Source organism: Electrophorus electricus, chromosome 4, assembly GCF_041902795.1.
Source record: "Electrophorus electricus isolate QZ-2024a chromosome 4, ASM4190279v1, whole genome shotgun sequence".
Classification (NCBI taxonomy): Eukaryota; Metazoa; Chordata; class Actinopteri; order Gymnotiformes; family Gymnotidae; genus Electrophorus; species Electrophorus electricus.
This window is the reverse complement of record NC_137500.1, coordinates 15,094,106-15,347,500: the sequence shown is the minus strand read 5'-3', so window position 1 is coordinate 15,347,500 and position 253,395 is coordinate 15,094,106. Positions and strand designations below refer to the sequence as shown.

General features: G+C 38.6%; 7 protein-coding genes, 2 long non-coding RNA genes and 2 pseudogenes across 14 annotated transcripts in view; 4 read left to right on the top strand and 7 right to left on the bottom strand.

Annotated features, from left to right (window-relative positions):
- Window positions 1–432, top strand: part of rerg (RAS-like, estrogen-regulated, growth inhibitor) — a 26,341-nt gene extending 25,909 nt beyond the window's left edge. Inside the window, exon 5 of the mRNA XM_027026093.3 lies at window positions 1–432. This exon is cut by the window's left edge and continues 1,258 nt beyond it. The gene's annotated coding sequence lies outside the window, so the exon portion shown is untranslated.
- Window positions 433–11,770: 11,338 nt separating this feature from the next.
- On the bottom strand, window positions 11,771–102,194 carry syn3 (synapsin III). The gene is made up of 14 exons (XM_035535878.2): window positions 102,080–102,194; window positions 91,021–91,462; window positions 86,392–86,449; window positions 78,973–79,064; window positions 61,694–61,850; window positions 60,990–61,079; window positions 29,800–29,862; window positions 25,569–25,711; window positions 23,971–24,045; window positions 23,658–23,760; window positions 15,469–15,600; window positions 15,244–15,286; window positions 14,598–14,757; window positions 11,771–14,293 (listed from the first exon to the last, which is right to left on the bottom strand). Exons 2-14 carry the CDS (start codon window positions 91,422–91,424, stop codon window positions 14,170–14,172), a joined length of 1,644 nt encoding a protein of 547 aa, XP_035391771.1. The 5' UTR covers window positions 91,425–91,462; window positions 102,080–102,194; the 3' UTR covers window positions 11,771–14,169.
- On the top strand, window positions 46,703–60,749 carry LOC113587426 (metalloproteinase inhibitor 3). The gene is made up of 5 exons (XM_027026086.3): window positions 46,703–47,087; window positions 52,476–52,558; window positions 53,433–53,544; window positions 55,789–55,910; window positions 58,059–60,749. Exons 1-5 carry the CDS (start codon window positions 46,718–46,720, stop codon window positions 58,254–58,256), a joined length of 885 nt encoding a protein of 294 aa, XP_026881887.2. The 5' UTR covers window positions 46,703–46,717; the 3' UTR covers window positions 58,257–60,749.
- Window positions 102,195–108,093: 5,899 nt separating the features above from the next.
- LOC145643311 (protein mono-ADP-ribosyltransferase PARP12-like) lies at window positions 108,094–111,102 on the bottom strand (annotated as a pseudogene). The gene is made up of 3 exons (XR_014123515.1): window positions 110,981–111,102; window positions 109,638–109,783; window positions 108,094–108,791 (listed from the first exon to the last, which is right to left on the bottom strand). The product of XR_014123515.1 is annotated as a protein mono-ADP-ribosyltransferase PARP12-like (transcript).
- A 48-nt stretch (window positions 111,103–111,150) lies between these two features.
- Window positions 111,151–116,026, bottom strand: LOC113587431 (uncharacterized). The gene is made up of 5 exons (XR_014123513.1): window positions 115,894–116,026; window positions 112,983–113,111; window positions 112,339–112,459; window positions 111,763–111,859; window positions 111,151–111,520 (listed from the first exon to the last, which is right to left on the bottom strand). It is a non-coding gene; the product is annotated as an uncharacterized LOC113587431 (long non-coding RNA).
- A 3,656-nt stretch (window positions 116,027–119,682) lies between these two features.
- On the bottom strand, window positions 119,683–126,299 carry LOC113587430 (protein mono-ADP-ribosyltransferase PARP12-like). The gene is made up of 13 exons (XM_035523788.1): window positions 126,022–126,299; window positions 125,621–125,756; window positions 124,316–124,598; window positions 124,153–124,203; window positions 123,922–124,048; window positions 122,861–123,026; window positions 122,625–122,745; window positions 122,433–122,529; window positions 122,073–122,157; window positions 121,451–121,581; window positions 120,963–121,111; window positions 119,942–120,414; window positions 119,683–119,832 (listed from the first exon to the last, which is right to left on the bottom strand). Exons 1-13 carry the CDS (start codon window positions 126,297–126,299, stop codon window positions 119,683–119,685), a joined length of 2,247 nt encoding a protein of 748 aa, XP_035379681.1.
- A 2,143-nt stretch (window positions 126,300–128,442) lies between these two features.
- LOC113587428 (protein mono-ADP-ribosyltransferase PARP12-like) lies at window positions 128,443–135,506 on the bottom strand (annotated as a pseudogene). Its single transcript, XR_014123514.1, has 6 exons — window positions 135,240–135,506; window positions 134,658–134,689; window positions 130,731–131,121; window positions 130,446–130,519; window positions 130,216–130,343; window positions 128,443–130,028 (listed from the first exon to the last, which is right to left on the bottom strand). The product of XR_014123514.1 is annotated as a protein mono-ADP-ribosyltransferase PARP12-like (transcript).
- Window positions 135,507–154,984: 19,478 nt separating this feature from the next.
- Window positions 154,985–165,679, bottom strand: LOC113585500 (protein mono-ADP-ribosyltransferase PARP12-like). The gene is made up of 12 exons (XM_027023016.3): window positions 165,310–165,679; window positions 164,220–164,355; window positions 161,921–162,257; window positions 160,429–160,479; window positions 160,180–160,306; window positions 159,395–159,560; window positions 159,122–159,242; window positions 158,349–158,445; window positions 158,133–158,217; window positions 156,432–156,562; window positions 156,095–156,246; window positions 154,985–155,856 (listed from the first exon to the last, which is right to left on the bottom strand). The coding sequence occupies exons 1-12, from the start codon at window positions 165,588–165,590 to the stop codon at window positions 155,312–155,314; spliced, it is 2,229 nt and encodes a 742-aa protein (XP_026878817.2). The 5' UTR covers window positions 165,591–165,679; the 3' UTR covers window positions 154,985–155,311.
- A 3,173-nt stretch (window positions 165,680–168,852) lies between these two features.
- Window positions 168,853–190,862, top strand: etv6 (ETS variant transcription factor 6). Of its 4 annotated transcripts, none has more exons than XM_027023010.3 (8): window positions 168,853–169,211; window positions 172,109–172,235; window positions 183,441–183,605; window positions 184,569–184,703; window positions 185,660–186,274; window positions 189,257–189,399; window positions 189,953–190,053; window positions 190,324–190,862. In XM_027023010.3, the coding sequence occupies exons 1-8, from the start codon at window positions 169,179–169,181 to the stop codon at window positions 190,424–190,426; spliced, it is 1,422 nt and encodes a 473-aa protein (XP_026878811.2). In that variant the 5' UTR covers window positions 168,853–169,178; the 3' UTR covers window positions 190,427–190,862. The 4 variants fall into 4 exon arrangements, with proteins under 4 accessions (XP_026878811.2, XP_026878810.2, XP_081568724.1 ...); XM_027023009.3 differs by having other exon boundaries at window positions 172,106–172,235; XM_081712598.1 differs by having other exon boundaries at window positions 172,067–172,235; window positions 185,894–186,274.
- A 5,796-nt stretch (window positions 190,863–196,658) lies between these two features.
- LOC113585502 (uncharacterized) lies at window positions 196,659–201,937 on the bottom strand. Its single transcript, XR_014123223.1, has 3 exons — window positions 201,630–201,937; window positions 201,201–201,251; window positions 196,659–197,163 (listed from the first exon to the last, which is right to left on the bottom strand). It is a non-coding gene; the product is annotated as an uncharacterized LOC113585502 (long non-coding RNA).
- Window positions 201,938–210,303: 8,366 nt separating this feature from the next.
- Window positions 210,304–240,827, top strand: LOC113585496 (chemokine-like protein TAFA-2). Its single transcript, XM_027023012.3, has 6 exons — window positions 210,304–210,768; window positions 224,225–224,325; window positions 232,351–232,506; window positions 234,622–234,746; window positions 235,796–235,845; window positions 239,474–240,827. The coding sequence occupies exons 2-5, from the start codon at window positions 224,226–224,228 to the stop codon at window positions 235,823–235,825; spliced, it is 411 nt and encodes a 136-aa protein (XP_026878813.1). The 5' UTR covers window positions 210,304–210,768; window position 224,225; the 3' UTR covers window positions 235,826–235,845; window positions 239,474–240,827.
- Window positions 240,828–253,395: the final 12,568 nt, after the last annotated feature.

The following is a 253,395-nucleotide window of genomic DNA, read 5'->3' as shown; positions in this document are numbered from 1 at the left end:
CCATATTTTCTGTTCTTATCAGTACCATGTTGCTACCCACATGAGTGTATATATCAGCAGCTCTTTTCCTGTGTCTGTTCTTGGTCATTTTTGATCCAGATCAAAACACCTTTAATAATAAATATTATATATTACTGCCTTAATATCGGAAATGAAAGAAGATTATTCATCTAATGACATGACATATCAAAGCAATTAAGGCTGAATTAGGCATGGTAACAGGTGACAGGTGTATTGCAGGTAAATGCCAATTGGTTTTTGTTTGTTTGTTTGTTTGTTTGTTTGTTTGTTTGCATTATAAGATATGATCAGACTGAGATGACAGACCACACTGTCCCTCTTCCTGAGCACTTGTAATAAGGATGATGAATAGAAAAATATATATAAATATAAACAAGTGTTGTAAAAAGAAAATAAACAACTTTTCTCCCTGTCTCCTCCTCATATTGATACCATTCACCCTGGGTGTTATTGCCAACACAAAACAAAACAGCTTTGGCAGTGCTGCTTCAAAAGCACAATCAAAGACAGCTGGCCCGCTACCTGGTCATATCACCATCCATTATTCTGTAGGAGATCTGAGGAGATAGACATTGATTGGACAGAGATCTAGATGGAGCAATACCTCTGAGCTCAGAGAGCCAGTCAATAATAGAGCCCGTTAATGAAAGGAGCTTTTAACTCTGCGATCTCAGAGGAGGACCAGACTACGCCATTTACACTGTCATCTCAGCCTCGTTCCTTTGCTGGATCAGGATTTCCAGTGCTGGGTTTCATTTGTGTTGTAATTTCTTAAGGACAAAACAAACTCATGCCAGCTTGCTGGTTGTGAAAATGTCACATCATCTAAATCATAAAAATGGGGTTATAACATGACATAAACTGACACGACAGGCAATGGAAATGTATTACAGCTTTCCCAACACTGTTATGTTACTCTTCATACTGTTAGTACAATATAGTCTATGACATCGCCTAATATTCATAAAATGGCTGTGTTACCAGTATGATTTTTTTTAAACCTTTTTGGGATCTAGCTCCTTTTCCAAGCCCGTAGAACAGCGCTGGACACTGTAACCCCTGCCACACCATTAAAGAACATCAAAGAACATGTATACCTTGTATACAGCAGTGCAGGATTGGAATAGAGCCCAGACAAAGGATCAGGAGCACTGCTGCGATGACTCTATGGTGACACTGGTATTGACAGGGTTCAGCCCACGCTGCTTTTAGCTTCTGCTGGGTTCGGGTGGGGACTGGGCGTGCCCAGAGGCCCTGGGTGGATAATTACTAGTGCATCGCTGAGAATAGCAGCTATGGGAGACCACAGCTCCCCTCCGGACTTCCTTCTTCCTTTCACACTAGCAGGGCGTTGTCATAGGTTATATGTATACTTCAGTTAATTTCCTGTACAGTTAGGGTACAGTGTCACTGCTAGACAAGATATGAGTATTTAAAGGTTTACATGACTAGATAGCACATAAATGTAACGGATGAATCGTCTGAGATAGCAGAGCCAGTTTCTACACTTTTCCCACTTGTGCTTATATAGCAAAAGGTCAAACGGGGACCCCCTCCATAATGTCTGTCCAATGACAATTACATTCATGGCCTTGGGTGGACAGAGGGCACAGACTCTCCCTGGGTAGTGCCTTACCTCTCCACCTCTCTGTCCAGGGCTAGCAGACCTCGAGGCATCTCACCCTCCAAGTTCTTGAACAAAGCAGGCAGGAAGCCCTGCTGCCTTGACGTGGCTTGCATCCCACGGGGCAGCACAAATGCCAAAGCTCCTGAGTTTAACCCTTCCAGACCGGTGACAGAGAGCAGCTGCAGAGAGCCTCAGTGCTGCCAAGTACAGAGGGGTCATGCAACTCTCCCAACATCTATTTGCTCCCTGTCCTGGAACTATGACACTGCTTATTTGTGGTGCTTGGTTACAAGTCAGTTTTTAACTTGTTGGCCATAGTTGTTATTCTCCAAAATCTTTTGGCATCCTGATTGTGCATTTGCTGCCATAAAGTGCAGCACAATTTTTATTGTGGAATTGGAAATAATACACACTTGTCGTTCATTGTGATTTTTTTTTTTTTTCATTTATAACCTGCATCTCAGAAGTGTGAAGAACTGACAGAAACAACACTGTTGGTACAAAATAAATAAATAAATAAACAAAAGAACACTATAAAAAAATATAAAAGAACAATATATAAATGTCAACAGTTCCAAGTCGCAGCAGGGAGCACTCTGTAGCACTGAGATGCCTTCTAAATTTAATAGGCAGTAGTAAGCAAGAGCTACATTAGACATGTAAGTGTCTGGATGTTTGTTGTGGGTTTTGACATCTTGCCTGTTTCAGTACAGAACAGCATGGACACATATGGGACATGACATGATAGGGCAGCACATTTTTCTGTCATGTCACAACACAGAAGAACAAATGTTGCATATTAGGAGGATTTATACATTTATATGTTGTTTATGCATTTTTGCAAAGGTTTATATACATCAACACATGATTCAGTCTTACTGAAGAACTATGTGCATCTTTTTAAAATTCAGTTCACTTCATTCAGTTTTATTTTAAAAGAGATCAAAGAGCAGCTTTGCAGACATCCAAGCCTGGAAAACAGTGAGCAATCAGAAGGTCAGGTGCAAGAATGGTGAGGACCTATTCGCCAGAAAATGGGCTATTCAGGTAAGTCCTCACACATCCGGTTTAGTAGTCAGTTCAGTCTCTGAATATAAAACAACACTTTCACACTACATTTCCAGTGAAGGACAGAAAGAGAAGCTCCTTATTTATGATCAAAAAATTGCAAAAAGGATCTCTTTCTTGAGAAAATTTACCATACTTCTCACCAAGGGCTTAAGTTTATAATTCAGAGAAAACTGAGAGAAGTGTATACTTTATGAATGAGTCTGCAGACAGCTACAAATACACAATGGTTTTTTATATATGAATTCATATATATACACAGACAGGTCTATGACACTGTAAATTTCCATATTAAAATGAGAGGAATCAAATGCCAAATCACATGAACAATGCCTGTGACATAACGCAGAGGAAATGGCTCAACAGCAAGAGACAGGCCTGTTCAGACAAATTGACAAATATGCATTGACAAATATGCATTTCAATGAATCTGTGTAGCAAACTGTCATGGTCTGCATTCCCAGATGTGGAAGCAAACAGAATGGCATGTGATTAAAGGAATATTTTGGCTGACAACTTTAGTTATGTTGTGTATGTTCTCTAATGTTTTTTTGCATAAGTTAGAGGTGTTTTTGACATGATTGCTCATGTCAACTCTGTAAGGGGGGAGGGGGCGGATGATGTTCTGAGAAGCCTTAAAGTTGTGACGTTGCTTTGAAACACGGCCAGTTTAGAATCTTCTAAAGTGAAGCCTGGTATGTTGCATTTTGCTTTTGTATTTTATTGGTAGATCTGGTACCAGATATAAAAAGATAAGCAAAATAACATCTTTAAAAAGTAAGTAGGAAACAAACAAACATACAAACAAGAAAACAAAGTTACCGCAGTTGGATATGTAGTGAACTCGTGTGTAATTGTTTTTTCTTTACACATTCTGTGCTTCCACAACCCATCCTGATATAACTATAACCCAAGCTCCATCAATCTTACAGCAGTGACTCTTCACACACTCTCACAGGATGTATTTCTAGTGCTGATGAGGATATACAGTAAAAAAGGATTTGCTGTTTAACTAAAGTTATTCTGGGCAGTGGTTCAGGTACTTGCCTTGTAATCAGAAGGTTGCCAGTTCAAACCCCACTGCTGCCAAGTTACTACTGTTGGGCACCTGAGCAAGAGCCTTAACCCTCAATTGCTGAAATTGTAATCAGTCTTAATTGTAAGTTGCTTTGGATAAAAGTGTCAGCTGAATGTGTTATTGGTTCACTGAACATCTAATAGTATGTTAGCAGAATAAAGCTAAAACGTTTGCATAGATTACTCTAGCTAATGAATTGTTCTATCTCTCCAGTCCTGTGATGTGTTTTGAAAATAGCTATTTTTATTATGAATGCTGTTTTATTCTATTAATTTTCTTCACTTGAAAACAATGGCATTAAGGTAATTAAAAACAACCATAATTGAAAAAGCCACACAGGATGTCAGTATCAGGAAAGTGCTTCCATACTGTCATTCTTTGATATTTGAAGTTTTAGGATGATAAAGGACATCTCAGCAAAGCGGCAGCTCCTAAAGGAGAAGTTCTAATACGTTTTCTATAGCTTCTTAGCACTGAAATAGATATTTACTAAAACAGTGCAAACAAACTGTCCCCTCAGAATAAAAGTTACAGAATGTGATTGTTACCCAGTCTATTAATTACAACATGAAACAATGTTCCAGACAGATGATACGCTATGCGTAGATACATTTTTATAGCCATTTGAATTATACAGCCCTAAAACTAAATCTGGAAATGTGGTTTTGCATTGAATAGAAATATCTGTGGCATTGTGTGATGATGACTGGGTTGGGTCACTGCATTATGCAGGCCTAAATCAACATGAGCGTGAATAAGTATTTGCATCTACAGTCCACTGCAGATAGGAACTGGTGGAACTTCCAGTAGCCTTGATGTCCTTTATTGTTCACCCTACACTCTTTCTGTCCTCTTCTCTTTCCATTCTGTCTATCTCATCAATTGCTTTGAGTTCACTGAGGCATTGCAGTTGCTATGGCAACTAAGGCCTTTCGTTGTTTTCAACTTAAGGAGGCACTGAGGTTTTTTCCTTCTTTCTTTCTCTATGGTGATACAGGGTAAAAAAAAACAACAACAAAAAACCTGGTTTGTAGATAACACAGAATGTGGAAATGAGGGAACACACCAAACCAGTCAACACACTCACAAAAACACACACACAAACTCAAACATATAAACCAATACAAATTGAATAAAAGGGCCTTCAAGTGTAATAAGGCTGCAAATTATGTGTATAGTACACAGACCATGAGGAGAGTGAAAGCAAAGGGAAGACAAAATGATCTAAGAACGTATTAGACAATTTCAGTGTAGGAAGGGGTCAACCAGGGTCAACCATGTACTATGGTTAATGCTGAGCTACATTCAGCTGTTAGCATCCTTTAAAGTGTGTTTTGCAGTCTGCAGTTTCATATTAAACCTTGCTTCTCTAAGGAAGAAAGAACCTTTCCTACATCATCACAAGGTCTTTCATTCAGATTCATCAGCCTCCTTTTCATTTAGGTCCACAAGCCTGAGGCTAGTTCCGTTAGCTCCCCATAGCATATTATTAGCATAATACAATAGATCAGAGTTGTTTCTTTCTGGACAGAATGTTGAAAATGAATGAGCAGAGGACTTGAAGTTCTTTGATGGGGCAGAGTGACATGCTGGTGATCAAACATAAAACTTCTTGTGTTTCCATTAACGGGCTATAGAGAGTCATCTTGCCTGATAATGTTTATGACTTTGGAGTTTTGCAATTCATGAATAAGATGAATTCATGACCAAAATTAAAGTTGATGTTGAAAGATGGCCTATTAGCTACTTATCCCAGTCCAATCTGATACAATGTTTATACCATTGAATCAAAGCTAGTACTACAAAATAATTTTTCTTCTCCTATGTGCTACATATAGCCTTAATGGGCAGCAGTAGATAATGAACTAAGCCAAGTTAATGTAAAGAGAGTAAACAGGAGCCTAAATGAATATCTTTTACAAATTTATTGTATTTATGAACATTTGAGCTCTTTGTATAATGATTCATTTGAACTCTTAAAGAATTGGCACTAAATGAATGAATGAATGTTAAGGCATCTAACATCTGAAAATGTGTGCTATGGGAATGCTGCATGGTGTAGCCAGGATACAGAGTCTGTGTCCCAAAAGCTATGTCACAGGGGAGCTATGTGAGCCAAATGCAGTCGCCGTGATGGCTGAAGGTCCCGAAATCCCACACTTCCTGGCGTGTGTGCTTGGTTAAAGGGTTCTAGCATTCACAGACATCGAGGTGTGCGTGACACACGAAAAAACGTACCAAGCAGTGAGGTGAAGCAAAAGTTACTTGGCACAGGGAGTGAGCAGAGCCTTACTCTGCCTCATTCTGTCTCACTCTGTCTCACTCTGCCTCATTCTGTCTCACTCTCCCACACTCTCCCTCATTCTGCCCCACTCCCACATTCTGCCTGATGACATAACTGATTGTCGATGTTCTCAGTATGCTCAAGCACACACAATGCCAGCATAAGGGCTGAGCAATGCCTCGACCCTGTAAAGCTCTGTGCATTCAGAGCTTGGCCTTGGCTGTTGCCCACACACCGTAGACAGCGTGCATTCTGAAATGCTATACCCATTGTGTGCAATGGTCTGTCTGTGGTGACCCATTTGCAACTGTAAACCCTCCCTATGGGACTGCTGTGATCTCTGTACATGCCCACAACTGTGACAGGCCTGTCTGGAACACTACCTGTCTTCAAAGTGATATTTTTTGCATACTCAGTGTGTGTGTGTGTGTGTGTGTGTGTGTGTGTGTGTGTGTGTGTGTGTATGTGGATGTGTTTGTGTGTGTGCATGCATTTGCCCACGCAGAGGTTGTCTTATGTTTCTTTTCCCTTTAGTCTGGCCATTATTTGAAGCAGGGCAGTCATGACATGAATCATAGCCCATGAGTTTTCTTCCCATATCTGGAGTATTTTCCATTCACTAATGCTGCCAGTGAGCTTCAAAACACACTATGTATGATAAAATTACTCAGTCAATGCAGTCATCAAGACCACAACTGGTATGGTAATTGTGCAACTGTCTAAGTTGCATAGATCAGGGTCTCCTAGCTCTTATGCCACATGAAAGAAAGGGCATAATCACAACTTGCATGTTGTTTATGCAAAGTGAACTAGTAGAATGCTTAAATGTGTAAAATGAAACAATCTTGGATGAAACTCGGGATAAATTGGAGAAGTCATCATCTGTTCAGGGAATACTGATCAGAACTATGCAACTAAGCTATCTATTGTTCCTATTTAACAAATGAATGAGGTAATGAATAAATGAAAGACCTGTTCTTGAAACTCAGCAGCTGATAAGAATGCCTATAAACCAGTACACATTTGATATTTTCATAGTTATACATTCATATTGGATGTATTTTAAATCTGCCTTATCTACATGAAACACATGCATTCTGAGTTATGTAAAGATGAGTTGACTTTTAATTTGAAATTAAAATTATCTGTTTTAAATTTAAAGTAGTAAATAGTAAAAGGATAAATTACTACATCATATCCTTAATTTTAGTCACAAAACTATTAGATGAAAGGGTTATGGATGAGTTTTTGTTGATTGATGTATATTACTTAATGTTTCCCTCACTTTTCACAAGAACGGTTTGACACAAAAAGACACAAATACAAAAAGTGTGATTGGCTCACCAAACGTCATTCCTTCATTAATATAGTTTCTGTAAAAGTACCAGCTCTTGGCTGTCTATCAGTTTATGTGTTAGAATGTACAGCAGAACATCTTTGAATTTGAACAGTGCTCACTGTAAAAGTGAAAAATTACTACTTATCTGACAGTTCTGCCAGAGAAAAAAAAATGTTTTAAATATTAAAAGCATTGACACTATACAGAGCTCCTTCACTTCAAGAATTTTCATAGGAATAATATATCACAATTTACAGGAAGTGAAAGAAACTGTACATTTCTAGAATGCAAATCACCAATCCTATTAGCATTATTTTCCCACTAAAAGCACCTAAATTCTTCACTAGTACTTTATGTGTCAAGGGTTCACAGCAATGACAATGAAACAAATGTCAATGACTTGTCACTGTTGATAGTTATTTACTCTGATTTGTGGTAAATTGTTTTGTCAGGCAAGTGCTGCCCTCTAGAGTACAAAACATTTTTCAGTTTTTTTGTAGGTCTATTTAACACAGTTCAACACCCCAATTATTCTGCTCTTTTTTATCTTAACTATTATCATATGCACAAATGTAAAAAATAGCAAAGGTTAAGCTTTCACTTCACATTTAGTTCTAATATTAGTAGGGGAAGGAACTTAAAGGGAGAGGTTGCATGTGTTATCCTAAAAGTTCTATGTTGGTTCTCACTTTTTTTGGTAAATGACCAAATGAAAGGGCAAAGGCTACTATAGACACAAAAACCTTTTAGAAATGAATATACAGGTGTGTACTGAACGTTCTAGGGCTGCAGTCTGAAGGGAGAAATTTCAACCATAATGACCTTGAAGCCGATTCACCTTTCAAAGGTCTCTCTCAAACCCTGAAAAAGCAAAAAGTCTTAGATGTTATGTTTCTGTCTAGTCTTTCAATGTTTATGTATGTTTATGTTTATGTTTAAATAAATGTTTAAGTCATCAGATTCATCAGATTCTTCTAGATTACAAAGTTTCCACAAATGAAATGTATTGCACTAAGAATGATAGTTAGCTCCTACATGTGAATCAGTAAAAGACATCCTTAATTCAAATACAATTCATACTGTGAATGTGAAGGACAAAATGTGAAAAAATAAAGACCAAACAGCACTCAGGAAATTATAGCTAAAGATGTAGGAATGCATACTTTAGGAAAAAGCTACAATTTAATATCTAAATGTTTGGGTATCCCAGTAAGAACTGATATCCCAGTGAGCACTGTTGGATCGACTGAAAATGTACCATGCCACTCAGGCTCTGCATTGACAAATTCGTCCCTCAAAACTCAGCATCAGATCAAGAAGAGGAATTGTAATGGAAGCCACAGAGAGGCCAACATTAACTCTGAAGAAACTACAGAGGTCAGTAGCTGAGACTGGAGTGAAGATGCACCAGTCATCTATATTAAACAAGCTCTACATATAACTGGCCTGTATGGAAGAAGCCAGTTCTGCAGAAAAAAACCACATCAAAACCCACTGGAGCGTGCCCGTTTGCATCAGAATCACTCAGATTTTAGATGAGACAAACTTTGAAGTTTTTGGACAAAATTCAAAAGGTTATGTAACGCTAACTCAGTATCAATATCTTGTTATGGGGGTGCTTTCCACAGCAAGGGCTAGGCATCTGTTTGGTTCTACCAAGTACTAGTCTAGAAGGGCTGAATACTTATGCAAGTTACTTTTTCTCCACTTTGATTTTTTGCTGAGAAATAATGTAGTTTAAGACAACATAAATTCAAGGTTGAATACTTGAGTTGAATACTTGTGCCAGACACTATACATATAAACATGTAGTAAGATTTCAGTATAGTATACCGGATTTTCAAATAAACAGCACATCAGACAGAGGTGTTTTATGTGTGTGTATTTGTGTGTATGGAAAGAATATGGGAAGTTGGAAAAATACCAGTAAGAAAGGAGAAATAGAGAGTGTCATGTATGCTTCTCCTATCTTGCCTACCACCCTGTCAGTAGACTTGGCCGCGTTATGGAGTCGGCAGGTTCGGGCTCCTTACCTGATGTGCTAGCTGCTACTTGGGCAGCATCAGCAGCACCTGACATGCTTGGGGAATTCCTCAGGGAACTCTCTAAGCAGACCCAGCAGCTTGTCACATTAGTTCCATCCGTCACAAAATTGACTCGCCATCTCTCATTACTCATGCCAGGTGAGGAACAAAACCCCACTTGGCTGATTCCATCCCCTCAATCTGCTTAGCCCTGCCTGATAAATACGATGGGAATCCCTGTTGTGGGTTTCCTCTCCAGCGCTCATTACATTTTGCCCACCAGCCTATCCTCCTTGCTCATATGCTTCTCATATAGTGTTGGTGATCTTGCTTAACAGGAGGTCACAGAAATAGGATGCTGGATCAAGGTGGTGATGTAAACAGGAGACTATGAGATTCGCTGCTTATTTTAAGTCTGTTTTTGACCGCCTGCATGAGAGTAGAACTAGCAGCAACTTGATAATGTCCCTGAGGCATGGTTCTCGCTCAGTGTCCAAATACACCCTTGCATTCTGGACTCTTGTTGCCAGCAGTGGATGGAATGAAGCTGCTTTGCTTGTGGCTTATTGCAAGGGGTTAAATGCAGAACAGGTCATGGGACAGGCACACCATGACGACTCCACGACTCTAGAGGAGTTTATCAACCTGTCCATCTGCCTAGACAATCTCATTCTGGGGAGAAGCCCAGATCTCTGTTCTGATCTTTTCCCCTGTTCTTTCCTTTGTCTGATTGAATCAAATGAGATGCAGCTTGGTAGTGTAGGACTCTCCAAAGAAGAGAGAAAGACAAGGATGTTGCTTCATCTTTGCCTTTACTGCGGTGAAGTGCGTTATCTGCTCCATGGGCCAAAGAGCTAGGAACAGCAAAAGGCACGCTGAGGACCCCTTACACATCACTTCAATGAATAGCCCCTCTTCCCAGCATGTTACACATCTTTTTGTGCTGGAAGTGGTACTCTACTACAAATCCTGCTGTGCTTCAAGACTCAGGAGCTGCTGGCAACTTCATCACTGCAGGCTTCACTGATTGCCTGGGGGTCCTACATGTCCAGCTTGTTCTCAAGGTCTGGTCCCCGGACGACAAACTTCTAGGCTCAGTCTGCACCCAAAGAATTGAGCCAGTCACCTGTCAGTGCAGCACCATGTCATTCCTTTTGGTCAGTTCTTCAGAGCACCCATTATTAGGGAGCTCCTGGTTGCACATACATAACTCCTTCATTTCCTGGGAGTCCCACGATATCATGTTTAGACTACTGTCTAGACAGCTCTGCTAGCAAGCACCTTATTTCTGTTGCTACCCCCTCTAGTGAGCCCAGATTCCCAGGTAGCAGCTACCATTCCAGAATACTACTCAGAATTGATGGAGGTGTTTAGCAAACAGCGAGCTGTTGAATTGCCTCCCCATTGCCTTTCTGACAAATGGCCTGGTAGACATGTTCCACCAAGGTCCTATCTCTCACAGAGAGCCAGGACATGGAGGAGTACATCTCTAAAGTTACATTAGACCATTCAGGTCCCCCACAGCTTCTGGCTTCTTCACTGAAAATGACGGTGGTTTCTGTATCTGTACTGATTACAGGGGGTTGAATAAGAAAATGGATACTCTCAGCTGTTAGTGCCCTGGGTATTACCTGGATCTAGCCTGCTATTGCTTACTCTCTTTTGCTTTCCTGTTGCCAACCATTGCCTGTTTAAACTGTTTGCCTTTTGAGGACTGGTTGTAATTGCCCATGTTTATATTATAGTGTTTGTCCTAGGAACAGCAAAAATTCTATGCCCAAACCTTAGCCTCTCAGACCTCTGGGAGAAGATCTCAGTCTGAGAAAAAATGAACAACCACTGGAAGGGGGTGACAGGAATTTTTAAAGATAAGTTGATGTCATGCTGTAGCACTTCGGTTGGTCAGCTGATGAAGGACCTCTGCCCAAAAAACGTGATGTATGTTGGCTGGCATCACTGGAGATATTAACACAAAGACATTATCTAGGGATGAAAACCACATAGACTGCTATGTGAGCTAAATCAGGTGTATAATTTGCAGAAAGTCCAGCAGATTCAGAACTTTTACAACATCTCTGTGAGGAATTTGAACAGCTTTCTTTGGGGAGGACTTATACAGTGCCAATAGCTACAGAAAACACTTTTAAGCATGCAATCACTACTCAATTCATAAATTCAACTTATAACTTTTGGGTAATAAAAAATTAGCCATTTATTTAATGTATAGTTATTGTATTGTATAAAGATTGAAGATTTTTCTGTTCTGTAAGCGAACTTGCTACATTATAAATATTTGCTACTTCTTAAGAAAGCAAAATAAAGACCCATGTATATTAAACACTGTCCATTTTAATAGCATTTCCATTACTCAAAAGAGGGAACAAAAACCATAACCAAATGGTATGTGTTACATTAAAGCACATGTAGTGACACATACAATCCATAAAGCATTCAGACATAAACTGATCTACAGGACTAAACTACACTACAGAGAAGCAGATAGAAATTCTAACCATGCCACAGATACATCTAATAAAACCACTACACTGCATACACTCATTGTAGTATGACAAAACATATAAATGTGTTCTAATGTGTATTCTTATAATGCCTTTGAGTATATTTGTATATTTTTGTAATGTCTTCATTTGCAGGTTTGTGTGTGAGTTCTGTGTGTCTTTTTTTCCTGTGGATGTGTGCGTACATTTGAGGCATACTGGATGAAATTATTCTGAATTCAGCACAAGGTTGGAGAAACTGATTTATGATCAGCACTAGCTGGTTCTGCTCAATGTCTGTAAAATTACATGCAGTGCGAATCATGTTCCAACTTAAATTAATAGGGCTGATAGAAAAAATAATTTTAAAAAGACAAGAAAAAAACTGTTTACTACATAATGTGTCAAATAATCTATTTGCATGTACTGAGATGGGAGCCATAAGGCACCCTTGTGACTGCAAGCCAAGTGATAACCAACAGCTGTCTTAGTTTAAGGCTAATCTTCCCATCAATGATTATACTCAGAATTGTCAAATATTAGGGGGAAATATCAGAAATCCAGAAATACATACTAATAACATATTTTTCACTATTACTAAAACAGGATAAAACAAAAAAAAAGATATTTAAATAAAGGAAAAATAAATAAATATAAAATACACAAGACCACAGCAAATTTGTAGTTTGTTGTAAACACAATTATCCAACTGCTTTGACAGTTCATTGCATTTATTACTTTGTCAGCTGACTAAGAAACTGGCACATACTAATCAAAATTCTACGTATTATGTACATATTTCAACTTAATTATATCACAATTACCATAGCATATTTATATCAAATATTTAACAAATGAAACTTAGCAACAAATGTAGTAGCTTAATACTTACAAACATGTAAGTAGAAGAGAAAGTGAACATATTGAAACAGATGAGAAAGTCAGAGCTCCTCAGAAGAATTCCTCATGACTACTTTATGGCTCTTTATCGCACTTAATTACGTGCATGTAAATAGAGGAAACTGACAAAGCACAAAGAGATTGGGCATTCTCTCTCTCTCTCATACACACACAGAAAAAAAGAAAAATCAGTAGCATCACCTTTTTTTAAACAAATAGAATTTGGTCCATTTGATCGTCAAAAGTATGAAATACACTCAGCTACTCATTCTCACAGTGAAAGTGACAATTCATGACCAAAAACACGTCCTTATATTGTACTATGCAAAAATTAAACAAAACAATTAGAGACAGGCAAATATGACATCGTGAATATTGAGCAATCTCAAAATGTGGCAAAAGGTTAATATGTCAGTGAACTGATGGCTTTCAGGTGTGACCCCTTAGGTCATCGTTATACTTTCCTCCTTTCATCATTGCTTATTTATGTAGTTTTTTATGTTCCCTTCCTCAATTATCACTGTCAAAGATTCTCAGCATGGAGATAAGTCATGTACAATGCCCAGAAGAGAGTGTAATAATATTTTCAGTGCATACACTGTCAAGTAATATCTTCATTTATAAAGGGAAGATTTGTTAGTAATGGAAGACTGAGCCACATACAAATAAAAAGTATACTGATATTCCCACTGTGGAAATATTGCCATGTGACATAAATACTGTATCAGCCAAACTGCATGAGTCTGAGGGACTATATTATAATTAATATCTATATCTATTACAACTAAAATGAGAAGAGAGAGAAACAATGCTACGGCCATTCTGGTTTCACTGGAAATGAGTCAAACCTTCTTTAGTTACACATGAGGATTTACATTTAACATACTGTGTACACTACCATTACTAGGTATACTAGAATAATAAAAAACTCTGAAAAATAAAAGACCTGGAAAATAAACACGAGCCCTTGTCTCGCGGATCCTTTCCATAATTATGCTGTGGTTAAACAAGGAAGTTAAACCTTGTTGAAAGGATGAGAGCACATCTACTGAGAGACCCCCATGTTGTAGAGTCTGTAGATGCTTATACTTCAAAGCGGTGGATGAAATGTTTGCAATGGTTATTGGTCTTTTAAGGGGGTAACAGTGGCTTTTAAAGGCAGGTTTCACAAACACCCACACCCAGAATTGGTACAGTGACATAAACCCTAGCCTACAGCACCTCATCCTCCACTCATATGCTCAGGCTGTTTCCACTTCCTTAAGCTTTGCCCAGGACCTGCTGGCCTTCGGGACATCCCAAAGGAGCTGGCGATGGTGAATGGCGGACACTAGTCGGAGAACAGGCTGGCGAAGGACTGGCGCAGGCTGCGGATGGTCTCGGCCTTGGCCTCGTCGTCCGTTGGGTTGCCCCTCAGCGTCTCTGTGAAGGTGTTCGTCAGTGACTGGGATTTGCTAAATCCATAAACAGCACAAAAACAGGGCACACAGAGAACAGGTTACAGTATGTGAAGCACATGAGGAAAATGCAGTGAGTGTTAGTATAGAAAACAGAATGAAACCTCCTCTCAAGGGTAATGGAATGTCAGAAATAGAATCTTCTTACCATCCACATCTTGATAAATTTACTAGATAAATACTTAATTTTTCCAAACATTCAAAATGAACATAAATTCAATATGCAATAGTAACATTTTTAACAGCAAACTTTATAAGCTTACAGTTGTCAATTATAAAAGTAATGGCGGGGGGACCTCACTTAAGCAGTGGGGCTTGTTTCTGAGCAGCTCCACCTGAGCCTGAGGCTGGTATGGGGCCCGGCTGGAAGGCCTGACTGGGAGAGGTGGTAGCGGAGCGGGTGCGCTGGGGAGAGCCCTGTCCAGACTGGGATGGGGACCCAGAGGCAGAGCGAGGACCTCCTATAGGTCACACACACATACACACACACATGCATACGCACACGCGCACACACACACACACACACACACACACACACACACACACACACACACACACACACACACACACACACACACACACACACACACAATGTGCGCATGTGTGCATGCAATCATAAAATGTTGCTCAGTCACTTCATAACGTATTGTTAACTAGCAAATTGGCACAAGTTCTACAATAACACCTGTACTAGCTAAAAACTGAAGTTTAAATCTGGTCTTAAGTATAACATCATGGTGTTGTGTCTGACCGTGTGACCAGTCAAGAGAAATGCATAACTCATAGCCTGATCATGTGTCTCTTTATTTGAGTCCCTAGAAGAAATCAAATATTTTCATTTCATTCCTTAGAATAGCAGCAGGTGGTGATGCTTCATGACTTCCAGAGATTACTGGTACGTAGACTGAAGATTGCCTCACATCAACTTAGGACAGGTTCTGACCCACCTTGAGATCGTCTGGGCTGGGTTGTCTGTGGACTGGCCTGTGTCTGTCCCAGATAAAAAAAAAAAAACGTTGTCAGATTAAATATGTATGTGTTATTTCTATGTCAGGATCCAGGGCATCATGCAGCAACCCCTGTCCTGTATAAGGTTACACGATATATACAGAGCAGTTTATATTCCTTTCTAAAGTAAAGCTGTGAGGTGGAGGTAGATCTTGCTGGAGCACCTTGGCAGAGGATGGCTGGGGTGAGGTGATGCCCAGCAGGGTGAAGGTCATCCTGCTGAGGACCAGATCAGCAATGAGCTGCTTGTCCTCCTCTATGTGTTCACCAATCAGTGGCATGGAGCTGTCCATCACCTGCACATGAGCCATTTCAGTGTTAGACTACGTTGGCTTTAGAGAGACTACAGGCTGCATTACACTGCTGTGGCCACTTGGTGGCATGTTATACATGTTATCCCTTCTTCTCACTGCGTTTCATCTGCACTTGCAGTAAAAAAAACCCCACAAAAAAACAACAGTGTCCTTTCAGAACTGAGCTGGCTATTCAATGCCACACAGGTTCCAAAACATAACATTAGCATCATAAAAAACTTGAGAAACTCTTGGTGACAAATATGTTAGGGCGTGCAGAGACTTCAATGACTTTAGGTATAGCATAAAGGTAGCCTGTCCTCTGAATTTCATTGCCTAATATAAAAACAAAACATGGAAGATGACCTTGTTTGGGTGTTTTGAAGGAGGAGCATGGATGCACTAAATGGAACGTTGGAACATCTTAAATCAGTTTGGCTCATCAACAAGAGGTAAAGTCTGTGCCACAACTCTGACTCATCCACGTGCCTTTGGCCCTTTGGTGTCACATTGCACGCCAGGGACGTGTCCGAACTGGGAAAGAGCTGTGGCACTTGGGATGGGTACCAACACAAATGGGGAGAGGGGGGAGGCACAGGGAAGTGGAAGAGACAGGGGTGGAAAGAATGAGAGAGAGAGAGATGAAGAGAGGGGGAGAGGTACAGAGAGGGGGAATGAGAGAAAGGGAAATAAAGTGAGAGAAAGGAAAAAGCAGGAAAGGGAGAGAGAGAGAGAGAGAGGAAGAGAAGAGTGCATAAACACAGCTCAAAGGGAGCAAGATGGAGGGGATGGGAGAGTTGCTGGAGAAAGGAGGCGTGGCAGCAGCAGCAGCGAAGCAGGAGCGGCGAGGCCGTCCACGTGCAACAGGGTGCTGGGGCACCTTCAGGGAGGAAGGGGTGTGGCCTCTTACTCAGAATGACAGCCATGGCGCAGCCCTCGGGCCCGGAGGCCTGGCCTTCTAATGGCAGCGGTTTCTAACAGCAGCCACCATGGCTGATGAGGCATGCCCACACCCTCTCAATTTCCAGGCTCAGAGTGATTCAGCAGATGACATGGTTAGATCATGACAGCAGATACAAGAGGCAAAGCAGTCAGGGATGCTGTCACTAGCCGCAGAGCTCAACGTTCCCTCGGATGTCTAGCTGATATTTACACGTAGACGGACACAACATGGCTATATCCGCATGACATGCCCGGACAACTTTGTCAAAAAGGCCGTTAAAAGGTAGCAAAGTGTAGAACAAGGCAACCAAATGACTTCTTGTTAATATCATGATTAAATGGAGTGTATCACGGTGCTGCCAGCTCCCCTCTCAAATGTGTCTGTGTGTGTGTGTCCGTATTGCCACGCCCTCTTGTATTGTACACCTGATCCTTGTTGTGTGTAATTGTCATGAGTGTATATCAGTCTCATGTCGTATCGTCAAACTTGTCGGTGTTTGACCCATGTAGTGTGTTTGTGTGTTGAATCGTGCTTGTTATTAAAACGTATGTTCTGTTTAACGTGCCTTGTTCCCGCATCCTCCTTAACCTGTTAAACGTTACAGAAACACCGACCGACCGAGGATGCCTGGGAAAGGCAAGAAGAAGAAGGGGAGGAAAGGAAGTCAACGCCCTCCCACAGCACGTGCAGCGAAGCCTCCCGTGTTCTTGGGCACCCTCCTGACTCCAGGTGTGGAAGCAGGGGAGTCATACGGAACCCCAGTCCTCGGAGTCGGACTCTGTGGACCCCTACGTTCCAGCGGTAAGACCTTCCCTCCTTCTGGCCTTGCTTCATGGAGCTACCGGGAGGGAGGAACCCGCTGATCGATTTTGGGGGGACCCTGTGTATGGTCCGGGATCGGACGGTGCAGAGAACAGACGGACCAAGAGGACCGGTGCTTGGAGATGGACCCTGCTGGGTCCTACGACCCCTACCTGGATGATCATAGGGGAGACAGAGATTACAGAGAGACAGAGGAGTCCAGCGACATTGGTCTGCGGTCAGATAGGGGTTCCGAGTGTGAGGAGGAAGCTCCAATGGAGGTAGAAGAGTACCCTCATAGGGATCTTCCCTCCCACGGTGACGCCAAAAGCTCAAAGAGCAAGGAGCCTCCAGCACCCAAGGCACCGCCCAGGGCATGCCACCCAGGTGCGAGTAGGCTAACCTGGGTGGCTAGCAGGGAGGCACCGTTGTCGGATAAGGACACTCCCCCGCCTGAGGCGAAGAGCTCCAGAGCGTATGCACCTACGATGAAGCCTCGTGCAGGCAAAAAGGCAGCGGCACCAGAACCAGGACAGTCGCTGCTACCTAAGCTGGAGAGGGACATTTCCCGCCAGGCTGGTCAGTCTTCGACCCAGCCGACAACTGGGGGACTGGTTGGCGCCCCTTCCCCCTTCCCCGGACTATTGAATGTGTGCGGTGTTATTCATGTGCCTGTCCCTGTCACCGTGTCTGTCCCCATTACACTAAATGTACCGGTCACTTTGTTCCCCTTTGTGTCTGTGCCTGTCCCCGTTAGTGTGTGTGTCCCTGTGTCTGTCATCGTCTTGGTCCCTGTCCTTCCCCCAGCTAACCTGCTCGCGCTGGCCCGTGGCGGGTTGTCTGGTCCTCCGATGTCGCTTTTTGGCGTTGGTCTCGGGGTCGTAGCCCGGTAGGCTCCCTTGAGGGGGGGCTCTATCACGGTACGGCCCCTCCCCCTTGAAATGTGTCTGTGTGTGTCTGTCTGTCTGTCTGTGTGTGTGTGTGTGTGTGTCTGTATTGTCATGCCCTCTTGTGTTGTGCACCTGATCCTTGTTGTGTGTAATTGTCATGAGTGTACATAAGTCTCCTCTCGTATCGTCAAAGTTGTTGGTGTTTGACCCACATAGTGTGTTTGTGTGTGTGTTGAATCGTGCTTGTTATTAAAACATATGTTCTGTTTAACATGCCTCGTCCCCGCATCCTTCTTAACCCGTTAAACGTCACAAGTTGATTAGGAGAGAGGCCATTTCAACTTTAAAAACCATCCAGAAGTATCAAAGGCACTTTTATTGGCCTTTATGCCTGATTGGATCATTCATTCTCTTAGTAGGTCTGTCCTGAGTGAAGTCATTTTAAATGAAGATGACATTGTTCAAACACACAACAGAACAAACACAAAAAGATCTCAAAATGCAAATAATTATTAAATATCATAATTTTACACCCCAGATTTCAAAGTCAAAGTCAGAACTGAAGTGTATAACAGTGAAGATTAACAGAAAGATAAGCATTAATGGAGATATGCATCAGAATGACAGCTTCCCTCCACTCAGAAGCTATATCTGATGATGGTACATATCTGTTTGCTCGCACGCACACATGCGTGGGGCGTGCAGAGCGTGTGAGGTGTGCGGGGCATGCAAAACGAGAAATCCATGCTCACCACAGCAGTACATTACTACGCCATGGACTCCCTTCACTAACAGTACCCTGCTGGAGAAACAGGAAAGGAATGTGCTGTGTCACAGGCCACAAGGCCTCTTGCCACAGCTAGGGTTCAGAGGAAGAGCATGTCTCCCAGGGAAACGGGTGGGGGCGAGGAAATTCCAGGTTAACCGGCTGCTACTGGCCATCAGAAGACATGACGTATAAACCAGGACATTTCTGGGCATTGTTCTCGGTGATGTTCAGACATTAATGTCATTTCATGCTGCCCCAGCTGTGATAACTAGGGAAGGAGTGTCTTCAAAATTAAAATATCCACAGGAAGCTGAAGAGACACTGTATTAGACAGCTTAGTGGATGCCATGTGTTCTAATACTGTATTAGAATTCATGTACTGAATTATTATTAAAATTGTAGCCCATACTCTGTACACGGATAACTGTTAACTGCAGATAATTGTCTTAAATTGTCATCCTGATGGTGTTAAAAGCTAAAATTCAGAAATTCAAAAATGAAATGTAAGAGATTCATATGATTGTGTAATGAATTTTTTTGGTTGTTCCTCAAAAATATAACTGCAACACTGGGTACGGAATGATAGGGCAGGATGCAATTGCAGGAGGGTTTAATGAAAACACGATGAAACTAAAACAAAAGAAAAAACAGGACTACATGAAACATAAAACAGGCAATCAAAACAACATATACACAAGCGAGCACTGGACTTAACTTGGAGGCAAAACAAAGCCAAATAACCAACATGGAACTCAGGAAAACACTTGGCTTAAATATACAAACCAATAAGGAAATAATGAGAGACAGGTGGAACAAGGCAGGGAACGAAATAAGGTGGCGGAACAGAATGAAACAAATACAAAGAAGCACATGAACAGGACCAGGAAGAAAACAGAAACAAAAAACACATGGAAAGGTGGCACCGTGGGAACCACAGTGCCAGGGAGGGTGCAATCATGACAATAATCTCCCAGGGTACTTTTGATTTCACTATTATGAAATTTGCAGCAGAATATTTTATGAGCAAGGAATAAACAGAAAAGGAAAACAAACGCATCAGAAAATCTCAAGAATGAAACTATTTGGTCTAAATGTGTTAAATGTAAAAACAAAAACATATGATGCACAACTAATAGAATCTGATTCTGGTGAATACTGGAGAGGTCAGCAGGCATGTGCAATTTCTCCAGCAGGTGAATGCCTAAGGAATGTTCCTCCTCACAAGTTCACGCAACTACATCCATCAGTAGAGCTTCTCACACAGCCTGATGTGACTGCATTTATTCAGGCCTGGGTGTAGATAAGCCAGAGTGGTCTGCAGAAAGCATGACTTGACTGATGGAGAGAGAGAGAGAAAGAAAGAGAGATGACCAGAACTGCTCACCGAGATGTTTTCAGCTATGATGTCATCTCCCAGGGAAGGCAGACTAATGTCGTTATCTCTGCTATACTGTCCTCAATCTTAATGTCTGTATATGTGTGTGAGTGTGTGTGTGGTAGGTGCATCTGTGTTAGAAGGAGAGTTCCAAGCCCTGAACTGGTCCTTATGAGATCACTACAATAACAGAAAATTGGATAGTGATTGCCTCGTTTAAACAGATACGTCCCACAATGAGACCATCGTTAGCTCTTCAACTATAAATAACCTTGACGAGAGGCTTCAGGTGCCAGTACAAGATGCACTCTCAGAAGAGTGCACTCTCAGAACTATAAGCAGAATGTTCTTCTTCCACACAGGGCCCAATCGAGTTCAGTTCTCTGCCATTCAGGTTATCAGTGCACCAGATATGAGTTTATAGCTTATATTCTGTCTGTTTTCCTTCTGCAGACCTTGTCATTGAATTGAACAAACAATTGCCCAGTGGTGAGGACATATTGGAGGTGAGGCAAGATTTTAAGAGCGGCAAAACTAAATCATTTAGGGCAAGTACCTATCCTAAAATACTCACAATGAACCTTTAAACATGACACATTCATCAAGTATGATTCCTAGTCTAAATGCTTACCAATAACCTAACTATCAGTTTACAACATAGTATAGACATAAAGTAAGACTAATGAGTTACAACAATTTAGCTCCAAAAGCATCTGAGACCCAGACGGACCCAGAGGAGAACGTGAGTCACCTTACTGCACTTACCGTGCATGGCTCTCTTCCATACAATACCAGCAAGGCTTAGAAAACATGCTATCGTTAATGTGACAGTATCACACTTCACCTCAGAACACCCTGCCTCTCAGCAGGTTGTTTCAAAATGTTTGGAGAAGGATTAAGCCAAGAGTGAAAAGGCTCCACTGAACTCAACAGGGACTCCTGTTAAAGTTCGCCAGCACATTCACTGAGATCCTTCCCTAAAAACTATGTTTTCCAGATTACACATTACATTACATTACCACAAAAGTGCACACATTTAAAGAAAGCAAAGGTAAAGGTTATGATGGGGGTATAATGGCATTCAGAGTGCTTTAGCAGTAGTAATTTAGTAACCTAAATTTCAGGCTGGATCTCCCATGGCCCTTGTTAGAATGGCTTTGAAAGAGAGGTTGGGGGTGGGGTTGACTTAAATTACATTTAAAGAGAACATGTCAATGTACCATTGCATTTTCCTGTACTACAAGCAAACTCCACGGCCAATAATAACTGCTAATAGTTACGAGGGAATTTATTATTAGCTAATAGTTTATAGTGATCTCAGATCTTTGAGCTATGTTTTACAGAAGCTGAACTCCTGTTTACTCACAAACAAAACATCTGAAGAATTTTTCAGCTGGACGTAGCTGGAAGAGCACTGGTCATAATCACTGCTTGGCCATGTAAAGAATTGTGTCAAACATTTATAAATAGACCAAACAGAATTATCCCATTGATTCTTATTGTATGGATTCATGACAGCATGTCATCACAGATTCCATGCATGTTTCAGGAGTGTGTCACTAACAGAAATCACTAAGCAATGGTGTTGAACATTAGATAGAACTAAACAGGCTCTCTCCTAATGTCCAAATGACAATTTCACGCCACTCTTTGAAAAAATATTACTGAACAGCTGGTGACTAGATTTACACTTTGCAGTTTATTAGGGCCACCTACTCTAGAGCTGTGTGTGTTTTTCACACACAACTGTGTGTTCATTAATTACATCATTTCATTTCATTGCTTTTAAGAAAGGTTCAAGGACAAAATATGTATGACTGTTAAACTACTGAAAAAAAAACCCATTTACATATATTTATATTGCCATGAAAAAGTACAAAGGTTTGTTATTCTTTACAACCCTTGTTATTTAATTATTAATCTTCTGGCACATTATGCAATAACTACCCTGAATTATTCAGTAACTTCAGAGAAACAAATATTAAAGGTATGTAGCTATAATAGTGTGGAATGAGGCTCTGGACTCACTGGTGAGTTCTGGGAATTTAATCGTTTAAACAAAAAACATTTCTTGATATTATAGCCCTTTCAAGATGGACTAAGTGTTTTGTCTGCCCCCTCTCCTTCATCTGAAAGGGCACCTTTCCAGGTCAGACCTAAGAAATGTTCCAGAGTGTTCCCCTAAAGACCTCCCATTCCTGGGCACCAGCTGGGTCTCTCCCTTCTTTCATCTAGTTTGAGAGCGGTTGGTATACACGATCGGTTAGCTTAGTCACAAAACATTTAGGAATTTCATTATAGATATTGTGGTATTAATATCTCTTATAGTCTGAAGCCTCATAAGCTCCCCCCCCCCCCCCCCACCAACCCACAAGAAACAACCAAACAAAACCCAAAACCTTGTGTACACCTGGTATCTTTACTAGTATCTATCAGCTCTTGGGACTCCAGCACCACTCCAGACTGAATAGCTAATCTGAATATGCATTTAGTCTACCTTTACAGTTTATTTTAAATGCTGGCTCAGAGCTGTGATGAAAAGCCTCACCTTCTTACATCTTTCCAGACTAATGGTCTCTTTCTCTGGTCTGTCAGTGTACCTCCTTTCACACCCACTCCAAAGAAAATTGCCAAATTACTATATGATCAGATGCTTATTATCACCGATTGCATGAAAACATGAAGAACTACATGTCTGGAGCTTCTTTGCTGACATCTTCAAAACACTCCATAACTCAAGCCATTAGTATCATTCTCTTATACACCCGAGCACCTCTCCTAGTGCACGCTGTTGCATCACCACATCAAAGAAGTCACGACCCGTTTGCCTGTGAACCCATCAACTCGTACTCAGACATTTGAAAAGTTCTGTACCTCAAGATGCGAGCAGAATTTCACTTTATTCCTTTTGTTAACTGAACCCCTTTGAACTCTAATTCTTTGTTTGAGACGGACATGATCCACCCACCTAATCGTACACCAGGGAGTCTGGTTGCAGTCACAGCTACCACAGTCGTCTTACTCAAGAGTCTTTAAACTCACAGCATGACTGTTGCTTTGCCAGTTTGTTTTGGCTTAACTGAGAGGGTGAATATCAATCTGCTTATGCACAGTCAAAATAATTCTAAAGCTTTAAAGAGAAACAGTGCTGGACCTGACCCTTGAACACACCTCTGGGTGTCTGGCAACCTTGAATCGTCCCTAGCAGTGTTTTGGCAGACTTATGGCTTTATCTGAGGAGCTTTTTTTTATGTCAAAATATGCAATGGATTGCACACATACCTCTATAATATAATCCTTGCCATCTTTTCCATGGACGGCCTTCACAGCACAAATATCCAGGCCTCCAAACATCTCAGCACATGAGTCAACCCACAGACGATACCTAAAGAACAGAGATCTTTACAAACATCGCTGCCGCAGCAGGTGGGTGACAAAAACTAAACCGGCTGACACTGTTCAATCAATCAACCAATCATGTTTTCATCTATTTATTTACTAACCTTAATATAGTTATTGTTATTTATGTATTTGTGTAATATTATGCAACTATATTTTCTGCTTCATGATGAGATGAACATTCCCTCAGACCCACCTATCTGTCATAGCGATTTGCTCCAGCATGGCAGAGCCTGTGTTGGCCTTCCAGTTTCCTGAAATGGACGTCCTCCTGTACAGAGAAAGGGGGATAGAGAGAGAGAGCGAGAAAGAGAGAGAGTATAAATGAAAAACAAAGAGACAATCAAATGTGTGACTGAAAGGGTGAGAATAATAGGAAGAAGTGAATCAACCACCAACTTCACAGATAGAATCAGCTAATAGTTTAATTCTTAGTCATCCAATCATTGTTTGACAAACTCTGGAGATTCAAAAACCTCTATCAGAAAGGCCAGGGATCACAATACTATACTCCTGTCAAGCGCACAGCCACTGTGATTGTGGAACATGCCAGGCACTAAAGGAAACTGGTGTGGAAGCGTGTTTGAGATAAGTGTGTGATCACAGGGCTCTGTGGTGGGCCTGCTCTGAGACTCAGTTTGGAAAGCTTCAAAGTGTGGTAGGCGTCACCACTGTGGCGCTCCCACTGTCTTTTAGATGACACTGCCGTGTGGGCTGGACACTGTTTATTTGTGCAGATTAGTGCCGATGATTCATCCATCAGCTATTCCTCTCCACTCTCTGCCCCACTCGTGGACAACCACATCGTCCGAGTGAATCAATAAAGAAATCACCTGTTACACAGGGAGAATGTTGCACACAAAGCAAGTTCAGCATGCAGATATGGTGCCGCGGTGACAGTGTCCCATCAGGGACAGCATCTTGGATGCTAAGTACGGTTGAAATGGGTGTCAGGCATCATATCTGCATTCCAACAAACAACCCTTGCCAGCGCAACTTGTAGTTAAATCGTGAAGTGCGTGAAGGAGCCACTGTTTCACGGGACCAGGAGGGAAGGAGACAGAGCACTCCTGGGAGTGGTGGGAAGCGCTCGTCTGGGAAACACGCCGCGAAGCGACTCTGGTTGTTGAGGCCCACCACTCTATGGTTAGAAGGGGCGTTCCCGCAGAGCCAAGCAGCAGGGCGCCGAACAGGGGAGGGAGAGGAGAGGGCCCTGCATTTCAGAGGCGGGAGCACTCACACAGTGGATGAGAAGGCCAGAGCCTGCTGTTTCCCATAGTCACGCACAGGCAGCAAGCACTTCGCTGGCTGGATGTGTGTTTGTCTGTCTCTATAAAGCATGTGGTTTCATACCTCTTGCCTTGTACCCGCAGTTACAGGCTAAGATGCATTTTCACTTTTTTCCACTGCTGAGCACAGTTGTTGACTAGGGTTAACTCTCTGCAATGTTTTCTTAAATTAACTTTAAAAGTTCTTACTTATAATGTTTCATATTAAAATGTTAAGAACACTCTCAGCTTTCTTCTTAATGAGGTACCATTTGACCTAAAGCACTACATAAAGAAATGTATTTTTGTGAAATATCTATTTGAAATTTCAGGGATCTTTCTGGTTTACTGTGAACATGATATTTAGCTGGGGTGCTTGAACTGTGAATAAACAGCGGCAGTTTAATACCACTGCATGTGAAAGAAATTAATACTGTTCTATAATAGTTTAGTAATAGTGGAACACCAACACTGTACACACACACAAACACACACACAAAGAGAAGGTTGGTAAACCTATCCTTACATGTATGCTTTGTAGTTGTTGCCAATTTTTTGGATGCGGATGTCGTACTTGGAGTCTACAAAGGGCTCTGCTGTGGCGTAAGTTTTGGCTAGTGCCACCACGCTGGTGATGTCCTGGAAGTCGTTAGAAGTCTCCACTTTAATCTGCCATGCAGAGGAAGTACAAGCAAAGGACTATTAGAAATGGAAATGCACTGGGACACCACAGAGTGACCTTCAGACAGATCTAATGTTTGCATGAAGCTACAATGCAAGGAAACATAAAAGTTTTGCAAATTGCGCCATTAAGCTATGTAAAGCCATAACCAAAAAATTAAGTACATCAAACTGTAACTGCTAAGCAAAGCATGTATATAAGGGGAAAATTCATTGCTTTAATGACAGTTTATGGTATTAAACGCTGAGAAACAAAAACTGCAGACTTTAAAAAAAGATTGAAAAAAAACCCAAACCCAAACAAAATCCACTGATTGGATATTTGTAGACAGAGTAACTACAGTCGTGGCCAAAAGTTTTGAGACTGACAAATTTTGGTTTTCACAAAGTTCACTGCCTCAGTTTTTGAAGATCCATTTGTCAGCTGTTTATATGGTATAGTGAAGTACAATTATAAGTATTTCATAAGTTTTTAAAAAACGTTTTAGTAACAAATACATCCAGTTTAAGCAAAGACTTATTTACAGTGTTGATCCTTCTATTTTAAGACTTCTGCAATTCACCTTGGCATACTGGATATCAGCTTCTAGGTAAAATCTTGACTGATGGCAACCCATTCTTGCCTAATCAGTGATTGGAGTTAATCACAGTTTCTGTTTTTGTTTGTCCACCCTCTTTTTGATGATTGACCACAGGTTCTCAATTTTGGCCATGGACCCAAAATGTCCATGTTTTGTTCACTGAGCCACTTGGTTATCGCTTTGCCTTGTGACATGGTGCTCCGTCATGCTGGAAAAAGCATTGTTCATCATAAAATTGCTCCTGGATCATTGAAAGAAGTTGTTCTTGGAGGATGTTTTGATACGAATCCTCACTGTGTGTGCAGATGTACTCACACCTGCCTTCTGCCATTCCTGAGGAAGTTCTGCATTGGTGGTGACCGAATTCCTATAGGTGCATCCTCTTTAGGAGATGGTCCTGGTGCTTGCTTGCATTTCTTGAGTACCCTGAAGCCTTCTTCACTGCAATTGAGCCTCGCTCCTTGGAAGTTCTTGATGGTTGATTTAAGTGCTGTCTTACAAACAGCAATGGCCTTGCCATGAAACCCTTTTGATACAATGCAATGATGACTGCAAATGTTTCCTTGGAGGTTACCATGTTTAACAGAAGAAAACTTCAAGCACCACCACTCTTTTAAAGCAACAAGTCTGCTCTTCTAATCAGTATGACAAAGTGATATCAGCTGCCTTGTCCTTGTTAACACTTTCTCCTGAGCTATCGAGATCACTGAAATGATGTTAGCAGGATATTTTTGGCACGGCTGAAATGTAGTGGCTGGAATGCAGTAAAATTTGTGATTAAGTTAATTTTCATGGCAAGGAATGATTTTGCAATTAATTGCAATTCATCTGATCACTCTTCACAAGCTAGAGTTGATACAAATTGCCAACATTAAGAATTAAAGCAGCAAACTTTGTGAAAACCAAAATTTGTGCTAGTCTCAAAACATTTGGCCACGACTGTAAACTCTGGTCCACTGACAAGTGTCTTATGGGAGGCCATATGAATGTAAGAGGTCTCACATAGCCACATTGAGCTACTAGACTGCAAGTTAAGGAAACCAGAGCCTTAGAATGGATGACTGCACACGTCTGTAAATGAGAAAGACCAGAAATGCTCTTGACACCTTTGTTTGAGACTGCTTCTCTTAGGTGAAGGTCATTTGCAGTTCTTTATTGGTAGCCATTTAATTTTAAAACATTCACTTTATTACTACTGTAACCAAGGCGATGGCAAGGTCATCGAGACTGCTGGGCCTGAAAACCTTCCTCTGTAAATGGATTCCTGGATTTCCTGACTGGGAGACCTCAGTCATTCCAGATCAGGATCACCACCTTTATTACCAACAAACTGAACACCGGGGCCTCCCAAAGCTGTGTACTCAGTCCTCAGTCTAACTGTTGCTCACTCTGACACACAACCACATCATCAGCTCAAACAGCATCATCAAGTTCACTGATAACACAACTATGGTGGATCTCATCAGCAGGGATGACGAGTCAGCGTACAGACAGATGTAATGGCTAACAATGCAGAGTCCACAACCTGTCTATGAATATGGACAAAACGAAAGAGATGGTTGTTGACTTCAGGAAGTTGTGGGTTGATCACTCTCCGCTCAACATTGACTCATCTGTGGAAATCTTCCCAAGCAGCATGTTCCCTGGTGTTAAACTAGTGCAAAACTTCACTTGGACCCTCAACTCCAGCTCCATAGCCAAGAAAACCCAGCAGCAACTCTATATCCTGAGGAGGTTGAGGAAAGCTCATCCCTCTACCACCATCCTCACCATGATCTACAAAGGGACAGTAGAGAGCATCTTGAGCAGCTGCATCACTGCCTGATTTGGGAATTGCTCCATTTCTTGCCTGCAAGACTGCACAGAATAGTGCAGAAAATCATCGGGCTCTCACTTCCTTCCATCATGGAAGGAAGTGAATAAATATTTATATGTCATAGTAGGATACATCTTTCGTACATGCACCCCCCCACTCCCACATTCCCACTGATCACCCCACACCCCCCACCCCACCTACAACTGATCAAACCCCCCACACCCCCACTGCTTCTCATGATTGTGGGGGTCAGGCACGGTCATGAGCAGCACAAAGCACAGAAGGAAAGTCTCAAGGCGATGGAGGCGTTGTATAGTCTAACAGATTCCTGTTTGTTCAAGGAAACAGGGCCGTGGAAACAGAGATGGAAAGGGATAAGAGTTCAGTCAGTGATCCGTCAGCTTCAGGGACACCCCTGGCTGGGACTTGTCCTGCTGTGCAACCCTTGAGGATCAGCACTTCCTTACCCGCCATGGGAAACATGTTCACATGTCCTTTTGCTGTTTGTTCACATCCCCTTTCATACTGGCACAGACCTTCATAATCACTATTACCATCTGGAGTGAGGACATCAAAATATCGCACTAAAGGACACTAACCTGATGTTAAAATCTGTTATGCCAACATTTCATTGCACACATATAATTTCTTTAATTGATGAATTATGTAAAAAGAAGGTGATTCATTAAGTACTTAATTAACCTTATGGACAAATAACCATTTGTGTTTGCAAATTTTCTCCAGTAGGAAGCCAGCAGTTGATCAACAGAATTACATAACGTCATATGCCTCTATTAAAGAGTTCTGAGGTGGAAATCCCCTGAACACTCCCTCTTGCTCCTTTCAGGGACATGTGAACTGAGATCATAAAACTTAGCACACCACACCCTCTAGCCCTGTTTAATAAACACACACACAGAGACATAAACAGATATCAATACACGCAAATACACAAATACCCGCATACAAGCACCCATGCATGCATGTTTACACACTTGCACATGCTATGCTCACACACATGCACACACAAACACGAAGCTGCTGCAATCATGTATGAAGGACTGAAAGTTTGAGTTACAGCTATTCTATGTGTACTTCTACCATAAGTTACACTAGGTTTTCACCATTAACCTATTTGGACAAACACAGGGTGATGAGAACTTCAGCTGGCCCTTGAGCTGTACAAATATCATTATTCTAGCATATTTATCATCCTGCAGGTTATTATCCCTTTCTTATGACAAGCCATCTGGCCCCTCAAAGCACAACCTGCAGGCAAGTTATACTGGGAAGTGAATTCGGGACATTGCCTCAAAGATTTTATACCTCTACGTTATCGGATTTATAAAGTCCGTAAAATACCCGTTTAACTTCTTTTGTTCGTTTTTTTTTTTTTTTTTAATGATTTACGTATAATAGACACATCAAGATACTGTAATTACAGTGTGTAATTATTACATGAAGAACAGCTTCCATCAAACCCTTAATTTAGAAATTTAGCACAACTCAGAGATGATATACTGTATGTACTGCTTAACTTCTTGCAGGCAGAAGAAAAAAAACAAACAAACCTGAGCTGAGTTCTCCTACTCTAGAACCTCGAAACAGAAGCCATAAATGTGTTTAGCTCATGTGAAATGTGACATGATGACATCAAAATTAAGCGTCATGGTCCTTACCTTTCCCATGCCTGCATGGGCGTGACCCATCTTCACCACAACCGGGAATGTCGAAGCATGCAGCTGGGGAAAGAGAAAACATCTCAGAGAGGAGTGGTAACCACAGTTAGGAAATTGCTGAAGTGCGGTTCTATTCATTCAAGTGCTGTAGAGAGGCTGTGTGGCTGAGGCCTGTCGCTGTCCTCTGTGCCCATGGTGATGAGGAGCATGGCGACGCCCCCAGTGCTGATGTACTCTTGGGCTCCAGAACAGTGAGTGGCAGAATATTTGGTGGCTTGTTATATACTGCTGCATCTCCACTGCACACCAGCCTGAACCCCCCCAAAAAACTTTAAGAACCTATGGACACAATTGATGTATGAGTTCCCTGAGGGCTCTTTGGAGAGTGCTGGTGTTTAGGCAGTGAGGTGTTCCAGGAAGAATGTCGGTTTTGGTATGACACAAAAGGAAAGTTCCAGAAAGAGCGATGGGAGGATGGCGGAGTTTTCAGTGGGTTTGGGCAGAAGGAGCAGGAATGCAGACATCTAATATGATGAAAATAAAAGGATGGCTCCAGATGTTCCTAAAAGCAGAGCAGCTCAGACAATCAGTTTTGAGATTTTATTACTTTATTACAAAGATCTGTTCATCCCTGGTGGTCAGATAAGTCAACAGACATGTAAAAGACCAATGACCATGAATGTTCAGTGAAAAATGCCTAACCACGATGTCGATGTCCTATGATCAAACCACAGATTAAGTTTCAATAATTCTGAAGTCTCTTCTCTAATATGTGAATATAGAGCATAATCGCATAGATGCACCCATTATATCATAAGAATTTGATTTTAGCGCTTACACTTAGCGAAAGTACAAGTATGACAGAAAGTTCAAGTATGGCAACTTTTTTTTGCAAGGTCCTTGAACTGTAACTACAGCCTTGATCTATTCCAGTAATTTCAGTACTAATGCATGGAATGGAGCCTCACCTTGACTTGCACTACTGTAAACTTTGCAACTGTAATGATGTTATACAAAAGGATCTTAGGACACATTAGTGACTTTGTCAGGCTGGCAGTCTGCCAGGGCTCAGGTGAAACATGTATGGGAAGAAGTAAGCGCTCTCCTGCCACTCATATCGACATAGAGCGTGATGGTAACGTTTTGGCTCAGGCACAAAATCCAGACACAACCAAACTCATCTCAGTCAGGCAGCTAAGACATCAGGTAGAGGCTGAATTGCAGGATTTCAGTCCTTTCTGAACAGATCTTCAAAAAATATATAAAAGGCACTCACCACTCACCAATACATATTTTTGTGTTTGAATCTGCCATGTCTTTTATTGTCATGATTAGTCCCTCCCAGCTTCCGTGGTTTCCCTGTCTTGTGTGTTTTGGTTCCATGCCTTAGTTTCGTTTTCTCCTCCCCTCGTTTGATTGCTTGCACCTGTCCCTCGTTTATACCTTTGGTTCTTGTATTTAAACTCTGTCTTGCTCCCTGTGTTTTTGCTGTTCATTGTTAGGCTTCATTGCGTTTGTGTTTGGTTGTTTTGATGTTTTTGCAAAGCCCGTAAGTTTGTACGCCATGCCTCTGTGCCATCTTAGCCTCCGTGTTCCCTAGTCCTTGTTATAGCCTGCTTCCCATTTGCCTTCGTGTACTTTTGCTTTGTGCTTCCTAGCTTTCATGTATCCTAGCCCTTGTCTTGTTGTTCATGGATCCCCGTGCTCTCAGTGTTGGCTCTATGACCCTGGACTGCTTTAACGACTCTGATTCTGGATTTGCTCCTATTAAATCTCGCTCTTCTCCGCACGTGTCCGCCTCCTTACCGCTCAACGTTACATTTATCTTAATCAGGATTTAATAAACTGGTATAAACTGTCGGAACATGCAGATAGGCAAATCAGTTCTTCAACAAAGGAACTAACAACATAATGAATGTAGAGTACTGGCTGACAGTTTCAGTTACACATAAAGCTAAATAAATAAATACACAAATGTATTTATTTACACATTGTAATGAAATTACCATTAGTGAGGAGTAATTACCAGTAGTTCTTAACTGAAAAAGGTGCTCTATAAGCACTTATATACACACTGTAAGGTTCTGTAGCCTCTTGCTCAGCCCCAATGGATCCATGATGTTAGATTAGAGGGGGCCCCTGTTTAGGATGTTTCTCTTTGTAGAAAGAATGGACTGGACTGAGAGCGGTGACTGTTGCACTGGGGGCTGAGTAAGAGCCTGTGTGACTAATGAAAACTGAAGATGCACTGGTCACTACAAGGCGACCAATCGCGGAAGTCTTGGCAGCATATGACAAACATGGACAATCAGCCAGTAATCTGAAGTTGAATGCACATTTTACACCAACAGGTGCACCTGCTGCAGATACACATTCATGTCTCACATGGGTTGCATATTCCAACATGACAATGTCCCCATTATATAGTGGGTAAAAGGTTAGGTTCAAAATGCTCAAAAAGTTCAAAATGTAAAAACTCTGGTTTTCTGCATCTGAACTGCACATCTCACAGCACAGTCAGGAGGGGTTTCAGGAACACCTGTTCACACAGTTCAGGCAGTGTGTAATTATGTACCTGGCGCTAACATATTGTTAGGTGTTTCCCTTGTTATTTCCAGCCCATGTGTCTTCTAATAAGCAATGATTTTTTAAATGCTTGTAGAAATTTCATAGTGTGTCCAGTTAAATCACTAACAAAATCAGAGGTAGTGTGGTTTTCTAATTGTTTTCAATGGTTGTTCCTATTCTTAGGTCCTTGATGGAAATATATATTCAGGTGCTTCATTCTATTATGACCCTATATACATCAGGGATTGAAAAGATGTGAAAATAAGAGTGTAATACAGACCGAAGTAAGAGAAATTAAGTGGTGAGAAAACTGTAGAAGACATTTCCTGCTAGAAGCTTGGCATGTCTTGAAATGCACACAAATGCTTTTTTCAGACAAGCACACAAACAAACACACACACACCCATAAACATGAGTACACAAACCCATGCATACAAACATAGACTTCAGTGTAACATGAACCAGCTGATCTCAAGGGACAGTGCCACAATGTGCTGTTGAAAAGAGGGGAGGATAAGTGAGAAGTGAGAGAGTGATAGAGCAAGACATTGAAAGAGATTGAGAGAGAGAAAGAGAGAGGTGTTCCTGCCCACAACAGGGATTTCCCCTTCCATATGTGTGACGCACTGCACCCCCAGCAATAATGCCTGTTCTGCTGCTCCCATCTCTAGCCGCCAGCATTCCTCACTGCTTTCCTGTCCCCATGACGACAGAGGTAGGGTGAACACCACATCCCTGCCTTCACATGGCAGAATGTTCCGGAACAAACAGTGTGGTGGAAAAGTCTGGAATGTCTCACACCAAACTTAGAATGATGTCTGAGGTAGCAGAGACGCATTTGTGTGTAATTCATAAAATCACAAACAGCAGCCAGCAGAGAGTAAAAGAACAGTAAAATGGTGATTATCTTCACCATTTTACTGTTCTTTTACTCTCTGCTGGCTACTGTTTGTGATGGTGAAGATAAGCAAAAAAGCAAACATATCTAGTTATATGGAAACTAACATTAATTGCTGATTTAGCGACTAGTGATTTATCCACTACTAAATACGGTAAACTATGCACCTATTAAATGGTTCATTTGTTACATGGTACATGTTCATATGGTAAAAGGTACATTCACTTTAAGAATACAATATAAAAAAAACCTGGAACATTCAAACGCTTCATTACAAACAAACAAACAAACAAAAAAAAAAAATTCAAATATGTTCAACAAACCATTAAATAATTACTCCATGTAGCTAGTGTTTCCATTGTTCCCTGTTTGGAACTCATTTCCAATCTGAATGTCCTTTAGAAAATTCCCTTTTGCTTTTACTATGAAGGCAAACAGTGGGTTTTCATTACGTTTTTATAAATTATTTTTTGTCATTGACAGTTAAATGAGTATACATGGTACACTGTGAATGTATTTGAGGGGTGTCCTGGCACAGTCCAGCAACCTGCTCCTACCAACCAGGCACAGGGCGGGTGGAGGGGTAGACAAGGAAAGACAGATGGTCCTTTAAGTTTCTGGCACTACTGACTCACTTCCCTTACTCTGAAACACCTCAGTGTGACATTCTGAATGCCTGGGTAAAGTGTCCCACTGACTGCAGCAAGGAGGTGAATGGTTAAACACATTCAGACACACATGGCTTTTCATGTGCAGACTACAGCAGTGACAGACGTAAGACATGTGCGGCACATTATAGGGGGATCATGGTTAAAATGGACAGTGGAACTCATCTGGACAGAGACTTGTACTACGCCTGGGATTATGTCAATAGTAAACACACTGACATGCAGAATTTCCTCATGAATGCAAAAAAATAACTTAGCTTATCATTGTGCCTTTTAGAATATGAATTTGCAACTTCGTAATCATGAGTGTGGGACCATTATGTAATAAAACTAATATTAGATGGCATACTAATGATAGTAATATCAGTAATCAGTAACTATAGGGCCAAACCTACGAAATCCTGAGGCCTGGACAGAACATCTGGGAGATCAGGCCTGGCCTAAGAATGGTGCTGGTAATGCAACAATGATCCACAGCTGTGGGCTGTCAATCCTGAACCACAAGAACATGACTTGCCAGATGGCTACATTTTTGCACCCAGGAGTTATAAAGCCCTCTGGGAAAAAAAGAGTGCACAGGGTATAAATCTCTGTTTCAACACTTCATTTCGCTAAAAGAGAAGAAAATCAGCATTTCAGTTAACATTAATTGAGCCCTTGCTATGAAAAACCATCAGCCATTTCCCCTTTTTGTGCAATCAATTATTTTAGTTTTTGATTTTGTAGAACCTTTGCAGTAAAATTACAATAAAAAGTGAAATATGCTTTATTTAGACTTACCTTGCAATAAAACTTGTAATTATTAAATATTATTTTTTTTTATTTTATAGAATGCGGAAGAACAGTATATGGGCTATGTACGGTTTTACATTGCAAAGGCTCAATTATTAATAGACTTTATTAATAGGCTTTACTTAACTCCCAGAGATCATGTTAAAGCTTAATTGAGTTTACATCTGAGCATAAAATGCTGCCTTGCCTTTCAGTAAACAAATATTTTGCAGATTAAAACACAACTTATACAACTTATAACTAACATTACATAGTAATTACAGTTTGCTTTGTTTTTGCCATTATTTTCATGGATGCCTATCATGTCTCTTTGCCTACAGAGATTCTATACAGATAGTCAGCCACAGTTGACATGACTTACAAATGTGAACAGAAGCTGAAATTGCCCTGTTGTTGAAATTCTGTTTCAAACCTGCAAACCTCCTGAGTCATCAGAAGATGTTGAAGATTGCACCCAGATGAACTATTTGCAAACTGTTGCACAACTCCTTCATTGCAACATAATTCTATTGCTTGCACTAGTGAAACGTATTCTGTATCATCCATCATCCAAAATAGAACTACTTCCATGCACAAATGGATTTCACTCTGTAATAAACTGCAATGCTGTATATAACACAGGATCATGTTTCTTGAGATGTTGCTGAAATGTACATATTCAAAATTATTTTCCTTTAAATTTTTAATCCTTTTAATCCAAATAATTTTTTGAATAGCTCTTTGATATTATTAATTCTAGTTTAATTCCTAGCCTGGGTACTTTCTGTATAACTGTAGGTAGTTCAGTGTGGCAGTCTGTTTGGTATGCTACATGTGCTCCCTCCAATATAAATTCCTCGGATGTGTAAAATACATGGCAAAGAAAACAGATTCTGGTAGCTTTGTACGTGAAATATGTTAGCTTAGAGCCCTTGAACCTCCTTGCCTTATGTAGCCATAACATTATACAAGTATGCTGGGCTAGAACATTTACAATGTTTTTCCTTAATTTTAACACTTTTTTGAGTACATGAGTTTATTGCATATAATGTATTAAAACACACTGTAATAGACCAAACAGACCTAATCATAGAAATGGCTTAATGTCCTTTGATTTGAAAGAGACTTGAAAATACAGTCGCAGTTCATACTGTGAGACAGCTATGCCTCAACAATGACATATTTCAGCAGTATTTTAGTATAAGCTAACAGCTGCATAGTAGGAGCAATTTACGACCATGCTCGATGTGCATGCTCCAACATATGACACACACAGTACAACAAATCCACTAGACAAACAGGGTGGGAGCAGTCTTCTTTCCACATGCTCTATCCAGCTACTCGTTATGAACTGTTTATTTTTAAGCAATGTTTCTCTGAGCCACCACCAACCACCCAATAGCCCAACGATTTCGACAGACCTGACGGATCAAATGGGCTGGGATACACTAGGATTTGGAATAGCGTCTCCTGGCAGTCCAATCAAAGGAAACTGTCCAGTCCAATCAAAGGAAACTGGGCTCCCTTAGGATGACGAAAGAAAGGAACCATTCCCAAGAGACCACTCAGGACGCACGGCATACAAATGCCTAAGTGTTTGCCACTGTCGTAGTAGGAAACCATATTAAATTTCATACAGTGTCACAGCAGGAAGAGCTGAATGTTTTGACCATAGAGTCCACTTAGTGTGGATTCAAGTCAGTCTGCATGAAGCGCACTCCATGGGCAGGAGCAGGAGATGAGAAAATATGATGATCTGAATGTAAAACAATGTCGACCCAAAATCATTCAGTAATCTCAGACTCAGTAACAAATTACAGCACTTCCAGTCCTACTCAGAGCCCATCTTTATTTATTAAAGAATTAAGAATAAAAAGGTTATGCTAATAGAAATAAGATTATGAAAAGAATACATTTTTCAATTTCCTGCCTTGTACCCATCAGGAAGTGATTTTAAAATAATTATTATATTATAAAAGATTTCATATTGCATATTGGTGAAGAACAATATATTCTAATATATTTTGCTGAATTACACTGTCAGAAGGAACAAGTGTTGACTATAAAAATCATCTAACCAACTGCGTTAAAAGACATATCTGCTGTTTTGAAAGGTGCCTTTGCTTTTATTTCCCATAAACGGTGAACATTAGCATCTGCATGTAGCCTTTGTAGTCTGCACCTTCTGGGCAGGTTTACAGTCATTCCGTTCAAACGCATTAAAGGGAGGAAATAATAAAAGGCTGCTATAAAATGACGGCAGCATGACACACTCTCCACAGACTGGAATTGTTTTGACTGCTTTTTATGTGGCAGTGAGTGCTACTGGCTACCTGGAGCCCTTTACAGGCCTTCATACAGGCCGAGCTGTGTCGGTTACACCACAGGACTATAGTCTCGCCTGACATCCATTAGGATGGTATCAGGAAGAGACAACTTCTAGTTTCAGGCCTGGAAAATTACAAGGTGGAATATTCTTTCTTTTTTTGTGTGTGTGTGTGTGTGTGTGTGTGTGTGTGTGTGTGTGTGTGTGTGTGTGTGTGTGTGTGTGTGTGTGTGTGTGTGTGTGTGTGACGGAGAAGCTCCCTGCCAGGACACCTGTAGCTGTTTCCTGCACTCATCAAACATCTGAATCAAGAGCATGTGGAAGTTTCAGTTAGCAGTACAAAAGCCCCTCACAGCACTGAAACTAAACACAGTACACAGCTATCCCTCAGCGCTAAAATTTTTCAGCATTAGCTAACAGCTGCGCTGCTGTGGCAGTTTATGGCCAGTCTAAAGCCCACTTAATGTGCATGCTCATACAGTTGACTCTGTAGTACAGATCTATTAGGCAAATTGTCAAAAGACCTCCAGCCAAACAGTCTTCTCCCAACATGCCCTATCCATATACTCTTCATTTTTATGTGATTAACCACTATTAACCACCACTAACCCACTCAAGAGCCCAATGTCTTGGACTTTTATTGCATGAATTAATTATATTCCACAAAATTATGTGTGGAGCATATTTGAGTGCAAATTATGCATGGGGCACTTTGCTTGATTCCTTTGGAAGCAGCATGGCATATTCTGGAGTAAACTTTGCTGTGGTCTGTGTGCGTTGGGCCAAGGAGCGGATACTGGCCTTACTGTGGCTAAACTATATTTTGCCTGGATACTAAACCCATGTGAGATGATGCTCTCCAACACTATGGCATCAGGTCCAATGGGTTGTTATTTGTTGGCACACATCATGTTTTGTGTCTTGGAAGGGGGGCTAGATTGCCCAAGCAGTGCTACATTATTGGTTATGTTCAAGCAGGGTTGTTAGTAAGTGCCAAGGACACCAAAATTCTTGCTGAAAAGGCAAATAAACATTGGTAGGATATGGCCTACAATCTTGTGCAAAAAGCTTATGATATGTGCCTGTCTATATTTTTTTAAATGATCACCCAATGAAGTAATTGACAAGGTGGATGGAGGGCGTCTACTGTCTAGTAAGAGCTAATTTAATTGATTATATCTCTTGCAGTTTATATAATTATGCAATGCAATTACAAATTCTGAAAACACATTTCCAAAATTACATAGAAAAAAGGTTAGCAAAGAAACAAAATCTGTTTGAAGTTTGCTATGATGATATTCACTCTCCATTCTTGTTCATTATGTTCAGGCAGGTATTATAGGCTTACAACATATTGGTATTATTTGAGGTCTTGCAAACCTTTTGCTGGAATTTATGCTGGAAAACAGAAGCAAAACCATTATATCAATAGAGTTTGACAAATGTAGCATTTCACTAATAGTACTCTGCAATATGTTTATGTCAGAATGCATAAATGTAGCTAGATGTAATACAGAAATGAGCTGGAGACTCATTCTGAATTTGTCTTTCTGAATACAGACATTTATTTAAGAATACAAAAACCCTGGAATGAAGTATGACTGCTAAAGTTGTGGCCCATATTTGGACAATCTAGAAGTTATAATCTAAACTGTACATGAAGGATGAGACACTTTACCAGCTATGTCATTGACCTATAACATAGTCACAAAGTGAAACAGGTGGTCAGATACAGTAACATACAACAAATAACTCTTGACCATATGAAATGTGCTTTGCTTTATAAATAGCAAGCTGATTTAAAAAAAAGGATTAAGTAATAAAACATTTCTGGTGCCTACAAATCATGTTTATTACAAACAGTCATTGCAAACTTTGATGAAGCACACAGTATGGGAAAAAGGAAACCAAATGTGTTTAGCACTGTTAATACGATGGTTGGATACCATAGTATTCCATACTAGTGCACTGTTCACTGTTGATGCAATTATGCAATGTTCAAGAATTGCAGGGACCGTGTTGATAACGATGTGTTCTAGTTATCTCTGCGATGTATAGGTTTGGACACAAAGCTCTTCTATGATGTTGTGATTAGGAACAGGCCCTGTTCCATGGGATGAGTGAGTGAGAAAGAGAGCAGAATAGCGAAGGCAGAGGTGCTGGCTCGTGATCTGCACCAGCGGAGGCATTGGCTTTCTAAACGCATCACACGAGTGTTTCCAATTAACTAGCGTCTATTCAAGGACTTCTGTTCTCAAACACAGTGAGACATTTTGGTTGTGGATTCCATGCTTGGAAGACTACACTTTTGTTTCCATTATTCACACATCTGGGTGTACTGAATATTGGATATATGCTTTCATATCTGCTGAATATTGGAATATGTGCTTTCATATCTGTTGCAGTAAAGTGTAACAGCGAATATGGCAGATCAGGATGGTTCTGGAGGTGCACCTAAGCATGCTGGCTAATCGCATGCTCTGTCAGAGGCAGCCCGTGTGAGGCTACACCTGGTCCTGGGAAGCACCATGCACTACACATTTGATATCTGCATATCTGCTAGTGCACATTTGTTAGTGCTATTTCCTCTGCCATAATCCACACGTCCCAGCTCGGGAGGGCTTGATGATTACATGACAAGTGAAACTGGGCGTGCTGGAACAGGGGAAACATATAAAGTGCAGAGTATGGGGTCATCAGCCATAGAACTGACAACCATGCACTTCAAAAGGCAGAAACAGGAGGTTTCCAGTTAGTTATTTTCAATTAGGGGCCTGGTGAGGACCAGTGAGGACTGGTTTGGGAGCATTGCACTATTTTTGCTAGCATATGGGAATGCTTTGCTACAGCTGGCCCTGTGTTTGATGTCAGCCTCAGAGCCTTGGGTACATTGAACTCAGTGACTTCTCCTTTTCCTCATAATCCTATGGCTGATAAAGATATCTACAGCCATGGATGCTTTTGATCTGTTACAGGCATCATTCCTTATAGTGGTCATCTCTGATATAGGTGACTGGTGAAATATCACTCCTTCAGCCTTACTTTATAATCTGAACACACATGTTTACGTTCTACACTAAGATGTCTCCATTCCTGAAAGCCAAGAATTAAAAGTGTAGCTAAGTACTGTTAGCATCAATGTTCATTAGGCACTGTGTGCATCAATGGTCGATAGGGGGTTGATTTGGATATCAGGAAACAATGGCAAATTTTGTGGTATTATATGGAACACATTAATTTGCATTACTTATTATCATGTTCTTTTTGTACTTTTATCAGTGTCTAAGCAGATGCCCCAGTGGGTCATCACAGCAGTGGTTAATTTTCCAGGTCCATTTTTGTATGCTGAGCCAAGAGCATTAAGCTCTTGAGTCATGCGGTGTAATGCCCTACCTAGTTCAGGCATTGCTGCTCTCAAAAAACAACACATCGTTCAAAAACCTTTAGATTCACCAGTTACCAGTTAGAGATTTGCTACATGTTATGTATATACATGATGACATAGTTACAAATAACATGATTTGTGTCAATATGGCCCACCAAAGCCACTTCCCATAACATACAACACGCTATAAACAACAGGGCCATTAAGAGTACTTTAACAATAACCATGTCCCATTCTATCTGCACACCCCTTACATTTACCCCAATTCCCTCAGAGGCAGGGTGATTCTGTTTAAACTACAGCTTGACGAGACATAACAGTTTAAAAAACATCCCAATAAAGGCTCAATAAACAGATGAGCAAAATCCAGTTAAACTTTAACAGCCCATTGACTGCAAGGGAATGAACAGCTTAACAGTCCTGAAATAGCATCAAACTTTCACATCGATGTTAGTGACCAAACGCTGAAGAGGAACAGGGTCTTGGCTTTCCCACGCTACAAGTGAATGCAATTGAGAGAAGAAAGAGAGGGGGGGATTCCTGTAAAAAATTAATGTTAGGACGATTAGTTCCTATGACAGTCAAACATACCCAGTGGACATCAATGTGGTTCTTTGAGTGAACACTGACCACTCTCCAGCCAGATGGTCCAAAGATGACAGAGGAGCTGACCAAAAGAAGTTCTTACTTTGTGCTCTGTATAATTTTAGCAGGTTGTGGAAAAGAAAATCTTGCAAAAAAAATATGGCACCCTGACACATGGCCTAGGTGTGTTCAATTAAGAGAATTCCTATTGCCTGTGATGTTGTTTTAAACATCATTTTGAGCTGCTTTATTGTGATTTGTTTTAATTCCAGCAGTGGGGTTCTGAGGACAAAGAAAATGTTTATTATATAAATATTACTTCTGCGCTTGCTTGGACTCAAAAGTGTTCTGGTAGGTTTTCTGTAAGGTTTTCTGATGCTGATGTTTTCAGAATCAGAAAACATCCTTTAATGGAGATTTAGAAAACTTTTAGACTTATTATTTGTGGTACAGCATTATAACACTGTGAACAACCTAAAATTAGCAATAAAAAGACAATGGGGATTCCAGCCATATGGCTATATTTAGACAGTTTAAGCTCTCTGATGAGGTCCATGTCCAGGCCGCTTGAGGCTTATGTACGTATCCCACTAACCCCTGACCTGAACCATCCCCACCACAATGAGTCAGCAGCGCCCACTCTTCCTTCTTAAGGCCTCTTTTAACCTTTATGTGCTATTCATCCACCCACATGCTTTTCTACTCCTATACATGGTTCTTTGGAAATAGACACATTGCAGCATCGCAAAACAAGAAGATAGCAAATACAGAGGAAACATCTGCTAAGGTATGTAAGGTCACTCCAGCCGGATGTGTGTCTATCTGGACTGGACTAAGAGAAAAAACTGATAGCATTTGTTTGAAAGTGCCCGGTAACACATATATAATTCCCTTATAAAATCCTACATAAACAATCACAGACATAACACAGCCTGTGGTTGTCTACACTGCCTGTGGTTGTCTGTACATGTGTTCAGAAATGTCCGCATATGACATATAGGCAAGTTGTGTTTGTGTCAGTTTTATGAGGCCCATAGGTAATAGTATTCTGCCTGGAGATTTCTGCACTGTCATGACTCAGGATCGCCATGGAGACCCCGACTCCACAGTGACTTACCTCATAAAGTTATACAACAGACTGGGGAACATTCTAACCACAAACTCCAAAACAGAGAGGCAGGAGACAGGAGCAGGGAATCTATCTTTGGACAGAGTTCCTAGCATGATCTGACATCCCTATTGACTCTTACTATATAATATATAGAGTTCCCATCTGAGGTAAGCTGTTGAATATCCTTTTCAGGAAAAGGCCTTGGTATCCCGGAACAGCCGTAAACCTGAACATAATCTGACAGGAGCGACCTTGATACAGCTTGGTTGACGCTCGCGAGGGAAGAGAGCGGACGTTGGTGGATAATAACAATAAATTGCCCCATGAAAGCCTTCATCCAAATTCCAAATTAGAATAGGTTGGAGGGAAGTACAGAAGGCTCGGATGGACCATTTCCATGGCAATGAGTCACCATCACCCAAAATCCCCATCTCCATCAACATGGATAGAGTTATCAGTGCATACAATTTATCCCTTTCTGCATTCTTCTGCTTTCCAGTGAGGTCATGGTCATGTACCCTGTCAGTGTGACACAGTGGAAAACACCATTCCTGTTTATAGGACCCACTGATGAAATTAGCATCTGTTGGTTACTGCCACCCATTTATCACACTTTGTAGTCTAGCATGAGAAGCTAAGAAGTTTAATGACTGAAACAACTAATCGGGCCTGTAGTCATATAAACGTCTTTGAAAAGGGTGAAGAATGGTTATTTGTAAATGAGCAATGCAGATATTCTCACAGTATTACTGCGATATACTAAAACGAATAATTAGGCAGTTAATATGTCAATGTGAAGAATGTCCCAATTACTTATGCCCCTAGGAATCTTTTAAACATTAACTGTTACATTCAAAAAACATTAAAAAAAAGCCCTGAAGACCCATGACCCATGGCTCAGGAATCTGAAAGGTATAGGTAAATAGAAGTGAATGAAGTTTGACAAACATTAAGGAAATTAAGGATTTTATATTCTCTTATTTAATGCATGCAACCCGTTTCTCAACACACATGCACTATAGCTACATTTTTGAATCTCAGTCAATTTCCCTGCACCTCTTTCCAAAGTCTATTTTAGCCACTGGATGAAAGGAATTTCCTCTGAGTCACTCATTTATTCCATTTTTGTCATTATAGAGCTATGCCGGCTCCACGCACCTCCACCAAACAATACAATACAGTAGGTCTTTACGGTCCCTCTGGAGCCTGCCAGTGCGGTGGCAACATAATAAGAGCCGCTGCTTTCTTTTCTATACTTAGGTGGCTAGAGTGAACTGAACGTCCGCGCCAACTCCCTTTCTTCTGGAGTCCTTGCACTAGCCTACAACAGTTTGACAGCATCATCCTGATTCTGCCACCCAAAGATGGCATATCATTTGTGAAGGCAAAGCATTTCTGTTACGCAAGAGTCCTAATGACAAGTTTCCTGTTTTTTTTATTATGACATTACTTGTTGTGTTGTTACTTAAGCATAGGCAATAGCAAGCAATGGTGTACTGATGGAGAAATATGGGGGAACAACTCAATTTAAATTTCAAGTCAAATAGTGCCACAGCCCTTGAATACTCAAACAGTGTCAGCTCTCAGTCATTCTTTTTTTTTTTTTTTTTTTTTTTGCTCTTTTGGCTTGGGCATTAAATAAGGTTTAACTATTGCAGTCCCTACTCTTTCCATTTGACAGAGCTACAGAAAGCTGACAGATGTTTGAGTGATTATTAATTATTAATAATAGGGAGTTCAAAAGATTTAATCATTCATGTATTTTTTACTGCTAGTGTTGCTTGATGCGAGATGATGCTTGATATAAAAAAACACTCATGGAAATAATAATACACTGGAAGTGAATGGAAATGAATGTCTGTTTAAAATGTTTGATTTGCACAGATCCTTGTAGGGTCTGTGCCGGCTGTCAATCACCATGGTACTAAAGCAAATTCCTGGCATTCTTGTTACATGTTGCAGGAATGTGCTTCTGATTCTGATTGTTTATGTGCTTCGGTTTAATTGTATGGTAGCCTAGAGAGTCAAACCACAACAGCATTTACAAAGGAAAAAAAAAGTTTAGAACACAATTAAATTAAAGCCAATAAACCTAAAGCATTTAATAAATGCTGTATTAGTAGAAATAAAATCAAAAGCTTTTACACATTAATGTGGAAAATATTACCCCACTGTTGTCAGGAACATTTCTGTTGTAAATGATGATAAATGAGGTATTTTTGAAAATGTTTTCATTTTGGTTAATACTGTTGTGTTCTGGCCTAATGCTAATGTGATGTCACAGTATTATGATGATTGTTTCCACAAAATGCAGTATTTATTTTAAGAAATGCTTGATTTTTCGCTAAAGTATTTATGGTATGTTTCAATGAATTTGTGGTCTCATTTCATTTGGAAATGTTCTCGACTGTTGTTTGCTTAGTAAATGCTTAGTAAATGCTATTACATCAAATATCTCTTCCTGACTCTTCTCCACTCCCCATTACTATACTAGACAGGCATTTTGCAAAAACAAATTTATGACAATAACTCACTGCCTTGACACTTGAACACACACTTGACCTCAACTGGCTATGACTTCAGATCATCAATAGCCCGTGTCACAGTATGACAGGGGTTACTGTGTCCACGCATTAATCTGAACTCTGACATGCCGGATGTGGGCAAAGTGCTGAGTTTCAATGGCCTATCACTTATGAAATTGCTGCATGATTCTGAGATCTTGCACATTAACTGACGCATCTTTTTTTTATCACTTTTTTTAGAGAGTTCACCTCTAATGCGATGACATGTGAATGATGCAAAGAGAATTTCGAGGGAAAAAGGTTGTGTAAAATAGTAGTGTACCTTAGTAGTGTACTACTTAGTAGTGTACCTGGTAATCCATGCATCTTAATTTGCATGTACATTTCCCAACAAGAGTGCTGTAAGCACAGAAAGGGTCATGAATGTACGATGACTGTATAGTGAAGCCAGTGCGAATGTATGATGATTGTATAGTGCAAGTCATTGGTGACTGAGACTAGCACTCACCCCCATACTTATTTCAAAACTAATACCCAGTAAAAATCTCCTGTCTTCTTCCCACTTGTAGGCAAAGCTTTTCCTGAGAAATGCTACAAGGCCATAGGGATAATTCTGTCATTCCTCTAGGTCATAAGATAATGCACGCTTTTTGCAAACTTCCAAAGAGTCCGCTTCTGATGCAAACTTCAGCAGACTTTCCTTGTGGAAATACACAAATATGGATGTGACTACATAAACAAAATAGGAGTGATTTTGAGCACAGATTTTAATTAACATATGTTATGTATGGTGTTTTGAATTGCAATTTTATAAACCTATATTATAATTTATGATCTTCTTTAACAGTTAGCCGACTGTCTAAGACACTGTAACTTATTATAATACATATTTTATTATAATCTGTATTAAAATAAACTGCATAACTCTAACTGGTCCTGGAGGGCAAGAGCCTGCACAATGGGGTCAGGTAATAAATCCCTCCACCTCCGAGTATGACCAAGTTATCAAATGCACAATAACACAAATAATAGCCACTGTTAGGTGTCTTCATCCTGTTTCTGGTGTCATATATTAGCATTAATGTTAAACTTATAAACAGAGCAAGCTGAAGTCCCCTTGCACTTTTGCAGTTCTGCAACCTCCCAGATGTGATGCACTGGCATTGGTTACATCAGCACATGTCACAAAACACAAGTCAAAGGCCATGAAGCTGGAGTCTAAGGGTCCACTGTCCAATTTGGCATACATCTAAGCTTTAAAGTGATTTCAAGTGATGGCTAAGTAGTCAGAGGGCGAGTTCCCTTCCTTGCTAAGGCAGATATTACATAACCAAACACCTTAAACACAACTCCTCAAAGCTCAAAAGATCAAGCTTTCTGAACTAGTTCTCCACTCTACTCTTTGGACATGCTTACAAAAAATCAAAAACAAAAATAAAAATTAGAGGAGGGGGGAAGGGAAGTATTAAGAGTTATTTTGGGTCCACTGTGAAGGATTACGAGTTTTGGTTTGCTGGTTTACCTTATCAAAAGACTGCTCTCGTCCTGTGTTTTAGAACTTTAGTTGCTATGGCAAGAGAGGGGAAACTGGATTTATGTAACAGTCATGTGTCTGATTATGAAGATTATTAAGTCTATTTGCTTTGCTTTACTCTTTTTACAGTCACAAAGGTGGTATCTGCAGCACCAAGATCTAAAACATTAATGATTAGGGGATTGGATATGACACAATGATTTAATAAAAAGAGTATTCACATTAACACTTTAATGTTTTGGTGGTACAGTGGTGCATTAATATTTAACAATATTTTTTAAAATGTTACTTTATTTTGGCTCTCAGTTTGACTGTCATATACAAATGCTACATACAGTCTTAGAGAACACATGTTGAAAGGAAATTCTTCATACAACATACCCTCACGTTTTATTCCATGAAGCATGCATTTTCCACCCATGCTGGCTCATAATGATAACCTTTAGTTGCCCAGACAACTAGAAGCATCAAAAGAGAGCGGATTAGTAAAGACCCTCCTCCCTTTTAATAACAAAAAAGGCAATTGTGAAGTCAATTCCAATATGTCATGCCTCTGTTATTTTTAAATGGCATCATCGACATTGTGATTGGCCGTGAACTGCAGAGCTTGTGGGTGGCGTTTTCATCTCACGAACTATATGTAAGTGACACGAGAGCACAGCGCACTGACAGCCTGAGTGGGGACTTCAGCAGTGGACCTACACATCGGTGTTGCGGAGAACTTCCGATAAGCCAGAGACTTCGCCTCGCGCAACGAAGGAAGTTTGACGCTTTCAGAATAAACTTCAAAATGAAATCTTGCCTCACATTGCTAAGCCTGCTGTTCATCTTTGGCAGCCAGCACGTCGACAAGCTTACAGAAGCTTGCTCGTGCGCACTGTCTCACCCGCAGGACGCATACTGCAATTCGGATATCGGTAAGAAAGGTTTTATTTATAGCCTGATCGCTCGCTTGTAATGTGTTTGATAATTTCACATGGCAACGATAGCTCCTTCCTTACTAGCTTCGTCATCTGTATACGCATTGCGTGGTTAGCTACATTCAAGTATTTTAACAGTTTGTTTTCAACCAGCGTTCCTTTCAGACATATCAGATTCGATTTTTGAAATTATGTACTGAGAACTAAATATTTACATGCATATTTTGGGTTATGTGGCGTAGTGGTAGAGACACGCTTCGGTTTGCTATGGGATCACAATGATTATTTGAGTAACTGGAGAGAACAGGCGAATGTAACGTAGATCACATTAAACACTAGCACGCCATGCACAGTAAACAGTATTCAATGCAAAGAGCACTTAGTGTATCGGGAATGCGCGTTCTTTACGCTCTCGTGCCACAAAAAAGTTTCAGACTGCAGCTGGAGGGAGGGAAGAGTTAACAGTAGCCATGGCAACAAGTCCCAGTAGGCATGTTTTTTTCCCCTCCTGAACAAACGACCACTTGCTGAGTAATATACCAGAATGCACTAGAAGCTAGACGCTTACACCAAAGTGTGAAGTAAACTACAAGACTTACAGAGCCCAGCCTTCGTTTAAATTCGAATAGGGCTTTATAACATCTTTCGGATGCGGTATAGCCTTAAAATAATAAAGCCTTATTTAGAAGTTGTCTTAGGAGGGTATCCGGACCGCCATTTACTGGTGCTGTGACTTGGTGGCTTTGTTGTGTAATGAATTTAGTAAGTGCTGCTTACAGAAGGGTTAAATGACAGTATGTGCCTGAAGTGAGTTCACCCAGAGGGAATGGCAGAGTTAGAGAATGGAGGTGAGCAAACATTTAAGAGAATCAGAGAGTGGGTGGCTAAAGAGGTGCTATTGTGAGCTGAGGTTGGGACTGCTGGTGGGGCCACATGTGATTTTACCCATCCAGCTGGTGTACACACAGTACTGGTCCACAAATAGCACTCTCAAAAAGAGACAGAGACTGAGATGGTCACATTGGTGAAGTAGGTCTATAGTAAACTACAATTGTAAGAGGGTTGGGAAGCCTATTTAACCCTTTAGGGACCAGGTGTGAACATCACAAGGGGGCCTGAAGTTCTGGCCGACAAGTGATTCTTGGCCTAGCAGTAAGCAGTGCATAAAACGTAAAGGTTGTGGCACAGAAACAGTGTGTGTTTCGTTTCTTATACATATGGCAAAGTTTCCATAGTACCCCTTGTGGGTATTTGTTGATCCTATGGCTCTCAGTTATATCCAGCAATACCCAGTTTCACTGGGCTCCTTTTCCTTGGCTGTGCTTTTAGGGGAGATGGATCGATCTTCATCTACTTTAATCTGCCTTGCACATGACCAAGGCCTGAGCCCTTGAGAAACTGGGGCTCTCCAGAACTTGCAGGTGCTGGGGAGCCCCACAAAATCCCCTTTACTCCAGGCCCTCTCTCATTCTGAATGGCTGTCCAGAGGGCTTTTGAGCACCGCTAATGCCTTGCTCTCCTCCTACAGAAACACAGTATGCTTGCTCCTTCTTCCAGTGCATGGGATGACTTGAAATTAAATGTCCAGGAGATGCTGTCTTGTTGATGTACAAAGATGAGTGGATACATGTTCAGTGTGTAAGCCACCAACAAGCTAAAACTCTAAATACACTGTAGAGATGTCCTGTAAATTACGGTGTTGGTGTGTGGGGTTGCAGTTTGGAATCTGATCTGGTCTAAGAATATGCATCCGATGAGGAATCCTAAACAAGTACTGTCAGTTTATCCCCACTGTCATGAAACCTCTATGTTTGATACCTAGTCTCTCTATCCAAATGTGTGGCATGAAGTCATGTGGTGTAGGTTAGTACTTAGCACATTGGTTGGCTATCTCTATCTGGATTTGTTCGCTTAAATCATTAGGAGGTGTTTTTTGTAACATTTTGGCAAGAGCTAATAAGAAGATTGGCAGATATGCAATCTATGCATTCCTTACGCATGTGCAAACATATTGCTGAAACGTAGTCCAAACATCTTGACTCAGACATCTGCTGGATAAATGAAATCCTTCTTGACTTTTGATAATGCATCTCCATTGCTGAGAGAAACCATTAAATGTCACTTTTAAATAGTCTCATAGTTGAGCCAAATGTTGAAAAATTTCTGTGGTTCACATTACTTAACATCCTTTACTAATACAGTAAAACTTTTTTTTTAACAAGCCAAAGAGCTATAAAGTTCTGCAGTTTTATTTTCTGTTAAATCCTAATTGATATTATACATGGCCTGTCCTTGTAGAACAACAGAATATGATTTGCAGTATACAGCCGCCTGTTTCCCTCTGGGTGTTTATAAAACGGCTTGTCTTTTAACTTCAAAGGCGACATGGAGGAAGATGACTCAGTCACATTTAGGCAGCCAATAGTCTGTAATCAGCAGCATGAAGATGAATCATAAATGTCATCCTCAGCGCTCCCCGCCTATCGAGGAATGCTGGAGCACAAATCCAGAGCAGATGATACCAAAAAGCTTAAGAACTGGTTACAGGTCTTGGTGTTCACACTAACAGTTCTGCTTTCAGTAGACTGCATGGTTCTGCACCCTTAACTACAGCCAAACATTCCAGTGTTGAGACCTAATGTACGTTTCTTCAGTCAAACACCATTTCTAGACACCGACCCATTTCCTGCCCATATGACTGTGCGGTATACCTCCAGGTAATAGAGCTGATTTCATGCACAGGGCCAGTTGGCTAAGTTTCGGAGGGGACTGAAATAGCTTATTCAGTAAGGCCTGGACTGAAGGGCTTTCATGCACCAGATTTGTGCTTTGCCCTACACTTTGGCCTCTAGATTCCACCAAAGCAGCCTAGGCAGTGTGGATAGGCCAGGGGCTTTGGGTACTGGGCAACGTGGCCTGGGCTGGATTGCACCATGCTGGAGCAGCTCCTGTGAGGGCATTTCTACAGGTACATGTCTAAGTCAGAAGTTGACTTGAGAGAACCAGAATGTGTCAGTAAACCTCTAGCCTATTTTTAGGCAACCTGTACAAATTCTCGTATTGTTTTCCAATTCAACTATATCATTTACAAGGCATTTCTTGTTCCTGGCCATGTTGAAGATGTGCAGCCTTCCAGTTTGGCTCAAGTGCAGTCTGGAAAAAAACTTAGGTGATTGGTCCTTTAAAGCTCATTAAGATTGCAAGTTTTCCTGCTCCCCAGTTCAACAATGTGAAAACTGAACTGCCTAATCATGCCTGTAATTTTCATCTTCAAAGAAATTAGTAATTTGCAATTTGTACATAAGCATCAGTGTAAAGTGAATGAGGCAACAGTCTTTGTCGAGCACAAACATGATGCATACAAGCTATATGAGTGCAATGACATTCAAATACATTGAAAACAAGCTTCCAGCAGTGGTTTCTGCACCAGTAAGCATGTCTTTAGGAATTACTGGCACACCAGAACATGGACTTATTTCTGTAATTTTCCCCCACATTTGTCTCACTCAGACCTAAAGAAATGACAACAGACACCAAGATAAAGATGTTCATTGAAACAGTTGACTGAACGTGTCGGCTGTGTGTGAACGACTGGTAGCAGAGGGTCAATGCAGGAGTCCAAAAATGGTTGAAGGGTTGCAGAAGGGGCACATATTATTCTTCAGCATGCTTTTGAGGTCTTATAGTGCCACCAGCCACTAAAGGTAGCAATCCTAACCTGGAGACTCTTCTACATTAGGGTTCAAGTTTAATGGTTTGACCACTGACCCCACAGTGTTTGATGACTGGGTTCAAGGTAGAAGCTGTAAACTAACCCTGGTAATACCATAAGAGGCAAAAATGTTCTTTACTGCTAGTGTTACCAGTACAAATACCAAGAAACCTCAATACATGTTTTAAGTATTAAAGCAGCAGAATTAGCCATACTGTAGATAATTAATTTAGTGGGTATCTTGACTCAATGCACTTAAATATCTGGGAGCAAGTCAAAGTCAGCAATTTTTAAGTTATTCATTTTATATGTTAGTTACTATTATGTAGGAATGTACTTAGAATTTTCTTGGTTAAAAAGCCATACTTAATTAGTACTGACTACTCTGATAAGCATGAGACTAAAAGCCAGCATAAACTGTAACTAATATCATGCTACTTTTAGCACATTGGTGATTTGACTTTGAGTTGCTTTGGACCTTAATTTCCCTGCTCTTCCCTAGCCCATAAGTGTGAGCTCAGGGACAGAGAGGAAGCGGTCTGATGCTGGAGAAGGTGCTAGAACCTTCTGTCCCCACTGGGCCAGAGGAATGAGCTGCTTTTCTTCTTTTTTTTTAGCCCAAGGAATGCGAGTCTTAAGGAAATGTGGGAAGGAAATTCCTGTGGGGAAAGATAACAAACATCCCCGTCGCTGTGAGATTCTGCTGTCACCTCTCCTCCCTTTTCTCTTGACTCTGCTCTCTTTGTCTTTTTTCTCTCTATTGAGACGAGCAGGTGAAATTCACACCCTGCCTGATATTCCCCAAGAGGGGTGGGGGTTGTTTGGGGGGCAGGGGTGGCAGAATCAGACACTACAAGAAAAGCCTATTCATTGTCACAAATGAACCTTCACATGTTCACTGCTTCCTTTGCAATGGGCCCCAGTCCTTCCAGCCAGCCTGCAAGGTCACATAAACCAAACCACAGACATTTTGACTATTTGGCCATATCTTGCTGCTGTTTATGTGAATCCAGTTGGATAAGATTGATGTATCAGATAGCTATGCAGTCTTCTGGCTGGCTGATGTGTCTATGCTGGCTCATATAGGTTTGTTTAACACTCTCGCGAAAGGCAAGATTAGAATGTGAGCTGATGTAATACTGACATGCCCTCATTCTTTGCTCTCCAAGGAGACTGTTCAGTTTCTCACCGAAAGACAGGCAGAAAAAATGATTGAGAGATGAGTATTCACATTGAGAATCACATGCATATATATATTTTCTATGCATGTAAGCAAGTCTCCAGTTATAAGTGAGATACCAGTGTGGTCAGCTACAGATGACTTCCTGTTTCTGAATAAGCTTTGTTTTATGAAGCTTTGCTTTATGCTCAAAGAAGACCGATAGACTACCGAGAATGCAAACCACTGACCCAGAACCCCTCCCGCCAATATGATAGCTTTCATTATGTTCTGAAGCGCAAACGCTAATCCATTTTCAGCCATACTATAATTCCAACTATCCCACTGTCTTAACTGGCAGAGAGAAACAGGTCCTGGAGTCGGTTTACTGCTGCTGATCTAACTTTGTTAAATTTAATAAAACCTCCTTGGGTTTCTTCTCAGCTCACAGAGCATGTGACTTGAGCTGTCTGGGTGAAATTAACCAGGATGCGCTCGTGTGCTTTGTTTGCAGTGATCCGAGCCAAAGTGGTGGGGAAGAAGCCCCTGAAGGATGGGCCCTTTGGCACCATGCGCTACACAGTCAAGCAGATGAAGGCAAGTCAGACAGCCATTGGGTCCGCTCACTCCAGCGTTGTAGTCCACCACTCTTATGCAGCTGCACTGCTATAACACTGTGTCCTGGACTCAAAATAGGCAAAGTCCAGGACACAACCCCAGCACTGTGTTCCACTCAGCCATCAAAGTATCCGAGCTGGATTTTGTAATGTACATTCCAAGTGCATGACTAATGCCAAGAGGACAAAGTCACCTGATCAAGACAGGTGCAAACTGTGGTACAGGCATGCAGGCATGACGCGGTGCACATCTACAGATGTCGAAAAGTTGAACCTTGCCCTTGAAAATGCTCCCTACATTGAGGGCAAAGTCTATTGTAGTTTAAACTGATCCTTATGAAAGACTTTGCAAAACTCTAGGCTTCTGTTTTGCCATGATCTGTTTCAGAGCCACGGAGCTGTAAATCGTGCACTTTCTGTCCATTTGTCTTATTTAAACTATGCTATGATAAATGGTTAACATTACTAAAAATAAAATCCCCTGGAAATGCACTAAACAAATGTTTTGTATTTAGAGCTCATGGTTTTCCCATAATCCTTGAGGGAGGGTTCATTTATTGTGGCTGGTCCTCACAGAATATTCACATTTTTCTAAGAATTTCCTGTTAGTTCCTTGACAAATAAATTGCACTTGTCAAAACAACATTTCTCAGAACAAGAATTTTGTTTGTCTGGAGGTATCTGATTAACTCAGTAAAGAGGGCAAAATAATTAACCTGAATTAAAACTAAAAACTGACTGCTCATTACTACCAATGTAAATAGAGTTGTGTCCTATATCTTGGAGTTTTGGTCAGTTACGTAGCTTTTCACACTGCTAAAACCTTTGCCTATGGTGTATTTCCACTCCTACAGATGTACAAAGGATTCAACAAAATACAGCATGTCCAGCACATCTACACAGATGCCTCAGAGAGTTTGTGTGGAGTCAAGTTTGACATTAACAAATACCAGTACTTGATCACAGGTAAGTTCCAGCCATGTCATTATTAAGCCACTAGTTAAACAACTGTGAGCCTCATGCAACCTTTGTGTGAACAAATCCTCTTCACTTGCTACCATCAATCATTTTTAATATTTATAATTTTCTTAGGCACAACCGAAGTTTAAGCATGATTCAGAGTTGTACAAATCATTTAAAGCCGTTCCCCAAAGCAAAAATAAAAAAACTACTGACTAATGGATTGTACCTACAGCTTCCTGTTTACTTTGTTTGAAGCAGGCTATTTGAGCTTGAATATAAAACATTTTGAAACTTGTATGTATAATCATGTTTGAAACTAGTTACATTTTTTACTCCGCTATTATCCAATGTATTTTCTCAATATAACTTGTGACAATAGCTATTTGTCTTGTTGGCTAAGGCCTGATGCAAAACGTTGTTTTCCACTGACTTCATATATAGCAGCAAAGTACCCGTTAATTAAAATACATTTATGCTATTTAGCAGTTTGTGATTCTGAACAGTCAATGCCTAGTTGGAATATCTGATTACACATGTCATCTCTGTTCCTCTTAAATTCCTCCCATTTTAGTCATGTGCCTTCTTGTATTTTACATCTGATTTCATGTCAAACCATATATTATTAATGTCTGTGATGGTACAGAATTTAAGTGACAGCTATTCCTCTATAAATGTTGATTTAGTGCTTTAGTTTTTGTTTACTGATGTCTAAAACAGTCAATTTTGACAAATAGGCTAATTAATGTCATTTTATTTATATATATATATATATATATATATATATATATATATATGTAAAACACACACATAATAAAATGTCAGTATTTATGGCAAATTGGTGAATTTAGTATAGTAGCATTTGTTGAATCTGAGTTAGTATAGTTATAACTGAAATGACAAACATTCAAAAATGGTCTTGTGTAAGGGCCATTATCTTGGCAAAAGCAGCAAAAAACTGAACAGTTGTGTAAGGTTTTTATAAAACAATTCATAACACCCTCCAAGGTTTGTTCAACATGACACAACTGTAGTAGTATTTTTAGGTATTATTAAAAGCACCGCCTATATTTGAGCTATAGAAATGAAGGTATTGAAGTGCATAAGGGCTGTTTGAGTGCCAGTCAGAAGCAAAAGTGACTACCATTTGTGGGTGCATGTACTCCTGCCCGTCTACTGCATACCGCACACTACAAAAGCAAGGTTGCTGGCGGCCAAAGTTTCTTGGCTTAAATACAGTACAGATTGTCACAAGGCAGGGGCAAAGTTATGTCCTTTGCAAGCAGCAACTCTCCTGCACAACCTGCTGCAGGGACTCCACTGCAATTCGTAGTAAAGGGTTTGACAGCTCTAGAAACTAGATACCGATATATCTTTGGCTGAGAGCCACAAGATTAAAGCTGTTTGACTTCGCCATGTGAAATACTTGCATAATGGGATGCCAAAGAGTACAAGACCTTGATTGTTGCAGACTGGTTGGATAGACACACACACACCCCAGCCCCCTACTCCCCTACCCTTTGTCTCTCCCACAAATGCACATCAATACAGCCTTCTCGGGTGTGTTGAATTTTAGCCCGTAATTGGGTATCACTCCTATGTCAGCCATGTCAACCTTCTGCTAGCTCTCCTGACTTGCACATGCACCCTGTGCGATGGCCTCCCGTGGACTTGCATGCACCGACCAAGAGGGCCCCGATAAGATCTGCTTTCACCAGCGACTAAAATAATTGGGCTGTAAGCACAAGCCACCATGAGGGACAGGGCACACGGGCTGTAGCTTCAGTCTGCCGCCATGCCAGCCCCGAGCTCGGCCATAACACCTGTCACTCCGGTCGGGATCCTGTCATAGGCTCTAAGCTGCAAACAGCCAAAAGCTAAATATATCCGTTAAAGGACCTTTAGAGAATCAAGATGTGGAGGGAGGTCATTTAATCTTAACGGCACAGGGCAAGATTATCTTACCGTAGTTAAAAGGCCTTTAGCCCTTCTGACCTAAATATGGTGTATTTATGTAACATACTGATTATAAAATGCATAAACATATGCTGCATATGCTACTCTCTTTGAGAGTTACCATGGCTACTTGATATAGAAGGATGCAAGTTGCATTATAGAGCCTTTCATGGTACACTACATATTCACCATTCGTTACATAAAACAGAAATGTCATTACAGGCGTATCTGTGATTGTCTCAATAAAATACAAATATCCAGCACCAATTATATCTCCCTCCCTTTTTTCCACAGGGCGTGTGTATGATGGCAAGGTCTACACGGGGCTGTGTAACTTTAACGAGAGGTGGGAACGCCTGTCCCTGGCTCAGAAGAAAGGGATCAACCACCGCTACCAGCTGGGCTGCAACTGCAGGGTGAGTGGCAGCGGCTGCCCAGCACGGGAACTGCAGCAGTCAGGGAACTCCAAGCAGGGGAGAGGCTACCCACACAGCACCGGCTCCAGGGACGGGCTCAGGGCCAGGAGCAGGAACCGCGTTTGGTTCCAACACAGTACACTACTCTGATGTGCCAGCGGTTTCTAGCCCACATATTCACTTACACAATAGTTTTGCATGGCTATACTCAGTGAACCAATTTCTCTATAGAAAAAAAGTCAACATTAGTTTATTCTATTCTAGAGGGCAAAACTTAATTTTGTGTTCCCCCGAAACAGTGGTAAAGGGCTTGCGAAATCCAAATGTTGAGCTTTCTGATGAAAATGATGGTTTTATGCCAGCAGTTTGCATAACCTGTTAACCTGCAATGCAGGAGAATATGCAGAGGAATGGATCCCTTTATCTTATCTGGGACCCTTACCTTTCTTGCATTATAACATCTGGATTTGACTACACAGATACAGTGTAGACTGGATTGTAGTAAATGTAGGGATGATATAGGGGAGAGGTGAGGGAGAAATATGCAGTGCCTTTTTTGCCTGTAAGTTTAACTGAGGATTAGAAAACAATATACTTTATGCATGACCTGCTCTCATGTGTTATGTAGCCAAGAAACAAAAAAAAAGTTAGTAAAATAGACATATATAGACAAAAACATAGTTTAGTTTTTTTTTTGGGGGGGGGGGGGGTTGTTTTGACCTTCTAAAGGTAGACTGAACAAAAATCATCTTTGTGTTGAAGTAATCTCTTTGTACATCCAGTGCTCCCCTTAAATGTCCCTGAGCAAATCAGCTATGAGAGTGCATGTGTGAGAAGGTGGCGACTGTGCACTCACACACTGGCTCATGCACTTTCTTCTCAGCTCAGTACTGGCGTCACACCTCACTAGTGCACATACTGACTAATTACACTTGGTTTTCTCTTTCCAACTGCTTGTTTAACAAATTATTATTCAGAGCTGGTGCATGCCAGTGCAAAGCATTTGTCTTAGTGTTGCATAGAGCTCAATGCATTGAGCTTTGGATTGTTTAAAGAAAATCTACAAATCCAGCATGCATATTGACCTTGCAGCTTCAAGACACTAAACGTAACATTAACCTTCTGGCAAAACTACTGCCTGTCTTAACATGAACCTTCCAACTCAGGCAATTCCTTTCAAGAGTGAGGCACAGGTGTGCATCAAGGAGCATGTCCTTATAAGGCATTTCAGAAATATTCTAGAAGAAAGGGTTTGTAAGATACATTTATGTAACTGATACACATTAAGTCCTGTATTCATTAGCCACCTGGGAAGTAATTTAAATCGCCTCCATTTTCTTCAAATATGAATGTGCATATTGCATTTGCATTGGTTAAGTTGAGAGAGGCATATAGCTGTCAATAAGCTCTTTTGCATACATAGTAACTGATTATAAAGTGAAGATAAGTGCAACTATTTAGCTTACAACAAAAATGAGCTTAGATGCTAATTGAGACTTAGGGAAGTAACAAATTCAATGTGCAAAGCTTACAGAAATAAATATAGTTCCATATAAATAACCTGCCACAATAATATGTCTTTCACTAAGTGAATCAATTGCTTGATAAGGCTTGAGCTTTATGAAGATGCTAAATCCAAACTATTCTTTGTTCCTATGCCCTACAATGCAGGTTCACTGTAATTACTTTTTAATAATTTAAAAGGGATAAAAGAGTATCACAAACATAATTAAGCACACACATTTACACTTTTTGGTTGCTTTTGCTGCACATGCCAAGCAAATAAACATCTGGGGCCTCATGTATAAAATTATGTGGGAAAGTCGTCTGAATTGGTGTGTTCTTCGGCAGAAGTGTTAAATTCTCATATATAATTGTATCAGCATCTACAGTTTTGAATGAAAATTTGACATTTTACAAGTTTTACCTGTAAAAAAACACTAAATAAATTGTATTTTTTTCTGTAAGTGATCACAAACTAACATTTAACATGAAATTATTTCATAAATGAGCACCCCTAGCGAGATTGTGTAAAACACAGTGAAAAAATAACCACAATAATTCAAAGCAGTTAGTCTACATCCTCCTTTACAATTTGAGTGTCTGCTTTTAAGATACATCTTTAGTCTTGCTCTTCTTTCTCTGTAGATTAAGCCTTGTCACTACCTGCCCTGCTTTGTGACCTCAAAGAACGAGTGCCTGTGGACGGACATGCTTTCGCACTTTGGTTACCCTGGTTACCAGTCCCGGCACTATGCCTGCATCCAACAGAAAGAGGGCTACTGTAGTTGGTACCGGGGGATGACCTCTCGCGACAAAACCACCATCAACACCACTGACCCCTGAACGCTCCACACATCATTCATACTTTTTTAAAAAAAAGTTTCTTTCTACTTCCACTTCTTTCTACTACTACTCAGACCTGTTTCTTTAAAAATGACCCTTAAGTCTACCTTGTTCCCACAGTTATCCATAAAGAGAAAGAGGTCATGCTAACTCCAATCCTGCCGATTATGCCCGCTTTTTTCAGTGCCCGTGGTAGCACTATTGATGTAAACAACCGTGTCCTAATGTGTATGGCTCTGCTGTGGCCCACACCAGCTGCATGCTGCTGTCCACGGAGACACATACTGAGCAGTTACTGCCTTCAGAAAGACACATCAAAGAGAGAAACAAGTTTCTTCAGGTTAAATAATGGGTTTCGGTTACTGCTGAAACTTGTGATTAAATTAATATTTTACATAGTCAGAGGTATGACATACTGGGGTTAGATTTGGAGATCTTTTTACCTTGTATCCTTGTAAGGTGAATCTCATAGTTACATTACCCAAACATGAAAAATTCAGACTGAACAAAGTTCATGACACTTTCGATACATTTAAGTTAAAAGAAGCTATTAAACTAAAAAACTAGAAAATGATTCTTACCTGGAAAATTCTTGTGTATTCCTTTAGGTCTTTTGAGAATACACTAACCAAGCTTTCTAAAATGCTGGCACTTTATTGACATAGCATTTGAATATAGAGTGCTTGTAGTACTCTAATATAAAGCAATAAGTGTTACATGCCATGAAAACTTTTTTTAAAGATTGGATGCCAACAATGCAGCATCATTGCAGCATCAGAATCTGTAGTGATTATCAAGATCCTCATGTTTCAGTTAGAGGGCAATATTTAGATGATGAGGTAATAATTTATGAAAGCAATATTTTCTGGCCCTCACAGATATAGTATTGTTTTTATGATGATTAAGAACTATATGAGTAATTGTATATGTGTGCAGGTATACATATAGTCCACCATGTATACTGTAAAATATCTATTTATAAATTATCTTTGCTTGCCTCCTGCTTTGTGCTCTAGAGTTCAGTCACAATATAGTATCATACATTCATAAAATATTTGTTTTAACAATCACAAATAAATATGATGTATATTTTTTACAAACACAGCAAAAATGAACCTTATAGCACAAAATTTGGGGAACATTTATTTTCTTGAGGGGGCAATACCTGAAATTTGTAGTTTTGTTTTTTATTTTGTTTCTCTTGCTGTTTATGATATAAGCTAAGAAACAATTATCTGACTGAAACCTCTGTTGTATGCTATAAATATTAATGTTTTCCAGATTAATTTTATTTACACAGAATTATACATTAGCTCTCTGCTTTCACTGCTCTTTATTTATGACTGTTCTTAATCTTGAATGAAAATCTGCCCCATAGTATTTAAGAAAGGGGAAATATCCTGTGCAAATGTATCAAAAACCAGGAACTAGAAATCATATAAATGCTAACAGTTCCTTGTTCCAAGGACAGTATTTCACCTTAAAGCATGCTTGTACAATGATGATGTTAAAAATGTTTAATTTAATGGTACTTCACTCCCTAAAAGTTAGCTGGCTGGTACTAATGAAATTTTTAAATGTCATTACATAAACAGAGGTTTTAGCTATGGAAAAATATTTCTATAAATGTAAAAGTATTAAACAATTTCAAATGAACTGGTGCAAATAATGTTGAATATTGTCACTAAACCTATTTTCTTTTACATTTGGGGAGTATTCACAGTATCTTCAGTCCATTCCTCTGTATGGGACTAGGGTGCCTGGAGATGATGAGGACATGGCCAGTGAATTCTGACAAGTGTTTGGCAATTGGCATTTCAATGAATGTTTAGGAACACAAAATTTGAAAGCATGTTTTTAATAGTTTCTGTGCACTGGTAGTGGTTGGGGTGGGGATTGAGCCTTCCTTTAGAAAAATGTGGGATATTAGTGCAGTTCATTGTAGAGCACTTGGTGAAGGTAAAACAATACCTTACTTGTTATTAAACAGTATTTGAAAATTACTTACTATAACAATGCCATTCCTCAAATCCCAAGCCACTTTAGTCCCCAGCATTTTAATATGGGTTATCTAGTGTCTGCTTAACACAACCTGCAGTCAGTTTTGTCATGGACGTGTTTAAAAAAAGTATGATCAGGAAAGTTTATGTACTCTCTCTGTGTGTGAGTGTGTCTCTGTGTGTGCGTGTCTCTCTCTGTGTGTGTGTGTGTGTGTGTGTGTGTGTGTGTGTGTGTGTGTATACACCGATTCCTAAGTAAGGGGTGAACATTTTTCTCATAGGGGCTTACAGAAATGTTTTGATTTTTAATTTCTGTTTTATATTTTTATAATAAAGATTTAATGAAAATCGCATTTGTGAACATGTCATATTTAACAAAATGTATGTTTATACTTTAAATATAAAATCCATTTTGATTACAAGTCTTAAAAATGGGCAGTGTATGTATATACATTATATCATAGTCCAAGTCTAAATAAACAAATCAAGTTTGTTCTTGTATGTTCGTACTTTTATAGTAATCAACACATGGTCACCAACAGGAAGCAGCTCCAATATATATAAAGTGAAAATAGAAAACATATACTGTATGTGCATTATTAGAGATTTAAATACACAGCTACATGTGAGAGTCTTGCTGGGCTAGGGCCTTACATAAATCTTAACTGCATTATGATTTGGAGCATTTTGTTTGTAACTCAGAGTTAATAAAATGGTAGATTCAGACACTCACCATCTGGGTGTGGTTGGGGAAGAAAGTCTGTTCGTTCAGTGGAAATTTCTCTGGACCCAAGGCATGATATAGGTTGATCATATGTGAAAACTGAACACAAAAACATTCAAGCAAAAACACTCAATGACCACATAACCATTGAATTCTTGAGTCATTAAAGGAAACATCATAAGAAAAAACTATGATGGGTCTGGCTGAGAAGTTCTGAGTTTAGGAGGAAGGACATGTTTTGTAATAAAGGCCTCATATACCCTCAGATGGGCCCAACCCCTCCCGCACTCCCTTAGAGTGTCTAGCATGTTTTGGCTCAATCAGAGGTCTGTTTTGTCTGGTGCTTATGCTGCACCAAAACAAAGAAAGATATGGTGGTGTAGCCACTATAATATCAGCTTTTTGTAAGTTGTATTTTCTGAACAGGTGCCCTTGCCCCTTAGAGATTTATCTTTGCTTACTGCTATACTTTCAGATATCATTCTTCTTGGTCTCATGTATATTGGGTATGGCTGGGTAATTTTTCTCTTAATCACAGTGTGTTGGGCTGGCTACTCTCGTTTATCCCATCTTACTAATTTATTGATAGTTTCCTAAATATATTCCTGAATTATAGAACTGGTATTGATAGGAGTGTAGCACCAACTTTTTTGATTAGTTCAATAAGCAAGAAACTTATTTAGCAAAAGCTCTAGCATTAAAGAGTCACTCACAATCCAGGGTTTGCTACAGAAATTGTAGATGGAGTGAAGGGAGTTGATGCTTGCCACACCCCCATATTGTAGACCAATCACAAGGCTTCTGAAGTCCTCCCCTGGGGTCATGCTATAGGCATGCTGGCGAATCAGAACAAAATCAGGTTTGAAGGACCTGCATAGAAAAACAACAATACAATATTAGGATTTGGGCCTAAATTTTTATAAACATCCTCAACATGGTGACCATTGATAGGTGAAACTGATGGTGTGTATGTATGTGTGTATGTGTTTTTACACTGGCGCCCTTATATATGATGTGGACATGTGAGGAGGAGAACAACTTCTGTCATTATCTGAGAGATAATATTTAGAATATAGAGCAGTGCTGAAGATGTAACAAGGACCATAGCTGCTGCAGCAGAACATCTACAGTACCCAGTACACATTTAAATTTTTTGAACACCTCAGTCCATACACACAACCTCCCTGCTTGGGCAACAGGCATTTTGAGCATATTCAGAGAGATTGCAGTGAATGCAGCAGAGCAGCTGCAGTGTTTCAAACTGACCCGTGTAGATTGTATCTGCCACAGCACTAACACATTCCATTTTGTCAGGCTGTTTACATAAAATGACTCCATTATTCAAGAGGCAGTGAGAAAGAGGAGAGGGAGGGCACAAGGGGGCCGATGTGTATTTCAGAAAGCTAATCTTTCCACCTGATCTATCTAATTAACACAGACTAATCCTTCGCATTACAAACTGTTCTGGGATTGAGGCCAGTCAATCTCAATGGGATTTGGGAGTGTTGTATTACATCTGGTTTTGATTTAGATAAACTTCCACTAGAAAAGCAGACCCTCATTGCAGGAAAGTTTGCGAAGGGCAAACCACAATTGATCATTGTTTCTTGTATTTACAATGGAGTCCATTCTGCCTGACTGCATTAAATTGTTGTTGAGACGTTTAGCAATAGCAGTGGTGGTGTTTTTATCAATATGAATCAATCAGAATTAGGTTTTTGTCACTTTCACACACATCCACACAGTTATTTGCTCTTGAATTCCAAGCCTTGCGCACTACCTCACCGCATTGAGAATCCTTATATATCTGTAAGGAAGATAAGGGTGCCTGAGTTCCACACAAAGATCGTGATTTGGGTAAGAAAGGGCGAGGACAGGAGCATCAGCCACAGCACTGGCACAGTGAAGAGGGCATCCTCTTGATTGGTTCACTGGCTCCAGACATAAGAATGTTTTAGGCTCAGAGCCATTAAAGCTACAGTATCAGTTTATGGTTCAGCAAGAAATACCCCTATTTGTAATTCAAACAGCAGAGTTAAACTTAATGGGGAACATTTTCACTTTATTTTACCATCCAACTTACATGATTCAAGTACAGTAATGCTATAAACTTTGAAAACATTCACAATATGAATTTCCAATACTTTCTTCTACTGAAAATACACCAAAACACACTGGCAATGTCACCTTTCTTGGTTGTCAAGTTTTCTCAACAGGAAGCCCTTACATATATTATTTCCCTTATTTTCAATTTACTTGAAGTAAAACGTTCCCAGATCATTTAAACTAAAGAAATATAATCTGAGGTTGATAGATCCTACCAATGTGTTTTTTGCTTGTTCTAAAAGGTTTTCCATTTGCAATGGCATCTTTCTGATCTCTTTTTGACCTCTAGTTAGTTTCTAGTTAGTCAGCTTTACAGACAGCTTGGTAAATAGAAAGGTAGAGACATGGGGGGGTGGGGGGTTGGGGGGGTATAGGAAATGGTCAGTACATAATGCCAAATAGGAGACCGAGTGCATCTCAGTGGGCCACTGATATAGTTACACTTCTTTGCTATTTTGCTTATAAACCTTATCAATTTTCTCCATCTTTAACCTTTTCCTTGTCCCTGAGAGAGCACTGGTTAACAATAAGGCTTTGTTTCATAAATATCCTTCACAATCAAATAACATTCAAATGCCACTATTTAGGTTATCCATGTTTTTTGTTTGCCGACAAGGGATCCCAGAGGGTTCCCTTGTGCAAAAAGTGTTCTAGGACACGATGTGACAGAATGACCATGAGGGAGAGCACCGTGACTGCTCCACTGTCAATCAATAGCCATTCATGCTCTTTATGCACAAGCAGATAAGAAGATAAGAAGTGAATATCACTCTAAATCAGGCCATGCTCAGGAATAGAAAACTATACACTTGAGTAAAAATAAAGTTAAAAGGATTTGGAAAAATGACATTAGAAACATTGGGTGTGGAGGTCCTTTGGTAAACACAGTGGTTATTTGGGTAATATTTGCCAATTTCCAACATGAATGGACAGAAATAATATGACTCTTCTTTTCAAGTGCAGAATTCTTCACATTTTTAGGCTGAGGTAAAAAACAACAAAAAAACATTTTACTGTATTTTTACACTCATTGTAGACAATAAAACTGCAGGTGAAAGGAAGAAATCAAATGTATAAAACATGGGTTACTTTGGGAGTTGGGAAGTTGGGGTGTATATGGGATCATGAAGCATCTATTTGTATATACCATGGTTTACATTTACTGGTATTTGAATAGGAATAATCAGTGAAAGGAAATTAGATGAAAATCTCAGAGGCGGGGGGTATCCTCCTCTGGTCGACAACGGACACATATGCCTAACTTTTACATTTTATTTTATGCTTCATTTACCATGTACTACTCCATTAAGCACCAACATCCCCACTATATACAATTTTCTGGTTGCAAATAAAATTAAATCTCTTCTGTAGGACGTCTCTTTTGTAATGCCTTTTGGACTCCACTTGCCAAATGTCCCTTTAGGATGTAACTGTCTTTTTGACACTTTGTCAAATGTAGAATACCTTGTCTTGATTTCTAGATGACTATACCCTGGAACAGAGCATAAATTAACTTTCTGTTAGTATTAAAGCTGAATACTGCAGAGTTTAAAGGAGTCAGGCAGGTCTTAATTGGACATACTTTGGGTGAACATCTATATCTCTGTTTCTCTCTCTCTCTCTCTCTCTCTCTCTCTCTCTCTCTCTCTCTCTCTCTCTCTCTCTCTCTCTCTCTCTCTTCTCTTTCTCTGAGTGAGAAACCACCACCCCAAAACTATCCAACCCACTTGGACTTCTCCCAGACCTCCAGATGCCTGTCAGCCCCTGGCATCGTCTATCCTGAGAAATGTTTTCATTACCTAGACCTAGTGGAGAAAGCTTAAAATTTCTTAACACAACAACTCAAATATCTCAATCTAGCAGTACATTGTCTGTTACTTACTGATGTGTGCAAACACAGAAGGTATTTGAGGCATGGTTTGAAGAGGTAGTGACATCAGAGAACCACAAAAAATCATGAGTCTATTTGCGATACATGTGAGTGGTTCTGGAACCAGCTCTGTCTGGCTGAGGCAGAGTAACCTACAAAACAGCGATGTCAAGAGCCTGGAAAAATAAGGGAGTCTTGTGGTGAAATCTGCTTTCCTCATCTACAGCATGAGGGAAGAATGTGGCGGGAAACGGGCAGCTGCCATGCATGACGGACTCCGACTCTTGATTCCACTGTGTGCAGAGATTGACATCAACTCACAATGACAGGTCCAGCAGCACATGGGGTAGCCTAGCTGTCATTCAAAATATGCTCAGAAATTCAGATCAAAACTGTGCTCATAATGTATGTACATGGTCTTACAAAGATAGCTGCAATTAATAATAGGGCAAAACTTTAGTAATCGGTGAGTGGAAGTGAACAAATAATATGGAAACTGCTCGATATCAGGTGATACTTTGTGTTTCTCATTAAGGTGATCAGCACCATGATTTACTGCCTTTAAATAGTCACAAGGCGTGATTGGACAGTAGTTGCACTCAACTGACTTCCCTTTCACTGTGGCTAATTTAGCCTCAATGCTCTAATAGGAAAAACAGTGCCATGGGCTGTGATTTGGTTTAGCTGGCTCACTGGGATGGGGGGGGGGGGGGGGTTGATGGGGGTACAGAAATAGAAATGGCATCAAAATGGGGTTACTTCTGCGGTTTAGATGAGGCATTCACTGTACTGGCACATGATCACGAAATCAGAGCTCTATTCTGGTGGCCTGGTGGGGACAAAACAGTCAGAGTTGAAGGCTTGGCAAATGCACAAGGATGGTGGTTTAATGTGCCATGACCCCATTGAGGCATAATTCTCCCACAAAGACAAAATTACCATTCTGCTTTTCCATATCAGCCCTCGATAAATTGGGATAAATCTGGATAAAAGCTATATCAAGATCCTGAAACAGCATGCGACAGCCTAATACCAGACTGCAGTCCCCATAATCACTAACATATGTGGAAATTTGTGGAAGGATCAGCCATCATAAATTTACACTAAACAGTAGAGGCAGGAAAAATGAATACCTACAGACTCATAAGTTCCAACACAACTAGGAAGGCTGTCTTGCGTCACTGACAACAAGTGTAAAAACAAGTAGCAAAATGAGGAGCACATCTGCTAGCAGTTGGTAGGAAAGGACGACAAGGCAGGGCAGCTCTTTCACTCACTATAGATTCTCAGTAACAAGGTGCTTGGCAGATGTGGTAGCTCTACCTATTCCTTGACAAAGAATTTAAAATTACAAACAAAGTGAGCTTTATTACACTTGATAGTGAGTCAAGTGTTGGGTCATTCTCTCAACCCAAACACTGGGTTATTTCAACTAGAAGCTGGGTCAAAAATGACTCAAGATATTTGAGTACCTTTAAATGCTAAGTTATTTAGTAATAACTTAAGAAATATGATTGTCATATTAAATAATGCGTGTTCTATGATATAACAATACATTTAAAATACAATAATTAATAATAAAAGAAACATAAAGTAAATACACGAACAAACATGAACAAAAATGCCTACATACACCCCCACACAAACAAACACAATATAGCCTTTGCACAAATAAACATATAGGCCTACACATAGACATATAGACCTACATAAACATAGAGGTTTTTGTACATATTGTAGAAATTCCTAACTATTCAATATCGAGATAAACGACCCATTCTCAATCCCATATGTTGACGTTTGAGCAGAAACTTTGGCGTACGTTATTAAGTTATTATTACATGGTGAAAGTGCTCTTTTGTGTCAGAGTCTGATGCACATGGCAGTTCCATTGAGTTCAAGTTATAGTCTACTGCATCCAAATCTGCCAAACCAAACCTGATCCATTTGTAATGTTTAAAGTATTTTTTTCTTACTAAAGATTTTTATATAATATTTATTGTGATGGCCCCAGTGCTGCAGGGCAAGGAGCAGGATGCACAGACCTCTCTTGACGGAGACAGACATTTATAACGATAAACAAAATGGCACTCACACGCAACAGGCAGTGTCAATACGTGAACATCTAACACCAACATGACTATAAATGCAGTTAATGAACGACAAAGTGCTACACACATACAGGGGTTTAAATACACACACAAATGATAATGAACCAGGTGCAGGTGTGTGCTAACAATACATATTTACATTTAGCTGATGCCGATGTGATTTACAATTCTGACTGAACACAGCTTGATCTCCAGGACAGCAAACCCCAGGACGCCATGTACATATATCACACAAACATACAAATCAACATAGCGAAGCCTGGTGCCCACCCAACACAAGGCATGCTAGGAGCCACCTACAAGGGAAGTCCGTGCCTCTCCCAGGGCAGTACGGTGATGCTCCATGGTGGCTCCAACCGGTCCGAAGGTGCAGCAACGATCCACAGCAGCCTCGATGGAGTTGAAAGCACCACGGCTACCAATGACAGACGCGGCCTCATCCGTACAGGAAGCACAGCGTAGACCAGTGGCGGCAGCAGCCTCAACACAACCGGAAGCTCTGCGATTGTGGATGACAACAGCCTTGGTGGCACCCAGCCAAGACATACAACATACCGCACTCACATGCACAGTAGGTGCATACAGCACCAAAGAGGTGCGCCTGTAGACAAAACAAAAATCGCACTGACACAACGGCCATTGGAAAGGCAGGCACAGGAGGCGTGTCCTTGGCCCTGCAGGACACGCAGCGGTGCATGTCTGCCCTGAGTCCGGACGTGCTCTAACGGACTACGGCCCATATGTCGCCAGCCGCCCAGAGAGAGCCCATCACGGAGGTAAAGCCCTTGAGGCAGTCCTCATCCTGGGCTTTAGGTGGACCCTCCCAGTACTCCTTGCTTGCACCTGAAAGAAAGAGAATAGACTACAGAAGCACTATCTAAAGACCTAGCTGGCCCAACTTGACCACCCACATAGTGGTCCCAGAGGAGCCAATCAGCTCCCCGTGGGCCCAGCTTGGTCGCACTCAAGCCCGCCAAGAAATTCTATAGGGGTTCCCCTCCTTGGCTGGAGCAGGCTGTGTCTTCCTCCTCCTCCTCCTCCTCCTCCAGTGTGGCCGCGAGCTCCGGTCGCGGTCCTCTCTCTAACATCCAGGGATCCAGGCAGCAGCTTGGGATGTTGGCAATAGGGAGCTCTCGGGAATAGCCGTGGCTAGCGGAATATCTCCTAGCATTGGAGCAGCACGCTTCATCGCAAGGCACGCCTGCTCTGTGCCATCCGTTAGCTTAGCCTTGAGCGAATCCTTGTAGGAAGTCCGTTCATCAGCAGTCGGTCATTCCTGTGGTAGTTGGTAATTCTGTGAGGCCCAGGTGCTGCAGAGCAAGGAGCAGGATGCAGAGATCTCTCTCGACGGAGACAGACATTTATCACACAAACGATAAACACAATGGCACTCACAAACAACAGCAAGTGTGAAAATGTGAACATCTAACACCAAGACAACTAATGACTATAACTACAATTAATGACCAACAAAGTGCTACACATATAGGGGGGTTTAAATATACACACATACATGACAATGAACCCGGTTGCAGGTGTGTGCTAAGAATAGAGGCGTGGTTACAAACAAGACAGTCAACAATGAATTCCGACTGCACACAGCTGACCATACCACGTGATCAGTGGGAAGGGGAGCCTTCCTTGACATTTATTTTGTAGCATAGAACTACATAGGCTTTTAGGTCGCATTATATTTTTAGTTCGGTTCCCTTGGTCTGGACCAAAGCAGAAAGATTATACATTATTGCATTTACACTTGGATTGTTTAGCATTCACACTGGCATATTTATAATCGAAAAGTAAAAACATAAATAAAAGGCATATGGATACAGACACATCCTGACTGAACAGCTTTTATTACGTATATTTTGCAACAATAACTACGATAATGCCAATCGAACTAGAACTGAGGCACTTGTGGGGTTTGTGTATGTTTCTACCAGCTGAAAATACAGTGGCTGAGAATTCTGTACTGACAGGAAGTGGTGAAGCATTGCTATGCCAGCATGCATAATTGCAAGCTGTGACTTTTTTTTTCTTTTTTTTGACACGGGTATTAAACCCAAAATTGTAATGCATGATATTCTACCTCATATACAAACATGGGTAAGTTAGCTAAATTTAGCTGCTGTCAGCTTGCTAACTGGCTTGCTTACAAAGGCCAATCTACTGTGGCTTCCTAAATTAACATGCATTTCAAAACGCTTTCTTACTAAAATAATAACCATTTATTATATTGATTATTTTACTTTTATAAAAAAATTAATACTTTTGTACAAATAAGTCTACAAATAAAGTGGACACATTTAAATGCTAGTTCTCCTATCACTGTTGCCACTAAACTTATGGTATTGTCCAGCATTATTTCATCATTTTGAGGATGTGTATAGCTCCTCCATTTCCATTTTGCTTTGCATGAATGGACAACAGTGTCCATCCAAACCAAAAAATGACCAGTTCTAAGTATGCATTGTGGATTTTTGAGTATACACAACTTTGATGCTTTAAATTATTCTACATTTTGAAAAACTAGTTAGTATTAGTAATTAGTATGCAATTGAGGTACACCTAAAGTATAATCCTCAAAATGACAAGACATACACTACAATTAACAAATGTGATGCAAATACATGAAGACTATACAAATTCATAAAACACTTTACTCAAAAGCGTGCTACATTTTGGAAACAGCTCAACTTCAGAAAACACATGCAAATTCAGAAATGCAAATTGAGCAACAACACAATAGAAGTGTTGTTTTGGGGGGCACGGAGATGTGATGGACTCCTATGAGACAGCAGCAACCAAGCAGCTAGTGAAAAGTAATTTAGCTGTATCTGCGATCATTGGTATGTTGTGCCGAATAAACAACTTACATGCTTCTCAATTGTGTGTATTTATCTACTGCTAAGTTGTAAAGAATGTAGATTTTAAAAATCCAATTTAATATATAATCATATATATCAAATATTTACCCTGCCAGTAAATAACTAGCTAGCTACAGTGTTACTGTTTTACAATCCCATTCAACCTAATGAGATACAGTATAATACAACTCAGTTTCAGTCTTACTACAATTAGAGTGTGCTATTCATTTCAAGTCATGTTTTGTATATATGTTAAAACATCACATTTCAGGTAAGACCGTAAAAATAAGACGGTTAACCAACATGACCAAGTTGATCAAACCAGTCATTCTAGACCAGCTAAACAATCAAACTTGGGATGTAGACTATGCTGTAATTTAGTAACACAATCTGAATTTAGACAAAAAATGAGGGAACCTGATGGGACTTGGGTCAATCAACAGATTGTATGTCTAAATCAACATTCCTCACATGGATTAATCCACTTCCTTCTTTCAATATTGTTGATATTTGGTTAAGGATTAGAGAGTGGAGGAAGTAGTGGTGGTCGCTGAAGAGAAGACAGAGCTTGTGTCAAAGAATGACCGAAAAATAGACAGTCAGTCATAGTCCTCTGTACTGGAGACAGCCACCTCGCACCTACACTTCCTGACAATTTTAGGTGCACCTTTTTAGAATTGTCTTTTATAATGTTTATAGTTACAGACCGTAGTATGTCTCTGTAATGTACGCAACCATGGCTCTGGTTACGCAAGCAACCATGGTGCTGTGAGAGAGAAAGTCTGCTCGGAGTTGTCTGCTTGCAAATGCAGGCAGGTCAAGGTTTTATTCCAACAAAGTCATAAACATTTAACGCATAACCTCAACATATCGTAGAACCTGAATTTTCATGGATTCCAAGTGACAAGCAACCCTGGGGGTCTTTCACAGTCATAGTCCCATAGATTCTTATGTCACTAGCTAAGCCCTAGCAAGACTGAGCTTCTGTACATTCCAGGAACTTTCAGGCCTAATCATGACATCAATGTTTCCTATGATAACACCCAGTTCTCACTGAAGTTGCACATACCCTTTGCATAACTTTGTATGACCAGTTGTTAATCTCAAATCAAACCTGACCCAGTCATGCAGATTTCTCCTTCGCAACTTGTGAAGGATTCGACTCTTCCTCTCATGGAAGCTACCCAAGTGCTTTTTCAGTATTGAATAATTGAACCCTTGTAGTGCTAATTGTTTGGTATTTTATTCATTTTGTAATTCCTTCTAGGTGTCAGCATTAACTTATGTTAACCTGTTTTAATGGCTAAGACACATTATACGTAGATGACAAAGCACTTTCGTAAATCGCTCTGGATAAGAGCATTTGCTAAATGGCATAAGTGTAAATGTAACTAGCATTCTGTTTCCCTGTTTGAGACCACCAGGGGCAGTGCAAACAACAATGTCACAAGGAATGTGTACTCAAGGGGACTGGAGGGGTCTTGCAGAGGATGGTGTCACTCATAGAATGGGAACAGTCCATATTCACCTGGTAGTATCTAATAAACATGTATAAGAGGAGCATATCTCAGAGTTGGGCCCATAATGTTGTAATGCTCCTAGTGGAATGACAAGTTAGTGCATCTGGAGGAGACTGGCCTTCAGGCAAGTAAGCATGTCTGATGACTTCCACAAGCCAGTGTACCGGCTTGTGCTTTGACAGAGGGGTGCCTCTGATTCTGTTGCCAAAGCAGACCAATCAGACTGGTGAAAGGCTGCAGTAGCAGGCAGGTAGAGTTGTAGTGCCTACACTGGACACAGTAATTAATGGTTGGCATCAGGTACATCAGAGAAGGTAGACAATGTGAGTGACTGATTGACAAATGCATGGGGGCATTGATGCAAAGCACATCTCACCGACCCTTTTAACAGTTGTAATTGCCAGGAGTAAGACAACCACTTTACATTTGTGCTACTGGCTGGTTCAAAAGGTCTACTACATAGAGAACTTAACATCAGGGGAAATTCCCATAGTGGGCTCTGGGACTGTTTTGCAGGGAACATCTGACTGATACCAGGAAGGATGTAATAAGAAGGATGTGAATCCTAGGTATGACCAACCACCTGGATGTGATGTGCAGATATAGCCCTGGTCCAGCAAGCTCTGTAAATATTCCAAAACTGAGAGCAACAGGCACCTAACAGGCTCTGTAGCCTGGTTAGAACACCATTGCAAATAGTTTCCAAGGATACCACTACAGCTGTAAGTCCACCTGATAAGCATCCTATTTTTGTGCTTTTTGTGGGTCCAACAGCACATGGACAACCTGAGATGATTTGACTGGGGATGTAGCAGTTTGCTGTCTGTGATAGAATGTCTGCTCTGTTTGGGGGGGGGGGGGGTGCTCCCAGGTTTTTAGAGCAGGGACACTAGCAACTGTGGCTTTGTTGTTAAACTTGATGCTGTGGTAGAGTTGCCCAGAGGAGTGTGAGCAGATGCAAGGCATATAAGTTGAGGCAGTTGTGAGTAAGTCTCTTGGCCCAGTGGACCCCTGCAGTCTGTCTGGGCGAACCATAGTGGGCAATGATCTGAGCATCTGTGAACAGGTCCATCTCAGCTCGTTTCCCTTATCATCTGCAGTCATTCTGGGTTTAGTCTCCAAGGTTAGCAAGGCTAACCTAGGATATGCCTGAGTTAGCAGTAGGTGGACTAGTTGAAGGGATGCTAACTACATTGTACCTGCCAAGTGGATGATGTGTAACACCACAGACATGTGATCTGACTGAATAAGAACATATTTGATCTGTATGGATGTCGCAAAGCAATTCAAAGTTTGAATAAATGCTTTCAATTCGAGCTTGTTTATGTGCTCCTTCTTATGCCATTTTTTTTTGATACCGCCCAAATGGTTCAGGAAGCATGTGTGGTAATATGCTCTCTGCCTGTTGGAATTGTTCCCAGACAAAAACCAATGGTTAGAAAATCCACACCTGTCCATTGTTTCAGAGCTTGTACACACTGACTGATTATGCTCACCCAAATATGTTGTCAAGCTGGATACCAAAACCGCAGTCAGAATGCTGAGTAGGCACATCAGAGTGACATACAGTCTTTATAATTGTCCTTTTATAATCTGTGCCAGATTGAACAAGATTGCTTTTATCATGGAGGGAATTAGAGAAGCCATCAGTGTGAGTCCAGAACCACCCCAATAGACTTCTTGTCTATTGTCTCTGCAAGAACAAGCTTGATTTTCTCACAATAAACACCCAGCCCCAGCCCCCAAATGTGGCAGAGAAGTGTTTGTGTGTCTGATGCTGCTTTGTCATAGGATGGAATGCACAGAGGCCACTCTTCTAGTTATGACAAAACATGTTAATCCGATGGTTATGGAGGGATAGTAGCATCTATGCAGTAGTAGCTCATATGGCTATGAAGAGTTAGCTGTGCCTATGCTATAGCAGTTTTCCTGTAACAAACACAAGTGGACAAATGAATGCAGAAGCAGATGGCTAACAGAAAACTAAAGGAAGAAAGACAAAATATACAGTACTCACAGTCTCTCATCAACCCATGGAGTACAGCTGTGCTGAAGCGCCAATCAAAGCGCCAATCAAAGTCTTCTTAGTGACCAGAATGCACAATAATCTACAGTAGACCTGCTCTCATAGAGTGAGAATTCAAAAGATAATGTGACACAGGCCACGACTACATCAATCAGACATCACATGTCACATGTCCTTGACTTTGTTGGTATAAAATTTTGACCTGCCTGTGTTCATGAGACAATTATGCCTTGGTGATCTGAAGCAATGAAAGAAAAGTCCAGGTTTTGATCCAATGTAAACAGCCATGTCAGTAAATATTCCATCATATCCTGTTGAAGAAGAAGTTTTCACAATTTATCTGAAGCATAGATGTGCTCAAGGAAGCATTTATTGGCAGTATATGTGGCATTAACTTGCCAAAGACCTCCTCAGTGTTATTCGACAAAGGCAAGACAGAGGTAGATTGCAGACACGAGCCGTGAGTTTATTGACATTAAATAAAAGCGAAGCTACAAAGACAAAACAGAGTACAATGGTGACAATCTCAAGAACATATGAACAATAACCTAAGAGGTAAAAGTACAAGTGGGAATTAGGGTGAAACAAGGCACAGCTGACACATGTGAGTGAACATGATTGGATGAGGAACACCTGAATGGGGGTGTGGCAACACATGGGAGGCAATGAAGGAAAAACACACAGCGCATGGAAAGGATAGAACAAAAACAAAGAACCATATGACGGACAGCTCCACATGGAGAGCGACACAGACAAGGGGGGCACCGTTACACTCGACACTTCTGGTAGCTTCAAGTAAATTTACGGAGCCTGCCAATGTTCAAACCCAAGTTATTGTTACTATAAACAGTTTTATTAGAGGTGAGTGAGGAATTTAAACCTAATCCAAGTCTCATGTTCATAACAGCCCTAGATGCATGTTTACTATTTTGCAATGCATCCATGCATGCAGCAATAATATTTTGTAGTTGTGGCCAGTGAAAACTACATATTATTTTTGAAATGTTTGTGGGATGGCAATACCTATTTCGAATACATTTCCCTCCTCTCACAATCCTCTGGGTAACTGCAAGGTTTAGCAACAATACTATATTCTGTTGGTTACACCCCACTGGCCAATGAGGTCTTGCTTTCCCTTGTTAGTGTAGCAGCCCCCTGATCAAAGCAGACCTTCTATCACAGACAGACAGCAAACTGTAACATCCCTGACTAGATCATCTCAGGTTGTGGCTATGGTTGTTGGGCTATGGTTATAAGATGCATCCATTGGACTCCCTATTCCAGGTACTCATTTATACTATTTACTCATTTATACTATGTGAATCGGTTATAAGGTAACATTTCTTTCTAGACATATGTTTGGAAATAGTACTGTAGCATCAGTGCAGTAGAAGAACCAAAATGGAAAGGAAATTGCTTTATCACAAAGAGGAAGCCTTTAATGAGGCTCACACACAGCAAAAGAAGCAGAACAAGAACTGAATTAAAACAAGGAAAACTGAGGGAGGATAACAAAAAGACACACACATCATGATGATGGCAGGACAATTCTAAAACACTAATTGACCTAACAAAAGACACAACATAACTAGCACAAGTAAGTAGACACAAATCAACTATTATATTAAACTAAATAGTCTGCATTCTGGGAGTCCTCATGTAGTTCCTCTATACTCTGCTGACTTGCCTGCTCCCAAATGTAATAGCCAATGCCATAAAACAATTGCATCTTCCTGCTTGACACATGTCTACTTCTCAAAAATATCCAAATAACAGACACTGTGGTCAGAATCTGACGATTGATTAATAGTTGGAAAATGACTGATACAGGTTAAACCATTGTTAAGCCACTAAAATGTTAAAAATAAAATGTTCACTGAACAATCCAACCCTGATAATTGTCATGATCTCATATAATCCCACAAATGATTTTGTTTTATAATGTAAAGGCTGTGTATTTACCTGTGTGTATACGTTTAAAGGAATATTCCAACAATTTTATATCTACTTTATCTATGGGGTATGGTCAGTTACCAGAAACAATCATTTTTATGCATATCCTTATGCTTAGAAAAGAAATGAAAAACCCATTGACTGGAAACACTTACTATGGAAGTTTGCAACAATTGCCTTTAGGCTTCCATTATGACTGTACTTTGAGTCATTATATTTTTAAGATAGGTGTGGTATTCAGTAATAAACACATGCCTTACATGCTTTTTGGTTATATTGAGCCACTAGCTGAATTCTGTGAAAGAAAATAAACATCAATAGTAGGTGCGATGCCATTATAGTTTAGCCTGCTAAGTGTAACAGCCAAAATGCTTTCCAATTTGGTTATTTTAATTTAAGCAGTGTAGCCTTTCTTGTTGCCACAGCTACTCTGAATCCTTGACACCTCAAAATATCAGCAAGCTTTACGTAAACTGTGTAGGACAAATATGGGTGATTAAAGTGGGTCTATGTCTCTCTATGTTGCAAATAACTGATTATAAATATGGTTCTGTTAATTACCAGTTAAAAGCAACAAATAGTTCTAAGCATACCTAGGGTACTTAAAGAAAAACATGCTGTGGTCTTTATTCCAGTTTAGCAGTAAACTCCATAGTGTGAATGCTCTGATTAATGCTGTCTGCACTCTGTGTTGTGTCCTCTGTTAATGTCCTATTCTGTAAATTTGTAAATATGTGTAGTTGAAGGAGTACAGTGTCTATTTTTTGTCTATATATAATGCCACTTCTGCCTGCTACTGTAACATCACAATTTCCCCCATGGGAAAAAGGGGGGAGGCAGTAAAGCCCATCCATCCATCCATCTATCCACCCATCCATCCATCCATCCGTCCATCCATCCATCCATCCATCCATCCATCCATCCATCCATCGTGCAGGTGAATGTCTGAATTATTTGCCTCAGGATATTTGCCTCAGTGATCATCACATGCTATGTAAATTATGTTTATAAACTATTCTGTGAATAAAGGAAATGAAAAAAACTTTAAATGTATGTACAGTGACTTTATAAAATAAAACAACTGTTATATTAAACCATTGTTCACAAAGGAGATGGGGCAGTTAAGAAAGATCAAAGAGCAGGCTTACATAGGAGGGGACAGAGATGAGTTCTAGGCTGCCAAACAAATCTCAACAAGCCAATCAGGACAGCAAAATCCAAGTATAGGGACAAAAGGCACACACATCCTCGCAACTCAAGGTCGGCCACCCCTCCTCCCCATTTATGAGAAGAAGTACATTTACAGGTTTTTCAAATACCACAAAGGCAGGGGAATTGTACCAAGCACACTGAAATATTATGTAAGCCAACTAGCCTTTGTTTTCACCAAAATTTAAAAAATGCTGCATTGATCTATGTAAAATACCCACATGCTTCGAGACCTCCAAAGAAGAACAATATAACAAGGTAAAATTACTACATTGCAGTAGCTTTGACATTAGTAGTCATGAAATGCTTTGAATGTCTCTTTCTATCCTCTCATATCTACCACCGTCCTTCTCCTTTAATCACTACATATTGCCTAGAGAGCAAAATCCCCTCAACAGATAATACAGTTAACTTGAGTGCACACTATGTTTTTAATCATCTGGAAATTCCATGCCCATATGCCTGGAATGTACATTCGTGCCAGAACGGCTCCGTGACAAACTGCTACAAATGAGGGTGAATCCCACCATCTGCTAGTTGATTGTCAACTTCCTCAGATAGGAAGCAGCTTGTGCATCTGGAACTGTACCTGTCAGGACCCCTATGTATCAGTGCTGGGGCTCCTCAAATTGTGTATTCTCACCCCTTTTCTACCTCTGCAAATGCATCTGCTTCTGCATTGATCCTACAATCAAGGTGATTAAATTGTCTGATTATACAACTCTGGTTGTGTAAGAATCATGAGTGCTTACAGGTGTGAAGTGGCCCGTCTGGGTATGCGGCATGCAAAAAACAACTTAGAGCTTGCTACATACAACAGCAGAGATGGTGATAGATTTCCATCACCTCTAGAGATCCTATCCTTCCATTTCCCCCTATAAACCAACAACAGTGCAGGGAGTAAGTTGGATTTCTTTCCATTCCTAGGCATCACCATTCCCACCAATCTCAAATGGGACTATTATAAAAATAGCTCAACATATAAAGTTTTTCTGAGGAACTTAAAGAAACTTCAAACTCCCTCAACCAGTCCTCACTCAGTTCGACAGATACAGTACCAAACTCATTTTATCCTCATAAAGTGATTCAGATTTTGAAAATAAATAAACAAATAAAAATAAAATGGTTTCTTTGAGTGCTTTATATAACTAGCATGGAATTTTTTATGAAGCCCACATAATCCGTGTAAGACTGATTCAGAATCAGAGCTGTAAGTGGACAAAGTGCCTACCCAGATTCTGCATCAAATAATCCACATAAAATGTTATGTTGCAGTTGTTGGGCTACAAATTTGATCCAGCTTTTTAGAGTGCTGAGATGGAAATTAATATTACTGACTTATTACTTAATGCAGCTTGCCTCTGCTTCATCATCTTGTATGCAAGGATCCATTCACATATGCTACATATCAGAAGGCCTAAATGCATTGCTATGTGCATTGTGCTAATATGTTAACATTATAAAGCCAATATAAAGTTATACTGTAAGTGAAATGACCATTACAATACCATAATAACAAGTCCAGACTGACTGCCCTATTACTTCATATAAACTGAGTGATCACTTCCAATCATTTCTCCACCTGGCCTCTGTGTAATACAGTTTTGACAATAATTTAAAAATCTGTTCACATTATCCCTATTCTATTAGCATTGAGTTGGCTGCCAGTTAAATTATAAATACAGTTATTAACATATAAATTTAGACATGGTCTTACACCACAGTACCTTAGCAACCTTAATTCCAACCATGATCAGCTACAACTACTATGATCACAAGGTGCAGATCTTTAGTAATACCTAGAATTATAACACTACAGCAAGGAGAGTCTTTTCTTACAAAACCTACCAAGTTGAGAAGAAATATTTCAGTAATTGTGCAAGAGTCAGATGAGTGTGCAGTCATGCGTTCTTACTCATGTGATCACTCAAGTTTGTTGGTGGTGGTTTGCTCTGCTGATATCTTAGCGTACCTTAATAGCTGTGCTACCTTCATATTCTTACTTTTAGCTAAGCTGTCATTGCTAGACCTGAAGGTGCCCCTGCTTGCACCATTATATCTATATATAATGCAGAATCTGCCCACTATTCTGTGCACATTTAACAATCTGTTATGCCTGTAAGCAGAGCTTTACATTTACACTCAGCAAAGAATTATCTTAAGTTTATTCAACTCTAAAATATAGCATACAACTTCATCCATAGTTTTCCAATGTATGTTGTATTTTCTTTTCTTCTGTGCACTGTTTGTATGACTTCATGAGATGGGAGCTGATGATGAAAGCATCGTGAAGAAGTGGGGAATCTCTTGACAAGAACAACTGTTCTTACCTGACAACTTTGGTGCCACCTCGTGGGACCTGCATATTGACCATGCAGCCAGTGGTGACGTTAGATGCCAGATTGATCTCTGAAAACTCAGCCTGGAAAAAAAAAATGCAGAAAAAGGCGTATTAATTATTTGATTGGATACTCAGGAACACAGAGTAGAAGTTTGCTTTATGTCACCATACTATGGTGAATAATAACTGGTCACCTGAGGGTACAAATAATTCAAATAATCTATCACAGACAATCTCTGAAATGAATGGGACACCTGTTTTTGTTTTTTAAGTGAAATTATAAGGCACAAATTTTCAAATATGTTCTCATACATGTGACAGGATGCAGTGGTGTGTAAACCCCCAAACATCACTTTTCCAAGACATCCATTCCTGAGCTTTTAATGTGAGGGAGAAGGCCAAATTGAGTTAGCTCTGTCTGCCTGGCTAAGGCCTTGTGACAAGCTGTAGCCAGGCAACCTTAATGGCTTAATCAAGCTCAGAGAATTATACCCAGTGGGAGGAAGGAGACTGTTTTCCTGGGAAAGACAGTTGAAATGAACAAAGACTACAGGAACGGGAATTAGAGGATTTTAAATGCAAGATGGAAGAAATGAAATTATATTACTGTATCTTGAGGAATACAAATTGAGATCATATCGATCTATGTCAGCCATTCAAGACTGCTCAGTTCTTTTAATTCCTTGAATATATCACAAAACTGAATATGTTGATCATGTTGCTGAAGACTCTGGGATGCATTGGGGCTCTGAACCAGTCACTTTTTACTTACACTGCCCCAAAGAGGGAAAAATTCACACAGACTGCTCTCTGCAAAATGTAGTGTACTGAAGTGCACTAGATGGTGTGTTTCTTTGTAGGCAGAAGTATTACTCTGCACAGTGTCTGAAACATATGTAAATCTAAATGAATCAAACCACTTGTTTAGTTTTTTAAATACAAAACATTATGAATATATGAACATACATATATATATATATATATATATATATATATATATATATATATATATATATATATATATATATATATATATATATATATATATTTATTTATTTTTTTCCCACATGCATTTCTTGCACTGATCAATGTGTGGAGTGCCTCAAGAACATGTATTTGGCCCTGTGCTGTTTCGACTCCTCTCCATTGAAACAGCACTGAAAGCAACATCTGTGCACTCCTCTTCATTCATTTTGCCAAGAGAATATCTTAAAGATGCACACAACCCACTCATACACACACACACACACACACACACACACACACACACACACACATGCATACTGAGCTCACAGGCACACCAGCACACATGCGCAATCCCTTGGTGAGAGCCTACGCAGACATTGTCTGCGACCAGATAAAACCAGAGAGTGGGCAATTGTTGGGCGAGAAACTGTAGCGTCTCAAATCCAGCAGCAATTGGCTGGCGTGCTAAGAAAGGGAACCATCAGTCAACCCTGTTGGCTGACTAGCACAGAACAAGTCACATCAGTCAACCCTATTGGTCGAGGGATGAGCTGTGCATCAGCATGGTGCAACAGAGTAGGACCAGATTCAGGCTGCCATAGTTACAGTCAGGGTAACACATTCAGTCAGCTTTTGGACCAGTTCCTGCACTGGGAAAGAAAAACAGGAAGGGGTCCATGGGACAAATGCTGTTTTCCCTACATTTTAACCAGCACTGCTGTCTGTATTGATGTCTTAGTATTGGTAGACCTCTGAGCTGGCAAGACTAATATTGGTAAACCTCTGAGCTGGCAAGACCAATATGAATCTAGCCAATAAGAGGGAGAGGATATCATATTATAGGAGTATCAACACCGTTTTTGCAATTTTTCCATTTTTTGTGATTATCAAAAACCACTTTTTAGATAACATGTAACACATTTTGTTTGTCTGAAACCTGGTGGTATTTGTTTTCCTGTTTTCATTCAGATTTGGTTCTGCACTTATTCATTATCATCATCTTTGAGATAATCATCTATGTTCTTGAATGTTAGTCAACATGATTTTATCATATTAAAAAATGAAAATTTGTAAGCAAGCAAAAAAACATAACAAAACAAAACAACAACAACAACAAAAAAACCCTCTCAAGCAAAACTATTCCTATTAATTAATATTGTTAGATGGGCTGAAGCATGAGACTGGAAATTGAAAGAGGATGTAGATAGAAAACTACAGGCCACAGCACATTGCATTAACTACACTGAGGTGCTAGAGTTTGTTTTACAGAGTTAACATTTAATTTGATGAATTTCAGTTGATGATGCAGTTGCTTTCAACAGGAAGAAGCTGAAATGTGCAGAATTGGTGACTGAGATTATTATTTATTATTATTGGTTACATTTATATAGCGCCTTTCTTGAACTTTACAGACATATATCAGAGATGAAAGAATATGAGAAGCAGGCGTATATTAAGTCAGTAGTGATAGGTGCCAGAGGATTTGTAGCTAAGTCTGCTGAATCTTTGCTTGTTGAATTTGGTTTAGAGGCCATGTGTTAATTGAAGCTGTGAAGGAATTATCTGTAGTAGCTGAAAAGGTTTGCCAGGGGCTGTAAATGAGGAGAGCACAGGCCGGAGTGTGTGTAAAGATGGAGTGGCTGAGGTTTTTGGTGTCTCAGGGACATAGAGGACTGGGCTGGTTAGTAGTTTTTCAGGTCTAGAATTGTAACTCCATATGGAAAAGTATACATGTTCACATTATGTTAAAGTATGTTTGCCGATACTTATGTGAATGTCTGCGTATGACGCCTGCACGTTTGCATATATTCAGATGTACATCTTTGCAGAAGGATACTTACACTTAGAGAGTGCTTGGTGGAGTAGAATGTAAAATCTATATGGAACAAACAGCACTGAATAAGCATTAACAGAGCCAGTGGGGCTAAGTTGCCTTAGTCGCCGGGGAGACCAGTATGGACTTTGGGGCAACACAGTGGGTAAGTATAGGGAGTTTAATTCAATGTGTGCTGCTTGTATAGTGCATAAAGTCCATATGGAACTGGTGGCACTGAGCACACATTAATGGTGTCAGTGGGGCTGGATATGACCTTAAGTCAACAGGGAAGCCAATGTGAGTTTACGTTTAAAGAAGTTTGTTAAGTGACAGGTCTTTGGTTTAAAAATGTGCTCAGAGTGGGGCTGTGGGCACCAGACGTCACTGTTGAGCCTTCCAGAGGTGTCATGGGATTAATTCAGCAAAACACTAATGAAGGGAGGTGCCTGCCTGACGACCCCTATGAAGGTTCTGTGAGGTAGCAGGTTCTTAGACGTGTTAGGTTATTATGAGTGATGTGAGAGGGCTGGGCCCTATGTGAAGCCCTAATGGTTTGGCTCAGGATGTTTGAAATATTATCCTGTGTACAATTACATTTATTGTTGACAGTTGTGGGCAGGGCTCAGGTATGGAAATTGTAATCTGAGATAGGATTGGTTAGTATTGTTTTCAGGAAATCAGTTGTGATTATCAGTCCCATGGAGTGTCAGATTTGGACTGGATGACTCAACTCCAGAGGCAAGGCCAGGTCTCAGGCAGAGAAACACTGAGAACAAGAGTAATGGTGCACAAACATTTATTTTTGGCTGCTTTCTACTAGAACCACAAAAAGTAATTCATTCTCCTCTAAAACCCATTCATGTGCCTCATACATGGCAACAGATTTGTTGTTCAACACCCCACGCCCAGAAATACAGATACTCACACACACACACACACACACACACACACACACACACACACACACACACACACACACACACACACACACACACACACACACAAGCTCCCTGCTTCCCTCCAAGTCTATGATTATAATGTCCATCTGGAATCCTGAAAGGTATTTTTGGAGCTGAAGTTAATGGGTATCATTAGGTTGAAGTAGACAAGGTGCCTTTCATGGTCATGTGATCAGAGATTGACAAACAACACTGATAGCTCTCTGAGGCTAATCTGTGGTTATAGCCAAACTCTAACAGCACACCTCATCATATATTATGCTCTACATCTGAATATAAACACACCAAAATATCCTATGCCGTAATGTTTTGTGGGTAAATAAAAAGAAATGAACTCATAACTCATAGCTGGCACATTAAGTCACAGTGAGCTGTTTTTCACTCTGACCCAATCACAGTGAGCACTCTGTCCTTGTCCCTCTCTCAAAAGTGCTTTTTCTTAATGTTCTATTATGGCTCTTATAAAATAAACACTTTTGTCCATAAATGTTTGCACAAATTTTGTAAATATTGGTTTTCCTTACAAATGTATGATTGCTGAACAGAAGAAGTGATAATTAAGACAGAATTTCCATCTTTCAGTCAGATTTGCACCAGATTTTTAGAATTATTTTTAATATATACTTGAATATCACAACCCATTTGAAACCCAGCATCAATAGCAATCATTGTATAAATTCCAGCTACAGTGGGATCGTGCCCTCTTAACCTGAGAGGTTCACATTCCTGTGACCAAGGTAAAGCACTAACTTCAACTTACAAAATCCATTTTACACATTTACTCCAGTTATGCTTTTATATGCATGGCACACAGAATGAGGTGCAGTTAGGCCCTAGGAAGGACATGATGAGGCCCAGACCTGCGTCGGCCCCAGGTTTTTGCCAACACTCTGAAATCATGCAGAGTTGTGACCCAGATGGCTGACACTATGAGCACAGGGCTGAAGGGGATAGATAACCCAAACGCAGCTAGGTCCAGTTTGCTCTGCTTACTGAGAGAAGAACTAGGCTTCAGTGAGGTCAAAGGCCTGTCTAACAGATGTGTCCCCTGTCAACATGCCCAGTCAATGAACAAAAATGTGGGCTGAGCCTCCTGAACAACCATGGGCAATTTGCACAATTCTCATTATTTCTGTGGCCCTTCATTCTTCTGCTCCACACCAGGTTAACAACTACATTCATTCATTCAGCCAAAGCTGCTGTGATCTGTTATGTTGCTCTTTTACCCACAATATGAAATTTTAATTTTTTCCCCACACACCTAGGTTTTAATATTTTAACACAACCACTCTGCACTAGTATGGGCAAGACTGCTGAACTCATATGAATCCAAAGAAGGCCATGCTAAGCCATCCAAGGGATGGAAGGGTATTTGTTGTCAGTAGAAATAACTCTAGAGTCTCTGGCCTGAGAGAGCACTGAGAGCTCTGGTCTGAGAGTGGGAGGGCAAAGATTATGCACAAGCTTTGACAAAGAACAGTATCTCAGCCAATTATCAGCAGATAAAAAATTCAGAGTACCAGTAAAGTGCAGGAGACCCTTGCAGCAGCATGTCAAGTCAGGTCAGAGAATGTTGGTGAAATCTGGCAGTATGGTGAGCCAGACAGGCCCAGTCAGGCAGACAGCACAATGCCACCTACACACCCGACTGGCCTCCAACTTTGTGCTTGGATGCAACTAGGACACGGCATTTTCCAAAAAGGCCACAGCACAGCAATTTTCAACGTCCTCGAAATTAGAAAGGTTGCGTGGTCTGACAGCATCTACGTAAAAAGCCGTTTCCTGCAGTTTCCCTGACCACTGAGCCAAATCGTGCAGTGAGCCAAATCGTGCATTATTCAAATGCCTAAAAGGATTGCAAGTATAAATATCTGTGGGTCATATAAATATATAGTTTCTATCAGGATGCATTCAGTCATGATAGAAGAAAGACAAATTTAGAGTAGTCAAAGTACACCAACATTCAAGATTCAGGTGATGTAATGTGATTATGATTTAGTGTATACATAAATAATACAATACAAGCCCTATAGGTATGGGAAATTTGAACACAAATTTAGCCCAAAAGAGTACCCAACAGAATCAATAGTGCTGCTGGACCAGATTTAGAAAAAAAAACACTCAGGCCCATACAAAAAATTCTCATCCACCCAAAGATGAACAAACTCTTTTTGACTTCTCAGTGTAATTAATAATCATCTCCTGGGTTTTTATGCCTTTCCACTAAAGAATGTCAATCGTCTTTGACGCATTCATGTCCAGTAAATGATAAGAGTAAAACCAGCTGTATGTCCAATCAAGCAGCATCGATATCCCGCTATTTCACTTGCCCCAGCTCTCCTCAGGCCCTGCAGAAAGGCCTCTTGGTATACTGGGTGGTCTCAAGCTGGAATTGCCCTCCAAGGGGCCAGATTCCACCTTATATGGCAGCAAGGCTTAGGGGCAGTGTAATGCACCAACACAGGTCCAGGAGAGGAAAGAAGAGGAAAAAGAGTTAGGTTGAGGTGTTATTTTGTTTGCATAAGATTGGGGTGTTTTGTCCTCAAGCTCAGCCTTCCTTTTGCTTAGTGTTTGTTGGAGAGCTTGCAAAATGGGCAACATGCAAGTAATCAGTAACCTTGACAACAAGAAAAGTGATCTCTAGACAACAAAGAAGACAGACATCTGGGTAGAGCTGGGTGTTGCCATAGGGGATTGGAACAAATTAAAAGTGTGGTGTTTGAAAAGAGACTTACAGTATGTGTGAAACTCAGACTACAGACTTTCACTAAAGATTTGAAGCCTCTAATTAACCACATTACTACTGTGCCTGAATGCGATGCCACAGCTTGCAAACAACATTTGTTCACTCCCCACACAACTGAATACTACCCCCCAACCCCCCTTGGCAGATACACGAGACCATAACAATGGGGGCAAAGCAAACATGTAGCTTTTAAACTTTCCCTTCTGGCTGCCCACGCCAATCTTCCTCACCCATAAAAAATCCCAGCAGCTCTTTTCAAACACAAGCCGGGTCTGCTCAATGGCTTGCAGATGTACAGAAAATGTGGCTAGATGTTATCGGTCCGGTAAAATAGTCAGTGTCTAGACTCTGGATAATGCTACATGCTGTGGGCATTGGCCCGGTTGTGGTAGGGTTGTAAACATGAGATAACGTAATGGTGTGGTTACATACAGGTTGCTGTGGAAAGCTGCTTGGGGTTACTGTTTAGCATGATGATGTTAGACTGTTTAACTTTGAAATCTAATAATAATCCCCGTTAATCGGCACCCTATACCTGATCAGACTAATGTGAAAAGGCATGATGTTACTTAAAAGGAAACTTTAAGGGACATTTTTCTATACCTGTGTCTAGCAGGTCACATCTGTGGAAGTTTATAAGTTCTGTTGTTTACATGGCCCTTTGTTTACAAGGTCTGTTGTTTACAAGATGCATGAATTTCAGTTCACACAAAGGCAAAGGTAAAATGTAAAAGCAGCCCACGTCCAGGACATCAAAAAAGCTATCCACAATGAAGCTCATAGTAAGCTCAAAGAGTTGGCTACGAAACATTCTACTGGCTTCAGATCAGTAGAAACAGAGAAATCCTGGTGCTGGATCAGCTTTTTGAATAGGATTGCAGATGGGTAAAATATTCCTATGGATAATCATGTTGAACCCACCTGTTCCACATGGATCTCATACTCGCCATTCAGCTTCCTCCCTCGGAAATATTTTGCCCTGGCGAATAAAAAGAGGAATAAATCTTTAGGAAAGAAAGTACATTAAGTTAATTTTTACTTTAGCTGTTTATCATATTTTTCAAATGCATTTGTTTATTTGTGTGTATGTACATAAAGACAAAACATTATGTGTATGTGCATAAAGACAAAACATGAGCTCATTCACTCTGAGTTAATTAACAGTTAATTTTAGCATTAACTGTTGCAACATTTTTCCAAATGATTCTCTAAAAATGCACCTTGGTTTAGTGGAATGCCTGAGGTTGGACAATGCCACACATTCTGTTCTAGAGTTACCCTCTTTTACCTCAAAACACAGGGCTTGCTCCATTTAAGGATATCTCTCTGGATATGAGACCAACAGTTGTGCTTGTGCACTCCAGTGGGATTCAAGCAGCATCTTGACCGTAACATCTGCCAACTGCTGACCCAGGGCAGTCCCAGATAAACCAACTGCTCTGGCATTTAGAGATATGTTTGAGTTAGTGAATACCAGCGACCTGGCTCCACCTATGAAATCCCAGGCCAGCTTGTCATGCTCCCCTATGCTGCTGAAACTGAAAAAGTCATCTGAATACTTAGTCTAGGCCATGACTAGTGACACACTTCTAGTCAAGTAATGCATCATTATAGAATTACATACTACACACTTGGAGTATGACCTTTTCAAGTAAAATATTAAGACATCTACGGAGAGAAAGACATTTTCAAAGATCTCAATAAGAAATTTACCAGGAATGAGTGAAAAAGAAAGGAAGAAAGTGAGAAATGGAGACAGAACTATAGATAGAAATAAATAGAATGAGAGACAGACAGGAAAGTTGGGAAAGAGAGTGCAAGAGAGAAACTAAAGTATAGTGAGACTGCATGAAAAAGAGAAAATGGGGAAAGTGACAGGCTGAGGGGAGGAATGAGAGGGAGATGGAGATGGTCTGGTGAAAGCTGATGTGTGTGGCATCATTGTGGCCCACAAAGAGAGGGCGAGCTGAGAACCGGGTCGAGTCTGTCAGGGGCTGCTGGGTCTCCAAGCTACATGATGCCTCTGTTCTGGAATGCCCACAGAGGAAGCAAGAGGGAGACAGAGAGGGAAGACAGACAAGGAAGACAGACAGGGAAGACAGGGAGGGAAGACAGGAAGGGAGACAAGCCCAGGCAGGCCCACCCCCTCTCAGCTCTACAGGCAGACACAGAAAACTAATTCTTCACTTGATGACTGCAGAAGGCAAAGTTTACAAAGTAGTGGCTTAATATGGGCTTTATGTAATACAATCAGGGAATGGAAGATCACTGTCACTGTATGATGGTACTGGCCTGGAGTGAAGATGCCATTTCAACTCTACCTGAAGCACTTTGTAAATGCACAGCTGAAGGCTATTAGCTCCAGTTTACAGGTGTTTTCACTTGCAAACGATTTTAACATCTGGTTGTTTCAAGACATTCCTTGTTTCACAAAACAAAAATATGAGAACTGAGAACTAGCTAGCTATTTTCAGTATTTGGGACCTAACAGTAGAAGAGGGAAGTTGATAAAGCCTTATTGTTATGGAAATGTCAAATTGGTCTCTGTGGCTAAATCTCTCAGAGCTGAGCTCAGAGTTTTGCTGATTCCTTACTTTGTGTCTGTGTGTACAGACACAAATGTAAAGAAGTCTCTATTGTCCAACCGAAGTAATTTGAGGGGCGTTTGTGTGTTTTTTGGGGTTTTTTTTTTTTGTGTATGCACAGAAAAGCTGCTCTGTACCAACTGAACACACAAAAAAAATATGAAAGAATCATGTGAGGCTACTGATGAGGCTACAAGACCAGTAGCAAAGAGGACAACAGATCCATATTTCCATTCACTAATATAATAGAATGCTCCATTTATAACCCGCATGTTCTAGTTCTAACATCAGTAGACCTTTACCCTCCAGTTTGGGGAAAGGGAAAAAGGAAAGTAAATGGTAACGATAGTTTCCCCTGCAGTTGCTTTAACTATTCACTGTTCAAACCAGTTTTTCTGTCACAGAATGTTCATTTTATTTTAACAGTATGGACCACAATATTGAGAACAGTATGAATCACAATAGACGGGGTTCACTGTTATGTTATGTTCATTATGTTATGTTATGCACCATAAACTTGAATTCAGGTAGTCAATGTATCAGCCCCACCTTGGTGTAATATTACTTTCCCCCATGTAATATTAACTGACCTATATGTTTGGAGAGAATTAGTGTGATCTATGATTAGTAAAAGACATCTAAAAGAAATAAGAAGAGTAAAATGGTAAAAGAAAGTACATTTCCTTAAATGTTTTTGGCTACCTCTGGATACATTTACTTTTACTGCATTTAGCAGACATTCTTATCCAGAGTGACTTACAAAAGTGCCTAGTTGTCTACTCAGGAAAGTATCCTTAACAATCCTTAGAAAAGTATACAAGAATACCATTCAACCAATATACTGCCAGAAACATGAGTCAGTGCTGATACCTAGATTGATATACAATATAATTCAATGCTATAAAATAAAAGACTATACAAATGCAATTGCTAGACATTTAGTGTTAGACAAGAGAGTTCAAATCTAAATCTAAAATCTTCCTGAACAGATACTGAATGGATACTCAGTGTTGTCAATATTGTTTATAACCTAATCACAGAAACCCTGGACATACACAATTATTTATTAATTAAAAATAAACAAACAAACAAACAAACAAACAAACAGCACAAATGTAATGCCCTGGGGGGAATTACTACACCCCTAACTTTAACATCGTCACACAAACAGATTGTTCAAGGGTAGCATACGTTTCACATGAAAATGAGAAACTTGGCCTACTCTTAACCTGAATGCCAAACACCAGCAGTCTCTTGATGCCAACGTGTCTGAAAGAAACTGCAAAGAGATGAACCTGTCTCATCAAATACATCAACATACACCATACTCTACAAACAATGTGACTGTGTGAGTCAAATGTTAGTAAGTCATTGTCAGTCTTACTCCACGTGGGAGGCCAGGAATAAATGCTGGCCTCCCATGTTTGATGCTGGAGTGATTTTACCTAGAAATTCACATCCATTGAATAAGACTACTTTTCCTGTGCATTCTTTTGAAAAGAAGAACTTCATATCAAAGCATGCAAAGTTGGCAGTGGGGGATGGGGGTCAGGGTGCAGCACTACAGTTTGGGAATGCTAACAGTGACTCAGACTTAAACACCTGAACAAAAGACAATAGCATCAACAGAAAATCCGAAGTCAAAACAAGCAGACTTTCATTTTGTGGTGCATTTTGACTCCTTGTACTGCAGAGTGTTAGTTTTGAGGTAATGCAGCATGTCTTTCATTCGTCAAGTTAGACTATTACTCCACCTTGTGGTCAAAGTGAATTACTACACCTCCATAACATTTATAACAACCACACATGCATCTAATATAGTCCTAAATATGAATCGGAGTATAAAACCTATAGAAGCACACAAATCATAAAGATACACATTATGTATTATGAAAATTGAACAAAACATGGTGTTTATTGAGACTAACATATTTTCTGCTTAATGGTGGTCTATAGCAGTGTCTCTCAGAAAGCTCTTTCTAAGACTACAGACAGCCAAAGGGCACCATTTTCCTCACTTGGCAGGACTTGAAGTCCAGACAGTAGAATTTCATCTTATTTTGAAAGGCACCATAAGGTAAATATTTGATGAAAATGTTTATCTGATTGTTTCAGAATGAGAGCGCTGATAAATGACCAGGGGAACAACCTGGACCATTGATGAACCATTCCTGAACAATTCTTGGACCATTCTTTGACCATTGCACCTGTCCCAGACCATTCTTTGACCTGTCCCAGACCATTACAACAATGGTCAGAAGAAATGAAGGTAGGAAAAACTGCAGCCCTCTGCTAAAGAGTAAGGCACCAGAGGTGGAATAAAAAAGCAGCAAGCCATGCAGCTTTCCCCAAGCAAGACGCAATCTTATAAAACCTTTAATCAGTCAGTTACAATACAGCCACGCTCATATAAATTCAGGCACATTAAGATCATAACCAAGTGTATAAATGAACACAGACCAAAGAATAATGCCAGCATTTGGACCTTACAGAGCACAGAGTCGTAGACTTGTGTTCCAGTGGTATATTCACCAGAGGTTTTACTCCTTATGTGGTGATTTAAAGTGACTTTCTCCTAAATAAATCCCAACTTTAAACAATGTCTTGGAAACTTGCTATAACAGCCAAGTAGCATGGTACATTAGCCCATCTAGCTAATAACATTATCACTAGATTGTAAATCTCTTCTAAAATTAATGGACTGTTTGTAGCCTAGTACAAAACGTTTTTTTCTGTGCCAAGATTCATTTGTGAGTAGAGCCAAAATTCACTCACTGCCTTTTGTTCTCATGTGGTCATGTGGGCTTTTATTTATGTTATATTATGTTATATTTAACTGCTTAACATTTTGCACAACTTAGTGAAATAAGCATTAAAGAAAATATTTTTAATGGGGTTTTCAGAGCAAAAGCATGTGTCAAATCAAACCATATACGTATAAAGAAAATAAATGAGAGAGTCTTACCATTCTGTGTGGGCATCATCGATGACCAGCAGCACTTTGGGCTTGCGGACAGCCGGCTTGGACGAAGAGGCAGAGGCGTCCCCGTGGGCTGCCACTTTGGCCTGCACAGCGCTGGCTATCTGAGCTGTCTTTACCACACTGGAAAAGGAGCTAAGGAAGCTGCCGGAAGCGGTAGGTGGAGCCTGAGCCTGAGCCTGGGCTTGGGGCTGGGGCTGGGACTGGGACTGGGACTGGGACTGGGGTTGGGCAGGCCCAATAGGCCGCTGCCGCCTCTCCGTGGCGGGGGAGGCCGGGGAGCTGGTGGAGCTTGGTGGAGGAGAGGGCCTCTGCAGGTCCATCATGTAGCCGTTGGGTAGGTTGGCCACGAAGCTGCTGTCCGACAAGCGCCTGCGTAGGTAGTTCATGGTGGCGTGGTGGTGCTGGTAATGGGTAGGAGAGATGCCTTGCCAAGGAGAGGGGGAAAAAGGAGAAGATGAAGAAAAGATTACCCCTAGCAACTGTCAGTAACTCAACAGGTATTAGTGCTATTAGGCTTGATCTACATGAAACGAGAAAATATTTAATTCTGGAAACGTGAGTGGTATTTCTGATAACAATCCTCATATTAGTATGAGGCTTGTACAATAATAAAGCTATTCTGAGGTCTTTTTTTTTTTTTTTACAGATTACATGAAAAACCCATTGAATGTGGATGATGGATCTGTCCCAAGATGTCGTTGATGGTCTAAAATCAATGCAAGTTATATACCCGCTAAATACAACCCAAGGCCATAAATAAACCAGTAACATACTGAAGTCTCTTACTTTTAAAAGTGTTGTTTTCTGGCTTAGGTCTCAATAATATTTTTAACATCGTGGAAATTAAGCTCTGATATATGACGATAATAAACGTTTTCCCAGAGTACCACAGTGGGAATACCATTCTTGGGAAATACCATCCTGAGCCTTACTAACTTTGTCTTGTTCTGTTGGGTAACAAGCATGCCCAGTATTACTGTGGCTTGATCTAAAATTATGTCCTTTACTTCAAACCTGTCCAGTCTAGAGGCAAAAAACAATTCAATATACAGGACCATAAGTTTATATATATATATATATATATATAATTTTCTCATACTTGAAAATGTTTTTATATAGACTAGAATATAGTTTATATAGTTTTTATATAGACTAGAATAGATACAGATCATACTATATATGTATTAATGTATATGTATATCTGATGGTACAGTAGTTTTATTTTTAAATGTATCTGCTAATTATATACTATGCATTTATTTAATAAGTAATAAACACTAAGTTGTTTATAACCTAGGGCATATGTGATTCTTTTAACATACTTATAGGTGTGATACAGTTCCAAGACTGGTTTAATTAATCTGTTTTTTAAAAAAAACAAAAAACACAAGCAAACAAACAAAAAAAAACGTTTATGTAACATTTAATTAACCAGGAAAATCTTTAGACTTAGCTTTCAAGACAGATCTGTCTAGACATAAAAATCTCTATGCCAGTCTTGTTAGAATTCAGTAAGTGACAGGAATGACATCAGTTCATTATAATTACAAACAAAATATTTTATATCATGGAGAAACACGTAACCTTCTGTTTTACTGTAAATTTTGTACTGCTCCAACACAAAACACAAAGAAGTAGTTTTTATCTTTATTTTTCTATTTACTTAAGCCCCTTGGAAGTTACACTGCACTAAAATACAGCACTGCACTGAAATACAAAGACACTGCAGCGTTCAGATATACTGTCTGAAAGGGTCTTATCACACTTAGCAAATGGAGGAAAGCAATTCATGGCAAACAGGAAGCAGGAACAGAAACATGAAATGAATTAGAATGCTCTTAAGTAAAGAAATATCTAAAAGAAAGGGGTTAGCGACAGCCACCCAAAACAGAGAAAAGGGATTGGTTAATGGAAATCTCTGTAGTCAAATACAACTAAGTACATTCATCTGACTACATCTACGTACATCTCAACGTACTTACTTATAACTTATAATAGTAACATACTTACGAAAATTATATTACCCAAATAATAACGAAAATTATATTACCCAAAATATTGTAATCAAACTTGCATAGATGGAGAAACAGGTAGTGAGTGAAGTTAAATGTGTTGCCACAGGGGTTAACATATGTGGGCATTCAAATCAATTACTTCCTAATTACCTAAACTGCTGAAGTGTAGATACAGCACTGAGGTTTAATAGCTTTCAAAGAACCAAAGATCCTCACTGAAAGACACATTAGTGTGATACTTTTCTATTTTTAAGCTCATATAACATTGGGTGCCTTTGCCCCCTTAAAATGCACCACCAAGCAGAGTGAGTATCAGCTAAAGAGCTTAGCTGGATATCTTTAAGTTCTAGCTATATACTTCAAATGGAGTGAACTTCAATTTCTGTGAAGAAAGTGAATGACTACACCAACACACTAAAAGTGTAACAACTTATTAAAATGGTTGAAACGGAAAATTTGAAGGCAACATTTGTTTTAAGCATTGTAATAAACTAAATGCTGGTCAGTGGGATAGGGAAAAAATGATACTCACAAATCTCAAAAACTGCAGAGAGAACACTTATTGTATATCTAAACTATGCTATTTATAAAACGTAGTTTTGTATTGAATTGTAGAGACTGGAGAAAAGGTACTCTATTGGCTGTCAAAGAGAGATGAAGTAACATTTTGAGCACTGCGTCCATACTATCCATACAATACATACTATATATATATATATATATATATATATATATATATATATATATATATATATATATATATATATATATATTGCATTTGCCTGTCTGTTGAAAAGACATAGTTGCCCACATGTCTTAAAATATACAGCCACTCCATGCCTGACCTACTAGTGTACAAAGGAAGGAATATTTCCAGCACACAGATTACAGAGAGCTTTCTCCTTACTCTTTGCCACTGATGCTGAAAGGCCATCCATGTAGGAGCAAAAAAATATTTGTTGCTTGCTTGCATAGTGTCCCTTTTTGCAGGCAATCTTTTAAACTGTTTTTTTTTCATGTGAAAAAAGCAAAGGTTGTCTTTATCTCACACTGTCTGTTCCAAAATGTTCATCGTGGCAGCATACGGAAAGTGCCTGTTCCAAGAAGGGTTGAAGCTTTTCTGAAGACAAAAGAAAAGCCTCCTCATCACTAGTATGTCTGTATATATACTGTTATTTCTATATTTTGTCTACTACTTGAAGCAGGTAGTCTGTCATTAGCCAGAGATGGGTAGAGAAGCCAAAAATTATGTTCAACCTCAAGTACTGTTAAGTTAAAATAATGACTCAAAGAAAAGTAAAAGAGGTCATCTAAATAATGACTTGGAAAAAGAATAAGAAAGTCTTCTGATGAAAAAACAACTTAAGCAGTGAGTTACTTGACAGGATGTGATTTAATTTTCCAAATAATAATGGATATGTCTACTCAACTGTAGAATCACAGCCTGATATGGGCTATACACAAGTCACACTATTCTGTGGTGCAAACAATCACAAAGCAAGTTCACTATCTATTACCTATGTTAGTACCATTATCTGTTCACAGTATGTTATGTTTCTGGGTTTGATTAGTTAAATGGAGGCATGTAAAATGTGATCTTACTATAAATCCACCCTGACTCTCAAATACGAAAAATAGAGCATTGTATTTGGAAGGAGTAGAGAGTTCTACTTCCCAAATGATTAACAAATGGGTCAGTGTTCAGTTTTGATTAGTTAAAATGAAAACAAGAAACTTTCTTTATCATCTGCTATGACGTGTAGTCTATTAGTCATGGTGGAAATAGTGAAAGCAGTGGAGCCCAGGTGCCTCTGTCAACCCCTTCCTCCAACTCTCCCTGGAGCATGCCCAGGCAATGCCAGGCCAGCCGGGTCCTGGGTCTACCCTGAGGCCTCCTCCCAGCTGGCCAGGTGTAGTGTACCTCCAGCAGGAGGCGGCCAGGGGCATCCTCATCAGATGCCCAAAGCATCTTAACTGGCTCTTCTAAAGGTGGAAGAGCAACAGCTCTATTCATATATATATACACACACACACACACACACACACACACACACACACACACACACACACACACATTACATATACATATACATATTATGTCAGGCCATATATATATTAGGTTAGGCTTGAGGCCACAACAAGCAATTCTAACAAATAAGTTAGAATTGTAGGCTATTGGAAGAGTTCATTGTAAGAGTTAATTATAAGAGCTTATCTAAACTGTTCATCTAAACAGTTATTAAAACGCAAACAACAAACCTAAAGTTTGAACTATCATAGGCTATTAAACATCCATTCAAACACTGCATTAAGTATTTTTCTGCATTATCTAAAACATCTAAAAGTGCTCTGAATTTATGAATGGTCCAGTGTGTACCAGGATGTGTACCAATATCAATGAATGAGGTGGAAATTACGGGAGGATGAGGGGGTCCTATTGTCACATTCGCCCTCCCTGGAGTCGTGATTCCCACAGTGATGCCATCTGCTTTGTTTACTTCCTGGTTTTGTTTCCTCATGCTTCCTTCTTTTGGTTTCTTTTGCTTTCACCCCTTGTTAGTCTCTCCACCTGTTATTGTAATTACCTGTCTCGTGTTAGTCCTCATTTTCTCTTGTATATATGCCCTGTGTTTTCTATCAATATTTGCAAAGTTTCGTCAACCACTTAGCCGTTGTTTATCATAATATATGTCCTCCTTGTGAATCAGATGTGTTTTGGATTTGTTTGCTCGATTTTCAAGCAGTTTGGATTGTTAGAAATGCCAGACATATTTACAATACAGGATACTAGCTTATCAAAACAGACATCTTATAGTTCCTGATAACTATTATTATTATTATTATTATTATAGAATTAATATATCTCTTACAAGTAATACAGTAGACAAATCCCACAGCGATGCATGAGGAATGAGTGATGAGAATTGATCCTTTTGTGCCAGTTATTTTGTTTCTCTGGAAACTCTGTGTACATTACTATATTTTTGAATCTCTCTCTTTCGCTCTCTCTCTATGTGTGTGTATGTGTATGTATATATATATATATATATATATATATATATATATATATATATATATAGAGAGAGAGAGAGAGAGAGAGAGAGAGACAGAGAGAGAGAGAGAGAGAGAGAGATATTCAAAATTGTACACAGTTTCCATATATATATATAATTTTTTTTTTCTAATCTTTGCTTCTGTAAACACAAAAAGAAAAGAAGGAATATGTATCACACCAGAGAATTATCGAACACATGGAAGCCTGGGAAGCTATTTGGTACAACCTCTTATAGCATTATAGCTGCAATAAATTAATTTGTACTTTAAGGGGAAGGAAGATGGATAAGGTCTGAAAGAGAGACTGAACAAATACCAAAACAAGACATAAATGGTGGTTACATAATTAGTCATTTCGGCAGAAGCGAGGCATGGCGCGTAAGATTTGTAGCTTTCATCCACATCTCAGAATAAGCAGCAACAGGGAAGGGATGGAGGCTCTGCAGCACACTGTGCTAATGAGCATTACACTATCACCATTCCACCGAGGCTTTGCACAAAGGGTAGGGAGAAAGGAAGAGAGGCAAAAAAGAGAAGCCCAGTATGCCTAGGGCAGGAGGATGGTTATGGCACTTTGAAACAGGCTAGAAGTAGAAAGGACTAGCTAGCTGTGGGGAGCTGAAAAAGGAAGATAAAGGCATTTAAGATATGGAGCTAATTGTTGCGGTGCTGCCCTGTGTGGCAGGTGATGAAAGTGAATGATGTTGTGTGATCTAAGTGATGGAGCAGTCGCGTAAGCAGGGGGATTGGGGGAGATGTAAACTGGAGCGCTGGCACTACAGTGCACATTCAGAGGAAGAAACCCTTGTTGGGGATTAAAAAACTGCACCATAAACACAGGACCGATGGGACTTCGCTGACTCATGGAGGCTGGCATGTCTTGCCAGCATCACTCACCTTCAGCTTTTCTTTTACAATAGTGTGACAGAGCATTGGAGCGCCAATGGTCCATAACAAACAGTTGCACTAATGTTTGTATACGTGTTGCTAACTGATTAATTCCCAGCAGCACAGGAACCACACACATAACGATAAGCATTTTTTGGGGGGTGGTGCGCCATTGCTTGGGGTAGCATCAGACACCAGAGTGCTACTGACAATTAAGAAGGAGAAAGTAGAAGCAGGATGTGTCATTTGTGTAAGGGGTTATTAAATTAACCATCATGTCGTACTGGGTCCCTGGGTGAGGGCTGTGGGTCTTCATGTGGCCTTACTTGCCAGCTTCCATTCTCTCATTTACTGACAGCAAAGAGATGGCTTAGCGACGCTAAGCTGTGGAAACACCAACAAACACAGCAGTGGTGTTAAGGGGAGGAGAGGCACCACTGGACAGAGGAGGGGAAGAAGCAGAGCTGATGTGAACGTGGTAATAGGCGCCAAGGTAGGCGCCAAGGTTGACTTATTTGTCATGAAAATAAGCCAAACGCTACAAACAAATGTTAGCAGTTGGTCTTCAAAACACTGTGGATCGACTATACTGTATTTAGTCTATTTACTGTATTTATGGGTCATCAAGGATCACACCCATCTTCCTCACCTGGAGGTTGTGCTTCACATAATGCAACCACGTCCAGCCTCAAACCCTACCATGCGGTAAACTTGTGCTTTAAACACCAGACCAAAGACTCAGCTTACTGGCATGTCTGCCAGAACACACACCTTCTGAGTGGTGAGCTCTGTCACACTATCCTCTCCTTCAGGGATGACAGTCTCATTCACAAAGACATACCACAATGTGTTGTGTAATTGCTAATAATGCATGACTCTATAGAAAATCTGAAATGAAATAATTACCCAATGCCTTTTGACTCATTTCAAGTTTTCATCTAAACTCTGAAAATAAAATCATAATTTTGTTTTTTCCTCCAGAGAGAAAAATGCTTTAGACATGGGCTCCTTAGATGGTCAAGTACCCAGTTTTGACAATGTGTTTATTTCTTGTGACCAGTTAAAAATGGGCAATGATTTGGAGTAACTTCAGTACGTGTCTTATTATACCATAGATCTGATGTTTGTTTTTCCAGGATTCAGTTTGTGAACACGACACCTGGCTTCTTTAACATGAGAAGGCCAAAGCCATCACACTGATATTGGATGAAAAGTCATGTTTGAGCCCATGAGGATCTAAAGGAGAGTATCTGTAAAAGAGGTCAGCAGCCACTTTACTTTCAATGACCACACAGCAATACAAAGGTCTAATTTGTTTTCAAATTAGACTTAAGTTTCACTGCAAATGAATTTGACCTTGTTCCACTGCAGCAGACATTTTACGAAATCACATCTTATTATGAAATTAATATTGGTCTTATGCTATAGGCACTATTGTGAAATTAGCCATGATTCTGTGACCCTTTTGACAAAAATGACTTCTGCTGTGAGCGATGTGCTTTTGGCAGCTCCTCCTCACTTTCTGAGGCAATCTCACTCAACACTGCTCTGAATGTTAGCTGGTGAATCAATCAAAACTCATTCAATAGAAATCAATTAAATCGAGCTGTGGACATCACGCACTACCAACTGAATAATGCAGAGCACTTTAAAAGAGGCACTGTTCAGTGGGAGATATACAACAGGCAAAGGCAAGTAATATCAACATGCATTCTGTGCCTGCATTCACATAAGGTAGCATAGCTGCCCCTGCTAGCTGAGAACCTGCTCACATCAGTCCTGCAGCTGACAACTGCATAGATTAAGCATAGACATTGCTGTACTGACAACTTCTCTTCAAACATACTTAATGTACTGAGGTTTATTGCTCCTCTACTAGTTCATTAAATAGCAGTTTATGTATAAATGGAATTGCTTTGACAAATAATGTCTTTTGAGGCAAAAGTTTAATGATTTCACGATGCTGTCTGCATGACGCTAATTGGTGGGTAGCTTTCCTTCCTTGTTAGCTACACTGAGTCCAGAAGCAAAAGAAAAATATAGACAAAAAACATGTCTTGGATGATGGACTATGCTTAATGTAAACGGAACATTTTTTTTTTCTTTCAAACTAGTCCTTTAAGCTGCTCCAGCTTGATTGCAGCATGTACCCCGGAACCTCACAGTCTGAAGTGGCATTGTCACACGCCTAAGAATCACACAGTGCCAGTGAGATTTCTCACAAATGCTTCTGCAATGCAACCAACATTAAGCTGTTCCCAATTGTAAACTCACAGGCTCTCAACTGATGTCGGCGACATCACATTCAGTGTGATTATAGTGCATGATGCATTCATAATTGTTTTTACATGAACAATGTCATCAAATAGGGGCTATGTTCTGAGAACACAATCAAGGAACCCAAAGAACAAAGCAGTTAGTCAGTGGGGTGCTAAAGCATTATCACATGCAGAAAGAAGGTTAGAAACCTACAGGCTAAGCATTTGCATTTTCATATTCCTATTACAAAACACTTGGACAACACAAACATCCAACATCCAGCTTGAAATAATTTTTTAACACCACCCTAAAGTAATCACATCAGATAAAACATATCAGAATATGACTTATGCCATCAACACCATCCGTTATCAGCGATTATTGTCACTATCGGCAATTATTTTTAACAGCCTTGCGTGTTCGTGCATGCACTGGAAGTTTTTATCCTTTCATACACTTTCACGCTTAGGAGTGCACTTTGAGCATCTAACAATCATTGCAATTAGATTTCACAGAGATGAAAAACTAGCTTGTGTGTTCAGCCACCAGATGGATGCAACTTTCAGTGCTTATATGACCTCAAGAATGAATGAATGAATTGTTCTGATTTTTCTCCTTACTCCAAAGTGCCATCTACATTTCATTAGAGGGATAGAGGTATTTGTGCACTATCATTTTACTTAAACACATCAAGGGTTTTGAAGGGCTTAAAATAGCACTGATTAATAACAGAATGCAGAGTTAACACCAGATAGCTCCTGTAGCTTACCTGGTAAAGCAGGAAGCACAAGGTCATGTGTTTGAACTCACACTGGCAAACTGATAAACATGTAAAGTCATGGGTTTGACCCCCAGGGAGCACTCATACTGATAAACATGTAAGTTGCTATGGATAAGAGCACCTGCCAAGTGGTAAAAATGCAAGTAATGTGGATCTATCCTACTGAGCTATCTGGATATATCATACTGATCTTTAAACTGAATCTGTGGAAGCTTCCCATACATTTGGGGGCAGCGAAGTGTTTTGGGACACTTAGTAGTCTTTTTTAAACCTGCACATTCTGTGCTGTAAGGCCACTGTAACCTTAACAGTAGAGACAATATGACAAAAAGAAAACATCATCATCCTTTTGGACACATTCATGATGCATGCTATGCATCACAATGTTTAGACGTTTGCCAATAAATTAGACACAAGGCACCAGCCAAACAGCAGTGTAGAAGTGCAGCATAGAAAAAGGCTTTTAGGATAATGAAGTTAACTGAAGTTGAACAAAATAATATGTGAAACGGAGGGTACCGCATATGTGTAGAATAGTGGAATTAAGTCTTTCCTATTATTACACATGCGGCTTTGCAGTGTGTCAGAACATCATGAGCTAAAAATAGAGAAGCTCTGGAAATGTGAAAATGTCTCAAGGATCAAATGACTCCAAGTTTAAAGCATTTTACTGCTACCATTGTAGAAGCAGGATGAGAAAGGTGTAAAGGAACTGATGAAGCCATTCATCTGGACACAGACAGACAAAAAGCCATGTTGGCTTTGCAATTTACAACTAATACAGAGATGCTGGAACTGTAGAGAGCAGTGCACAGCACACACCTTTCTTCCTGGCCTTTAGGAAACATATTTTTTGCATATGGCAGGTGTTCTTCTCCATATATTTATGTATACTTATGAATATATATATATATATATATATATATATATATATATATATATATATATATATATATATTATAACAAACAAACTCCAGGAGCACAAAACAAGTGTATGTTTAGAATTAAAACAAAAGTTAAGACTTTTAATGTTTAGCATTAAAACAAAGTGAAGCCTAACTTAAATACAAATGACTTCAATGATACCTACCTTTTTAGGTAAACTATGTCAATACAGAGTGCCATAATTTTGACTAACCTAAAGAAAGCTGTTTGCAGATGCCAGGCAGTTGCCACGTGTAGGAATTGAAGACTATCATATCACTCCTTCCTCTCAAATAATATTATTAATTTCAAGATGTTGTTAACCTAAATCACGTATGATGTCTGCACTGGGAGCAAGCTACCAATAGCCCTGACCCCAGTCTTCTTAGTGCCTTTCATTTGGCTATGGCCCTTATTGGCAATCCTTACCTACAGGGAAAAAGCAAGCTAATCCTATTTATTAAAAGGGCAGCGGTGGTGCCACCCGAGACCACGATCTGTACCGGGTCCTATACGGCGGTGCATTGACACACTCAGGTGAAAGCTGCACCAGGCAAAATCATTTTCAACAAGTGTACTGAAAGACATTCCATATCAGTATTGAGAACAATCAAACAGTGCTTCACTATGCGTGCTCCAGCGATATTATAGATATTTGAAATTATGAATATTAAGACGCTGCATTTATTACACGCGAATATGATGCGTACCGTCGGGGAAAACCGGTAAGGAGGGTAAGGAATTCCCCCCACCGACTTTCCTCAGTACTATCCTATTTGCGACACCCTGAATTGATGCAGCACAACGGCGTTTTTACAGTGCATACAAAAAGAACAGAATACCATAATGTCTGCGACAAAATAGATAAACTTACAGAATATATATATCTTAAGAAAATTACATTTCTTTCCTTTCAACAAATAGCCATTTATTCTAACTAGGAGCGGTTGGGATGACAGCCACATCCTCTGGGCTTGCAATTAAATGCTCCATTATTTAGAAAAGCAATACGACACTACAGAAAAAATACCGGGGACCAATTCTTCCTATGAATACTCTGGTAACTGCATTGCGGTAAATACAAAATCATTATTCAGCATCTGTACGTTTTTTCTTTTACCTCAGGGTGCGTTTATCCGGTCTGTTTTCTGTGTTCGTGGGGGGATGCCCTGCGCTCGTCTCACAACACTTGGATGATTCGTGCTACAGCTTTCGCCAAGCTAACTCCCTGTTTCACAATGCATGCCGGGAACGTGAACGTCTCATTGCATTCGTTCTGCTATCACTCTCGGGTCTTATTGGTCGAGTCGGTGGTGAAATTTAAAAAGCATCTCATACCATTTCCTTATAAGGCTGAAAATTAATATTTTATGAGTGTAGCTTTTATAGCTGTAGCAGCAGTGGGTAAACTAGCAGATGCGCATCGCAGAAGGAAGGGTATTGTTATTAGCCTGCTGATCAAAGGTTTATTTGAAGAATCTAAATCTAAATAGAAACTTATTGTTAACAGCATGCCAATTATTTAAACTATATAACAACCATCCATTACGGGAAAAAAGAATCTTTAATTAAGAGTGTTGGACGGAATTGCCAGCGACTGATTTCTTAAAGATTTCGTGAAGAAAGGCTGGTTATTTGGTTATTCTTATCACACCACTGGTCAAAAAATGATGGAAAAGAATCCTTGTTACTAGGTATTTAAAACAAAATGCACAAGAAAAACATTTCTCATTACACAGCGATACAATGTATAACTAATAAAGCTATCCCTTAAATAAATACTCAAAATATTATGCTATTAAATATGCAAAGAGAAGACTGAATGTGTTAATTCTCTCAGCATATAGTGCTAATGTAGAGCACTGTATTCTTAAACATTCATAATTCCCAAAAGGTGTTGGCACCTTAATCTGTGAAGATAATCTATATTATTCCTGGTCTAATAGGACAAGTTTCAGGTCATGGATTTGCATCACAAAACACAAAAAGTGGTCAGCACACATGTGGTCTGTTATACACACCTGACTGTTACACACACCTGACAGTTCCAGGCCTTATTTACAAGTTTAACAGAGCCAGATGTCAGCCATTGAGATCTAATCAGCTGGGAGGAGGTGGAGCATTTGCAAAGCACAACGAGAATATGTGGTTACTATATAGTTGAACACATTCATCTCCCAAAGCCATGCAGAACAGTATAATCTGTCATAGATAACTTAGACATAATCATTACGATTATCATATGTCTTATTATTAAATATGGTATTACCATAGCACTGTAATTATAGCACCTAGTTTTCAAAGCAGTCTGGAATCCACTCTGAGTGATGCACTGAAAATGTAATGGGACTGGATAACACATTATTGAACTCGTGCAAAACTGAATGGAATTTCATAAGAGCTGCATTGATTTTATTTATAACTTTTTGAATAGACACCCCCCGCCCACACACACACACACACAGACAGACAGACAGACAGACAGACAGACTTTTTATGTGCTTATAGTGCTCAAAAGAAATTAATTTCAGATAGTTAATTCACATAAAAAATAGCCCGCCCAAAAATAAATCTAATGGTCACTTCCATACAGCCAGATTAAATCTATACTAAAATCTACAGAAAAAGAAAGTTCAAATGCTCATTCATCATTTGCACTACACTTTAGTCCAAGCCTAGGCCTAATTCCTATCTATGAAAGTGGTTCTTTATGCTCCAGGGAGTTTGTTTTTTACCACTGTCACCTTGGCTTGCTCAATAGGGGATGCGGATTCTCTGTATATGTGATTTCTGTAAAGCTGCTTTGTGTCAATGTGTTGTAAAAAGTACTATACAAATACATTTGAATTGATGTGAATTAATAACTGAAAAATGAAAGTGCCTTTTTAAAGCAAATGTTGTTCTGAAGTCTATTTTATCTTATTTCTATTTTGAGCATGATCTTGAATAAAACTAGCATTATCTCTCTGCAGTAATTTCACAAACATGGGAGTGGGAATATATTTGATTTTGATCACATTATCTCAGACACAGTCATGGCTGCATGGTACCACTTAGTGAAAGAGGAGCGAGAAGATCAATTCTTGGCTTCCAGTGGGATCACAACTTACAACATTAACAACAGTGAAACAGTGCACAGATTAAACTGAAAATAAATTATATTAGGCCAATTTCCTGTAGATCCATTAAATCTAGTCTTGGGAAGCTGAAACCACGGATAGTGGAGCAGAGACAATGGAACCTGAGCTGGAGCTCCCTTCAGACAAAATGGCAAAATTTGAGAAAGTTTGGAACTGAGCTAACAAAACTGGCTACAAAACTGAAATAAAAGAAATAAAAAAAAATAATTAAAGTGCAAAAATAATGGTGCCCTCCCCTGTGCCGTAGTGATCACCACGTGGTCCCATGTTTAGATTTTCTTTCCATCCTACCCTCGTGTCATCCATGTGCCTAGTATTTATGTAAGATTTTTATAATAAAATATTCCTCTTATCCAGTTGTTAACTAGCCCTAGACAATGGAAGGTGTTAATAGAACTGTAGGCATTTGGGGAAAATGAATTTTTACATCATCCAGAGAGCCTTACAAAATTTGCCCATCTGTCCAAGAGAATATTATCATTGACAGTGTCAAATGCAGCACTAAGATCAAGAAGCACCAGTACAGATATGTTACTGCATCCATATTTATACAAAAAAGCATAATCCACGAAACAGGCAGGGTCAAAAACAGTGCAAACACACCAGAGAATCCACTTAGCATACTTACAGGTCAAAGGCAATACCGCACAATAAAGGGAACTGAACAAACATTTATATCTGGAACATGCAGACTGAGTTCTTGGATTTGTGGTCCAAATTAGTTTTATAGATTGGTCCAAATTAGGCTTTTTAGCAGAGCAGATAACAGTGTGTTTGAAACAAGATTGTCACTAAATAAACTAAACAGTTAACATTACAATGTTAAATAAATAGTTAACATTATGATGTTAAAGGTAAGGACATCCCATAGTTCTTTAAGAACATGTGAAGGAACAATGTCTACAGGAGAGTAGGTAGGTTTCATATATCTAACAGTGTCAGTTAGACAGGAGAGAGAAACAGAATTGGGACAAAAAAAACAGCATTTGAGATAATTTCTGATATATCAAAGGCCAGAAGTGAAATAGTAACTCTAATACTCGTAGGTCTTCTGCTCCACCTCCAACCTCCCATCTGTGCTCCAGGTCACTGGTCTTCCCAGCTTCCCAGCCTCATCCTTCTCCCAAGCCAGTGCATCTGGCCACCCCACTTGACTCCCTAAGAGAGGCATGCAAACCCAGAATTTGTGCCTATATGGCAGTAAGTGGGCCATACCAGTTATTCTCCATCACTTTTGTTTACACAGCTCACCTTCAGAGCAACATACCATGAGCAATTGTTCCTTTATCTCACTCAAACTGTAATATATTGAATCATATTAGGTTTGCCCTGGTTGCATAAACATGACTCCATCACTCCCTGCTCCAAAAATGACAAAACCTCCTGGTTCTCCAGGTGTCTTAGCTACCCCTGTTTCTCTACCTCAGTAGAAAGCCGTTCTGTACCTGATCTGTCCTCAGACCCCTCAGTTTATCATGATTATCGTGTTGTTTTTAGTATGATAAAGGTCTCCCAACTCCCTCCGCACTGACCTGATGTCTGTGTGTTTGATCTCAGAACAGGAGTCCTTCCACCACAGGCACAAGTATAGTCCCTCTCAGAGGCTGAGACCTGTACTATAGAGGTGTACTTTGATAGAGGTGCTAGAGGAGGGCTTTATTTGTCTTTGGGCAGCATGGTGGTTTGGTGGTTAGCATGTTTCCCACTCAGTGCCAGGGTCTTGGGTTTGTGTTCCTAACTGGGTGGAATTTTTATGTTCTCTCTCTCTGTGAAGGTTTTCTCCATGGTCTCTGTCTTCCTTCCACAGTCCAAACAAGGCAGGTAGATAAAAATGGGCTACCCTTTTTCCTGGTGTGAGTGCAAGAATGACTGTATGCCTGCATGCCTTGTGATGGATGGTGTATTGTCTTGGATGCACTGTTCTCTTTCCCCTTCCTGTGCCTGATGCAGTCCCTCAATGGGGTTGTGGTTTAAGGTTGAGAATACGCTGTGCACAGTTGGCTGCTGCTGCTCCACACTGGTGTGGTGACTGAATGTAAAAGCTGTAAAGTCTTTGGGTTCTGAGAAAGGTGGTTCATTCATTCACTCTACCCCCTGGCCTCATATAGAGGTCTTTTGCCTTGTATAGATTATAGGAAGATTAAAAAGCTTCTGGTATCATTATCCTCTACCTATGGTCCCAGGCTCATTAGAACAATTAAGGCTACAATATTCACCAAACTCAACCTCCACAGTACAGTCTGATTCAGAATACAGCCAAAGCTTTTTTTTTGTGTGTGAAAAAGTGTTCAACACCACCTGAGGACACTTCGAGTATGTGTTGCTGAATGGGTGCTCAGTCTCACCATCCGCATTCCAGTCATTTATAACTGATGTATTAAGAGACATGATCAACCATTATGTTCTAGTTTACATCAATGATAATTTGATTTACTCCAGCAGATTGAATGAACACATAATCTAAATGCATTGTCATGAAAACACTGCTTTGGAACAAATTGTATGCTAAAGCTGAGAAGTGTCTCTTCCACCACGTTCAAGTTTCATTGCTTGGGGTACAATATCACATCAGAGGGCATAGACATGGACACATATAAGGTGCAGGCCATTATAGACTGGCCCAAACCGAAATTGGGTTGTGTGCTCAGCCCTCTCCTGTACTTCCTGACTGCACAGTGAAGCACAGCTCCAATATCATCAATAAATTCACAGATGACACTACGATAATGGGCCTAATCTATTACAATGATGAGGCAGCCTGCAAAGAAGAAGTCCTGACACACTGGTGCCAGGAAAACAACCTTTCTTTAAATGCCAACAAGCCCAAGGGGCTAATAGTTGACTTCAGGAAGCAAAAGACCCTTATCACACCCTTATCACAATGAATGGGGCCACTGCAAAGAGGGACAATAGCTTCATGTTCCTTTGTGTTCACATGACAATGGAACATACATGGATGGAACACACCATATGTGTACTGAAGAAGGCACAACAGCACCTCCTCTACCTCAGATGGCTCGGGAGGTTCAGACTGAATCCCCACATCTCGGGACATTTTACATCTGTACTGTGGAGAGTATTTTCACTGGTTGCTTTATCATCTGTTACAGCAATTGCACTGGTCTTGAATGGAAAGCCCTGCAGAAGGTGAAGCAGACAGCCCTGGACATCACTGGGGTTCAGCTCACAAATCTCCTGGAATTATACACCATCCTGCTGCCTGAGGAAGACCAGGAGGACTAACAAGAACTTCACTCAATCAAGCCACTGCAACTACCAAACAGCAAGAGATACAGAGGCATAAACTCCAGAACCAGCCAAACAGTTTCTTCCCCCATGCCATCAGTCTGCTGAACAGCAAGTAGCAGTCCAGCAATTTTCTATCAACAATCCACACACACACACACACACACACACACACACACACACACACACACACACACACACACACACACACACACACACACACACACTGCACTTTATTTATTAGAATTGTAACTACATAGCTCACTGCACTGTATACCAGCAGATTCACCTGCATACTCACTTGTGTATGATACAATAAATCCTGGACATTTTATAATCTTGAATTGAACATGCCTTGCCACTGATACATCTAAACCTGCACATATACAACTATATCTTATACAACTCCATCTTGAATACAAAAATCATATACAAATATTCTATACCCTGTATATCCTAAAATGCATATACATGCCTATAGTAATGGTAATGTGCAAATCTTGTGACGTTTTTTGTTTGCACTTTTTCCTTTGTTGTGTTTGGAGGTAATCCAGGGTAGACATTTTATTCTCTGTTGGAATTACACATTTCAGATGCTTGGCCTAAGTGTTATGAAGTTTAAAGTCACCTGGTAAACCTCTGAAGACTAGTGAGAGGACTTTGTGAGTGTTACGATTCCAGTAGGAATGGGGCAAGAGGTAGAACGCAAACACAGGAGGCGGTTTATTAAATGAGGGAAATACAAACACAAAGGGCAAAACAAACAGAGGGGTAACACTGAGGGTAAAATAATATATGACCGGAGTAAACAGAAAACAGTCAGTGGACTAGTAAGTTTTTCATGGGACTTTTTCTGGTTTTGTGGCTTTGCTATCTTGCTGTTTGTAGTTTTTCTGACTGAGGCAGACTTGGAGTAATGAGAGAGTGGTGTTTAGTGGGCTCTGCTGGAGGATTTTTTCTTTACATGTGTAAAGAAATGTGGAGAGACCACATATTGAGGAACAATTTGGACAAATGGAGGAGAAGTGAAAGTAATCAGAGTTGGACCCTTTGCTTTTACATTCTCTCCACTAATGTTGTCTAGGGATGATGAGTTGGTAGAGAGTTGGTTGGATAAAGTCAGATCAGCTGAACTAACAAGACTCATTGATGCGAACTCATTGGGGAGGACCTGTTCAATGCTCCCCGTTCCGTCTTCATACTGAATTAAGTACTCTGGATACACCTGATGCTTCTCAAAAACAACATATATGGAGGGGTTGTTAATGTCATTTACACAGCTGTCATAGAAGATGCTGTCTTCTCCATCTTTCAGGGGAGGGTGGAGGAAGCTGGAATGTCCAGTAGTGTACTCTCCTACCAGTACCCGGCAAAGAAACATACACCGCGTCCCAGGCTTGTTAGTGTAGCTGTGGGAGTACTTGGCATCCCTGGCAAAATAACTTCCTGTAACAATATACATATTTATATGTATGTATGTGTTGTTAGGGTTGTCCCCATCACAATGATCATGTGGTATGGCCTGCCATGTGCAATGGGAGTTTATTCTTGACTGTGTACAGTATGACTACCTCCTTTCTTGTCACCACAACCCCCTTATTATCTCACACCTGAACCTTATCGTTCACATCATGCTTGTAGGTATATAAACATGTGGATGTGTCATGCTCTCATACTGGAGCAGTCCCCATTTCCCTGGCTACCTGAAGCACCTCCTCATTTTCCTGCTATCATCTGTTTCCATGGTTCCCTGTCTCCTGCCCTTTAGCTCCAGCTGTTCCTTGTTTGTCCTTCGTTAGTGTTTCTATTTAAACCTTGTTCCCCCCCATCTCGTGTGCCGGTCATTCTTGCCTGTGTTGTCTGTTCGCTCTTCTAATTCCTGTACACAAATATTGTCTGGTTTTCCCCCCATCTTTCTTAAGTCTGATAAGATCTAAAACAGCAGTATCCGCTGACACAGTTTTGGTTAACACTGTCTGTAGCATTCATCTCCATTATATAGTACACTATTGTGAGAGTTCAACACAATTGTTAACAAAAAAACTAAATAATTACACTGTTGATTAATCACTCATTGCTATCTTATTAAATATTTTATGTTTTCTTAAAACATATTAAAACATTATAAAGTAGGCTTCTCCAACTCTAGTCTTGTTTGAGCAGAAAATATCAGAAAAAAATTGAATCAGATGTGGGAAAACAAGGGAAACAATAAACAGTGTGGTCCTGTCCTAAAGCATCTGTTTTATAGGTTGAATAAAGTATTCTTTTAGACTAGAATTTTGAGCCCACCTTTCCCATAAGTTGTACCATGAACTCCACAGATCCTCCAGTCAAAGTTCTGCTAGCAGATGGCATCAGTGTGTTTGGACTCAGAGCCATGAAACAAAAGTATCTCATTTTCCTTCCCTGTTCTCTTTCATATCACATCACCTTGCCTGTAAGAATGAGAAATCCTTAATTTCATAAATTTAACATAGGCCCATTGAGATTATACTGTATTGTTGGAAATGTGGAGAATAAGTAACGCAGCAAAACAACCTGGAGCATGGTACCAGTGACTTTGACAAGGGCAGGTGCTGAGGTGTTTCAGCAGGGCACTTTGTGTGGACACTTCTAAAGGCATCAAAATACCATCAAACCATGCATAAATGCTAGATGACTGCAATTTGCCAAGATAACTATATAAGAAATCTTTGGATAAATTTGGACACGTCACTAACTTAAAATTCCACCAAGTATCATCAATTTTTGTTAAACCTACACTGTTAAATCATCTGAGTTTAGCTGTCAGACTGTGTTGCTCTTGTGTGCAGTGAAGCTGAATGGATCACCTGAGAGCATCACGTAAGCACAAAATGTAGTAGCGGCACGGTGAAATGAGTGGTATTTTTAAAACTTGTAAATTTACAGATACACAACCAAACTGTACCTTTCCTGTTGAGTCATTTTAAGCTTTACTGTGCTGCAGCATATCACATTTATTAGAGCCAGTTTAAAGGCACTATTAATTCTGACATCAAAAGGACAGGGGCTTTCGTGTCACAGTAAGGCCTCTCCCCCCAAACGTCTACCCTTGTGTGTGTGTGTGTGTGTGTGTGTGTGTGTGTGTGTCAGTGTGGCCACGCCCCCATGTGTTTCACACCTGCTCCTCGTTGTGTTGTTAATGTGAACGTATATAAGTCCTTTGTGTAAACGTTAGTATTGTCAGTGTTTGATTCCCCGATGGCCTTAGAACTACGTTGTCTTCTGTGTCTATCACGGCTCCTCTTCGCATCCTGCTAAGCCTCCCCACGTCACATTGGGTATAGGCCGAAATGCATTGCGCAGTAGTATCATCCTGGCTGTAACTATCATAACCCTGTTTGGTTCTGCTTCATGTTTTTCTTTATTTCTTTGTTGTATGGGGTAGAATTAAGAAGTTACCTGACTGCTGGGAATAAAAATGCTCTTGTCCCTGTTTTGATACATACTCCTTTGGAGTCTATTTTCATTTTGTTTTGCCATTGGTTTAATATGTCTTATTTATTAGCAGTTCTGACTTTATCCATATGTGGCCTCATGCTACTTGCCTTGAGCCAGGCAATTGTGACATTAATACATCCGACTCTCTCAAGAACAAACATGAAACATACCACTGATAAACTTCCCATAAATCCCAGTTTTGCACCCTCTCAAAGCTCTTCAGATTAAATCCTACCATTGTTTGATGGAAGAGCTCAACAATCTTCTTATACTCATCAGTATACTCATCGGGGGGGGGGGGGGGGGGGGAAAGAGAAGAGAAAGAAAAAAGAAATGAAGAGACATTTCCTTTGAGAGACACCTGATATTTCTGATGGCAGTAAATATCTCACTTAGAACACCTAGAAAGACAATTGATTAAATTTTATTTATTGTATTCTACACTCCTATTCTGTAATGTGTATCTTTATGTTGAAGATCACTAGCTAATGCCAATGTCTTTTTCGGAAGCTATGAAGTGGGGTGCTTAAAACAAAAAAAATGAACTTGATTTCTGTGATATTTGGTAAGACATGCAAACTTCAGTTTTGGCTTGTTCCTAATAGCCACGTGATAATGTTACCTTGAAACCCATTTCAGGCATACTGGTCTTATCCCAGTGAGAAGGCAAAGCCTTAATATTTTGTAAGTGACCTCTGGATTCCTTTTGGCTAAAGAAATAAAATGAAAAATGTAGTCTAAGACGAGAGATATTGTGTGCATAAAGAATTAAATCAATAATATTGCTTTAACTTTTGATTTAATTTCTGTTCAATGAAACTGGATTTTTTTCTAAACCATGTTTAGAACTAAGATGAAAGTTACAATTTACAGTTTTGCAAAGATGAGACTTGCAGTATCTAAATTTGATAAGTGTCTTATTGTATTTTACAAAGAAGGCCTCAGAAACTACCTTGCTTTGATTTTTTGTATATCCGCTGCTGAGAGAAACACAGGTCTCCTTCTAACTGGCCTCTTGGTATAAGTCTGTCTGTTGTACTGCATTAAGTCTGGGCAGTGGAGGAAAGCTGAGCTTAATATAACAGCATGTAAAAAGATGTTCAATTTGTTCAATTTGTTTATGGAATCTTTGGTAGTACATCTTTTATTTCTTTTTTCACCAGAATATCTTCATTACAAAATTGTCAACCTGTTCATTTTTTAGGTCCTTTATATTTGTAAATCAGCGGGATATTTTTGAAGTAGAAAGTGGAAAATCTCTTGCTAATGTACACTAGTCTCTTGTCTTATTAACAGGCAATACATAAAAATACATATTTTTGTGGGAGCATAGTGGTTACAGTGGTAGCCTAGTGTTTAAGGTGTTAATTAGACGGTTGCCTGTTCAAGCCCCACCACCAAGTTGCCACTGTTGGGCCCTTAAGCAAGGCCCTTAACCTTCAAGGTGTATTCAGTCATAATTGTAAGTTGCTTTGAATAAAAGTGTCAACTCATGTTCTTTCAAACATAGTAGTTAACATTGTCCAACCTGTCATGTTGAGCTCATAAGATTGTTGGCCTGCTGTGAACTCAGTTGTAGCACTACGGTCTTCTTGGTATCTCCTCTCCAGGTCCTCACTGGTGATTGAAGACATGTGGTGTGTTCCCTGCTATTAGTAAAAGATAAACAATATCCTTGCATAAACTGATTAATGACACACGGTACTCTGATAGAGTAGTTCTGAAGGACCACATACTTGTGATCCATACTGGATCCAATTCCCATTTCCACCCTCCCAGTACCAGAGCCACATAGTAGCAAAGATGAAAGTGGGATTCAGGACAGAGGAAACAGTGGAGAGATGGCGGACTTCTCCTGAACTGTTAGTCATTGTATCAAAGTTTACAGGTACACTACCATCACTGGAGATTTTACAGGCAACAGGAGGAAAAAGAAATTGTAACATTGTTATGGTATTTCTTCATGTTAGGTATGTTCTCTGTAATAAAAGTTTCACCCAACATGTGATGATGATGGCTTTCATATGCCTTTTTTCAGGCAGATGATACCTTATGCATTATGAATAGGTAGCCAATGTTTGTGTAAAACCACAAGGATTATTTGAGAGCATACATAAGTATCATCATAATTATTTGATTATTTGAGAGCATCATAAGTATGTAAGCACATACAGCTGTATGTCTTAGTGGGATCACAGAATGCTCTTTCTATTTCTTCATTATCTGGTAGAACCTTCCAATTGTTTCCCTGTCTCCTCTCCCACTTATAGGGAAAATGGAAATGGACTTTTTGACATCTATCTGTGTAAAAAACACAATCAACAATGAAATTAGAAGTGATCTATCATACATTGAATATCATATACTAAACATACTGTTTCAGGCATTGAAATGAAAGTTGATATTACTTCCTTGTTTGCAGTAATTCTTGATGTAGAACAGACATATCTCACATTTCTCTGCAGAATAAGAAAAAATGTAATAGTGACAGTGCAGCAATATTTATATATTCTTTTTTTATTGCAAAATCTAGTACCTCTTGAGTACTGTATGCTAACCATTCACATTACCTCTGATAAACAAAAATGTTTCTTAGGACTTTGGTGGACAGAGACTAGCCATAACAAAGTTACCAAAGGTAACAATGCCAAATCACCATGGCACCATATGACAACGTATTTAGTCAAAGACTATGCTCGATCTTTATCTGCAAAACCTATATTTTGATTTATTATTATATTTATTTATTATGGATCCAGGTGTGAAGTTCTTGATGTATGTTTGTATATATTAACACCATAAAGTAAAAAACAATATTTATGAAGTGACTGTTATTTATTATACATCTCTACTTACACCTGGGTGCAAATAGCATGCTTCCTTTTTTTATCTCTGTCTAAACATTCCAATTATATTTTGCAGTCCTTATATTTACACTGTTCAATGTTTTATGGGAGGAAAGGCTTTAATCAGACAAGTATTGCAACTGTTTGTTGTTTTTTTTTAACCGTTTGTTATGGAAATTGAGTTTTAAGAATGTGGTGACATCAAAATCAACAAAATAGCTCTACAGCTCTTATTATAGTACACTGCAGTTTCTCACCTGGAATATATGCAAATATACATATCACCTGGAATATATGCAAATATATTAAGCAAATGTGCAAATAATACCTGGTACATTTGTGGGAGTGGTACTATTGTTAATTCTGCAACTATTAGCATCCTGGATTCTAAGCATATTCTTCTAAGATGGCAGCATGGACCCCATCAGCTGACTGGTCACTCCCTTCGCCTGGAGGGTTTTCATTGGATGAGGCTCGTAGAAGTCATGGGATTGACATTTAAAGCCAGTAAAAGTGCTCTTTCAACTTTCAAGCCTTCAGTATGTTGAACTTGTCAGGAAAGCAAAAAAGAGCAAAACTGTTTTCAGATGAACTTTGTTAGAGTGTATATTGGTGAAAAATGATGATGTTGATGTAACTAAATGCCGTAAATGTAAACATAAATGTAAATGTAGATATCAGCAGTAGTGTCTATAGTGCCTCTCAACTGCTAAAAAAAACCCAAAATAAAATACAGCAGTGCTGTTAAAATGGCAGAAACACTGATTCTGGTCACTATCTCACTCAGGCTAACAAAAATAAATGGAGATTTATGCTATGTATACATTTATTTAGCTACACCTCTCTATTCAATTAACACTCATTCATCAGTAAACTGCAACATGCTTGCTGGCTTGTCTAAGTTGCCCAACATCTATGTCATCAACATAACAGATATAATGTCTGTATGTTTTATGTTAACTTCACTATTAACTGCTGCCAACTCATTAGTTCATCCTAGTTCAGAAGCCTAAAACCAGTCCTTGGCATTATTTACAGACTGTGGGGTAGAAATACATTTCTAATCAGCACATGGACAGTTATTCATCACAAGTTATTCATTAACCATTATCTTGTTTGACTAACACTGACATAACTCAGTCAATAAAGGAAACAGAGCTTACAGTCTTTCTGGTTACAAGGAAACTAATAACCTTGATTAATATTTTCACAGCAGAGAGTGTACAAAACCATACTGGTTCAAATGATCAGTAAATGAATGTAATGTGCAAACTGTATGAGGAGATTTAATGCAATACTGCATTGTAACAGACTGAAGGATCATGCAAATGCATCACAGTAAAGTATTCATTCTTCAACATGCAACTGACTGCCACACATGCCATATAATTAACATTAAAATTTAGTTTTGTCTTATTTTGCTTTCCTGACAAATATAATGTCTATCTCCTAAGTCATCACATGTTCAGACTGAGCATCAAAGAAAATCTCAATGAAATGCAGCTTTCCCATAAAGAAGCAGTATGCTATAATAATGTCTTACTGGTGGCAGTAGAGCAGGGTCATTTTGTAGAAGTATAACACAGAGCTCACTGCAGTCCAGATCCAAAAGGTTGTGTTGGTATAGCGCAGTGATTTTGTGTTCCGAATGGAGGTCATGACTAAAATGGCACCTTCTGTGATTTGGAAAATATTGATTTGATACATAACTACTGAGTATAGTTCCTGAATTCTACTATTTTATTAGAGCATTGAATAACTTGAAATATTTGCTTTTGAAAGCATTTTGGTGTATTCAGAAACACTGGAAGCAAATTTGACTACACGTTTACATTGTAATACTCTTATCCAGACTGACTTACATATTTATCGCCGGGAGAGTGCATGTGTGCCCTTGGCCATTACAACTGTGACACTGGTGCTACCAGAACCCTGTTCTACCTGCTTTGCCAGGTGAGCTACAGAAGAATGGGATGTATGTGGTTTTTCTTGAAGAAAAACATCTATTTTACAACTATTGTTTCCAGTTGTGTTCTTAGATGCAGCTGTTGAGATGACATATAGTGGCCATTAAGTATGCCAAATTAGCAGATGAGAGAATACAATTCCAAAGAGAAAATAAATAATAATTTGTACAACACAACAAAATCACAAAATGTAAACCTGAGACATCTGTAAATATATGGGGATATAGGTACCCCATGTCTAAGACTTTCATGAAAAATACATAATCTTACCTTTCTTTAACGTATGGGCATTCTCCAAAGAGGTAAAGTTTGCAAAGGTGATGGCTGCTGCAGCCTTCACAGTCCTTATTCCCTACACAGTCTCAGCCTGGTCTTGGCAACCACCACTTTATTTTCATCACCAGTGGTCACAAACATACCCGTGTCCTTAAGCATGACTGCTGTTCTGTCACTGTGCAGTGTTGGTTTCTCAAAGGGGGTGGGGTGGGGGGGCCTAAGGGCTGCATCCAATTTCAGTTGAGTGTACTGGGTGAAGCTTCACATTTTCCAATATTGTTCATGTCCAGTCTAATTTATGGAAGAGTATACTTCATAGCAAAAGAAAAAAAAAAATCTTTAAAAAAGTTTGCTTTTTCCCCCCTCTAGCTTTTGCTAGAGTGAAAAGCTCCCTAAAAGAGAGTAAGGTAAGGATATGTTGCGGTCTGAATGAGTGAGCCCCCCTCTGTCCAGTCCGTTCTCTCTGCGAGCATTGAGAGCGACCCCAAAATCAAGACACCAGAGTCAGTTGTAGTCAGAAAAGCTCTAGTGAATTTAGTTGCAAAGGGAAGGTATTTGTAGAGTTCGAGGAGGATGAGTGCGAGAGAAGTGGAACAGGGAGGGGAAGCAGGGTGTATGTTAGTGTGTAATAAAAGGTTAAAGGAGTGATAAGAGTTGGTTGGGAGCAGCTGGAGATTAGCCAATTGCTACAGGTGATCAGAGGTTCTTGGACAATCACTTTATGAAAATAAGGAGTGCTGCTCAAGGACAGAAGAGGAGTAAAGAGTCCAAAATCATCAGATTAGCAGCAACATGGACAGTCCATATCTAATATGATCTTCTTCCTCGACTAACATGGCGATTTTTTACTAAAACAAGAATTTGATTCTTACACATTTCTGTTGTTTGCCTTATTGCCTAGCCCTAGTCTGTCTTTGCCTGGTTTATGCCCTCCTGTAGGGCTACACCAATAGACTATTTTAGTAATCAAGTATTCTAGAAATACTTTTTCTTTATTCAAGTTCAACAGTAAATATTCAAAAGAGAATATAAGACAGGTCTCTTAAAATGAACAACTAATCAACATTTTTATTATTTAGATTGCATACAGCATCTGTCAACACTAAACCTAATTTAGATTACTTAAGTCTAAATATTTTAAAAGGTATCCACTTTTTTATTCCTTGAAAAAAGAGCAATGTTTCATTATACTGATATACTGTGTATTTCACAACATGTGTATGGAATGGGCTGCCCACAAGCATTGGTATCCTAATTTTTACAATGAAAGAAATAAGGATAAGAAGGCTGGTTTCAAAGGAAATGCTGATTTAAAATACTGACATCACATTAATTTAGGATGATGTAGCAAAAATATTCACATCTAAAATATGCATAGGCGTATTCTTTTAAATAATTCACATTTGTGTTAACATTCCTAAACATAGTATGAGTATGGAGGGCAATATATTGTAAATCATTTTTATGTAGTTATTCCTTACAACAGATCTTAAATATATACCCTTGATTTTCAGAACATGCAGAAAGCCAAGGATGATGGCTGTCCAGCTGCCCAGTGGGTCTGGTTCCTCCCAAACCTTCATCCTGGTTTTGCAGTTTACAGGGAGTTTGTCATTCTTATATTGTATTATTAAAATAATAACAAATATGATGCTGATGATGATTATTAATTTTATTTATTATTATTACTACTAGTAGTAAGAGGAGTAGTGTTAGTAGAAGTAGTACTCTACTACTACTACTAGTACTAATACAGTTCCATTTGCGACACCAAATTGCATCAATCATTTGAGACAAGCAAAGACAGAAGCAGGATATTTGTAAAGTAGTTTGCTGCTGAACTGTTTCCCAGCCACATTAGTTTGACTGCAGGCTATACACCCAAAATGACAGAAATTCTATGACAAGACAGAAATCACCTAGTACAAGATGTGTTACCAGTTGTCCATAGAGCTATATGTAACTTCAAAGTATGGATATTTATTAAAAGACCAATATATAGTGTATGATGTATACACTGGTATATCCAGTATGTAATTTCCAAACATCAGAAATCACACTTTTTCACTTATTGAAATCTGTTGGATATGATGGCATCTCAGTGTCTTAGCTTGTTTAAAACAAATCAACATTTAAACCATTTTCAAAATGTTCTTGTTTTTGATTATGTAGAAAATAAAAGTCCACTGCAAAACCAGCAACACTAGCTTGAATAAAGACTATAGTTATAAATCTTACTTTTTATTTATTGACTTATTTAAGATTTAGGATCAAATCATCCAAAGTCTTACTTTTCATCAAAATTTAATTATAGTTTTACTTTTTACATTTACATTTACATTTACATTTACGGCATTTAGCAGACGCTTTTATCCATTTACGGGATTTAGCAGACGCTCTTATCCAGAGCGACTTACTATGATATTACATTTTACAAATGTAATATCATAGTCAACTCATAAATGTCCCCTATTTGACATCAGATTGACTAATATGTTCTATAAATTTGTGTTTATTATTAATTAGCTAGCTAATCAGTAGCACTAAAAGAGTCAATTAGCATACTTTGCCTTGCATTAAATTCACAGCATCATTTAATTCATTTTTTCTTTCTCACTTTTTGTACAGCCATTTACTGGTTTCCTGTGTTGGCTTTTATTTTCATGGAAAAGCCACATGACTTTCCAGTAACTATTGCTCATTTCACAGAGCTTCTCATTTATCTATGATCATGTGACAGTTGTGTACACAAGTGCTCAGTTTCAGTTGGTTCCTCTTCCTTTTTTTCACCTACTTCTTCCTTGGTAGAGAGAGTAGAGCTCTCCATCATCACTGACCCTTCTCCTCTCCCTGTGGTGTAAACCCTCCACCAAACCTTGGGCAGATCAGTGTTCAATTCTTACACTGGGCGATTTGAGGGGCCTGAACCTTTCCCTTTCTTTTGGGGAAAATGTTGTGTGCCTATAAACCTGTTCTGTCTGGTTGGATGCGGACCGCTCTCCTTCTCACTCTTTGTCTTTCTGTTTAATTTGAGTTGCTATGTGTCTAAGCACTTTACCTTTCCACTTTAATTTATCGAATCTACAATCACTTCTTATTGCATTTAGTGTAGGAGAGTTTTGTCTTCTGATTTCTCAATCAGGTTAATATCTCTTTTTTTGGTTCCCTCTCCTTCCCCTGTATATATCTGCAACTGAGCCTGTCTTGATGGGTTTCCACTTTTACCTCACAAATGTGGTAAAAAAAAAAACAATCTATGGGCAGCGCTCACGCTGGTCTTCCTGGGGTTGTTACCCCATTGCAGCATAACTCTCTCAGTGTGTTAAAACACTAGTATTAATGTTATCACTGCAGAAATGCAGCAATGAAAATGATGAGATCAATACAAATATGAAACAAAACCACTCCTGTCATTTCATCATCTGGCAAGGTGAAATCAAATTTGAATCAAATTTGAATCAAATTTGCTTAAGACTGGAGCATTTATACAAATTCTAAAACAAACCTCATATTTAATAAACGCAAACAAAGAAGCAAACAACCCACAGACAAAGTCAGCATTCGATAGATGGTGCGGCTATTGTGACATTTCCTTGTAAAGTTCATGAGACATATTACTATAAATTTTTGAAACTGTCTAAGCTTGTTTTTAAAGTTTGAGGAGATAATTTACAGAATGTTAAGAGTGCAGATTCAAGCATAAGCTCAGGTCTTTTCTAGATCACCCCTTCTTTACTAACAATTCTGTATACAAGTTGATATTTTACATGATCTATCAAAGTTTTAGGTAAGGCTTCTTTCAGTCAAAATGTTACTACACCAACCAAATCTGATGAACCCCTGTAGAGCTTTTGGGAGTTTGATTTGCTGCTTCATGCTTGGCCCTTTGTCGAGGAACACTAGTCTGAGGTCTGGCAGGAAGGGCAAGGGTGCCTGAAACATGAGCATGTGTCGACAAATTTTATAATGAAGTTAACGAACCAAACTGCCTAGGCAAACGGGTCAGATTTGATCTTGAATTCTGATGTTTAAATGAGTCTACAGTATTGTTATGAGTGGAGAGGTTTGCTAAAGACGTCATTGAGCCAAATCCTTTAGATGATCTCTTCAAAACTGGCCTTTCAGTCTTTGAGCTGTTGGCAAATTTTCTGCATGGGAAGGGCACGGACAGCTGCTTGAAACCCGACATGTGGGGTGAGTGTCGGGAAACAAGAAGTGGGGCCAGTTGTTTTGGGGCAGCTGGCACGGTAGTGACATGCACATCGTTATAATGAATTAAGTACTCTGGGTAGACTTGATGCTTCTCAAATATGACAAATATGGAGGGGTTGTTAATGTCATCTACACAGCTGTCATAGAAGATGCTGTCTTCTCCATCTTTCAGGGGAGGGCGGAGGTAGCTGGAATGTCCAGTAGTGTACTCTCCTACCAGTACCCGGCAAACAAACATACACCGCATCCCAGACTTGTCAGTGTAGCTGTGGGAGTACTTGGCATCCCTGGCAAAATAACTTCCTGTAACAAAAAATGTAGGTGAGATGTTCCTTTCAGTTTTCTTTATATTTCACAAAAGGTAATATAATTATATATGTATATAATACAAAAGGTATTAATAGGGAGTCGCAAAAGACAAATGAGGCAAATCTGCTGAATTATATCTGAGCTGATTATTTCACCATAAACAGTACCAACTTTATATAAACAATAACTGTTTTCTAAAAATAGTTGATCTAAGAACAAAATGTCTCTTTGACCGATCTTAACTAAACATTTCAAAATAAATGCTAAAATTGCATGTCTTTGGAGAGAGGGCATGGGATTGAAGGGAGGCAGTGGACTTCTGTGTCTAAGTCTGGGAGAATATAGCAAGAACTATACCACTGAAAACTTAAACACTAAAAGGCCACGGAACTGCAGTTTTGTCCCTATGAGATTCAAATTAATAATCAAATGAGAAACAACAATTTTATAGCTATTACAATATAAAATCAGTTAAATATTTTTTTGTGCAATTGTGGGTATATTACATCTTTCAAACAAATGTTGTCAGATTTTGAGCCCACCTTTCCCATAAGCTGTACCATGAACTCCACAGATCCTCCAGTCAAAGTTCTGCCGGCAAATGGCATCAGTGTGTTTGGACTCGGTGCCATGGAACAGAAGTCTCTGGTTTTCTTGGCCTGCAGTTCTCTTTCGCATCACACCACCTTGCCTGTAAGAGCCACATAAAAGACCCTTAATATCATGAATCAAAGAAATGAGACTATATTCTACATTTTGTTGTTGCAGACATGTGATGATGAAACACAAGCAATCAATCAGTCTGATTGAGTAAAACATCCTGTCCCAATCCTGTACTGCACAGTTTAATGTTTCTTCTGCTGTTCTATGCCTGATATATCTTAGAAATAGCACACTGATATCTGAATGATCAATTATAGGTCTAATCAGAAAACACTAAACTGTGGATGGCAGGGAGCAGTAAACGTTATGATACAGAAATGAAAAGTGGGAAAAAAGAGATCTGTGTTTTGTGGACCATGTAACATACCATTGGAAAACGTCCCATAAACCCCGGTTCTGTACCCTCTCGATGCTCTTCACATTAAAAGCAGACATTGTCTGCTTAAAAAGATTGTGAATTTTCTTATACTCATCAGAAATGCTGTGTAAGGGAACTCTCTGGAAAGAAAACATTACAGTTGATACACAATTGGTATTTTTTATAGGATAATTTTTGGACATAAACATACTGTAATATTAAAGTTTACATCAACTGTTGTTTATTTCATTTTCTTAATAAAATACCTAACATAAGATGGTTGCACAGAGTTGACTTATTATACTTGTCTATATACTGTATATTATACTATATCTAGAATTAAAGGTACTAAACTAAGCAAGAACTATGTCAGAATTTATGTTGAACGCAGGCTTTAATTAATAGTCACATACTCAACTAGTGTTTTGTAGTATTGAATAATAAATTGAGTCTGTAATAAAACAATTTAATTAACTGTATTCATTTTTTTTGCATGTATATTTGTGTTTTTAACTGCTCATTTTCAAGTTTTGGTTTCTACCATTCAGTCCCATGATTAAAATTAAAATATATATAAACTAAAAATATATTATCAAGGCATTTAGAATTTCTGGTTTATTAAATGAGTTACCTTGAAACCAGATTCAGGTATACTGGTTTTATCCCAATAATGAGGCAAACATTTGTGATTTTGTGGCCCCCAGACATCCTTTTGGCTAAGAAAAGAAAAATTATATCATTTTTACAAGGCCGCATTCTATAATCTTTTGACAGTGGTAGTGAACACAAAAATCAGTGCATTAAGCATAACCTTTTATGCCTTATTTTTACTTATTACTCAATCTGGATCTCACCTTCAGATACTGTTTAAGAATAAAAATATTAACACAATATTAACACAATATTAATACAATAATAATTAACGTTAATTGATATTTGCTGTATTTTGTAAGCTTCTTCTTGATGGATTTTGTGGTGTAACAGAAATTACCTTGTTTTGACTTTGTGTACCTCCTCTGCTGAGAGAAAGAATGGTCTCCTCCTAACCAACCTTTTCGTGCCGATCTGTTTGTTAGACTGCATCATGTCTGCAGAAAGAAAGAATAAAAAAGTCAAATGTAAAATGTAAAATGTTTTTTAAACATGGCAGATAAAATGAAAAGCAAATGAATACCACCACAACCTTGTATGTTGATCTCATAAGAGTGTTGGTCTGTTGTGAATTCAGCTGTAGTACTACTGCATTCTTGGTATTTCCTCTCTAAGTCCTCACTGGTGATGGAAGATACATGGTGTGCCCCTCGCTGCTAGTTATGTTCAAAAATACATATTTTACACATTTTCTATTTACAGGAATTATAACTGAGAGTCATAAGAGTTATATAATATTACGTTAGGATGGTGTGAATAACTACTCACGGATGATCCATACTGGATCCAATTCCCATTTTCATCCTCCCAGTACCAGATCCAGGAGGTGGTAAGGATAAAAGCTGGAAACAGTACTGATGAAGGAGTGGCGAGACGGCGGACTTTTACAGAACCCTGAGTCATGGTATCGAAGTGAACAGGTATATGACCATCACTAGAAAATATAGGAAAAAAAAGACAAAAGTAAGGAATTAATGCATTATGTCCAGCACAAGCATTTAGAGACCAGCATTCACAGCTTTGTTTTCTAAAACAGAAGTACCCAACATCACCCCTGTAGTTGATCTTCTGTTCTTGAATATTTAATACTATTAGATATGTGTAACTTTCATGTAATTTGGGAAAAACATGAATGCTAATATGAATGTCTATAATAGACACAATGCATTTATATATTATTTCTTCTATGTCATGTGTATGGTTCTAGTTGTTATGTATAGACTTATTGCCTATATTTTTCCTTTCTCCCTATTTCTATGTGCCCTCTCCAGGTGTGTTGGCTTAGCCTTCCCAATGAGATAAGAGCCACTTGCCATTTAGGTCCCTGCTGATGTAATAATGGGTGGAGTCTTAAAAACTAATTTTACTTCTTGGACTGCCACTGATGTTAGTTTTTGGGCTATATTTGTATCAGCTGCCAGTCGAATTACTGAAAATGACTGAGCTTTGTGTCACCTGCGTGTGTCAAACTCCATGTAAATGTTTTGGGTTTTTTGTACTAGGGAAGAGCTGGGACTTCTTTGTTTTCTTTTTTTTCTATTTAGTATTAGAGATAATGTGCTTTTATTTTGCATGGTTTGTTTTCTTGTGCTGTCCATAGTTTGTCTTTCCCAGAGTGGTCTTGGTTTAACATAACACAGTGCTTAAATCAAAACTGATTAAATAGAAGAAATAGAAGTGTAACATAGTGATGATGTTAATAAAACAGACCAAAGGTTCATCCTTGTATGTTCCATTACCTGCCCATCCCCCTGGTCCTCAAAAAATGTCATTATTGATCGCACATCTGCCTAGAAAAAAGTGGGGTCATATTATATTACCATATTCACCTGTATGTCTTAGTGGGATCACAGAATGCTCTTTCAACTTGTTCATTATCTGGCAGAAGTTTCCAGTTGTTTCCATCTCTCACCTCCCACTTAAAGGGCAAATGGAAATGGACTTTCTGGCATCTATCTGTAAAAACCACAGTGACTTTTATGCCTTTAAACTACCATATATAATGTGTATTGCACACAGTATGTTATTCATGGACCATTCTAGGCTTTTTGTGACATTACTTCCTTGCTTGCAGAAACCTTTGATGTAGTACAGGCATATCTCACATTTCTCTGTGGGATGTAAAAACCAAAGAGTCAATCAGCACCTGCCTCTTGATTTGTGAACTTTAGTATGTTCTATAAATAAACCAATTGTTCATAATATGACATCACATTGTAATACCTGGCGAAGTGGCTGGAGTGTTGCTGTAGCTAATTCGATTAGCATCCCTGATTGTAAGCATATTCTTGTAAGCTGGCAGCAAGGACCCCATCAGCTGACTGGGCACTCCCTTGGCCTGGAGGGTTTTCATTGGGTGAGGCTCGTAGAAGTCATGGGATCGACTGCACTTAGTGCCCTCGCAGATCCCTCTGATGTAGTTTTCACAGACATGGAGTCTGTTGCAGGCCTCTTTATCAGGACAGTTTCCATACTCACCACTGCCTCTGTTATATGTGAAGCACACCTGGGAGTACATATGATCAGTTCTTTCTAACGTCATGTTCAACCGATTTACAATTAGGTGGTTTTTACTCTCAAGCATTCTGTACTCCAGTGAGGGCAGTAGGAAGAGTAACGAATGCAGTTTGGAATGATAAAGAAAAAGACATTTAGCAGAGAGCAGAAATATTTAAGCAAAGCAGGCAATATTTAAAAATTAAAAATGGGATAAGACATACACCTTCATAGAGAGGAATCCTTTATTTCCTTCCTTTCTGTTTCATGGTGTCATTTTCTGTTTGGGTTCGCTTATTCTTGTTATTTATCTAAGGGTTACACCTATTTATTTGAAGTGCATTTTGAAGTATGGTTCAGTGCATAGCACACTTCTTAGGTCTTTCTCAAGCCAGTACTCTATTTACAAGTGAAAAAAAAGGGCTGTACATTGTTATACTGTAGTTAACAGTATGGTTGGTGCTATCTTGTTCTCTATTGCATTTCTTTTTCTATGTGTCACTAATCCCTGCTACAGGCCTAGAGGGTGATAAAATATGGGATGAAAGAAATTCAGGTGTGGCTGATTAGGGGCGAACACCTTTCCTATGTTCCAACACTGGTTATATGTTCACCCAGTGGTTTTCTTTTTAATGTTTATTTGCTTTGGCATAACACTGGATTTGTTTCTCTTTGAAATAAATCAGCCCATCAAGTATAATTTCACTTTCTTCACTAACCAAACAGAATTGTAGGACACCTTTTAGTCAGTAAACAAAATGAACTCAGGAAATCTGCTGCAACATTCAATACACCATCTCTTTCACATATTTAATATTTACTTGAACACTGTGATACTATTCTAAAACATTCCTGAGGTCTATCTCTTGATATGCAGTGTGTCCAGGCCCAACATTTTAACTAGATTTAACCAAACAGCAAATAGTAATTTGGCCAGTCAAACAAATAAATAAAAATAAGTAAATAGATTTTAAAAAACCTATCTTAGCTCCATGTTTCCAAAGAAAATCAGTATACTACATTAAGTCTTACTGGTGGCAGAAGGGTAGTGTCATTCTGGAGAAGTATAATGCACAGTTCACTGCGGTCCATGTGCATCAGGTTGTGTTGGTGAAGCACATTGACGTTATGTCCTAGGTAAAGGTCATGGCAGAATCGGCACCCTCTCCTGGTCAGAGGGATATTGATTTGAAACATAATTACTGAATTCCTATATATCACTGGATTAATAAACTGTATAAGCAAAATCCTTGATAAGACTCTCTGGAATGATACCTACTGATAACTATAAATGGCAAACTTGACAGCAGAATGTGTTTGAAGCGCAAGCAGGCAACTTGGTAAATGTACAATGTTCTCCCTGCATCAAGCTTTACCCAATATTGGTAAAATGCCTGTGAAAGACCATATTACAAATAAACAAAAACACTTACCTTGATTTGATATATGGGCATTCTCCAAAGAGGTACAGTTTGCACAGGTGAAGGTTGCTGCAGTTTTCACAGTCCTTAACCCTACATAGTCTCAGCTTGGTCTTGGCGACCACAACTTTGTCTTCATCACCAGTGGTCACAAACATACTCGTGTCCTTAAGCACAGTCTCTACTTCATCATTTAAATTCAGTATTGATACTTGAAAATACAGATCCTTGAGCTCCATTCGCCCATCATGGGCACATAGAAGGCGATTAATAAGAGCTGCTGCCTGCATGACCACTGGATTTTGTTATTTCCTCTGTAATGTCCATCTGTCACTGTGTAGTGTAGGCTTCTCATTGTAAGGGGCGGGGAGGGCTGCATCCAGATTCACTTGTATTGTCCATTCTGGGTGTATACTTCACTTTGGAGGGAATTGCAATAGGAAACTGCAGCTTGGCGAGCATGTCAACTGCAATTTATTGAAGATTATATTTCATCATAGCAAAGGAAAAAATCAGACAGCAAAAATTTGTCCTGCTTGTTTATTTGTTTTGTTGGCCAAGCTTTTGCTAGTTTGAAAAGCTCCCTAGAAAGGAGGGAGTAAGGGAAGGATATATTGCAGTCTAAATGAGATGCAGCCCTGTGATTTACAAGGAAACAAAACTGATGCATGCCAAGAAAGGTGATTATGATCACCTTTTTTTTTTTTTTAAGTAGGATATAATTTACCTGGTACAAGATACGGTTCTGCACTTTGGAACACTTTAGAATCACACCTGCTGTGGTTTAATTATTAACAATCACTGGATAATACACTCAATAATAATGTTTCTCAACCCAGCCCTTGGGCCCTAACACACCACATTTTTGCTCTAACCAACCTTCCAGCAGGCCTGTGCCAGATATTCAGTACTCTTATTGGTTTTTTTCAAGCATACTTGGAGGTGGGTAAGAGCAAAAATGTGGATCTTCTGGTGTCTCCTAAGGACTGGGTGGAGAATAAAGCATGTGGTCTTTTATACTGTCTTTTTACCAGTTAGGATTAAAATGAGGACTAAGGTGGAATGGAGGTGAGGAGGAATGAGGAATGAGGACATATGCGAATCCAAGGCTGTCAGGACCACAGGGGTGAGCAGGCATTTGGCCCGCCACTTTACAAAGTACTGGGGTGACACCCCACCACGGTTAAAACGAGGTTGGTTTTATTTAGATAAGAAATAAATCTCCGCTCTCCTTCATCACTTGGAGCACTGACCTATAGGCCTTAACTGACCAATAGAGAGACTCGCAAAACCAATCAAAACCCACATTTCAACATGGGGTGGAACATCCAATTAAAAACTGAAAGCAGAGTGGTTGGACAGGAGCAGACTGCTGCAGCTAACTTGTCCAGTAAATCTTTTTACTTTGAAGCACTAACACACTTGTTGGCTGTTTGGATTATCACACTGTTATGCTTACTAAAGTTCTATTGCATTTCTTAATGCTGCATATTAAGATAGTATATAATATTCTTCACAGATGCTAGCTAGAAGTTAGCTATTTGAGGGCAGCACAAAGTCACAATTGTCATAACATTGTTCATGAAAAGGTGCATTGTTAGAACCTAAACTGCATGATACTGAAAACAAGGTTTAGTTTGTCAGTAAATACCATACATGTGCCAGATAGGTTTCGCTATTTGTCGATCAGAGAAGGAAAACATGAAAGAGATAACAAGCTAGCTTTCCCTGGTGATCTGGTCAGGTATGTTAGCCAGCTTGGTAGCGTGCTAATGCCACTTTAGTTTATTTCTTTCTTTATATATTTATTAGCACCGATAAGCACAACACACTTTTTAAATGAAAAAAAAAATGTGTAGCCTTTGTTACCGAAACTGTCACGGTATGGCCCCTCCCCCCCTCAAATGTCTCCGTGTGTGTGTGTGTGTGTGTGTGTGTGTGTGTGTCTGTCCGTATTGCCACGCCCTCTCGTGTTGTTCACCTGATCCTTGTGTAATTGTCATGCGTGTATATAAGTCTTGTGTCTTATCGTTGAGGTTGTCGGTGTTTGACCCAATTAGTCTGTGTTGAGACGTGTGTTACATGTGCAATAAAATGTACGTTTATGTTCAACGTGCCGTATCCTGCTTAACCCTCCATCTTTACAGAAACAAACTTTGTCACTTTGTTATTGTAAAATATAAAGTGCTGGATAATGTGTTTTGAGATTCTATAAATATGACTAATAGTGAAATTGACATACAAAAGGTTTTGAATATTTCAAGTTTTATATATATATATATATATATATATATATATATATATATATATATATATATATATATATAATAGCATTACAATACATGTGATGAAAAGTAACATTTCAGTAACACATTTCACAGCACCACTTTTGGAAGTGTGGTGCTATGACTTTAAGAGAGTTTATCAGACAATTACAAACACAACCTGAGAAGCAAAGCTTAACACAATTACTAGGAATTTGTAAAGGTCATGATGAACATTTGTGAGTTCAAAGCTTTTGCAAAAACAAACACAAAGTATTTATGCCTGATCTAACAAGAGTTCCAATTATGAAGGAGTTAGTACTCCTTTAGAGTTTTTAAAGATTATAAATGGTTAATTTGCATTTACTAATAAATATTTGCTTATAGTCACCTTTTGGTTACATTTGTTATAAACTAAAAAACATCTGTTTTCAGTGTATGACTGTACTGTGTTACAGAGCTTATGACCTACTATACAAAATTTGTCTGTATTGTAAAAATTGTTTTTAAATCTTCTCAAATAATGTTAAGCGTTTAAAAGGAACATTCTATCATAAAATAAATGCTTTTCAATTTAACTATAAATCCCTTTAAAAAATGTTTTGGCAAACTTCATGCCATGCATTTTCTGGATCATGTGGTAATATGCTTGCCCAGCTCTGGAGCCCACTACCTTTCACTAAAGGACTTTATAGATACACTTTATAGATTTTGTGTATAACAAATGCAAATTGAATCTTAGAACAATTACCATACAATAATAAAATTACAATAATTCAACCATTTTTAGAATGACCATTCAGTCATTAATCATACAACTTAAATCTGATTTCACAATCTGATTTTTGTGCACGTTTGGGTGATGAAGGTTTTCTATACCCTGTTGCTTGCTGGGGGTTTGTGCTTACTCTTGGCCTTTGTGTGTTGTATAAAGAAGAGGAAATGGTATGGTTGAAGGAGAATCTTGAGGAGCTTGAAAAGGAGGAAGCAAGGTTAGAAGCTGAAGAACGACCATTGTATAAACTTAGGGTCTTGAAAAAATAATTGTCAAAATCATCAGCACCCAACTCTGAGCCGAGACTGCAGTCAGATAGTGATTTTTGCAAATCGTTGGCTAAGCTCTGAGATGTCGTAGTGGCAGAGTTAGAGTTATAAGATGACCCAGTGTTTAGGTCTTTAGCACCCTCAAAGTGAACTGCATAACCTGACAAGCTAGGCTTCACTGAGTTTACTGAGCCACCATAAGCACCAGTGAATGTGTCCTCCTTGTAGGTAATCAAGAATTCTGTGTAGACCTGGGGCCTTTCGAACACCACATAAATGGTGCGGTCCTGGACGTCATTCACGCAACTATCATAAGGTCCGCCTGCTCCATCTCGGGCTGGAGGTCGGCGATAGTGGGATTCTCCCTTAGTGTACTGTCCAACAAGTACCCTGCATGCAAACATGGATTTCCAACCACATTTATCAGTGTAACTATGGCAATATTTTGCATCTCTGGCAAAGTAACTGCCTGTAAAAAACAAACAAAAAAACGATATTATAAATGTGATGCAGCAATCAAACTGGCATCGTAGATGCAAAATCACTTTCTCACCTTGCCCATATACTGTTCCATTGGCTCCAGATACTCTCGTGTCAAAGTTCTCGCGGCATATAGCATCAATGAGTGAGGATTTGGTGCCATGGAATAACAAACGCTCCCCCTCACCATATTTCATGTCCTTGTTTGCTTTTTTCATTCGTGCCCTTTTTCTAAAAATATGAATAGGAAAAAAAGAAAGTTTCAGACTAATTTCAGTACAGTTAGTGCAACTCTGCCAACAAAGCCTACTAGTGAGATTTTAAATGGAAATGTGCCAGTGTATTTCATTAAAATTTGAAAGCAATTGTTGGAACTGAAATAACGTTCCTTTTGATGTTAGTATAATGTGCTACACACGTCTGAAAATCCTCCCACAATTCCTTGTTCTGGACCCTTTCTATTCTTAAAATGCTGTACTTCAAAGCCTTCTTGAAATGTTCCTGCACTCTAATGTAATCCTTGTCTGAAGGACTGAGAAGGACTCTCTGTAATTAAATTTAAAAATGAGCAGTTAGTTAGCAACAAGACAAACAAGCAAAGTTCAGATACAATCTCCATTAAAATACACAAATACATATAAATATTACCAATAAGATGTACACAATACATGTACCTCCAAATTTGCAGTAGCCTTTGATAAATGAGAGGCAAATAATGTTTTCTGTAATAAAAGAACAGAGGCAGTGCACACAGTAATTACATGTTTTATGTCTGTATAATAATACACTGTTTGTTTTTTTGTTGTATAAACAAAAGCTTAATCTTCATTTTATGTAATGTTTAATCAAAGATTTAGGGTCATCAAACATGTCTAACAATGCTAGAATAAAATAATACATGAAAGGAACACATCATGAATATTCTGTTGTTACCTGCATAACTCTTTAAGGACTCTGGCACTTTGCCCTTGTTTCTGGACTTGGTGTTGTCTTTGACAGTTTCATCCCTGGCAGTGTTGCGGTGCCTCAGAGCCAGAATATTCCGATAGACCAAATAGAGAGACCCCATCAGCTGACTGGGCACTCCCTTGCCCTGGAGGGTTTTCATTGGATGAGGCTCGTAGAAGTCGTGGGATCGACTGCACTCAGTGTCCTCACAGATCCCTCTGATGTAGTTTTCACAGACATGGAGTCTGTTGCACGCTTCTTTATCAGGATAGTTTCCATACTCACCACTACCTTTGTTATAGGACACACAAACCTGCAAGTCAATGGTTAATAGAATGGTTCTGTCAAAAATGCTAATTTTGAAAGTGAGTTGCCACTACATAGATTTAAGCAAACACATAAAACTAGGTTTGGTTAATTGCTAGAGGGATGTGTGTACCCAAATTTCAGGAGGGAGTAGATTTGTAAAACTATTAAGTAATTAACATCACAAGCAGGATTTTATTATTAGACTATTTTAAAAGGAAGGCCCATGATTTTTTTAGATGTATTTTGTTGCCAGACTACCTGGCTAGCATGTGTAGTGGAAGCATTTTCACTTCCTGCCTGAGTCCCAATGTTGAAACACGCTTGACAAGGAATCTAGGTAACCACATTTCAGTTTAGATAACAAACGGTGGTGCATTTGTGGTAAATAACCTCAATTCCCAGTAGTTACAGAGGCAAGAGGTAGGTGTGTGAACATACTTTAGTTTCATGTGGGTGTAGTGATATTGTAATATGAAGGGATGCAAGATTAATGATTAATTGTGGTTATATTCTTATCTTGGTAGGCAGCTCTATAGCCACTTTTCAATCTAGCTAACAACAGCTGGCAAGCAGTGAGTAATACTAGGCACAGTGAGTAATAATAGCCACCCTCCTGGCGTCCCTGTTGTCATGGTTTCCCTGTCTTCTGTTTTCCTGCACTCCCTGCCTTAGTTTCTTTTCTCTGCCCCTCATTGATTTTCCACACCTGTCCCTCGTTAAGTTCATGTATTTAAACCACGTCTTGTTCCCTGTGTTTTTGCTGGTCTTTGAGTTATTGTAAGTGGTTAGTTCATTGTGTTTGCATGTTTATTCTTATGGTGGTTTCTTTGTACTCTGTGTCTTTGTGTTCAGCTAGACTCTGTGTTTCCTAGTTTATGTTATAGCCTGCTCCCGTTTGCTTCCGTGTGTTTATTTTGAGCCTCTGTGTTTTGTTACTCGTGCATCCTAGCCCTCATCCCATTTAATCATGTATCCCCATGCTTTCCATGTCGGCACTTTGACCCTGGACTGCTTTAACGACACTGATTCTGGATTTGCCCCAATTCAATCTCGCTCCTCTCCGCACATGCGTTCGCCTCCTTAACGCTCCACGTTACAGTGATATGCATGTATTTGCTGTGTCTGCTTTCAAACTAACTGCCATTGTTCATTGAGTAATTGTAGTTAAACACAAAACTATGCATAACCATGGTGAATTTTATTTGACCAACATGTTTCTGGAAATGACAGTCACAAGTGACAAAAGATAAAGACTTTGAGAAGTTAATGATACACCCAACCAAGTGCATTCTTTGGAGATGGTTTATGTTGAATAAACCATTCTCCCTAGATGTGACTGCTAAAACCTTTTTGAGTTTCCTGGTCAAGGCTAAAAGAACACTAATATCCAGCACAGCACAAATAATTTTGTTCAAGGTATTTAAGAGAAATGTAAAAACATAGAAACAGTTAATATTTTCTCTCTGTAGCACATCTTACCATCTTTTGTCACTTATGTCATTTCTAGCCAGAACAAAAGCTACTGGTCAACTAAAAATGTACTATAAATCAAATGGATTTGAATGCCATGCCATGGATATGAATCATGTTGGGCTTACCTGTACATATTTAGCTAGCAAACTAGGTATCTAGCTAGCTAAGTTAGTAGTACACACAAAGGGGTATAACAACATATTTATGTAAATGGTGGATTCCAGCTAAGAATGATTATTTTAACTAATAAAATGTGGGATCATCCAACCATTTAAAAAATTCTAAAAATATAACTATGACACTGTTAAAGTGTGACCCAGTTGTCACTTGTTTTATCAGAGAGTCCAAAGCAACTAAGAAACAACCCATGGCCTGTTCTTCACTAGAACTACATCACATGTGGTATAAAAATTATGTAAAATACACTGGGCAACATGACTTACTTGTTTAAAACAACTGGGAAAAAGCTCAATCCTCATAATAGCATTTATTTCCATATACACAAAGGCACTAGGAGCACTGCACATTTAATTGCAAAAGAAAACATGAACGAAATATCAATTTTTAAACTGAAAATGAAGAAAAAAGAATAAATAGCAGTGTCTTTATTTTCATTTACAAACTCAAATGTTTACAGTATAAACTGAAAATTGTTTACAGATTTAGCTTTTCTGTTGATCACTGAACTAATATTTAGTTGTATGATCTTTATTTCTGATAACTGCTTTACATCTGTGTGGCATGGAGTCAACTAACATCTGACACCTGCAAACAGATATTCCAGCCCAAACTGACTGGACTACATTCCACAGTTCTTCTGCATTTTTGGGTTTTGCATCAAAAACACCATTTCTGATGTCACTCCACAAATTCTCAATCGGATTTAGATTTGGGGATTGGGCTGGCCACTTCATAACATCGATCTTGTTGGTCTGGAACCAGGATGTTGCCCGCTTGCTGGTGTGTTTGGGGCCGTTGTCCTGCTGAAACACCCATTTCAAGGGCATTTCTTCTTCAACATAAGGCAACATGACCTCTTCTAGTATTTTGACATATTCAAACTGGTCCATGGTGCCTGGTATGTGATAAATGGGTCCGACTCCAAAGTATGAGAAACATCCCCAAACGATTATGCTTGCACCTCCATGTTTTAGTCTTTACAGTGTACTGTGGCTTGAATTCAGTGTTTATGGGTTGTCTCACAAGCTGTCTGTGGCCTTTAGACCCAATAAGAACAATCTTGCTCTTATCTGTCCATAGAATGTGCTACTTCTCTTCAGGCCAGTCAGTGTGTTCTTTGGCAAACTGTAACCTTTTCAACACTGCTTTTTTTCAGTAAAGGTACTTTACAATGGTTTCTTGCAAATAGTTTGGCTTCACATAGGCATCTTCTGATTGTTACAATACTCACAGGTAACTGAAGATCTTCTTTGATTTCCCTGGAGCAGATCATTGGATGCTTCTTTGCCATTCTTGTTATTCTATGATCTACGCAGATGGTAGTATTTTTTTTCCTACGTGTTTCAGGTTTTGTTTGCCATTTTAAAGCATTAGAGATCATTTTAGCTGAGCAGCCAATTATTTTCTGCACTTCTTTATATGTTCAATCAACTTCTTGATCAAAGTTCTTTCTCCTTTGGTACAATGTCTGGAACTCACTGAGCAAGGGCTAAAACCAGCAGGTACAACATTTGCTGCCCTCCTTCTTTAAATAAGGGTCATAATTGACACCTGTTTCTTCATAGAATGAATGATCTCACTAATTGAACTCCACTGCTATTAATTTGAACATGCCCCTTTCATTAAATGAGTCAATTACACCCAATTAGCAGCATGCATGTCATGACTGTTGAATCTGTTGGTTGCCAACGTCTACACTTAGTCATGAATTTGTTCCCATGTTGTATCTTTTCTGCAAAAATCAGTAATTAAATACATCAGTGATGTTAGACCACTATTATTTTGCACATAACTGTATATAGTCTTGAAGCTGTCAATTGTTAGTGTTATTTTAGAGATAAAATGTAGAATATTTTGGGAGCACATGTGAGAACCCATCTGATAACAGGTTTTGGGCAGTAGGACGCTAGCATGTCTACTACTGCTACTGAGTGCTGATTGTTTGATGACCTGATGTTGGAGAATCACAAATGCCTTGCTGCCTAAAAAAAGAAAAAAAAGAAAAAAAAAAAGAAAAAAAAAAAAAGAAAACATACAGGCAAGTTTTCTTTGCTATTTGTGACGCACACAAAAGTATGGTCACTTTTGGTCCAATTAATTTTCATTAAAAAAAACAAAAAAAAGAAACAAACTCATGAACATCTGTTTATGACAAACAGGGAAACCTTCTGTCCCACTAGAGGGTACTGAGATGGCAGACACGGCGAAGTAGCTGGGTAAAACACAAGAGTTGACCTTACTTTTCCAGTGGACATTTGTTTCTCAAAACTGTCAAAATGTACGTATTTCTGGCTCTGCAAAAAAAAGTGGTCAGAGCTATATCACACGAGACCAGATTGATTACAATATCATAGCCTAATAAGAATAAAAACAATAATAATTTAAATATAGTAATCTGAATAATACAAGTCATGTTTTACTATCTTAGACTACATCTTATCTTTAGTTTAAAGCGAATATATCTTTAACAGCTACCAAATGTACCCTAAAAATAAAGGAACGATGACAATCTCGTCTTCTTGACTTATCTACTGCATTCTCCCTAAATGTAAAATTTGCACAGGTGCAGATCTTTACAATTTTTCTGGCACTCTCGTGTCTTGCAAAGTTTCAGGTTAGTACTCACTATAATGTTTTTGCGACCGTTTCGTTGAATAACAGCAAAATATTCGCTATTCTGTAAGATACCATCCAAGTAATCTATTTCTGGCATGCAGGACGTAATTTCCAGAAGGCTGTTGTATTCGACAGACCCGTTGTTGTCACAACGGTTTTAAGAACAGAGTCGGTCGCCATCATTCGCCACGACGTCCAGAACAATAAAAACATTATGTGGTACACTGTGGCGCGTCCCCTTTTAAGATGAAACAGCGGAAAGGAAAACGAAACTAACAAGAGCTTTAAAAGGTTGCCAAATACTCGCGCACCATTCCCCGTGTTCCAACAAAAATAATTATCTTGACTGAAATTCCCTTTAGGTGTATTCCTCTTATATAAAATGATAATGCTTTTTGGATAGCAACTTATAAAATAGGTTTACAGGTGTTTTACGTGATAGAGATAAAATTCTAAATAAAATAAAATAAAAAAAGAATATTAAATAAATAAAATAACAAGAACTGGCATACAATTATGAGATATAAAATATTAGAATATGATATTGATTAATTGTTGTGTTTTTTTTTTGTTTTGTTTTTTTTCCCCCCAATTTTGAGTTGATCTCAGACTTTCAGAGAGGGTTCCAGGTAAAGGAAGACTTCATCTAGGTTTCTGGGATAACTGGATGATTCCTTTAGAAAACCCAAGAGGCTGAGCAAGAGCCCATCTAACAATCATATCCCTAAGGAAGAGAAGAGCAAGGCCATGGAGGCAGTAGAGGGATTTGGAGAGATGATGTGACCCTTCATTCTGCTGGGTAAGGATCCTAGCTACGGCATTCTGAGCTTGGTGAAACCTAATAATGGGTAGGTCAGATAAGAGTGTTACAATCATGTAATCTAGGTATAACAAAGGCATGTCTGAGATTCTTGCTATTAACAATGTAGAGAATGTCATTGATTTTTAGAAAGTTTTAGAAATCTGCAAAAAACAGAACATCTTTACTTATTTATGATACAAGTCAATGGTACTCTTTGAACAATGGCCAACACATTTAATTGTAAATATACTCAGGATATTAAATATCCTGTGTCAAAATATTATTTCATGTAGGGCCTAGCCTAATCACTTCACACTAGAAACTACAACATGGCAAGTTCTTCACTGTTTTATCTGTGAGAACTGTCAATTCATTACTAGTCTGACAGAAGATTCTAGCACTAGAGGTGCGGCAACACAGCCCTACAGCAGCATGCCTGGGTTGACGTCATGGTGAAATCACGGTGAAATTACACCACACAACTTCCATTATGGGCAGTGGTAGCTCAGTGGTTAAGGTACATGAATAGTACTCAGAAGGTTGCCAATTTAAACCCCACCATGGCCAAAGTTGCCACTGTTGCATTACATGTTCAACTTGTATTCATAATTGTAAGTCACTTTGGATAAAAGTGTCAGCTAAATGCTGTAAATGTAAATTTGTGTGGCTTCTCAGTGGGTGCCCTCTCAGAAAGAGTTCTGGTTATAGGGTACTCTACTCTGTGGCACATAAAATTAAATAGGGTTTTACGGACACCAGCTGCAGTAGTTATCTGTATATTGGGAGCCAGAGTGCTTGACATTGCAGGTAATCTTAAAATCTTAGGCAAGCATAGGTTCCCTAAGACAGTAATTCACATAGGAGCCAATGCCTTTGCCACTAGGAGATTACTAAGAGTAATACTGTGGAAGTGTGTTGATTAGTAAAGGTGATTTCCATTGCTGTAGTGTGCTCTAACTTACAGCCAGTTATCTTCGCTGAACTGATGGATGTCCAAGTGGTGGTCACAAAACAATGCAGGGTTTGTAGAATTATGTTTAAGGGTAAGCCTGGCCTTTTAAAGTGCGATGCTATCCATCCTACTAGTGATGGTGCTAATCTCCTTTCCTGTAGCCTAAGTCTTATGACATAAGTCTTATGACAGGATCAGGAACAGAATCCAGAAGTCCAGGCAGCAGACAAAGAGGCTAAACTGACCATCTGCTGATCGCCAAGACATGTCACCATATTGACACTGTGTCTGTTTCCCGAGCTAAGCAGAAATATAGAAAACAAACAAACAAAGTCTTAACATAATTAGTATTAAAAGACACACAGTACAGCACCTTTCATCTAAAATTAGGATTACTAAATATTAGATCCCTAATGCGCTTAGAATAAATTAATTCACTGATCATAGATTTAATATACTCTGTCCAACAGAAACTTTGATCAGGCCAAATGAGTACACAGCTTTAAATGCAGGAAACTTCTGACTACAGATACGTACACCACCCTTGTCTAACTGGCTGCGGAGATGGCACTGCAGTTTTTTATAATGACACATTAGGCATAAACAAGAAAAACAACAGGTTGTGATTTCAAGTCCTTTTAAATTCTTTTTATTAACATAAATGGTGTAGCCAACCAAAAAAAGCCCTCTCAGGACTTTTTGCTGATTGGTATCTAAAGTCCACCTGGGCCTTATTCAGAATTTAATAATGAGTTTACTGATTTCTTGTCTTAATTTTAGTTAGTTTGGTAGAAAGAGCTGTTATAGTTGGTGATTTCAACATTCACTTTGATAGTGTCAAAGACCCTTTGAGATTGGCTTTTATTTCCATACTAGAATCAACTGGTCTCAATGTATAGGACAACCCATTCACTCTGGTGGATGTACGCTTGATTTGTAATGATATATGACAGACATAAAGAACATAGTCATACTACCCTGGTCTAATGCCATCTAAGACCATTCCCTTATTTCATTTGAGTGTGGTAGATATTAGTGTTTTTAGCCTTGATCAAGAAACAAAAAGTATTAGTAAAGTTTTAGCACTTACAGTCTGGGAGGATATGTTTATTCAGCATAAACTGTCTCCAAAGAAGGCACTTCAAACATGAAAATGTAAAGGTCCTGACATGGGAGCTGTCACCATTCATTGGTCCTATTGGCTACAAAAAGAGACATGCGATACTTATTTTACATTTCTGCAAAGTTACAAACAGGAGGGTTACAGCTTCCTTCAGGGGCTAGCAGTCCTTGCATTTTCTCTGTTCCAGTGTGGTGAAGGTCATGCCCAGCCTACTATGGTGCACTCGCTTGCAAACACTGGAAAAGAGGCCCTCTCACACATAGCCAAAGCATGAACTTTTCATAATATTTAAACACAGATTAATTATGAGCACAAAGTATAATACAGAAGTAAAGTAATATACATTGTGTGCACAATTATTAGGCAAGTTGTATTTTTAAGAATTCATTTTATTATTGAACAACTACGGTGCTCTCGGTCAATCCAAAATGTTAATAAATGTAACGTGGGAGGGGGTGGAGAGCAAACAAGTGCGAAGTGATGATGCCATAACAAAGCAAACTGATTGAAGAGAATAAATAAATAATAAGTTTAATAATCGACATAGAGTAACAATACAGAATAGAATGAAGAACAAACAGGCTAACAGAAGAATAATATGATAACAAGATGAGGGTGAGAAATTGGCAACAAGGGAATAAAACATTAAGGAAAGACTAACAGAACGGTGAGCATAAAGACAGACAAACGGGAACAACACAGAACCAGGCTACGTAAGATGAACAAACAATATTGATGACAAAGATACAGAACTAAACAAGGAAAGCAACATGCAGCAAGGGTAACCACAGAGAACAAATGAGATCGGACTAAACACGGAGAACAAACGAGATCACACTAAACACGGAGAACAAATGAGATCGGACTAGAAACACAATGATAGAGACCAAACGAGAACTTACTAGAAACTATGAAAGACACTCTAAGACAAAGACGATGACCAACAAACAAGATACGTAGGGACGGGGTTTTTATAACACTACAATCAGGGACAAACTAGGAACAGCTGGTGTGAAAGGGGAGGAGACAAGGAACCATGGAGACGAATGAAAACCCGGAAGTGATTTGGTTGCCAAGACAACAGGGAATGCTCAGGTCTGTGGACGTGACAATAAACCTCAAACCTGAATATTTAAGAAAGCAAAAGTGAGGTTTTGGCTTTCTTATGTGTGTGGCTTTCTTATCTATGTGTGCATAATTATTGGGCAACTATTAGTGTGCAGAATTATTATGCAACTAAATGAAAAATGGAAATTTTCCCATCTCACTTGTTTATTTTTCATTTAGTTGCATAATAATTCTGCACATTCATGGAGTCTTGTCAGTTTCTTAATCTGTTGACAATTATCTTTTTGTGCAGCAGCAACCATAGCCTCCCAGACACTGTTCAGAGATCTGTTTTTCCTTCACCGTAAATCTCCCATTTAAGAAGGGCCCACAAGTTCTCAATAGGGTTTAGGTCAGGTGAGGAAGGGAGCCATGTCAATATTCTTTCATCTTTAAGGCCTTTACTGTCTAGCCACGCAGTGGAGTACTTCGGTGCATGCAATGGAACGTTGTCCTGCGTAAAAATCATGGTCTTCTTGAAAGATGCAGAACTTTTCCTCTACCACTGCTTGAAGAAAAGTGTCTTCTAAAACCTGGCAGTAGGTTTTGAGTCCATCTTCAAACCAAAAAGGTCAAACTAGCCCGTCTTTAATAATACCAGCCCATAGCAGTACCCCACCTCCACCTCCTGGCATCTGTGCCCATTACTGCTCCAGCCACGGGCCCATCCATCTGGTCCATCAAGAGTCACTCTCATGTCATCAGTCCATAAAAGCTTTGAAAAATCTGTCTTCAGATATTTCTTGGCCCAGTCTTGACATTTCACCTTATGTGTCTTGTTCAGTGGTAGTTGGGTTTCAGCCTTCCTTACCTTGGCCATGAGTACTAAACACCTTGTACTTCTGGGCACTCCAGGTAGGTTGCAGTTCTGAAATATGACAGCACTGGAGGATAATGGGTCCCTCGTTGCTTCACGTTTGGTTCTTCTCAAATCTTTGGCAGTTAATTTGCGTCTTTTATTCTCAGTGTGTTTCTTGTGACCTTGTTGACTATTTGCAGCAAAACGTTTGATGGTTCTGTGATCCCGCCCCAATATCTTAGCAATTTTAGGAGTGCTGCATCCCTCTGAAAAAATGTTTTCTCCAATTTTTGACTTTTCAGAGTCAGTTAAAACTCTTTTTTGAACCATTTTGCCTTGATATAGGGTGTTGATCTCCTTAGGCCACAGCCTGCCTCATTACACAAATACAAATCACATGATATGATTAAATCCAATAAACATAAAAATGATGATATAATCAAAATACTCTCTTGCCTAATAATTGCACACACAGTGTAGGAATGAAATATAAAAGTATCACTGCCACATGAGCTACATATAGTCACAATATAGTCACCTCACCCCTCCCACCACACCAGACACACAATCACTTTTGTTCATGCAAATAATATTTCTAGGACAGCCCTTTTCCAACTCAGGAACATTGTAAAGATTAGGAACATACTATCTTTACATGATGCAGAAAACCTAATCCATGCATTTATCACATGTCTTCCATTCCATTATCCAATCATTGTTAATTCCCTTTTCTGTCTATCTATTCTCAGTTCTATGGCGTTAAGGTTTAATGTACCATTACATGTCAGCTCCCCAGGTTGGTCCCTTGTCTCTTATTAGAACTATCAGCACCACTAATCACTGTGATTAGCAATAATAATATACACACACTTGCCCTGAGCCCACAGCACCCTGGGCTCTTGAATGAATACCAGGCTCATGCCCCGCCATTATTTCCTTCACACTGATACAGACCAAGATCTACAGGATTATTTAAATCTATAACACAACAAAACTCTCGGAAAGGATGAGGAATCCTGTGCCTGTGCACTGTGAAGACTCCTGTGCAGTTGACCTTCTGTTTCCCATTCTGATCTGTGTCCAGTTAAAATATGAATGTTTGTATGTATATGTCCTTCTCTTACTCGTCCTGCTCCAGGTGTGTTCCAGGTGTGGCCCTAGCCACTTTCTAATGGTCGCTTGGGTTCTCAGTGGGAATGTCTCTGCATTCAAGATTACTGGATACCCTCTGTTGTCTGGAACTGTGGGTTCTAACTGTATGTCAGGTTCCCTTTCTGGTTGTCATTGGGCTAGCACCCACACATTCTCACCCATCGACATGGCGGTTGCTCATGAGTGTTGGTCTCCTGACCCCTTGACTGCAGTCTAGTTATCACCCTCAGGCTCTGGAAAACATCTGCAGTGGCTCGCGTGTATCTACAGCACCATTCCCTCTAATTTCATAGCAGTATGCATCATCAGGAGCACCTGGAACAGTCCTTGTAATCTCGGTTGTTTCCAGTGCTTCCTTTTTAGGTCCTTTACCAGCACACAATCACTTGGTCTGAGGTCATGTAGTGGTCCATTAGCTGGTCTGGGGATAACATCTTGTGAATGTCACACAACTGAGAGGAGAGGTCTGCACAATAATCAAGCATTTGTGCCTCACACAGGGCTATGTCTGGGAGTGTCTGCTTGTTTGGGCTTAATCCTGTAAGGGGAAGTCACACTAAAAGGACCTCACATGGACTCAACTGATTCTGTTCCCTCACTCTCATTATCATCCACTTTAATATTAAGGGTAATGTTTTAGTACAGGGCAGCTTAGTCTCCTGGCAACAATTTAATAATTTTGACTCGATTCTTGCCATTTCCCATCTCCACTGACACACCACTTACTGCGTGATAAGGGCAGTGTTGACTCATGTCAGTTCTCGAATACAAATTGTCTTATGTCACTTCCCACTTCATTTAAGGCTTAATTAACGAAAGCCGGTCCATTGTTGCTGCTGACCCTTAAGAGGATTTCCCATATAGGAATTATTTCTCTCAGCAGTACTTTTACTTTAGCAACTGTTTCACATTGACTGTGAGGAAAACTTCTACCCATTTTGAGAACTTATCTACAATTACCAAGCAATATTTTTTTCCTTCACTCCAGAAGATTTCAATGAAATCCATTTGTAGGTATTCAAATGGCTGTTCCAGCTTGTGTTGTCCTACTTGTGGCATGGTTTTTCCTCTAGCCACATTGCTAGTTGTGCATATCATGCAACTTTCACAATCTTTTTGGGCATACTGTGTAAACCCTTGTGCATACCAGTGTTTAGGAAGATCAGATGACATCCCCCCTCGTGCAAATGTATCAAAAAATGAAAAAGTGTCTGGGCAGACAAGGCTTACCTTCAGGACTGAGCCAAACCTCTTGTTTTAATTAATAACCGGCATGAACCCACAATGTCTTCTTGTCTCTGAAAGCAAAGCTCTGAAGTTCCAGTGAAAAAAGTCATGATGTTTCCAAATAATACCATGACCGTGAATAACTCCAAAAAATAATGACCAATTGAACTCTTGCCAATTTGCATGCTTCAGATAAAGCCACTAATTCTACAGCTTGATCTGAGTAATTAAATGGTAATGAACCTGCAACACATATTGCATGATCATTTACAGCAGAAAAGCAACAGCCTTCTGCAGTAAGAGACAAACCATATATCCCTCTTTTTCATTAAGAGTCTGTACAGAGAGTCAGGTGGGGTACAGAGGGTCATGCCCAAAGTGGGGTTGTTTGGAGGGCCTGTTTAAGATCCTCAAATGCTTGTTCTCATTCATGTGTCCATTGTGTCCTGTAGCTGTTATTGAATGTATTTATCTGCCACTTAATTTGGGCTTAATTTGTAATTCTGCTTTTCTAATAACTGAATGTGTCGCCCCTGAATCCACTAGGAACACGAATAGCTATGACCCCATTTCTAATGTCATCTATGGACAAACACATGAATCTTGAAACTCATATTTCACATAGCTGTGTTCTATAACCTATTAACTGTGTCTAATAACAGTTGTGATAGATTACTTACCTGTTCATTGGGTGTTGGTTGTGCTGGATCCAATTCCTTCTTCTCAGGTCCCTTGCTGTCCTCCACCCCTCAGGCTTCATTCGTTTCTCCAATGTCTTTTTTTCTCCACAGATAAAATACGTTTTGCTCATAGCTAGGTCTTCCTTGACCTCTTCCTCATCCTCCTCATCCTCCCCGATCTCTGCCTCATCCTCTGCCACATCCCTTGCGTTGCTCCAGGTTAACCACACCGCACTGCTTGGACCATGGTGAGGGTCACTTTTTGCATTTCGGCAGCTTTTCTAAATTTTCTTTTTTTCTTTTTCTCTGAGGTTCTTTCGGCATGTACAGCATTCTAGTCCCATCCAATGCAGGTGTTCTTAACTATGCTTTTGATTTCAGGTTTCAACCCTAGTAGAAAACTATTTTGCAAGTGTGGTTTGTAAGTGGGCACTTCTCCCACTGACATGTTGTTGAACATTTTTAGTCTGCTATGTCAGTCATGGATCTCATTTCATCTCACAAGAAACTTGTGCACATTCTCTGCATCTTCTGTCTATCCGCAGTGCGAATAAGTTCTCAAGCTGCTTGCAGAATTCGCTCAGTGGTCTGTGTATAGGCTGGATTATTTTCATGGTCATATTCCACATGCATCAACTGACTGTTTTTATCAGGGATGTGGGCCACTAATTTTTATCAATCCGTGCCAATACCAATAGCACCTGAGTTCGGCTACAGTGGGTCTAAACTCTTTGCAGAATACCATAAGTTTATCCCCTGCCTTTGTTCCTCCAATCTCTCAGGGAGTGAAGGTGACTCATCACCTCCTTCCTATCTGCCACAGTCCATGGCATCATGGGTATCCTCTGACTTGTTTCAGCTTCTGACTCATCTTCAAGCTGTTATACACCGTTCCTTGTCTTGTAGAATGCGGACTGTGGTCCTGGGAATGCTGGAGCTGTTAGCATTGTGGTTGCTGCCTTCACTGTCTTCACTGTGTTAGGTGCCCTTCTTGTCCCTCTTTTTTTCTTCCCCTACGACCTAATGCTTCTTTCAAGTTTTGTAACTGTGCCAAACTACACTTCCTTTTTCTGGATAGCCAGCAACTGCTCCACGTAATACCTGGCCACATACATTATGTTCGGACTCACGTTTATTGGTCCCTTCTATTTACTTTGTGATTTATCCATACTTTTCCAATTTTTATATATATATTTTTATAATAATTTATGATAAAATCAGTGATAAGAGTTTGTCCCACTATCCTCTGCCTTGAATGTCATTTGTCTGAACTTTTCCCCAATTGGGGGAATCCCCCCCCCCCCCTTTCCTTTTCTCTGGTAATTGCATAGAACCAAAACCCTGGTACGAGTATTAAGGTACCCTCCCCTCACTCATCAGCAGCGGCGAGAATAGTACATAGTCCTTCTCTTTATACCTTGCGTTCAATCCTGAGAATTTGGGACAGTACTTCTACCTTTTCTTTTAGTTCAGTGCTTAGAACTCTATACCTGAGGATTAGCCCTTAGATCCTCTTATCCTTTGAGGCCTCTGAGTCAGTCCTTAGAATCTCTTTTACCTGGTTCCTCACAAATACTCAAATATCATCTATATTCCAACTGACACCAGAGATTCTCACTGTTTCTGTAGTTGATCGCAGTGCTGAGGGAGCCCTTTCCTTGTCCACAAGTTTAGTTTTCTCTGCCTCTTGTTTGATTGCTTACACCTGTTCCTCATTTCTACCTTGTTAAGATCATGTATTTAAACCCTGTTGCTTGTGTCTTTGCTGTTTATTGAATGTTTATTTGAATGGCTGTTCATTGTTTATTTGAATCTGTGCGTTCATTGCATTTGGTGAATGTTTTTGAAAGCCCATATATGTATGTATTTAAGTTTGTAATCCATGCCTTTATGTTTCCTAGCCTTTGTTATAGCCTGCTTCCCCTGTTTGCCTTCGTGTATTTTGTTCATTTGCTAACACATCCTCGTCCACTCTGTATAGGCTCTATGACCCTGGACCATTATAACGACTCTGATTTTGGATTTGCCCATAATAAATCTCGCTCTTCTCTGCACATGCGTCCAACTCCTCACCACTCACCATTACAAGAGTATTGAAGTCACCCACGTTTACTAAGGATTCAGTATATATGCCTGTCTAAAGCTACATTACGTTGCGAAGTATTACCACCAGTATTAGTCTGAGCATATCAAGCATTTATTCCTTGATTACCTTTCTGTGTATCGACTCGTTTTCGTGTTTCTCATCTCTGATTTTTGACTGCCCCTTTTCTATTTATCTGCCTGGTTTTTGTATTGTTCTTCTGGTGTTTGACTCAGACTGTTTCTTCGTTCATGATCTGGATTACCCCTGATTTTGTCTTTCTAGTACTGACCCTGGTTTTGAGCACAAAAAAAGCTCATAATTTATATCTGCGAGCGTCTGACTTTGCCTATTACATAATTCAAGAACAGTTGGAAAAAGAAAAAAATCATGACACAGGTCTTGGCTGTTGACAAGCCTTCAGTTGTTGAACAATGACATACTAAACATTGCAGAAAATGACAGACCTCATCATGATATAACCAAAAAAAACCTACATTAACAAGTTTGATGGTGAGGAACTGGTCAGTTCAGCTGCTTAAAGGGTTCATAAGAGTGGTCCCATTACATGGTTAAAGCTGTGTGAAGATAAATTTCCTCATGCCAGCAAGTTAGGCAGAAAATATCTATGCATCCCTGTCAACAGTAGATCCTCAGAGGTTGTGTTTAGTACTGGTGGCAATATTGTCACCTTTCGGGTCAGGCCGGTTCTGAAGCCAACAACTCCCATTTGTCAAACACTGAATTTCTTTGTGTCTCTTGCTAGACTGTCTCTTAGTTGTATTTGATTTCCTTTATCTCTTTGTTTCTGTGTTGTCAGTGATCCTTAATAAATAAATTAATAACCACTTCTCATCCTGCTTCACCTTGCTCTATGCTACATCTTTTGTTCTATTTGTTTTCCAGATTTCCCCTCATATTTAATCATAACCAACTTACACCTGTCAAGTAATTCTCTTCCCTCTGTTAAATGACAGCTGCAAACCAAGGAGGGCAAGGGCTGTGTAAGGAAAATTTTCTTATTTTCTTTAACTCTGTCCCTCTGGTTCCACCATCTGTCTTGCCTGGGTCGGGTTGTTCCTGCTCAGGGCCCTGGGGCACGTTTCTCAGAATGATTGACACAGAGTCAGAGATGCTGAGAAGCACACACACTGTCTAGAATGAGACAGTTGTCTATCACCAACTCCAGGCTTACACGCTTACTCTGAGGACAATCATATCTTTTCAGTGCTGCAACCACTGCTGCAGGGGGTGGCATAACACACTTGGAAAATAACACTATCCACACCTTTCTGATGCATGAGCTCAAAGATGCCCATGATTGGCTAGTGTCACTGTAACTGACAGGGGAGAATATGCCACCCCTCCATGGGAGCACAGACAAATTTGCCCTCCCAGGCTCCTGGCCATGGATGGCTGTAGCATCATTGGTGATCAAACTTGCAAACTTACTCGTTGATGCCATCTATGCAGTGTAGCAAAATTCCTTTTGGTCCTCAGGTGCTAAGGACAGAAATATGTGGGTGTCCTCTGTACAAGAATATAAGCAAATGTTGTATTGATTATATCAACTTAAGTAAGCATATATAGATTAAATGATAGACACAGAATTGACCTTTGTGGACCACCATTCAATTTTATATAGTCTTTTGATTTGTAAGTACTAAGTGCCACATAGTAATTACAAATACCTAAGTAGAAGTAGTAGTAGTTTAATGTGGCACAAAAGCTAACTCAGTTCTGCAGCCATTAAACTCAAATCTTGTGGTTGGCTATATTAAAGACAGGGCTGTGATCTATGAAAACCACAACAGAGAGGCTCAATCAAAAACTGACAGGCTCAAAACTACCTTCTTAATAAAAAATGTAATACTGGACATTGATTTATAGTTACCAGGCACTGATAAATCAAGATTTGTTGTTTAGTAGACCTATTATGCTCACTGATCACAAACTAGGAAAGTTAGGGTGTACTCTTCTCAGACATTGGTGTCCACATTTTTTGCCCTACATTGGTTGTTTTTTTCCAAAGCTGCAGCAGCACCACAAGTGTTTTATATATGTGTGGCTAAACCATCTGCATGTGTGTTCATATTTGCATTTTACATGATCTCAATTACATCTTTTGATTATGTCTATGAACTGTATGATATTAATCTGAGCTAACCACCAGGTGATTGGGATTTGGACACCATTCCCAGTGATCTAGCTCAAGAAGAAGTTAACAGAATTTCACATAACATTACTGACAATGACTATGGTGTTGTCTCATGCAGAAATCCTTAACACCACGCTATACATAGTAACTGGGAGTTTCCTCCTGCGGCGTCACCATTTCCATAGCACCTGCATCATGTGGTTTTATGCTTATTTTGGTCTCATTCCTGTCCCCACCCTGTCATATGGACTATTCATCCCACCCTTTATTGTTCTCTCCTGTGCCTAGTTTTTCCCTCATTGACCTATGTATTTATATCCCTTGTAACCCTACCTGTGTGTGTTGGTGTTGTCTACTTATGGTGGTATTATTATTACTGTCATTGGTGATCATTGTTTACTGCAGATTCTAACTTGATATTACACTAGGATAATAAACAGTGTACCTTTATTGTTACTGAATATGTTATTGAATATATGCATGTTCAACAATACATCAGACAAAATTACATAAAAGTGTAAATTCATTTTAGGTTTTACTTTCCAGCTTTAAAACAAAATGTACTTAATTAACTGTTCATTAGATAAAATAAAGTTGAAGTAACATCAACTTATTAACCTTGGGAGGTTTAAAAATAAATGTAAAAAAGAAAATGTATAGTTATACTGTAATAAACACTGTCACAGACCAACTTTACCAAATTAGCAAATACCCCTTACTAAACCTGTCCAGTGTTTGTGATGGATATGCCTGCCTGATTTAAATTTCTAATAAGAGTCTTTCAAAGAATGTCACTGCAATGGGCTATCCTGCCTGGAAGCTGATGAAGTTGTAGTGATGATATACTACAAATTATCCTTCTGATGAAGCTTTGATCTGGTCACGGTGGTCTTTCACTCACCCCTGGCCCACAGACAGGACCCAAGACCCCTCTTATGCCATGATGCTTAGCAACAAAGCCATTTAATGGCCTAGCTAATGGCTTATCACCCTGGCCTGGATTTCTAACCCTTCCCCCTCTTCTTAGGTGTCATAAAACCCAGACTGGAATACAGGAAACTCTTAGCAGCCTGGTTATACTTCAAGTAACAGTGATGATAAATTCCATCGAAGTCAAACCCTTACCAGGACAACCAACTTTTCTCATCCCACAATTGCACACACACACACACACACACACACACACACACACACACAGATAGGATGTTTAATATAATATTAATAGAACACCATTAGCTCTTCAAATAGGGACTTGCTTACTCTCTTCAGCCAACCCACAACATCTCAAGCTCTTCTCACGGGTCATCAGGTAGGCACCTCCCTTTGTCAATGTTTCACTGAATTAAGCCCACAACACCTCCAGTCTAGTGTCCCAGACTCATCCCCTACAAGCTCACTTTAAACCTAGCTGCACCTCTTAAACACAATTCCACTAGCAAACACCACCGTAAAATTCATGATAGCCTTACCCAGCCTTACTGGCACCATTACTGCATGCTCAGTGCCACCAGTTCCACATGGATATTACCCACAAACATTCTCCAACACAATACAACACAAATCCATCCTGGGCTCCCTAGTGACTAAAACTGGCACCATCCATGCCTGCTCCATGCCACCAGTTATATATGGATCCAACACCTTTATATGACAACCTCAGCCACTCTGCCTTTATGGGTCATTTCCCAACCATACTGAGCTCTCCTTATTCACAACCACTGGTTAGCCTTTCAGATACTTCCAACAGCACCTTCACAGCTACTCTTAATTTATGGCCTTCAACGGCAAACTGCACAAGCAATCATGAGGCAGACTAAAACTCCCCCAGCTCCTCTCTCTACTGGTCTTATATGCGCATGTCACCAGCATTATTTCACCTCAGCCACAAAGCTACGTACTTCAGCTTTTTCCTACAAAAGCTTAATCCATGGCATCCTAAAATGGAACTGTAAGATCTATAAAATAAACAATTCGCTTATTTTCCGAGCGCATCACCATGTCCGGCCTCTGTGGGACCTGCAGTTTTTTTTAATCTACGTCCACAAGTGATTTCCAATCTCATGCTTTACCCCATCTGCCAATATTTAAAACCAGTGCTTGTTCTCGAACATGCTCCCCTTCTTGTACGAAGTTAATCGCTTTTCTAAAAATACAACTCTGCAATGCCCTAACCTCTACACATTTACTATCAAACAAACACGCTAATGCTCTAAGCACTTGATTGTGTCTCCACATATAATGACCGTACGACAAACTAACTTTACATGCTGATAAAATATGCTTCAGCTTGCCAACCCCCATGCCACTGGTGCCACTGTTTTTTTTATCACCACATCCCTCAATCCCAAACAAATCCATTTGCACTTGTGATATAGTTAGCTCAGTGGCTAAGGTGGTTACCTTGTAATTAGGAGATTGCTGGTTCAAGCCCTACCACCCTCGAGTTGCCACTGTTGGGTCCCTGAGCAAGGCCCTCAATTGCTTAAGTTGTACTCAGTCATAATTGTAAGTTGTTTTGGACCATCTGCTTACTCTCTAATGAGAGGTGTTCAAAAGTCTGTGTCCATGGAAGTAAACCGCGTAAGTGAAGTTACTTCACCCACTTTAGCTAACGTAGCTATGTTACTAGCTAACTGACAGACATGCTAACTTTGGTGGCTCAAACCATACTAGGCTAGAACTACTCCACGTAGCTAGTTGCATTACAGAGATTTATAGAGAATCTTATGAATGTGAATTCGACGCTTTTATAAAATATCGATAGCTGAACATTTGCGTTTAGCTAGCTAGCTATTGTGTAGTGCTAATGTATGGAGTTAGCACTAGAAATTAATATCTCTGTGCAAAGTTTCAAATGTTCATTATTTAGCTAGCTAGCTATGTTTTCCATAATGATCCAGCTTGTTTTCAAACACTTGAGTGGTTAACCCTTTGCCAGTTTATTTCAGGGCTTTTTTTCAAGGTAAGGAGTTAGCACTAGAAATTCACTAAAGTCAGCCATGTAGAAGAGAATGTAATGTTAATTAATGCACACATTTCAACGCTAGACACATATAGCCTAGTCACACGAGTAACCTACCAAAACCACATATTAGAACACTAAAACAAATGTATTACCAAGCTTAAGACATTGGTTATTAGAAAAATGGAACACTGCTAATTAGTTATCGTTAGTTAGCTAGATAGCTAGATGACAAGCTATTAAAATGAGAAATATAACCAGTAATATACCAAATATAACCAGTAGCTAACTAGTAGCTAACTAGTTAATGAAATTGTTAATAGATAATACTACTTTTAGTAATACATTTCGCTTTTAGGATCAATTTTAAGTATAATGGCTAACAAAAGGCTTTCACCAGTTGGAATTCCCATTTCTGTCTACCGGTCAGGTTGTTCGTTGCTCTCTGGCTCAAATCTAAATGACTGGATTTCATTATGATATACCATCACCCCCACTGTCACTGCAGATTCAACAAATTCAAAAATATATTGGGAATCTGAAGAGCCAGCACTGGAAAATTCACAGTCTGTTCATAAAGGTGTTTGATCATTGCGTTGTTCATTGTTGTACACCAGTGGCATCATCCGGCAACTTTCTGGAATTTCTAGAGCGGCTTCATGTTTTTCCGTCAATTTACTTGAATTTGTCATTTTTAAAGAAATGAACATGTTTGTCACGATTGGCCCTCCCTAGCATCCTGTCTCCATGGTTTCCCTGTCTCATGTCATTGGTTCATTTTCTCCATTACTGTTCCAGGCCTTGTTTAGGTTTTCACCTCATTTGTATCACCTGTGCATTGATAGTCCTCATTACCCTTTGTATGTAAAACCTGCCTTGTTGCCTGCGTGGTTGCTGGTCATTGTGTTAAGCCTAGCCTATGTTTGCAATCTATGCCTCTTTGTTCTCTGTAGTTGGATGTATTAAGCCATGTTATGCCTGTTGAGTCATTTTCCTGTTATCGTGTATTACTTTGTTTGTTTCAAGAAGTATATTGGATCTATCCATGTTAGCTCTATGACCCTGGACCATACTAATGACTGATTATGGATTTGCCCATAATAAATCTCGATCTTCTCAGCATATGCATCCGCCTCCTAACTGCTCACTGTTAAAATGTTATTTCCATTTTAATTTACATAGTTTTTTTTTTGAATAGCTAAGATAATGTGGAATCTTCAGGGAGGTACAGTAGGTGGTGCTTAACCTTTAAGCAACATGGCATCCCTTATAAACTTGTTCATGACCCTCTCCAACCTCACTACTTCTGTAATTGGGACCTCATACAACATCAAAGACCATCTAATAAGGTACCATGCCAAACTGGAGACACCACAATTTCATTTTAACTGGTAGATATGAATTCTCAGTACTATTAATAGTGTTTAACAGTTCTGCCTTTAACTTCATAACCTACTCTTTATCATTTAGTGCTGCACTGTACCATCTTCCTAAACTCTTAACTGGTTTCTCCAGTACAGATAGAATCACTTTGCCTTCAACTATGAACATTTCCTGCACAAGTTTACCTTTAACAATTGACCGACTTCTACACTTTGTAGGTTTAACCATCATCCAAAGAGATATGTTCACACACACACACACACACACACACACACACACACACACACACACACACGTATACACACATATATACATATATATATGTGTGTGTGTGTGTGTGTGTGTGTGTGTGTTTGTTTCTCTTTCCTACAGATTTACAAAGTACCAACTTGCCATTGCAAAATACCAACTTGCGGATGTCAAATGGTAATCAGCCAGTAATGTATGGCTGTTTTAATATAATCTTCAAATTGTGATATTTTCTTCTATTGTTTGATAAGCGTCCATTGTTTCATTATTCTTTTCATTACTTGTTACTTAATAATTTGCATTATTCATCCTGATAAATTCACTTGTATGTTACTGACCTCATGTTTATTGTAAACAAATTCTTAACCACTCCTAATTGTATTTACTATAAATCTTACATGAAACAATTAGACAAAATATATTAATGTCAGTATTTTTTTTTAACTTCTGGAAAATAGGAAGGAATTAATTGATTATTCAATCTCTCCACCCATCCTAGGGTTTGATACTTAATTCTAAATAAATGTACGATTTCCTTTTGTTTAAGACTATTATGCATGAAGCAAGGCATGCCCTTTCCCAAACATATACCTGAGAAAGTACCTGTGCGGAGTGTTAAATGGAAAGAAGAAGGTTGGGGTTGTCTGAATACTGTCCCCTCCCCTTGTTACTTCCTCTTCAGTGAAGAGATGTAAACATTTTTTAAAAGATTTTGTCATTAGCTTATCACTAACCAGATAGAACAGACTCAAATTCCTTGTTACCCTATTTTATTCTTTATATTTTATTTGTTTTGTTGGTTCTGCTTAATTTCTTTTATTTTGTGTTTATCGGAATTCACCCATCGCAGCTTATTTTAAGTAAAGTCTCCTTACTGAGACTGAAGTTTCACTGTGTGGCCGGTGATGAACTGTTACAGACGTTACATTTATTCATGCTCTCTCAGCATGAATCCCACTTGGTTAATAAGTTTCCTTTGTTGGTAAGTAGACTGACCAATTGATCATTTTCACGGGTTACTTAAGCAGTTTTTCTTTTCTTTTGTTCTTTCTTTTATTTAGTAGCTACTTTGGTCCACCACAAATCTAGTTTAACTTGTTAGGTTACTTCCATTGTTACATTTGTTATATTACAGCAATTTTAGAAGTACCTCTGGTTATTTAGAAGAATTTTAATCAATGATATTTTGCATGATCTCTGTTTATTCAATAAATATACTTTGATTATCACACTTGTGAGCCACAAGTGATATTCTCATTTTTGGTAGACAAGAAATAATCATGTTATTGAGTTGGCAACTTTCATGAGTTGAGTCTGACTTAATAATCATTAAATTAGTTAAAATTAATTAATTTTCCTTGTTAATCAGGGTGGTACCCCAATTAATCTGATTAATTATGAATGACAATTTATTAAAGTATTAAACAGCTACAAGGTCAAGAAGCTGATGTAGCAAGAATCTTGTGTGAGATTAAAAGAATAACATTGTCCTTATCATATTACTGGTAAATCAATCATTGTGTAGCTGCACTCCAATAGCACATCACTGCATTATGCAGTATTTATGTTCTTATAAAGTTGGAAGAATTCTAAACATTTATATGCGTGTGTGTGAAGCCAATACAATTCAATCTAGAAAGGCACTTTACACTGCATAGATACTGGAGACTCCCACAAAGACTTCAGCTAAATGATGCAGACAGCATACATATTCTGGTATTACCTGTCTTGATAACCTATGGCACATCATTTTCTTATTGCCCTGGTTTTGCTTTTGTTTCTGTAATGTTCTGGTTTTGTTTCCCTGTTTCACCTACCAATCACATTTGTGGTCTTAACCCCTATAAATGTATCCTACCTCACTCGTCCAAACATTACACCTACATATTATAGAAGCAGTTTTTAATATATGCAGTTTTTGCATATATTAAAAGTTAGTAATAAGAGAAGCAGCACAGCTTGTTTGATGCCAGGCTATGGGAAGGGGTTAATTTATTTCAAGCATGACCAATTCTCTGTTAATAGCTAACAGAAGGACTGTTTAGAAGGACTGTTTTCAAGATTGGCTCCTCCTATACATTATGCCAAAATAGCAGGCTTGATTGGTTGTTTTCAGTGACAATGGAATTTAATTTCCCTGCAATAGTAGGCAGTTCTTGGCCATGTTAAGTGGCAAAAAGCACAAGACACTCCCTAGAGTCTGGTAATGTGAGACTATGTTAAATCTGGTGGTAGTTATTATGAATATGGCCCTATACACTCATAACAGCCGTGTGTGATTCTAGACATCAAATCCAATCCAAGTCTGGCCTTAAATTTTGTAGTTATAGTTGGTCTTCCAGATGAGAGACTAGCTACCTGGAACAACCTTGACCTGTGTGAACTGCTAACAGCCTATAGTATCAATATTGTAGTCACATACCCACATTTACATAATAATAACTAATAATAATAACAATAATAATAATAATAATAAAAACATACAAATTTCTTTCCCCAGCTCCTGACTGATAGGGGGCAAATGTCATGGCTACCTCATCTTTGACAAACAAAAAAAGCAGCTGCATATTAATCACACTGTAATTTGCATGTTATCACTTGACAAATAAGAAAACTCTTGACCTTTAGGTTATCTTTAGGCAGGCAATTTATTTCCCCAACATTGGATGCATCTGGCCTGTGTTCCTGAACAGCTGAGCTAGGCTAGCAGCTAGCTAGACAAAGCCTCATCTTTGTATTGTGCTGATTTATTAGGGGATTCTTTGAAGGATAGTAAGTAAGATTATCACACCTAAATTGTGATTATACAGAAAGCTTAAGACATAGTCTTACCATATCTTTGAAAATAGGGCTGATTATTTATGAGCAGTTATAGAGCCCAACATTTGTATTACACATAAGAATGGAAGTGTTACAAAATGAGATATATCTCTAATGTTTGTATTTTAAGATTAATATTTCAATCAGAAGATTATCAGACATCATTAGAGTAATATATTTTATTAAAAATTTTAAATGAATTAAACAATTGTTTGCTGTAATTCATGTGACAAATTCAGATATGAATAATATTCATGCTGAGTCATAAAGCCTGAGTCAAAAGCCAGTAATCAGAATTAATTCTCAAAGGCTTCTTTACCAGCATCCAGATTTAGATTGTAGAATTCTGTGCTTAAGCTTTGCAGTTCAGGTGCCATAAAGTAAATTATTTATTGCTATCAAAGAGTTAACATCTCAGACAAGCACTTCTTAATGCCACGTAGCATTGTCACTGTGGTTTTGACTTTAGCTGAATTACTTAAGCCATCCCCTCAACAGATAGTGCAGGAATTATCACGTTTAGGAGGTGGTGTGGATTTAGGGATTGAGTATGAATATAATGGTGTAGTTCTGGTGACTGCAGCTGGCTGAGCTGGAGGAGGTGCCCTATTTACAGCAGCATGTGTTGGTTGGTAAACGGAGGTTGAATATGACACTTGTGCAGGGTTGTATGAAGGAGTCGAGGCTGCAGTTCTGGTAACTGCAGCTGGCTGAGTTGGAGGAGGTGCCCTGTTTACAGTAGCAGGTCTTGGATTGTAAAAGGAGGCCGACGAGAGCCTTGCGTCAGTGTACTGAATGAGATACTCAGGGTAGATCTGGTGCTTCTCAAACACCACAAATATGGAGGGGCTGTGAAAGTCATTCACGCAGCTGTCGTAGAAGAAGGTATCTCCACCGTCTTTGGAGGGAGGGCGGACATAGCTGGAGTGGCCTACAGTGAAGTCTCCCACCAGAATCCGACAAACAAACATACATCGGCTTGCAGAGTCTCCAGTGTAGTTATGGGAGTAGTTTGCATCCTTGGCAAAATAGCTGCCTATATCAAGAGAAGAATCCTGATGTTTTTATCTTGTTGGACAATTAATGAAAACTTCATGCCAATACAACAAAACGTTTTACATATCTTTAATGCACAAACAATTAATGCACTATACAACCTCATGCTGCAGTAAATGCAAAACATATACATTTACATATTATATGCAAAACTTCAAAAGCATGAATGGATGCAATTTTACCATTAAACCATTTAAATATACATTTCAGGAATTTACCCTTCCCATAGGCTGTGCCATGGGTGCCACAGATTCTCCAGTCAAAGTTATTGAGGCAGATGGTATCTATGTGTTTGGGGTCAGTCCCATGAAATAGCTTTTTCTCTGCAACATTCCTCCCAGCATTTTTCTTTATCATGAGGTCCCTCTGCCTACAAAATCAAGTCAGATCAGCAGAGATAAAAGCATCAGCTAAATGCCATAAATGTAAATGTAAATGAGATGCCAAATGGGGGACTGAGTATGTTTTTTGTTTTTTTGTTTTTTTTACTGTAGTCTCAGTTATTTTGGCAAATTGTTTTGACTCCATTCGTAATCATAATGTATGTGAACATACCACTGAAATACTTCCCACAGGGCCTTGTTTTGAATTCTTTCTATTTTCTCAATTCTGAAAACTTGCATGGTGTCATTGAACAGGTTCTGGATCTCCTTGTATTCACTAGAACTGCTCTGCAGTTGTACTCTCTGTGTGAAGTGATACACAATATTAAACTTCAGCTTTGTCAAGCCCAACAGTTCATAACGCCACACATTTCCTCTTTTTTACGTTACCAGTTGGTACTATTATTGTAATGTCTACACATTAGAATCGGATCAGTTAACCGCTTCCTCCCATGTGCTAAGTGGCCTGCTCAGACCTAGTCAGCACCTTTCCCAGTTGCTCTGATAAGAATAATCTTTTACTTATTTGATTCCTTTTATTTTTCTTCCCATTTTTTTTGCTTTTGTTGTTTATTTGCTTGCTTGATCCACCACGAGTCTGGTTTGGTTCATTTGGTTTATTTTTATGTAGCTGCACATTAGTGAATTCTATACCTCTGGTCATTATCAACATATTTCTAAAAATTTTGTTCTTGCTTTCTTTTATTATTAAGTAAAAAATATTCTTAACAGCAACACTAGTGTTTTAAAAGTGGTATTCTAATTCTGGGTAGAAGAGAAATAATCATGTTGTCAAACCTTTATGAGTTGAGATTGAATTGACCTAATCACTAATGAAACAATAAGTGAAATTAATACATTTTCCATGCTAGTCAGGTTGCTGTCCCAATTACGCTTCTCAATTTTGATGTTATTAGCACACAGACCACGAACAGGCTCCAGGGAAATTCTGATAGGCTCCAGAGTTGTTCTGTACATCTGAATGTATACTGTGCATGTGCAGTAAGCAGAGTTTGTAAATTACCATAAAATGACAGGAAGATCGCAACACTATAATTAACATGTATGTATTGAACCATAGGGGTCGTACGGTTTTGAATGATTTGACAGCATGTACTGCTGCATCCCTACTATGGTATTTGATTCATGTGAATTTATCCATGTTAACTAAAATTTTCCTTAATTAAATTAATTTTAATTTGTGTTTACTTATTGATAAATTGCAGATTACTAGAATTCAAACAGCCAGTCACTGCCACTGAATTTTGCATGTTTTGTCCCGCAATCATTATCAGATACTAACTCCTGCTTGCACTCTAGTTATAATGCGATAGGAGTGAAGAAACCAGATTAGTGTTCACTTTACAAGATAAGCCCTCTTCTCAATGTTATTTCTAACTCAAGTAATATTTTTGGGAACATTATAAAATATAAGAGTTCATCATTTCCTGTCACCAATTTTTTTTATCAGTATATTCCAACAAAGCACCACAAGTTCAGTATGAATAACTTATACATTCTTTAGCAAAGGGCCTTCTCCACAATGCAGGATTGCTTGAGAATCAATCTATCAATCTATCAATCTATCTATCTATCTATCTATCTATCTATCTATCTATCTATCTATCTATCTATCTATCTATCTATCTATCTATCTATCTATCTATCTCAATAAATCAATCTATCTATTATATCTCCATATTTATTTTTTGGGATTGGGCATATTTTCAATATTTATGCAAACCTAGTGCTCAAACGGAGCACTTCCAGGACTCAAATAAGACATAATAATCATCAGACAAAAAAAGATACTTAGGATACTTAAATATAACATGCTTTTGTAAATCACAGTATATACATAAGACAAACTCACCTTGTAACCAGTCTCAGGTGTCATTGCCTGATCCCAGTGGCTTGGTAGCATTTTAAAATTCATCTGTGGTCCACGCACTGTTTTGCTGAGAACAAAAACATAGAGTTACCAGTGGTTACAAATGTTATGGCTTGAATGCTTCAGACTAGAGTAATAGATTAACAAACTTTGGAAATGCGCTTTTAAATCTTCTCATATATAGCTATATCCTCTTACCTTGTTCTGATTGTCTGAGCATCTCCTGCAGACACAAATACAGGTCGACGTCTCACAATCTTTTTGGTGCCATATCGTTTATTTGTCTGTATCATATCTTAAAAGAGAAAGGTTTTTTTATGCTACATGTCTGCTACATGTCATGTTACATTATAGTCCATCCTGAACTGTGAAGGTAACTTGTCTGCGTCCCAGAGAACAATGCAAGAGTGTCTACTTTAATGTGAGCCACAATATATTTATTATACAAATTCCATAACTGTTTGCATGGCATTAACTGATATAATCAATTATATTACTATACATTTAAAATATATGCAGAATGTCCAGTAATGAAGGGATTTTCTTGGTTATGCACTCAAATATTCCTGATCCCACTCATGAAAGGCTTGAGAATTAGCTAATGAGCTGGATCAGTTGTGTTGGGGCAGGGAATACTTGAAATTGTACAGGTAAATGAGTCCCTAGAATGGAGATGAATATGTTTGTTTTTAATTTTTTTACATATTTCCTGTATTTTCTGTTTGTGTCTTAATAAAAATATGAAAATAAATGATATATTGTCATTTATAACATTGCTACAACAACAAATTTAATGGTGACAAGGTTTTTGCAAAGTACTGTATATGCTATTTAAAGTTAATTTTATACCCCTTCAGTAAGCATAAATAGGCCCTTAATCCTTAATTGCTTAAGTTGTCATAATTGTAAATTGCTTTGGATAAAAAGCATGAGCTAAATGCCATGAATGGTGCATGTGGCTTTAGTGGCACCTTCAAAGCTGAGTATGTAGGTTTGGGAACCAGCAGTGAACTCCACTGATGTTTTGCTGTCCTCCAAAAACTTTCGCTCTAGGTCTTCACTGGTGATGGAAGCCACATTGTGACTGGCACTCTGAATGGCACAGATGAAGCATTAGGTTATAGTCTGCACCGACTCGTTGTAGTAAAGGGGAAAGATTTCAAGGTGACCAGCCAGAACTGAAAATGTTTGAGTGTCTTCCTTTACCACTGAAACCTCTAGTTTTACCCATTGCTGATACTTACAGAGGAAGCATATTGGATCCAGTTGCCATACTCATCCTCCCAATACCAAGCCCAAGTGGTGGTGAGAATGAAGTTAGGCTGGACCACTGAGGACACCGTAGAAAGGCGCCGCACACATTGAAATCCACGGGTCATGGTGTCAAAATGGACTGTTTCAGTTCCCGAGCTTCAAAAGAAAGGAAATGCGGTAGATGGAAAGTACATATAGTCTGAATCTCAGCCCTTGCTTGGGGTCCTCATCAATTTCAATTAACTTTTCTAGGTGAACTTTTGAAATTCAAAAGCCCATTTCAAAAATATTAGTGGCTAGGATATCTTTCAGAGTTTTAAGTCAGTTGCATACAGAATAGGCAAATCAGCAACACTGTGACCTTTATATATTACATAAATGCTGTGTAAGACAATGAGTAATGAGATACATGTAGACACACCCTGCATGTTTATCATTCCCATGTGTTTTTACATGCACTAAAAACTCTGGTGATATCGCTTTGCTAAATAAAGTGCATTTGTCACACCATTTTAAAACATTTAAAAATACTATTCAAATTTCTATATCAAATCCTTGTACCAATTGCATTTTACTCCCTTCACACAGTAAAAGTACCACTTCCACATGCAAACGCAAGCCACTTTATTTCCTTTTGTGTCTAAGGTCATATGCAACCTTTCCTACAGGCCTATGCACTGAGAGGGTCAAAATGCAATAGTTACTGGGATTTCATTCAAAATATGTACACGTTTTTAAAACAAAAAATGTTTTGTTTACTCTTGCAACATCCTACCTGTATGTCTTAGCTGGGTCACAGTATTCTTTCTCTAGCTCCTCATTGTCAGGCAGAGCTACCCAGGCAGGTCCGTCTTTAACCTCCCATTTATAGGGCAGTTTAGAGTGCTCTTTCCGACACGAATCTTCAAGAAAGAAAACAGTGTGTCTTATTTTCTAGTCAGCTTACAATTTGTGCTATCTATACATTTAATAAGCTATGGGAAAAGCAGCATCGTTACACTTGTATCTCAGACTGTAGCCTTACCTCCATGCTTGCATCTCCCTTTCACAAAGTACATGCAAATCTCTGTTTTCACTGAGGAAAGGAAAGAAATATCATAATTAAGGAAGCTATGAAAAATGTTCATGTTCTAATTATTAACCATAGTTCCATTTTAGAAATTGCAAAAATGACCGTGTTAGTATTAAGTAACCTTGGACCTTATTTTAACAAACGAAAATTAAATAGTCCCCTGTAATAAGGCCTTGTAGTCCTAAATTGTACATCCAATACACGAATGCTGACAATCTGTATTTTAACCTCATGATCTCATGGTTATAGTCTGATTTCAAATATATTGTCCTGGAATACATACATGCATCTGTAACTGGCAGCTTTTAACAACCATGATGATAATGCCATGTTATAAGCTGCAACCAGCAACCACACAATTGCATGGTTGAAGTATCAATTTTGAATATATAAAACAGAAAAAGCAGCTTCTACAGGCTACAGCGGCAAGTATTTCGTGTGACCTCCCCTTCAGCAATGGCAGGAACCTGTCTCTCTTAAACCTAAATGGAATGGAACCTGGATGGTACCAGAAGATTACTTTAGAAAATGTCAAGACAGTCTCCCCAAAAGAGTTCAAGACGTGCTTAGTACCAAGGCAGGTCACACTAATTACTAACTTTTGCTTGTAGAAGCCATTTTGTTCTGAAAATTGTGATTTTTTAAAATTTATTTATTTTCACATATTTCCTGTATTTTATTTGTATCTTAATAAAGAGACAAAGAAATAATTATACCTTTGCTAAAACATCAAAGCTAATGGTGGCATAAGACTTTTACACAATACTCTATATAAGATTTTTACTTTTTATATGGCAGTGAGAAGCAAGGCATATCTTATTAGTTTTTTCTACATATTAAGCACAAGTATCTCATGATTATATACTTGTAGACAGAGGTGTCTAATCTAGCCATTAGTTTCAACCTTAACATGATTCAGAATGATCTGGAAGGACCCATGTAAATTCTTAGGAATGACAAAAAATAAAATGAATCCTGGCACAGTGTGCCGGGCACCCAGCCGGAGGTACATGCCCACTGACACACACACGCCTGTCCTGCTCCCAATCACCTGAGTACCTTGTTTGTTTCTCCTTATTTATAGCCCATAGGTACTCTCCTCCAGTGCTGCATGTTGTTTTGTTGCTGTACTCATTTCTTTATTCTTAATGGAGAATAAAGTATGCCTGTGCTCACAGTCACGTCTTGCTCCCTCCCTGCCACTGTCACAAATCCAAGATCATCAAAACATGATAAACAGCTGATGCCAAATGGCTGACTTTAGACTTCGTAAATACTTTTGTTCTTATGACTCAAATATGAGTGTACAGACAGTAATGAGATCATGCTACAAGTCTCATCGATCTTAACTCTGTATTGACATTAGACACAGGTTCTCATAGCTATGAATACCCAATCTGGAAGCACCGCTACAAGAAGATTTATAAATGGATTATGATTGTACCTGCTGAGGACTTAGGGAGGCTGTAGCCATCACTGGTGCCATATCTGCCACTAACTGCAGCATTAGCATGAGCTGACATCTGCTGCGGTTGATTGCTTTTGGCCAGATCCCGTAAAGCCTCAATGTTGGTGTAAATATCCCTCAAAGATGGCAAGAGCTCGTTGGGCAAGCCCCTCTCCTGCAGGGTCCTCAGCGGATGGGGCTCGTAGAAGTCGTGTGCCCGTGGACAATGGCAAGGCCCTCTGAGGTACTTCTCGCAGATGTGCAGCCTCTTGCAGGTCTCCCCATCTTGGCATCGCCCGTACGGACCTGTGCCATTGTTGTAAGAGTGGCACACCTGAGGAAGAGGCAAAAAGGAGTTATGCGGGATAGCTTATTGACAGCATGAACATACCAGACCAATTACTGACTAGACTATCATGCATCACAGTCATTAAAAAAAAAATCAATGATACACAGACTTTTGTTTACATTGGTTTCCGTCCCTGTATGACAGCTAGATAAAATCCAAATATTTAATGCAAAACATTGATTCAGAGGGTTGGGAAAAGGGTCACAAGACAATGTTTCCCAAATGTATCGCAGTATCAAGCTCACTTAAATGAGTGAAAGTGTTCATTATGAAACTCGCACTACCATCTCTGTGTCTCTGTGTTATGATGCTTTTTTTGGAATCTAGCCCTAATCTACAAAGTGTTGAATCTTATAAACAATTACAGAATACAAGTAATATGAATAAAAGTAATCAGCACAAGATGACAAGGAAAGCCACTGGACCTTATGGGATACTTGGCAAAGTACTCAAAGCTTGTGCTGACCAGCTTGCAATCTTTACCAGAATTTTCAGTCTTTCCCTGATGCAAGCTACCATCCCACCTTGTTTAAAGATGACTACCGTCATTCCTGTCTCAAAGAAGTCAGAATACGTTTACATTTATGGCATTTAGCCAATGCTTTTATCCAAAGCAACTTACAATTATGACTAAGTACAACTTGAGCAATTGAGGGTTAAGGGCCTTACTCGGGGGCCCAATAGTGAGGCTTGAACCAGCAATCTTCCGATTACAAGCCTTAACCACTGAACTACCACTGCCCTCAATAGTCTCAATGACTACAGACTATGTCAGTCTTTGTGAAATGTTTTGAAAGATGAATCCTACACCACATCAAAGTCTGCTTTTCTCCAAATTTTGATCCACACCAGTTTGCATACAGGGCAAACAGATCAATGTAGGATGCCATAGCTACAGCGCTCCATGCAGTGTTACGCCATTTGGAACATCCGGAGAGCTACAGAAGGATTCTTTTTGTGGACTGTAGCTCGTCCTTCAATAGTCTTTTTCAATACACTTGTTGACAAACTGTCTGCATTAGGCATCCCCCCCTTTCACATTTGCATAAAAGAATTCCTTACAAATTGTCTCAAACAGTCAAAATTGGCCTGCACTGCTCCACCACCCTCATGCTAAGCACTGGCTCTTCGCAGGGCTGCATTCTGTGCACATTTATGTATGCTCTGTATACTTATAATTGTACTTCTACCCACCCCACCAACACCATCATTACATTTCCAGACAACAGTACAGTGGTAGGACTCATAACCAGAGGTGATGAGACTGCGTACTGCGATGAGTTACAGAAACTGACAGAGTGGTGTTCTACAAATAATCTGGTACTAAACACCACCAAAACAAAAGAAATAGTCATTGACTACAGGAGGCACAGCTCAAACTTAACATCACTCTATATCAACAGGGACTGCGTGGAGAGGGTTTTCAATTTCAAGTTCCTTGTAACCCATATCACAGAGAATCTCTCCTGGCCAAGCCACACTACAGCGTTTATTAAAAAATGCATAGCAGAGACTGCACTTTCTGAGTGCTATGCATGAACTATTTAAAGAAGGAGCATTGTTCAACCTTTTACCCTCTGGCAGATAGTACAGGAGTATCAAGTGCTGAACGAAGAGATTTAAGAACAGTTTCTTTCCCTGGGCCATCAAAACTTTAAACTGCACAAATATAGAATCTTTAAAGGAGGTTAATACTAATGAGAACAGTTTATAGTAAATTATTTCTTATTCTTTTAAACTATTTATCACACTTAACAATTTTATATGCACTCTACAAATTCTAGTGCAGTATCTTTTGAACATTAATTATTTCAAGTGCAATAGTCATCATGTTTAAATGTCTTAAGTATGTTACTTGAGTTACATTGCACTGAACTGGAGTTGCACATGTAATTTCGTTGTATAATTGTTCGAAGACAATAAACGCATTTTAATCTTAATCTTTACTGCAGGCAGGATGCTGTTGTCACTCTGGAGCATCAGTATGCAGAGCTCCCTCCTGTCCAGTCTGTTCAGGCTATGTTTCTGCAGGACTCTGGCATTGTGTTCCGAGTTCAGGTCATGGCCAAAACGACATCCTCGTCTGCAGAGGGGAAAATTAAAGCAATCTTAAGCAGTGACTGCCCTATTTGAGGACTGAAGGAGGGAAAAAACTCTCAGATCTGGATGGAAAATCCATTTATTCTCAGTGAAATAAATGTATTTAGTTTAAAGAATTTTAAGAAAAACAGAATGGAAACAAAACAAACAAAATGAAGGATCTTACAGCAACACTACCTTAGCACATACAAAGATCTACAGAGACTACACAGAATAGTTCAGGCACACTTTGCAAAAAGTGCACACACTCAGGCACACTCTGAAAAGTTTGCAAACCCTTTTTGGCATAAAGGTCTTATAATATTCTGCAAACATTTTGTAATTAATAGAAACATCTATGGTGGTTCAAACTATACTTTGATAAATAGGTCTCACTTAACATAAACCTATTTTATCAAATAAACCTTAAATGAATAAATAAACACATACATGCATGCATCTACCGTTTTACATTTGAAATACAGAACCCCCTTTATTTAGGGAACCGTTCTGAAGCAAAGGACAATTTTTATCGATTAAAAGTTTCAGAAACGTCATAACCCGTTTTCACGTTGTACCTACTGAAGCTTCAAAACTAAACACAGATAAACTACACCAAGGATGGCAGGAAACCTTTACCTCTGTCTCACCCTCTTGGCCTTACTCTACTAACTCTCACTTACGTCATATCTATTAGGGCCCTTCTTATTCCTGATTATTTAATCCAAATCGGTCCTTTCCCCCAAATAATTAGTTGGACCGACTGACCACTGTCACCACACAAGTAAGGAAAGACAGCTTGGGAAGTAAAAAAAAACAAAACAACAACGCTGAAGGAACTGAGTGTTCAAAGAGCCTCAGAGTACGCCAGATGAAACCCACAAAGATAGTCTACAGCCCACTTTTGGTATGTTTTCAGTGGTTCACTGTTAATTAACAGATCCTAAATGTTTCTTACCTTCCTCTGTTATATTGACAGTCACCAAGTAGAAAAAATTTACAAAGATGTAAATTCATGCATCCTTGACAGTTCTTTGCCCTACACAATCTAAGCTGGGCTTTGGCGATAACATTTTTCTGTCCATTGAAATATACGGTTGCGAACAGGTCACTTTCTTCGATTAAGTTATCGACAAGACGAAACGCGACGGTTCCTCTAAAACTGGATATAAAATCATCATAGACAATGGCTCCGTTATTTGCACATATCTGTTTAACAAGAAATGCCGGTTCCGTCATTTTTAAAGTACGTTTGGATTAGGTCGGTCTTCTGCTACTGCCTTTAACCGATTTCCGAAGCTTAAGAATTTAGAACGTTGGATTGCGAAATAAGATATTTGACGAATGGAAAACGAAACTTACACTGGTAAGAGAAAGAGATGTTGCCATGTTGGAGAAAACCCCCAATTTGCAGGAGCAATTTGGACAATATGTTTTTGTGGTTGATCGTTTGTTTGTTTTTAGCCCAATAGTCTACATAGACAATAATAAAAAATAAGGGTATAACATGTAGCTGTCAAATAATAAATGCAGTAGGCTAATAGACAGTTTTCTGTTTGGAGTTTTTTCCTGACTTGATTGCTCATGTCAGTGTTATTCAGACTGAGATAGCAATTTAATTAGGAAAAAACATTTCTCCTTTGTTTCTGTGTATAAATTATGTATAAAACTGTGCTTGAATAGTTAAATAAAAAGGTGGCGCTTATAATAACATCCAAAAAAAAAAAAGTGTGAAGTTGAGTCTACATCAGGAACTGCTATAGGCTACAGTGAAATGAAATAAGGAAGGGTGGAATTGGAATGCTAAGGGACACAGAACCTTTGGAATTGTACTCATATTAGGAGCAGGCTGTATTTTTTATATTAGTACGGACAGTAACCGCTCCAGCCGTATTTCCACATAGTCACAGTTCAGTGCAGACCGCTTACAAACCGTGCTCAGCATGGTTTTCTCAGCATGGGTAGCTAACCGTGCTCAGAGCTGCAGAACTGGTCGGACGGACTGACTTAATGGCAGAGATTTGCTGATTGGTTTTACACAAACAAAGATGAGCCTATTTTTGTGTTTTCTCTCTCATTGCCGGCGTTTTGCACATATACAAGGAAACGTTACTCTAACACTACTCTAGCAATCTATCACGTATAGTTAGATATTGTTTGTTATTGCACATATCGTTGTCAGAGACAGAGTGGATTCCTGTATTTCAACAATATTATAGTTCAATGGTATCTTGAACTGTAACCTACTGTACTGGCTAGGATACATTCTATGTATAAATGACAAAGCACTTTGTAAGTCGCTCTGGATAAGAGCAACTGCAAAATGCCAAAAATGTAAATGTGAAAAAGTAACACTATAAACAATATAAACAACTACAAAATATCCATTTTGTCAGACACATGTACTAACTGTTGTTGTTTAAGGGCATAATTATAACAAGAATCCATAGTAACTGGCCATACAGCAAAAAAAAAAAAAAGGCTATATACATAAAGAACATATGATTCATGAATACTGGATACTCTACATAGCTGACTAGCCGGTTGGAAGGAGGGAGGAAGGGTGAACAAAGTATGAGATCCACCACCTAGGGTGAAACAGACATGAAACATCCATGAATACCTCAAAATAATGCCTGCCCCCCAATAAATATGAACAGAAGAAATAAAGAAAATGTGGAAGGTTACACAAAGGTTGTCCCAGTGATGATATGGGCACTTGGGGCTGTGACCCCTAAGATGTAGGACTGACACCAGCAGATCCCAGAAATGATAACGTCAATCTCAGTCCAGAAGAGTGCAATCAGTGAAAACACTGCACCACAGCCTCAAACTCCCAGGGCTCTGGTACAAAGCCCAAGTGTGAGGAAAATTATATGATCACCCACAGGAAAGGTGAGACAAGAATTGTTATATATACCTTCTCCCTTTAAACCTTTTATAAAGTACCTGTTTTTTTTTTGTTTTTGTTTTTTTTGCAGTCTTTCTATTTTCACATATTCTTCTAGTTGTAACCAGGAGGTGGCACAAAAGATCAAATTATCAAAAGCATGAGCAAAAATGTAATATTATTAAATTTGCAAATAAAGCACCTGTTGATCACTGACCAGTTGTCTGCTGATGAAAGTCCATACAGAATCATCAAGCTATATAGTATCAATCAGTTGTTTATATAATTAAGCTTTTAAAGAATTTACCAGTAAGATGGATATATACTGTAAGTAGATGTAGGCAATTGTAAACTACTGATACAGAGTAATTAAGGTATACTTAGCCTTCACCAAAAACAAAGTTTACAAACAACCATATCAGACTGCAAAAGAGACATGCAGACCTAAGCAATAGCTGTTTGCAAACTGTAATTATAATGAATTATTGAAAGGAGTGCCATGTTGCCCATATGACAAATTACTTAAGAACGATATTTGTGTGAAATGTGAGTTTGTCATTCAAAAAGATGAGCTGCATTTGAATAGTTGAACTGCATTTGAATAGCTACATTTTATTTAAATATTTGAGCTGTATTTGAATTTTTTTCCATTTAAATTTTAATCTCTGTTGGTGATTAGCATGCCACTTTCACTCTTATAACATTTGACCATATACTTTTTAAGTCAGCTAGTTTCACTGACAGATTGGAAACTATATTTGTGGAACTTCATCTTCTGATATACATTGCATCTTGCATTTTGGTAATAAAAGGTCTTATTTGAGCTAAGAAGTTGTGTGAGCTGTAATATGTGCATAGTATTGAGAGTTTAAGCTGCTTTGTAACTGCTAGTGAATAAATAAATAAACACTGGACATTCCAGCTACTCAGATAAGAGGTTTTTTAAATCAAAATAAAAGAGTCAGTGTAAGTGTTTTCCATATAAGATTCCAGGGAGTAATTGCAGTGTACTACAGTAAAAGGGGTAGTAAAATATCCATGTAGTACACAGTTTTTGCAGAGAAACAGTTCTGGGGTCACCGTTTACATGCTCATAAAACAAACAAACAAACAAACAACTGCAAAAAAGCAAACAAACACAATGGTTCATTTTTCAGCTAAATGGGAGGAAACTAGAAATTTAAGACAGTGCACACTTGACATTATGAGGATGGATATGTGCCACAAACCATATATTTAGATATAATCCTTCCATCAGAATAATGAACAATCTAAATCTTGCCCGAATTTAGGAAACAGACTCTTAATTGAGGCACATATCCAACCCATCATAATTTCAAAAGTGTGCCATATCTTACATTTCTAGTTTCCTCTTCTAAGTTAGCTGGGAAATGATCCGTCAGGCCATCAATCTGTGTGTAGGCCTAACAGCTGACCCAGGAACGGTTCAATATGATGCTCTAAAATGCTGTATAAGCCCGCACACTGACCTCGTCGCTGCTTCAAATAGTCTTACTTTCGACTACACCCACAATGTTGAACATGATAGGCAATTTCCTGAGTCGGGTTTCCCTTTAAGAGGGCTGCGCTTAGTGCTAGGAATTCACGTCATTTCACCACTAACACAACCAAATCAATGAGCCCTGCCGCTGCGCTGTCCGCTCTAACACTGAAGTCTTCCAGGAAGGTATTAACCATCGCGTCGCCAAAATGTAGTGCCTGTAACGCTGCGGAAAATAGGAAAACAAAGAAGTTGCACGAAAATTCATTGACTCTGTGAATTATGGATTTACAGATAAACTGAAATAGTGCGTTTGCTGCGATTTGTCATTGTCAAAACACTGAAGTCGGATGCTCGCTGTTTTACGCGTTTATTTCACGGAAAAAAAGGGGAAAGGAAAGTGGAAACAGGAGAACTTCCTGAATTTGAACAAGACATGTCCGATTCCCCTTCGCAGATCAATATCAAGGTATTTATGATTTTCTCTAAATGATGTCGTAAGTTCAAAATCTTCGGGCAGAGTATGAGATGAACTGCATGTTGTCACGGTGTTGACTAACAGCACTTGTTTTGCTTATCATCTGTTGCTGAGAGATTGCGATTCGTCGCTGTGAGGCAGGCACTGTGACCAGTGGTCGATGAGTGCGTTCCGTAGCCTACTGTAGCTAGTGTTTCCTGTCACACATTGGGCCTTGTCTTATTGCGAATTTATTCGTTGTATCCCCCAAAAAGCTCGAAAGGTTTAGTTCCCATTCATCTGGACACCGAACCCTTTGCAACAACCTTGCGCCATACACGTAGGTCCACAGACCCACTTCCCACGCACGTTAGTGCAAACCAAGGTCCATCTCAGTTGAGCAACAGTCAAATCTAAACAACAAATTTGGTCCATATCTAGGCCTACTGAAAAACAACTTCCTTGATAATGAGCTTGGTTCTGGACTTATGGAAGACTAGGACAGTGACAAGTTCGTTTATGCCGCACGAATATATTACTTTGAACCATTAAGGATTTAGACGGTCACAAGGGTTCGATCTGGTGAACAAAAGATTTAATACTAACGTCTATTGGTTATTTATTAAAAACAAAGAGAAAGCGACTTTGTATGCTCGTCAAAAAATATAAATAGAACTGAAAAATTTAAACTTTTTAAAAATGGATCTTTATAGGGAGTATTCATCCAAGGGAATCTGGCGCTTCTCTGAAGATCAGTGCAGTTTTTAGAAAGTTCCAACATGAGCCACTAACCCTAAACTTTAAATTTAAAACAAAGGTAATCACTGACTGCTTCTAGTTTGGGCTGAACAAGGCTGAGCTTTTTGTTAGACTATCAGTTTGGAATCCTGCTCAGGAAACATATAAAACTGCAGTGTGTTTGAGAGGTCAAGGGTTTTACAACATGATGTAACATGTTAACACACCAGTCATAGTTTCCCAGAAAGAGAAAACTTTCTAACACCACTACTAGTAAAAACAGTCCAGGACATGAATTGAATAGTGCATCTTTATTAAGTAGAACCAATGCACACATGAGTTAATACCTGTGATGATTTTGTTAACTTAATACAAGGACATTTCCCATATTTACAACTATATAATAAGCTTTGGTGGTAGTACTCATCCTCCGTGGGGCAGAGAGCTAGTGTTTTCACCTGCTGCTCTCTACACCTGTCCTGGGAGAGGGTATATTAAGTGGCACAGTGGCAGTCAAATTGCTTTCTAAGAAAATGGTTTTATTAGCTTTGATTTTGCATGCTTTCATTTGCACAGAGTTTCATTTGAATGGTCCTCTGTCTGTCTGTGTGTGTGTGTGTGTGTGTGTGTGTGTGTGTGTGAGAGAGAGAGAGAGAGAGTGAAAGACTGGTCACTATGACAGCTGTATGATATTAGAAGCCACAGGCTGGGGGTCTATGGAAGATTTAGAGTAGCAGAAAGAAATGGTATGGAAATTAAAGAATGGTAAAGAAAATTAAGAAATACGGTCTTTCCCAAATACCCCTTTCAATTGTATTTAAAATTTCAGTTTTCTATTTCCAAGTGTACTTCCATATGTCACTCACCCCTTGATCTGACCCACTCACTCCCATGTGGTGTGAGTAGTATGTGACAAATAATACTATCCGCCTTAACAATAAACCCAAAAAAGGTTGTATTAAATCTAAGGCATTTTTGTCCATATTTTATTTCGCTTGAAAGAATTCAGATGTGATCATGTCTCATATCCTGCATGTTGCATTGAAAAGGACTTCACATGTTATAAATTAATATCATGGATATCATGACTATAATTAATTTGTGGTAAATTTTTAGAGCAGATGGGCATTGGCAACTTTGGGGTCATAACATTAAATGAATAGTGCTTTGTGGTGCATTCTGGTTGTATCCTTTGACATTTTAGAGTTGGAGCCTAGCAGAAAGTCTAGCCTACCTCAAATCTAGCCTAAGAGAAACCAGTGCCCAACAGTACCTCTGGTATGGAAAAGTGAAGACAGAGTCTGAATCTGTTCTGTGGGACTATATTCATTTCACATTTCCTCTGCCTATTAAACTGTAAAAGTGATGAGTTTTAGGAAGGTGTTATGATCACAGTTCATTTTCAAATGCTTATACTTTAGTGTTTTTGTATGGCTTTTTAAATTATACGGAAGAGGCCAATATACATGACTGCTCTCTTTCAAGCTTCATCAGTGCTGACTGTGTGGGGGATTAAATATTTGACACAATTTCCATAATATTCTTCCATGATGCATGCCCAAATTCCTATCTACAGTGGTGATGTGAAAAATAACTATCCCCCAAAAATCTGTTTAGGTCTTTTCCTGCTGCCAGTATAGGGTCATCTGTGGTTTGACCTCCATGTGACCCCTGAGATGGCTGAAGAGTAATTTGGGTTCTTAGAAGTCAGAGCCTGGTTGTAGATGTCAGGAGAGTGAGCATTAGCAAGAGGCCGCTGCTGAAATATTGTAATCCCTGGGGCAGTATGCCAAACCTTTCTGTATGACTTCATCCCATCTTCAGTGAGATATATCAGTCAGACATTTACAAACAATAAAAAGTATTACAGAAGGTGTGCATTTTTGGACACTTTGAAGTGTGCATTTGTTGGTTTGAGACACAGCCCACTTTCCCCTCTCCCAGCCTCACTTTGTTGACCCCTGGAATCACTTGTGCTTGGCTGATAATAATGTGCTGATGTGATAATGGTTAAACCCCCTTGCCATTGTGGACCCCTTTTTAAAAATGGGTTGAATTATAGGTTTACCTTTGCATTGCCAAGTCTGCATTTGTGATACATTAGTAATGCTCTGTGTGTGTGTGTTCAGAGTGCACGTATGTTACCCTGTGTGTGTCTGTGTGTTCAGCAGGAGAGGAGCACGTTCAGTCCCTCTGCCAGTCCGCTGCCAAACTCCACTTCCTCTCCAGGCCATGGCCCTCTCTCCCTGACTAATGCCAGGACAGACGAAGAGCCAGCCAGACTGCCTGGACACCTGCGTGAGTTACACACACACACACACACACACACACACACACACACACTCTCACTCTCTCTCTTGCTCTCTCTCATTCTCAGTCAGTCTCTCTCTCTGTCACTCTTCTGTCTTTCTGTTACTCTGCCTTTCTCACACTGCATACAAAAACATGCATATCCATAAAAGAAAACTCAACCCAACCTTTTTTATCGCTAACTTTTAATTTTTCGGTATGTTTTTTGCTTTCTTGATATATCATGATCATAGAAAAGTCTTTTGTTCATGATTCCACTCATGTGGACACATAACACCTGGGCACACCCATACCCACCATCACATCGTCACCCAGTCATGTGCACGCCCTCTCTCTCACAGTGCAGTGCTGTCTTGCAGGCTGAACAACTCACAGAGAAAAGGGACTACAGGAGCTAGCTCATCTACATTTCTCCTGTGCTGTTGTCAGAGAAGTGCAAATCACAGCCACCCACACACTCACACACAGGTGCATGGAGACATGCACTGCCACATTGCCTCCCATGGATTTTGGACCATGCCACATGCACCTTTTACAGGCTCTAGTTCAATTCTGACGTCACTGAAACAGACTTCGTTGGGGACCACCTTGAGACAATCCTTCTGGTGCTCGCTTGCTCGCTCTCTCTCTCTCTCTCTCTCACTCTCTCTCACTCTCACTTATTCTCTCTCTCTCTCTCTCTCACTTACTCTCTCTCACTCTGTGTGTGTGTGTGTGTGTGTGTGTGTGTGTGTTTCTATTTGTAATGTGACATTGTGCCCTCACACATTACATAGATTAGTGAGATAGAGGCAGTGTTCTGGCGTGTTTTGGTGTGTATGTGAGTGTCTGCAGGTCTGAACCAGTCCTTTACTGAGCCATTAAAAGAAAGGGTGGAGTTGGCTAGGGGCCAGAAAACAGGCTTGGTGGTGAAAGTGTACTGAAGTGTGCCTAAACCTCATCAATATTTAACCTGTATGTTTGTCATACCTATCATCAACAGTAGTATCAGAACAAAATATCTAGTGTGTATGTTTAACTGTTGCTTTTATTCCTATTTGACCGCAAGGACACTGTTGGGTGTGTGTATATTGTTCATTTCACTTACAGTTGGACATTACCACTGTGAAGGGGGGAATCCCCTGTGAACACTTCTCCTATTGCTAAATGCTCAGAACTCTGTTTTGGATGTATACACTGACATTCAAAGAGAGAGTCCTTTTTGAGTTCTGAGAGGTAGTTATTTGGTTATTTTTCTGAGGCATTGGGTTGGATAGATATTTGTTTTGTGCAGTAATTAATGAGTATTTTATGCTCACTTGATTACTGCTCTCAATCAATCATATTTTGAAAAAGAAAAATCACAAACTTAGCTTCAGGAATATTTCTTATCCTGTGCAATGCTCTCTTAATAAATAATGCATAATGCAATAAACCACAGGTCTTAAAAATATAAAGTTTCTAGCTAAGGAATTTTTTTTCATGGCGTGGGGCCTCTCTGCTAGTATGGGAGCAGCTCCTAATTGGAGCTCTTTTCTCATAATATTGGACCATATGCTTTTTTTACACATAAAAAAGGGAGAGGTACATTTTCTTAGGAGGTAATGTGAACATTGAAGTTTATCTAATGTATATAACAAACATGACATCATCACCCATGGAATTCCAATGTAAGACTGCCATCCTATAGTTCCAGATAGTACCTTTCAAGTCAAGTGGTTTTCATGGTGTCATTATATAGACTGAAGTCTCTATTCAGTCTATGAGCCATTTTCTGTAGCACCACTGCAATGCAAGATTAAACCCCCTGAAATACTTAAATGTAAAGTGCTCCTGTATTTCAAAAGATCTTTGTCATGTACCACAGTTTGTAAATACATTCCCACTGTCTGACATGACATTGGCTGTCTATGCAGCAGCTTAACTCTTTGATCTTACAACTCATTGCTCACAGATTTTATTACTGATGTCATCACTTACCTGCTGCAGTCCTAGCATGTCTAAAGATATTGTTTTCATACGCCACATTGTGATCCACAAATATTTTTTGCATTCACATGACACATCTCCACCTCCACATCTATACTAGGCTTCACTGGAAGGGAGAAAGATGGGAAGAGAGGTGGTGGTGGTGGTGGTGGTGAGAGAGAGAGACAGAGAGAGAGAGAATGAAAACAGGTTTGGGGTTGGGGGGGCAGGAAGTGGGAAAAAAAGTGAGAAGCTTTGCTGAGAAGCTCTGCTGGCTCTAATCCATCTCTTCATTCCTTACACTGATCCCCCCCCCCCACCCCCCACCCCCTTAAGTGCTTCTGCATGAGCTTCAACAAAAACATGTCATTCACACAGATGGAAAGGTGTGTGTGTGTGTGTGTGTGTGTGTGTGTGCGCGCACGCAGGTACGCACACTTATTTATGGTGTCTGAATTCAAACTAATTTGTGTGAGAGGGTCTGTTCTGTCTCTGTGTACATGCTCATGTGAGCGTGAAACTGACAGAATGCATGGTTGTTTGTGTCGCTGGATATGTATTTGTTTGTAGTCTGTGTCGGTGAGTTCCCATCAATTTACCAATTATGAGGAATTTGTTGAGGGGAGAGGAAAAGAAGGAAGCTAAAAAAAAGATAAAGATTTAAAAAAAAAAAAAAGAAAAAAAAGGAAATTGCAGAGTGGGCAGAAGTTGGCCTCCTTGGCTTCCTGGAGAGGAAGTGGATTAGATGAGAGGAGAGCAAATGTGTTCCTCACTCTAAAAGAATGCCACTCACATTTAACCCCTCCATTACCACACTGCCCAGGAACCTGGAGATATATTTAGGCAGAGTTACAAATAAATGTTAGACATATTATATTCAGTTGTTTCTAGTTAGTTAATCATGGACATTTTTAAAGGACGTGTGTGTGTGTGTGTATATATGTGTGTATATATGTGTGTATATATGTGTGTATATATGTGTGTGTGTTGGAGAGAGATGTCAACACATGCATGCATGCATCCATATCAGTGCATTAAAGTGAAATGCATATTTCAGGTTCAGTTCATTTCATATACTTTGCAAAATAACAACACAATACGCTCACCTTTGTGTGAAGGCTCTTGCGTTGCACTTGGACTGTTGGAGCTGCTTTCAGCTGTGTGAGTCACAGAAGATTCATAAGGAGGCAAAAACACATGCTTCCAGGTACAATCTATAGGTCTCATAATTGTTGAGACAGTGACAGCTTTCAGCCTACTGAACATGAGACTGCTTCTTAATAATGCATTGAAGTGTTGAGTATACTAGTATGAATTTGAGAAAGAAAGATGTTAACTATCTTTCTATTAATCACAGTATTAATCATATAATATGAATACATAAAAACGTCTTTAGTTTTGGCTCCTGTATTAATTCATTCTTCCTTCTTGCAATATGAGAACAAAATCGGAGGGTTTACGACAAAACTAACCAAAAATGAGAACTGAGTCCATACCAAAGACATGTTCAAGGTTTTATTCAGGATTATACATTTGTACTCTTTCTTCACATTTTAAATCGGATATAGAATGACAGAAGTATATATCAAATGTACAAATCACATTAGCATTAAATGAACCAATCAGTCATTGAGGCACAGTCTCCAGGTCCTGTGCAAAAGATGCAGGTGGTCAAATTCAATGACTCTCTAATGAATATTTGTGATTTTTTTTTACTTTCTGTAGTAGGAGCTGCTATTATTCATGTGCTGCACAGTATACAATTAAAAGTGTAAGTTACTATTTAATTATTGAATATTTTTGCATTTGATTGGTCTGTTAAAGTTGGGCATATTAAGGCATGATTGAGTGTTTTTGCCAGTCTCACACTCTCCTGTTCTGCATGTCTGTGTGTGTGTCTGTCTGTGTGTTTATATGAGAACACTCTTTTCAGAGGGGAAATTTCCTGCGCCTGGAAGCTGCTCTCATCCTCAGGAATTTCCTGAGTGGGCAGACTGTGCTTCCTGCCTGAGTGCTGGGTGTAGTTTTTTTTTTTTTCCCTCCCCCTCACTCTGAAAGGGAAACTGTTGTCCCATGCCAACGGCCAAAAAATGAGCGCAGCCGGTTCTCTTCCTGCTCACAACCGGCTCCACATGTCATTAGGGAGGAAGAGACAGACAGAAAAGGAGAGACACAGAGAGACAGGGGGAAGAAAGAGAGGGAGACAGAGTGAGGGAGACAGAGACGATATATGGGGCCTGCTTCAAAAAACATTTGTGATGTGTGAGGAGCCATACACTCTAAAATGAGCTCCTCTTTGCCACTATTTAAATAAATAAAACATTTTCTTTCTTTTTTGTTTTTTTTTATTTGAATAGGGCTCCTTACAGCTTAGAGAACATGTGCACTGCAATGTAATAATGTATAAGTAAATAACAAAAAATATCTATTTGTCCATACATCCATAAATTACTGTTCTTTGAAAAGATGCAACTTCCAGACTTTAAGCTTTATTTACAAAAAATTTATATAGTAATATTGTAAATATAAATGTAGTTCTATGAAGGAAATGATCAGTAAGTTGGAGAAAAAGCAGTTAAAGAATGCTGCAGGTGGAGTTTGACTTAAGTGGCGAGTGTAAGCTTACATCCTGCACAGAACACTTCCAAAAAGCTTCTGCTTCTGACTGTAGAACAATACTATCATGTGAGTTTTGCAGTGGTTGATTCTGGTGTAGTCATGTATGGTAAATCATGCATGGCTAAATCACAGAGGAAGAGAAAGCAAAGTTCAAAGAAATATTGTATAAAGCAAAAACCTTCAGAATAACACATACAAGAATTAAGCAGTTGATTATTAATGGATAAGATGAGCAGTGTCTGGGCCCAAACTGCAAATCAGGGTGGAGAATATATGCTTTTACAATATAGGTGAAGGGAGAACATCAGACACAGGGCTGGTGAAGAGGGTGAATGGATGGATTTATGACTCGTCATGTTTTTGGGAAACCTAACTATGCACATTTCTCACATTTTTTTCTGTAAGAGTGATAAACCTCTGTGCTAATAATGCTTGTTTTTGTGTTTGTATGTAAAAATGCCATGACCAACATATGCAGGTTACAGTGCAAATCACTCTGTAGTATGCCTTCAGTTTAGCATTAAACTTGGACACAACAAATGGTGGGTGTAAGTGCAGTGCCCTGTTAATTACCTGACAACTAATTGCCAACTGTTGAAATAATGTTGGTTTTGACACAAAACCTTCAACTCTGTTTGTTCCAGTTTTTGTTCCAGACTCAGTAATGTCCATGACTAATCTTGGCAAATTCATATTTATATATTGTTGTTAGCCAATAAATAGGAATATGAAGTTAGATTAAAATTAAAATGTACATCATTATCTTTGATTCTGGGGAAATTGTTTTTGGTAAGATCTCAACAAAGCAGATGCATTGTAAAATGTCCCCTGATGCCAGCTGGTAGTCCGTGGTATACAATGGGAAAATGGCTGTAATGATAAACCCTATAATACATGCATGTTGTCTGAAAAGGAGGTATTTACCAGAAAGGGATTGATCATGAATCATGAGCTTTAACCCCTTTAATGCATGCTAGGCCAGTGTGCATTGAACATGGATCCATGCAATCTGCCCTCATATAAAGGCATACACCCTGCTGGCACAGTAAAGACTCCACCACTGAAGTAGTTAGAAGTTTTTGCTGTGCATGTAAAATACATATTGTATCTCATCAGGGGCATTGGACAACAAATGTCATTCAGTTGAATTTTTCATTAGTTGATAGAAATCTCAGCTGGCCATAAAAACAACAATTATTAGTCACCCTATTTAGAGTTGAGCCAGGATAGCTAAAAATTGACAAATGTAATGCGTTAAGATCTTCTAAAAGAACATCATTAATCATGATATTTTAGAGTTTCACCAGAACACCTAAAATAGACAAACATAATAAAAAAGGATCTTGAAAGGGAAGACTTTTATTTTTTATTTATTACACACACACACACACACACACACACACACAAAAATAAATAAATATATATATATATATATATATATATATATATATATATATATATATATATATATATATATATATTTTAAAAACAAAAACTCACTCCATTGAATCTTTTTGACAGTACTTGTTCAAATATTTCATTCAGCATGTCCTGTCCTGCTTTGCAGTCATGCATTTGGCACTGGGGCCTAAAGATGAGCACTCTCCACAGGTGCAATAAGTGAAGAGGCCACAGAACATGAGGTGCTTCGAGACTGGACTTTACAAGAACCTGTGTCATTGCCACCTAGGTCCCATTCAGAGCCAAGATACTGAATGTTATTACATTTTTTTTTTCTTTCTCAATACCGATGACTGACAGATATACTGAGGTACACAGAGAGTAAAGATGGTGTGTGTGTGTGTGTGTGTGTGTGTGTGTGTGTGTGTGTGTGTGTGGGTAGGCAGGCATTCTGCAGTTAAAACCACGTGTGTACCTCAGGTTGAGGTTTGTCAACATTCATTGTTGGCTTGTAAAGGGCTCTATAAGGGTAGGGGGAAATGCGAGTTGTTTAGATGTTTGCTTTGTACAGGTTTTCTGGTGTACTTGAGTAAGCAAGTGGATGCTTTTAGGAACAAAAAGGCGAAGTAGGATATTTGTGTTAATGTGAAGCACCATACTTTGTAACAAGTGGATTTTTAACAGATGTATCACCAGCCTCCAGCACAATCACCATGCCCGCTTATGGGCACACATATATCTCCATTATTGTATGGCTGTATTACATGGATTCCATCCAAAACAGTTGAGCATGTAACAATTAAGCTTTTGGTCTCTGCAGTCCATTTATCATGAATGGCTGCACACTGCCTGTGCTGCAGGCCATGTGGTATCATACCCACAGCATCATTTGTCATTACTGTGATAAATGAGAATATTTGCTGTGTGTGCCTTGATCACACTGACCGAAATGTTTACATTGTCTAACAATGCATTACCTTGTACTGAATAACAGGGATTCACTGTAATCACAGTTTTGCAATAATGGCATTTGATTGTACTTGAAAATTATGAAAAAGCCCACATACATATGTGGTGCAAACTCATACAGTGGAGCGTGTGTGCATGCGAATGTGTGTGAGAGAGAGGGAGAGAGACATAACATGTTCTGTGAATAGAGTCTTTGAGGGGGAGTTGTGAGAGCAACAATGAAACCAGATAGCAGTGATCTCATCTCTACTCTCCTCCATTCATCCTTGGTGCCTGGGGGTTGCCTGGGCAACACCATGCATCTCTTTGAGTCAAGAGCGCTCCATTTTGGGAGCTCCCTCCCATGATTCCAGGGGGCGTGAATTATGCCATCAGACCAGATTAGATACCCACATAGCAACAGCTGTGGGGGTTCAACTTCATGGCTTGAGCTTCATACTCCATAGAGTATGTGGTCTGGTGGGTGGGTGAGATAGGGTGGGGGGGGAGGTGAGTAAAATAACAGCATGAACAAATACTGAATCAAAATGACCCTTCTCTGTCTCTGCTTAACTTCATTGTCGGTCTTGGTTGATGTGGTCTTCTCAAGCACTCTCTCCATCTTGATTCCAACCGCTCCATTCCTGCTCCCTCCCTCCTCACTGGCTCGCTCCTTTGCTGCTGACTGTTGATAAAACCTTCCACGTCACCCCAGCCTTTACCGCAGGAGGCTTCCTGTTCTGAAACTGAGCCTGTGCGGCTGTGCTGGGGTGAAGGAGGGGGCCGGGCTTCCTGTTAAAGTGCGTTGTGGGAAGTTCAGGCTCTCTTCCTCTCCTACCTCCTGTGGGTAACTGTCTCTCTGGAGGCTCTGTGCAGATGGCCAGTGCTGTGCACTGGACCCAGCCAATCTCAAGGCTTGCTACCACATGACCTAAGACATTAGTAGAACTCTAAATTGCTCTGTGCATCGCTGCTGCTTGGGGACACTAGTATGAACACATGCGCGCATACACCTACATGCACGCGTGTGTGTACGCGCACACACACGCACACATGCAAGCAAACACCTGCACCCTGCTGTGTACTGGATATCTGTGATTGAGATGACAAGTTACTATGGAAACCAAATTACTCTTAAATTCAAAGCTAGTGATGTAGCAGCTTAAAAACAAAGTTTGAGAGTGAGAAACAGAGAACAGAGCATAGTTGCAGCACCACAAAGAACAGTGCAAATGTACTTTCTATATGATGTCTGCTTGATGTCAAACAAAATGCATGAACAGTCTCTTTGTTTGGGGCCAGTTTGGAGGGGGCGTGGAGGTTAAAGAAGGAAGGGGTTTACAGTTGTAGCATGGTGGGGTGGGGTTTCTTCCGATTCCCTTCATGACGATGACAGTGCATGCATACCGAGGGTCAGAGATACCAGCTGCCGGGGCGGAGAAGGAAGGGTGCGAGTGGTGTCTGGCGATAAGCACACTTCACTGCCGATCCTGGCTGCATACCCGCCACTCCACATGCAACGCTAACCCAGACAGCAGCTGCATCAGCCAGAATTAGACCAACTAAACATTCGGGAATGACGGATACAGGCAGTTGTTTTGGGTATTATGGTGGGGTGTGCTTAAACACATATACGTATTTAGTAGCAGCGCGTGTGTGTGGTTTTTTGCTTTATACGGCGAGGCATGTGCATTTTTAAGGGACTTGCCGGCAGGTATCGTAATCAGATGTGTCAAATAGAGCTTCTACAGACTCTGCATGGATGTTGAGTTTTGACGGGTATCTGGCTTGGGAATTCTGGGTGGTTCCCCAATGCAGATGCTGTATTTGTCATGTTCCCACGCCATCTGAATTGTAAATGCAGGGGGGAATGCACTCACTAACAAAACAAGCATTCCCAAGTGTCCTACAAAGCAATACAAATTAAAAAGCTTTGGCTGTATGTTTGCCAGCTAAAGATAGGGCCTAGTTAAGTATGTGCAGTTTCTAAGTGTTGACAGTTTGTTAGAACGGGTTTGCAATAGCTGTGCAAACTGTACTTACTCATGTAGCTCATCTGGTAGAGCAGGTAGAGCATGGTGCTAGTAACACCAAGGTCAGGGGTCAAATTTCAAGGGAATTCACGTACTGTCATACTCATAAATATGTAAGTCTCTTTACATGTAATTTGTATATATGTAATAAAAAATAAATGCTTTATAATACAGCTCATATAGTATGGCATAATTTCCTGTCATTTACCATGTAATTTCCTGGAACTTGCAATGTAACTTCCCTGTATGAATTTGTACATGTACTGGTACAGCAGAAGAAAACAAGATGAGGAATAAGAGAGTAACAACTGGAAACTTGCAACATAACTTTCCAACATTTACCACATTATTTCCTGGAAATTAAGTGCAATACAAACAAATGTTTTTGCCCTTTGCTCATGACAGATGTGATGGTCATTTTTGTATTCATGTGGGTTTGGCAGACAAACTTCACTCTAACTCCTGTGATTTATGCTTAAGTCTTCTTCTTTGTTGTATGATTTTGAATAAGAACACACTGAGAAAAGGCTCTATACATTTGAAAATGTGTGCCTGACAGGCATGTTCATCCAGCATAGCAGCAACTCAAGGCTGAAGTAGAAGGAAAACTTGCCTCTTTCAAGTGCACAGCTATGGAATGCTTGTACTGTCATGCAAGGATAATGCTGAATACACTAATGTAACATACATGTATCTAATTACAGAATAATAAGTAATGCAGGGGTTTATAAAGTGCTATTCTCCCATTCTTATTATGGAAGTACAGAGTGCTTACTCTGTAAATACAGAGAAACAACAGGGAGTAGGCTGGATTAGTGATCACAGTAAACACTGTCAAACATTACAGGACCTATGCCCATCTGAGGTTACAGTAAGGAACCCAAGATTAGCTGATTTTTTTTCTGTTACCTTTCATGTCACAATTGACACACACTATGAACTTTTGAATAGATAGTAAGAAAACTTACTACAACAAAACATTAAACCTTTAGGTAGCACTTTACTGAAGGGCATTGTGCAGGAGGCTACAACTACACAAGCCCTTCATGACAATGACTTAAACATACATATTTAATACCTAAACATACACGCATGGCTACAAGCTACTGTAAGATAAACTCCATTTTCATAATAATAATTAATAATAATAAATAATTTCATAATAATTCTAGCCATGATTATATCACTCAGAATGTGCAACTAAAATGTGCAAATTTATTTATTTTACTGTTTTTACATTTGCTTAAACACTACTTTTTTAATACATCATAACACAAGGTATTAGATGTGGGAGGTATATGGCATATCTATACATAGGCTATACATCTGTAATAGGCACCCGTTTCAACGTTACTGTTGTTATATTTGCAGCAAGCAGCACTACCGTCTTGCCAGTTGAACTTTATCTATTATTCTTAGTGAATTCTTAGCTTGAATTCTGCCAAAGAAAGGAAAAAGATGGATTTGTAACAGGTGTTAAGGAAGGTGTCCCAAGAACTGAATACATTTGCCACAAAGGGAGAGAATGCACACTTTTCCCTAGTTAAGTATACATTTTCTATCATGTTGTAACAAGAAAAAACTTTTGTCAAGGAAGCAGTTTGTATGACTGTATAATTACCTGGCTTGTAACTACTTGACAAACACTTTCCTCTGTTACACTATGCCATTGCATAGGTCTGATAACCTCTTAGATGTTGGAAAAGCATTAACCATAAGCAGATACCAAGAATGCCAATGTATTTATAATAATCAATCAATATATTTATGCTTTCTCTTCAAATGTTCAGTCCAAGCTTCAACTCCTTTTTGCCATGGTCAGTCAGAATATCACTGTAGCTGGTATTATATGAAGTCAGTGAACACTGAGTGATTTTATGTGCAACTTTTGCATTCAAAGCCAGGGGTTTGGTTTTTGTACTGATTCCAGGCATACTGGTTTCATTTCTGGGAAGACCTTAAAAACGCTAAGAGGGGTGTGCTTGATTTGTACAGACATTGGTGAAATCTGAATGCAAAACTTGAGCATTTGCGAGGGTGAGGGCGTGGGGAGGTGGTGAATGACACGTCCTAGCATGTCATTCGTTTTTTTAAATTTTATTTATTTTTTTGTTGTTGATTTTTGTACTTCTGCTACACACTCTTATTGGCTTCTTTTAGTTCTAAATTCACCTAGCATTTAAGTCTGTGGTTCTACAGTTGGTTGGAGGTTGTTAATGCTCTCACTCTGCCACGATGGCTTTAGGTCTGCAGCCCGTGCTGTGGAGCAGGGAAGATGTGGGACAGTGGCTGCGCTGGGCAGAGAGAGAGTTCGCTCTGCGGCCCATCTCCAGCGGAAGCTTCCAGATGAATGGAAAGGCCCTCCTCCTGCTCACTAAGGAGGACTTCCGCTACCGTTCACCCCATTCAGGTGACCCCCCCCCCCCCCCCCATATATATATATATATATATATATATATACCTGTTACTTTACACTTTCTGAGAAGTCTCAGGAGTCCTTTTTGTGGTTTATACTTTAGTTCAGTCAGTTAGTCTGAAGTGTTGTCATTGAAAAATTTTCAGTAAATGCAGTACATCATTTCAAGTACTGTCTGTTGATTTCTTAAATGACACATTAGTTGTTTTGAAGTAAAATTACATGCTTGGGAAATGATCCCTTATTTACTGGATGCAGGCACAAAAGAATGGTGGTTGAAGCTGGTTGTCAGTGTAGTTTTCTGCCTAGGGAGGAAGTTGAGAATTGGGTAAGCATTTGGTAAGGAAGTGTTCTTCTAGCCACAACTGTCACCTGGTTGCATTAGGAATTTCCCTCTCTGCATCTAGATGACCAGAAACTGAGAACTGAAAGGTATCTCGCTTTGTTTGTGTATGTATAATTGTGTGTGTGTGTGTGTGTGTGTGTGTGTGTGTGTGTGTGTGTGTGTGTGTGTGTGTGCACCTGCTTGTGTGCTGACTTCCTTTATAAGAATAATTTCCTTGAAATTCTGGCTGGAAGTCTCAAAATACAGATTTTCATGAGATCCACTGTGAGAGGAACTTTCTGAAATGATCCTTCTTTTTTGTTTGGCTTTTACACTGTCCTAAAATTGACAAACAGGTCATATGCATTTCTGTCTAATCTTAAAGTTTGTATTTATTTTTTTAAGCATTTATGTTTACTTGTTTGTTTTTTTGTTTGTTGCTACTGGACAATGGTAAAAGCATAATATTAGAGAATAAACATTCAATAAACCATTTAAAATAGTTGCTCTTTAGCAAACAACAATGCTAATGGAATGCAGTGGGCACAGTTTCAGCCTGCTTCATAGACATTTAGCACCAAAGGCCATGGGAGATCCATCCGTGACTCTTACTTTTTGTCATTGTTCCACAGGGGATGTCCTGTATGAACTCTTGCAGCACATACTGAAGCAGAGAAAGCCCCACTCCTCCCTCCCTTCCACATGTTACCCTGGAAACCCTTTCCACTCCCTGCCCGATGCAGCACTTCAGCACCACAGACTTGAGGGTGAGTGTTCTTATAGTGAGATCACTTGCTTTAGTGCTACATTACCTGTAGCACACACCAGACATGAAGCTTCATCACAGGTTTGATACCATGCAATAAGGTGAATGAATGAATCTATAACTGGTGATTTATCATGTTGCATCAAATAAACCCGCTAATCTTTTGTTCTGTATATACGCTGCTTTGATTATATTCCAATCTGCACTTCAGTATGCTGTAAACAAGATAATGCATAAAATGCTCACATAGTAATGAGATTAAATCGCCTGAAGTCCAGCTTTCAAGGAAGTACAGACCCTGTTTTTTTTCTACTCAGTTAATAGAGATAAGGAATTTGCCTACTTCCGTGTATAGCAAATTGACTTTGAACTCTCTGTCGTTGAGGACTTGGGAGACACTGATTCTAAACATGGGTGTACCCTGAATCAACAGGTGGACCAGGAGGAAGTGGCAGTTTTGAATGTTGACAGAAAAACCTGTTGTACAAGGAAATGCACCTGTATTTAAATAGCATGTTTAATGTCACCAGGCTTTAGACCTTCATGGTTTTTTTTTTCAAAAATCAGGTTAATGCAGCCATATCTTGTTACTGGCAAGTTGTAGATTAAATTTTATTAAATGCATTTGATCCCATGTGTTGAGCAAATGAATACACTTTCTGTCCACCTGGCTCACTGGAAATAGCATTTCACATTTATTCAATGATAAAATTATTACCTTTCACAGAAACACAGATTGCCTTATGTACAATTGTTACTTGGTTAGATTTTTTTTTTTAACTATGCATGTAATCAACCTCAGAGTATATGTATATAACTCCCACACTTCTCTTTTTCTTATGATCTTCTATCCAGTTCTGTATCCAAATATATTTGAATCAGGTGTAATCCACAAGCACTTATGGGTCCCTCTGCTGGCTGAAAAGTCTCACATGCACTTCTCTTTCTGTGCATTAGAAACGGTACTACGAACCCCACGTGGGACAGACACTCTCCTGACTCACCCCCCTACTATCGAACTCCGACACCGCTCCCGCTCGCCCCACCATGCCGCACCCCGGCGCTCCCCCGCAGACCCGCCTCTCCCCCACCCTGGCTCAGCTGAAGACTCACAACAGACATCCTCCCAGCTGCCCGACAGCAACAATCACCTTCATGATGATCTGTACCCATTGTCGGTGTCTCCCACAGCCCCCAATGGGCATTGTCCCATGCCCCGTGACGCCCTACGGCCAGGCAGCCCCTGCCAGGAGGAGGTTCCGCCGCCTCGCGTCATCCAGCTCATGCCCAGTGCCATCATGCACCCGCTACTCCTCAGCCCCGGGCGAGCAGGCGTGCCGGGTGACTTCCGGCATGGCCGGGCGGCTCCCCAGGAAAATGGCAGAGAGGGGAAGGCCCATCACCATCACAATCACCATACTCACCATCCACCCCCCCACCACCCACTGAGCCTGGCAGGGCACCAGCAGGCACACCAGCTCCATGCGGCGGAAGATGCCCGCTACCGCAATCAGATCATCATGCCTGTCTCACCGCCCGATGAGCAAGGCATACCCATTGGACGCATCGCTGGTAAGACCATGCTGCGTGTATGGTACTAAAACCCGACAGAAGTTACCTTCCCTTACCAACCCTACAGGATCTGAATGAGGGTATTTGGGGAGTTATAAATCAGGAAGGTTCCTTGAATTGGAGGAAAAAAAACACTAATCATTTTTACTAGCCTCCACACCAGATGAACCTCTTCCTTCTGCCTTGTGGGGGCATGAAAAACCACATTTGATTGGTTTGTCATGACTCGTCTTGGCTGGTGGTAGAATATCACATTACCTAATGCAGCAGGTGCACAGACTTTACAGCTGCTCTTGTAGACATATCCTAACCTGCTGAACTGAAAGAACATGAATGTTAGATCATGATGTAATATTCATAATTCAACACTTCCTCTAGAAACCAGTAGGTCACAACTCTTATTTTTCAATCTTGTAACTAAATACCTTAGATTTTAATCAAAATGTAGTTACTCAATAACTCACTGTAGTTACTAAATAATATACTTAAAGATTAATAACTAATAATTATTATGATTAATAGCTAATAATAAGCCTTAAGGCTTAATAAGATTAAGGTCCCTCAGTCCCAACCTTGATCGCAATACCTCCCCTGTTTGTCAAGTTTAGGAGTGTACTTTTCAGACTTAATGAGAGTGAATATACATTTTCAGACTTAATGAAAATGGGAAATTATACTGGGAAATTTAACACAAACTGTTGGATAAACAGTTTTAAATTTACCATAAACTATTTGATAAACTGTTACCCTTGGGTATGAAATGTATTCTTAATAATTGGTTAAAGGTGCCATAGAATGCATTTATTAAGTACTTTATACTGTTCTCTGATGTCTATATAGACATTATGGGACTTTGGTCGGACCCCATGTGGGAGAGACACCCTCCTGAGATGTGGTTTTCCATGTCTATTTTCATGTATAATTTGATGAGCTCTGCTCTGATTGGCTGCTTTATATCGAGGCACCGTGATGACTCACAGAGAATCAATATCAACTATAGAAGTGAACCATGGAGCATTTAGGCATCTACTTTATATCCAAATTATCCAATCATGCAATACAAACATAGCAAGAAGTAATACTTGGGTTCTCAAACAAATCTGATTTTATGAGACTGACTACATGTCTTGTAAAATGAAAACTGTTTCCACTTCAGTACTGGAGAAGCTGAAGTTAGGAGCTAGTTAACTGGAGAGTATATATCTCTAAGCAACTGAAGTAGTTGGCTTCCGAGTTGTCAGGTAAATTTCAAATTTACCTGACAAAGGGATTGACAAAGCATATTATATTGACAAATGCATATTGTACTGTAGATTTATATGACAACACAGGCTATTTCTTTGAATGAGAGACAGGCAGAAAATTAAAAAGAATCTCTTTGTAAATAAACTAGGCTGTCATACCAGTTAGCTAGCTATTTATGATCATTACTTGGAGCTTGCTAGGTAGTAGCTAATATCACCTATACTAGCTACCATTATTTGTTTCACATGATTTTTTGTGACAACACAAGCTGAGTGAAGACTGCTTTATATTGACCAAGGTTTGAGAAACTGTCTGGAGTGAAATGTACAGAGCAAACTAACAATTTCAAATTCAAATTTTCCAAGATGCTTTTAAATATGATACATGCTTGTTGACAGTCCAGTTTCTTGGGAACGTTAAAAAAGTGTATGAAAATGATTGATTTCCCCTGCACAGCCTGGAACAATACATTTCTGTACATAATCTGCCATTTTCACGGTTGTTCCTCCATTGTCTGTGCTTGTTCTTAATTCCTGCAGAACCTTTTAAGTTTCTGCCTGAGTGTAGACTGATGTAGGTAAATTTTGGGTGCATAAATATTACTTGGTCAAGATTGTTATGAAACAATTTAGGATTTTGTAATTGACCCATTTCCTAATTTTGCTTACGTGGTATTTGCATTTGAAGTAGGAGTCAGTGTTTGTGTTTCAAGATATGAGAGTTCAATGTACTGAACTCTCTTTATTCAACTATGCAAAGTTAAATCATTTTCTGTTCTATGGCAACTTTTATGAGAGTTACAAAATCTGTTACTCTGTGGTATAAGAAAATCTATAAGATGATTAGCTGGAGTGCTCAAGGTCAATGTCTGATCTTTTGACTAAACTTTTGATGATACTACTACTACTACTACTACTACTACTACTACTACTACTAATAATAATAATAATAATAATAGCAATAGTACTAATAAGAATAGACAATAGTACTAATAAGAAAAGACAACAATAATGATGATGATGATGATGATGATAATAATAAGCTTTATTTGTATAGCTCCTAACTTAAATGTAGGTCAAAGTGCTTCACATAGGATTAAAAGACAACATGTAATTATGTAATATGTAAATATTTTTAAAGTTTCAAAAAACACCTTTCACTATGCCATTTCAGGGCATCATTCAAGATGTCAAATTTACTTGCATATCTATTTAGCTTACAGTTAAATTTAGTTCTCAGGCATGTTGTTTCTCTGAGTGCCTTTTTGAATAAGACACAATACATGGCAGCCAATTAGAACAGCTTATTTACATTATATCCATCTTAAATTCACTATAACAGGTCCAGCCTGCATTATCTGTTTTTAGAACATAAATCCACACAAATGCCTTGTAAATCTAGACTATATGTAACTTAGAGACAGGGTTCAATATATAGTGTTAAGAATGCTCAGATATGGCCAACTGTGAAGAATGTGTTTTTGTTCATTATTTATATTTATTTTTCTCTCTTGAGGTCAGGCTTGGGGGTATGCATGTTTGCCTTTATCCAGTGACATGTGCACTACTCTTTAATTTTGTAATTAAAAAAACCCCCCAAAAAACCCAATAATAATAATAATAAACGAAAACAACTGAATAATAAGAGAGGGAAATGGAGATTATTTATTTATTATTCTTACTTATTATTATTCCACCTTTCAGGGGGAATAAGCCACTTTTTTTCCTTTACTTTTAGATTGCAGATTGTTGTGGGACTACGTGTATCAGCTGCTCTCGGACAGCCGTTATGAGAACTACATCCGCTGGGAGGACCGTGACACCAAAGTGTTTAGAATCATTGACCCCAATGGTCTGGCTCGACTGTGGGGAAACCATAAGGTATGTCAGGAATTGTCTAATTTCTGTAATGCAGCACTTGTAGGCCACTGGTTCTTTTCTGTGAAATTCATGGAATTAAAAGTTAGCTGACTGATGGTGACTTTGGCACAGTTGAGACTAATACATATTTCCAGTGTCTTCTTTCATGAATTACCCGCTTTAAAATAACAAACAACAACATAGGTGATATCCAGATATTTGTTTCTACAGTATAAATGTATATTAAAAGCATCCAGCTTTCACCTAGCCTTCAAATCCATTTCAGAGAGGCCATTAAAAGCTGACACAAGATACACAGGGAACATGAACCCTATTCGTCAACTGTCAGTACATTAGTACATTAGTAGTAGCAAAAGTGGTGGACTACATCTTGGAGTTGAAAGTTGAAAGTATGGCAGATTATTTAGGTACTGCTATAAGTAAGTATATCCAATGAAGAGATCACTTTGTGTATATTTTATCATAAAACTCATAACCAAATATTCCATATTTCCCATGACTTCTGAAATGTATTTTTCATTATGAGGTTGTGTTCTCTGTGGTGTGCTTACAGAACAGGACAAACATGACATATGAGAAGATGTCAAGAGCACTAAGACACTACTACAAACTGAATATCATTAGGAAAGAACCAGGACAGAGACTGCTTTTCAGGTGAGGGGGAAGCAAATGACAATAATTTGAAATGGTATACTCACACAAACTCACACACTGCCTACTGGGTTTAGAATGTTCCGTCATTACCAGTTCTCCTGTGAAGTTGGGCATACCAACAAATGGGCTATAGTCTCTAACTGTACAGCTAAAAGGTGTTCCAACTAAATAAATATCTCTAACAAAGTTGGGGCAAACTAGATATTTTTTTTTTAGGTATGCCCTATTTATTGATTTGTATTGTGTGTCATCTCTGCATGTTCACAACAGGTTCATGAAAACCCCAGACGAGATCATGAGCGGACAGACGGACCGCCTGGAACATCTCGAGTCAGATACAGATGATCAAATATATGTTAAGGAGGAGTGCTGAGTGGTGACGCACACAGAGATGAACTTTTAAAGCCGTTGATGCCTCACCAATGTTTTGCTGACTTCAGTATCAACCATGCAGGCCTGGACATTTGCTCAGATTAAGTGGGAAGTAATCCTAGAAATCTGGATATTTACTGCACTGTTTTCTATGCTGATTCTTGATAATCTAATTCAGTTTTACTTTTACAATATGGTCTATGCTTAAGGAGAGCAAAACCTAAATATGACAATCATTTTATTGATGAATATTCCTTTCTTTTGCAAATTGCCTCTTTAAAATTCCTGGCACAATTAATTATTTCAAGCATTTTTCATTACAGACAATTTTTTGGGTGGTAGGGGGGATTAGGTGTATTGTACATGCCAATGATGCCATTTCTGTAAAGAAAAAAGTCATTTAAATTCAGTTCAAAAATAAAATTTAATTTCAGTCAGGATTCTTTTTGTATTGATTTTAACCAGTCATCACATTGGGATTTATAGTTGCTTAGTTAAATAATTGTTTGTCTGTACAAATGCTCTTTCAGGAACAGTAATCCATAGTTCTGCTTGTGCTAGGCTACGCAGTGTAGTGGTTTGTTACCCACATGTGAATAAAGAAAAATACAACAAAGGTGTTCTGCAGAAAACTAAAAACATTGCAGAAATGTTGTAATTTATCTAAAACTAGTTATTCTTAGCTACTAATTTACTAATTTATGTAATAATTTATGTAATAGGGCTGACAAAGCTAAAGTAATTTGTATTTTTATACTAACCAATCTTAGAAAAGCCTCACTGGTCGGAAAATATTAGTAGTATATTTAGTGCATTTTTGGTTGGGTCCCTGATAAATATGTAGATAATGGACCAACTATGCAAACGGGTGACTTTGTAGGTATGACTGGCAAACTGAAGAGATTACTGGCAAGTTATTTGCTGAATTAGGATAAAAAAAAGTCTTGCCACACTGATTTGCACTACATTTAAATTTAGGACATGCCCTTATACAAAGGGACTTGCGTATTTATTAGTATGACACCATGTGTTCTGGTCCCTGTTGCTCTATCAGGTGAACTACAGTGGATGGGCATTATTTCTCTATATTTGCATAATAATTTATAAAAAATATCTGTCCTTGGTGCTGATTATTTTACTAGGTTTTATTTAAATTGTGCATTGTACAACATATGGTTACAACTCTGCACAAAGTCTGAGTTTATATCTTTTAATTATTATGCAAAGGTGACATCAGAACAGCAGAAGGTAAGTGCACTGTGAAGAGTTTGGGTGATTCCAATGACAATGCAGTTTTTTTTTTTTAAATCCAAATGTATTTGAAAAAATAGATTATATTCTGCACTTCAGCCTCATATTCATCTTATTATTTCAAATCTTGAAAGTTCTTTAGTATAGAGACAAAAATCCATACTGATTTATCCAAGTACCATCTCAGAACATGGAGGGTACAGCAAAGCTTTGTCAGGTCAAGCTGTCACTGTGTAGTAAAACAAAAAATACACTAAACCTTTTAGCTATTGATGTTTAAAGATGGGGATCTCAAACCATCTCACATTGCACCCTGCGCTGCCAGGATACAAGGTACAAATTATAAAACATTGCATGTATGAATAATATCAGTCTGTTTCAGTTCAAAACTATAGAATCCAAAACATCACCCAGGTCTTACTCTCACTCTTTCTCCCACTCCTTCAGCTATTTATCCATATGGGGAGGAAAGCTTGATTTATCTATACCGCTCCTTTGGTGTCTGAATTTCTATCCTGAACTACCTTCCCTTCCCTTTGCCTACCAAAAGTCTAGTTCCTACCTTTCAGCAAAAAGAGAAAAGAGCAGAATGCCTGCTAACAAAGTTTAATAGCATAGAGTTATGAACAATCACACTTATTCACAGAAGAAATATAAATGTTAATCATGCAGTTATAATCAAGTCACCATACATTACAAACTGTTCACAAATTAATCACATATAATAAAGGGCACATTAAAGTCCAGTTCAATTCTCCTCACACTCCCCACTAAGAGGCTTTTATCAGAGGCCCTTCTCTCTAATGACAGAGCTCGATATGCATCCTGTAGCCAGCATTACGGTCACCATTTACATTCCTGTCCTTTGCGCCTGACTATGGCCATGAAATAAGCCTGTCACTGTCTTAAACTTTATGATGAAAAATGGGTAGATGCTTGAATGCTCCAACTATTATTCAGGTAACTTTTAAAGAGCATGTAATTATTTAGATAAGAATAATGTAATTAAATGTTCAAAATCAATTACAAAACAGTTTCACAAAAACAAGGGTTGCACCCAACAATTAAATAGAATTGTGTCAACAACAGAAGAACAGATACAATTGTTCTTTCTATGCAAGCCAACAGGCATATCAGTGGCTGTTTAGTCTGCCTTTTCCCTATTGCAGCCTTTGCAGTTTTTAATGCTATTCCTGAATGTATGAGCAGACCAGAGTTGGGTGTTTGGGGAAAAAGATGAAGCCCAAGACCAAATATGGTGGCTGTGTGAACTTGGTATAACATGTGCAAATGAGTTCAGCCTCATCATTTATTATTGAAGGACAGAGTGACTGCTCTCCAACAGAAACTGGGAGGAAGATGGATTTGCACACCATTGTGCAAAGCCGTTAGGTCAGGAAAGGGAGTGTTTACGGAATGGGCCTTACCGAAAGTCTTCTTATTGTACCTTGGACTGCAGACTTAGTATCACCCCTTCCATTTATAGGCCATCCCAGCAGAGGCAAAACTTCCAAACAACATCTGCCAATGGCGACTAGTAAGTCCTTCTTGGCAAATCACTTGGGAAAACACTTGATGCTTCCCTGGCATCTCTGGCAGCTGCTGCTGTTGCTTGTGACAGTGCCATGCTTCTATGTTCCCCTCTGTTACCTGTACATTCACTGAAGCTGTGTGGGCATCCAATGTTAATTGAATCACAGAAAATACCCAAGAGTGTGTTTATTGCACAAAGTCTTATTTAAGTTGATTAGGTAATATTTTTCCAAAGATATGCATATACATTGACAAATGTTTTCAATGTTCCATATCTGTCCAACATCTTCAACACCATTGATGAAGAAAGTAAAACTTTATTTGGTAGCTCCAAATATAATAGTTCTTTAGTTAATATCATGTGCTATTAAATTTTTTTTTTTAAAGTAAACTTTGGCACAATAGCTACAATGCATCATATAATTATCCCCAATCACCACTGGGAAGTCACCAGAGATGTTTTGCTTGACAAGATGCTTCCAGTTGACTACCTCAGTATCCTAATTCCTATCCAAATAAATATGCTTGACTAAAGGGAAACTGAAGTTAGAAATCTCTTCTTATCAAAGTATACAAATGGATGTAACTGAAGTAGAAACAAGATGAGAAGGTTGCAGGCACAATGTAAATGTTCTGTGACAAATAGAAACTTTCACTCTTTTTGAATTTACTTTACTCTATTACAGTATTTACACTTGCCTAAAATATGGTGTTGAGAAGAAAGGTACAAATTTTTAATAGAACACCAAAAGCATAAATTATGAATGCCAAAAAACAATTCTAGAATATAGCACATTATACTTTGTATTTGTTGGTATATGACACTGTACACTATTCTGATCATATTTGCGAAGTGTTTCCACATAAACATAAACTACATGTCTGGAGTATTTTTACAAATATTTAGTTCAGCAATTTTTTTTAAATTATTTGTTTTCATGGAGAAAAGTCAGATAGTTGATGTACCTCATGACTGTGGGCACAGTGGTTATATGTGGTCCGTCTGCTTATGCTGATGTGACAGGAAGACAATGGAAGGATCCAGTCCAACTGAATTAATTCTGATTATAAATTAAGACCAAGTTATTTATATGCACTTTACTCAGCAATCTGATGAAAATCTCCATTTACATGCTCATTAGAAATAATTAGATCCAAAATTAAGTACACTGTAGAGCACATGACAATGAGCAACACAAGCAGACAAGCAGCAGTAGTCTATGACATAATATGCAACAACCAGAATTGGCAAGCTTGTGTTAATTACTTTAAAATTATGGAAGACTCAGGAAAACATACTTCTTAAAGAAGGAGTGAGCGGTTGATGTCATGTAACATTCTGTGAAATATGTTATTTAGATTTGCACTATAGACTAGTTTCATTTGCTCATATACTTGTCTGAATAGCTCGCTATTGCAAACTTTATACCCCAAGTCTTTTAAAGTTTGAAACTCTGTCTCTTCCTGTAATTGGGTACAGGTATTTACATGGCTATCATTCTGCTATTTAATGGATAATTTACAGGTCTACCCACCTTGTTCAACCGGATATAATTTGTATTCGGAATGGCCTCAATTGGAATAGTCTACTCCGGTTGAGGGTATATATGGTGCCAAATCTACATCACCGAATTTACGTGCCTGTGCATGAGACAAAACACAAGCAGGAAACACAATATCCAAGTTATTAGCAAGTAAAGTGGTGCATAGATTCATCCACCACTTCCGGTAGGCAAAACAGTGTATCACCAACTAGATAATTGCCAAGTATGAACAAAACACTCTTAACAGGCTATCTAGAACTGACCGTAACTATCAGTACACAAATGTACTCGATCCAGAGGAACCCTGAGGACTCCAAGCTCTATTCCTGGCACCAGCACATCACTGCTGCAGTAAGATTCCTTAGAGATTGCCAACACATGATCCAAACTAAATGACTGGGCAGCCCCAGTGTCTCGTAGGATGGTCATTGGTTGTTTGCAATCCCCCGTTAATGAAAACGCTAACACAAAAACACAATTGTTAACTGAAAACACAAATGGTTTAAACCCAGGTTCTATTGTAGCTGAGGTATAAGCATTAACTTTCTTCAATAACAAAAGGAGCATTCTTATGTCTCAAAGCAGGACATGCAGTAATAATGACATGCAGCCTTGTGTGTGTGACAGTAGATGCGTTCCTGTGTTTCTGTAACTGGAGATGTTTTTACCTGGGGAATCTCTGAACTAATAGTAGGTTTAGATATGATGCATCAACCAGGGTTTTCACTGCACGATGTTGAGTGGAACACAGTTTTGTGCATCAGCAACAACTCATCCGCCAACACAGCAGCATCAAGACTACTGTTCATTAAGATAGACTACTTTCTTTTTGGGGAAACAGTTCTTAAATTATTCTAGTAACACAAGCTCCTTAAGATGATCAAGCATTGTCACATGCTGAACACCACTTCTCAAATAAAACAGATTTCACCCTAGCAAACCAAAGTCTGTTTTTTCTGGCAAGTGTCTAAAATTATGTCGATAGGCCTCAGACACCAATTCATAGGCTTTCTATATTCTTGCGCTTTCCCAACAAGTTTGCACTGTAAAAACAATGACCAAAGACCCAGAGTCCAACTAAGTATGGTGGCAGTATGCTTAAATATAGAAAAATAAGTGTCCACTTCATTTTCTCTAAACCAGGAATCAGGCCAACATGTCAGTTGACATTGAAGGCAAAATTGTTGTGGTTAGGCTCACTGAAATAGTAGCTGCATGTGATGAAAAAGGAATAGGTACTGTAGAGCCAGTAAGAGCAAAGAAGCTGGCACTGGTGATAATAGCTTCTGAGGAAGGGGAACAGATTCCCCCAAACTCATGCTCAACCTCTTCAGAGTAATCTCCTATTACCCTTTACCTGCAACCCATGAACTGAGATGAGCTCTGCCTCACATTCCTGTTTCCTGATTTCCAACTATAGCTTCTTCAGCTTTATCTCTACCACAGGATCCACCCCAGGAGATTGGTAGACCCTGGATCTGTGCCTGACCCAGCCATGGAGTTGGTCACAGCCTCTGCTGTTTCTGCGCTCTGGGCCAAGTCAGTCGCAACACCCAGAGATCTGTCTCAGTTTGGCAGGATACCATATGTTACTATCTGGGCTTCCAATATGCTTTTAATCTACCTTTTAGTCAGGCACTAAAACATTAATCAAACTGCTCAATAGTTCGACAAACAGTCAGACATAATTACAAGCAGCAGCAACCACAAAACCAACCCATTCACAGGGAAAAAAAACCCACACAGACAGCCAAAACCCAAAGGAGCAAAAAATAAACAAACATGCAAAAAGGAGAGTACAAGCTCCCAATTCTCTTATGACCCTGTCTAAGTGTTGAGGCTGTGAGAGCAGTAGAATGACGTTGGTATAAATGGTAAATGATGAAGCAAGGAGAGACCACAAAAAGGAGTTAACTGCAGATATATTATACAAGTTCTATTTTATACAACTGGTATGCATTCAGGAGTGATGAAGGCCAACACAACAAAACAGCACTATGAAAGGAAAACACTAATGCTAACTCATCTACTAGAAAATAAAGACATGGTAATACACTAACTCCCTGACCAAAAATACAGATAAACAACCCCAAAACACATGGTAGCCACCCTCTACTACCAGTACATATTTACAAATGTACACCAACAGATAGCCAAAGGGACAAGGTGAGAGCACAAAGCTGATTCAGTAGGTCAAACCAGGTAATACAGCCAAACAGTTCCCCCAAACAAACACAGGGATCATATACACAAGGCAGCAAAGTATCACATGTACAACAGCAAGGGAGGTCAACAAGATTTCTTTCTGTCTTCTTCTGGAGAGGGCCTTTTATAGGACACCTCAGCATACAGTCGTTCTTCAGCAGAGAGGAATGAAGTCTGGAATGGTACTGGAGAAACTGTAATGGACCTGAAATACACACAGCATACACAACAACACACACGCTTAGGACATAGCAATGGATGTATTCTATTTCAATTGAGCAGTTGAGTTGTGTAGCAATTTATATGCAGGCTAATCAATATTGGCTGTAGTAAACTTCTCAGCAAAAATTAAATTAATATTTGTTAAAAGAAAAATATAAAATACAGGGTCAGTGTTATATAGATACAGCTCAGTGTAGCTACAGTAGTAAACAAAGGAATTCTAACTGCCATGCTGTCAAGAGAAATAAAAAAAACGGACATGCATGTCTTCTGCCTGATGACATTGCAGGTTATTCCAAATGAAGGCTTTTAATCAACTGCTTTAATTAACTTCCCTTAACCCAGATCACATGGGAATACAAGGGTACTGCTTAGGGACCCTGTGTAATGGTCTTAACTTGATCCACATTATTTTCTTCAGACTGATTCCTGGATCTTCTAAGAGAGAGCCCATATCCCTCATGGGCTGATCATTGATGTCACAGAAGTGGAGAAATCTTTTGCTTTGGGCTCCCACCTTGCAAAAGGAATCACATCTGCAACTTGGGCAATGCGGCTACTGTGGCTCTAAAACATGCAGGTAGCTGGAAGACCGAGTAACGACATGTGGAGCACAGTGCCAAAAAACTGTTCCAAGTTCTTGCACAGTAAGGTGCCTTGGCAGTGGGTCTGCAGAATTGCACTATAAGCTATATAGATCTTAATCATTAACAATAACTTCAATGAGGTCATCAGAGAGAAATATTGATATGGAGACAGAATTTCTCCAGCTGATGGGGGGCTGTATACCATTCAGTGTGTACTGGAAAGCCAGTGGTGACACGTTTTTTATTGACTGTCATCTTCATCTTCATCCTCACTTATATCTTACTTTATATACATTTTTATATAAACACAAGTTTCCAAAGCCAGTGAAAACACAACAACAATAACTACAGTTTGGTATTTGTATTTTGTATGCTGTCTGATATATGAAATTAAAACCCTATTTTTTCACTTCTGCTCAGACATTTTTGTCCATTCTACTCCCCCTCACTGTCACTACTGTCTCTCAACGTCTTCACTGTCAGATAGGATTTACCAAACATGCTGATCCTGCTCTTTTTTCTTCCATAAAACAATCATATGTGCATTTTTCTATCTAAATGTAAAAGAAAAAACCCCCATATATTTGGAGCTTCTTTTATACACAAATTCATGTGATATGTGATAACATCCAAATGCATTGTCAACAAATATACCCTTGAAAAGTACCCTTTATCTCACAGCATTGCTTTGAGGCAACAAAAAGAAAAACTGAATTTCTAAACAAGCAAAATACAAAAAAAAAAATCATAAAACCAAGCAAAAGGCTTCTCTACACTTTCATACAAACATGTAGTTTTTTTACCTACAGTTAATTTTAGATAAGATTATCAAAGCAAATAACCACACCTTCTTCTCATACCATGTGCTCCTGCAATCATGTGTCAGAAAAGGAAGCCCTGCCTTCAAATGTCTCACACACATTATTGTACTGTTCTTTGATACTTTTTGACCATTTTGTTTGGTTCCAATGTAAAAAAACAAGTACTGGACAAGGGGCTTAATCCTCTATGGCATAGTGTTGCCCTTGGGCAACAAACCACTCTTGTGGCCCTAACAGCCCACCCCCCCTTTCATTTAGTTACATTTTTTTTTAGAATGTCACAAGACATGTCTCTGACCAATAAAATACGGATTTGAAGTGGGTGTAATTTTTTCTAGGGGGGGTGGATCAGTCCTTTCAGGAAGCAAAGCTGCATGGGTTGCAGTGCCTTCAAAGTGTAAAAAAAGAAAACAATTTTTTTTTTTAACATGCTTAAATATAAATACCTTTATACAAAATATATATGCATGTGCATTTATAAAGAAGTATATTTGATTGTTTAAATACCTATTTTATTTTCATCCATATACAAAAACTGTGCTTTTTTGTGTCCTACACAACTTCGAGATATACACAGGAAGAGTTGTACAACCCCCTGAATTACCAGATGTGGGAGCAAGTTATCCTCTGCCTGGCTAAATCTATATCCAAGCACAAGATCTTCTTTGACAATTGGTTCACAAGTGTCCCTCTTGTGCTCACACTGGCTCAACAAGGAATTTACTTTACTGGTACTGTTCATAGAAACAGATTGCCAAGCAGCAACATGATAAGAGATGGAGAGCTAAATAAGTCAGGACAAGGATCTTTTCAAGAAAAAACTGCCATGGTTGAAGAAACCAACCTATATATGGAAGTAGAGTGAAGTGGCATGACAACCACTCAGTGACCCTGCTAAGTAACTATACTGGAGCACACCCAGTCACTGAAGTTGAGAGGTGGGACAGCAAGCAAAAGTCGATGATCAATGTCCCCTGCCCTGCTGTGCCCAAGGAGTATAATAAGAATATGGACATGGTGGATTTGCTGGACTCTCTGATCGCACTGTACCATATCAAAATCAGGTCCAAAAAGTGGTACCACCGGCTGGTGTTCCACTTCCTGGATACAATAACTGTGACTGCCTGGCTCTTATACAGAAGAGACTGTAGTGCCATTGGCATGGAAAAAAAGGAAGAACAAATGAGGCTCTACACATTTAAATCTTACATCACTAAAGGAATTTGCAAAAGTGGAAAAGTCTTGAGCAGAGGGCCTGCCGCAACCATTTCAGTCCCTTATGTGTGCCTGGATGCCACAGTACACTAGACAGTTATGTCTGAGAAGAAGAGAGATGCAAGGTACCAGAATGCAAAGGCACACCAAAAACCAAGTGCCAGAAATGTGCTGTCCACCTCTGTTTCACAACCACGGGTAACTGCTTCCTGACAGAATAATCTAATCAAAGTTAGCTACATCAAAAGGAGAAACACCATGTGCTTCTGTGACCATGTGTCAGAAGAGGAAGCCCTGCCTTCAAATTATGATTGATAGCGACTCACACACATAATTGGACTGTTCTTTGTTACTTTTTTCACCATTCTGATTGATTGCAATCTTAAAATAAATGTACTGGACAAGGGGCTTAAGAAAACTTTCAACGCAATGCAGTAAGTTTAAAATTCTGTGGATACATTTCTTTTTAAAGTGGATGATTAACAATACCCAGAATATCCTTTAAGAGTAAGCCAAAAAAGTGCTAGCAGCTCTATAAATATATTTTTAATATTAAAACTGCTGTAAACAGTTCACTTTATGAACACTTCACCTACACTTAGAAAAAAATTTAATGTGCTACTAGAAAGGAAACAGTTATACAGACTTAGATGATGCTCTATGCACGGGGTTAAGAAACCTTAAAGGCTAAGCACCACCTAATGGACTTCCCTGAAGATTTCACCTTATCTTAGCTATTCAAAAATGTATATGTGACATATAAAAATAAAAAATAACATAAAATAAAATGTTCCTGTCCTTAAAATGATGAATTCAAGTAAATTGACGGAAAAACCCGAAGTCGCTCCGGAAATTCCAGAAAGTTGCTGAGTGACATTACTCGTGGACAACACCGTTATGATTGACTTGAACTGCAAATTTTCCAGTCCCATTTTCCAGAATTTGATGAATCTGAAGTGACAGTGGGTGTGACGGTATATCATAACAGTGAAATGCAATAATTTAAATTTGAACCAGAGAAAGAAGAGAGCCAGAGAGCAACCAATAACCTGACCTAGTAGTCAGAACTGAGAATTCCGACTGGTAAAAAACCTTTGTTAGCCATTATACTTAAAACTGATGCTAAAAGTTAAAAAGGTACTGCTAAAAGTAATCTTGTCTATTAACAATTATTTACAGCAGGGGCGTTTGATTAGCTAGCTAGCTACTGGTTATACTTCTCGCTTTAATAGTTTGTCATCTAACTAGCTAGTTAGCAGTGCTCCCTTTTGCTAATAACCAATATCTTAGCTAGGTTAAGCCAGCTAACGCGTTTTCTTTAGTAGACCACTAATATGTGTTTTTGGTAGGTTAACCTATACACGTGTCTAGCCTTAAAATGTGTGTATTATCATTACCTTCCCTTCTGCGTGGCTGACTTCAGTGAATTTCTAGTGCTAACTTCGTACCTTGAAAAAAAAAATGAAATAAACTGACAAAGTATTAACCATCCAAGTGTTTGTAGAGATGATAGATCATTATGGGAAACATAGTTAGCTAGCTAACGAAATAATGAACATTAGAGGCTTTGCACTGAGCTATTAATTTCTAGTGCTAACTCCGTACGTTACCTAGTTAAATGCAAATGTTCAGTTATCGTTACTGTTGTGAAAGTGATCCAAGTCGAATTCAGTCATAAGATACTCCGTAATGTAACTAACGCTACGTGGAGTAGTTTGTGCCACAAAGCTTAGCCAGTCAGTTAGCTAGCTACTAACCTAGCAGGATAGCAAGACTAGTGAATGTTAGCTAATGTCAACTAAAATGGGATAAGTAATTGCACTTACCCTGTTTACATCCATGCACACAGAGGCTATTGAACACCTATCTTTAGTTTCTTTACATGCCCATATTGCCCTGCTTTCCATATCCCATAGTCATAAAAGAGCACTACGGATAACGGAGAAAACGGGTGGTCCTTTCCCATGTTCCCATGTTTAAAGTTGACAAACTTTGTCCATTTTTTGGATATTTTGGTATCTTTGAGCTATTTGTGCAGGGGGATCCCAATGTACATAGAATTATTGTAGCGCCTACAATTCAACTTCTTGAGTTGTAAAAATGTTTTCTAACTATCGATAATAACAAGATAGAAACTCAGCTTTCTTTGTGTTTATGTGTTTGACACTTTCATATTAGCTACTGCTTAGCCTTTAAAGACAAAATATCGATGGCAAACAACTTTATTCAGACATGGTTACAGACATAGTTTCTAGATGAGTTTCAACATGAGTTTTCATCAAGGAGAGTATCAATACAACCTCAACAAAGGTGTGATAAATAAGACACGATTTGTCACATGATTTAGTAGTATTTCCAAAAAATTCACAATTGTAACTTCAAATTAATAATATATCGGAACCCTACAAATAAAAGATACAAAAAGAGAATATGAAAACAGCCACCATTAATACCCCATTGTTTTTCAAATTGACAAAATTGCACACCAAATTTCTGTATTCAACCCAATCTAATCATATCATCTATATGGTCTAAAATGGTCTGCTTAATCCAGGTTAAATTGTGGCTTTAAATATATAAATTCAATAAGTGTCCCGTTGGTTATGTTTCACTTCTGTATTACCTTTCCTGTATGTGCCTAGAATATGATCAATACCTAATACAGTGCTCAAAAAATGAAGGGAACACTTAATCATCACAGTATAACACCAAATCAGTTAAACTTTGTGGACATCAGTCTGTCCAGTTAGGAAGCATATGTGACTGAATCATTTTCACCTGCTTTAGTGCAAATGAAAGTGAAAACAGGATCACTGGAGTAGCAACAGCATGACAAACCCACAAAAGGGAGTAGTTTTACAGATGGTGCCCACAGACAATTACTCTCTCCTAACCAACCTGACTGAGTCTTCTCTACAGTATTTTAGTTTTGCATTTTGCTGGTGTCTTTGTCATTAATGGTAGCATAATGGTGTCTCCCAACAGAGTCTCAAGAGTATGGAGGAGATACCAGGACATGGGCCATTACATGAGGAGAACTGGACAGAGGGGCAGCAGCCCAGCAGCAGGACTGGTATCTGATCCTTTGTGTGAGGAGGAGCACTGCTAGAGCCCTACTAAATGACCTCCAGTGGGCTACTGGTGTACATGTTTCTGACCAAACTGTCAGAAACAAACTCCACAAAGGTGGCATGAGATGTGAAAGAGCCTAGACATGCCATGTTGAAGGCTATGCTGCCTGCAACATCATCTAGCATGACCAGTTTGGTAGAGGGGCAGTAATGGCCTGGGGAGGCATATCCTTGGAGGGTCACACAAACCTCCACATGATAGCCTAAAGTACCCTGACTACAATTATGTACCTGGATGAAATCCTCAGGGCCATTGTCAGACCTAATGCAGTAGGGTGGTGCAGGACAATTCCTGGCCTCATATGACCAGAGTATGTAGGCAGTTCCTGGATGATGAAGGCATCAGACCTGAATCCAACTGAGAACCTATGGGGTGTTATGTAGCAATGCATTGGTGCCACCAAGTAGCATCACAGGAACTCAATGATGCCTTGATCCAGGACTGGGAGAAGATCGCCCAGGACACCATCCGCTATCTCTCAGGAGCAAGCACAGACATTGCTGGGAGTGCATACAGGCATGTGGGGGACATACACACTTATGAGTCATGTTATGAGTTGTCATGATGAAATTCACACAAATTGGATCAGCCTGTGACTTTTTACTTTGCTTTTTAGGGTGACTTTGAATCTTGCAATCATTACTTATTGATTATTTGAATCTTTTGTTCATTGAAATTCAATTTAAGTGACTTAAGTGTTCACTTAATTTTTTGAGCAGTGTATAATGTCAGAGGGAGCTTGTGCCAAAAGAAAATGAACACAAATAAACAAAACTGCTAATTTGTCCCGCAAGACTAACTTCCCTAAAAAAATCTCAAGACAAACATAAAAATATCTTACCTGAGCTCCCTCTTCATAGCGAGAGTTAAAACAAGGAAAAGAAACCAAAAGGGTCAGAAATGTAACACTAACTCTGACCTCTTCTTTTGCTTTCAATGTTCAAGCATGGTATAGAGGTCTAATTTCTCTTAAAGGAAGACCAACAAGTAGCGAGTTGCAGTAGTCTAGCTTTAAGATCAGAAGAGACCGCACAAGCACCTGGGTAGCTACCTGCAAGAGAAAGGGTGGAATCCTTTGTATGTTACAAAAGAGAAATCTGCAAGACCAGGTTAGATTTGAGAAATGAGTTGGGAACGACAACTGGTTGTCCAAAGTTAACATTAGCTAAACGAATAGATAACCTTACATGAAGCACCTTAGGCATAGCTAGCATATTCAGTTCTTAAAGATAATGAGATATTTAATAATCACTATTATTTTTCTATTAGTTTATTACAGGACAATGTTCACATTATTTAATTTAATGTACTTAAAGGGTTGTGTACTTACTTTTGAACATCAAAAAGCCATCTTGTTTTAACACACCGGTGTTGTTCCGTTCATGCAGTTAATGTTAAACCACCAATTCTTTGTTTGATTATCTACTTAGCTTTTAGCCCAAAAATAAAATGATTTTGTCAGGGCAATGCCAATGACAGCTGCTATCACTCCAACTGACTATGTGCTCTTTAGTTTAATGTTTAGGTGATTAAACTAAGTGTGTTATTTTATTAATCAGTTCTGTTAGGGTTTATTGGCATTACTTGTGTCCATTTTTAAGTTTAGGTGTCAAAAGTGGGATAGTGCTGTCAAGCTGGAGGCAAATGATGACTGCATCAAAAACTCAAGAGCAGAGGAAAATGCAGCCTAGGGAGTACAGTGTGCTACACCTGCCCCTTGCCTGGCAGGTCCAGCCAGCTGAGAACAGGTGGCTAGCAGGGAAGGTGGGGAGGAGTTTAGCAAAACCTGGCCAGTGTCCACCAAGAGAGGGCAGTTGGCAATGGCAGAGACACCTCTGCCTACCACAGTATAATGGTGAGGGCACTTGGGAGGCATACTCTGCACAGTTGCGATTAGCTGCTCAACACTGTGGCAGGACAGCGGCAGTTACTATGACACAAGTGTGTCTTGGGAAAGCACTCCAGGTACACATGAACTTGCTGATGGAGCAGCATGATGGCCTTGTGGCATTAACCACAGCCCTCTGGCAACATTTCAGGCAGCTAGCCAGCAGGTGGCTACTCCTGATGAGATGGAGGCTGCAAAGAGAGCAGATAGGTATGTTGGCCACAGAACTTAACAAAATGGTGTGACAGGAATATCTGGCTTTTGAGAAGCCTGCACAGGAAGAGTTAGCATTAGAACACTTCTTGAATGCTAGGTGCCGGAATAGCTGAGATGACATGTGCAACCAGCCAGCCTTCAAACAGCTACTGCTGAGACAGAGGGAGAGAGCAGAACTCATCTTTGGCACTGAGGGGGGGGAGCTATGTGGAGTCTGTCCTGGTCCAGAGAGAAAGAGAGGTGGGAAGAGCATGGCTAAGGTTCTCCTAGTAGCTGTAATTAGTTTAATGTTTAGGTTGTTAAACTGTTATTTTAAGAAGGTATTATTTTATTACTGTCATTGTGGTGTTTTCTGTTAGTTATCCCCTTTGATTTTTCCACCTTTGAGTCAGTAATTTTCTTGTTGCCTACCATTGTCATTAAAACACCTTTTGAGTATTTGACAAGCAAAATGGCATCTCATGCATATTCTTTTTCGCTAGTGCTACAATATTGTTATAAGATGCACAGAAACCCATAGCTTTTGCTCACAGCTTTATTCAACATGCCATTAACAAGTTTTTAATAATGCCTTTAATATACATGTTGTCTTTCAATGTAGGATGATGTGGCTTCAACTGCCAAAAAGTGAACAAAATTAAATAGCATTGCTTGATGGTTACTTACAGGTTGTGGTCAGCGTTGTGATGGCAATAAATTTGCCGCATAATATTGTCAAAGTTTAGAAACTGTCAAAAGTGAAATGTGCAGAGCAAACTAACAAGTTGTTCAGGATTCTGTTAAATTTGAACATTAACCATGCCCGTTGCTCCATTGTCATAGTTTTGTTCTTTGCAATACCTGCAGAACTATTGAAGTTTTGGCTGTGCAGGTCCATGAATGTGGGCTGGTGTATATATATTTTAGGGCCATAACAGTCCAGACTGTTATGTAATAGTCTAGAATTTTTTGAATTTATCTGTTTTTCTAGCATGCATTGGTTATATGGGATTTACATTTGAAGACGTTAACAACAGAGTTTAAAGTTTATAGTACGTTGGTTCCATGTACCGAACTCTCCTTATTCAACTATGCCAAGGTAAATGCAGTTTTCCATTCTATGGCACATTTAAGATCTTGAGCTACTGCATTCAGCACTAACTGAAGTTAGTTTAGGCTCTTACTTGAACTTCCCCTTAGCAATACGTTACAGTAGACTAATTTAAGCCAAGTTTTGTTTTTGTTTTTTTCCAGTTGTGCCTGGTGCAACAGAAAGGCACATTTAGCACAACATTTAGCATTCATTCAGACAGTTTGTTTCTAGCAGCTTGTTTCTAGCAGCTTTTCCAAGTAGAAGGACCTCTGTTTTGTCTGGGTTTTAGTAGGAGGAAGTTATCTGGCATTCATGCTTTTATGTCCTTTATAGGCTTCCATTCAATTAAGTTGATGCTTATCCTTTGGATATCCCTAGTTTATATATACAAATGAATGTCAACAGCATAGCAATAGATAATAATGCCAAGTTTTCAAATGGCACTACCCAGATGTAGTATGTATAGAGTAAAGAGCACAGCATAGAACCTTGACCAAGCACAGAAATGTGAGGGACACTGTATTTTAGGAATCCATGTATACATTTACAAACTGATATAGATTAGTCAGGTAGGATCTGAACCAAGAAGGGGCTTCTTTTTTTTTTAGAAGCCAACAAGGTTTTCTAGTCAAATGTTACACTTATCTTAAGCAGGACCAGAAAATAAGAGGAAAATAAAAGATCCTTTGTTATCTTCACTGCAGCTATTACTGTAATGTGATACAAACTGAAATCTTGAATGATTTTTTTTAAATGAATGTGATTCTTATGCAAATGCAAGCTTAACTGTTATACCACATGTTTCTTCAAATTCTTAGGTGTACATGGAAGATTTTTAATTGGTCTATAATTTGACAGCTCATAGGATTCAAGATTAGATTTTTTATAACAGTCTTCTACCTTAAGATTTTTTGGTATATAGACTTATGGCGTTTACTAATGTTAAATGTGGCTTTATTTCTGGCATATGTACTTAAGTAACATCATAGGAATGGGATCCAGATGGCATGTAGAATGTTTAGAGGAGGATACCTTTCTAAAGTAGAGTAAAATATTCCAGCCTCTCTGCTACAGAGCTATACTAGGCTCCGTTTGTACATCAGTTGTGTAAGGGAGCAGGTTTGTGGCGGTTTAGCAGGTGTAGCGGGAAATTCATGTCATGAACACATACTAAGAGACTTGCATGAGGAAATGGTGTGTTTATTTATAAGGTGTGGGTTAGAGAGTAGTGAAGAGGAAGTGGCGGGACCGGGAAAATGCTTGTGTGGGAAACCTTCTTTGAATGTCGTACGAAGGCGGTACTTGAACGCTGCGGGGAAGTAGAATGTAGAACTTTCCGTAGCTCAGTGGCAGGCGGGAGCTTCCTGAGGCCAGTGTGGACCAGAAAGGAACGAGCAGTTTCAGTCTGATGTGCGTCCGGCGTCGCCCGCCCAGTCTTAGTCGCAAGATGCTCTTATTCCCTTGTATCTCCAGTAGCTAATATAATGGCTAATATAATCATCACCTTCCAGCCGGAAATGATGTAGTCTGTGCGTTTGTTTTAGTCTCACTTTGTGTAGGAGTGGCGCTACAGGGGTGGCATTCATCCTCCACGAAGCACGACATCACACTGGCTTTTAAAAATATGTCTAAAAGTTAAAAATGTATTATTGAAAAGGTCCATGAAATTATTACTGCTGCACAGTGCTTGTACCTGAGATTCTGTAGCAGACTAAAATTTAGATATTTCAGATATTGTGTATTGTATATTTTAGATATTGTTTATTGTGTAATCTGGGATTATTCTTGCTGTTTTCAATCAAAGATTAAAGTTATAAAAGGCTTCCTTCCAAACATACCAGAATAATTTATTTTCAATGGTTTTCTTTAGCGTACAAGTATAGTCAGGAAGTATTATACTTCTTAGTGGTGCCACATCTAAATTAGACCAAAGACATCTTAGTATTCTGCAATATTATCAAATTTGGTGGAATTAATTAGAGAGCTAAAAGCATTTGATAAATTTGGAAGATTTACTAGCTTTACAAGTGGAGGATGCTGTGGTATGCTTGGCACTATAGTGAGATGATGACATAGAGAGGACATATTATGACTAAGATTAAGTGTAAATAACACTAGTAATGATCAGATATTACTGTAGTCTGAGGGAGAACAGCTGGGTCCAAAGTCAAAATTAAGTCAAAAGTATCATTCGCATAGTGAGCAGGCCGCATTACATTTTATGTGAAACCAAGAGTCTAGGATAGATACAACTAATTTTCTCAATGGAGCCTGTCTACATCATAATGAATATCAGAGTCTTCTAGAATTATTTTATTTATAGAAATGAACAAGAAGTTAGAAATTAGCAACAAATGCCTGTTGGAACTTAAAGTAAGGCTCTTGTGGCTAATAGATAGTAATTAGTGACTATAACTAAGAAGCTTTATCATTTGTAGATAAATCAAAGGAAGCACATTTGTAACCTGTTTTCTGATTTATGCCTAGGACATTGTTATAAATAACTGCAATGCCTCCATCTTGGCCATTTAAATGAGGGCTGTGTGTTTTATTGTACCCTATAAATCCTAATTTAAAGCCAAGTATTTTTCAGGTCTAACCACCATTTCTGTAAACACAGGGCATCAAAGTTCTAAACAGTAATCCTACAGTTTTCTGAGCACAACCTGAACATTGAGCAGTTTACTTACCAGTGATCTGCGGTAGTTTTTGTTGCAGCATTGTATTGTGATGAAGCCAGAGCATATTACTGTAGCAGACAGTGAGTCTTGTGTTTTTACCAAGTTAATACATAACTTGTTCCTCCAAAAGGATTCTCAATTCTGTTTTATATTCTTCACTTCAATCTCATAATTATTTAATTTCAAATGCTCTCTAAATCCCAAACACCCACAAACTACTGCTGTCCAGTTACCTTTGGACACCTAGTTACTCATATGTACTGGGAAGTAGCCACTGAAATTGAATAATATATAGTACACTATAGGTTGTATGCTGACTACTATATAAATGTTGCTTTTTATTGCAATATTAAGCAGCACATATGCCTTTGTTATCCAAATGCTTATACTGGCTAATGCTGTTTTAAAAGCTTACCACAGTGTAATTTTAATTGCACAAGTTTTCTCTTTTATTTTTATGTTTAATTGATAAATCTGATCCTTGTTCCTTCAGGTAAAACATGTCACCAAGTGACCTGACACACAGATGGGGGACCGACAGTCACAGGGAGCTAGGCTGAATCTCATTATAGTTGTATTCTTGCCTCAACATATTGCTTTGTTTGTCAGACTCAAGATGATATTACCATTTAGGAAGAAAGAGACCTGCAGATAATATTTTTTTAATGTCAGCATGATATTCCATCATGCCATATACTCTCGCTGCTTTACTAGAAACATATTGTAGGTGTACCCAGTTCATACCACATGTATTTGTGTTAGCCATCGTCTAGCTTTTCATCATGTGAGGATGGTGCACCACCCAAATAATATCCAGCGAGATCTGTAGTTAAAAACTGACCAGTGATGAAGAGAATAGAGGGCTGTCTATCACCAATGCACCTATTTTTTTAAATGCACCTATTTTTTTACGGAGTGGGTGAACTGAATTTGACCACAGGATGGCGCCATGTATACAAATTTGTGCCTGGAGAGGTCCATACCCTGTTATGCTTACCTAAAGGAAAGGTTAGGATAAAATCCATTTATGCTTCATAAGAAAATTATATGGTATTTAAAAATCTTCATAATCTTTTAAACACTTTTAATAGACATGTAACAGATTATGCATTAATTATAATCATAAAGACATACATTTTGGCACCATTGTTAAGATGACATGGTTATCATTGTATCTTAATGGATTTTTTAAAACTATACCTATCACCTTTAACTATAACTTCAATTATGTATAAGGCGTTAGTCTTCTGCCTACCATATGGATTATGATGACAAATCAAAGCATTTTTACTAGATAATGAGGATGATGATGATGATGATGATGATAATGATTATTATTACTATTATTATTAGTAGTAGTATATTGTAATTATTATTCATGTTATTGTTGTTGCTTGATCATAATATTAACTGATCAAAAATCGGGGGTGATGAGTGGTCTTATTATCTAAGAGGAGGGATGTGAAACTACGGGGTGTAATATATATAGCCAGAAGTTAAACTTGATCCGAGTGAAGGCAATGTGTGGTGTAACGCTCTGGAGAATGGGGCGTTCGCACGCAAGTATTTAGCCTCCGACTGAGCAGATTATAATTATGAGATTTTTGACTCCAATAGCAATGTGCCACTAGTTTAAAGTTCTCGTTTCTCCCTGCGTCAAATTCAGAGTTGCTTGGTTGGTTGGTTGGTTTTCTTTCTAGTACGCTTACTTTAGCCTACATATTAGTCGTGCGAACATCAAGTGGAATTTATTCGTGTTCAGTCTGCACGTTTGTGCTGTCCTAGGACGTCTGGATAAAACGAATGTTCGGACGGAGATCGTCATCTCAACACAATAATGCAACTCTGACCGATCTGATGCGATCAGACTATGCTGATTTCGCAGCCGAAAACTGGCCGAGTGTTGGTCGACCAGATGGATTAGGCGACGGAGCGCCCCGCTGAAAGCCAAGGAGCGCACGTGAGCGGCGCAGCAGGTATGAATTAGCCTCATGCACCTGAGCTCTAACATCATCAGAAATTGCCAGGATACATATAACTTGGCAAAGTTTAGGAATGTTAATCCCTAATTTAAATCCAGTATCATTGTTAGCGATTAGTTGTAGGCGTTTACCTTCAGCTTTGCTCACAGGCACAAGAAAGATTGTTGTATCTTCAAGGGAATGAGCCTAGACATTTTTGGTGTTGGATTTAAAGCTACTTATGATTAAACTACGACCAAACCTCTTAGAATGGTTTCCAGAATCCTTAAATATTGTAACTTGGTGTGTTGATCTGGTTCCTCAAAATGCTACAAATCCCAAATACACCCAGAGTCAGAACAGTTCCTTTGCGTTTAAATAGCTGCCTCCAGAAATCGTTAAGATCCCATACTCAATCGTGTATTACGACTTACCACACTCAAACTGTTTTTCTGTTGTTTGTGGAAGTGAAATTTGACATTTAACACTTTTATTACTTTGGAAGTTAAAAATAAACACAAACACACAAGGAGATGTATGTTTAATTGGGCATACAGTACATACTCTGTAAATACTCAGATGAGTATATAATGTTATCTGAAGCTATAAAAAGCTCTATTAATGTAATTTGTTGCATTAACATATGTCCTGTTTTTTAAGAGCTGAGCTGTTTTGACCAATTGACCAACAGTTGTTTTGATTGACCTTCCCTTAATTTAGATGTAGAACTGTAGTAATTAATTACTGCAAGGTTCCCAGTTAAATCAATAGTTAGGACACAAAATCTAAAAAATATTTACTGTTTGTAACTAAAATATAAACATGTAAACTGCATTTCATGCCCAGATGAAACAGGAGTGGCAGGTGATTCTAAAAACTAACTTTCTGGGGCCCATTTCCTAGAAGCATCATAGTCTTAAAATCACCTTAAATAAGAGAGTGTTCAGTGTAACACTCATTCTACCATTTAATTATGGTCTTTATGTTATGATGTTTTCAGGAAGTGTATCATTGGTAAATAAATGCCCACAGCAGAGCTTCATTGGACATGGAGCACACGACACTTCCAAGGCAGCATGCATTTGCATAGTAGACACTGTGCACTGTGTACCATGCATAGTAGACACTGTACTGTAAATGCAGTGGTGCAGTTGTAGCGTTGGAATAGTCAGAATCTAATTTACAGCCAAATCTACTAGTATAATTGTTTTACAAATCTTTTCTTCCATTACATAACATGCTGCCCCAGACCAATATGTTTTCTGGACATGTAATATCACGGTGTTTTATGCCTATTGCAGACACTGTTTATAATATATCCTTTAAACAGAACTATTACTAGTAGGCCAATACCGTTCAGAGATGATAGAATGTTTCACCTTTTTCTTTAGCTGGGTTTACATTTGTTGACAACAAAAACATTTTATACAAACAACTCTGTATATCTTTTGTGCACAGTTGCTCTGTGAAATTGACCAGTTTCATAGTATAAAGCTATCTGCCTTTGGACTAGCCCTTCAGGCCTTCATTGTGCAGCCTGGTGACTTTTAAAAAACACGCACACTTATGTAGTACTGTCTGGTGGCTGTACCTGGTGTCTTTCCAAACAAGTAGTCATAGATGTCAGATGCAGCCAGAGATCAAACATAATTAGGCTCCCAATTAGTTGGCAACATGATTAAAACCATTCACACTGCAGTTTACTACCTTGTGCTAGTCAGTGAAGTTTGCATAGAATGCTGTTTTATTGTGCGCTTTAGTGGAGCCCCATGTGAGAAGATAATGGTAAACCTCACCACGTCTGTAGTTATTTGTTTAGCTAGAAGACTGCATAATTTCACCATGCCCCTCCCTGTTTTCAGCTTCCATTGCAGTGATATCACTATCCATCCAAATAATACAGCTGCTTATAACTTAGCTGGCTGTAACTCAGCTGTCCGAAAGATGTACATGAATTTTGATTGGTGCAAAGTTTACCTCTATATATGCATAGATAATATTATCTATGCATATATATATATATATATATATATATATATATATATATATATATATATATATCACCATGTAAATCAGAAGTAAACATGTTAATATGAAATAAAAATTCTGCAAATAATATGTTTCTTCATCAACATAAACCTAAGATAAGTGCAGCTATTGCTTATGATGTTGTCTTTAGTTTAAACAGCAAGATGGTACTGAGTAACTACACTGCTCTCAGCTCGGTAACCATGGCTAAGAGCTGAATGGTCGTACCAATGAGCATGTAATACATCTGACAATGTCTGAAAACCTCTACCTGGTACATGAGGACAGGACACTCTAATTACAGTGCATCAGTGTTTCTCAATCTGGTATAGAGGGTGGATTACAGGAGCTGTCATTATGAAGCTGTTTTAACACATTAGGTATTTCCTGCTTCACCCCAGGCAAAGGATTGTCAATAGCTTAAGAAGAATTTGCACTTGACGTTCTGATTTCTCGGCTCTTTGGTATTCTTTATTTTGAAGGGACCAGTGAAGATTTGTTGGTTTTGCACTAATTATGCTGTCAATGCTAGTGTAACCTCAGGGTTTAAGGAGAACGAATGTCTACCCTCATTTGAGTTGTCATTTAGTCTAATGTATGATCATTTACACTGGAATGATCCACATAAATCAATGCAGTTGTTTTCTTTAAACATTTGAGGTAAAATTAACAAATTGGTCAATTTTTAAAATATTTTAAAAAGGAGGGTGCTAAATGTTGAATTTAGATGAAGATTCACAAAATGCCAGGAAATAGAACCACTGCTTTTTTCACCTCCCTTAATCACAGGGTCACAGGGGAACTAGTTCAACAGTTCATTCATCAAAGGCCAAAGAAGACCAAAGTAAATACTCCAGGCAATGCAAAATGCTATTGTTTTTCTTCCTCTAATTCCCATTCTCTTGCACATTAAGAATTCCTGCAGCGCAGTGATATTGGACTATTTTAATTCAGATATTATGCTGGGGCCTCAAAACCCAAGGACTACCGAGGCTCTTTTATTTCCCCTTACAACTATGTCGCACTGGTGTTCTTTAGTCTTTAACACTCCTGATGATATTCACTGTCGGAATGATGAAGTGAATGGTGCATGCTGGCATTAAGCTTGGGCATGCTGCAGCAGTAGGGACATAATGAATAGTATGAGACAGCCTTAACTTGCTTCCACTGGGCAGTGCAGCCAATTATCCACCAATGCTTGTCTTATTCTTCATGTGTGGCACAGAGAATCACTCTAGTCCTGCCTTAGGTATCAGCTCTCAGTTTAATGAAGACCCATATTAATCAGAAAGCAGGGGGTTTTGCTTTGGGGTAAAGATGTGGTGGAGAGAACATCGATTGTTTGACCCTATACACCTGATCAAAATCATAAAGTTTCTGTGGGTGCACTGGAATTGTGTTAACTAAACATTTCTGGGTTTGGTTATATTGGTGCATTACATTACAACAGTCTATGCTGGAGGACACCAACTGGACTCCAGCACAAAATTTAATGAGAAACTCTATATCAACATTTTCCATTTCCTCTACATTTTGACAGGCACCAGAGATGCTCTGCACAAGTGTGGTCCTTCATATTTTAACATATATTTTCATGTATTATGCAAATTCGTGACTGGGTAGATGGGTTTTAGATCACAATGGAAAAAAAGAAAGAAAAAATAAAACAAATCATGCACATTCTCCATCAACCATCTAAGTTGGAGCTGTTATAGTACCTTTCGTGTCGTTGACAAAACCACTGCCATTAGTTTTGCCGTGCTCTGCTACATTTCCATATCCCTCCACACAGTGCCTATCTGTCTGCAAGAATGGGGAAAGTTGGGGATTAATTCAGCCTAATCCTTCATTTTTCTATGGGCTTTAATTACTTACTGTGGCCCCTGACATCCAGAGAATGGGAGAAGCAGTGACTTGACTCTCTATTGAGGGATGTGCTTTCCCAAAGTGTGTGTGCATGCATGTGTGCGTAAACATAGAAGCATGGAGAGTGAGGAAACTCTCAATGTAGATGTCACTGAAAAACTGCAAAATTTAAGATTAAATGTTAACAAGATTTTTCTCTTTTTAAGATAAGGCTAATCTTGCTGATGTTAAATAACATCTACCATCTGGCATATAGCCGCCTATAAGTGAATGTTTCTAACAAAACAAACAATGAAAAAAATGGACAGCTGACAGATAGATAGATAGATAGATAGATAGATAGATAGATAGATAGATAGATAGATTTTTTGTTAAACCAATGACTATATCTACTCCTTCTGTAACTCAGTTACCAGTAAATCAGATGCTTATTTATTTATTTCGCACAAATACAAACACACACGTACACACACACTCTACTAACAAGGGAGAGTGTCTTTATTTTGTGTAGCGCATAATGGCCTCACATGACCTATGTGTCTAAGGTAGCATAAACGAGCCTCTAGTGTAATCCAATCTCACAAATTAGCTTGTCACTTAACAGGGATTAAAACCCCCACTGGTGAATGAGAACGGGATAACCTAGCTATTGCCTTAGCAATTGTTTTTGAAAAAATGCAGAGGGCGAAAAAAGAGGTGAAGCTTCATTTAATGCTTGTGTGCACACACCTCACCTCTGCTGAATTGCCAGTGGATGTGGTGTAATTAGATCATTTTTTTAGCGACTTCACCATCCCACAACCTTCTTGACATTCTCTCTTGAGATTTTACTAGCCTACAACCTTGGCAGATCCATATGAATTCAAAAATGCCTACATTCTTTTTTACTGATGTAACCAGACACAACGTTTAACAGACCTAAAATAAACATGGCTCAAACACAAAATATGGGAATTACAGTAAGTGAAAGAGAGAGAGAGAGAGAGAGATGTTAGTTTGATACTCTTACCCAGGTACATTGTTTCCTAAAAAGAATGAATCCTGTACATGTATTTTGCCTTCAACACACCACACAAATGTCAAAATAAAAGCTCCAAAGGTCTTAAGAGCACAGCGCATGTGCAATACATGTAAGGAAAAGCACTATAACATTTTTTAAAAGTTTTTAAATGGGCTACCATTTGATCCAGGATGACTGGATGAATACATTGCTCATGTTAGATATTTGTTTTTCATTTGTTTGTTTGGTTTCTTGTTTATTTTATGTATTTTCAAAGGGGCTACAGTAGTGTGGTAGCTAATATTGTTCACCCAGAATAAAAATAAGTGCTGCATAGGCTTAATTCAGAAAAAAATTGTACTAAAATTGCACTAAAATTCCCTTCATACTGAAAAGAAAACATTTAAATATAGTGAATAGATAGTTTAAAACAACAGTATAAAAAGAAGCCCAGTTTACTGAGCTTAGTGGGTAACCCAGGGTTCTTTTCCATTTATAAATGTTGGGAGGCCAGTGTTGGAGAGATAATTGTCTAACAGGTATATCATTCACGGCAGTTAATTAAAGACATTGCATAGTCACATCTGGTCCTGGCCTCACCATCAGATGAGAATGCTCCAGCACAGATCCTAGAATAGCAACCTGTTCTGACACCTCACATCGCACCTCTTCTTCCCTGTCAGAGAAGAAACTCTGCCTCAAAGTTTAAAACCCACTTCCTGCATCCCCAACACTGGAAGGAATGAAGTTCCCCCCTCACCAAGTGCTGCAGCTTCTTTGCTTTTCATGCACTCCTTTTTTTCAGAAATTGCAAAACATTAGTGACAGATCATCACTATTCCAAGCTAGTGTTCCATATTTCAAATCTTCATATTGCATTTGTTAATTTGTCATTACACCTGACTCTTAGGTAAAACGAGGAAGTGGACAATATGTAATAGCTAGAACTCAAGTACTGAAATCTGATTACCCATGTTCTATGACATTATCTAAATATTTATGATGATATCCAGGACAGCATTTTGGATTTGGAGATCCAGAGTTGAAGACCTCTCGTATACAGAATTAACTTCCTCGTAGTCACACTGACAAGCAATTCTGTATAGCCTTGAACATTTGGATCAATGTGCTTTTATTGTACCATTAGCATTACTGTACAAGAGTGTGTGTCCCAGGACGGACATCATATGCAGTAAGCAGTTCTGTGTCTGAAAAATTCACTATTTTAGAAGCAATGTGTCTGCATGTCCATGGCATCTCACTACTAGTTTATCTTTAGTAAACAGACCAATATCTGCTGCAATATCTGCTGCAATAGGACATACAGTATATGCAACAGTTTATTCTTAGCACTCCTAAAAAACTAAACAAAGGAAGCTGGCTACAGGGTTCACTGTAGGGCAGGAAACTAGCGTAGCAGCAAGTCAGATCTAATAAAGCACCAACAAACTCAAGACTAATGCTGAATCAAACACTCTAAATATTTTTAATACATTTGGTGTTGCACAATGTTTAATTTTGCTGTTTAAGTTCTTACAACTGAGGACTAGCTGGGCTACAACCAGTTTCTTGCACCAGTAGAAGCTGCCTGACTAGCTACTTAGTAAACAACCAATCTTTGTGGGCAAGCAGTGGCCAGCAATATGATCTGATAAATTGGGCTATTCACAGCCTTATGTAATCATAAGGCATTTAAATTATAAATACCAACACTGTAAAATGGTAACTTTTGCTTGGATAAATCTCATCTGAGCTAGACTCAAACACTAATCCCCAAGTATTCAAGGAAGCACTACGCACTGATCAAGGGCAGTAAGGTGCTCATAAACAAAGAGGAAACAAAGGTTTGGTTGTTTTAAATGCCAGCTGTGGTACAGGTGAATCTAAATTAAATTCAGTTGAGCATTCAAATCACTAGTAAAGGATGAAAAACCCTTATTTATCTCTCTGAAATCCTCTTCCATTTGTCAGAAAATATGGAGAATTTGGGTTGACAGAACACAAACGAGTGGAGAGGGGAGAATGGATAATGCATATATTTTTTCACACAGCCACAAGGAAATAGAAATGAATGCATATTCTAAAATATCATTTTAATATTATTAAAATAAATGGAAAATTGAGTATCATTTACCTCAAATACAAATTTAAAAATGTCCATGCCTGCCTGTGTTAGAGGCCAAACATGCCTTATTGATCTCTGTGAGATATTCAAGTGATTTGACCTGATAGGGAGCAACTAAATTCACGCTACAAAATATTCTGCCTGTAAACTGTAGAACTGAATGAAGTATAGATTAATTCAGTTGGCTGTTGAGCTTAAAGGTTTTCAAATGGAAACATATTCATAATTGATGCAGCCATTGAAAAAAAGGGAAATTAAAACCAGATCAAATATAGGGTGCCCATATTATGAGCCTAGATTGGAGAGGATAGAAACATAAAAGTGAAAAGAAAGAGAGGCATCCAGATTGATTGGCGTGAATTAGGTGAACAGCTAATGGTGCCAGGCGGAATTTTAGGGACATTGATTGAAACATCATACTTGTATTAGGTGCAACAAGAGAGGGAGCGAATGAAAAAAAAAATCAGCAATGGAAAGGAGAAAGCTTTGATCAAAAGAAACATTGTGGAAGAGCTAAAAGCTACCCAGCTCAAGTAACTCAGATGTTGAAAAACAGCACCAGATTATCATTATAGAGTGTGATTACCTTTGCTGCATCTAATGAGACACAGAAAGGTAATTAGTCTTAATGGTGTGCTCTTTGCTAATGTGGAGATGCTGAGGCTTGTGTCCAATAAGGTCATTTTTTGCAGTCCTCAGTACATACTCAACAAGAAGGATATTACCACTGTTTTAAGTGTACTGAAGCCATTAGGCTGAGTAAATTACTTGGTATATGTATATATGAGTTGTATTAGAATACAACAAGGCTCACTACCACTGCCTTTTTATCCCATTTTTACATTTCAATGATTTGACTGGAAAAACAGGGCTAAGTACTCATATTGAATGAGAATGATTTGGAGGAACTGTCCCCATCACTGTTGATGCGGTCTGTAACCTCGGCCACTCTGCCCCACTGAAGGCCAAAGCGGCGGAGCAGAAGTTTCCAACAGTGGGTGCATGTTACAGAACTCCATCACCCGGGCTCAGACAGATCATTTGCCAGCCTCTTCCCCACCACATCCGCAGAGGCCGGCACAGTCAAGGTGACCCTATCCATGGGCCTGTAGCCGCTGCCAGAGGTAATAAAATGTGTTGGCATAGCTCATTAAAGTTGGCTGACGTTAACGGCATGCCTATTAGCTAATAAGGAGTGAGAACTGGGCGCCCCACTGATTGCTCCTTGCATCTATTGCAAATTCAGGGGAAAATTAGTGTATGCAGTTTCATGTTTCATACACCAGTATTACTCTGAATCACAGCAATGTTGCATTAGCCTACTCCCAGTGTCAGATATTGTTCGGCCTTAGGTAAAAAGTAAAATATTTTTACTTTTTTCTACATTTAAAAAAACAGGAAAGATATTGAACCCTATGAAATAACATCTCATAATGCTGTGATAGTCAATAATAGTTTATCTCAGATTTTAGGTTCTGCAAAGAAACAATCCTATACTTTGATGTTAGCTTTGCACACTCTTGGTGTTCTCTTCATGAGGCAGCCTCCTATGACGCTTTTCCAACAGTCTTGAAGACATTCTCACATATGTAGAGCACTTGTAGAGTGAGGAACTAAAGTTCTGAAAGAAAACTATTTACTGAGGGTACATCTAAAATTGTGTGTGTGCATGTTTGTGTTTTGAAAATGAATTCATATATAGGCTAAAACCATTCCCAAATTATATTTGTCTTAGAAACATCCTTAGTCTAAGATAAAATGTCTTTATTACCTTTAAAAACTTACATTCAGTCAGGTGTGCCCAAACTTGTATACAAACACATGCCATGGAAAGAATCAATGTCTGGACTGTATAGGCTCCTCCACAATATCACTGATCTTGTGTCTTTTGTGTCTGATGAGACTGTCATGTCTGAAGGAGAGAGAGAGAAAGAATGAATAATCCAGGAATACTGGCCTCGCATAGTACAGTTACTGACTTTTGTAGATTATAATCTAAGTGAACCTTTTCTCTATTTCTCTCTCTTTCTTTGAAGACATACAGTATAGAACTTTCAATATGCAAGACAGACATTTGATGCACATAGCATCAGGTTGTTGTTTTTTTTTTTTAAAGAGCATTCTACATGGATTGACACAACAATTTTCAAAATATGTATGACTGAGCTACACAAATAAAGAAAAAACAACAAGTCAAAAGTTTATGAGAAAAGTTTTAAGATCTCACATTGCTCCAGCTAAATCATGGCATTCAGCTTCCAGATCTTTTCCCTTCTGTCTTTTGACTCCACACTGTTCCCTTGCACTTGCTTGCACACTACGCCACACAAACATCAGCTCCTGAAGGGAGGGAGAACTCTGTCAAGCTGTCAGACATTCAGCTAGAGTCAGCTTCCTGAGGACATTTTTAATCAGTCTTGCAGGGTTAGTAGCTTCTTCCTCCTTGATTCAGGCTAAGCTTGGATTTGAACTGGTATTCAGTGAAAACAGGAAGCAACAGCTGACAAAAAATAATTCCAGTGGCCTCCAAAAATAATCCAGGGGAAAAAAACAAAATAAAAACCAGGTTGGATGTGGAAAATGTCAAAGTTACAAAAATGTCACAAAAGTCACTAGCAGTCTCTCTAGTGCTGAGGATTTCAGTTCCAGACCTTGAATCCGGTTTCCAGTCTTGGAAATTGTGTTCATTGATAGTTAACTGATTGGCCACTCAGGTAAAGACATAAAATCTGAACCAACTAAATTAATGTCATCGAGCATATATTTTTATATCAGTCCTCAACTGATATAAAAATATATGCTCGATGACATTAATTTACTAACAGCAAACAGCTTCTTTGGAACCAAAGTGCTCCATTTAACCTGGCACAGTTGCAGACAAGAGCATTTAGTAAAAGTCTATTAAAAGTCTGGTAAAAGTCAGCCCTCCTTAGCTGTAGTTACAATTTTTTAGCCATTTAGTCTTCATTCTTCATAATACTTCACTGACAACAGCACAATAATGGAGCAACACATCACTGACAAATCAGTGATGAAACAGTCAGATTTAGTTTTGTGTAATTGAGTATAACTAACATAACTAACATGACACTGCACAGTAACAGGTCTTACACCAACATTCCCTGGTTCTTTGGGGATAATCCATAGAGAAACTGATGAGAACATGTCTAGTGAATACATGGCAATCCTGAAAGGAAAGGGTGGTGAAGGCACATAGCAGAAGGTAGCTAAAGCTACCTGAAATCCTGGAATCAGTGTCTTCTAGAAGTTATCTGAGGACCTAACAACTCACTTGAAGCCTGAACTTGCAGCGTGTTATTTTTACTTTCTCTTCTTATGATTGGAAATGGTGTGTTTTTGCATGCTAGAGTACTGTTGCTCACTTGGAGGAATTTGAGCAGTCCATTTGTGACGAGCACAATCCTTCATCCTCAAAGTCACACAACGACACAAATGGTGGCAGTGGTGGGATGGTGCTGTGAGGCCATCTGGAGGGTACCCACTGGCAGAGGATCCCCTCACCCCACAGTGTGAGTGTATGGCTGGGATGATGGATGAGGGGTGGAACAATGAGGGACACATGAACATTGTGTGTGTTTGTTTGTGTGTGTGTGTGTGTGTGTGTGTGTGTGTGTGTGTGTGTGTGTGTGTGTGTGTGTGTGTGTGTGTGTGTGTGTGTGTGTGTGTGTGTGCTGCCTAAAGGAAAGAACAGTGTGCTGGAGACCATTACTCAGCAGGATAAATATGTGTTCTGGCTACTGTGTCAGAGAACTGTCTTTTTGGTCTGCTGGTGAGAACACGTTAGCCAGTTGAGAGACTCGAGTCTGGGTATGGTCTTTGCTACAGTCTTGAAAAATGTGCATGCAAATGTTTTTGCTTAAAAGAATTGATCGTTTTTAATAATGATTGCCAAGCACTATGGACTTTAGACAAACTTGACTCACTTAAAGTCTGAACTTGCAGCGTCTGTGATGTGTTGATGTAAGCAGAATTGCTGAGGCAGGATGCAGACACAAGCCAAAGTTTATTCAAACAAATGAAACATAAAACAAAAACATAGCACATCAACCACAATAACTGACACTGGGATTAGAAACTGTAATTGTAAATGTAGAAACAGAGTGGGATTTATGCATGAATAAAAATGTGGAAGAAAACAAGACACAGGTGGAGCGGGTGAGTGACAATAAGAAACACATGAACAGACTCTGGCCGGGGATTGATGTGATTAGGGAGTTGTGCAAGGGAGGCAAAAACAAAGAGCACATGGTATGTAATGACAAGAAATACAAACAAAAGGATCATGTGGTAATCAGTGCAGACTCTGTTGAGGGGGGAGCCATTACAATTTCATATTTTGTTTCCAGGTCATTTCCAGGTGATTAAATATATTTACTGAAAAGTCTTTAATTTTTAAGTTGTTAAAGTTTTTAAGTTGTTAAAACTTTTAAAGTACATTTCTTCTTGGATATTTGATGTAACTTACCTCCATTGATTACACCCATCTTCTCAATATACATAATAGTTGTCATTTTTCCCCCATTTGTCTAAAGTTTCAGAGTTTGCACTGTAACTTTCGATTTGACTACTGAGGATTTCCTTTATAGAGCCACTGTGTTTAGGCCATAGCAAGTGTGCATAAGCACCACGGTCAGACCGCAGCATTTGAAACTGTGCTTGCTAGCCTGTGCCTATTTAATTTGTTGTAGAGTAAGAGAGCTGATGAAAAGGAAATGACTCATGGGGTAAGAACCTCCGGGAGCTCAGAGAGCACAGGCCTAGGCATTTTCTGCTTCACTCACAGTTTTCTACTGTAGAAATCATTCTTGGGTTAAAAGATCCAAGTGAATATGGCAACGGTTAAACATGAATGGGGGTGCAAAATAAAAAGTGTGTGCAAAGATGCAGTCTGATTCCCTCTGGTTTTGTATATTTTTTTAGGAGACACAAAATGAGGATGAATGAGTTCATCTGGCAGAAACCAAATGAGAAACAAAAACTGTTCCAGCTTTAAAAATCATTGGGAACAAGTCTTATGTAAATAACAAAAACTAATTCTTAAACTATGTTCTATCTGAATTATGTATTGCAGTGATGTTTGTGTTTATTTATTTTTGCAACATTGTAAACTTTTATATGTGATATTTTTATTGTTTGCCTACAGCAATCAAGTGTGTAAATTATGCATATTTCCTTCAGATATCCAGTGCAACAAAAATGCATGCATTAAACATGAAGAGATAATAAAATCCACAGTTACAAATGGTTCATTTTTCTCTAACAGATACTTAATGACAAAAGTTTTGTGTTTGTTTGTTTTTCTCATGCATTGATTGCATCTGTGATTGCCAAAGTGACAAAAGAAATAACTGAAAACAATGTTTATTAGCAAAGATTAAAAGAAAAAAATAGCACAGTTATCTTGCACCACAAAACTAGTCTCATTTTGCTTACAAAGCAAGCCATATTTTGTGCAATGTTTCCCTATTTGTTACTGCCTACTGTTAAGGATTCATGGACTTCAAGTAATTGTGGCTCATGTTCTTAGATGATCAGAAATAATGAATATGAAGAAATGTGGCTTTACTGTGGTTTTATGATTTATTGTGATACTATAATTATTGTCACAACTACTGTGTTAAGATGTTTGAAAAAACATCATTATGATCACAAACAGTATTTGAATATTTGAAAACTAAAGAAAATGGATAGTTGTATCTTATTCAGTTATTATTAATGGTTGTAATAATGGTTGTAATAATTAATAATGGTTGTACCCACATCTTAAACACACTTAAAAAGTGTGTGTATAAAAAAACATTGAAGTAACAGATATGTCAGTTCAGTGTTTCTCAGTGTGTAACGTTCCATGACATGTGATCCTGCAAACCCATTAATTAAAACAGCATTGTTTCCCTTTCATATTAAAGCCTTTTCTGAGAAATGTTGCAGATTATTGTGCTTTCTCTAAACACTACAGTGTCTCAGGGACCTTGGGACATAACCTAGAAATTAAATTAAGAAATTAAAATAACACTCTCAATCAGAGAACAGGCCAAAGTCCTCAAAATCGATTGTCAAGGCTCACTTGTTGTAGTTGGTATACAAATGTGATTAAATTATGCCTTGTGTTGAATCCTCAGTTAGGTTTTGTGGAAACAGCATTATTAAAATCTTTATTAGTATATGGATGTTTTATATTTTATGTTTTTTAGATATACATCTGATCATTGATTAATTTTAAGTGTGTTTAGCAAGCTAATTACTATTAGCCAGCAGAAAAAAAACTTATTACTGGGTGATCAGCAGACATAAAGTGAGATTATTTTTTAAAATGTTTTCTTAAAAAATTAACTAGAATATTAAGGCCAGAACTCTCCAGTTAAAAAGACTGGTACAATATCATCAACACCTGGTTCTCTTTCTTTCTCCCTCTCTCTGTCTCTTTCTAGGATGATTAATAAACACAAGCAGAAGGGTTTTACACAGGTTCTACTGCTCATCTGCATGGTCACAGTGCTGTTACCACTGACACATACTGCAGGACACAACGGTGAGTTGCAATTGAAAGTCTAGGTTTAGTTATTGCAATGTTTATACAGATCAATTGAAAACAATCAGCCAAATATTCAATAACCTACTCAGGATGTCTGGTGGTCTCTTCACTGAGAACAAACACAACTCCTAGGACAAGATCTTGTTGTATCTGGTCAAGTACTGCTTGGATGATCTCCCCATTTCCCATTGGGCAGCCTAGATTTTTCCTTCAGAGTTTCAACATTCTGAATATGCTGCTGTTAGGGTTGCACCTGCACTTTTAATAGTTATAACTATAATTACAAATAGAATTACAGTGTTATGCTGTGTTGTGTATGCCTGTTGTGCTGTCACCAGTCTTGGTGATTTAATTGTTGCTTCTAACTAGCTGTCATATTTGCTCCAGCTCTAAAAAATATCTGGCTTCAGACGTTTAACACCATCTTACCATGAATCCTATCGCACAGTTCTACAATTACTGCTCCTTCAGTATTAAATGTATGAGAATATAATGTCTTTCCATGCCATTAATGTGCAGACAATGACACAACATTTTCTTCTAATTCAAGGATTTATTATACAATATTTTTGCTTTTCACCTTTTTCAATATAATAGGTATTACTACACTACAGGTTATAAGATTTTGTCATTGTCTTATAGTTATGTTAGATAGCTAGATAGATAGATGGTTTGAGGATGCCCCTGCCTGTTATCTCCCTGTCTCTTTTATGTTCCCCTGGCCCTGCTGTAGTCTGGCCCACTGCAGGATTAGAGCCAGGACAGATAGGAACTGAAATCTACAAGGTTCCAGACTGGAATTAGAGTCACACCAAAGAAGACATAAGACTGTTGTGTTCTTGTTGTTGTTATTATTATTATTATTATTATTATTATTATTATTATTATTATTATATAACTTATCACTGAATGCTTAAATCCATCACAATACCCCTGTATGTATGTTTTAAAAAGACAAAATCTTTACTCAAAGTCTATACCTAAAAGAAATACAAATACAAGACAAATGTATTTTAATCTCCCTATTTATTTGCAAAAGGTCTGTAAAAATTATATGACTGACTTATAATACTAATTAAATGTATATAGCGCCTTTCACAAATGCAATGGTGCTTTACATTTAATATGGGGGGGGGATAAATAAATTAAAATTAAGAAGAATAATGATCAGTAAAGAGGAATTTGAATTTTAAGTTGAGTTTTAAAGGAAAAAATGAGTAGAACAGTTAGCGATTGTGGCAGGGAGTTCCAAAGTTTTGAAGCAGCAGCAAAGCTGTGTTTGTGAATCAGATTTGTGGGACAAATGTTTATAGCTAGAGGATCTAAGGGTGTGAGAGGGACAATATAAATGAATGAACTCAGTAAGATAGGAACAGGACCATGGAAAGCTTTGACAATTAGAGGTATTTTACATGAAATCCAGGAGATAACAGGTAGCCAGCGCAGCTGTTGAATGACAGGTGTGATGCGAGCTGTTTCTTAGATATAAGGAATCCAGCTGCCACATTTTGGATGTACTGAAGATGGCTGATCAATTTAGCTGGGAGACCATAAAAATATATTTACAGTAATCAATGCAGGATAAAATTTTGAAAAATTCTGGGTCTATATCACTGAGCACAGGGCAAAATATTGCAATATTGTGCAGATGATAAAATGTAGTTTTGGTGAGTCACTTGATATGGGACTCAAAGGTGATGAGTCAAAGAGACAACCAAAGTTTTTAATAACTTGAGCTGACCTAAAAGGAACTCCATCAACATTAACATTTAGGTTTTAGAAGCAGTTTAGGCCCTAACCATGTAAAACTTAAGTTTTATCAGCATTAGATTTCAAATAGGTATTATGCAACCAGAGTTTTAGATCTATAACACATGAACACAATGCATTGGCAGAAGCAGTAGGGAAAGCAGTACTAATATAATTCTGAATGTTGTCAGCATAACAATGGAATTTAAGGTATTGATTACAAATTTATCTGGCATAGGGGTGCTCCAAACTCCTTAAGTTTAAGTTAAACTCCTTAAACTCCTTAAAGGCAATGGATGATTTTTCTGTGTACCTATTGATATGAATTGTTGTCTTTTAGTAAAAAATGACTGTAAACAATTAAGAGCCAAGCCAGTAATACCAGTAAATGACTTTCTTTTATAGCTTCTTTACATGCAGGTAGGAAGAGGCAATGTTAAAATGGATTATTATTTGTATTTGCATCATCTCTTTCCCTTTACAGGCCATATATATGTATGTGTGTGTGTGTGTGTGTGTTATTATATTAATTCCCATAGTCTTTTATGGAAAGTGTGATCTGGTACAACTTCAAATGCAGATCTGGTACAACTTCAAATGCAGCACATTTCAGCATATAGGCCATCATCAGGGATGAAGGTAAGAGTGATTGACACATAAGACACATAGAACAGGAAAAACAGGGGAAAAAATGAAAAACAACCAATAAAATGGCTGCAATACCAACATCTTAATATCTTACAATCGGAACAAAGAAAGATAGTCAACCCACAGGAAACTTACACATCTGAAATGAAAAATATGTAGCCAAGATAGACTACCAATTATTCATCTGATGAAACTTTGATCTGGTCAGAGTGGGCTTTATCTTACCCCTGGCCCATGTACAGGAACCAGGACCCCTGTGGTGCCATGATGCTGAGCAACAAAACCATAAAATGGCCTAGCTGATGGTTTATCATGCTGGCGTGGTTTACTGACCCTTACTCCTCTTCTCTGGTGTCATAAATCCACAGAGTGGATTACAGGATTCACTCAACATAGTTTATGTCAAACAAACTTGACTTGTTGTGTTGACTGAGACTGAAGTTTCATTGTATGGCCGGCAATGAATCATTCCAGAACTGTCATCAAACACAAGTACAGGATGCCTAACCACTGATCCCTAAAACTCCTACTTCTGAAAGGCCTACCTGAAAAGGTCTAGAAGATTGGCCTACATCGCTCTTGCAGGGTCAAGCCAGCAATGGAAAATGGATGGAAAATGGATTCTCTCCAAGGCAGTTTGAAATGGTTCAGCCCAACATATTGGAAGGACAGGCATTTCACATTTTATGTTACCAGATGGTTATAGTTACATCAATAGTAACTATACTGTTTATACATCAAAATTAGTTCAGTTAACTTTCCTCCAATCTGTGATGCAGCCTCCTTAATCTTATAATTAAGTCTTCCTCAGGATGTTTCACAACAATTTCTCCTTCTCTTCTAAGTCCTCCTGCTATACCTTTAGTAATGTTCTCTCACCATTAATCTCGTTTGGATGATACATTTCGTTGGTATTCTGCCTGGTTGATCATTCTCACTTTTTTTCTTTTACATTATTTTCTTTCTATTACTAGGTAGCCACTCTGGTCCACCATGATCTAGATTGTTAATTGTTAATTCATTTGGTTATGATGTTTCTTACATTTGTTATATTATAGCAATTTTAGAAGGCTCAGTATCTCTAGTCATTAGTAGAATTGTAATCAATTATTTTTATGCAAGTTCTCCTATCTCAATAAATCTACTCCTAGATATAATGCTTGTGAGTCAAGAGTGATATTCAAATTTTTTGTAGATGAGTAATAATCAAAATATTGAACTGGTGACTTTCATGAGTTGAGATGGTATTAATAATCAATAATAAATTCATTAAAATGTATTTATTTTTCCCTGTTAATCAGGTTGGTGCCCCAAGTAATTTTATAAATCGTGATTGACAATTTATTAAAGTGATAAAACTGCTACAAATGTCAGCTGTTAGTTCTAGCAAACTTTCAAAATAAAAGAAAAACATTTAAGATCAGCATGAGCTCAAATAGCCAAAAGGAAAAGGACAAAAGACCACCAAACCAAACTAAAAACAACCACTCTCACCATAGATATACTTTTCCCACATGGGCATTGTATTAAATATGTATATATTTTTATATAAATACATTTTTAGATGTGATAAAGCATCTGCTGTTCACCTTGTTTGATTGACTGGGTGATCATTTAAAAATATTTTTTTTAAATATATTGACAATTAATGCAATTTCCACATTTAACATTTCCAACTGGAAATGTATCTGTAAGATTAATTTTTGGAGTAATAATGAAGCCATCAACAACATTCCTAAATCATTTGTTTTAGAAAGGAATTTTTTTTCCCAATGATACTTAATATTTAAACTTTCCTGGAACTGCAGTAGGAACTAAAATAGAACCAAGATTTGCCTGCCTACTTGTAGGTTACTTGGAAGAACAGGCATTATATGAATCTCATAGGAAGAGTTTACATATTAGTTAATGTACCAGACTCAGAAGAATCCGTCAAGATTGTAAAACTAGTTAGAATGATATGTTGGCTAAGTTTAAAGTGAGGGCATATAAGGAAGATTATTTTGTTGATACATAAAAGAAGATACAAACTAAATCTCAGGAAATGTGTTTATATCCAAAAACATTTTTTAAAAATCCAGGCTTGATTCATTGAACTACGAATACTTATAAAACTATGCATATTAGAGGTATGATCTTAAAACACTGGCATATCCTTCAGAGTGATCCAGTTCTAAAAAATACATTTAAAATGTCCATCTTATAACTTTTAAAAGTGCTAATAACATCAAAAATAGTGGTCAGAGCTTGCCTTCCAAAGGAAACTCTAATAAGAAATATTACAGGTAAAATTCCAGGTAGAACTTTTAAATGTGGAAATTGTAGAAACTGTCAACATCCTTAAAATGTTATTTTTTTAATCATCCAGTCCATAAAAAAAAAGTTTTACTGCATGCAAGACAGAAAAAAAAGTTATATATTTAACATAAAGTGCATGTGGAAAATAATGTTGGTGAAACATTTTGGTTTTTAAAGAGCATATATTCTGTTGTTATGAATAATCTAACTAACCCAGTGACAAGGCACTGGAAGCTGGTCACTGGAAGCTGGTAACTCTATTTCTTAATTCATTTTATTGGTTGGGTATTGAGTACATTCAACCTACAGACAGAGTCTGCAACCTTGACCACATCAGGAAAAAGAGGGAAGCTTTCTGGATTTTAAATGTTTAAAATAGCTTAAAAGTTTATTCCTTGAAAGGATGAATGAGGAGATTAAATTAAAGAGTTTCTTAAAAAAATAAGACATCAAATGTTCTAACTTCCAGTGTCCACTGGGCTATTTCATGCTGTTATCTCTGTGTGCATATGTATGTTTTTTATATATATATATATATATATATATATATATATATATATATATATATATATATATATATATATATATATATAAAATGCTTACATATAGCAAATTAAGATGATTATAAACGTAAGAAATTCTCATGATCCCAGCCAATTACTCTGATTCATCTGCCAAATGTACTATCCTATTGAGAGTTTGGCTAATGCAACTTTAGCTCTGAATTTAATATGTAAATCATACATTTAATCAGTTCCTTTTCTGTGATAGCTGTGGTGCCTTGCTGGATATGCTCTTTCTATTTTATTATTTATTATTCACCTAACTTTACATTGCTAGCTAAAGTGTTCCTGTGTTCCATTTAAGATAAATGTAATGGTTTTGTATTCTTTGGGACACTTTCTTGTTCAGTTCATTAATAACTTGAACATTCATGAACTCGTTCAACTTTTCATTTCCACGTGCTTGAAAAAGGGACTGACACCCTACTACTAAGGAATTGATACCATACTGACCACTTCAGATTGATTCCCTACTAACCACTTCACCACTGATGCACAGACAGTGCTATGTCCCTCTGTACCTGCTGTTGAGATTGTGAACTGATTTCATTCTGCAACTTTTGGAAGAAACCAGTACCATAGGGAAATGGAATGTGTTCATTTTTGAGGCATAATCTTTGAAATAATTAGAATATGTGCGACTCATAAAATAAAAATACCCATAACTTTACATTGTACAAAATAATAGTAATGAAATTAAATGAAATATTAAAAAATACAGATATAAAAAATCTGGTGGGACCCATAACTGGTGCCCCCCCTCCCCCCAATTTTCAGAAAGGTCTTATATTATGGTTATTTTATGGGATTGTAATTGCATTATTATATTATATTATATTATATTATATTATATTATATTATAATATATTATATTATATTATATTATATTATATTTAGTTTTTGGGTTCAGAGGCATTTTTATAAGGCTTTGGTCATCCTTTTGGGTTATTCTTATTTATGCTTTTGATTTCCTGTGGAGGATGTGCATCTATTCAACCACTTCAGTTCATAACATGCCCTGTGCTGCCCCTGTAATAATACCCAATTACAACAACTAATACAAATTTTGTGATACCTTAGACACATATGATGACAAACACCCTTTACCTTTTACTAGCCTTTTTTCAGGCCTATATAGTAGGCTATTTCAAGGCTACTTATGTGTATTCTTACTTACTAACCCCACAGATGGAATGCACAAGGGATGTAATCAAATCCACTGTGGTTGCATTCAAGCATGCGCTAACCTTCCGACAAAGCACTTTACCTTCAAATCTCAGTCCAGGAAGTTTTAAGGTTTTCCATGGGCATTTTTGCTGCTCCAGTGCATCACCCAGTCCTGCTGTAGTGTTAGGTGGTGAATTAAGTAAATGCAGATTGTTTCCTGTGCAAAGAATGCCCCTTCCATCTCCCTCCAAACACTTATGGAAATCTTGTAGGAACAGAAGTGCAGTTTGCACATTGTTTGCTCAGCTGTACCTGTGAACATTGCATGCCTCTGGGGAAGAGTGGTGACCTCATCTTTTACAGCAAAGAAAACAGTGCTTAAAATAACATTGTGTTCTATCTTGTTTCTCTATGCACTTTGTACCACTGCCCTAATACTAATGCTGCTGAGGTGAAGAAATTCTGGATAAATTTTATCTGTAGTTTATCCATCTATATATCCATCCATTCCTCTATATTTAAACAGGCTCTTACCTTAGGAGAAGTGCATGAATACACACCAAGAGTGTCTACTATTAAACTGTAGTGCATTCCTAAATGTTAACATTCCCATTACAGCTGAAATTCATCATTCATCATAATGATGAATGGCAGACAGTGATTTAAAAATTATTTACAAATGACTGTAGATAAACCACATAATGGCAACAATTATCCACAGGATTACAGGCACAAGTACTTAAAGAAAAATAAATTCTTACTGAACAAGTTCCAGCATCACACAGCATAAGAATTCATCTGAATTCATCATAAGAATTCATAATAATGATTCCATCATTATTAATCATGCAAATGTAGTTTAATTATATAAGCCTGTCTGCACTCATGTGGAACAGTATGAGGGCAGGTATGCAAACTCTCTAATTAGTTGTTTACCACATTAGACCAAAAAAAAAAGAGAGGCAAGCACAGGAGGAGGACACTTCATGAAAATGTCACTAGCAATTAACAGTGCACAGAGCCATGCTGTCCTTAAATAATTCAGACAATGTTAGGGGTGCAGGGAACCAGCTAAAAATACAGACCACTGGACATTTTATTTAGAACAGAAAAGTGTTTTATGCCAGATGCTGGGAGAGACGGTTTTCTCGATATCCGCTGTCCATTACATTACACTTTCATATTTAGGGGTCTTTATTTTAATTTATCGTAGTAATATTTGTGTTGTAATGTCTTTCATTTTTAGTTATTGTCTCTGTCTTCCAGAATTCTGTCTATTTGCATCACTGCTTTAGTCATGTTAAGGCTACAAGTAGCTTATCGCTTAATTTCATTTTGAAACTTCATGTACATCATTTTAATGTTTGTTGTGATTCTAGGTGTGAATCACATTTATAAACAAGCAGAAAGTCATATGAAATGCAGTCTAGTAAATTACTGGACAAATTGTACTTTATGCATGATTTTTTTCAGCAGATCTTTAATAGTTTGAGGAAAATGGGAAACATTAAGTGGTAAGGTTTGGAAGAAAGATAAAAGCACTCAATAACAAAATCAGTTTCTTCCATTATGGTGTCTTATGTGTCTTCTCTTTCAGTGGTTAGCCATGTCAGGACCGGAACGTGTGAGGTCGTAGCATTACACCGATGCTGTAACAAGAACAAGATTGAGGTGCGCTCTCAAACTGTCAAATGCTCCTGCTTTCCAGGGCAAGTGGCTGGAACTACCCGAGCAGCACCCTCCTGTGTTGATGGTATGTTTCAGTGTTCGACATGAATCTCACTTCACCTCTGTTTTGTGCTCTGTATTCTATATATAAATGCATGTCTGTGCACGTGTATGTAAAAGTGTGTTTTGCTAGTTTTCAAAGACATTATTCATTTTTCATATTAAACTAGTATGCCTCAAAATATTTTATATTGGATTCAAAAACCCTGGTGTTAAAGTTCAAGTTCAAGTTTGGTTTATTTGTCACATACATAGTCATACACAGTATAGCTCGAAGTGAAATGGTTCGAGAGTGCTCTGTCCAAACTGAGTAAAAAAAATCAGGGGTGCATAGGGAAATATATATATATATATATATATATATATATATATATATATATATATATATATATATATATATACACAAAAAAATATATTATAAAAATATATTAACAATGTATGTAATGTATGTAAAACCTAGCAATTTAAACCTACAGCAAGGTCACTCTTACAATTATTTTGTCTCTAGTTGGACTTTAAGTGTAATTGTTTTTCCCATGGGTTTTTTTTTTAGAAGTAACCCTAAACTTTCAATTAACAATAAAAAACTATAAAAACCAGATTTCAAAACTGGTTCCTTGAACAAGTTACATATATGAAATTCAATGGGATTCTAGGAGATATAGGGGATTTTGTTAATAAAAAAATATTATGGTCTGTACTAAAGGACAGATTATTATATTCTTAGCCCCTAGAGTTTATTATTAGTTCCAAATTAATGTCATTACTTCTGTAGGATTCTATAGAATAGCACCTGTAAGCACTCCTGATACCCAAATAATCCCAAATGATTAGATGGTGAAATTACTTGATCATGGGTATAAATTACATCCTTTTGTTTCAAGTGTCTCATTTTCAGCAAGAGCTGAAGGTGCTATTGTGAAATAAGTGTGAAATCATTTATATATATATATATATATATATATATATATATATATATATATATATATATATATATATATTTACACACACGCTATGGGTGGAGAGTTACTCTTCATTCTCTTTGGTTATCAAATATGTGTGAACATTGCTTTTCTGCTGCACCTGATCTTGGACTGAATAAACTACTTTTTGCTTTGTAAACATTTGCTTCATATGCAACATATCCAACAACAGTGCAACTAGAATGCATTCTGTAAACTTCCTGAGTAGCCAATGCATTCTCTACTTAAGTGTGAGTATGAAAGCTATGTCAGGACAGTAGTCTTAAAAGGAAGGGTTCTTAATACTATGTTTATTTGAGTCTGGACATAGCCAACTGCTTATACATGAAAAAGTGCTGATTTATAGAAGTGCTGTTACTGAACCTCTTTGAAATGCTACTGTGTAACAAGTTGCAGACTGCCAAAATACTGGGAACTTATCATCTTTAGGAGTGTAGATACCAGATGGTTTGAAATTTGACTTATTTTGTAAATTAATCATGTATCAGGACAACAGAATCATAAACTGTTTACAACAGAGGTGTAATATCAAATTACTTTTGTTACATCTCACTCTAAAATGTCTGAAACTGTTAGGAATGGCAGACCCATACTGCTTAGACTCTACTGTGTCCTACAATTTGAGCTATAATAAAGGGATGAAAATCCAAGAATTAAACTATTGAACACGAGGATAAAACTTAGCCCCTCAGTACTGTCTGACCTATTCACTGACATTTTGGATCTGACATTCACTGCAAATTAAAGTGTTGTGCTAATGTGCTCGGTCATGAGTGCACTGCAGGTAATCTTGAAAAAATGATCAGTACTTAACCTTTTCATTATACCCAGTACATATTTAGATATTACACATTTTCTCAGAACAGGGTGTAATAATGATGTCATGGTTGTGGTTCTCTGATGTGAATCATTGAAAGGTACAGTCATACTGGGGCTCTGGTAAAGTAACTCAAGTGTGGTGAGGTTCTTGGTTTCTGGCAGAAATAAAACAGGCATGAAAATCATAAAGTGCCACAATTCCAGAGCAGCCCTCTGCTCAAATTTTGCTATATTCTCCCATCAACTTGCATTGCCTTGTATTAGGGATTGTAATGCCACTGACATGCATGGAGTTGATGTGTATATTTGTATCAAACAGTGCATCTATCCTCCTACAGCCTCCATAGTGGAGCAGAAGTGGTGGTGTCAGATGCATCCATGTCTGGATGGAGAGGAGTGTAAGGTTCTACCTGATCTTACTGGCTGGAGTTGTGCCATAGGGAACAAAATCAAGACCACAAAGGTACATTAAGGTACATCATCAAACGATGATGTAACAATTGTGTTAAACAAAAACAGTAAAACAAACAATTAACAAAAACCCTGTTACAAATTGAATAAGAGGAAATCCGATTTTCATATATCATATAAAATGGAATTAATTGCAATATGACATCAATATCCCAATGTCTAAATAGAGGTATGTTATGTTTTTAACATATTTATAATTTGTATTGGTGGGCATTTTAGAAAATAGAGAGAATGATAGTCCTTACCATGTTATCATTTTTGTGCCTTATTCTTATATCTTACTTTCTCAAATTTCCAGCTGCCTGTTTTAACTGAGTATAATTACAATAAAAGTTCTGGACCTGGGCTCTTTCTTTAGTAATTGTATCCTGGCAGAGAGTAAGTTTACTGTCATGAAAAGAAAACACATGAGAGGAGGTTTTAGCACATTAGATAAATTATAGTTTTAATTACTTCTGACCTATTATGGTGGTCAGAAGTAATTAATTTCAGTCTCAAATTAAAAAGCAGTTAAAGAGTTATATCCTTCTATGATAATTATATTACTGAAAGAAGATTACAATTGGATCACAGCTGACACCTATTTGAGCCATCTGTCTGAAAATACTTGTTCTGACCTCACTGAGAGTGTGAGGCTTTTAGCCTTGTTAATGGCATTAGAACACAGAGGCAGTATGCGACTACTCTTAAGGCCCATAAGATGACATACCGGTTACTTTAATTAGAACCTTTTAATAGTAAGCTGATGCCAGTGTCCTTGTCCTAGTTATGAAGACTGTATGGCTTCACTCCTGCTCTACACCATCTATCAATTATTTAAACTGCCACATCAAACCTGTGTGGAGCCTAATTATTGATCCCTGGAATCTTAAGGAGCTTAAAGCAGCGCATATCTCCTCGGCTATTGTTGTTTGTGGTGGTTTTATATTGATCCGATGGTAAAACATATAAACCTCAATAGAAGGTATTTCTTTCATTCTCTATGAAATATTAAACTAATATCATTTCCTCCTTTCATTTCCCATGTAACCTTCGGAGCAGATATCCCCAGACCGCGACCAGATTTGGTAACCCCTGGAAACCAGATACAGGTCAGACTGCACTTCACGATACATTGTAAGAGGTCTGCATGAGCTTGATGGTTTCATGCCTGCTGGCTGCAGAGCTATAGCCTCAGCCTGCCCTTGTGACTTGGAGTCACCTGTCCACGCTCACCTGGCTTCAGACATGTACCCATCAGCCCACTGATCCAAAGTCTGGTCTCATCTTATGGAATTCCTGGACACTATGTACAATGGAGACAGATTAATAGAGAGGTCTTGCTCAAAGCTTTTTTCAATTTTTTAATTAAATGTAGAGCAGGAGTTTGACTTACATCATGCATAGCAAATGTGTACAGATTAGTTAGCTAGTGAAGAAAGGCACAGGTGTGTAGGTAGCCTTTAAAAATATGTGGACATTGTTGTATTTGTCCCAATTAAAAGAAAGTTCATTTAAAAAAAAAAAAAAAAAAAAATATATATATATATATATATATATATATATATATATATATATATATATTGGCTTCAGACATCCACAGAAATCTTGGAAACATCAAAATCCAGCCACCGAGATCAAATGCACTTTGGAGGAGAACCCACCTAACTATTATTCTTTCCTTCTGACATATATATTTTTTGATGGTGCAATGAGCTACTGCTACTAGGTTATCACAGGTGCTTTATATAAAATTACAGTTACATATTTAGCAAGTCTTTTTTCCTAGACTCTCAGCCTTTGCCCATGAGCTGTAGCCTGCCTGCTCCTTCCTCCATGCAGAAACCAAAAAATTAACCCTGCGTTGCATGGTACCTCATCCGGTCCCCCAGGCAGACAGTCCTCTAATGGCCCATTACCATCACTGTTTTAAAAAATGCTTATATTTAGAATACCGGTCTGGTTCTTAAATCAGTTTTTGCTTATCTCTCCAGTGATGTCATGGGTTTCAGTCTGACTGCCCTTGACAGCACTGATTATTACCCATATGATTTCTGTATTATACAGTTCAGGTCCTTGTCCAGTTAATGACCGTGGAAGCATCTCCATTTTGCATATTTCATATTTCATATTTCATATTTGCTTGTCTTAGCAACAGGGCAGGGGGGAATTAGGTTTTTCTTCTTTTTATATACAAGCATTCCTCAGTTCTGTTGTATTGTCAAATAATTCTGGAATTAGCAACTCATTAATCTTGTAGACAGCGTGGAATGTAAAACACTTCACGGAGGGGTAGGTAGGAGGTGGAATTGTAGTCTGTGGCATGGCATTTTATGCCTGGAATTTTGCCAAGTAGTGTTGTTAACTTAAATATGAGCCTGTTGTGTGTGTTGAATATAACTTTTTTGGAAAAGGAATTTATGTATATATTGGAAAGTCCTGCACTTGCTCATACTATATTCCTATACAAAACAGAAAATATAGATTAAGGCTTTGAGTTATGTATCAGATGTAGTTAAACAGTGAAGTACCAGTATTTTTTTCATTCTGTCAAAAGGTGTGTGTGTGTGTGTGTGTGTGTGTGTGTGTGTGTGTGTGTGTGTGTGTGTGTGTGTGTGTGTGGAAGGGTGGAAAGCCCAACTACAAATATTTAATGAACATTTATATATATGGATTATATATATATAATTTATTACAATGCGGGATGAAGCCCATAATTAAAAATTACAAATCGTTTGATGATTTCTTCTTAGCATATTTGTTCCTCCACTAAAATGAATTCCTGTCTACACCAGTGATGTGAAGCTCAGGTGGGTTGTTTTGTTTTTGTTTCTCCTAAACACATTTTACTCCATTGTCATTACAATCATCTTATGCACTTTCTGTAAGAAACCTAAATCATTCTCCAAATTTTGCAAATATTAAGATAGATACAAATATAAATGCAATAATATTTTCTATTTAGCCATCCTTCTATTCAGGTGGACTTTGTCTACAATTACTGACAGTATCCCATCACTGCACTATTTATCAGCTCATCTTTGATTTCTAAAAACATGACCAATTAATGTAAAAACACTGATGGAATACCTTTATGCATTACTGCCAAAAGAATGATCATGAATATGTGTGGTATACTTTATTTCTTGCTTTTCTAAGATATGAGGTTTAGAAAAAGGTCAAATATAGATAGAAATACAAAGTGGCCTTATTGCAAACAGAACAAAATATGTGGTCATTTCGCATATTGTGTTTCTTTTAAATTTTTGAGCATAAATGGGTTAGTATGATGCCTCCTATGCTCTTCCAGTGTAACCTGTTTCTTCTATATAAGCAGCCAGATTGCTTTGTTATGGTTGTGACTATTTCTCTCCAAAAACTACTACCTTATGCAATATATGTACTATATGTTGTTCACTGTATATATATATATATATGTCATTGTTCACTGTATGTCAACATTCTATCCATGTATATCAATGTTCATTGTATTTATCAATGTTCATTCCATATATATTGAGGTTCATTTAATATATATAGGGCCCTACTAAATTCACTGAAAAATTGGTTAACTTCATGGACTTAGTTTCTCAAAAATGTTGGATTTCATGGATTTTAGAAGAAAAATGTTACATTTAACAGCATTTATTAAATAACAGCCTCAAACAATTTCCAAAACATAAAAGCCATGTTTGTAATTCCACCTACAAGTTTTTGTCAAAACCAGGAATGTCGCTGTTGTCACTACACAGTATTATGTCACTACGAATGTCACTACACTTAGGAAATTACGTGTGAGATGTTTTTGTTTGTTCGTATATATATATATATATATATATATATATATATATATATATATATATATATATATATATATATATATATATATATATAATATACATATCACTGTTTATTCCATATCTATCAATGTTCATTTAATATTTCCTGTTTGGTTTGCTATTATATAAGCATAAACACAGTCATATCCTTGGCACTAAGCATACAGTGACTGCAAAAATATTTTTACTTTGGTTCCTTTTGCTAAGCCTGAGTTTCCCCATACAGTGTGAGTCAACCATACAAAAGGAAGAAGGTTCAAATGTTTCACTGTATGTGCGTTTGAGCAAAAAAAACAACAACAAAAAAAAACATAAGTATGAACTGGACACATAGGGTCTTCAGCACAGCAGCTGGCAAGCTATCACAACAGTGAAAACAAAGAATCCAGCCAGCTGTCAGTGGAGAGGTAGCCACTTCTCTGTGGTACTGCTGCAAATTCCAGGAATTGAAAAGCATTTCCAAAAAAAATACAGAGGGCAGAAGCAACCATGTATGAGCAGATAGTGCAGAGCCGTGCTGAAGATCAGGTGTCTCAGACAGCAGCTCTGGCAGTGGATGGCGTGTACCATCACTGCATCTCGAAAGGTCATTTAATCTCATGCAGTGTCCAAGCCTTGTTTGGCTGCATCAGCCCAGAGAAGGAACGGCGGGGGGTTGGCAAAGATAAGCCACTCAAATCCGTTATCTACACAAGGTGTCCCAGGCAGCAACTCTGGCATATGGGAGGCCACAAGGACACCCTGACCGGATAGCCTCTGGACTTGAAGTTTTCTGAATAATCACAGTTGGTGCTTTGGTGTGTTTAGATGTTATAGTTATTATTGTGATACATTACTGATACCCCTGTGTTATTCGCAGATACCTAGCCTGATTTGAACTGAAAAATGTGATATGTTTCAGGTTAACCAAGATTGCAGTCTTGATCAAAATGAAGTTTTGAATCAGCCCATCTTTTGCAAGTAACAACCTGAAGATGAGTTTTCCCTGCAAAACGAACTCTGGACTGCACCAAGCACATTTCAATGCTACTATGTATTTTGTCCCTTCATACTTGTAAAGCTTGTAGTGGATTACAGAAGTCAGTATTGCTTACCATTTTGCTCAGTTTTGGCTTTCTATGGCTATTCTATGGATTAACAGCATGACAGAAAAATGAAAGTGTGGTACCCATTTTGTTCCAGTTATGAAAAAATGTGATTTAATCTATCTGATTTACCAGAAATGGCAATTAGACTAATGGTAAAAAGGATTGTATAGAGCTGAAATAATATTTATGAACTTTTTCTGTAGGCCAGAGGGCCTTCATATTCTGATATAAATGTCCATGTAACCCTATGCTATGTTATTCATTAATGCATATGTATTAATTCTGTTATATTTATCACAGTATTAAGACAACTGTAGGTGTGTGTATATGTGTATATATATATATATATATATATATATATATATATATATATATATATATATATCATATGAATGTCTGTATATTTTAAAATAGCAGCTTGGTAAGCATAGATGGCTAATCAACAAAAATAGAAATAGTAAAGAAATTTTAGATATATGCTCACAAAAGTTCTGCTTTTGTAATTTATGCTGACATCACAATTTTACATGAAATTAACATAAGATATAATTAATTTTAAATTATGCAATTACCAAGTATATTTGCGTATATTCATCCTCTTGAAACAATAAATTCATATAATACATTTTAGAATGTTTTTATGTATCACGTTCTTCTATATATCAAAAATATATAGAACTTCATTCTGCCTGCCTCTTTGACCATGTGATGTCTACTGACTGAAAAAAAAAATGCTATTTTAAAATAACAAATTTCATATGCCTATAAATGGCAACTTTCCTCATGTGCTCTATTAACTCTGAGGTCGTTATGTCACTCAACAATGTGTAAAAGCATACGATGATACTATAATGCTTAAAATAGTTTATATAATACTACATACAGAGAACTATATGTTACTTATGACAAGAACACTCTAGATCCCAGGGAGTTTTCATCTTTAAAACTGCTTGAGTATAAAACAAAGAGAATGATTTTGGTCTGGCCCCATATTAACTTTATATGAGCAGCATGATATTATCAAATGGAAATTCAAATAAACATCATAATTATATCACAGAATGTGTTTTTATTTAAAGTGCCTTTTAAGATGTTCATGTTTAAATAGTTACTCAAAGACAGAACAGTTGTTTAATCCTTCAAAATTCAACATGTTTTAAATTCAAATAGAACAACAATAATAAAGATTTAATAACTATCTGTCTATCTGTCTGTCTATATATCCATCTATCTATGTATCTATTACAGCACTCATGAAAGGTCAAAGAGCTTAGGAACAAATAAAGGGGGAACAATTGAAATGACAAAAAGGAAAAGGAGTGCAGAAATCAGGGCAGGCCCATGGGTTAGAAGGTTAAAATTTAAAGGTAGAATTTTTCTCTCTGAAGTCACATTTTGGAGAGGTGTATGGAGACAGGTGACACTAAAGTCTACTCTCCTTTTCAGGTACTTGTCGATAAGATGACCAAAACCATTGGCAGGTTCTACTTTTGCATACTGCAGGTCTTCAGAAAGGTTTCACTAAAACAATGTTAGTTTCAGAAACTTCACTGTGTGGCATGTACACAATTTTTTAGATCTGAAGAAATGCTTCAAATAATCTAAAAAAAAAAAATGCTAGGTTAAAAAAAAACAAAAAAAAAAACACATCCAAATTCTAGGTTAATACTGCACCAACCCAACATGGAGTTAAAATAGTTCAGTCCTTAAGGGTACAGAGTCATTCTTTTAATCCAAATGCTGTGATATTTCAACCATACTCTGTGCTACATTACTTAGCACTGAGTTAATCATTAGAATTAGCATGTTAAATAAGATGTGAACATTTTATTTAATACACATACACAGGTGAAAGTAAAAGCACACTAATAAAGTTTTTCTGTGGTACAACTAATCAAATCTCAAAAGAAACAGAATAGTGAATGAATAAATCAGTAACTAACCTAAATACATAAAGTATTATAAATTAAGATATATTTTGAAATACATATTAAAGTACAGTCTCTATTTAATATATAAGTGCATCATAAAGCCTCTGCCTACGTAAACATGCAGGCCTAATACCCAGGTATGCATGTTGTAGAAATTCATCACCCAAAACATTGGATTGCTTGTTTAATAACCATCAGCAGCATCTTCTGTAGCAGTGTCATTGCTTCACATTTTGCCAAGTTGTAAATAGAAATAAATTAAAATTCACTTATCAATCATGTCAATCATGTTATCACAACAACTCATGAAGTTCCAGTATCCCCTTCAAAATAAAAAAATCTTCATAGTTCCCTCTTTTATTAAAGTGAGTTAGTACGTACTTTATTCAAAGATGAATGCTTCATGACAGAACTTTTGTTCTGGTAGAAGACGAGGAAAGAACATTCTAACGCATATTGACTGAGAAATATATACTCACAACCCACTTCATAAGAAAGACATAGCTCAAGCCTACACAAAAAACTGGCCACTTATTAGATACACCTTTCTTATAGATGCCTTTTATAGATTTATTGCAGACCTTCTGTTGTTTTTCACAATTTGTTTCCACCCTCTAAACCGTGGTCAGTTTCGGACCACACAACCACTGCTGACCAGAAATTATTCAGGCTGCTAACAATTCTCAACAGAACAGTGACACCGATTTTTTTTTTTCACACATTTGTGTTCACACATTTGGTCTCATGCTTTGGAAGCAATGACTGACAATATCTTATATACAACCCACATTGTTTTATCATACATTTTTTCCCCCTACATTTTTTACATTTCTCAACGTTTGTTTGTGCCTAACCAACTTGTTTTTAGTTTGACACCAGAATGCATTGTTACCAGTATGCACCAGTAGAAATGTGAAATTTTTTGCTTCATCAGATTGGACATCTGCTGTCCAATCATGGTGCTGGATGCCCCAGCTGCTGTCTAGGGTTATTTGTTTTCACATGGCCACAGCATAGAGAAGGGAACCACAATTATACACAGAAAAGGGTGCTATAATTGTACACAGAGAAGGGCACCATAGTCACGTACAGAGCCATTGAGCATGTAGACTCTGCACTGGAGAAGGAAAGTTGAGCAATACAGACACTCCAGCTCACAGCTCTCATCCACAGAAACATCCTACAAACACCTATAAACTGAACCTTCTTTCCTGTGAAAGCTTTGCCTTTCATTTTGTAAATAAACTAAAATTAGATTATGTAAAAGGTGTTTTTCATCTAAGAAAACATGGATTTTTATTAAATAGAATTTAAAAATGAGTAAATAGCTTTTAGCTCTTTGATCTAGGTACCTGCTTAACTGAATCCAGGACTAATTTAGCTCTGGGCAATGAACAAATATGCAGATTTATAATGGGACAAGCTAATGTGTATAACTCTTAAATTACAATGACATTAAAAACAAAGCACTATCACCCCCAAACCTATCTTTGAGTCCAAACACCAGGTAAGTACAGTAAATGCTGTACATGATTTAATACATTTGGTAGAAAGTACCTAAACTCATACTACATGTTTATCAAAATGCCCAACGAGAAACAGATTTGGAAATAAAAATATATGCATGGTAGTAAATGTTCTGTATCTAGTAGCTATCTACTACTAAAGACAAAATGAACAGAATCAAACAACAAAAAGAAAATGATGGATTACTCTGTTGAGTAGGCCACAGTAATAATAGTGTGTATTTTGATCTAACTGGTTCCAAACCATTCATGCTGCTAGGTCAGCGGCATCACAAAACACTCCTCCTCTAGTGCTCCTGTAGCCAGACCAGTCCTCACACACAAATGCACACATTGTGAACACAGCTGGAGATATTCATGCCTCTTGAGAGCTGTTTAGTGTGCTTGCACATATAGTTTGTTTTCATGTCTCCTTGACTATTAAAGCCCTCTCTGGGTATCTGTGTGTTGTGTCTAATAAGACACAAAGGGATCCCTGAAGAGAGCTCTTCCCAAGTTTGAATGTCTCTGATGCCAGTCTATATTAGCTATAGCTGTATGATATCCACAGTTAGATTAGTATCAAACTTTCTCAGGCATATTCAATAATAATACATTCTTATGTATAATTAAGTATTTTATTTCTGTTTGCATGAGAGTTATCAGTTATCAGATGCTTACCAGGTTTACATAAAGTGAAGCATGAAAATGTGGTGAGGAAATACATTCGAACATTCCACAATTATTTGTTCTTAGTTAAGAGGAGAGAAAAAAATCAGTGTTGCTTGTCCTGCAGTAGGTACTGCAGTTTTACAAAAGTCATTATTTGCAAAACAGCTTCAGGGGGATACAGGTAATTAAATGTCAGCACTCATTTTTTGATGGAAAAGGAACAGTTATTATAATGTAGGCATGTAGGTCATACACCCTTCAGAAATGTCCCACGGCCCTTCCAGTGGGCTTTAGACACTACTCAGCTATCATCTACTGTTATTGTAATCTATATAAACAGATGACTCATCAGCGATTCTGCAAAGGAACATGGAGGAAACAAGGTTGTGATGGTGAGGAGTCTGACAAGAAGTTGATCATGAAAAGAGGACAGTATGAATGCCCCCCCCCCCCCCATACACACACAAGAACAAAATAAGCATTTCAAAAACCATCACAATTGTCATGTAAGCATTTGAAGGATCAGAGGCACCATTGTTAGATATGTCAAGTTCTTCTATCACTTTCTTTCTGAGGGTTCATTATATTTGGCACAAAACCAGTAATGTTTGAGCTGTGCTAGTATGCTCTTCATTTGGGATGAACTTCTTTTATTTGTGTTTAGTACATTTTACCAAGATATAAAAAAGGAATTCCAATTGCTCTGCCATTGCTTCATTTTCTTTCTCATTCATGGAACTGGAGGGAGACCATTTAGAATATAAATGGTATGAACAATTTTGTTTTTCACAATTAAAAATTAAAAACAAATTAACTTCTTCCACTTCCTAAGAAATTGATTCCTTCTTTTTTCAGCATACATTGTTTTATTTTTCATGTATTCACAAAAAGGCATACTACAAAATACAAAAAAAAACAAACAAACAAAAAAAAAAAACAGCATAAACGCCATCAAAGAAACTTTAATCCATGCGAGGACACTCTAGGTAGAGCCCCAGCAGAAGAATGGTAGGTTCCATGGTGTTTGATCCTTGCTGGATTCTTGTCCAACTCACCATTCTGTCCTCTTCAGTTTATGTCATGTTAGACCCCTCCACAGATCTTCTCTCCCCTCACTCTGATTCTAGCCAGAATTTAAAAATAAAGGCAACCACATACTCATAGCAGTTTCTTCTGTGCTCCCAAAAAGAATAGTGCCAGGGGACAATTGATGTCCCTAATCTTTTTGACTCAGCCGGTCTCTACTGTGCCTCTAGACTCTACTTTGTTCTCTGAGCCCTCCTTTTATTATATGGCTTTATTTGAGCATCTCCGTGTCCTGGGATGAAGAGAGCTGAAGCCGCAGGGTGTGGCAGAGCTGATGCGCAGAGTAGCACAGAGCAGCAAAGAGTATGTTGTCCTCTGGAATTTAATAGGGGTCAGACTTCTGCATATCAAGGAACAATCAGGTGTGATTTATATGAATCAAAGTTGAACAGTTGAACTAAAATTAGGGCATGCAGGACTTGTTTAGCCTAATTTTAATTGTATGAATCTTAAGAGACTGATGGCAATTATTGAGCTAATACAGAAAAAAATACAATTTTGTGTAGCATATTCTCCAAATGAGATAATTAACCAGACCACTATAAGAGTCACCTACTTATTATTTATAGTCATTCCACAAGCATTTGCAATAGGGAAGTGGAAATTTTAAACCTCTCTTCAGCTTTAGTTCCTCAAATAACACAGGCAAAATCGCCTTGAAAATTAATTGAAATGAACTAAACACCAAATAAGCATACTTTTTGTCTTAAATAACCAACAGCATTTGCCTGAAAAATAAATGTGGATAAACCAAAATTGGCACAACTAAAGCAAATGGCTTTGGTTACATTAATTTTATATATTTACATGAGTGTTATATATTAACTTCTTGCATATCCATCAAAAGATTGTCACAAAAAAGGGATGCTATGATGCATTTTCCGTGTTAATGCTAAACAGGGAATGTGCTAAGCTTCAACTTCTTTTTTCACTTGACCTGGAAGATCAATTTTAACAGCATGTGAAACAATGAACATTGTGTCCTGTGCAACTGTTCAGAAAATAACCATGCACAACTTGTTGCATAATTTTTCGCTTGCCCTCCATTCTAAAAAAGGAGGAAGGAAAGGAAGTTTCCCTCTAAATCTTGACCAGAAAGAAATGCGCATTAGAGGACAAGCACCAGAGGCACATGCACAGATGTGATTAATGCGCACAGTTGAGACAGGAGCCCCCTGTCTTTAATTAACCACCCAAGTTATGTACCAGCATAATTCATCAGAGCATAACGAGCTTTACTCCCGTTCCACTTTCATTTTCTGAATAATTGCTTACTTGGAACAGCAGCCACAGCGTTTATAATGGAAAGGAAAGGGACATTAGTGTTGAATGCTAGCTTTGTAAATCACCCAGCTCCCAGATTGCCTCACACAATAACAACAATTTGACTTTAATTATACCAACCTATGAACACGCATGTACTCTGGTATCCCACATCTTAATGTGGCCTGTTTTCTATGAGCAGCAACTTAGGAAGGCAATCAGGAACATCTGGTCCTCAACAGCAAAGCAAAAAAATCTCTTTGGCACTTAATAGTACAACAATGTGGCTTTCTGTATTGTGAACATTAAGTATAACACTATTATAAGCCTTGATTTTGAAAACAAAAAATATAGAAATGAATTAAAAGTATAGAAGAGGACACTGAGATGTCTTAAAAAGATTAAATGGAGAGAGTCTAATAGTCAAGTCACATTTATTTAGAGCACTTTTTACAACAATTGCTGTCACAAGCAGCTTTACAAACATCAGAGTCCAAGCCCCAAACAAGCAAGCCAAGGGTGACAGAGGCAAGGAAAAACTTCCTAGAGCATAAGGAAGAAATCTTGAGAGGAACCAAGACTAAAACAAAATTAGTATTAAATAATACTCACTATTGTGGCCTGCAGATTAATTAATAACTTTGATAAAGATGAACAGAATAAATAAACAGCATATATATATATGTAACATGGTGGTCACAAGGCAGAGGCATATGCTGAGAAGAGCATAGGAGAGATTTATTAAGGGCAAACACAATCAGAGTCATGGTCCAGGATCAATGAGCCAACAAGGAGAGTCCAGGAATACATAGCAAATAAAATTCAACAAAACACTCAATGACAACAATGGGTAGCAGGCTATAACAAAGACATAAGCAAAGATGAGAACAAAGGCTAGATAACATGAGGTCTGAATTACAAACAGAAGCTAGGCTTAACACAAAATATAACAAGCAAGGCATGGGTTACACACAAGCCACAAGGCAGGATTTAAATACACACACTAATAAGGTTTAACAAGACACAGGTGCAACTCATGAGGGGTGGAGAAAACGAGGAATCAAGTCATTAAAATCATACTGCATCAATTGTGATGAGAACTGCATTCTTCAGTCTATTGTTTTGGCTGAACTAATTAAGTAATTTAACAAAATAGTTTGTTTCTAAGGGCTGGATTTCCTTTTTAAGGATTTAGAAAGACTCACAGAGTGAAACTGTTTGTAATAATTTATAATGAGACCAAAGTGTTTAACTCAATGAAGCACTTTTTTTTTTTTTTTAAATCATGATCCAAAATCTGCCTGGAAGGCAGAGAGAAATGAACTTTTAAAGAGTAAGAGAAGCCTATCCAGAAAAAAACTTATACAGAGAGAAACTTAGAGAGACTTTTTGAAACTGCAATCTGCTGTAGGTGGTGGGGGTTGTTCCAAAATCTGCAAGCAATTCAATCTAAATCTCTGAGAACCAAGTGGCCCAGGTCATTTACCATGACAGCATATAAGGCGCCGTCTGCATGGCATATTTCAGCCAGACAAAACCCTCACTGGGCTATGAGCTTGGGTTTCAGCTAGCCGGCGTGAACACTGGCCAAACCGTCTTCATGTCAGTAACGTTTTCAGAGCTTTCATGCACGGAGCTCATTTCTATGCTTCAAAACAGGCCAGGAAGACAGAGCTGCTTCTCAAGCTCCAGAATAGAACCTTGGATAACTTAGCACTGGCTGTGAGCAGTAAATGCTTCATATAGGGGCCATAGTGCAGGATGAAGTGCAACAAGGTAACAACAATCTGAGGTTCAGTACTACAGTGTTGTGATATTAACCGCTGAGATGATTATAGAAACTGTTTGATAATATAAAATCTATTTCCTGAATATACCTTTTACTATTTGTTTTGGTGTGGAGAAAAAAAAGGAAATTGTTACCACTCTGGGGGAATCGTGAACAGGTTGTTTCTGCTTGCTCTTGTCCAAGTGCACTGGTGTGTGTGTGTTTGTGTGTGTGTGTGTGTGTGTGTGTGTGTGTGTTTGTTTGTTTGTGTGTGTGTTTGTTTGTTTGTGTGTGTTTGTTTGTGTGTGTTTGTTTGTGTGTGTTTGTTTGTTTGTGTGTGTGTGTGTGTTTGTTTTTGTTTACACTTTGCTTGCGATGAGGTGGTAGTATTATCTTGACTCCATGCAGAGTATTTCATCTTTCCTAATTACAGGGCCTGAGGGAAGTTAAGTTTTGTTGAAATTTTGAAACTAGACTGTAATAATGGAATTGTTCCAAACTATATAGTCAGAAAACATTTTTGTTGAATTAAGGCTCTTACCAGTATTAGCACATCACTTTACACTGACTAGAGATGTACCTCCCACCTCTTATGGGCCATACTTTCCTCATGTCAGACATTATTGCATAACAACCAATATGACACTGTCTGCCTCAGTTGATATTTTATCCATAATTTAGTATTTATATCTTAAATACTTGCATTCTACAAAAATATTCTGCTTGCTTGTAAGATGTCCACAAAAATAAAGAATGTAGCCTGCACACTACCAAAAAAGATCAGGACATTTTTGATCAATTCTATTCCATTAGGATGATCTGAACACAACCAGTGAGGCAAGTGCAAACATCATCGGTACTCACTGTAGGACCAATGTCATTATGCTGAAGTACAGTTAGGTCTCCAGCCAGACTGACTCTCTTTCCCCTGTGCTTACCTGTGATCTCCTCAGAGCACCTCCCTCAACCCCATTCTTTCCGCCCTGTCTCTCTGCATGCGCCTGTCTCATTACGTTTGTCTCCATGATTCACTCAGCAGAAAGATGGGAGGATGAGGGAACAGAGAGGTGGGTAGTAGTAAACATGCTCCTGTGTCTTCCATTCACTAAAAAAATACAACTCCAAACCTGATTATCAACATGTTTCAACAGAACAGGGTAAGGGTGAGAGGGTTGTCGTACAGCAGAGCAATAAAAAGCATGCTGGGAACTGGGAGTTTTGATTTTATTTTAAGATAATTTCAAAGAGCTTATTCTTTTTTTAAAAGAATGTGGTTTCATTGTGCCTTTTATTTGTTATCACACATGGTGCTTATGACTGAAGAGGTCATGATGTGCATCTATTCACTGGCAAGGCAGTTAGCTTATTTTCACCTTTATTTGCAAATGTCCATCTCATTTGATTAACTTTGCTTTGCAGTATTAGACCCCTCTATAATTATCCCAACTCATGGTGGAAATCAGGGTATCTCACAAATTAAATATCTTAATTAAAAAACTTCCACTTTTCTCACTTCTGTTTTCCCAGCCAAAAGATTTGGGCATCTCTCTTTTACTATATTTCTCTTTCTCTTTCCATCTCCTAATGTGTAGGACAAGCTGTCAGCAAATAATTTTAATCCGTGGTGTTATGGACTGAGGGAGCAGAAACTAGACCCAGGTCACTTTAAATAGGGCCATTTGTACCCGATTAATATTTCCAACAGTCAGGAAATAGAACATTCTAACTGTTGAAAGCAATGAGCGCCAGTCACTATTGCTCTTTCAGTGTTTGCTCTTTTCAGTGTTTCAGGTCACAGAAAGTCACCCTGCACACTGAATGTCACAATTTTGGTTATTTGTCCTCCACTTGTTTCTGACCATAGGATTGCTGTTGTCTGGATATTTTGGGAAGACAAATCATTCTAAGGCCAACATTTTTCCTGACATATCTGAAAAATAGCAGTAGCACTGCTGTGCCTGAAACACTCATACCAGCATGACACTGCCATGTCTGCATCACTGCTGTCATTCACCCAGTAATGATCCTGCGGTCAAAACTGTCCAGTGATGAATGGTGTGGAGGGTGACTCTCTTTGAATGTGAAAGACAGTCTGTGTGTGTGTGTGTGTGTGTGTTTGTGTGTGTGTGTGTGAGTTAATGGTGAGATATGGGGAAAAATATGCAGAAAGAAGTATGAGAGTGTAGACAAAAAGTATGAGCATGTAAATCCCTTTACCAGACCTTTTTCATGGAAAATAAAGTTTTTAATTTTGTTAATTATGTCCATGAAGAGTTTTTATATACTAGAAAACTAATCATGAGTGAAATAAGCAGTCAACACCTTGACTGATCAATTCAGCTTTGTAACTGTACCACTGAATCTCAAAAACTCGGCTTCAGATAGCCAGTGTTTCATACATCATAAACCTAAGGAAACAATCCTGTCAATTTGCGGGGGTGTGACATTCCACATGATTAGCATCATTCTACAGTGAAATGAAGGGTATAAGAGGAAACACCAGGTGTAGTAGTAAGTTTAAATATTCTTAAGAGGATTGCTGAGATGTCTTCTCCCACACCAGCGTGGAGCTGAGTGGAGCTGAGCCATGTGGACCTTCATTTGTTATTGTTTTTACCCTTTCACATGTTTTCTGTTTTGCTTTTATCACTAACCGCACAGGTGTCTCATGTTCCATTACTTATCCATGGCACCTATACTTTATATTACCATTGATCTTCCCTCTATAAAGTCCATTTAGTTGTAACATCCAATGTTGGTCATTTTCATTGTTTGGATGGATGTTTTTGAATGACTTCTGTGCACTCTAACTTGCATCTGTGTCCCACACTTCCCCCACACACCACTGTGACACATGTATTTCAAAAAGATCTTAAAATCAGAGAGAGGTTTATTTGTAAAAATTGAACTTCTAAAGAAAACTCTGGTTTGCAGTATTGTTTTTACAGAGGACAGTTTTGATCATTTTATTTTAAAAAAGATTTTGGCACAAAATTAATATTGAAACCTGATGCTATTCCATTCATTTATCCTCGGGGACACAGTGTGTATGAGCCAACATGTTAGAAAGTTTATTTTTCTTGTTCGTTTCTTGTGATTGTGCACAAAAAAATCTGCAGTATGCTAGACAATGTTTGACAATGTTAGTCTGTTAAGGTACATGATGATGTCCTCTTGTTCACAAAGAAAGCATATGATTAAGGCCATCCTCATAAGCTGCTATTCTAGCATTAACAAGATAAGGTTAGCTAATACACATGCCTATAACCAATGTAGTTGTACCCATCCACTGTATCAGTTGTTATCAGGCCAGAAGGTTTGGCTTCCATTGGAACAGAATAGATACAGTACTTATTGGAGCTGGATATGATCTTGTGTAAACAGAATTATCTGCTAGAATTTGAAAATGTGTTTAAGTTTTTATGAAGCAAACACGTGAAACAGAAGTAACCAAGTTTAGGAATATACATTGAAATTTGAGACAAAACAGACAAGAAGACCGAAGAGTTTAATTATACAGTTGCCTGCCATGCACACTTCATTGCTTCTGAAACTTGGATAAGCTAATAGCACAACTACCACAGTGTAACCCTGAGCAGTAAGGAAGCGGACGCATGTGCGGATAAGAGCGAAATTTATTATGGGCAAATCCAGAGTCGTAGTCGTTGGGGTAGTCGAGAGTCATAGAGCCTATAAGGCTAGCCCGAGTGGCGTTGGGCGTGGAACAGGACGCTCAGACTCTCTCGACGGTGACGTTTATTTACATACAACAGACAGTAACGGTGGCACGCACATATGACATTCACGGATAATTTACACGAAACTGAAGACGATACACATAAGCATTACAGGGCTACAATGACCAACGGGGAAGTGCACACGGACAGCGGTTTAAATAGACATACAAACACTTAACGTCAAAACCCTGTACAGGTGTGCGCCCTCACGGAGGGTGTGGCTACAAACAAACAAACCCCCTGCACGCGGCAGGCCGTACCACGTGACTCGTGGGGGAGGAGCGTTCCGTGACAGAGCCAATACAGAAATTACGGGGATACGTTACAAACAAACAAACAAACAAACAAACAAACAAACAAACTACAACATATTCTAGCATAAACGAAGGCTTTGCAACACAACCGGACTTCTATTCATCAGACAGGGTTTAAATACATTAACTTAACAAGGTAGAAACGAGGGACAGGTGTGAGCAATCAAACGAGGGGCGGAGAAAGCGAAACTGCGGCATGGAGCTGAAATACACAAGACAGGGAAAACATGGAACATGGAAGATGGGAGGGACTAACCATGACACACAGATACTTTGGATCTTAACATGTTTGATGTTCAGTGGCGCATGACATTTTCAACAGTGAGTACAATAAACCTATGGCTTTTTAAAATAAATCTGACTTTTTTATATAAACCATTTAATTGAAATTAAATGAATACTTTCACGTATTTAGTCAGATAATATAGGTTAGCAGAAGTACTAACCTACATTAGCATATATACAATTAATAATAATATAATATATAATAATAATATTATTCCTTAAAGCAATTTACTAATAATTAGTGGTCCAATAGGTCTACACAGGAAAATGTGCTGAGAACTAAAGCAGTCTGCATGTACCTGATCATTCAAGTGTGAGGTCATAAAGGTATGAGATGGTTTAAGGGAGAAGAGAGTAAAGATGAATGCAGGCAGTCCAGCTGTTTTGTGGATGGAGGATTTAGCCTGGGGAACACCTGTGATGCACCTCATTGCTAAATACACCCCCCCCCCCCTTTTTTTTCTTCTTCTTCTCATTTTCTCTCACTTAGCTCACTTCTCACAGGTTCATTTCTTTTAATTCTGTATTTACTTTAATGCATTTTTCATTTTTCTCCTGGAATTGATTTGCGACTCCTTTGGGGCCCGATGAATGATTACAAGGTTTTTAATATTTCAGAGAAAATAATGAGGACTCTTGACACCTTAAATTTAATCACTCCATGCAGAGTTTTATTTTGAATTTGTTTTACCACAACAAATAAATGCAGCTGAAACATCATTGAAAGGTTTGATTAATGATCAAATGGAGATCTGCATGAAAAGCATAAAATCTCTAGATAACAATAATTGGAAAATCCCTTTTAAAATGAGCAAATGTTTTTGCTTCAGATGTCACCTTGGAATATGTATGTTTTTAATGGAATGACTAATTGTCTCCAATAGCCTACTATAGGATTGCTGCAGAAGGACACATAAAGGACACTGTGATCCAGATTTGCCTATTTAAGTTATTCTAGTCACAAGCTTGTTAATGTTGTGACAAAACCTAGGCTCACTGCATATGCAGTTGGCTTCCACATACATACATATTTGTTATAAGTAGTTTGCATGTATTTATATGTATCTTGCGGGTAAGACATATCACCAAACATATACCAAACCATTGCAAATATACATGTAATACCCTTCAACAGATCAAAAACCACAGGAATTTATCCGCTTAACGAAACCCT

Coding starts and splice junctions, on each gene's coding strand:
- LOC113587426 (XM_027026086.3), top strand. CDS start 46,718: ATGCCTCTGTTATTTTTAAATGGCATCATCGACATTGTGATTGGCCGT. Junction 47,088..52,475: donor ATACTGCAATTCGGATATCG/GTAAGAAAGGTT, acceptor CTTTGTTTGCAG/TGATCCGAGCCAAAGTGGTG. Junction 53,545..55,788: donor ATACCAGTACTTGATCACAG/GTAAGTTCCAGC, acceptor TTTTTTCCACAG/GGCGTGTGTATGATGGCAAG.
- syn3 (XM_035535878.2), bottom strand. CDS start 91,424: ATGAACTACCTACGCAGGCGCTTGTCGGACAGCAGCTTCGTGGCCAAC. Junction 86,450..91,020: donor GATGATGCCCACACAGAATG/GTAAGACTCTCT, acceptor TTTATTCGCCAG/GGCAAAATATTTCCGAGGGA. Junction 25,712..29,799: donor CCCATGCAGGCATGGGAAAG/GTAAGGACCATG, acceptor TCTGCATGGCAG/ATTAAAGTGGAGACTTCTAA.
- LOC113587430 (XM_035523788.1), bottom strand. CDS start 126,299: ATGCAGGCAGCAGCTCTTATTAATCGCCTTCTATGTGCCCATGATGGG. Junction 123,027..123,921: donor GATCCCACTAAGACATACAG/GTGAATATGGTA, acceptor TATATTTTCTAG/TGATGGTCATATACCTGTTC. Junction 122,746..122,860: donor GGATCCAGTATGGATCATCC/GTGAGTAGTTAT, acceptor CATAACTAGCAG/CGAGGGGCACACCATGTATC.
- LOC113585500 (XM_027023016.3), bottom strand. CDS start 165,590: ATGACGGAACCGGCATTTCTTGTTAAACAGATATGTGCAAATAACGGA. Junction 160,307..160,428: donor AGGGAGATGCAAGCATGGAG/GTAAGGCTACAG, acceptor TCTTTCTTGAAG/ATTCGTGTCGGAAAGAGCAC. Junction 156,563..158,132: donor CACCTGAGACTGGTTACAAG/GTGAGTTTGTCT, acceptor CACTTCACACAG/AGAGTACAACTGCAGAGCAG.
- etv6 (XM_081712597.1), top strand. CDS start 169,179: ATGTCCGATTCCCCTTCGCAGATCAATATCAAG. Junction 169,212..172,066: donor CTTCGCAGATCAATATCAAG/GTATTTATGATT, acceptor GTGTGTGTTCAG/AGTGCACGTATGTTACCCTG. Junction 190,054..190,323: donor GGACAGAGACTGCTTTTCAG/GTGAGGGGGAAG, acceptor TGTTCACAACAG/GTTCATGAAAACCCCAGACG.
- LOC113585496 (XM_027023012.3), top strand. CDS start 224,226: ATGATTAATAAACACAAGCAGAAGGGTTTTACACAGGTTCTACTGCTC. Junction 224,326..232,350: donor ACATACTGCAGGACACAACG/GTGAGTTGCAAT, acceptor CTTCTCTTTCAG/TGGTTAGCCATGTCAGGACC. Junction 234,747..235,795: donor ACAAAATCAAGACCACAAAG/GTACATTAAGGT, acceptor CCTTCGGAGCAG/ATATCCCCAGACCGCGACCA.